The 288,358-nt window shown below is 42.2% G+C and overlaps 4 protein-coding genes and 2 pseudogenes across 10 annotated transcripts; 4 read left to right on the top strand and 2 right to left on the bottom strand.

Moving 5' to 3' along the window:
• The first annotated feature begins 1,800 nt into the window (after window positions 1-1,800).
• GPR68 (G protein-coupled receptor 68) lies at window positions 1,801-2,901 on the top strand. The gene has a single exon (XM_066612160.1). The coding sequence runs from the start codon at window positions 1,801-1,803 to the stop codon at window positions 2,899-2,901; it is 1,101 nt and encodes a 366-aa protein (XP_066468257.1).
• Window positions 2,902-8,486: 5,585 nt separating this feature from the next.
• On the bottom strand, window positions 8,487-39,535 carry DGLUCY (D-glutamate cyclase). 4 transcript variants are annotated; one of them, XM_066628404.1, is made up of 13 exons: window positions 39,431-39,481; window positions 30,524-30,632; window positions 25,325-25,478; window positions 23,943-24,141; window positions 22,492-22,642; window positions 21,512-21,634; window positions 19,422-19,619; window positions 18,543-18,803; window positions 17,295-17,394; window positions 15,983-16,131; window positions 13,882-14,001; window positions 11,202-11,356; window positions 8,487-8,787 (listed from the first exon to the last, which is right to left on the bottom strand). In XM_066628404.1, exons 2-13 carry the CDS (start codon window positions 30,624-30,626, stop codon window positions 8,644-8,646), a joined length of 1,857 nt encoding a protein of 618 aa, XP_066484501.1. In that variant the 5' UTR covers window positions 30,627-30,632; window positions 39,431-39,481; the 3' UTR covers window positions 8,487-8,643. The 4 variants fall into 4 exon arrangements, with proteins under 4 accessions (XP_066484501.1, XP_066484493.1, XP_066484510.1 ...); XM_066628396.1 differs by having other exon boundaries at window positions 39,392-39,471; XM_066628413.1 differs by lacking the exon at window positions 30,524-30,632 and having other exon boundaries at window positions 39,392-39,535.
• Window positions 30,760-30,879, bottom strand: LOC136637163 (5S ribosomal RNA; annotated as a pseudogene).
• Window positions 39,536-39,769: 234 nt separating the features above from the next.
• On the top strand, window positions 39,770-97,813 carry RPS6KA5 (ribosomal protein S6 kinase A5). Its single transcript, XM_066612159.1, has 17 exons — window positions 39,770-39,998; window positions 57,885-57,956; window positions 58,487-58,705; window positions 62,529-62,644; window positions 63,554-63,661; window positions 65,692-65,775; window positions 68,438-68,541; window positions 71,392-71,542; window positions 72,686-72,847; window positions 80,439-80,564; window positions 81,308-81,441; window positions 81,851-81,944; window positions 84,935-85,105; window positions 92,853-93,044; window positions 94,582-94,741; window positions 96,310-96,473; window positions 96,769-97,813. The coding sequence occupies exons 1-17, from the start codon at window positions 39,926-39,928 to the stop codon at window positions 97,000-97,002; spliced, it is 2,364 nt and encodes a 787-aa protein (XP_066468256.1). The 5' UTR covers window positions 39,770-39,925; the 3' UTR covers window positions 97,003-97,813.
• LOC136637210 (5S ribosomal RNA) lies at window positions 47,549-47,668 on the top strand (annotated as a pseudogene).
• A 15,141-nt stretch (window positions 97,814-112,954) lies between the features above and the next one.
• On the top strand, window positions 112,955-268,879 carry TTC7B (tetratricopeptide repeat domain 7B). 4 transcript variants are annotated; one of them, XM_066628358.1, is made up of 22 exons: window positions 112,955-113,134; window positions 130,867-131,021; window positions 133,052-133,220; window positions 137,561-137,691; window positions 138,643-138,764; window positions 164,740-164,818; window positions 165,156-165,328; window positions 167,906-167,969; window positions 173,386-173,523; window positions 176,499-176,582; window positions 177,661-177,765; window positions 178,175-178,292; window positions 178,476-178,533; window positions 181,892-181,964; window positions 186,259-186,419; window positions 191,803-191,919; window positions 208,330-208,427; window positions 213,482-213,649; window positions 216,303-216,353; window positions 224,430-224,570; window positions 230,894-231,096; window positions 267,797-268,879. In XM_066628358.1, exons 1-22 carry the CDS (start codon window positions 113,014-113,016, stop codon window positions 268,016-268,018), a joined length of 2,751 nt encoding a protein of 916 aa, XP_066484455.1. In that variant the 5' UTR covers window positions 112,955-113,013; the 3' UTR covers window positions 268,019-268,879. The 4 variants fall into 4 exon arrangements, with proteins under 4 accessions (XP_066484455.1, XP_066484464.1, XP_066484472.1 ...); XM_066628367.1 differs by lacking the exon at window positions 213,482-213,649; XM_066628375.1 differs by lacking the exons at window positions 213,482-213,649; window positions 216,303-216,353.
• The last annotated feature ends 19,479 nt before the right edge of the window (window positions 268,880-288,358 follow it).

Below are 288,358 nucleotides of genomic sequence, written 5' to 3'. Positions count from 1 at the left end.
CTTAATCCATGTTGCACATGTAGGCCAAAATACCTGCCCACAATTACTGTACAGTCACATTTGTCATGTGAATCGCACAATATCTGGGGAAAAGGAAGCCAGACAGGGGAAATTCCAAGAGCAAATAAGTTCATTCCTTTAGCTAATGTAGTGAGTAATAATGTGTCTTTGTTTGGCAAGACATTGTAATTGGTGACTAATTAGACTATTGTTTATGTTTCATTCAGATATTGCAGTAGTGTTTACATTTGTAATTTTCAGAATAGCTTAATGATTCAATACTTCTGAAGGAAACATACACATTAACGTTTTTGATTTGCAATATATTGGAGTAATAGATTCACTTGTTTACCTGCCATATCAAAGGCTGCAGTTATCGTATCTATAAAAGCTTCCACAGTGTATAGAAAATTTGAGGGAAACAGCTTATAGGAAACGGAAGAGTGGAACACACAAGGCAGAGTAGGGTGCTCTTTTCCCTGACACACTTGTCTTTTGCTTTCCAGGAACACACCAAGTATGTGTGTGTGTGGGGGAGGGGGGTTGAGTGCCAGTGGGGTGCTGACCGGGTGGTACAGGATAGGGATTCTGCTGATATATTGACCACCTTGTTGCACAGTGGACTCTCTACCTGAGCTGGCCATGGTGGTCTCAGGTGTGGCATTGGATTGCCCCCAGCTGATTGTGCTGGGGTATTTCAACATCCATTTTGGGGCTCCCAAGGTAGACCTGGCTCAGGATTTCATGGTTGCCAGGGGTCTGCCCCCGAAGACTGTTGAAGCCAGATGGCTTATGGGCTTATATGTTATGTTATGTTAAAGTTATTTATTTTTGTATTTTTGTTTTGTATTTTTAACCTGAATGTTTTATATTTTAACGATGGTATTATATTTTAATCCATTCTTGTATAGTTTTTTTTTAATTTTAATTGTTTTAATGGTTTATTCTAATATCTTTTTTCAGATGTTGTATCTTCTGTGTGTTTTACTTCTATGTTGTACACCACTTTGAGTTCCAGAAAAGCGGCATAGAAATCTTTTAAATAAAGATTTAAAGTGTCAGATACTTTTATCTCAAGATAACAAAGTCATGGCTGACTCCATGGAAAAAGTTAATTGCAATTAGCGTAAGTTTTGTTGCTTTCCATGGGACTCAGTCATTATTTTTATTAGATCAGAGCTATTCTATTTCAGCTCTTAGCATTGCTAGAAGGGCCCCTGCAAGTCATTCCCATTATTCAAATTGTGACATGAGAACATTTTATACACAGTTCCCTCTTTATATGCTGAGTGTCCAGAACAGTCAGACAAGGTATGGTTGTATACTTTGGTTCAGCCTATTGTTCTTAACATTTGCTAAATCTGATACAACTCCCTGCTAACTGGACAGGCATTTTTAAAAAGTGGTGTCCGTTTCAGTAGGGGGAGAGCAAGTGATCCCTTTCAACCCAGCATGGTGTCGTTTTCAAGTGGCATCACTAGAAGTCCCAGTGCCCACGGAAGTGGTCATGACATCACTATGACATCATGCATTCTTTATCTCGAAATTTATGTTTTCCTTTTCCAAGTCTGAAACTGGAAGAAAGCTAGAACAGGTAGAATTATAGATGCTATGAAAAAAATATTCTGGATTGCAGTTTGTGTGTGTGTGTGTGTAGATTTTCACTGTGTGATTTTTTTTTTCCCCTTGCAGGTCTTTACAAATAATGACATTAGTATGAAGAAAACAGAGAAATTATGAAATGGCAAAAAAGGTTTATGCCTGCCCTACTGAAACATCTATAGTTGCTGAATGCAGAAGATGGAGAACCTTTCAGGGGATGTGATGGACAATCATACCGTGAACTGCAGCATTAATCATGATATACATCAAACGTTATCACCTGTGATATACATACTTGTATTTGTAGTGGGACTCCCAGCCAACTGTCTCTCATTGTACTATTGCTACCTGCAGGTTAGAGTAAAGAATGAATTGGGAATATACCTTTGCAATTTGACCATAGCAGACCTGTTATACATCTTCTCCCTACCCTTTTGGCTTCAGTATGTCTTACAGCATGACAATTGGACCTATAATGAACTCCTGTGCAAAATCTGTGGCATTCTCCTCTATGAAAACATCTATATCAGTGTGGGCTTCCTCTGCTGCATCTCAGTTGACCGTTACCTAGCAGTGGTCCACCCTTTCCGTTTCCATCAGTGTCGCACGATGAAAGCTGCAATGGTGGTGAGCACTGTGGTTTGGGCCAAAGAAATTCTAACATGTTGTTTTATATTTACACATGGTGAAGTGACAAAAGACTGGGAGAGCCATGTGGTGTGCTTTGAGCATTACCCCATCAAAGACTGGGAGCACAACATCAATTATTATCGTTTCACTGCCGGATTCCTCTTCCCATTTTCCCTGCTGCTTTTTTCCTACTATGGCATTTTGCGAGTGGTCCGCAAGAGCCATGGTACACAGAAGAAGAAGAAGATTCAGATTAAACGTCTGGTATCGAGCACAATTATTATTTTCTTGGTTTGCTTTGGACCATATCATGTTCTGTTGTTGATTCGCAGCATCTTTGAGAAAAGCTGTGAATTTGCTGGCAGAATCTTTAACACCTACCATATTTCTCTCCTGCTGACCACTTTTAACTGTATTGCAGACCCAATATTATACTGCTTTTCCAGTGAGAACACCTACCAGGACTTTGCCAAAATAAGAGACACTTGTTTAAAATGCCTAAGATGCAAACAGATAGAAACCAAGGAATCCTACCAGCTGAGTACTCCAGAAACTGTCAGAAAACTCAGAGAACAGTCTGAGTTGGATACAAACTTGTTAAATAAATGCCATGGTAATGAAATGGAAGAAGCATCAACCAAAACTTTTCCCAAAGGAAGTGTGGTCTGAAGGCTCCATACATGTGCTTACCCACTTCTCTTTATGAAGTATAAAAGTTTGGGAATTATTATACCATATAAAAGACTATGGTTTAAGAAAAATCAACTGTGCTATGTCAATATCTTTCTTTCTACATAGGAATGCCTTCATTCCTTTAAAGTCTTTAAGAGTTTTTCCGCAATGCAAGTAGTGATATAAAATAGACTATTATTTATCCACCCTATGGATATTGCTGACTTTGTACAGCTTTAGACATACAAAATTTGCTGTTCAGTCTGATGACCGGATGTGGAAATAAAAATATTAATGTTCTGGATTTGTTAATCTGGAAACAGTGAATGAGTGATTGACAGGACAATCAAAGTATAGCATTAAAAGGCTGCCTGCAGAATATTTTTTAAAAGACCAGATAGGGTGCTATTCTGTCTGTCAATCTATATTTGAAGCCCTTTAATCTTTTTTCCCCACAACCAGTTCTAAGGAAAGAAATTTGTATTAGCACACTTCATTAAAGGCATTCTTAAGAGAACTCCCACAAAACACTGTTCCAGAAAGCTTACTCTTTGGGTTAAACACATTTTGAGAACTGCCAAACAGGCACTAAACTTGTTTGTATTTTCATTCAAAATGAAAAACTACAGCTGTGGATTCAAACTCTCAAGATTAGATGAGGACCATTGTGGGATTAAAAGAGTGCAGACTGCTACCTATTGAGTAAGGCATTTAACTGGTAATTAAAATAAAAGGTACAAAAAGATTCCAGTGGACTCAGCTTAGATTTTCGCATTTGGAAAACATCCCCATCAACATCACAGGTATCAAGTATAGAAATGAATATCTGGCAATATAAAAGCTGACCTTGATGTAATATGCTAAAATATATTGCCAACACAATATCTCTTACACAAGAAGAGGATCAACTTTGTTTAGCTTAAGAGTATACTTAGTCATTTTTTGAAGCAAAGTGCTACTCTGGGCCAAGGACCGGAGACGTGCATTTATCTCTAGGTCATAGTTTTGTTTTATTTTGCTCTCTTGTAATTCTTTTCCCAAATTACTCCACCCTAACTGCCTTTCTGAGGTCATGGGCCAACATTGTCTGCATGCAATAGAGTTGAGAAGGGGAATATAAAACACATGTTTACTGGCAGCTGCTGATGTGGCCATGGCCATGACAGTGTAAAGCACACACAAGGTTTAAATTAAGATGACTGGCACAATCCTAAGCAGCTGTAGCACCAGTCTAGACTGTTGCAGATGTGCTGTAAAGCATGTTGCAAAAGCCTAGCTGGTAGAAGCGCTGAGCTGTAGGTAGCAGAGCTGTGCAAGTAGAAGCACTGCGCTGTCTCGCTAGCACCAGATTCGAGGAGAATGCATACCGGAGCAGGTAAAAGCTGCTCTGAGTAGCACACAGTGGGGAGGAGGGAATTGGCAGCTTGGGTCCTGGGAGGAGGGGTGAGATTGGTGACACCCAATCCTATCTCCCTCCCCAGGCCTGAAAGTCAGGCACCTCAGGGAGAACCCCCGCAGCCTTGTTGCCTTGACCTGGATACAGGTGGCCTTTTTGATACCACTGCATTGCAGCGTGGGCAGTTCAGTTAGGATTAGGCAGCCCATCAATATTTAAACATCTTTTATTCAAGCACTTCAAATTTGCAAATTAAACAAATATTTGTATCTGACTCAACTTCAGTGTTTCTAACAAATGACCACTGGAACATCCTGATTTCTTCTACAAGGCCATTGCAATACATCTGATTGAATCATCTGATTGAAATACACTGTCTAGTCGGGTAGTCATAAAAACAAGGATTCTTGTAGATTCACTAGCATGGTGTCATATACTTTATCCTTCCAAAATGACTGTTACAGTTAACGTGGAGACAGTGACAGTTCACATTTACAGAAAACTAGCATATGGATATTCTAGAGGCTTACCGAAAGTACTATAAGACTTACATACTTGTCTTCTTCAGAGAAATGAACTGGGAGATGTTGTGATTCCGCAATGATATTCAGAGTCACCAAAAGAAAGTCCCCTGAACCATCACAGAATACTTTGATAATTACACTTTCTCTATTATCCTTCATCTACTCAAGAACATATGGTCTATTATGTAACAATTGTCTTTAGGAAACAGCAGGAGTCTTTCACATAGACACAAGAATAAATTCATGCTTCTCAAAAAGCATAAAGGAGGACTGATGGGGTGTTTACACCCCAGAGCCTAAAATGGTCTTAGGGGATATACTGTGAACCTATTGACAGTGTGGAGCCACACTGATACTTAGTCTTCAGCTCTCTCACCTTCACAGAGACTCACTCATTCTGAATGTCATTTTTACATTTATCTTTATTAAGAAAAAGACCATAACAGGAACATGATTGTAATGGAAACAACATCCAAGTAGTCAGAGCAACATTCATTTCACAGGCCAACACACATTTTGCTTTCTTAAACATTACACCAATTCCTGGGTATATTTGGGGTGCTGATTCCACAAATGGCATCCGTTTTGCCCTATTATGTCTAGTTTTGGAGACATGGCATAGCCTCTTTAGTGAATAGTTCAAGCAGCTTCCTCATGAGGAAGCCTACACCATGGCTTCCTCATGAGGAAGCTGCTTGAACCATTCACTAAAGAGGCTATGCCATGTCTCCAAAACTAGACATAATAGGGCAAAACGGATGCCATTTGTGGAATCGGCACCTCCAATTCATATCAAATCACCATAAATTTTGGGAGAAACTTTTCTGACCCTCAATTTTGTAGGCCTGTGTTTTCTGTAATATTAATTTCAAGCTGGTCACAGCCATGGTAACAAGAAACATTCATTTCTGTAAAATTACTTCTGCTTTTGGCAGCTATCAAGGCAAATAAGAGAACTTTTGTTAGGACCATGTAACTGAGCAAGAACTCATGAAACCTGAAATAATACAAACATCTATTTAAGGCAGTTAAAAATATTTTTCTTCTATTTATATATAAAGCAGTGTTTCTCAAACTGTGGGTTGGGACCCACTAGGTGGGTCACAAGTCAATTTCAGGTGGGTCCCCATTCATTTCAATATTTTATTTTTACTATATTAGACTTGATGCTACCATGGTATGTGATTGTACTTGGGGAAATGTTACAGATCTGTACATTTAACAGGCTACTATGTATATGCTTTTAACAATGATAGTAAATGGGACTTACTCCTGAGTAAGTGTGGGTAGGATTGCAGCCTAGGGTTATTAATAATTTTCCTGCTTGACAATGCCACTTCTGGTCATGAAATTATTTTTGGTGGGTCCTGACAGATTTTCATTCTAAAAAGTGGGTCCCAGTGCTAAATGTGTGAGAACCACTGATATAAAGGATACAAAAAAAAAAATAGTGTTGGGAATTATCTACTACCCATTCCACACAAATGCAGACTGTTAAAAAGAAAACTCTACAAAATGATCATGTTGGATTTTACTTAAAGGTGGGCATCCTTAGTCTATCAGAGGGTAGGTCTTTGTTTAGAGAGCTATTTAACAACGTGTGTTTTCTTAGTCTGTAAAATTGGGCAGCTGAATTCTTGCAAGAGTGCACTGACTAGCTATAGTCTCAATTCTAGATTTAATTTGGGATTTGGCAGATAAGGGCCCAGGTGAAGGATGTCTAGATCAGAGAAACCACACTTCTAATAAATTCATTCAACATGATAAAGCTAGAAGTCTGTACAAATTTATATTAATGCAGTGGCTCTCAAACTGGTGGATCGCGACTCACCAGTTTGTGTGACGCTTTCTCCATCCCTTTAAGAGGCGGGGGAAGGGGAGGGAGGGAGCTATGCAATCCCCAGGACTGTGTCCCTAAGGGAGGTGAGGGGGTATGCTTTCCACTTACTTTGAACGATGTAGGGCTGCAGCAGGCTGCAGGAGGGGTGGGGAGCCCTGTGCAGCCCCCTGCAGCACTCGCCAACTCTTAGAATCTGCAACGAAAGTGGGTGCAAAGCACTTCTGTTTTGCAGGAGGTGCTTTGAGCCTGCTATGATTGAACATGCCAAGCGTTGGGGAGTGCAGTGGAGGGCTGCACAGGGCTCCCTGCAGCTCCTACAGACTGCTGCAGCCCTACATCATGGAAATCACCCCCCTGCCCCATTAGCAACATGATCCTGGGGACTGCCTCACTGCCCTAGCCCCTGCCCACAAGAACTTACTGAGGAAGTAAAGCTCCCTCAAGGTTTGAGTAACGCTGCATTAATGTATTACAGTGCAATCCTATTTTGCACTGGAACAGGCAGGGCAGGAGGCTATCCAGCGCAAGACTGGGGCCAGAATCGGCTCAGCTGGAGTCAAGAGGAAACTCTGTCCCTTACCCCCAGGTAAGTCACCATAGCACCAATGGGTCTCTTCGGACTTGTGCCAACTCAGGAGGTGACACAAGTCCAAGGAGAAGGGAGTGGCTTGGAGTTACTTGATGCTGCTCAGGCAACAGGGTTGGGATCCGTCATAACTGCCAGGTCCCAGCCCAGCCTCCTGCTCCCTGCCTGCCCCCTAGAATGCCCTCCACCCACCCTCCCCTCACCTAGTGCAGCCTTCCCTCTCCATGTCGGCGCAGAAGCTGGATGCAGCCTCTGTGGGCTAGCGCACATCCCTGTGCCGGCCCAGCCAACACACGAGGAGGCACAAACGTGCTTTACAGGATTGTTAGGATTGTGCCCTTAGTATGATTACAGAATCCAGAGGCAATATAACTTTCTTTTATCTTGGAACAACAGTACCATGGGTAAACAGCAGCGATCTCAGAAACATGTTTTGACTACTTTAGGTTCCTTAGCTTTGAAATAATTCCAGTTCTCTGTATCATAAATCACCTCTGCATAGATTGTAGTGTTATATATTTAAAAGTATGGAGATATTAAAAAGCATCTTTTTATTATTCTATTCATTTAACATATTATGCCTGTCAACACCTCATACCACCCCATCTCCCAAATGTTCTCAAGAGAAAATGCCCTATCCTGACCTATCAAGAACTGACGTGGTGGCTAATGTAGGTACATCTGACATTAGCCATATGCAAACCATAATTTATTTTTAGTGATCACCAGATGCTTCTGAAGGAGCTAAATCTACCAGGAATCCTTGATCATATAGCTATGTATAACTCAATTAGCTTAAACTGCTTTGTGAACTTTTTGTTGAAAAGCGATATATAAATACAGTGATGCCTCACAAGACGAATGCCTCGTACAAGACGAAAGCGTTTTGTGATTTCTTTGGTGACTCGCAAGACGAATTTTTCTATGGCCATGCTTTGCAAGACGAATTTTATTGCTTTTTTTGGTTTTGTTTTACATTGCGCTTTGCAAGACGAAAATTTTGCAATACGAAACGACTCGCAGAACGAATTAATTTCATCTTGCGAGGCACCACTGTACTGTTGTTGTTAAATCCTTTGATTGACAACTGTGTGACTTCTCCCTACTTTGTTATGCTACTACCCAATTCAATCCCAATTTAAGCCATCAATATTGCATATACGCAACAGGGCCCAGATGTATTGTAAATACGCAACAAGGACCCAAATCCCTTTCAGAAAAAAATAATACAAATAACATTGAACATTTATATAATACTTTCTGAATGCAGATGCCCTTTAAGTGAGTTGTTCGTAGTACATTCCACCCAATTCAGGTGTATGATACATTTGCTGATCTAAGGATGGTAGGGTTGTCAGCATAGCAATGTAGACCATCACTTGCTAGAGGAAAGTTATTTCAGAGTTTCCTCAAGAAGTTTCTCAATCATAAGCGAATGAGTGTCATAGAATGGCAGACCATCCACTTCCATTTCCAAACTAGCAGTTTTTCCACTACGGACTTGGTGCTGCCGTAATATGTTCAACAACTTTTCTTCCTAGAAAATAAATTACGTAAATACATTAAAATAAATTTATAAAGTAAACCACAGCACATTATCAATGCACTCATTGTGCTGCACTGTGACATCATTCAGGATTCCAGTCATTCATTTTTATAAATTCTGTTGCCATAGCAGTAGACGTAGGTGAAATATGTATAAACAGAGAAAAGACAGACAAAACTCTTGAGATTGTATAATCAGCTTCTATGGTCACCACTATGCCTGATGTATATCAATATGCCCAGAGTTTAGTACACAGACAGAAGAAAGGAAGAGATTTGTGACACAGTATTTTAGGCCACTATCTCAAAATTCTCTTTGTTTAAAGAAATGAAGACTATGAAATTCTCTCAAATTCATTCAGTAATCTATATTCAGAAACCTGCATAATTTTCATTAAACTAACAAAATACAAAATAGAGATGATGCCATGTGAGACCAAAGAGCTGATAGGATAATCTTAGCAAAACCTGAAAAACAGAATGGGTGTTAACTGTAGCCTCTGAGAAACGGTTGCATAACCATTTGCTTAGGTACTAGAATATTAGGTGACATCAGCTACACCAACTTTGATACTAGTGTAAAATCCAGTTAGCCTACTCCAGCTGGGATCAGATGTAACTTCCAAATAGTTTTGTGATAAGGGAGTAGATTATCCATAGCAGTCTTTGGAATACTGTCAGGTGCTTACATTTATTGTGACAGCTACATGTAAGTGTCCAGGACTAGGATATAAAGCTGCAAAGAGTCAACTCATCTACACCCCAATCCTATCCACACTTTCCTGGGAGTAAGCCCCATTGACTCTAATGGGACTTACTTCTGAGTAGACATGCACAGGATTGGGCTGTTACTCAGCACTAAGCCTAATAATGTAACTAGAATGTGTACATAAACTTGGCACTGAACTCTCTGGAGAAGCATTGAATGAGTTTATTAATACAGACATAGAGAGTGAAATGGATAGGTAGTTTTGTACTCCTTTGTCATAACTGGGCACTTGGCCAGGCTAGTAAAAACACCTGCATTTGGGAGGAAATGTTCAACAAGCAATAAAGTATATGAAATTTAGATTCATGTGTTGTTGATTTTTTTTACTCTAATGGAGCATGGTGTTGAAGTTCAGGAAAAACTGATTCACTGTTTATTGTTGGAGTTTGTAAGAGCCAGGGAAATTTTAATTTTCTTTTCCTCTACAGAGTTGTTATTAACTATAAAATCTTCTGCACTGAAACTTTATGTAATTATTGTGAGGGCTTGACTAAGAAACATAAAAGGCATCTTGGGAATCAAGTCTGAAACTGTGGTCCTTTGCAATCTCTCACTGAAATTATTTTCAAGTAGAAGAGCTCACACAGTAATGTTGCTTACAGTGCTGAAACCTGACATCTCATCTTCAGTGTCAAGTATTCATATGCCCAAACTACAGGTGCTCTCCCCTCCTATGTTTCTGATGCTTTTGGGACAATATGCAAAGTCTGAAGCATATAGGGTTTATACAGAGCTTATAGCGAAAGCCTGTACACTGAAATATTGGAGATAATAGTGTGCCAAAGCAGGGAAATGCATGAGCAAGGGGATAGCAAAAAAGGCAAAGATAGGAGAGACACATTGAGAAGAGAAGGTTCTAGCTAGAAAGGTTAGCAAGTGTGACATTAAACACACACCTCTCCAGCGTAGTGTAGTGGTGAACCAGCTTGGGGTACCAGACAGAATGTTGGAGTAGACCTTATGAGACCCCAGTTTAAATCTCTCCTATGTTGTAAAACTCTCTGATTTTGGAGGCTGATGGAATGCATCAGTTATTGCTAATTTATTAAAGGATGAAGCAATGCTGTCCTCAGCAAATTTTTCCCCACAAAGCTGAACTCAAGAGTGTCTGAACAAAAATCAAAACAATAAAGGAGTCTATAGCACTGATATGTCTGTGCTACAGAGTGTTATGCAATTTTGGTGTTCCAAGAGAGATTTTCTCAGTGGAACTTTCTGTTTCCCTGATAAGCCAGAATGAATTCAAAGTGAAGCAGTGACAAAGAAGAGCAACTAGCTAGGAAAGTTAGATGCAGAAATCAGAGGAGTGACCAGATTTTCTTAGGAGAAAAAGGAGGCAGGTGACAATATGATACCACTTGACAAGGATATCAGGGGAATTTAAAAAATGGTCTACTCATGTTAAAGACCTGATGCAACAATTGTCAAATGCCAGAATCGTTGCAGAAAATGGTAATTATACTATAGTCTGTAGTCCCCTAGTCATTTCATGGGAGCTACTTAATTTCTCACTAAATGATCACAACAGTGAAAATTTCTACATCTGGCTTTGGCTTATAGTAGACACTTCAACCTAGAAGGAAAAAGTTCAGTATCCCATGAAAATCTTTCTCTGTAAACTTTTTCAAAAAGAATACCTTCGCCACAGATGGAAGTGCTGATGCTGCCCATCCTGTTTTCTTGGACAGCTTTGAAAATCCAACAGCTTTTCTTAGATAGCGGTCATGTATTTTACAGTTATTAAGGATATACAGTGCACAAGCAACAGCATAGCCTCCCCAGTTAGAAACTCCTGTAAGAGAAAAAAGTCATGAAAGAGAATACAAACATTTTAAATAGGGAACTGAATCAAACTTAAAAGTAAAACCTAGTTCAGGGAGGTTTTTGCAGTCAACCAGAGGTCAACCCAACCCTGAAATCTCTTGCCTTGAACCTCAACCACAACCAAAGTCTTCTGAACAGAAGTGAATCCCAAAGTGAATGGTTCATTAATCAAGCCTCAGCTTTCAATTGTATCATTAACGTTGTATTTCTAGTTTTGTATCCTATTGAACATACTTGTGTTCAAAAGCCTTTTAAAAAAATCATAAAATAAATAATTTTCCTTGTATTCATTTTATAAAGTTGCACTGCAAGTCAAAAAGCCTGAGATTATTCTGCAAGAAATTTATCTAAATATGTTCAAAAGTCTGAATAAGTTAAAGTTGGTGTCTGAACTTGGGTTAAAAAAAATCTTGAGGAATCTGATCAAACATTTTTAACTCTATGGCCCCGTTTTCAAATGTGATCAAACAATTACAGCTTTGCTAGCGCTGCAAAACATATTTGTGATGATGTGCATGTAAGCAGCACCAGCAGGAAGGCCTGCAACCATCCTTCCAATGCTGTATCTCGACCTGCGGCCACCAGTGGAGGCAAGTACTGCACTGAGCGGCGCAGAGTCAGGGTGGAATTGAGGCCAGGAGGGGGCATTTCTGGATGGGGGAGAGAGGAATAGGAGGGTGACACTGGCCCAAGAGGGGGTGGGATCAGCAGAGGAGGCTTCCGCCATATCCTATTCTGGTCCTGGAAGCCCTACATGGGGCTTCTTGGACTTGCACAAGCTAAATACCTGGGGCAGATTCAAGTAGCCCCATTTAACAGTTTGGGGCTTGACATGGGGTAAGGGCTAAAATATCCACTTACTCCAAGGCAACCTCCAGTCTGCTCCTAACCTATGCTGGATAAGGTGTAGGCCACTCAGTGCCCAATCAGTGCAATAGCTTCATGCTGCTGCGCACTGCCGCAAACGTGCCATAAGGCACATCTGCGAGTCTACCACCAGGCTACTGCCTGCGCTAGCCCAGTGCTAGGCAAGTGCCGGGTAGGCGCCTAGCCTCAGCTGCTCGACAGTCTCAAGACTGCTGAGCTGCAGCATGGTAAGTGGGGGTGGGGCAGGGGGCGGGGAAGAGGCATTCTGGGGAGGGGGGAGGCATGACAGGGAGGCAGGGGGTGGAGAGAGGGTGGAGCAGGGAGGCGGGTTGTTGGTGCTCCACTCCACTGGATTCTGTCCGTTCGCGTAGGGCTCAGCGCCCTACATGATTGGCTTTACCTTAGCGCTGACCTTTTGGTCGGCAGTAAAGTGAGTAGCTACTTCCCTTATTTGGGAGAAGGGGACAAAAGTCCCCTTCTCCCGAGGTGCAGCCCGCGGAAGGCTGAGGCGTGCAGGATGCAGTGGCAGCCATTCTCAGCGCTGCTGCAGCTGCGCGCCCCAGGTATCTCAGTATTGGGCTGCCCGCCAGTGCAGAGTCACAACAGTGCAGATAAGGAGTGGGCCATGAGTCAATCAAATACAAAAGGAATCCAACGTCTTTGACACTGAAAACTTTATCTCCTATATTTTTGCCCGTCGTGCAGCTGGTGATATTACAAACAATCCTACACTTCAGGAAAAGAATCTTGTTTAAGAGGAGCTAATGTTTTAAACAACAGAAACATGCTCAGAAATATTACACGTTTAAAACTTTATGATTTGGAGGGTTGGGTGCCAAGACCTGTGGATTTGATTATCCATGGGTTTCAACATCTGCAAGGGTTCTGGAAACAGAAGCCCCATGGATACCGAGGCACAACTGTACTTTGTTAACATTGTTTAGAACAACAAGACTTGGGGGAGCTGCTTTTAATGTTACATTTCAGTAATGCATTTCATTTCAGTAATTCAGTACATTACATTACATTACATACATACAGTACATTACATTTCAGTAATTCAGTGGAGTATGGAAGCAGTCTGCAAATCTGCATCTTGCACAGGTTCCAAGATGTTCACAGAGGTCACATCTGATAGTTACATGTGACTCTTCCCCTCCCCCCCAAAAAAATTAGAAACAGGCAGAATTTGTTTTGCTTATTTCTCCACCTGTATTTTTAAATCTCAAGGGAAAAAATGTAGTGAGAGTTGATGGGTTAAGGTCTTAAGCCAGCTGCCAGGGGCTCATCCTACTATATGATGACTTGTAAAGGGCAAATTGACAATACTGGAGGAGCTCCTGTGCTAGCTTTATGATGCCATGCAGGCCTCAATTGTGACTTCTTCAGTTTTACAGGTTCTTCACTACCGCTACTACTTTGTTCATTTATCTTTTCTAAATACTACAAAATTTATTAAGAGAATGGAAACAAGGCAAAGCACACACAGGCATTGAGGATTACTTGATGCATACTTGCCAACAGATACTTGTAAAATGATTAGAATGTGTACAACAAAATTAAAGTACATTGCAAGTGTTCCATTTTCATACAGGTTCCCCCCTTCCAGTTTAATCTGGGATTTACCTGCAACGATGGTAAAATCAGCAGCAACATCACAAGCTATAACATCCCCATTTTTAATGTGCTTCTTTACGGCTTCTTTTACTTTTCCCATTCCCAGTTCATTTCCTCCATCCCCAATGCCTAAATTAAAATGGAAAAAGGTACAGTAAATATCATGCTTGTTTATTTTATTATTATTAGTAATCATAGATACAGCATGGGTCCAATCCTATCCAATTTTCCAGCACTGATGCAGCCATGCCAATGGGGCATGTGCTGCACCCTGTAGTGGGGAGGGGAAAGTCATGGAGAGCTTGTCATTTGCTCCCTTACCTCGTGGCTGCATATGTGCTGAAAAGTTGGATAGGATTATGCCCTAATACTTTTAAATAACTTTTTTTTATAACTGCAGATCAGTTAAATTAATTTACTAATTAACAGTCTAATCCTCTGCATGTCTACTCAGAAGTAAGTCCCACTTATTTATAATCCCATAATTAATCTCAATGAGTCATAAGAATAAATAGCTAGTCTCCTCTTATCCAGATATGGGTGCAGGTTTGTCACAAAAAGATATCCTGCAGAGCAGCGCACCCAAACAAGACATCACTTCTTGATCTCATGCTCAAACCATTCTGTTTGATAAACGTCAATGTTGTTGATCACATTGCTGTTTTGTGGTACCCAAACTGTGTGCTGCAGTACCTGAGGATGCAGCGGCGAATTCACAGGGGCACCATGGGATGTCCCTGGTGACCTCTTCTTCCCCGCTGTTCCAGGCGCCATTATCTTAGTGAACTGCATTTCAAACTTATATAGAACTAAATTTTAACATGGATGGTGAATTTAATGGTCACAAATTTTATGAAGTTAAATTGCTGGTAGAAGTAATCCCAACATTACATATCTGCCTCCTAAATTTACCATTTCTCACATTTGTTCAAAGTTATGGTCAAGTTCATGACTGACAGGACTGATACGGGCAACCCATTTCATCACTGCCCAATTTAGCTTATTAACAGCTTTACTAATTTTGTTGTTAAAGGACACTTCAACACTCCCCCATACACTCCATCTGTTGAAGAGTTCTCCTTTTAGATATGTAAGCATAGTACTTAAGATGTCATATTTTATATATTGTTAAAGTGATGATTCTTTTCTAAAGGTTAAAGGCAAGATATTCATGGCCAGCTAAGGATTCAATAGTTCACCAACATCAATAGTTCATCAAACGACAAACTAATACAAAGACAAAACATGGAAATCTATTATCATTAAAAGTAGTTTACAGCCTTTACCTTGCCCGTCTTCATATCAGTTTGGTGCAATTCCTTCAAGATAAATGGAAAGAGCCTTGCCAATCTTGAGCAAGCTTCTTGTAGTAAACTTTATCAAAACTCATAAAATGCAAAAGATAAACTAAAAACAAAAAAGGCTAGAAAATCAGGTGACTCTTTCACTCAAATTGAAAGGTCAGACTGGACTAAGCAGACCAGCCAAGAAGAGGTGCCATTCAGTCTTGACTACAACATGAAACTATAATAATATATTATCCAGAGTATTTCAGGATAGAGGTACCAACATTGCTAGGCTATCCACACATGCCAGGATGGTGTAGTGCATTGATTCCCAAAGTCTCTGGGAGTTTGGGTGCTGCTATAAGTGTTTGTAGGGGAGAGGCAAAGGCAGTGAAGCAATCGCCAAGACTGCACTGCCACCTGAGATGAAAAGATTTTTAAAAAAAAATTACCAGGGCAGTGCCAGCCTTCTGGGTGGTGTGGGGAGTTCACAGATACCTCTGCAGGGCTTCCCAAACCTCAGAATATATGAAAATAGTGACTGCGACCCACTTCCAGTTTGCGATTGTAAATTTTTGGCTGCTGGATGTCGCCTCGGGGTAAGCCCTAGCAGCTACTATGGGTCAACTCTTGCAGCTTAATCGCTGGTGCAAGAGCTCAATCGCTAGTGCAAGTCTGCATTGACCTGAGAAGGAGGATCGCCAATCTTGCAACCCTCCCAGGCCTGATCTAACCCCCCCCCGTTACCACCCATTCTTCCAGTTAGTATGTAATATTAGTGATATACTCACCTGGCCCCTGAAGAAAGATGACATCACACTTACCTGTTGTAGTAATTCCTGATATACTGCCTGCAGCTAGAAAGAGTTCATCAATGGGATCCACCAAATGCTTAATATTTATTTTCCTTGCATTATAATAATTGCCATCGGCTGCCATCCCAGTACGCTCTATTGCCACAAGGTGACTAAATCTAGTTAGAAGAAAAAATAATATGATGCTTTTAACATGAGGCATTAAAATTTTGGTCTGATGCTGTTAGCAGATAGTGTTGCTTCATCTAGTATTTCTTTTGAAAGCCAAACTGGACAAGTCAACCACACGAAAATGTGATTTTATTTAAAAGTTAATTGTGTACACATTTCAGGCATTACAAGACACAACCTCTGTTCTAACCTACTCTTCAAATTAGCATAATACTGAGGTTACTAATAAGCATATATAGGCAGAACTGAGCTTCAATTATTAGTACAGTATTACTGTTATATTATAGTGTTTCCTAAACTTTGACCAGTCCCAGTATTCAACCCTCTACTTTCTTGCTCCTTCTGTAAGCCATGGAGGAGAAGGAGCCAGAAGGAAGAGTGGTGAATACTGAGATTTATAAAAGAATAAGAGGCCAATCCTGAGTTCTTTAGCACCAGCGGTACAAGTGTACTGCCAGTGCTGAGTGTCGCAAACATGCTGTAAGGCATTACTGTGACACCCTGTGCTAAGTCAGTGCAGGTGCTGAACCCAATGCCAGCTGGATGCTATGTGGAGCTAGGTAAGAGCTTCAGGCAGTGGTAAGAACCTTGGGGATAGAGGGGGAAGTATTCTGGGGCTGGGGGAGACAGGGCAGGGGGAGGAACTGGCGCAGGAGTGGAGTGGGACCAGTGGAGATCTGTTCCGCCAGATCCTGAACACCAGGTCAAGCTAGTAGGCCTGACATGGAGTTTCTTAAGTCTGCACTGGCAAAATAGCTGGCACAGACTTGAGAAGCTCCACTGCGGGGCTTGGGGCTTTGCCCAGAGGAGGGGGGTGCTGAAGGATGTAGTGGTTGCCGCTTTGGCACCAGTGCACCCCGCGATGGTGCCACCTTTAGGATTATGCTGTAAGAGATTTACAACTGCTTACCTGCTTACGATTGTTTCCCATTCCTTCTGCACTTCTATGCTTAGGTAAGGTTATTCCTCTTTGTATTAAATATTCTTTCAGCTCCCTGTTTGTATTTCTTCCTTTCCCTTCAAATTTCTGCACAATCTGTACAACCTTCCATAACAAAAATGCCTGAAAACAACCAGGAGTATTGCCAGGAGATAATAATACTGCGTACTGCTTCCTTGGCTTGGGATTTCTTTGTTTTTGCTTTCTTACCTGGGCTTTTCTGGATTTCCATCTTCACACAAAAACAACAAAGCTGAATCAGCAGAATCATGACGATAGCTAATTACAGGGACTGGTGTCTCCAGTATCCCTAGAACGTACGGAGATAGAGTGCATTTAGAAGAAAAAGAGCAAGAATCCCAGAATAACGGTATTATTGCCTAGTCATGAAAATATGTTACCAGTTGCTCATTTTATCTGTCTACTGTCTGGGACACTTTGCAATTGCCTCAAAACAGAAGCAATAGTGTACAAAGATGCTTTAAATATGCATTTATTTGCACAATCATCAGGATGTAATTCAACCATTAAGTACTTATAAGCCTGACTGCAATGAGAGAAAGAGTTAAATGCATGTTTAACTTCCCTCTCCTCCCACTAATTAAAATAAGTGGGCCTTAAAACATTCTTAACTTTGCCTAGATTATGCCTAATTTTTAAGCAAACTGATTTAGATTTGGTGATATTATTAAATTAGTGTAAACTGCACTATATATTGCCTAGGAGTCCTGTTTCGAGTTCTTTCTTCCTCTTCAAGAATAGGTTTGCTTGGAAAGTGTGGGGGAAGACTGGCAAGGGAGGACAGGCTGATGGTTAAGTTGTTATAAACTGCGTCCAAATTTCAGATGAATTTTGCCTTAGCTTTTTAGGAACTGTGTAGGACTTTGTTTCCAAATCCCCTCAAGTCTTGATCTGCTGTCATCTCTAGCGTTTTCAAACTTCTGATAGCTGAGGCACACTTTCTCTTTTAGTTAAAACTGGCACATTTCATTTTCAGATTTAAGTTTAGAGGGTGCAGGAGTATCACTTAACCTCAAAGGATCCATGTGTTTCTGCTTGTGTCACTGATCTATGGATGTCTCCTTTTGGAACGAGACATTCCTGAGCAGTAACTTTAGGTGCTGGTGGAATGGGTAGTTATCTCCAGAATGCATGTAATTCTCATAACATACAAGTAATACTTTCAGGGAACCCTAGTGATGAAATTACTATTTTATACGTTATGGCAGAAAGGAGAGAATTTTCCAAGAAAGTGTCATTTTTCAGTAGTATCTCCATGACTAAGATAACATTTTGTCCAGCTCTAATTTACGATATCTGAAAAAGTGGCCTTTTAAGTCCCCAAAAACTTGTGTCTTCTATCCACGATGAAAGCAAAAACAGTGTTTTCAAAATTAACAGAAAAGTTATTTTAAAAAAAAGTAACAATTTTTATCAACACAAAACTGCACATCTTACCTTGTTCAACAGCTTCCTTTATGATTTTCTGATTCAAATTCAAAGCTCTTTGATCAGACACTATTGCAACATTTTTCCCCATGGCTGTCAACATGGCTGCCATTGCAATGGCTCCTGGAGGTCCATCATTCTCTTCAGGGGGCTCATACTGAAAGTGGGTAGGAAATCCAGTGGTAATCAAGACTGATTGAGCATGTGACAAGGAGAGACATGCCTTCAGAAGTTCATCTTGAAGACACAAATGCTTCACACCTCTGTCCCCTAAAGACAGACAGAATAACTTTTTGAAATTTTAAGATCTTTCCTAAACACATTGTTTTGCTATTACAATGTTTAGCTATTGGAAAATTCACCTGTATCCTTCAAGTAAAGACTAGCCTATAGTGAATACAAGAGAAACAATTTAAGAGAGCAGAGAAGAAAATTTCATTGCTATATATTGATTCTTTCTCCTGTCTATGACATAATTCAAGCCCATAATCCAAACATAATTCAAGTTTGGATGGTGCAGTTTTTGCAAAAATGATTTATTTTGCTTCCTATTGCTCTTCGACCTATTTCTTATCGACACTGAAAATACCCTTTTCATATATTTTCTGCAAAAAATTAGGGAAAGCAAAGACAGTAGACTAGAGTTAAAACCTGTGCATTTAAGCCTTGAATTTAATTTCTGACTTACTAAACTATTTCTATTGTTTTGTAGTAAAGAATTCCAGTGGATTGGAATTAATTACTCATGTATGTTTCAGCACACACAATCACTAGTCTGGAACTGGACTCTTACACATCTCTAGCACTAGAGATATTTACAATTCTAAATGTATAATATAAATCAGACAAGAGCACCAATGCAATTTGTTGCTCTTTCTTTGCTTTTACCTGGATCTATTCCAATCATGTCTTCTAGACATCTGATTTTTTGTACAGTCCTTGCTGATGTGATGCTATAATGCAAAGGATTCTGAGAAATACAAAAGACTTCAGGAATTTCTTTGCCGTGATCAGCTGCAGCATCTTCATCTTTCAAATCAGTGATAAACATGCAGCCAGGAGCATGGGTAAAAGCTAGCAAAGATTCTGAAAGAGACAAATTTTCAGTAGGCTAAAGAGAAAAAAAAATCATAGTTCTTCATGGGTAATGCTTTAAATCAGGGATGCAAGGGAGGGAACACTTTCATCTTCCCCATGATAACATACTAAAAATTCTTGATTTCACTAGAACTTGTTTCCAGATAAGAGTGCACAGGATTGCAGCTCTTGAGACAATAATGCAAATGGTGGTTGAAGAAGGGCAGGTGTTGCTACTGGTGTGCTAAACAGATCAAGAACTCACAACAGTCAATAACATAAGAGCTGAAAATCTCAGCTCTGAGAATCAGGGCAAGCTTGCTATTAAGAACAGGATAAAATAAGTAACACAAAGGACAGGTCTGAAAGCTCACTTCTGTATCCAAAATATTCCAGTGTTTAATAATTTAAAAAGGGTTTTCAAGATCAAGGTTCTTATGTCTAGGAAATCTCTAAAAATGAAGAAGAGAAAAAACAAGTAGAGCAGAAATGGAAGGCAAGAAGTCACTTGCCAAACACCAATTTGATGTTCAGTACATATTTCATGTATCCCCATCTCTTATGCTCCATCTGAAGGATCCATTGAACAAGGAAATTCCCCCCACACCAAAAGGGACAGCACGCAGATATCTCAGTACTGAAGATCCTAACAACTGAGCTTCAAGTACATTTGCATTGCTTAGGACTTCTTCTACAATATATAGACATGAAAACAAAATGTATCATCGTATGACAGTTTCATTGTGCTGTGATTTTCCTTTCCACTTTGTACTTGCTTTTTGCATTAATATAATTATATGCTCTAAGATGAAATTGAATTGATCCATTGTAATTGGACCATGCATATTTATTCTCATATGTTCCGGCCTGTATCTCAATCAAGCTTTTATAGAAGTCTTTGGCTCTTAGGGTCCAGGGAGGGCACAATGTCAGACAACAGTTTCTTCGTATTCCTGCAGCAGCATTCTACCACATTTGGAGCAGTAGGGCATAACTTCCACCCTTTATTTTCTTGTAATCCCATTGGATTCCTGGTCCACATGTCACCTGTCACATGCAGGCTGATCTTCCCCAGCCACCTTCATCTTATGAGGTTAGGGCCAAGTTTCAGGCAGCAGACTGATGTCCAAGATCCTGGGGCAGAGCCTGGCTAATGGAGGGCTGGTGTTCCATGGACTGCTAGGTAGTCTGACTCTAAAGTTTTTTGTCCTCTTTCTTTTGGGAAATCCCATCAGCATTTGGGAAATCCCATCAGGTATGGCCAAATAAACCTCTGGGATAATGACATTCAGCATACATTGGTAAGTAATTTAGCAGTCTTTGAGTTTTGATTGTGCAAGGCAGTTATAAGGGTACTTTGACTAATATATATATTTCTTTCAAAATTAACTCCAGTGGCTCTCCTTGAGGTTGGGAACCACCTAAGTCTTTGTGTGGGAAAAGACAATGACCCACTTTCAGTCTGTGATAGCGAAACCAGAAGTGGGTCACAAACTCTATTTTGAGACATCCAGATGCTTGGGGAGTCCTGCAGAGGCATCTGTGGGCTTCCCACGACCCCCTGGGAGGCCAGCGCTGTGCACAGTACATTAAAAAAACCCACTTTTACTCCTAGCAGCAGTGCAATCCTGGCAACAGCATTGCTGTGTTGTCTCCTTCCCATCCCTTAAGGAGCCAGTGACAGGGCTTTCCCTGGCTGGTGGGTTGCCACCCACCAGTTTGGGAACCATGGAACTACTCCAAACCACTCTGTTAAAGTCAAATAGGAAAAAGAAAGAGCCTTAGCATTCTTCAGAGGTTTTTCTAGGTTGAGCTCTGGGACATCCCATGGGAGAATATATGGACAATCAAAAGGAGAACAAATATTATTTATATTGTGTTAATTCTTCCTATATACATACTGCAATTGCTGATGGCTTCCACCCCTGTTACCCCACAGGCCCAAAAGACGGGAACATCTCCAGGATGAGCCTGTACCACATCACCATAATCTGGTTTTGAAAGATCTTGAATACCTAACAAACCTGTCATAAATGATAAAAATGCATTAATATTGCAGCAATGGTAGTAATCATAAAAAGTTAATGAAAACCCAATAATACTGTATTACTATTGTAACATTTAAAATAGCATTTAAAACCCATTTGTGGACAGGTATATATGAAACTTTGCATTTCTCCTAGAGTTATGACCCTTTACATTTTTCTTCTTTCAATATGTTGTTTTTCACAAGTACAGGTATCCCCTGTATCTGCTGCCACTGCGGATAACTGAAAACACAGACAGCAGTGAACCCTACAAAAAGCAGTTCACAAATCCCCTCCCATTGTGCAAATGACTTATCTGCCTCTGAATGCTGCTGTCCCTGTCTCCTGTGTCTAGCTGTCTCTGTGCTGTCTGAAAAAGCTAACAGGAAGTGCTAACAGGAAGTGGGATGGAGGGCTGAAAACAATACACCCCTGGAGGGCAGCGACAAGGAAATGCGGCTGAAAATAACATAATGCTAGAGGGCAGCAATGAGGACAGTGGGCAGAACAAGATGGGGAGGTCGCAGATGCCACAGCAATGGCACATGCTGGATCCTATCCCCTCTTTTTCTTCTCCTCTGATGAGCACAAGCTAAAGAGCAGGTGCAAGAACACCCAATGTAGAGCAGGAAGCTTACAGAGGGGTAAGGGGAAATAATTCACCTTTCCCCTTCAAAGCCTCCTGATTTGCCTCCTGCTGAATACAGTGCGTGCCTTTTTGGTGCGGCAGCATCAGCACCAGGGAAAGAATAGGATTGGGCTCTTAGTTTCATGTATGGCACCTCATTGCAATTTGGAGCTTGTCCCCCTCACCCCATACAGAATTTTTAAACAACAACAAAAAAAACACTAACCAGGGCTACCAATGTGAACAGGTTCTCCATGCGATTTTTTCATTGGACAGGTGGTTCTCACAACCACTTCCAATTTGTCTTTAGGAACAGGTCTCATTGATACCACTAGATTGCAATGAAAATATCTGGTACTGCAACAAGACACAGCAGTCTGGTAGAATTAAAAAAAAATTATTAGGGCATTCAGAACTATTTGAAGACATTTTCATTTCAAAGTTATCACATACATTTGAAGAATTTATAAAACAAGTTTAACACATTAACAATATTTTGTGGATATATGAACAAACTCTCATAGATGTAATGAGAGAGCAAGCTAGGGGAATAGTAAGCAACACATGTTGCAGAGGATATAACCAGCTAATTTTAATCTTATACAAGGCACTCATGACCCCTTCGCCTACCAGACTGCATAGAATCTGCAAGGAAACAAAGTATGCCAGTGTTTCTCACACATTTAGCACCAGGACCCTTTTGAGAATCTGTCAGGACCCATCGGAAGTGATGTCATGACTAGAAGTGACATCATCAAGAAGGAAAATTTTTAACAATCCTAGGCTGAAATCCTACCCACACTTATCCAGGAGTAAGTCCCACTTACTATCATTATTAAAAGTATATACATAGTAGCTTGTTAAAAGTACAGGTCTGTAACATTTCCCTAATGCAGTCACCTACTGTGAGAGCATCAAATCTAATATATTAAAAAAATTTTTTGAAATGAATGGGGACCCTCTTGACCCACAGTTTGAGAAACACTGAAGTATGCTATTGCACAAGTTAGGGTCAGACATTAGGTAACTGGGATTGTTTACCTTCAACCAAAATAACATAAGCATTTTCTTCAGCCTTGCCACTTGTCCTCAGTCCAGGCTACAAAGAACTATTCTCACCTGCAGCCTTCTGCTGTGATCTGAAACACCTGTACACTGTTTTTTTCCCCCTTCCTACTAATACCCCTAACTTTATCTCCTTTTTCTTCCTTCCTTACGCCCCAAAATCTTCCCTCCTTTCTGGGTTCCTCTGGGAGGCTCAACTAGTCTGCCTACATCTGTTCGCCCCCAACATTTTTTCTCTCTTCAATCTGCTCCTTTTCCTTCTAAGGAATTTCTCTCCTCTCTTCTCCTTCTCCTCTTAACTGCTTTCCTTAGGGTGCCATTGTATGGTGAAAATACATTTTCTTGATGTGGCAGTTAAAAAATGGGTTCAGCATGAGAATAATGATATTTGCTTATTTCATTCAGAATATAAAAATGATCATCCAATGTAAAATACAAACTCACTTTTTTTCCAGAGCTAATTATGTTCTACAATTACTGAAAACTGATCTATAGCTCCTTTTTCTTAATATTGTCTATTTGAAATCTGCCAGGAAGTAAGCTTTAGTACTAGGTTTTGCAGATATAATGGTATCTGAACCATATGTAATTTCATACCTCCTCTGTTCTTACCTTGTACATGCTTACATTACATTTCTGCTCAACATTTCGAACAGGAATGCCAACCTTCTGGACTGCCTTCTCAAATGTGAAACTACAGCCTAGATAGAAAGTCACCATGTCTTTAAGCTGCTCAGAATATTCCTTTATGCTTGACAAAATTCCTGTACATATTCCATTCTCATACTTTCTGTACTCCAGACAGTCAGTTCTACAAAAACAAACCAATATTATCACTATTTTTTCTGAAAGCAATTATTTGAACTGATCAACTAGATTTAGTCATCCCACTTTTATTTTCATGTGTAGGTCCCTACTATCTTATGTGCAGGAGGCAGCAACGAAGTGTATAAGGGAGAATGCCCTGTTTCCAGTCCTTAAGACTGCTCCATCCTTCCCAGAACAGCAGATCCATGAACACGAAATACTATCAGACCTACAATTCTGTTCACATTTGTGTTCCTCCCTACCACGTTCCCAGGCAGTGGAAAGTTCTGGAACTGTGCTAACAGGTTTACAGTGCACCCTTATACAGCTTTATTCCGAAGTAAATCCCATTGTGCTTAATGGAATTTACTCCTGGGAAAATGTATATCGGATTTTCTGAAATTCTCCGAGCACTGGAGACTGATGCTGTCTGTGTAATATTTTATTTACAAATATACAAGCAGAGCATAAGCAGATGCAGACAGTATTCCTACAAGGTGGAAGCAAATTGGGTAGACCCCTGAAGTAGCCTTCTGCCCACGAGTAAGGATAGCAGACCACTTCAGCTGTCAGAAGCTCCTTCTGTGAACACAGGAAGAATTCCACTCAACCAAGAACTCCCGGAGCAAGTAGAATGCACTGGGGGGGGGGGTTCATTTGTGAAGGGCTGCCTGGTTGAGATGGTATCCCTCCACCTCACCCTTCCATATTCAATTCTAATCAGAAATTCCCAAGTCTCTCTTGCTTTCACTTCTTTCTTCAAAATTCTTGTTTCTGCTGACTTTTTGCCCTCTTCTATATAAGACTGGGCAGGTAGGTGGATGCATATGCATGCACATGTCTTCCTTTCCATGTATCTGATGGCTACACTCCACACCTCCCTTCAACCCCTGCACAAGGTCTGATTGTTGGTAGCAGGCGTCCAATGTCCACTGACCCAACCGCTGATGGGGGTTACAAGATTGCGCTTGCCAGTATTGTCTTGTTTGCAACAGGCATAAAGCAGTTTACACCCCCAAAGCTTGTTCAAGAGATGTAAATGGCCGATACGATTGGGCCATAATTTGTGTAGCAAAATTATAGAAAGTAGAGAATCCTGAGTATAATGCATTGTACTAAGACAATCTTTCTAATATGCTCCAATATTCATATCGGACCTATGTTAGAGAGCATAACTTCATGCATACCTAATATCACAACTGTTGCTCAGGGCAGGGCATTTCCATTCTCCTGGCTTACTTCTATACAGCAGTGGAAGTGGCCCATCATTTGCACTGCAAAATTTTTCAAAGTCATCCGCAAGAGATTTGTGCAGAATTACTATATTTGCCTGTTTAAATCCTGTAAACAAAAACAAAATAAGTTATGGAAACTTATTTTATATATTAAAATGTTATATGTAATGTAATGTTTATATGTTATATGCTAAACCTATATACAGGGTGAACCAAAAGTAGGTGGACAGTAAATGATAACATTTATTTTGAGATTACATATACAGTTATATTTACTAATACAATTAAATTTTGATAAACAATTATTACATTTATAATTAAATTTTATTGTATACAATAATACAATACAAAGGTACTGAAAATTTTATAAATTATAGTATAACCCTAACACAAACCCTATTCCACCTACTGTCCACCTACTTTTGGTTCACCCTGTATATAGGTTTTCATTCTTTTGGATATATAAACAAGCATGAATGAAAAGAGATTTCCAACTGAATATTTGTTTTTTGGCATCATCAAGTTATGGACATTTAAAAATTTAGTGCATTTTTGATCAGATCCTTTGCTCCAGATATGTTCACTCAGTAATTCTCGAAGGGATTCACTTTTCCTAATGTTGTATTCAGACCAAGCAAATCTGAGAGAATTGTGTTACTCCTACTCATCTTTTGCTTTCAGTTTGATTCTTATTAATCTTCTATGATACCGGGATTTGGCCTACTTTGGCCTTCATCACTATATTGTGACTAAATACAGTGTTATACAGGTGGAATCTGTTTATCTGCAAGGATTCTGTTCCTGGACACCCCGCCCCGCCCCCTGTGGATACCTAAAACCACAGAAACTGAAATCTGCAGTTTCTGGAGCCCACCTGAGCTCCCAAAGCGACCAGAGCCATTCTGATACTCAAAGGGTCTCAAAGAGACTCAGAATGCCACCCAGGACCTTTTTCTGGTGTCTTCTGGTTTTCGTAAAAAATGGAAGTTACCAGAGACTCAGGGCAGCTTTCAGAGCCTCGGAGAGGGTGTGCATGGCCTCTCATAGGCTCAAAAAACCTCTCAGGTGTGACTGGAACAAGGTTCCATTATGTCTGGGAGGTCTTCAGTGGGGCTATCGGAGGGGGGCATTTGGCATCTAAGGTGAGGCAAATCCACGGATAAAGAAGCCTGACCTGTACCATGAAGATCAGTGATTTTCAACCAGTGTGCTGTGGCACATTAGTGTGCCACAAATAGCCTGCAGGTGTGCCACAAGAGTTGGAGGGAGGGTCATTTATTGGTAGGGTTATTAGGGATGTGAGCCTCCCACCAGCAGCATGGTGTGCCTTTTCAATTGTCAAAAAACTAATGGTGTGCCTTCAAAATTTTAGCACCTTGTCAATGTGCTGTGAGATGAAAAAGCTCGAAAACAGTGGTACAGACCAGGTATGCAAAGCAGCGACAGCCAGTCTAGACTAGAGGTGTGAAACGTAAGGCCCACAAAAGCTCTTTATCTTGCCTGTGGAATAGGTGGGCTCTTCAAATACTACCATAAGTTGCTGAGCTGTGCTGAGGTGTCACTGCTGAAAGGGTGGCCCACATGATAATTCAGTTCTCCAATATCTTGACAATATGTTCAAGATTTGTGTATTTTCTACCATTTGTAGCTAATGAGTTCCTAAATGAGAGAAAGTACTTATTTATGGTCATCACTTGCTTAATGACATAACTTCTGGTCCTCATCAGGCATCATGAATGCTAATCAGCCCACTGTAGGAAATGAGTTTGAAAGCCCTGATCTAGACCAGGGTGGGCAAACATTTTGGCAGGAGGGTCACATCATCTCTCTGACACCATTATTGGGGGCCCCAGAAAAAAAGAATTCAATTACATTTCAAATCTACATAAATTGACATAAATGAATACATTAGAGACCAGCGCAGGGCAAAGGTGTGTGCAATTTTCAGTTCTCCCCCATTTGCATTGAGACAAATTCTCAGATAAAAAATCTGTGTATAAAAAGGTTGCACCTGTACAGATATAGAAAATCGAGCTTTGCCAGCCCAGCGCTATTGTGCATTCATGAAAGCACCACTAAAGGGCATTTTGCATTGGTGCTACACTGCCAGTGCAACTGTCCATAACTCAGACGTCCGAGATGTTGGTATCTTGAGAAGCCAGTGGACATAAGTAATAGTGAAAGCCCTCTTTAAATTTCACACATCTCTGTGATAATGACCTTTTAACTGTGTCCAATTCTCTCGCCTTCCTATTCTTCTGTGGCTGTGAGGTCATGCCTGTATAACAAACATGAGGACTATAATTCATGTGGAACCAAAGGAGAACTATGAACTGTTTGCCACTCACCTCTTGCACAGTGCTAAAATACAGACCAAGCCAGGAACACATGGAGACATAAGTTTTTCAGGGGCAGTTGGGGGGGGGGGTTTAAAATAATGCCCAAGGAAAACCAGAAAACATATGGAGACTATAAGAAGCCTTGCTCTTACTTGGCTTGCAACTCATGTCTGGCAGTCACGACCAGCAGTCGCAGGCCAGCGTAGGCTCCAACAGTCTCCAAGAGGCTCATTGGAGACTGGGGGCTCCCTGCAGGTTGGATTGGGTGTCCCTGACAGCCGCAAATGGTCCACAGGCTGGGGTTTGCCCACCCCGATCTAGACCACACTGGTTAACAGCTTCTGTGAAGTTTGGGAATGAGGTTATGATATAGACATCTAGAGTTTACAGGTTGAGTCTCATTATTTGCTAGGGTTCTGTTACCAGAACTCAAGCAGATGGTGAAAATTGCATTAAAGCAAAACCATTTGAAAAACAATGTCCCTTTGCTAGGTGATTTAAAAACAGCTTTGCTGACCTTTGTGATGTATGGCAGAGTCATTAAGCAGACAATCCATCAATCAGTCACTCTCCAGGCGCTTAGAAAGGCTTCACTACAGCCAGCAACCCCTCTCTTCATCCAGAGCAAAGTGGTTATCTTTCTTTCACACGTTCAGGGGGAAGGGAGGGGTTGCTTCCCCAGGAAAGAAGCCTTTCTAAGTGCCTGGAGAGAGAATAATTGATGGATTGTCAGCTGGCTGCCCTCTCTCCCATTTATTGTCAAATGACTGTTTTCCTTTAATTGAAAGGGCCCTTCTCATTGCGATGAGATAGAAAAATCCATGCATTTTTCCACAGGTGAAAAACCCAAGGATAATTAGGTTATACCTGTAATCACTTGCATTCTGTCTTACTGTCTCTCTACAACAGTAAGAAAAGCAGTTTTTTTAAACTGTGATATTAAAGAGCCAGGGTAGTGTAGAGGTTTGGGAGGTGGACTTGGACCTGGATGATCCAGGTTCAAATCCCCCCTCAGCCACAAAGCTTCCTGGGTGACCTTGGGCCAGTCACTTTCTCTCAGCCTCACCTATCTCACAGAGTTGTTGTGAGGACAAGAAGGAGGGGAGCAGCTGTGTGAACCACCCTGAGCTCTTTGGAGGAAGGGTGGTATAAAAATGTGAAAAATAAATAAATAAAGGGATGCATTTTCTCCTTCTCCAGGGATTAGCACATTCCTTCTCATTTGCAATGGCCATTTGCATTGAATCAAATCCATGTATAAAAAATCTGTGTATAACAAGGTTAGACCTGTATTTACAGCACAATTCTATGCATTTCTACTCCAAGTAAGCCCTACTGAATGTAAAGGAATTTACTCCCAGTTAAGTGTGTACAGGACATTAGCCCTAGGAAATTTTGAGTTTTAGTTTTCTTATGCAAATAGTTTTCTTCAGTTCTGCAACTATGTTTTATCTTGTTTTTAAATTATGTTTTTAATCATTATTGTAAGCCGCCTTGGGTCCCTTTGGGGAGAAAGGCGGGATATAAATAAAGTTAATAATAATAATTATTACTATGCAAATCGGAAGTTGATAATCACATACACATTCAGCTCTGTGTTTTCAAGAATGCCCATTTTTAATTTAGAACTAGGCTGTTAGAAATATATGCTAGGCTAAATCAATCCAGGACTGTGGCTTAGAACTTCAAGTTCTGCTGTAATGCCAATTTTCTGTTATTTTTAACTAGACAGGAAAATAAACAGGTAAGCTATAGCTCCATATGAAGATTCTGCACTAATAGCTTTAATATTAAATATTCTGGCATGCTTTTTTTTTCCCCAATACAGTCTTTGGTCTATTCAAAAATTTTAAAACTGAGAACAAAAATGACACTACAATTAAAAGGCAAACAACTTTATATAGCAGCAACTAGCAGGTTTGCTATATTAAGCCAATGAGTCAAGTTTTATTTTATGCAGCCCACGAATATGATGCCTGTAAAGTGAGTATTTGTTGCATAACAGAGGAAGTGTGGCTAGGACTGCGCCCAAAGTTCTACCTTTTAATAAAGTTGCTATCAATACAGAGGTGTTATATAGTGTCACACTTTTGTTAGTCACTACATAAATTGTACCATTTTGACTGAACATTGTAATTATAACAATTTCCCCAATACACTGGTCTCCAGTTTACAAAGAAAGAGAACTAATCAAATACCCCAATTTGCAACATGGGACTTTTCTTTTCCCATCTGGTAGTGGCCAAGCAGTGTGCACTGCTACTAAGTTGTTCTATCCCTTCTTTCCTTCCAGGTTAGAAGGCAAAAATGGGCAGTGGCATGGCAACAGAATGCACTCCATTTTTAAAGACAGAAGGAGAGTAAAAGGAAGCAAAGTAAAGAGTAATGAGAATGCTATGGCAGGACAGCACTGGTGGATAAGTGGGAGCTGAGGGGGGCCCACTGAAGATTGGGGCGTTCAGCCAAAGCAATCTCTCTGAAGTGTCTGATGAGATATACTCCATCAAGGGTCTGTAGTACTGACTACTCTTCAAACTGTGCAGGCTTGCATCTCAAAACAAGATGACAATGGCATCTTATCAATGGCACCATTGAATAAAATAAAATAATTTTTCTTAATAAAAAACAAAAGAAAACAAAAAGGAAAAGACAAGTATCAGATTTATATTTTACTACCTTTAGAATAGTTATTAGACTTTAGGAAAATACATAAGAAAATACGTCACTGATAAAAGAGAAACACCTGTTGAAGCCTCCTCACTTTCAAGAAATATCACTGACGTATTCATTTATATTCAGTATGGGCGTTTACCTTCTGCCATTCCAGAAGTATTCCTGATGCTGAGTTTATTTGAACGAATTAGATTTCTGACAACATTTGGAAGAAGAGTTCTCAAACCTCCTTTGAAAATCATGTCATCCTGGAGCAGGAAATGAAATTTTTTACAACTTTAGAGGCAAAAAGTACATCTAATGGTGTTTAAACCAATACTTTTTCACATTAATTATACTCTGGTTGGCAACCTTCAGTCTCGAAAGTATGGTATAAGCCTACAGCACCCGGTATTCCCAGGCGGTCTCCCATCCAAGTACTAACCAGGCCTGACCCTGCTTAGCTTCCGAGATCAGATGAGATCGGGCATGTGCAGGGTAACAGTTGCTATTATATAGTATATATCAGGGCTGTCAGATTCGTTTCATACTGAGGGTTGAATAGCATTCGTGATTGCTGAGGACGGAAGTGATGTCATTAGGCAGGAAGTGATGTCATTAAACAGGTCAAAACCAAAAATAAGCACTTTTTCTCACTTAGGAACTCATTAGATGCAAATGACAGAAGAGAAAATAAGCAAATCTTGATCATATTTCAAGATATGGGAGAGCCCAATTTTCATGTGGGCAGCAGTAATACCTCAGTACTGTTCAGCAGCTGAGAGCCTGAGGGTTGGATAAAAGCTTCTGCAGGCTGCATCCAGCCCCCAGGCCTTATGTTTGACACCTCTGGTATATAGTGTCCTTCAAATGCTAAATGGACTTATTCTATCAAGGATATTTTCTCTGATGATTTCTTATTAAACAAATGCTGAGTTACTTGATTGATTAGTAAGGATTTGTCAACCTGAGCAATCTAATGTTCACTTATTTTCTGCAATATACTGATTTTTCACTTTGTTTAGTACCATGTTTACACATGATATGTTTTAACATATTATAGCAATTACAAAGCACCAAAACTGACTGATTTAAGTACAGAATTAATACTTTAGAAGTTGTCTATCCAAATTTGTACACACTATACATTTTGCAATAAAATCAAGTTATTTTACAGCCATAGTCTCTCTAGTCTCTCTAGTACTCAAAACTAACTGAAGACTAATCTCAATAACTTTTCAAGTATTATGCAAACATCAGCTCTGATCTCTACTATTACTGAGAAAATTAGATGAACAACCCAGTTACTTCACCTCTAATTTTAATTCTGCTGAAGCCATGGTTAGTAAGGAAAATAACTGACTCCCAAAGCAGCAACAGTTGTTTAAAACATGGAAAGTACAATGCATTCTTTTAAAATGCAAGAGTGAATATTCAACATGTTGTTGGTTATTCATTTCTAACAAATGTTCACTCTTGTTATTCTTTTATTTATTTTACTGTCCAGCCACAGCAAGTTTCTAACTAAGCAGTTACACATTAATACCTTGGTACAAATATTTTCTTTTGGTATTTCAGGGGATCTAACTCTTGTAGCACCTTAAAGACTAAATTTTGCCACAATAAATCGGACTTATTTATGTCCACTACAAGGTAGACACACAAGGTGACACAAAATTCAGTGGTGTAGCTGGAAAGTGTGCTGGCCTGGGACACATCTTCCAGTGCCACACCCCTGCTCACTCCCATGCCTCCTCTTAACGTGTCCCGAGCTGTGCTCCGGTCATGTCCAGAGGGTGTTCTGAGGCTTCAGGAAGCCTCAGAACATCACTTCTGGTTTGTTGGAGGAAAACTGGAAGTGTCTTTAGAAGGCCTTTTGAGGCCCAGGAAGGTCACACACAGCTCTGGTCATGTTTAGAGGAGGCATGGGGGCGAGTGAGGAACTAATATGTGTCCCTCCCCCAAGCTCCCTCAGCACACCTTCAAACCATTCATGGCACACTAAGGCATGGTGGTTGAAAATCGTTGCAATAGATTATTATCATGGTCCAGTCCTCTAAATAGCTTCTTTGCTGAGAAAGAGAGACAGTGGCTCTTCCTTTCCAGCACCTGATCAAGTGGGTTAATTTCAATTCCAACTCAGGTGACACTGAGTTGTTATGCTTCTGAGGAAAAAAAAATTAAAATAGCAGCAATGAGGACAGGGGATTAAGATTGGGACTGCATTGGGATTAAGATGTGAACTGGGGAGATATTTATTTATCTAGATATTTATATCTTGCCTTTCCACCTCCTAAAAAGCCCACAAGGCAGCTCACATTTGGTTTATAACACAATACAGTACATATTTCCTTCGTCTTCTTCACCAGAAGTCAGTTTCTTTAAAAATTTAACCACTTCCTGTTCTGTGATCCTAATGAAAATCCCTCTGAAGCTGCTATTAACCCTAGGAGGAAAGAACCCATGAGGCTATTAACCCTAGGAGGGAAGAAACCATGAGGCTAAGACTTCATAGTTTAATCATGGTTTATTGCTACATACCATATGTCTAGAGCAGCATGTTGGGTTCAATTAGACTTACTCCCAGGAAAGTGTGTACAGTTCTGTAGGCTTAAACTAGTGCAAATAAAAAAAAAACCCTCAATTTTCATATATGCTTTGCAACATCTCTTTTGAAATCTCGAATTTGAGATCATTTTCTTATTTCTGCACTTTTCTCAGCCTTGTCTCTTCCCATGAGTCAGATTTAATCAATAATTCACAAACCTTTGCCAATAAGCTTTGGGGGGATTTTACAATGGAGAAAGCTCCCATTTACAACATATTGCTTAGTAAAAAAAAAAAAGCCTAATCTGGAATTACTGAAATAACAATAGTCTCTTACCCCTCAAAGGCTCACAATTGACCTACTGGGCCACTGGTCATGGCTCCAATCCTATACATTCTATAGGGCCGCAGGTTTTTCCATGAGGATTCTGCAGCTCCCCGGCTGTTTTCCATAGATCCCTGGGGAGCCATGGCTTACAGTTTCAGAACCACTGCTTTAAGGTGATTTTATAAATAGAAAGAGTAGCATTTGCATTTGCAACTGTCAGGGTTGATATAATCAGAGAAAGCATTCCGCCTGAAGGGAGTAGCATTTTCCTTTTTTACTAGGTCAGCAGCTATTGGGGAAAAACTGGTAGTTATATCCACTTACAGGCTAAACACACCAAGCAGAGGGCGATAGTCTAAGAATAACCACAACTTCCAGGACAGTACAGAACCCCAAGGGTTCTTATTTAAAATCAAACCATAGTAGTGTACATGATGGTCAGATCAGTAGTGATGTTACTATCCACCTGTGAACATGGTAGACAATGAGTCAAAATGGGGAAAAGAGGAATAAAAAGTATAAGCAAGCTGGTGGAAAATGCCTGAACTGGATTTAATGAACACCAAAAAAAGCTTGATCAAATTAAATATTGAGAGTTACAATAGCTAGTAACTCTCAGCAGAATGATATGAAGGCCACTCAAGAGCAAAGCACACAAGTCCCAAACCAGTTAAGTTTGCAGACTGGCTTTTAGTGAAAACAAAAACCAAGCAAAACAAAATTCTCCCTGAATGCATCTAAGCTAGAAATAAAGTCCCTATGACTCACTACTTATATGGTCCCAGGAATCCTGGATGCTGCACTTAATGGAGAGTGTGGTGTGCCTTTTGCAAATCCATACTAAATTTCATGGCAGACCTGCAAGACACACAGTCTGTGGAACTCCTTGCCCCAGAAAGTGGTAATGGCATCTCGCCTAGATGCCTCTAAGAGGGGATTGGACAAATTTCTGCAGTTAATTTCATCACAGGTTACAAGTTATGATAGGTATGTGCAAGTTCCTGAATTTAAAAGTAGGCTATCTCTGAATGCCAGATGCAAGGGAGGGCACCAGGACGCAGGTTGTATCTTATTGTTTTGTGTGCTCCCTGAAGCATTTGGTGGCCCACTGTAAGATACAAGAAGCTGGACTAGATGGGCCTTTGGCCTGATCTACTGGGGCTCTTCTTATGTTCACCCATCCCCCTGCTTGAAATTAAGTAACCTACGTTTGATGATGCCATAGAGTTACCTGACTGAGGAATGTAACCAACTAGCCACTCCATAACATCCCCTTACCAGACATTGGCTACCCAATCCATAGTAGCAGGCCACTCTCAGTAGGAGTCTTGACTACACCAGACATGAAGGACTCAACTCGCAACAGCACATGGCTGTCTGGCAAACATGCTATCAGACAAGGACAGCTGCAAGAATATGTTTTAGGTCCCTGAACATTTAGGTCCCTGAACCAGCACAGAAGCTTCTGGGGAGTTAGGAGAATCCAAAAATAAGAAAGAAATAGGCAAAAATTCATCATCACATGATGAAGGACATTCAGCAAGGCAACAAACTAATTTTTACTGCTGTTACCCTGATGACTAAGAGAATTTAACATAGCATTCTATAATTTGTTTTAATCACAGGCGTATTGTTCAGATTAAACATTAGTTTATATTGGCCAAACACATACTAATAGCCCAAACCTATCTAAACATGTTCACCAATGCAGCTGCACCACCAGACTGAGTGCTGCATCCTGCGGGGGGGGGGGGGTGTTAGTCCTGGAGGTCTCCTCTGGGCAAGGGAACATTTGTTCCCTTACCTGGTATACAGTAGGTGTTCATATTTGACAACATGTTTGCTACCTTTAATAGTGAAACAGAACAAAACATCTTACAAATAAGTTGGTTAATCAGATTTTGCATAATCAGATGCTTTCTAAATTGCTTCAACAAAAATTGCAGGAATATGGTTAATGCAAAGCAAACACTGAGTTTTCCATAACCTTTTTTTTCTGTAGCATCTAAAATTAGAGAGGAGGGAAAATGCATTCCCATTTTGAACTCACTGAGATTTGATAGCACTTTGCATACACTGTAACTACGTAGTTTTGCTGTTTCAGCTGTGTAATTTTGGGATATTGACTGGCTGTACCCTTATAGTCTATAAACTTATATTTGAAATCAGTGCAAGTCTGTGCAGCTAAAGATGATCAAAAATATGAACAATGTAAAAAAATGGAAACTTCATCAGCGACACCAGGTAAGTATAAAGAGCAAAAAACCCAAATACATTCTCTGAACATTGACTGAACATTGTCCCTCTGTCCTTTGCATGATGGATCTACTTCCAATCATTCAAATCATTCTTTGGATCCAACCTATGGTAGATGCATGTAGTTTAAAAAAAAAGGGGAGGGACACAAGGTTAGGTGCCCACAAATCTTGGCAACCATTCAAAATTTGTGCACACCATATCATGCCCAAGAGGAGGGATCTATTTGTGACATAACAATGAATTCAGAGGACTTTGAAGTGTATCATGAATATGAACATCAAGAACATGAACATACTTACAGCCTGATCCAACCTCTCCGCCCCCCCCCCATGCAGTCATACCAATGGGGCACAAATAGTATCTCATGGGGGAGTTTCAGGTCCTGGAGGCCTCTTTGAGGTAAGGAAACACAGGCTTTGCCCACTATCAACCATCTCTCTGCTGCCCCAGTTCCTTGTACACCATTATAAATTCATGTGACAACTAGAAATAGTAGTAAGGAGATTTTTTTTAATGTTTACAACCAAATAAGATGGTACTGCCTGGCCCACTTTTCTTGTGCAAGGTATGGCAGAGCAGCTGCAGTAAATGCCTGTGATTGTGCCATAAAAACTACCAGAGGAATTCTGGCTTGGCAATCAAAAGATTGTCACAAAGCCAAAGAGGAAGACATGAAACTTCTGAAAAAGTTACAGAACAGAACACTGAACTTTTTTAACAACATGGATTTTAAACCTTTGGTACAATCATGGTCTTTCCACCCAGATATGTTAAATTGTTAGAAAGACGTGATTTTCTCTGCAAGATCATTTCTAAAACTTCGTTTATGACTTCAGGATCAGATAAGGTTCAGTACAGAGAAGAAGCAGATATATGATTATAAGACGACATTTAAGAAAAGGAGCTTATCTGATTTTAGAATATGACCCAAATGCATCTGCAAAAACCAAATCTGACTTTCCATATAAGCTAACCGCTAATGAACTCATCCATGCAATGAAAGGAAAATTTACTCACTCCAGCCTTTCAGAAGTAAATGTCCAATTTCATTTTCTACATGTGCAGGAACTCCTCTGTATCTGCCTTCATAAAAAGTATTATTTCTGGAAGAGCTCAACAGCAAATGTGGTTGTGCCTTACAATTCTAACTTGATATTTTGCCAATTCCCTTCCTACACTCTCAGATTACTCCAAAAGGGTGAAGGTTGCATGCAAATCAGGAAATATTTTAAAGGGATACAGTCACCCTCCTGCGTACAGTACTTGGAACTTCTGAAGCATGCATAAAAGTATTCATGGGGGAACTTTTGAAGCAAGCAGGGAAAAGTTCCTACATCACCAGATAAGGATTTACCAGAGACAGTAGCCTTTATGATCTACATAATGTTAAAGGCAGCTGAGTGTCCTTGGGGGGGGGGGGAAGGAAAATGGGGAATAGGGTGGTGTAATTGGCCTGATCAAGCCCCTGAGAGCATATAGTACAGGGCAGAAGAGAATAGAGTCTGGTAGATGTGCCCCAGACTATTAAAAGGACCCACCCTCTATGTCTGATTACACAGGCCTACAAAACTGGGGGTCAGAAAAGTTGTCCCCAAACTGTATGGTGGTTTGATATGAATTTGGGGTGCCGATTCCAAAAATGGCAGCCATTTTGCCCTATCACGTCTAGTTTGGAGATATAGTATAGCCTCATTAGTGAATGGTTCAAGCAGTTTCCTCATGAACATAAGAACAACCCCACTGGATCAGGCCATAGGCCCAACTAGTCCAGCTTCCTGTATCTCACAGCAGCCCAACAAATGCCCCAGGGAGCACACCAGATATCAAGAGACCTCATCCTGGTGCCCTCCCTTGCAACTGGCCTTCTGACATAGACCATTTCTAATATCAGGAGGTTGCACATACATATGGTGTAGGCTTCCTCATGAGGAAACTGCTTGAAACATTCACTAAAGAGGCTATGCCGTGTCTCCAAAACTAGACGTGATAGGGCAAAACAGATGCCATTTTTTGAATCGGCACCCCAAATATACCCAGGAATTGGTGTAACATTTAAGGAAGCAAAATGTATGTTGGCCTGTGATTTAACAGTTTTATGTTCTGCTTTGCCTGACAAAGGAGGCTATATTGTTATCAATGTTCACTGTTAATACCTTACACACAAAATATTAACCATGGTAGTATTCACATCATCAGCCACTGAGAGGTGGTAAAAGGTAAAAGTAAAAGGTAACCTCAAATTTGCCTTGACCATGTAAACACATGCAAGGTTGGGGCAAATTAAGAGAGTGTGAAAACAAGAAAACCTCCATCAGGAGATCTGAAAGGCTATTATCTCAGCTCTTTCTGGTTGCATCCCAGTTATATCTTCAAGAACTGGGAGAGTAAAAGTTGTCCTATGGAAGCTGTCCTTCTAGGAAAAGTTGTCCTTGTCCTATGGAAAGGCAGAATTATAAATTCTATGTGTATAAAAAGTACTATCTCTCTCATAGCATATTGTCCCCCTGTGCAAACTACAAGGCAAGAATTTGCCTTACATTTGAAGAAACAAAGAAAAAACTGAAAAACTCTGAATGCATCCTTAAGAATAGGACATGAATCTAATTGCCCAATTCAAGTTATTCAAGTTATTTTCCAGGACATGAGGCTAAAAAAGGACATGTCCTGCAAAAACGGGATGTCTGGTCACCCTGATCTAATTGCCCCATCTCAGAAATGTCCTCTGTGCTACAGCACTTGAATAACCTGGGTTTAACACCCATTATTGCCTTTACCTTCATCACAAATCATGGATCTAATTGCCCCATATCAGAAATGTCCTCTGTACTACAGCATTTGAAGAACCTAGGCAAACACCTATTCTGTCATTTATCTTTAACGCAAATCATGGATCTGCCCCATCTCAGAAGTGTCCTTTGTGCTACAGCACTTAAGTAACTTGGGTTTAACACCTATTTTTGCCATTAATCTTCATCAAAAGATTATCTTGCCCTAAAAATGTCAGCACTGTCCATGCAGCAAAAGGCACACAATTGTCCACAATTGCTCTACTTTTCAGCTGTTCTGAGCAGCCTGAAGATATGCAGCAGAAGAGTTTCCAGTGTCTTTTTTGCATTAGACAGGTCACCTCAGGAAAAGGCCACCTTTTCGGAGTGAGAGAGAGCAGCCCCTTCGTCAAAAGAACATAAGAAGTGCCCTGCTGGATCAGGCCAAAGGCCCATCTAGTCCAGCCTCCAGTATCCCTCAGTGGCCCACCAGATGCCTCAGGGAGCACACAAGACAACAGAGGACCTGCAACCTGGGGCCCTCCCTTGCATCTGGCATTCCGAGGTAGACTATTTCTAGTTTGTATATATTCATCAGGACTTGTAAACTGTGATGGACTTTTCCTCCAGAAATTTGTCCAATTCCCTTTTAAAGGCATCTAAGCCAATGCCATCACCATATCCTGTGGCAGGGAGTTCCACAGACACTCAATCTGAGTGGCTGCCCCCTGGATCTGGTGTTGTGTGAGAGGGAAAGAGCATTCCCCTCTTTCACTCTATCCATCAGCACATCCTGTGGCAGGGAGTTCCAGACACTCCATTTGAGTGGGTGTCCCCTGGTTCTGGTGCTGTGTGTGAGGGAAAAGACCACCCCCCTCTCCACTCTATCCATCACCACGTCCTGTGACAGGGAGTTCCACAGACACTCAGTGCTAGTGTGTCCCCTGCTTCTGGCGCTGTGTGGAGGGGAAAAGAGCACCCCCTATTCATTGTATCGTATCACCACGTCCTGTGGCAGGGAGTTCCACAGTGCTGGAGCGTGTCCCCTGCTTCTTACGCTGTGCGGGGGGGGGGGAGGGCGTCCCCGTGTCCACCGTGCGCACCCCCCGCAGCAGCCAAAGGCACTCACCGTCGAGCAGTGCCCTTGGCGGGTGAGCGACCGACCTACCCCTGTCAGACCCGGCCCGCCTGACCCCGGAAGAGGGAGAGCAGTCTGCACTCGCCGGGGGCAGAGGAGCGGGGTGCAGAGAGGAGCTGGAGCGATGGGGGGGCGAAGCGAGCGACTGGCGCAGGCCTGGACCAATGGGGGCTCGCGCCTCCTGGCGGCGGGGGCGGGGGAGGCGCAACGGTCGCCGACCAACCGTCGCCGCGGTGTGTGGACGCGCGCGCCAATCAGCTCGCAGCTCGACCCCCGTCGGGAACGCTGCCTCAGGAACGTCGAGGAGAGTAGCCAGGGGCTCCTGGAGACTAGCGCTGCTGCCCTCCTGCCCCTGCTGGGAGGGGGGCGAGAGGAGGATGGCGGGCCGCGCCGCCCGTGAGGAGGCGCCGCCCGGACCCTCGCGCCGGAACATGCAGCGCGCCTCGCAGAGCTCGTGAGCTCGCCTGGCTCGGCCTGCGCTCCGCTCCGCGCCTCCCTCCTCTCGTCGAGAGGCGCACTGAGGAGATGGAGGGAGCTGCGGGCTGCTCCGCGGGGGCAGAGCCGTCGCTGCTCACCGTCAAGCACGAGCTCAGGAACGGTGAGCGTGTCAGCGCCTGAGGGGGTCTCCTGTGTCTGTCGGGGGCTGAGGAGAGCAGCAAAGGGGAAGGAAGGCGGGAGGAGCGCGCGCGCGCGCGCGGTGGGGGCGAGGAGAGGAGCGGAGCGCGCTCGAGGACGGGGCAGTGCACGAGGAGCCCCCCTGAGAAGGCGGCGGGGAGATTGGAGCAGGCAGGGGGCAGAGAGAGAGTGCGAGAGCGTCCCAGTGGAGGAGCTGAGGCTGCGGTCCTGTCCACGCTTGCCTGGGAGTGAGCTCCAGTGACTATAAAGGGACTGACTTCTGAGTAGACAGGCATAGGATGGGGCTCTGGGGCTGCAGTCCTAGCCACACTTGCTTGGGAGTAAGCCCCAGTGACTATAAAGGGACTGACTTCTGAGTAGAAAGGCATAGGATGGGGCTCTGAGGCTGCAGTCCTATCCACACTTGCCTGGGAGTAAGCTCCATTGACTATAATGGGACCTTAGTAGACAGGCATGGGACTGGACTCTGAAGCAGCATTGGTGCCTGCGAGGAACCTTGGGGCATCTCTTAAAGGGAGGGAGATGACCATGGGGGGGGGCAGATGGAATGAGAAGCCGACCCAATGTGCAGCGGCAGTGAAGAAGGCCAATTCTATGCTTGGGATCATTAGGAAGGGTATTGAGAACAAAACGGCTAGTATTATAATGCCGTTGTACAAATCTATGGTAAGGCCACACCTGGAGTATTGTGTCCAGTTCTGGTCACCGCATCTCAAAAAAGATATAGTGGAAATGGAAAAGGTGCAAAAGAGAGCGACTAAGATGATTACGGGGCTGGGGCACCTTCCTTATGAGGAAAGGTTACGGCGTTTGGGCCTCTTCAGCCTAGAAAAGAGACGCCTGAGGGGGGACATGATTGAGACATACAAAATTATGCAGAGTGCATGGACGGAGTGGATAGATGTCTGCTCCAGTGGGGCTGTTCTTATGTTCTTAAGCCATCTGGGCAACATGTAAACATTGTTGATAGAGGGATGGGTGGCCTCCAAGGCAGAGAGCAGACAGCCCAATCCTATCCACACTTTCCTGGGAGTAAGCTCCATTGACATTAATGGGACTTATGAGTAGACATGGGCTGTAAATTGACAGAACTGGAGGAGATGAGGAAGGTAAATGGGGCAGGAGCAGGTGGGAAATGTTGAGGTGGGGAATAAATAGCAGAGAGAAAAAGGGGAGAAGCATCAATTAAAGGGAAGACAAATCATTAATTCCCACTGGGATTGCTGAGAAGGATGCACTGAGGGTCAAGGCATCTGTAACCCTCCCCCCCCCCAGTTTTTAATTTGGAAATGCCTGTACAGTAGAAAGGTAGTGCTCTGAACTGGTTCAGAGTAGGGCAACGTTTTCTAGATTCTCATAAGAACATAAGAACAGCCCCACTGGATCAGGCCATAGGCCCATCTAGTCCAGCTTTCTGTATCTCACAGCGGCCCACCAAATGCCCCAAGGAGCACACCAGATAACAAGAGACCTGCATTCTGGTGCCCTTCCTTGCATCTGGCATTCTGACATAGCCCATTTCTAAAATCAGGAGGTTGCGCATACACATCATGGCTTGTACCCCATAATGGATTTTTCCTCCAGAAACTTGTCCAATCCCCTTTTAAAGGCGTCTAGGCCAGATGCCATCACCGCATCCTGTGGCAAGGAGTTCCACAGACCAACCACATGCTGAGTAAAGAAATATTTCCTTTTGTCTGTTCTAACTCTCCCAACACTCAATTTTAGTGGATGTCCCCTGGTTCTGGTGTTATGCGAGAGTGTAAAGAGCATCTCTCTATCCACTCTGTCCATCCCCTGCATAATTTTGTATGTCTCAATCATGTCCCTCCTCAGGCATCTCTTTTCTAGGTGTCTCTTTTCTCTCCCCTTCTCTACACTGCCCCCATCTGGTAGATCACCCCTTATCCATATCTGAAATCTGAAGTATTCTGAAATTCTGGACATTTTTGTCCAAGGCTTTAAAAAAACTTTCTGTGGTGGGAGTATTAAAAGGTCTTGTACTCCTTCCCCATATACAGTGCAGGTACAAGCTGTAAGTAAAATGTCTTTGAAAAATGTCAAAGAGCCCAGCAGGCACCAGTATGGGTACCAGTGAAAAGAATAGGAGGAAATATTTCTCATTATATTTATGCAGTTATTCCAAAACCCAGACACCGTCCCATGCCAAGCTGTCTGGGTAAGGGATACTCAACCAGTACTGGTATCTTCTTATACTGATATTCACAGATTACACTTATGGGTAGGATAGTATTAATTATCTGCAAAAGAAACCAAATTGTTTCCTGGAGGGGTGCTTATGTTGTGCTGACCATTTGTGGTAAACCCCTTATTCAAACATAAATATCCGTATTGTGTTGTGACCATTTCAGCCATTTATTGGGGGGGGGGGGGAACGGCAAAATTTCATATCATAAAAGATTAGGTCATTAATGCAATAAAAGTCCAGTAAAACCCTTGGCCTAATTAGCCTTATAACTGAGTATTATAGGTCATTTGTGGCTAGTCTAAAGAAAACACTGACAGATGCACAATAAGAGATAGAGAATATACATTCCTGGAATCATGGACAGCAGAGTTGCGTTCCCTGAAAGTGACACTAGGGAAAGAGAGTGCTGTTGTTGCTCCATAGTGCCCAATAGTGTTGAACAATCATTAGATTTTGACAATTCACACGTCTAGGTTAACACAAATCTTAGATAAAGGTGTGAGCACTGATAAAGCATATTGTTGGCAACCTTCAGTCTCGAAAGACTATGGTATCGCGCTCTGAAAGGTGGTTCTGGAACAGCGTCTAGTGTGGCTGAAAAGGCCAATTCTAAGGTTTTTATCCTGCTTTTAAGTTCTGTCTTGTAATACTCAGAAACTATTAAACCTTATACAATATGTGTGTCAAGATCCTCCTGACTTACGGGGGGGGGGGTGTGCTCTAGCCTTTTAGCTCTCTCAAGCAGTGAGGGGAGGCCAGACAGCCTTTTAACCCTCCCATGGAGGAAGGGGCGGGGCTTGGAGGGGCTGGACATGAGCATAAAGCCCAGTTGGGCCAAGGATGGAGTCAGTCTGGGGTAGGGAGCTGGAGGGAGCAGAACCCAACCCGCCCATGAACCAAAGACTGGTTAGGAGCCAAAAAGCCCTATCAGCTAAGGGCCCCGGGTGACACAACCCACTTCCATCCACACTCTCTGCTGAGGCCCCAGTGGCTGTGCCGTTACTCTGGGAGACAGAACCTCCAGTGCCCCGCTGCTCCTTCTTGCAAATAAGAGGGTCCCCCTCAAGCCAGGACCCCACAATGTGTTTATTGCAAGGTTTTACTTTGGATATTGAGATGGCCTTTAATAAGCTTGAGTGGAAATTTTATTTGGTTTGTTTGAAAAATGTTTATTTTTTTGAAATATATTGGAATTACTGATGACTGCTTGAAGGAAGATTTTCAGTTACTGGATTTAATTCAGATTATTTTAGTATACAAAGAGTTAGTCAGCAAGGGCTCACATGTTTGGCATTGTTTTCCAAAATTTAAGTAGTGTCATTTGGTATTTTGTATTAGATAATCCAAAGCAATAAATAAAATCTGTTTATATGCTGAAGATATTTAAAATTTTGACTGTGAAAGCTGAGATAATCAGCAGTGCTTATGAACTATATGGAGAAGGTTTTATTTCAACATAAAATAAAAACAATACAGTTAGTATTAGTAAAAAACAGAAGAGAAAACAGCAAAATATTTGTTTAGTGATTCTTTAATATGTGGAGAGCTTGCACAAATATTTCAGTGATTGTATTTCATTTCTCAAATTCAAAATTTTCTTGAAGTTACAGAACATAACATATTAAGAAAACTAAAAAGAATATTTTCAAAATTATTCCATCTTTTGAATATGATTATTGACTTTGGCTAAAAAGTGATATGGTAAATTGGAACAAGTTATACTTTCCATCAACTGATTAAATCTGGAAATGCATTTGTTCTAAAAGCCCATCATTTCATATTTTTAAATGAAAAAGAAACATTTTTTAAAAGTTTGTATTTGACTCCATGGAAAATTCATATAACAGCTCAGTCCTTACTAATGTATCCCTTTAAAATCAGTTTAAAAACCTGAACAGTCCTTTAGCAATTTTTTGGCAACCTTCAGTCTCGAAAGACTATGGTATCGCGCTCTGAAAGGTGGTTCTGGAACAGTGTCTAGTGTGGCTGAAAAGGCCGATTCGGGAGTGACAATCCCTTCCACACTGGGAGCAAGTGCAGTCTGTCCCTGGTCTGTCTCCCTGGCTATGGGCCGTCCTTCTTTGCCTCTTTGCCTCAGACTGTTGGCCAAGTCTCTCTTCAAACTGGGAAAGGCCATGCTGCACAGCCTGCCTCCAAGCGGGCCGCTCAGAGGCCAGAGTTTCCCACTTGTTGAGGTCCACTCCTAAGGCCTACAGATCCCTCTTGCAGATGTCCTTGTATCACAGCTGTGGTCTACCTGTAGTGCGCTTTCCTAGCACGAGTTCCCCATAGGGGAGATCCTTTGGGATCCGGCCATCATCCATTCTCACGACATGCCTCCTTAATGAGAGAAAGAGTGGGCAGCTGGCTGACAATCCATCAATTCATCTCTCCCCAGGCAACCCCTCCCTTCCCCCTCAGCATGTGAAAGAATGGTGATGACTTTGCATTGGTAAAGGGAGGGGTTGAGTGAAGCGCCTTTCTAAGCTCTTGGAGGATGACTGATTGATGGATTGTCTTAATGATTCTTATCTTACATCACAAAGGTCAGCAAGGCTGTTTTTAAATCACCAGAGCAAAGAAACTTTGTTTTTTAAATTGATTTGCTATAGTGTGTTTTTTGCTATTCACATGAGTGCTTGCGAATAATGAGGCTCAACCTGTAAAAATGTGTAACCATCTGGTGAAGAATAGTTAAGGATGTGAAGACACATCCTTAACAGACCAATCCTGAGCTTCCTGGCACCCACTGGAGCAGCAGTGCCAAAGTGGCTACTGCTGTATCCAGCTGGCATCGAAAAGCAGCTGGAGGTCTCTTTGGGAGAAGGGGACCTTTGTTCCCCCCCCCCGAAAGCCCCAAGCCCCTCAGTGGGGCTTCTCACATCTATGCCAGCTATTTTGCCAGCACAGATTTGAAAGACTCTGTGTCGGGCCATCCAGCCAAACATTGAGTTCAGGATATAGTGGAGCAGAACTCTGCTGGTTCTACCCCCTCTCCAACCCTGGTTCCTCCCCTCTGACCCCATTGGCCACACTGTACCCTAAGGCTGCAATCCTATGCTCTATTACTTGACAGAAAATTAATAAAGTAATAACTATTTAAATGTTAATAACTATTATTAAATAAAGTTATTAAATTTATTTTGTTAATAACCTTAACTTTATTTAATATGATAAACATTGTATTGCTCTATTTTAAGCAAATAATTCCTTATCCTTTCCTAAAAGCACTATCAATAGATACATCCCCAAAAAACAGGACATTGATATATCATTTAAGAACAGAAAAGAGCAGCATCTGCTGCTCTGATGAGTGGATTTGGTTTAAAGGAAACTAGCGAAAGAATAAAAAATGCTTTACAGCCCAATCCTATCCACACTTACCTGGAAGTAAGCCCCATTGACCATAATGGGACTTACTTCAGAGTAGACACGCATAGGATTGGGCTGTTAGTTCAGTGTTTATCATACTGTGGGTTGGGACCCACTAGATGGGTCGTGAGCCAATTTCAGGTGGGTATCCATTTATTTCAATATTTTATTTTTATTAGACTTGATGCTACCAAGGCATGTAACTGTATTTGGGGAAATGTTACAGACCTGTACTTTTAACAAGCTACTATGTATGTTCTTTTAACAATGATAGTAAATGGGGCTTACTCCTAGGTAAGTGTGGGTAGGACTGCAGCCTAAGATTGATAAAAATTTTCCTGCTTGATGATGTCACTTCTGGTCATGACATCACTTCCAGTGGGTCCTGACAGATTCTCATTCTAAAAAGTGGGTCCCAGTGCTCAGTGTGTGAGAACCATTGCTTTAGTTCAGGGGTGTCCAAAGTTTTTGGCAGGAGGGCTACATCATCTCTCTGACACTGTGTCTTTGGAAAGAAAAGAGTTAATTTAAATTTATAATTTGAATAAATTTACATAAGTTTACGTAAATGATTATATTAAAGATGAACTTGCATGAATGAATGAAGGTCTTGCTATAGCTCAAGGCTATAAAAGGCCTTGCACAAAGCAAGGCTGGCCTTTCCTTTGCTGCCGCTCTATGTTACAGATTTGAAACAGTAAGCAGTGGAGGGAGTCCTCATCCCACAGCTCATGCGAGAGGTCAAACAGTCGCCCTCACACTGAGAGCAGTTGCGTTGGGCCAGTGCGGGCTCCAACAAATCTCCAGAGGCTCATTGGAGACTGGGGGCTCCCTGAGGGCTGCATTGAGAGGCCTCAAGGGCTGCAAGTGGTCCCAAGGGCCGGGGTTTGGGCACCCCTGCTTTAGTTCATGAGAAACTATAAGGAATATAGTTCCATAAAGAATGTCCAGCTTCTTGCTGTAAGAATTCAGTTCTAGTGATTGTAGAAACTGCAATTAACCTTAGTCGTGCAACACAGTGGAGTGAAGCTATTTTTGAGATCTAACATGTAGAGCTTTCAATTTACTACTTAAATATTTTGTTCTTCGTATAGAATTTTGAAATACTGTACTTACCTCCCACAGTTGTTTATGTATGTGGAATGTCTTGAGAAGGAGAAAAATGAAGCACAATTCTTTCTTATATCTTTAAACTACAACTTTTCCAAGTCAGAATGGTTTGGGAGAATGAGACAAAAGAATCCAGAATTGGAGAAAGGGAACAGTTGAAGGTAGAATATGTGGCTTCTAGAGAGAGAATAGAGGTCACTGAGGAGAGGCTGGACCATGCATACATACTGAGGCTTTCATGGCCAGAACGTTTAAATCAAATTAAAAATGTCCAATCTTGAATACCATGGTCCAACAGAGTACCTTTTGCCTGACATTTCACCCCCCCCCATGGAGGATATTCTGAAAGGTTCAATCACCATCATTCCATTTCTCTCCTTAGAAGGAAGGAGAATTTAAGTCCTACTGATTGCTAGGCATGTGTTTTCAATTAGCTATTAACCAAACAACCAGCCACTTGATATCACAGACTGTTGAACTCTGCTTTCTTTTTCTTGCTCGTTCTTTGTTAAAGTGACAGTGCTGTTTTCTCTCACATTGGCTCTTTCTCTATTATGTAACCCCTGATCTTTGTGTTCTTAAGAGCTGGGAGCCAGGTATTACTGATTTCTGATTACTAAAGAAAACTTTGATGTCTCACCTTGGTCTTCTCACCTCCATCTAGAATACCTTTACTAAAACCATTCACCTTTCCTATTGCTATGACCATGCTCTCCTTAAATCTTAACATTGGCTTCTGGTCTGTTTCAAGATCCAGTACAAACACCTGGTCCTTACCTTCAAAGCCTTCCATGGCCTTGTTTCACCTTGCCTTTCTGTTTTCATACAGCATCTGTTACCCTGCACATGGCTGATCTTGTCTGATCTCGGAAGCTAAGCAGGGTCAGGCCTGGTTAGTACTTGGATGGGAGACCGCCTGGGAATACCAGGTGCTGTAGGCTTATACCATAGTCTTTCGAGACTGAAGGTTGCCAACCTATCTGTTTTCATATCCCACTACACTCATGTTCATTATCTTTGTTTCTATTATGTGAAAACCTGGGAAAAAACAAAATAGTCTCTCCTTTCCCCCTCCCCCAGTCATTTCCCCCCCAGTGGAAAAATTTGGAAATTTTGGAAAACATGAGGGGGGGGAGCTTCTTAGGAAATATTAAGTAAGCGTTTAAAATATTGTTGTATCTTCTCCTTATTCCTTCAAAATACTTTCTAATTATATAAGATCACCTAGAGCAGTGGTCCCCAAACTTACCAAAGTCACAGCACCCTGCAGCCTGGCTCAACAGGGTGCTGCTATTCTGAATTGTGTGAAATCTTGCAGCACCCAAATCTCATGAGATCTCATGCAATCCAAAGTCGCAGCAACCAAATCTTATGAGATTTTACACAATGTAAAGATGTTTTAGCCAATTACAGTTCCTGCATGTGGCAGGCATGTACAACTCTCAAATCTCTTCTTACTTGCTTCAAATTCTTCCACCTTCTGCAGCACATGAAAGCATATATGTTTGGCCCTAAAGGTCATTAGTAAAATCTGATATTAATACTGTGGTATGTTAAGCTGGAGGCAGATTTTAGCTTTTTTTTCTTGAAAGTTGGAAAGAGATTGATTGAAAGTTGTTTTTTGTTGTTTTTTGTGGTGTGTATGCTCAACCCACTGTAGCTGCTAAACAGGTGCTTCAGGGTTTTTTGGTTTTGGATTTTTTTGCGCTGGGTCTTCTGTTTCTGGTTAATACAAACATAATCCATGTAGTTCAAATCAGTAATGGAAAATCCTTCTTGGTTTCTGTGTTTGGCTTTTTCTTTGTTTTTTACAACCTGCAAAAACAAAAATGGTTAATACCTTTGAGTGTAACAGCTTACTGCTCCAGCATGTTTAGATGTGATGATAATAAATGAAAATTAATGTTGCATATATTCCAGTTTTTCCCCCAAATTGATTTCTTTTCCCCCATAGCTTCAAAATTTGGGAGATTTTACATCTCTGACTCCACCACCCTTGGCTAGCCAGATGCCTCCTGCTTCTCAAACAGTTCTACCTCTTCTCCCTTGCTGCTCCTTTTTTCCTGGAATGAGCCCCTATAGTAGGAATCTGCTTTGGGCAAGTCACTGTCTTCTTAGCCTTCCTTGTCTTTGGGAATAACTGGAAACACTGTGTTAATGATAGTGAAGAAAAAAGTGTTGTAAATTGATAGTGATATATTAATAAACAGCAATGGTTCTTTGGTATGAGCATACTTATATCTCGCAGTATGTGTAGTTTACAATTTATATTTAGTTCAAATCTTTTACTATATCCCAGGGGTCTCCAAACTCCAGCCTGGGGGCCATATGCCGCTTGCAGCGAACCTCTCTTTGGCCCACGGCCAGCTTCTGGTGCCCTGAGAGCCTCTGGCCCACTCAATTGAACTTGGCCAAAACTGTGCTCACATTCGGAGGATGTTCTAAGGGCAAGGGAAGCTGCACACAGCATCCCCGGCCTTAGAACGTCTTTTAAAGGCCTAAAAGCATCAATTCCTGGTTTTCCTGAAAAATCAGAAGTAACATTCTGTGCCCTTTGAAGGCTTTAGATAGTTTCCTGAGGATCGGGGAGATCTCCCCAGCCCTCATAAGAACAGCCCCACTGGATCAGGCCATAAGCCCATCTAGTCCAGCTTCCTGTATCTCACAGTGGCCCACCAAATCAGAACATGCTGCAGTTGTTTCCTGTGTTGTACTGGTTCTGAGGTATTTACTCCTGTATATTTAAATAAGCGGCTTGAGAGGTGGGGGAATGGGGGTCCATTTGCGTATGTACTTTATTTCTGCGGTGTGCGAGAAATCCTGGAAATCTCCTGGAAAAATCTTGGAAATCTGAGCCCATTTAGTCATTCATCTAAGTCCAGTCTCTAATGTATTTATTTAAATTTTATATTTTAAATTTTTTTTCCTGCCCTTGACATCATGCCAGATATTTGATGTGGCCCTCTGGCCAAAAAATTTGGAGACCCCTGCTATATCCCAAAGAAACTAGTTTGTATAGTCAAAATTTAATCCTTCAGAGCCAAGGTAAATAATTTTAACCAAATGATTCTCAAGTAACAAATCCTGAGAGTTCAACTTACCTGGCTACCTGGTAATGTAAATTGTATTTGCTTTATATATGTTTGTACATTTTCATGGTCAGCAATAAGCCAACAATTTAACATATATTTATTTGGGTGAGAAGACCATGGTTGTATCAAAGAGTTAGAAGCCATGTTGTTAAAAAAGTCCAACGTTCTGTTTTTTCAGAACTTCATCAGGGAAAATACACCTAAACAAGACACATTGCTAGACAGCAAGCCAGAAACGGCAGTTAAAAAACCAGTATCCTCCAGGTGCTTAGAGTTCCATTTTACTGCTGCATTCTTAACACAAACTCAGCTTAATCACAGTATCCCATCTCTGCTAGAGACTTTACATCAAAGGCACAACAGACGTGATTAGTAATATTCTCCATAAAGCAAATTTCTGAACAATCTTCACGTCAACTATCAAGGTCCAGCAACTTCTTAGCAATACTAAGGCTAGGAGACAACAGCTAGATACATCTGGCATGTATAGGATACCCTGTGAGTGTAATCATGTCTACATAGGCACCACCAAATGTTCTATAAAAACCAGACTTGCAGAACATGAAAGGCACTGCTGTTTAATGTACCTGGATCAATCAACAATAGCACAGCATACAGTAGAAACAGGTCATCAATAAATTTCAAAGCCACACAGGTTCTTTCCAGTAATAGATTTTATTTCCCAAGGCTTTACAGAGAAGCAATCAAAATAGTTAAAACATCCCCATAACATCAACAGAAAAGGAGTCCCCTGTTTCTGGTGTTACGTGAGAGTGTAAAGAGCATCTCTCTATCCACTCTGTCCATCCCCTGCATAATTTTGTATGTCTCAATCATGTCCTCCCTCAGGTGTCTCTTTTCTAGGCTGAAGAGGCCCAAATGCCGTAACCTTTCCTCATAAGGAAGGTGCTCCAGCCCAGTAATCATCTTAGTCGCTCTCTTTTGCACCTTTTCCATTTCCACTATGTCTTTTTTGAGATGCGGCGACCAGAGCTGGACAAATACTCCAGGTGTGGCCTTACCATAGATTTGTACAACGGCATTATAATATTAGCTGTTTTGTTCTCAATACCTTTTTAAATGATCCCAAGCATAGAATTGGCCTTCTTCACTGCCGTTGCACATTGGGTCGACACTTTCATCAACCTGTCCACCACCACCCCAAGATCTCTCTCCTGATCTGTCACAGACAGCTCAGAACCCATCAGCCTATATGTAAAGTTTGGATTTTTTGCCCCAATGTGCATGACTTTACACTTACTGACATTGAAGCGCATCTGCCATTTTGTTGCCCATTCTGACATGACCACAGCATATGTTTAAGTGTAGCATTCAAACTTGAGCATCTCCAACATCTAGTTTCCTTACTAAGTCCTTTAAGGAATAGCCTCTGTGGTGTCCAGTATATTCTAAAGAGTATTTTTTGCTGTATTAGGTGTAATTTAAGATTTCTAGATATTGCCTGTGTATTCTTAAGTGCTACAGCCGATTGCTCACCCAGGATAGGACATTCCAATTCAGAGTTCCATTTAGTTCGAAGTAAATGTGTATCAAACTTAGTACGTGACATTAGATATTTATAAACAAATATTACTGGTTTCTTCATATCAACAGACTGCATAAGTACGTCTAGGAGTGGGGGAGTTTGTGAAGCACATAGTGCAGAAGGACCAAATTTAGAAACTAATAATTGTTGCAATTGAAAATATTGCCAGCTAGTGGACTTTGGAAGGTGATACTGTTCACTAAGTCTATCAAATGAGAAAAATTCCTGATCCTGTTCAATAAGTTGATCTAATGTAAAAATTGCCCTATCAGTCCAGCTCCTCCATAAAAAAGATTCCCTATTAATCTCTAAAGATTCGTCCATAACGTTAATCTACAGTAGGAATAGGGATCAAATTCAAACTTCTGTGCCATCATATTCCAAATACACCTAGCTGAGATTACTGTCACAGGTACTTGTTGATTAGTAACGTGTTTAGACCCCAATGCTACCTACCCATTTACACAATGGAGCTAACAGTCATTTCTAACACCACCCATGATGGTATCTCATTTTGCTGGTTATTCCATCTATTGCAGAAAGTTAACAAGTATGCAAAATGGTATAGTTTAAGGTCAGGAAGTCCAAACCCTCCCTCCTTATGTGACAATTGCATCTGTTTTAATGAAATCCTTGGTGTTGCAGAACCCCATAAAAATTTCCTAAACAAAATATAGAACTTATTAAAATAACTTTGTGGTATACATAAAAAAATTGCACGTAGTACATATATAATACGAGGAATAATATTCATTTTTAAAGTATTCACTTTTCCCCATAGAGACAGATTTAGGGATGCCCGTTTATCAAGATCCAATGAGATATCAAGTATCAGCTTATCAAAATTCATCAAATATCATCTGCTTGATATCTCTGGAATATCAAATACCTAATAAATGCAGGACACCACCTAAAATTACATACGCTAAATATATCTTGCAAAATACTGTCTCCAAGAGGCAACACTTCGGATTTGCTCCAATTAATAGTGTAACTAGAAATATTACCAAAAATATTAATGAGCTTCAGTAATTCGGGTATAGACACAAGGGGTCTGCAATAAATAACAATATATCATCAACATACAAAACGATCTTAAATTCACTATTATATTTAACTCCTTGAATTCTGGAGTTTTGCCTAATTGCACAGTCAAGAGGCTCTAAACAGAGATTAAAGATTAGAGGAGAGAGTGGACAACCCTGCCTGGTTCCTTTACCCAAATATATTTTGGGAGATATACAACCATTTATTATTTGTGATGTGGGCCAAGAGTATAAAATCTGAACCCATTGCAAAAACTCTTGAGGTACTCCAAATTTTGTGAGTCTAGATAAAATAAATCGCCATTGAACCCGGTCAAAAGCCTTCTCTGCGTCCAATGAGATAATAGCAGACTGATGGTTTTTGTTTTTTTTATTCCAAAGTAATCAGATCTACTACTAATCTTAGGTTATCAGCCCCTTGTCAACCATGTATAAATTCAACCTGATCAGGATATGCAAGTGTTTTGATAACTTGCTGCAATCTACTCGCCAGCACCATGGATAGAATTTTGGCGTCCACATTCATTAACAATATAGGACGATAATTAGCACCATCAGTATGATCCTAATTTGGTTTTGGAATAAGTGTAATGTAGGCTTCTGCGATAGAAGGGAGTAATATACCTAACACAAAAATCTTATTGTAAAAAGATTTTAGTGGGACTAAAACATCAGAAAACATCCTGTACCATTCCACGGGGAATCCGTCAGGCCCTGGCATTTTTCCTAATGACAACTTAAAAATCACACTTTTAATTTCCTCCAACTTAATTGGTTCAACCAAGGTTTGTTGTTGGTCCACACTTAACCCAGGCAGCTTCACGTTTAGAAAGAAGGATTCTATATCCTCATTCACAGGTTCCCTGTCACATCCATATAACTTGGAATAGAATTTGAAAAATTGTTCATTTATTCCTTTAGGATTAGAACAATGATTACCATCCTCATCCTTTATAATAGGAATATGTTTGTTAAAACAACAACAACAACAACAACAACAACAAACCTTTATTAGGCATATATGTTTTTTTAAACCTTGCTGCTTTAGTCGATGAGATAAAATCTTACCAGATCTCTCACCACTCTCCCAATACGTCTGATGTAAACAAATCATTGCACGTTCCACCTTAATTATCTCCTCCAATTCAATTTTCACTTTTTGTAATTGAGCATAAGTATCAGGTGAAGGCAGCGTAGCCAACTGGCGAATTAGATATTGCAATTTGCTTTTTAATGTCTCCTCTTGCATTGCCTTTAGTTTTTTCTTGTAGGAAGAATAAGAAATAATTTTACCTCTCAATGTTATCTTATATGCCTCCCACAAAGAAACTTGTAATGAAACACTTTCTTCATTAAATTCAAAAAATTATTTCGTTTCATTATTTATACTTTTGAAGCTTTTGTCATTTAAGGAGGATATATCTAAATGCCATGGTTTAAATACCTTAGTTTCACCCGAAAGTGTGGAGGATATCGAAACTGGAGAGTGGTCTGATAAGGCATCAAGGTCAATATAAGTTTGCGTAATCTTAGATAAGAAGGACTTGGACACCAAAAAAATAATCTATTCTAGAACAAGTATGGAGGACCGGGGAAACAAATGTATATTCTCTATCGAAAGGATGCAATGCACGCCATGGGTCAATCAGACCTAAATCTTCCATATATATTTTAAGTGTTGACCTAACTTTAGTATTTATTCTATAAGAGGCAGAGCTTCTGTCAAGATAAGGATCTGTAACTTCATTGAAATCTCCAGCACATATCACATACTGATAATCTGTTATGATAAGGTGACTAAAACAATTATGAAACACCTGTGGATTGTCTTGATTAAAACCATATACACTGATAATAGTAAATATTACACCTTACCACTTGACCACTAATATTATGTATCTACCTTCTGCATCTGCTATGACCTGAGAGACTTGAAGTGTTACACATCGATGAATCAAAATAGCCACACCTCTTGAGCTTGTAGAGTCACCTGCAAGATAAGCCTCACCCATCCACTTGTGAGTTAAGAGGTTTTCCTCTCCAGGCAAAAGATGTGCCTCTTGGAGTAACACAATTCCTGGTTTCATTTCCCCAAGCCTGGAAAGTACTTTCTGACATTTATGTGTATCTCTAATGCCCTTCATGTTCTATGAGATCATTTTAAACATACCTAAGTATTACAATATCATTGATATAATCTATCTTGGAGTTGCCCCTAGTATTTTTGTATAATAATAATTTTTAAAAATTGCCCTCATTTATATTGGTACGTACAAAATTAATATCTAGGCCTGCATGAAAATATACTATTCCAAGAAAACAGAACCTGCAAAATACTCTGATCGCTATAATAAACTTCATATTAAAAATATAACAAAAAGAAAAAACCCATGTGTGTATAAAAAAACAACCCCAAAAATAAAACCCAATAATACACCACCACCAATATGTAAAAAGAAAAAAGAAAAGAAAAAACTAAAAAAAAAAAATAATATGTCAGTGTTTAGAGGTGTCTTTAAGCAAAATACATATTTAAGTCAGAGTGAGCTTTTGTAGTGAGAAGCACCTAACCTTGCAGGTCGTTGGAGTACTAAATGGGCCCAGAGTTCAGTAAGCATGTACCTAAAGATATTTAGATGATTTTTTTTGCTTCCTTTGCTATTTTGTAACCTTTGCTGAAAATGCTTTGTAATTTCCCTCATTTGAAGGTAGAGGGGCTTCTGTAAGATAGATCCTACTTTGTTGTTTTAACAATAAAACTTCTTAAAAACATGCTGAAACATAATATGGAAAGTGATCAATCACCCAGAATCTCTCAGGGCACTTCTGGTCCAAAACAGGGCAAAGGCATAGTCTTCTGTTCTTGAAACAGATAAAAATACTGTGATGAATACATGAAATATGGGTTTTCATATGGAGGAGATGAGGACTTAATATTCAATCAATTGGCATCCTTCAGTCTCGGAAGACTATGGTATCGTGCTCTGAAAAGTGGTTCTGGAACAGTGTTTAGTGTAGCTGAAAAGGCCAATTTGGGAGTGACAATCCCTTCCACACTGGGAGCAAATGTAGTCTGTCCCTGGTGTGTCTCCCTGGCTACCGGCCTTTCTTCTTTGCCTCAGTCTGTTGGGACTTAATATTAATTACAAACACTGAGCTAATATGAGGGGTACAATTTCTAGAATCGGCTGCCAAGGGATATGCAAGTGAAAAAGGTTGGGAACCACTGCAGGAGAACCATGAATCAAATCCACCTTTAAGGTGTCTGGTGTGTTAAGCCAGAAGCTCTACATATAACATACAATTTATAACACAAAACTGGGAGTGTGCAATTGAATTCACAGCAGAGAGACAAGCAACAAAGAATACCTGTGACCAAGTGCAGCTGCACATAGTTGCAAGCCTATTTACTCAGAAGCAGACCCTTTGCTTCCCATGGGTGTTATTCTTAAGTAATGGTGCACTGAATTGTAGCTTCTGAAACATTTGATGGGAGCATTTCCAATTTCAGGGAAGGTACATCAAACAGCTGTAATAAGCCCACCCTAATCTGCTCTGAGGGCTGTTTCTTGACCATGTTCCTCTTGATTTATAGCAGCATCAAGGCTTTCAAGGGGGTTTCATCCTTAAAAGAAGTATGATGGTTCTGGGGTTCAGCTCTCCCTCTCTGCCTTGGGGGATGTGCAAATTGAAACTATCTGCTGCTGTAATCAGTTTCCTGGTCAGTTTCCTTGATTGTGTGGCTTGTAAATAGCAGGGAAGACAAAGGCACAATCCTAACCCCTTATGTCAGTGCTTTCCAGCACTGACATAAGGACAATGCAGTGTAAGGGAACAAGCATTCCCTTACTTTGAGGAGGCCTCCATGAGTGACACCCAACTGCAGGATGCAGCACATGCCCCATTGGCACTGCTATGCGAGTGCTGGAAAGCACTGACATAAGGGGTTAGGATTGTGCCCAAAGAGGGACAGTGCGAGAAGGGAGAAAAGAAGGGAGGTGCAGCGGGCAGGAAGAAGGAGAAATGAAAATAGATTCAGTAGAGTGATGACGGGCAGCGGGAAGATGAAGGAAAGAGAGATATACTATACTATATCTCCAAAACTAGACATGATAGGGCAAAACGGATGCCATTTTTTGAATCAGCACCCCAAATATTCCAAGGAATTGGTGTAATGTTTAAGGAAGTAAAATGTGTGTTGGCCTGTGTAATGGGCCCCCCTGAATAAAATTACCTTCAGGCTGACTGTATAAGGCAGTGGTTTTCAACCTTTTTCATCTCATGGCACACTGGCAAGGCACTAAAATGGTCAAGGCACACTATGCTGTCAGTGGGGGCTCACATCCCCCAATGGTCTTATTGATAAATGACCCTCTCCCAAATTCCCGTGGTACACCTGGGGACCATTTGCGGCACACCAGTGTGCCACGTCACAGTGGTTGAAAATGGCTGGTATAAGAGGTATATGAAACATACATGAATTTTGTGCTTGGACTTGGGGTCCTACCTTCAAGACCACTCATCTATATGCAAGTATACCAAAATATGGAAAAATCTGATTTCCAGAATGCTTCTGGTCCCATACATTCCGGATGACGGATGCCCAACCTGTAGTTGAAGGGAGGGAAAAGAGCTTGCGGTAGATGGCATGTGGACCATGGGTTTGCAACTGAGCAGTTAAAGTAAAAACTAGCAATCCTTATTATGGGTCAGGCTCAAGCGCGAACTTCATGACAAGCTTCTTCCTATTGAGTTCCTCATGCTATCTTGCAATTTACTTTCCAAACTTTGAGAAAAGGTTGAAATGCGGTTTTTGATGTGGCTTGAGGATTTGTCGTTTAGAAGGAAGCAGTTAGAGCAGTGTTTCTCAAACTGTGGGTCGGGACCCACTAGGTGGGTCACGAGTCAATTTCAGGTGGGTCCCCCTTCATTTCAATATTTTATTCTTAATCCATTAGACTTGATGCTTTCGTGGTATGTGACTGCATTTGGGGAGATGTTACGGATCTGTACTTTTAACAAGCTACTATGTATGTTCTTTTAACAGTGATAGTAAATGGGACTTACTCCTGGGTAAGTGTGGGTAGGATTGCAGCCTAGGATTGTAAAATATTTTCCTGCTTGATGATGTCACTTCTGGTCATGACATCACTTCCCGTGGGTCCTGACAGATTTTCACTCTAGAAAGTGGGTCCCGGTGCTAAATGTGTGAGAACCACTAAGTTAGAGATTTCATTGGACAAACTTGAGCAAATTTTTGGATCCCATGATTATTATCAATGTGTGGGTTATCTTTTTTTCTAAGCTCTAAGAGATTAATTATCTCTTAATAATTCATACAAGATTAATACAAAAGCAAGCTCTAAGAGATTAATCTTTTTGTTCAAACTAAATTTGCCATAATTTTGTGTTTTCCCTTGGTGTGATTACAAAGCCAGTAATTTGACACTGGAATATTTTTGTGTTTTTTTAGCAAACTTGACAGGCCATATAGAGAAGGTTGGCATTGAGAACTTTGAACTCCTGAAAGTTCTTGGAACAGGAGGTAAGAATTACTATTTTTTGCTAATGAAACAGGGAAATACTGTTTTTTGATTGTGATTAATGGTAGCAATCCTAACCAACTTTCCAGCACCAAGGTAAGGGCAATGCAGCTCCAAGGAAGGGAACAAACATTCCCTTACCTTGAGGAGACCTCCATGACTCAACTGCAAGATACAGCACATGCCCCACTGGCACAGCTATGTCATTGCTGGAAAGTTGGTTAGGATTTGGGCCTCAAAAATCTTAAATTTAATTATTGCAAATATGGTAAGTAGAAAATCTGTTTTTTCACAGAAGCTATGAATATTTTGGTGACCTGCTAGGCATCTGAATTCCACTGCTTTCAATCATGTTTAATAATGTGTTTATTTGAATTAAGAGGATGCAGTGATACCACTGGGTTCGCAAATTTCAAGTTTTATGTTTTTTACATTGGGATCTCTGCTTGGTTGTGAATATGATAGGGATTGAGTACTATAATTTAAATTAGTATTGCATATTTAATCTTTTATCTTTTGGTTTTGCTCTTAGCCTATGGAAAAGTATTTCTGGTGAGGAAAGTAAGTGGCCATGATACTGGCAAGTTGTATGCTATGAAAGTATTGAAAAAAGCAACCATAATTCAAAAAGCCAAAACAACAGAACATACAAAGACTGAACGGCAGGTACTGGAACACATTCGACAGTCTCCATTTTTGGTCACTTTGCATTATGCTTTCCAGACAGACACGAAACTTCATCTCATTTTGGGTAAGTGGTTACATAAAGGTATCTCTTATTGAACAACACAAATCAGACTTTAAGATTGACTTTGTCGCATGAGATTGAATTATAGATTGCAGAACTGTGATCATGAACATTAGTATTTTTGACTGCTTATATCTGTATTTTTATTAAAAGTATTAGCCGTCTGATGCAAATTTATTGGTGTGTGAGAAACAAAAGTAGAAATCATGCTTTTGTCACTTGAAAAACTTTATTTCCATGTAATTCTTGTTATATTCTGCCATAGACTGGCCTCTGCGGCTGCTTTGGCCCTCTTAGGGTTGATTTGTCAACATTCAATTTTAAAATTAGTTATCAGCAAAAAGAACTTTTCACATCAGTTGTACATGGTAGAAGGTTGTGTTAAAATAAGTTCATGGAATTTAAGTGTGTTGAATAAGATGTAATTGGTTGATTCAAGTATTACTCTCCAACTTAAATGCTTTTTGTTGATTCTTAGAATGGATTCGGCTAGGGCAGGGGTCGGCAACCTTAAACATTCAAAGAGCCATTTGGACCTGTTTTCTGGAGAAAAGAAAACCTCGGGAGCCACAAAACCCTTTTGATATCTAAAATGAAGATAACACTGCATATATAGTTTTTTTTTACCTTTATGCTATATATAAAAAAACTATAGTGTATTGCATTTTTGAAATGAATGAACTGCTACAGAGAAAACAATATGTAACATATTTTAATGTTACAAGATCACCATAATCTTAAATTTAGAATTACATATAAAAAACGAAAGAGCTAAAATAAAATACATTTAAATTAAATACTAATTTATTTTCCCAGGGCCTGCCCTAGCCAATTTGGTGCTATAGGCAAGACTTGGGCTGGTGCCCTCCCTAGCAGAAAATCCTGACCAACAGTAAATAGTCATCTTTGTGTCTTTTCCACAGTAATGTAAAAGAGGTACAATGAAATACAAAATCTAATGACTAGTATTTTTCAATACAATAAAGAGATTTATAGTTATTACTCCCCCTTATATGTCCCAATTTATAATGCACTCCCCTCTTGTATATGCAACTTTTATAATGTGTTCCCCTCTTACAGGTCCCATTTTTATAATGTAGCCCCTTCTTGTAGCTCCCTTGTAGGTGCTGGGGCACCTTCCTTATGAGGAAAGGCTACGGCGTTTGGGCCTCTTCAGCCTAGAAAAGAGGTACCTGAGGGGGGAAATGATTGAGACATACAAAATTATGCAGGGGATGGACAGAGTGGATAGGGAGATGCTCTTTACACTCTCACATAACACCAAAACCAGGGGACATCCTCTACCTGTCTACTCAGAAGTCAGCCCCAGTAGAGTGAATGGGGCTTCCTCCCAGGGAAGTGTGGACAGGCTCCTCTGCCTGTCTACTCAGAAGTCAGCCCCAGTAGAGGGAACGGGGCTTCCTCCCAGGGAAGTGTGGACAGGCTCCTCTGCCTGTCTACTCAGAAGTCAGCCCCAGTAGAGGGACCGGGGCTTCCTCCCAGGGAAGTGTGGACAGGAATGCAGCTCACCTCACTCCTTCCTGCCCATTGCCTCAGCAGTGCTGCGTCTCCCGCGCTTCTCCGACCAGCCTCGCCTCTTCCGTTCAGCCCCCTGCCGGCTGCAGGGTGAAGGAAGGAAGAGCGCAGGGAAGAGGTGCCCGCCCCCCCCCGCACCTGCTCGAAGTGGGGCGGGGAGAGCAGGTCCAGGAGAGCGCAGCTGGTCCAGGAAGGAGCTGCTGTGCGGGGGGGGGGCGCTTTGCAGGGAAGGAGCTGCAGCTTTGCAGGGAGGAGCAGCGCCCAGCATTCACCAGCAGCCACCCGCAGCACATCGCTGGAGTGAGGCGCCCTCGGGGCTGGGCTGGCTGGGCGGAGGCCAAGGGGAAGGGCGCCCCACTTCCAGCCCCCACTGGGGAGCCGCATCAGAGGACTGAAAGACCCGCATGCGGCTCTGAAAACACAGGTTGCCGACCCCAGGGCTAGGGTGATAGAATCACCGTGTGTAGTGTCTTTTTTTTTTTTTTTGTGGGGCTAGGAAGGTTGGCACATATTTTCAATTATTTGACATATGATGGTTTATCACCTCTTCCTAAACCTGTCATTTTCAACAATTTGTTGAAACATTACACTTGCAAACGTGACACTGAATATGTTAGGTTTTTTTAATTATATGAAAGCTTCAGATTCAGAAATATGGACCATAAGTTCTATGCATGTGAGATGTCCAGATAGTATTAGAGATGAAGCAGTTGGGGTCAGAACTGAGAACAAGACAGAAGAAGAAATAGCACGAGGCAAGCTGGGCTAGAAAGTACAAAGAAAACACAGTTACATTGGAGCATTTCAGAAAAGAACTGATATGAAATTTCTATGGTTAAGTTTGCTGGTTATTGCCCTGAAGGCTTTTGTAAGTATCTTCTGAGAAGTCAGAAGGAGGTATATGTTAAAAGTTTTATTTATGTAGTCCAGCCAGTGCCAACTTTGTTGCTGATTAGGTAAGCTTTTGACCTTTGGTGCTGGCAAACTCCATTCAGTTACTATAAATGTTAACATTGTATTGGCAACCTTCAGTCTCGAAAGACTATGGTATCGCGCTCTGAAAGGTGGTTCTGGCACAGCGTCTAGTGTGGCTGAAAAGGCCAATCCGGGAGTGACAATCCCTTCCACACCGGGAGCAAGTGCAGTCTGTCCCTGGTCTGTCTCCCTGGCTATGGGCCTTCCTTCTTTGCCTCTTAGCCTCAGACTGTTGGCAAAGTGTCTCTTCAAACTGGGAAAGGCCATGCTGCACAGCCTGCCTCCAAGCGGGCCGCTCAGAGGCCAGGGTTTCCCACTTGTTGAGGTCCATCCCTAAGGCCTTCAGATCCCTCTTGCAGATGTCCTTTATGCAAATAGATGAAATTCTTTTGTTTTTTCCTGAATCTTCCCCCTTTACAGCTGTCTCTATGAAAATGTCACCTTTAGCAATCATAATTGGAATGAGATGGCAATAGGTGTATTAGTGGGTGTGGCTGAGCACAGCTTGTCAGTTTTAGCTTTCTGCTTACATATGTTTCTATCTAAGGGATTGTCACTCCCGGATTGGCCTTTTCAGCCACACTAGACGCTGTGCCAGAACCACCTTTCAGAGCGCGATACCATAGTCTTTCGAGACTGAAGGTTGCCAATACAATACTAATATGTTTCTATCTCCTGACCTCCTTGTAAGCCTCTCCTAGAGCTTGCCCACATATGAACACACAAACACATGTAAATAAATCACCAAAGCCTCCCTTTTTTCCTAGTTTGGGATAGGGTTGCTTAGCTCTTTCTCATTTGTTGCATCTCAGTTCCAAATCCCTCCCTTAAATCAGCTCAACCTCCAGAGTGGTTCCAAATAAACATGTAATTAGGAGATGCAAGAGGAAGCTGCTGGGGTGATTTTGAGTTGAGGAATGGCAAACCTGGAAAATACTAGGCACACTTGCCTTTCTGTTGCTTTTGCACTCAAAATGGTTCCTCCTGAACCAGCTGTTCCTTTGATGTAAAGATCCATTAGGGTTGGTTATATGCATTTATGTGTAATGTGCTATTTGAATCTTGTACTTAAGAGACAACATTATTTAATTGAACAAGACAGACCACTCTTGAACAACTTCATCTATAGCTGAGTAACTACAATTTCAAGGCTGAAATTCTGCATGCACTTACTTAGGAGTAAGGACCATTGAACACAGTGAGATGTCTCAGTAAACATGCTAGGATTGTGATGAAGACTATTAAGAGTAGCATGGGTTCTAATGTACCAGTAAAACATTAATTACAAGCAAATATTCACTTTACTGTATCTTAGATTATATAAATGGAGGAGAACTGTTTACCCATCTTTCACAAAGAGAGAGATTTACTGAGGATGAAGTGCGAATTTACATTGGAGAGATTGTATTGGCACTTGAACATCTACACAAGGTAAAACTAGGTATTCATCTTCTATAGAACTGTATATGTATTTTTTTTTAAAGTGCAGTAAAAGAAAAAAAAAAGACAAATCCTGTTTGCAGTGCGGTGTGGGGTGACAGCAAATACAGGGGGTCTCTGTATCTGTGTTTTCACTTATCTGCAGATCCACAAATGTGGCTCCCCCCGCGCACCCACTCTTCTGAGCCCCACAGAGGCTGTGTGTGTCTGCCAGCAGCCTCTGCAGGGTTCAGAATAGCTGTTAAGGCTGAAAAAATGCTACTTCTGGGTTTTTGGTTTTTTTAAAATAAAAGCAGAACTGATATTTTTGAGCCTTTAAAATGAGAACCAGGGAAGCCACTGAGGGCTTCCCTCATTATGCCGTTTAAAGGCATAAAAACATCAGTTGTGGTTTTACGAAAAAACCAGAAGTAGTGTTTTTTCAGCCTAAATGGCCCTTCTGAGCTTTCTCAGAGGCCATGGGCAGACACACACAGTCTCTGCAGGGTTCAGAAGAGCCTCTGGAGGAGTGTCCTGCATATCCATGGTTTCAGGTATCCGCGGAGGGTTCTGGGGCAAGCCTGTATGCACAAATTTACAAGTGTGTGTAAAAAGGCTTTGTGTTCTACCTATATTTTCGCATGGATTGTAAGAATATCATAATTACATCTTACTGCAAGGTGTAAATTGAAGTCATACTTTTTTGTGCTATTGTCACAATTCTGCTATTCTGTAGATTTACAGTAATTTTACCCTTGGGTCTGAGTTTGTAATTTATGCTTTAGTATAAGCTACAGTTTTACACTTAATATCAATATTTTTTCCAATTTAGCATAGGCTATATTTTGCGACATTACTACTAGTGTTGAATGCACTTCAACATGTTTGCTAGTATAAAATGATTTTAATTTTTTTTTCCAGTTAGGAATTATCTATCGTGACATTAAACTTGAGAATATTCTTCTTGATTCTGGTGGCCATGTGGTGCTTACTGATTTTGGCTTGAGTAAAGAGTTTATTAGTGATGACGTGAGTATCTATGTATCTAATGACAATATAAGTGGCCCCAGAAAATACAAATAAGTTCAAATATTTGAACTTTTATATTTTACTGTATTTTATTTATTTATAATTTTATTTATATTTTATTGAAATATTCACATCTGTTTGAGAGCAAAATTTGCCAGATGTAACATTAACTGGGACCAAGGGATCAGAATCAGATAGTGAGATAGAGGAAGGGCAGGAGAGCACACTTTCACACATGTGCATCCTTTTTCTATCTTGGTTTTTACAAATCATATGGCTCATGTGTTTCATAAAAATTAATGGGTTACATCCTAGGAAAGTTAGGGCCCAATCCTATCCAACTTTCCAGCACCAGGGCAGCCGCAATGCAGCCCCAAGGTCAGGGTACAAATGTTCCCATACTTTGAGGAGGCCTCTGCCTCCCCAGCTCATAAAGTAGTGTATATCCCATAGGCACAGCAGCACCGGCACTGGAAAATTGCATAGGATTGGGCCTTTAGTCATGACTATCTTAAGTTTTATTTATCTAAGTATGATTTACTAATGACCAACTACTTTTAGGTTATAATCCAGTGCAGTGGTTCTTACACTTTTAGTACTGGGACCCACTTTTTAGAATGAAAATCTGTCAGGACCCACAGGAAGTGATGTCATGACCAGAAGTGACATCTTCAAGCAGGGAAATTTTTAACAATCCTAGGGTGTAATCCTGTTAACACTTACACAGGAGTAAGATCCATTGAGAATCATTTTTAAAAGCATATACATAGTAGCCTGTTAAAAGTACAGATGTGTAATATTTCCCCAAATGTGTAATACTTCCCCAAATGCAGGGAAGCATCAAGTCTTAATATATTAAAAATAAAATATTGAAATGAATGGGGACCCACCTGAAATTGGCTTGCGACCCACCTAGTGTTTGAGAAACACTGATCCAGTGTCTTCATCTGTTTTACATATCTAGCAGGTACACATTGGACTTAACTTTTGAAGCACCATCTTGTTGGCAAGGAATTGGCCACAAAGCTGTTTCAAATGTTACAATACTAGAGGGTAGATAATGTAGACCTACTCAGATGTGATGCATAAATCAGTCTTTAAATTGCGTATTTTTTTGTTACTGTGAAAGTTGACACAATCATTTTCATATTGTGTCTACTTATTCATAGTATATTTTATAGAATTGTAGATTACTAGTGTTGTCTTTATGATGGTGAATGAGTTTTCTGTACCAATAACTAAGATAAATTCCAAGTAGCTTTGTGTAACCAGAAAGACACTTCTGCTAGTGCAGTATGACCCAAATTTTGCTGATTCCCCCCCCCCCCAAAAGCCCCTCTATAGTCCATTCTGTGCGGTTTTGGAGAGCCTATAAACCTTGATTTAGAGTGTGAAAAGCAAATTTTTTGAGGATGCAGTGGGCTGTGATAGGGAGAAGGGGCAAACAAACAAAAAACAAAGCATCGCTATTTATAGGAGCAACACTTTACTTGTATTTCTCTGAATCTAACATGGATTTTTAAAATATAGAGTTCTTATGCTTACATTCCCTTTTAGTTAATATGATGATTACACTATGTAACAGAAAAATGGTTTATGTTGAATTTTTAATGTTTCTTATACAATTTAGAGGTGCTGAGTCTAATGGTATTCTTAATTTTTTTGTGTTATCCAAACTTTTTTAGCTCTTAAATTTTGTGTTTATATCTATCCTATTGCCTAATGCATTATAATACACATTGTATTATACAACTGCATAGCTTAAACTATAAACATGTGGCTAAACTATGGATGCAATACCAAAAATAGCAGCATTTTTTAAATCCTTTCCTTGCATCAAAATTAATAAATGCCAAAATATTCAGATAAACACAAAATTGTTCAGATTTTGTTACACATTGTAGTGTGGGAGGTAGTAATTGTTTTCAAGATTATTACCTTGCACTAATAATGTGGGTGTTAAGAACTGTTACTCAGCTTTTTAAAAAAATCTATCTCTGATATGTGTCTTGGCTATTGTCCTATTTCAGAATGAGAGGGCATATTCCTTCTGTGGAACTATAGAATACATGGCTCCAGATATTGTCAAAGGAGGAGAGACAGGACATGACAAAGTATGTTTTACCTTAGCTTCTCTTTGCTATGCTCGGGCAGTGCTGGCGGCCGTTGTGCTGCAACAGCTGTCACAAAAGTGTCATAAGGCATTTGCTGTCGACGGGAGCACATGGCACTGGCAGAGAGGCCAGTGCCAGTTAGTGCTGGGCTGCCATCCCAGCAGGATGTGGATGATGAATGGCCAGTGGGAAAATTACCTGTCGTGGAATGGGGGGAAGATGGGGAGGGGGCAGAACTGAGTGGACCAACACGGATGTCCTCAGTTCTGTGCCAGCCGTGGTGCTGGCAGACTAGCACAGGTCATCTTCAGCACAGCTGACTCCTGAGTAGCTGCAAACATGCCTTATGGTACATTTACAACACTCTACACCAATGGAGGAGCAGCTGCACGGGTGGAAGGATGAGTTTGAATTGTGCTCTGAGAGATGTAATGCTCATAATTCCTTACCCTGATAAAGCATGGCAAACTCTGATTAAAGTAGGCTATAGTACTGTGTTCCATCCATGTAGCTCTTCCTCCTTCTGGTGCAGTTTATTTTATTTATTTAAAACAGTTATACCCTGCCTTTCCCAAAGCTCAGTGCGGCTTATAAAACTTAAAACGCAGCTTAAAATGATTTATAAACAGTTAAAGTCTAGATCATTTCAAACTTGCACAGCAGTGATATAATAATTTTAAAAACTCATAGGTGGTGACAGGTAAAAAAAACCAACTAAAAACACATGAATACACAAACACAGGTTATGTAAAAGACAACCAGAAGTGTTCCACTCCTACCCAACCACAAAAGAAAATGTGAATAAAAATGTTTTTAGGAAACTTTCTATTGAAGGGGCAGATTTTAGATGTTCTGGTAGTGAGTTTCATAAAAGTGGTGCCACACATGAGAAGGCCCTGTTTCTTGCTGCCACATCCTTTACTTCTCGCAGCAGCCATACAGGACCCTCTCAGATGACCTAAGAGAGCGGGCAGAATTATATGGGAGTAGGTGATCCCTCAGATACCATGGTCCCATGCCGTATAGGGCTTTGAAGGTAAGTGCCAGCACCTTGAATTGGGCCTGGAAATGAGCCATTGTAGCTGCCGGTGCAGTGGCTCAACTGAGTCAAGCCGTTAAGCCCCTGTGACCCCATGGGCCACTGCATTCTGTACTAACCGCAATTTCCGGACCATCTTCAGGGGCAGTCCCACGTAGAGCTCATTTCATTAGTCTAAACAAGATGTCACCAAGGCATGGATCACTGTTCCCAGATTTGACTGACACAGGTATGGCTGCAGCCAGTGCACAAGTCAAAGCTGGGCAAAGACTCCCTCTGTCCACTGTTGTCATCTGGGCATCCAGGAGAAGCTGAGGATACACAAGCACCCTCTGGTTACGTATCTGATCTTTTAGAGAGAGTGCAATCCCATCCAGAATAGATTGACAGTTTAATACCTGCATCACAGGTTTCTGAACCAAGAGATCCTCTGTTTTGTCTGGATTTAATTTCAGTTTATTGGCCCTCATCCAGACCCCAGCCACGTCCAGGCAGTGCTCCAGGTCTTCAACAGCCTCCTGGGCACCACTGCAATACAATGCCTCCAAGGCCCAATTCAGCCAGCTGGTCCAGGTCAATTTTATTAAAAGCTACTGAGGGATCCAGCAGGACCAAAAGGGACGCACTCCCCTGTCTAGACCCCAGCGTAGGTGGGCAACCATGAGGGCAACCAGGGCTATTTCAGTCCCAAAACCTGGTCTGAAACTGAATTGAAACCGGTCCAGAAAATCCGTTTCTTCCAAGACTTCTTGGAGCTGGGATGCCATTAGCCCCACAGTTTCTCTCACTGCTGCCTTTACTGGACTTAATTATGGTTATGCCTTTTGCCACTACTAACCATAATTTGAAACCATAATTTGAAGCTAATTTCAGATTTCTGGCTAACAGCAAATTCTGGATGACCATAATCAGCTGTGGTTGATGGAGTGAAAATATTTTGCTCTTGCTCAGAAAAGTTGTAGGGAAATAACACTGAATCTGGGATTGGAGATAATTCTTTGTTCATTGAGCTGTAGTTTAAGACAAATAATTTCACTCTCTTTTATAACTCGTATCTATTTGCGTTTCTAAAATAGTTCTGTTTTATAAACTCATCTACAACTAATTAAATGGGCCCTCTGCATCTACAGGCTTGGTATCTGTGGATTTGACCAAACACAAATTGGCCCATCAGCCCACCTGCTTTCATTTCTGCAGCCATTCACTGGCTATTTTTAAATGAATCTAGCAAGACTCACCAACTATTTTAAATGGGTTGGAGCAGCAGCTACCATCCTGAGGAGGAGAAGGCCTGTTGGACAGATAGGCAGGGAAACAGAAGGCACAGATCTGCAGGTGCAGTGTCAGTGCTGCCACCTCCATCTTCCTGCCCATTTAAAATAGCCTGATTCTCGCCCTTTTCTAACCTGCCTCTCCTCTTCCCTTCCAGTCAGCCCTCCAAGACTTGAGCATCCACGGAATTTCTTATCTATAGGGGATTCTGGAGCCGAACTCCCACAGATAAGGAGGGCCCGCTGTACATTTAAGTTACAATAATTGCCTAGTTAATTGTTATTTTTCAGAATAATTTTATTGGCTTAATATCCATTTCTAGTCTCATAACGTATAATGGTTATTTTATAGGCTGTTGATTGGTGGAGTCTAGGTGTTCTTATGTATGAATTATTAACTGGAGCATCACCTTTTACAGTTGATGGAGAGAGAAACTCACAAACCGAGATATCTAGGTAAGTTATAGAACTGGTTGCATTGCAAATTGTTGAGTGTTTATAAGAAAATTTTACGTGATGTGATCTGAGTTGTTTTAAGAACTTGTTCAAACCGGAGAACGGGGGGGGGGGGCGTATCCGCGTATCCCATATCCACAAATTTACTCATTCATGGATCGAGTCTGTGGCCCCCCGTGCACCCCCTCCAGAGCTGAAGGTCATCTGAGCATATCAGAAGCTGTGGATGTCTATTTGCAGCCTCTGCCAGGCTCAGACTGAGCCTGAGAGCAAAAAGCATGTGACTTCTAGTTTTTTTGAAAAACCGGAAGTGACTTTTTAATGCCTTATGAAACTCTTTTAATAAAGCATTAATAACATCACTTCCAGTTTTTTGAAAAAACCAGAAGTCACATGTTTTTTGCTCTCGGGCTCAGCGTGAGCCCAGCAGAGGCCGTGGACATATGTCCGTGACCTCTGCTGGGCCCAGACAAACCTCCATAGGCAAGGGGAGCAGAGCTGTCCTCACTCTGCAGGGTGGGGGGGGGCAGCCTTTGCCCATAACTGTGGTTTCAGTTAACTGTAGGGTGTTCCAGAATGGCACCCCCATGGCTACGGGTGCTTGCTGTACTAAAAAGGATGTTCTACACAGAATACACTGGACAATTTGCCTCTGAAATGAAAATAGCTAATCTTTACTAATTTTGATGTGCTGAACATGCAAATGACAACGAGATCTGTTAAATGGCTCTAGTTTAGAAGAAACTAAGTGCTTACATAGATGATGGGCAAGTTGGAAACATTTACCAGTACATGTCTGTCTATTGTGGATCTTTTCACAAACCATAACAAATACTGTATTTTCATTGCTCTATTCATGTTCAGCATCTCAAAATGTATAAGAAATGACTAATCTTGAGGGCATGATCCTTGTAAAAATTGGTTGTTCGGTGATATTCGAGTGATTGTACTGATTCTCATATGGCAAGTTAGCTGTGGCATGAAGTTCACCATTTTCTGACTATAACTTGCATCTGAATGTACGTGGGTGCTGTAATTTTATTTTAAAACTTGTTTACCCTGCCTTTCCTATCCCCAACTGGAAAGTCCAAGGCAGCTTACAACAATAAAAATCCTAAAAAACTAGAATAAAAATAAAAAAACTAGAGAAAACAAATCAGTTAAAGGACTACCGGAACAAAAGTGGTTTGACAACAGCTGTTAAAACTACCTGGTGGGAAAATTTTGACTGAGATTCAGCAGTGCAATGTGAGTGCCGTCTTTGATCCAATACTTTTGCATAAATCTTGGATTTTTCTCAACTAATTTGTGCATAATTTGTACTGCAAGGCGAATTTTGTGTGATTGTTATACACACGTTTTTTAGCTACTTCTTGCAAAATGCATCACTGAATGCCAAAAATCATTAGTAGACTCATATGCCTTTGTTTTTGAATTCCTCCTTACATTTTATAGTGCAGCCCAAATGCATTACGATCCTGTAAAAAGTGCCTATGGCTGCAATCCTATACTGTCTTTCTTGGAAGTCAGACCCATTTAACTCCATTGGAATTTACTTCTGAGTAGACAGCATAGGATGGAATATGAATCTTCAAAAATTTGTGACATCTCTGTAAAAGCAGCAAGAAAATATCTGTCCAGTAGTTGTGTAATAGATTGCATTTGAGGCTCTTTGCAACAGCTTCCTATGTTATGTAATTAGAAATTATGTAATTCCTATGGAATTAGTAAATACATTTATTATTTTTCTAAAGAACCAGTTATGCTTATAAGATTGTTCAGATAGTGCATCATATGTTACTCTTTATCTTTAGTCCTTGTTTGTGGTTATTTATTTTGAGGCGTGTTTTCCCCAAGCAACAGTGCAATTGTGCACATGTTTGGTCAGAAGCAAGTTCCAGGGGATTTACTCCTAGGGTAATAGGATAGTAATCTAAGCTAGTAAATCAGGTTGCAATAGTATCTGAAATGTTGTGCACTTTTATCATTTATTTTATCACTTTATTTCAGAAGAAATAACTTTATTCAGAAAAGTTATTCATGGTTTAGGAAAGTGTTTGTGGAAATTCTGGGTTCAGGTCCTGTAGCCATTATTTCAAAGGATCTTTGGTAGCTATTCTGACTGGTAGTGACTCACCAGACTATATTGGACTAATAATCCAATCCTATCTAACTCCTTCTGTGGCACTGCAGTGGTGCCCATTGGCACCACTGCATCCTGCAAGGGTGTTTTCACCTCCTCATGGAAAAGCCCATGCCGGCCCAGTGGGTCTACTTGGACCTATGCCTGTGATATTGCTGGTGCAAGTCCATGGGAATGCACGAAGGTGGCTTGAGCCCAGGAAAGGGATGAGGATTCTGTGGATGCTACCACTGCCAAACCCACCCCCTTCCCAGGCCCAATCTACTCTCCTCACCATCCTGCTGCCTTCCCATTCTGTCCATCGCTGCTCCACCCTGCATGGTCCTACCTGGGACAGCAGGCAACCAGTCCATCACCATGTGAGCCCACCACTTACCGCTACTGGTAGTGGGCAGCCGTTACGGTGTTATGTTTGTGACTGCTGGAAAGTATGTTATACACCACTTCAGTGCTTGTTCTAGTGGCATAACTGGTCCATAGGATTGGTCAGTAGACTAGTATGCTGACTTACAGCACAATCTTGCGCATATTTACTCAGAAGTAAGTTCCACGGTTCAATGGTGCTTACTTCATAGTAAGTTTTTTTTAAAGATTGTAGCCTCAATATATGGTAGATTTTACCATCAGTTTTACTACCTTTTGCTGTGTGTCAATGATTTGTTTTGGTTTTCCAAAGTAGTTGGTGTTCTCTCTCTTTTTTTCTGCAGGAGAATTTTAAAAAGTGAACCTCCTTATCCTCAAGAAATGACTGCTTTAGCAAAAGATATAATTCAGTGTCTTCTGATGAAAGACCCCAAGAAAAGACTTGGCTGTGGTTCAAGTGGTGCTGATGAAATCAAACAACACCCTTTCTTCCAGGTGCAAAAAAAATCAGATATTTGTAAAAAATTTTCTTTTCAAACATATGTGTTTCTATTAGAAAAATGGCAAGCAGGCATGAGAGATGGGACGTTTCCTGTGATGACATACATGAATACCACCCCCAGGAAGATCTGCCAGACTACTTTTTCTTTCTGTGTTTGTTGTTAATAATATTTATATACATTTTTCAACAAAAATAGTTCACTTGTGGTTTCCATAACTAAATAAATGGTTTACTGTCCTTGGAGCTCCCAATTTAAAAAGATGCAAAAGACACCAGCAACAGCCACTGGAAAAGATGCCATGCTAGGATGAAGGATGCTAGGATGAAGAGCGACAGTTGCTCTTCCCCTTCTAAATAAAATATGACATCACTTTGCCCAGTTGGCAGGGGGCCTGCTGGTTAGGTGATTGCTTGATACACCTGTTTTACCAGGTGTAAGTGTTAGATGCTGCTCTGAAATTGGTTAATGTGCTATGGATTTTTACTTCGTATATGTGATTGGTGTTTTAATTTTCATTTTATTAATGCTCTTTACTTATTGATTTGTGGTTTTGATTTGTTCTTTATATATAAAGTGGTTTGAATATTATTTAGAAAAGTTGGAGAGAAATGAATTAAATGAATCCATGCCCTGATTCTGGAGAATACTTTTCAGGATAGTGCAAAGTATGCCAGTATATTTACTGCGGTAAATATATTGATTACGTGCTGTGTGGTCTGAAAAGTACCTTGAAGAATATGTGAATAGTTTTCATCAGTGAGATTGTCCATGCATTTATGTAAGGCTCTTGTGGATCCCATTATCATGATGCACTTCCAGTTATTTGACATTTGAAGAAAATAAAAGATATTTATGAATGTGTATATAATTACATACAAAAATGACTGGTCTAGTAAATTAATAAGGATCTTAGCAATCACAAAGGGAGCTGTAAATAAAAGACTTTGCAAAGCAGAGACCAAAGTCTCAGAGGCATCTTATAGAGGCAGAGGCAGCAGTAGCTCTGGAATATACCTTAATGAAACTCATGTATTAAGCTTTTCTGAACCATTTTCACTCCAAATATTGCAGCAGCATTAACTTAGAAGATTTTTCTCCCATGTTCTTCAAAACTTTGTTTAATGTTTTTATTTAGAACATAAATTGGAACGACTTGGCTGCCAAAAAAGTGCCAGCTCCATTTAAACCAGTAATTCGTGATGAATTGGATGTTAGTAACTTTGCAGACGAGTTTACAGAAATGGATCCAACGTATTCTCCAGCAACTACCCCTCAGGCAGCAGACAAACTTTTTCAGGTAATTGCCATATAATGATATTAATGACTGGAGATCATGGCTGGAAGTCTGAAAAACATAAATAAATGTAGTGATGAAGGAGTGAAAATTGCTAGTGTAAGAAGAGCCAGTATCTTGTTTATATTGACAAATATATTGACAAATGACAAATGTTTATTGGACTGAATGATTGAAGCTTTTGTCAGTGTCACTGATATGGATAGACTGGAATTGTCCTGTTTAAAGCTGATTTGCATAAACAATCTTTCAACATGTATTCAGCCTTTAAAGATAGGGAAGAAAAACGTAAAGAGCTGTTCGGGCGCTATTGAGTTTAACTTGTACCTGATTATCTGTAGTAAAAGCAAGTGAAGGTTTCAAGTTAGGCCAGTGATGGTCACAAGTAAACATTTGTGAGCCATCAGCACAATAGAGTCACTGATTTGAAAATGTGTAAAAGACACAGGTAGCAGAAATTTGAGGATGGATCTTAAGACAGTTGTTGATTTTTCCCCTTCTGTAGGAGATATTTTTATTTCAGTTAGGTATTTCAGACCAATGATGTCATTTCAGTAGGGTGCAGTAGCCAGGAAGTGAAGTGTTGTGAACTTCAAAATAAATTGAAGAAAGAACATAGCCCCATTCTCCCACCCGCATATTGAGAAATAACGGAAATAAAAGGACAAGCAGGAAATGTATTTGTGGTCAGTGTCCACAAGTCAAGGCCTCTCAGGGGGAGAGATCTGGGTCTCTGAGGGGCTAGGCCCTTTTCAGTGAGAAGGTTAGATTGAGGCATCTAAGCAACAAGTGACATGAAGTTACAGAGGCAAACTTAGATCAGCTCCCAAAGGCAGCTGGAACAGACAAGACAGGTGTGAAAAGGGGCAGATAGCAGGACTGGTATGGCAAAAAAATATGGGGATGTTTGCAGGGAGAAGAAACGGCCTGAGGCATTTCAAAGAACGGTGTATATGCTGCATATTGGAAGTGCTTTTATTACTTGCCCTGGGGTCATCCCCTGGGGGCTGGGGATAAGAACAGGCCCTCAGTTTGGCTGTACTTGTTGTAAGAGGCGACCAAACAGCCACCGGGTGGATGGGACTCATCAGCCTGGGAAGGCAGCTCATCTAAGAGAAGGAAACTCTGACCTCAAACCTCAAACCTCCACTGCCTTGTGGCTACATCTCCTGCAACGCCGCTGGAACCAACCGTATTGGCTTCTGCCTTTCCATTGGACCAGTCCAGCGACGTGGAGAGGGGGGATTTGATGCATGGGTAACAGCCTATCCTTCATACCTTCTTTACCCAGGCTTCGCGCACTGGAGAGGACACTCCAACTTCGTCATACGGCGTCGGCACAACACGGGAAGCAGCAGTTTACCGGTTATAAGTCTTCGCTTGATTGGCGTAGAGCGTGACGCCAGGGGCTGCTTCCGACGGTGGGAGAGATCATTGCATCTCATTGGGCAGCTACCACCCGCCTTAAGCTGGGCAGTCCCCAGCCAGTAAGGTGTTGCCTCGCCACGGTCTGTTAACCTCACGGGGTGCGTGGGGTTTAGGGTGAAAACCAACAAGCGGATTGACAACTCTGCACCATGCAACAGAAAACTCCTGCCCTAAAGCTGGGCACCTGGAACGTAAGGACAATGACACCTGGCTTCTCTGACGACCTGCAAGAAATAGACGACGCACGCAAAACAGCTGTCATCGACATGGAGCTGAGCAGACTGCAGATGGACATCGTTGCCCTTCAAGAGACCAGGCTGCCAGATTCCAGATCTGTCAGGGAAAGAAATTTCTCATTTTTCTGCCAGGGAAAACCACCAAATGAAACCAGGGAACATGGCGTTGGCTTTGTGGTCAGAAATACCCTGCTGAAATCCATCATCCCACCTACTGTGGGAAGTGAAAGAATTTTGTCCCTGCAGCTCCAGTCATCAGCAGGACCTGTCACTCTCATCAGTGTTTATGCACCGACTCTGTCGTCTCCAGCAGAAGCCAAAGACAAATTCTATGATGACCTGGCCACCATTATCAAGAAGATCCCCGTAAAAGAGCCATTGTTCATCCTCGGCGATTTCAGTGCTAGAGTTGGTGCTGATCACAGTTCATGGCCCACTTGCTTAGGTCAGTTCGGCACTGGGAAGATGAACAAAAATGGGCAACGCCTGCTAGAGTTTTGCTGTCATCACGGTCTCTGTGTCAGCAACACGTTCTTCAACACGAAGCCCCAACATAGAGTCTCTTGGAGACACCCAAGATCAAAGCACTGGCACCAGCTCGACCTGATTCTCAACAGACACTCCAGCCTTCCCAGCATCAAGATCACACGCAGTTATTAGGGTGCTGCCTGTGACACTGACCACTCCCTGTTGCGCAGCAGAGTGAAACTGCAAACAAAGCGACTGTATCACACAAAAAAGGAAGGAAGACCTCGCATTGATACCAGCAAGACCTGGGATCAGAGAAAAGTGGAGGAATTTGCACGAGCGCTTGAGGAATCTCTTCCAGGCCTGGCCGACGCAAATGCATCCAGCAGATGGGAACATTTCAAGAATACCGTTTACATCACCGCCTTGTCCATATTCAGCAAGAAGACCAACAAGGTGGCAGACTGGTTTGAAGCCCACTCTGAGGAGTTGACACCAATTGAGGAAAAGAGGAGAGCTCAAGGTTGCAAGCTCGGGTTGCAATCTGGCAACTCAATTTTTTGGTGCAGAGTCCAGCAGGGATTATTGTATAGCATGCTTTATTATAATACTGCCAGACTTTTGTGTAACCCCTTTTCTGGCTCTTCTCCCCAGTGCCCTTTATGCAGCTGCAGGATCTTTCTGGTGACCCACCCTGAGCAAGCAGGAAATAGAACTTTGCATCTCGTCTCCCAAAATGCTGATGATTCACTGGGTGATGTGTGATTTTTTAAAAGCCCACTCTGAGGAGTTGACACCAGTCATTGAGGAAAAGAGGAGAGCTCAAGCAGCATACAAGGCCTGTCCCAGTGAGCGCAACCTGCAGGTCCTCCGAGCTGCTCGCAACAAAGTCCAACAGACTGCCAGGAGATGTGCTAACCACTACTGGCTCCAGCTCTATTCCCAGATACAGATAGCAGCTGACACGGGCAACATCAAGGGGATGTATGATGGTATCAAGCAGGCCCTAGGTCCAACACCGAAGAAAATTGCCCCTCTGAAGTCTGCCACAGGTGAGGTCATCCAAGATCGGGCGCAGCAGATGGAAACGCTGGGTGCAGCACTACTCTGAACTATATTCCAGAGAAAATGTAGTCGCCGAAGAAGCGCTGAACAACACTGAGTGCCTGCCTATGCTGGAGGAGCTTGACAGTAAACCAACCCTAGAAGAACTTCACGTGGCCCTGGACTTCCTTGCCTTTGGCAAGGCACCTGGAAAAGACAGCATCCCTGCTGAAGTCCTAAAGTGCTGCAAAGAGATCATCATCACTGAGCTGCATGAAATCCTTTGTCTCTGCTGGAGAGAAGGTGGAGTACCTCAAGACATGAGGGATGCAAACATCATCAGGCTGTACAAGAACAAAGGCAACAGGGATGACTGCAATAACTACCGCAGCATCTCTCTCCTTAGCGTTGTAGGAAAGCTGTTTGCCCGAGTTGCACTAAAGAGGCTCCAGGTACTTGCAGAGAGCGTCTATCCAGAATCGCAGTGCGGATTCTGAGCCAACAGGTCCACCACTGATATGGTATTTTCTCTTAGACAACTGCAGGAGAAATGCAGGGAACAACGACAGCCACTCTTTATAGCCTTCATAGATCTCACAAAGGCTTTCTACCTGGTCAGCAGGGATGGCCTCTTCAAGATTCTCCCCAAGATTGGATGTCCACCCAGGCTCCTCAGCATCATCAGATCTTTCCACAAGGACATGAAGGGCACTGTTGTCTTCGATGGCTCCACATCAGACCCTTTTGACATCCGAAGCGGAGTGAAGCAGGGCTGTGTTCTTGCGCCAACTTTGTTTGTGATTTTCTTCGCTGTCCTGCTGAAGCATGCCTTTGGAACAGCAAGAGAAGGCATCTATCTCTGGACCAGATCAGTTGGAAAGCTCTTCAACCTCTCCAGACTGAGAGCAAAGTCCAAAGTCCAGCTGAAATGTCTGCATGACTTCCTCTTTGCCAACGATGCAGCTGTCACTATCTACTCTGCCAAAGATCTCCAGCAGCTCATGGATCGTTTTAGCAAGGCCTGCCAAGATTTTGGACTGACGATCAGCCTTAAGAAAACACAGGTCATGGTTCAGGATGTGGACTCACCTCCCTGCATTACAATCTCAGTGCACGAACTGGAGGTTGTCCATGACTTTGTGTACCTTGGCTCAACGATCTCCGACACTCTTTCTCTCGATACCAAGCTAAACAAGCGCATCGGTAAAGCAGCTACCACATTTTCCAGACTCACAAAGAGAGTCTGGTCCAACAAGAAGCTGACGGAACATACCAAGATCCAGGTCTACAGAGCTTGCGTCCTGAGTACACTTCTGTACTGCAGTGAGTCATGGACTCTTCGCTCACAACAGGAGAGGAAACTGAACGCTTTCCACATGCGCTGCCTCCGACACATCCTCAGCATCACCTGGCAGGACAAAGTTCCAAACAAAACAGTCCTAGAACGAGCTGGAATCCTAGCATGTATGCACTGCTGAAACAGAGACGCCTGCATTGGCTCGGTCATGTCGTGAGAATGGATGATGGACGGATCCCAAAGGATCTCCTCTATGGAGAACTCGTGCAAGGAAAGCGCCCTACAGGTAGACCACAGCTGCGATACAAGGACATTTGCAAGAGGGTTCTGAAGGCCTTAGGAGTGGACCTCAACAGGTGGGAAACCCTGGCCTCTGAGCATCCCGCTTGGAGGCAGGCTGTGCAGCATGGCCTCTCCCAGTTTGAAGAGACACTTTGCCAACAGACTGAGGCAAAGAGGCAAAGAAGGAAGGCCCATAGCCAGGGAGACAGACCAGGGACAGATTGCACCTGCTCCCAGTGTGGAAGGGATTGTCATTCCCGAATCGGCCTTTTCAGCCACACTAGACGCTGTGCCAGAACCACCATTCAGAGCACGATACCATAGTCTTTTGAGACTGAAGATTGCCAACTAACTTTTATTACTTGCCGTAGACAAAATCTGCTGACGCGAGTGACCAGTCAGAATGAGAGCAAGGAATGGAATAAGGCAAATAGTCAATAAAACTACTTGGATCCAAACAAGCCTTTGGATATTCCATAGTGATATATCGGCTTTTAGAGCATTCCACCAGCCCAGCTCCTGGGTTAACATAAGAACATAACATAAGAACATAAGAAGAGCCCCACTGGATCAGGCCATAGGCCCATCTAGTCCAGCTTCCTGTATCTCACAGCGGCCCACCAAATGCCCCAGGGAGCACACCAGATAACCAGAGACCTCATCCTGGTGCCCCCCCTTGCATCTGGCATTCTGACATAACCCATTTCTAAAATCAGGAGGTTGCGCATACACATCATGGCTTGTACCCCATAATGGATTTTTCCTCCAGAAACTTGTCCAATCCCCTTTTAAAGGCGTCTAGGCTAGACGCCAGCACCACATCCTGTGGCAAGGAGTTCCACAGACCAACCACACGCTGAGTAAAGAAATATTTTCTTTTGTCTGTCCTAACCCGCCCAACACTCAATTTTAGTGGATGTCCCCTGGTTCTGGTATTATGTGAGAGTGTAAAGAGCATCTCCCTATCCACTCTGTCCATCCCCTGCATAATTTTGTATGTCTCAATCATATCCCCCCTCAGGCGTCTCTTTTCTAGGCTGAAGAGGCCCAAACGCCGTAGCCTTTCCTCATAAGGAAGGTGTCCCAGCCCGGTAATCATCTTAGTCGCTCTCTTTTGCACCTTTTCCATTTCCACTATGTCTTTTTTGAGATGCGGCGACCAGAACTGGACACAATACTCCAGGTGTGGCCTTACCATAGATTTGTACAACGGCATTATAATACTAGCCGTTTTGTTCTCAATACCCTTCCTAATGATCCCAAGCATAGAATTGGCCTTCTTCACTGCCGCCGCACATTGGGTCGACACTTTCATCGACCTGTCCACCACCACCCCAAGATCTCTCTCCTGATCTGTCACAGACAGCTCAGAACCCATCAACCTATATCTAAAGTTTTGATTTTTTGCCCCAATGTGCATGACTTTACACTTACTGACATTGAAGCGCATCTGCCATTTTGCTGCCCATTCTGCCAGTCTGGAGAGATCCTTCTGGAGCTCCTCACAATCACTTCTGGTCTTCACCACTCGGAAAAGTTTGGTGTCGTCTGCAAACTTAGCCACTTCACTGCTCACTCCTGTCTCCAGGTCATTTATGAAGAGACACTTGGCCAACAGACTGAGGCAAAGAGACAAAGAAGGAAGGCCCATAGCCAGGGAGACAGACAAGGGACAGATTGCACTTGCTCCCAGTGTGGAAGGGATTGTCACTCCCGAATCGGCCTTTTCAGCCACACTAGACGCTGTGCCAGAACCACCATTCAGAGCTTGGTCTGTGTTTCAGGTCTATCCCTATCCTATACAGCTTAGGGTTGGTATTTGAGCGACCATCCTCTTCTGTGCAATCTGGCTTGTCACCTTCGGTCATCAGAGAAGACCCTTGTACAGGTGCTATCACCTGTGGGGTTGGGTGGGGCTATTGCAAGAAATCATGTTGGTATGCTTCAGTCTGGAAGACTATGGTATTGCGCTCTGAATAGTGGTTCTGGAACAGAGTGTCCTCTCCAGTGCACGAAGCCTGGGTAAAGTAGATATGGCAGATAGACTGTTACCCATGCAGCAAATCCCCCCCCTCTCCACATCGCTGGAATGGTCCAGTGGAAAGGCAGAAGTCAATATGGTTGGTTCCAGTGGCGTCGCAGGAGTTGCCAGAAAGTGACTGTGTTCAGCCATGAACTGCCTCAGGGACTCCGGCTCTGGATTTTGCCTCGAAGTTAACTCCTGAAGCCTTTTCCATAACTGGATATAGCCACAAGGCAGTGGAGGTTTGGGATCAGAGTTTTCCTTCTCTCAGATGAGCTGCCTTCCTAGGCTAATGAGTTCCATCTACCTTGTGGCTGTTTAGTCGCCTCTTACGACAAGTACAGCTAAACTGAGGGCCTATTCTTATCCCCAGCCCCCAGGAGTAAGCAAGAAATAGGGCCGCCTCATTAATGGCACCAACCTTGTGGAACTGTCTCTAAGCTTGCCAGCTACTCCCTCCTTAACTTTCGGGGGGGGGGGGACACACACACTAAAGACAAGTCTTTTTAGTTTAGCTTTGTGTGTGTGTTTTCTCCCCGCAACCTGGGTATTTACTTCCATACTGTATTTCGTTTTTACAAGCTTTGCCCTTTCTTAATTCTGCTGGTATTGTGTTTTTTTATAATTTTAAGGTTGTTTTAATTGTTTAAGGCTAGTTAAATGTTTATATACAACATAGTTTTAAATGTGGTTTTTATGTTTGCTTGTATGCTGCTTTGGATACCCCTTGGGGAGAAAAGCAGGATATAAATTTAGTAAATAATTTGTATATTTATAATTTCTATAATTTATTTATTTTCTCTTCTTGTTCTCTAGGGATATTCCTTTGTTGCTCCATCTATCTTGTTCAAGCGCAATGCAGCCCTCATGGATCCTGTTCAATTTCTGACAGAAGTTGACCGACCTGGAGTTACAAGTATTGCTAGGAGTGTTATGATGAAGGTAATATAAAGTCCTAGTCTAGCTATGTCATGTTAAGACATTACCTATTTACAATAGGTTGGAACATAGCTTGCATAAGTGGCACTAAACTTGGGTTACTCTATGCTCCACTATTGGAGCCCTTTGAACCCTTTTCTTCAAAAGCCACTGCTGAGAGATGGGGACCCTTAGAGTAGGATAGGATGTGGCATGGAGCTACAGGGGGGAAATTTCCTAGAAACTTCCATGGAAGTCAGTTAGGCTTACTTCTGAGTAGATAAGCATAAGATTGCACTGTTCATGTCTCTAGGATTCCTGTATATTTGTTGTGTTTGAATATTCAGATATATTGTAAGTATTATTTGCCAAATTGTGGTCAGGAACCCTCAGTGTTACAACCACTGGTATATTGTGGTATTGCCCAACATTTTGAACTTAAAGATTAATGATTCTCAGTTCTTTGTTTATTAATATTATTATTATTATTATTATTATTATTATTATTATTATTTATTATTATTATTATTTATTATTATTATTATTTAACAACAGCAGTATTTATATACTGCTTTTCAACAAGGAGTTCACAAAGCGGTTTACAGAGAAAAATCAAATAACTAATGGCTCCCTGTCCCAAAAGAGCTCATAATCTAAAAAGATGCAAAAATACACCAGCAGACAACCACTAGAAAGGACACTACTGGGTCTTTTGATCAGTTTGGTATAAATAACCACATACTGTCAGGCTTTTTCTTTTTCTTCAGGACTCTCCATTCTATCTTCACTATGAACTGGATCTGAAAGAAAAACCACTGGGAGAAGGAAGCTTTTCCATTTGTCGAAAGTGCTTGCATAAGAAAACTAGCCAAGAATATGCAGTAAAAATAATAAGTAAAAGGTATAGATGCATTTCTTCTTTTCCTACTTGTTTTTTTCTCCTCTGAAGTTTTCTTTCATTATGTTCTTTTTGAACATAATTAAAGCATAGTTTAAAAATTTTAAGTGTGTTTTTAAAAATATTTAAGATTCCGTAGACAACATACTTGAACTGTTTCATTTGGAAAATAACAAAATGTAAAGTTTGTTAACATGATCCTTCCTTGACTCTAATTGCTGTCCTGTTTAGCATGCCACCATATGAAGCGATAGTCCCCATCTTAGAGCTTGGAAGGTAAATACTCATGATTGTTTATAACCAAAGAAACTTTGCTAGTGATACTTCAAAACCTGAATTAAGAGGATAAAAATAGAGTATAACCCTTGCAGTTCAGCAATTTGCTGTGTTAAATAGGCTGACTTCTTTCCAGGCTAGAAGCCAACACTCAAAGAGAAATAACAGCTTTAAAACTCTGCGAAGGACATCCCAATGTTGTGAAGCTGCATGAAATTTATCATGATCAGGTATTTAAAATAGCAAATATTGTGCAATAGTGGATTAATGTATTTTACATATTAAGAATTAAATTCTATGTGCACTTACCTGGGAGTAAGTCCTATTGAACTTCATGTGCCTTTTTTCTGAGTAGACCTGCATAAGATAGCTCTATAAGCTTATTTTTATTTACATTTTCCCTGAAAAGTTTTAATTTCAAGAGGCCAACAACTGGAAATGGAAGAAAGCTCACGATAGGGGATACTTTCATGCTTCCTTCTCCCCATACAGCTCTCTTTTCCCAGAGCTTCTTTTGGTTCAATGAAGCCACCCCTGAGATTCAGGGATCCTTAGGAACATGATGGGTGGTAGCATATAGTGAGGGGAAGGAGGGCATGTGGCAAAATCAGGCAGAGGCACCTTATAGATTTGGAGCCATAGCCTGTAGTTGCCCAGCTGGTGTAAATTTGGTATGTGATTGCCCCCTTAAATACATGTCAAAAGAAAATAGAACAGAAACAAAACAAACAAAAAATACACAGTTCATAGAAGAATTTTAGTGACAAGAGTCTAGTATTGCTTGTCTTTACAAAGTGCTGTATTGACCTATTTTGTTTATGAATGGAAAAGAGACTGCCCACTGTGACCTGGTCTAAATATGTAGCAGAATGAGGTGGTAGTGAAGCATTCTACCTGAACTGGTGGAATTGACTATACACTCAGCTGTCTTGCTGCCTCTTCCATGGCCCAGACTGGTGACTCATGGTACCATACTCCCAAGTATGCAGATGCTGGAGAAATTGGCGATGACGTGATGATGTCACCGCCAATTCCTTCTTGGTTTCCAGCCGCTGACAAAGCCACTTGGCTCCTAGTGCCTTCTTTGTGTTCTCGCAAGCTACGCTTCGTGTTCTCTTGAGCATAGTTCACAAGAACTTGAAGAAGGCACTCTGCCCAAATGGGAGCCAGGCTGCTCACAACCCAGAAGTGGCTCGCATCTTGGGCCAGCTAGGAGCAGCAGTGTTTTCGCTTCTCCCCATTCTCCCCATTCTTGGAGAGAAGCGAAAAAGCCATCACTCTTAGCTGTGCCAGCAGCCGTTTTCATGTTGTAAAAGTGACGGCACTTTGGTGACAGTGGCGGATATGGCTTCATGTTCTCGCTGCTGCCCCCTTCCTTCTCCTTTGAAGGCTCAATGAGAGCTTGCAGCAGGTAGTTTGCAAAGCTGCTGGAAGGGAGACCATAGCAGCTGTCATCTTGGCTGGACCTCTGTGGCACCCTTTTCCAATGTGGTACTAAAGGTGGCCCACCCCCCTCACTAGTTACACCACTGGTACCACTTCAGATTGCATGTGTGTCTGTACCACATTTTTAAAAGTTTCACTGTATTGTGCGAACAAAACAGCTCCTTGCAATTGGAAAGTTAGTATAGTGGGGAAAAGATTCAGTGAGAACTTTTCCTCCAATGTGTGTGTGTTGCATCTGCAGGGAGTTTTTACATGAAGAAGCATTCCGAAAAGGAATCTTCCATCTACAGGCTTAAGAGCCCAATCCTGTGGTCCGCGCCATGCCTCCACGGCGCGGACCACAGTCGCAAACTTGCCATAAGGCATGTTTGCGGGGCTTACTGCCGGGCTTCTGCCAAAGGTGGCCGGCGCTGAGCCACCGCCCGGCGGGCACCCACATTCCACAGCTTGGTGGTGCCTGCGACCGCTGGGCTGCGGAACAGGGAATGGGGGCATTCGTGGGGGCTTAGGGGAGGTGTTCTGGGGAGGGGGAGGCGTGGTCGAGGGTGTTCCTGGAAGTGGGGGAAAGGCGGGTCTGCGCAGCCGAGCTCCGCAGGATCCAGGGCGCTCGGGTAGGGCTGCTCGCCCTACATGAGCGCCTTCACTTTAGCAGCGACCAAACAGTCGCCACTAAAGTGATTAGTCCCATTGTGGGACTGCTTCCCTTACTTGGGGAAAGCGGACAAACATACCCTTCTCCTGAGGAGCCTCCTGCGGTAGCGCAGGAGGCTCTGGATCCAGTGGGAGCCCTTTGTGGAGCTGCCGGGTCCTGCAGCTCTGGGCAGCTCAGGATTGGGCTGTAAATGGTACCGTCCATTCTATCCTTTTTTAATTTTTCCAAGTAGACCAGGCTTGTGTCTGGTTTATTTACAGCTCTGGCCTTGCCACATCCCAGTCAACCTCTGTTGCAGATGAGTAGCCTTACGTGTGATTAGATCATTCAAGTGCTTCCAGTGCAGAGGCAAAGCCGAACCCACCGTCAGAAGATGGTCACTCAGAACAGTGTGTTATGCAGAAACACAGGAGAATGGAAGGAAGGGAGTTTCTTTGAGGAAAGATAGCTCTTACATGCTTGAAAACTAAACATGTTCAGTTGTATGACTGAACTGTACTCCCCATTTTAAATTCAGGAAAAATAAGTGAGTATTGACTATAAGACAATTAAAACATACTTCTATGTAATCATGTACTAGAATAAGAATGGGAAACATTTTAATATTGGAAGGCCACACTGTATTTATTATTTTCCTTAACTAGAAAAAGCATACATTTTAATTTAACACATTGCAGTTCTTTCCCTAAGCTCTTGGCTCTATGAAGCGAATCCCTTTGGGATTTGCAGTTCACCAATTACTGAGTTGCCACTGACAGGAAAGAATAAACAAAAGTTACTGGAAAAATACCCTGAATTTGGCATTGTCATGAAATAGAAGGTGGATTTAGTATTTGCAGACAAATACACCAAAGGTCGCAACTTTTTGCGCCTGAAGGCCGCAAGATTCCCATTCCTATATTAGTAGATGAAATCTGAAAATTGCATCTTGTTGTTTTCTGTTTTATTGACTGTTCCCTTTTAATCAGCTCTTGGGTCAAATCCTAAGCTTTTTTGAACTCGGAAGAATTTTAAAATAATATTTATGTAAATAGGTTCTGCTAATTATTGATTACTATCCCATTGCATTTTGAAGCACCTTTTACAAAAAGATAAACTTACATACAAATATGTTGTTTATAGGTCCACACATTCCTAGTAATGGAGCTTCTGAAAGGAGGGGAATTACTTGAACGTATCCAGAAAAAGAAACACTTCAGTGAGACAGAAGCCAGTTATATAATGCGCAGACTTGTTTCAGCCGTGAGCCACATGCATGATGTAGGAGTAGTCCACAGAGACTTAAAACCAGAGGTATGATATGAGTAGCTTAATATAATGTCAAATGTCTCTGGTAATGGTTAAGGTGCAACACATTCTCATTTGAATGAAGCCTATAACTGTTGCTATTTAACTTGGCAAAATTAAAAGTTCTTTTTTCCCCAGCATCATTCCAGCAATAATTTTGCTTCTGTTTTCTAACTTACTGCTTATGTTCTGTGGTCTCATTGATGAGTCTTAAATTAGGCTTCCAATCAACCACTTGCCTTGTCACCTGAACATAAAAATTGTCACCATATGAGTAATTCTACCTTATTACTCTTGTTCTGTCCCTTGTCCCCAGTGCTCCTTGCCAGCTCTAAGGCTTCCTGCCCATCAAGCATATGCATGATTTACTAGTTTTCTAACTTACTACTTGGCAATTAGTGAGTTGTTCACCACTGAACGACTAATTTTTTGATCTAATTTCTCTTCTGAAGGGAGAATAAAACTGACAGTGATCTTTATGCAGAAAATCTGAGGGTGGATTGTTGCAGTTCTTAGAATTTCTGTTTGCCCTTAATTGTCCCACAGTATCCTTCTGCTGCTTTTGGGCACACATGCTTCCTCTTAGGACTGCTCATTAGGCATGGTAACTGCAAAATGGACAGCTGGATGTCTGTCTTGACTGTGAATGCATAAGAAAACAGTACAGATAAAAGGATCTTTTGTGGCTTACCAAAGTGCCTGTCATTGTCTTAAGTTTAGAAATAATAATCACTATCCTAAAGAGTTGGGGTCTCAAACCTTGTGAAGCAGTGGTTTCCAAACCTTTTTGGGTCACCGCCCCCTTGGTTCCATAAGCTCATCCCCAGTGCCCCCTACCTCCTTAAAGAGCATTATTCTAAATAGTGGTTTGCACAACGAAATAAGGAAGATAATAATACAATTCAAAACCATTACAATTAATTGCACGTTTATTTAAAATCCAATTAAAACTTATTAAAACTTTATTCAACAAAATTGATGAACTTGATCCAGATATAACCAGATTTTCAAAATCTGGTAGTCATTTAGCAAGAATCTTGGATATCATATTTTGTACTGGTCAGTAAATTCTTAATATGGTGGATGAGTTTAATGAAATGATACCAGTTTCCCAATATTTGATTTAAAGTCACTTAGCAGGAGTATTAAATCACCATGTTTAGTAACCTTGAGTATATTTCTTTGCTTGGAGAGAAGTTGGATAACCATGTTGCACCAAATGTTTTATTTATTTACCAATTTATACACGGATTTTTTATACATGGATTTGACTCAACGCGAATGGCCCCTGCAAATGAGAAAGAATGTGCTGATCCCTGGAGAAGGAAAAAATGCATCCCTTTAAAATCAGTTTTAAAAACTTAACAGTCCTTTAACAACAGCCTGCTTAATGAGAGAGAGAGAGGGCAGCTGGCTGACAATCCATCAATCCTTCTCTCTCCTTTGGACCCCTCCCTTCCCCCAGCAGGTGAAAGAAAGAGATAATTTTGCATTGGTGAAGGGAGGGGCTGAGTGAAGTGCTTATGGATTGTCTTTTTAATGACTCTTAGAGTCAAAAGGTCAGTAAGGCTGTTTTTCAATCACTGGAGCAGTTTTTTAAATTGATTTGCTATAGTGCGTTTTTTAAATCCAGGTGGAACCCACGTGAATAATTAGTCTCAACCTGTATACGGCATTTCTCCCCAGAGGGCACTCAAGGTGGCTCAAAAATCATTAAAAATATGTATACATGAAAAATACACAAAACTATAAAATACTAAAAAACCATATTAAAAGGCAAACAGCAGCAATAAAAACTATTGTGAAATAGTGAAAATGATGTTGAAAATGCAACAAGCATCTTCTTAACTACTGTCCATAGTGCAGGATAGTGATCAGAAATATCTTTTGGGAGCTAAAACTCTTGGAACAATTTCTTAAACTTGTTAACTCTGAAATAAGTGTAGAGAGGACAGATTTGGCCTTAATAAGATTGACCTCATTTCCTTGTAACTGCAAATTCTTTTCACTGAAGTTTACAAATACTTCTGGTACGCAAGTAGTGTTGTGCCATTCTCTTTGAACTTCTGACCAAACCATTTGTGTCTTCAAAAAACTCCACACTAGTGTCAAAAAGGTCATAAAAGCATCTCACGCAGTTGCCTTTTGATAGCCAGCGAAATTCAGTAAGAAGCAGCCAACATTCAAAATCTTCATCGTTCTTAACACAGAGCTCTTGGAATAGTTAATCATTGAGAACATGGGCTTTAATTTTATGTACTGCAGTAATGACAATGTGTTACTTGCTCAGGTGATCACTGAAGATGTTTTGCAAGCAGATGTCAGCTGTAAATGACACAGTGAATAGCAAAGACATTTGGCCCTGCCTTTTTCAGATAAGCAACACATCCACACTAGCAACCAGTCATTGATGATGTTCTATCAGTTGCTCATGCAAGTATGTTACTGAGCAGAATTTCCTTGTCATAGAAGAACTGCTCAACAATAGTTGACTCCTCTTTTCTTAGTTGCCATGCAAATAACAACACTTGAGTGAAAACTTTGTCTTTTATAAAGTGCAATTAAGTGAGAAGCAAGGAGTGATTGTCTGGTAAAGTTGACTCATCCAATTGTACTGCAAATTCTGTTGTCTTGTGCATTGCATCTTCCACATTTTCAGCCATTTCATCTATGTATGCAGTGAATTGTTGCTGAGAGAAATTGTCTTTGTTTTCGCACCTTCCAATGAACACTCAGATATGACTCAGAAGACAACAGATATGGGAGAAAGGGCCACTTTATTTAGCAGTTACAACAGAAGAGGAGGCTGAGACCTGCAGCATCCAAGGCAGCGAAGCCCCCAGTGGTGCGGAGGCAGGACTTCTGGACGGTACCAGAACGCATCTGCTCCCAGGCAGGCATGCACCCGACTCCAAGCCGCGCCCCATTGTTAGGCGGCGCAGCTCATCCAGGTCTGTCCTTTAAGGGGAAGGCAGCCGGACCACGGGCTGTGCCACCTCGAGCCACTGAGCCTCTGAGGCGGACCCTGCAGTCCCGGCCAGGGCCCCGTCTATGTCTTCGTGCCGCCAAGCCCCTGAGGACTGCATTGGGTTCTGCCCTACCTATGCCATCAGAAGGTGCATGCCCAAAGTCCATTTCACGCCTCCTAGCCCGCACCACCTGCCTTCATAAAGTGACCAATGGCAGCTTGAAGGGGAGCACCCTGGCCCCAGACAGTCTGGGGTAGGCGAAAAAACTGCCTGACCTTTGGCCAGTCTTGGCAGGCAGCAAAAAATTCCTACCCGGCCCCAAACGGTGACCAGTAAAACTCAGACTGCCTTTAGGGCGGGCGGGCAGGTGTCCACACAGCGCCCATGTGTAAAGGAGGAAGAGGGCTGGGTATTGTGCCGTTTAAAAGGCCCAGTAGCCGCCAGTTCCAGCCCTCCTCCACTCCCCAACTGGGAGGAGATTCTCATGTTCCAGGCCAGGCTAAACAAACTCCGATCCCCCTTTAATTGGGCGATCGGGATACAGCCCAGTCCTGAAATCCCCACGCAGCAATGCAATGGCATTGGTGCAGCTTCTGCTGCATCCCACAAGGGAAGTTTGGCTGCTGGAGGTTTCCTTGTGGTGGTGGTGGTGGTGGTAGTAGTAGTAGTAGTAGTAGTAGTAGTAGTAGTAGTAAACTTTATTTCTATCCCACCCTTCTCCCTAAAGGGACCCAGGGCGGCTTACAACATATTAAAAACAGATTAAAACATAATTTAACAAGCAGATAAAAACATATTAAAAACACAATTAACAGAAACCATAAAAACAGTAGTCAGATAAAAGTCAGAATAAAAAAGAGCATAAAACAGCAGTTCATGGAGGAATCAGGCCTGTAAAAAGCAACTAAAAGATGTATACGTATTGGCAACCTTCAGTCTCGAAAGACTATGGTATCGCGCTCTGAAAGGTGGTTCTGGCACAGCGTCTAGTGTGGCTGAAAAGGCCAATCCGGGAGTGACAATCCCTTCCACACCGGGAGCAAGTGCAGTCTGTCCCTGGTCTGTCTCCCTGGCTATGGGCCTTCCTTCTTTGCCTCTTAGCCTCAGACTGTTGGCAAAGTGTCTCTTCAAACTGGGAAAGGCCATGCTGCACAGCCTGCCTCCAAGCGGGCCGCTCAGAGGCCAGGGTTTCCCACTTGTTGAGGTCCATCCCTAAGGCCTTCAGATCCCTCTTGCAGATGTCCTTGTATCGCAGCTGTGGTCTACCTGTAGGGCGCTTTCCTTGCACGAGTTCTCCATAGAGGAGATCCTTTGGGATCCGGCCATCATCCATTCTCACGACATGACCAAGCCAACGCAGGCGTCTCTGTTTCAGCAGTGAATACATGCTAGGGATTCCAGCACGTTCCAGGACTGTGTTGTTTGGAACTTTGTCCTGCCAGGTGATGCCGAGGATGCGTCGGAGGCAGCGCATGTGGAAAGCGCTCAGTTTCCTCTCCTGTTGTGGGCGAAGAGTCCATGACTCGCTGCAGTACAGAAGTGTACTCAGGACGCAAGCTCTGTAGACCTGGATCTTGGTATGTTCCGTCAGCTTCTTGTTGGACCAGACTCTCTTTGTGAGTCTGGAAAACGTGGTAGCTGCTTTACCGATGCGCCTGTTTAGCTCGGCATCGAGAGAATGAGTGTCGGAGATCGTTGAGCCAAGGTACACAAAGTCATGGACAACCTCCAGTTCATGCTCAGAGATTGTAATGCAGGGAGGTGAGTCCACATCCTGAACCATGACCTGTGTTTTCTTCAGGCTGATTGTCAGTCCAAAATCTTGGCAGGCCTTGCTAAAACGATCCATGAGCTGCTGGAGATCTTTGGCAGAGTGGGTAGTGACAGCTGCATCGTCGGCAAAGAGGAAGTCACGCAGACATTTCAGCTGGACTTTGGATTTTGCTCTCAGTCTGGAGAGGTTGAAGAGCTTTCCGTCTGATCTGGTCCGGAGATAGATGCCTTCTGTTGCAGTTCCAAAGGCCTGCTTCAGCAGGACAGCGAAGAAAATCCCAAACAAGGTTGGTGCAAGAACACAGCCCTGCTTCACTCCGCTTCGGATGTCAAAAGGGTCTGATGTGGAGCCATCAAAGACAACAGTGCCCTTCATGTCCTTGTGGAAAGATCTGATGATGCTGAGGAGCCTGGGTGGACATCCAATCTTGGGGAGAATCTTGAAGAGGCCGTCTCTGCTGACCAGGTCGAAAGCCTTTGTGAGATCTATGAAGGCTATAAAGAGTGGCTGTCGTTGTTCCCTGCATTTCTCCTGCAGTTGTCTAAGGGAGAATACCATATCAGTGGTGGACCTGTTGGCTCGGAATCCACACTGCGATTCTGGATAGACGCTCCAGAAAAGATGTATAAAAGATGTATAAAAGATGTATAAAAGATGTTTAAAAGGCCATGAAATCAGAAGGCTTGTTTAAACAGCCTTCTGTTTAAACAAGCCTTCTGCAAACAGACATTTGTCCCCTTGCACTGGGATAATCCTAAGCAGCAACTATGGGGCATCTCAGACCTGCACCAGCTCAACCACTGGCACAAGTCCAGATTGCTCCATGAGGCCTGGGAATGGGGTCAGCATTCAGCGTGTCCTGCTGCCGATCCCACCAGTGCTGTGCCTGATCAGCCATCCTCCCTACTTTGTAACTGCCCTATTTGGCCAGCCCTTCCCGTTTTGCCCTCCCCTGCTCTGTTTAACCCCTCTCCACTTCCTTTCAGCCTTGATCCAGCAGGTTTCCATGGGCTCACTGGCACATGGGAGGCTACTGCAACCTACATGCAGTGTGTATCAGTGGAAGCTGCTTTGCAATAGCCATAAAGCAGCCCCTGCTGGCGCAAAGCTCGATGTGCTAGCAGGGGAGGGGGTTAGGATTGGGCCATTTAATAATATTGTTTGGTGACTTACGCAAAACAGTACTGAGAAACTCATTAACGTCTCAGTACTAAGAAGCTCATTTATTGTCTTTATTGTATTTTATTGTTTTAATGTTTTTATCTGTATTTTTTATTATGTATTTTATGTATTGATTGTTAGCCACCTTGAGTGCCCTTTGGGGAGAAAGGAGTACAAATCCAATAAATAAACCAATGGTAGAATGTGTTCTTCACCAGTTGTATGTGGCTTTCTAGACTTAACAATCAACAGTGAAATGTTGTATGATGTGCACAAATGTTGTATGATGTTTTGTTGTGAAGCTTTGCTTTTGAAATTCATTAGGAAGTGATTGAAAAAAGTTAAGTTCTTGTCATTTGTCAGGATATGCATTCTTCAAATGCTTAGTCAATCTGGAACGCTTCATTGGAAAAGACCTTTTCCCATAGTGGGTATCTTGGCAGCTTCTGTTCTGTTGGTGCTGGCAGAAATTCATATTTCAGATATTCTGAACTATATTATTTTTATTTCTTTGAGTTTTCTGTGTATACCATTTTTGTTCAATGACAAAGAGTCAAAAACACACAAGGTGACAACAGTTTCTCAAAACGTGGTATGCTGCTGGTGTATTTACTAAAAGTTCTGATAGTTTCCACCAGATTTCAGGGGCAGAAACTTGGAGTGCAATTTTGTTAACTGGCACATTTGGGTAACTGCCATTCCGTTTGCATGCTAGATAATGTGGCTTTTACTTGGGTTTTATAGATTATTGGTCTAAGGCAGGGGTGTCCAAACATTTTAGCAGGAGGGCCACATCATCTCTCTGTGTCAGGGGCCGGGAAAAAGAATTAATTTACATTTAAAATGTGAATAAATTTACATAAATGAATTTATTAGAGATGGAACTTATGAATGAAGGTCTTGCAGTAGTTCAAGGCATATAAAAGACCTTGCACAAAGCAAGACCAGCCTTTCCTTCACTGACACTACTGCATCACAGACGTGAAACAGCAAGTAGCGGAGAGAGCCCTTGTCCCACAGCTTAGGGGAGAGGTGAAACAGTTGTCCTAATGCTGAGAGCAGTGGCGTTGGGCCAGCACAGGCTCCAGCAAGTCTCTGGAGGGCCAGAGGCTCATTGGAGACTGAGAGCTCCCCGAGGGCCTGATTGGGAGCCCCCGAGGGCCACAAGTGGCCCCCAGGCCGGGGTTTGGGCACCCCTGGTCTAAGGCAATTGGGCTGTTCTGAAGAGGCTATTAAATCATGCAGGTGTAGGCTTGAAATTTTGTTTTATGGTAGCTTGTTCCTACCCATCTAATTGTTTTTCTCCTGTGGTTAATGATGAAACTTTAATTCTGATTTGAGACATGTGTAAGCTCTGCGTAAGAAGCTTATGACCCAATCCTTACCAATTGACACACTGGCAGAACATGTTCTGCTGGCGTGTTCTGTCATAAAAGTACTGTAAAGCACTTTGTGACAGCATTAATAGATGGTGTACCAGTGGGAAGGTTAAAGCCTTCCCCCACACACTGGTGGCCATTGGGAAGCTTGTTGGACCAAGTAAGTCCAGCGCAGGGGCAGGAGGAGGTCAGGGAGGGGATGAAATGGAGAGGAAATAGGGCAGGGGTGTGTGGATCAGGCCTGGGAAGGGCAGGATCAGCGTACTGTACCCTTAAACCCTTCCTGTGGGATGCAGGACAGCCTTTGCCAGTGCCACTGCATCGCTGTGTGGGAATTTAGTTAGGATTGGACTGATAATCACAATATATTCTTATAAATCTCACTAGTATTGATTACTGAAATTAAAATTTTATTTTGACAGCACATCATATAAATGCCTAATTGTACAATACATTTTCTGTTTTTTCAGAATTTATTATTCACAGATGAAAGTGATAATTCAGAAATAAAAATAATTGATTTTGGATTCGCTCGGTTAAAGCCACCTGACAATCAGCCTCTTAAGACTCCATGTTTTACCCTTCATTATGCTGCTCCAGAGCTCTTAAATCACAATGGTTATGATGAATCATGTGATCTCTGGAGTTTGGGAGTTATTTTGGTGAGTTGCACACTTATTTTACTTTACATTGTTAACTGTCCAAGCATTTGATCTACTTGCCAGTTGAAAATGTTGATCATAACTTTCCCATACAGATTTACACGCATAACTATGGGTGGAATTGGGACATATAATTGGACTGGTTCAAAATTAACATTGGCTCTGTCAACCACAGTAAAGAGTCTGAGGGAAGGCTGTCCCTTGCTATGACTATAGTTTTTTTGTTCTGTTTGCAGTTAGTTTAGATAGTAGACAAAGTGTCTTTTTAAATTACCTATATATCGGCTTCTTTTCTCCTGTCTTTCTGAAATTTGATATTACCCGGGTTGGGGGGGATAAAGGTGGGGGTTGCTGTCACCTTGTGTTTGTGGAATTTTTTTACTGCTTCACACAGCTTAATACAGTCAACAGGGCAGACAGCTAATGTCATCTTAGTAACCCACTCCAGCATAACACACACAGTGGGGCAGCCAACCAATTGCTTACTCAACAGCCCAAGCTAGCAGCCCCCACATTTGTCTGCATGCCTTCAAAACAAACGCAAAACAGGCAAGCCTCCTCCCCAACTGCACCTCACCAATACTGAGCATGCAGGTGTGAAGACACTGCCAACTTGCTAATTTAAGTTATTTGAGCAAATGTCACTATTGAATACATGTGCAGGCTAATTCAAAGTAGAAGAAGAGTTTATTCATAAAGGCAAGGCAAAAAACCTCCAAAAGGGGAAACACCACTCCCAATGTCAAAAAGCAAGCGAGCTCTTCTAGGGTGTTCCTAAGGAGTCAACATACAAGATACCACAAAGAAAACAATAGCTCTATCTGTTCCACTTTGATGATTGAAACTAATTGTCCATTTACCAGTGCTGGCAGATATCCATTTGAGCAAAGTGCAGTTGCCAAGTTGATTGAAAGACCACAAGAGGTGAAGGTCTGAAGACCTGGGTCTGTGTTGAATGTCCAAGCCAACCTCTTTTTATAGCAAAACCTCCTTGACTCATAAAGGATCAGAACCAATCAGTTACACCCTGTAATGTTAACCAATTCAATTTCATGTTGCCTACAAATCGGCATCTGCTAGTTTTAAATCATCACACCTGTATATAGTTTCTCCTTTCTACAGTTCTTATCTACCTGCCCTCAAGGTCTCTGCAGAGCTTGGCTAAACCTTCACTCAGCATTTAAATGCATATTCACACTGAGTTGTTTAGTTATTATTTTTAACAGATAAGTCATTTCTCAATACTGCTATAGTCACATTTTAAATTAAAATGCAAATAAGTAACCAGCTCTGTGACGGGGGAGCTTCAGAAAATGTCATGCCACTGGGATAGAAAACACTGAAATTACAGTCCTCAGAACTGCAGCTAGGTCCCTTATATAAAGTAATGGGAAACAATTAGAAAAGTGAAAATAAATGTTAATTTGAACAAGTGAATTTTTAACAAAAGTGAATGGAATCACTAAACAAAATTTATTGCAGACTGTATACAATGTATTCAGATATGGTACTAATTAATATTTTTCTTACTGAGAAGTATACAATGCTCTCAGGACAAGTACCCTTCCAGTCTCAAGATAAAAACATAACATGCACAAGTGCTTTGGAAATCATGAAGAAAATTAAAAGAGGAGAATTTTCCTTTGAAGGGGATGCTTGGAAGAATGTGTCTCAGGAAGCCAAAGATTTAATCCAAGGTATACACAGACCACTAAGTTTGTAATTTGTAAATTTATAGCACAATCCTATGCATGTCTATTTAGAAGTCAGCCCCATTAAATTCATTGGGACTTACTTCCAGGAAAGTATGTTTAGCAGTGGTTTGCAAAGTGGTGGTTGCCAAGTTTTTTTTGCGTGAAAACTGGAAGTGCGCTCCAATCCCCAAACAGATTTTTAGCATCTGGGAGGCCTGCAAAGGGGGCTGCAGGCCTTGCAGACCCTCCCCAAGGCAAGCAGGGACCCCCCAGCTAAGGAGAAAAAGCCCTGGGTCCACGTGGCACTGCAGTTGCTGTGGCACCATTGGGACACCTTCCCCCCCCCAGGCCTCACCTGCACATTCATGAGTGAACTCGAACCTGTGCCAACTCTACCGCTCTGTGTCAGGCGGCATTAAACCCCTCTATAGCTGTCACAAGCAGCAAGCATCTGGGTCCATGTGACAGTGGACATCGGATGTACACCAGAGTAGGACTTTGGGAACCGCTGGTGTATAGGATTGTAGAATCCAATTCTTTCTGCTGTTTATGAAGTTATGTTCCACATTGTAAACAGCATGGTACCACTGTAAATGGCGCAGCTGCCAAGCATGAAGGAAATGCCACAGAAATGACCAGCAGCTCCCCATACGGACCAATGGTCCACTCAGCCTCTATTAGAGCAGATAAGGAAGTGGAAATGTTCAAAGGTTTTTTGAGGGAAGCTTCTGAAAATGAAATTATGTAGTAAAGTCTGGAGTCCAGGCACTTCTGAATCACAGCCATTGTAGTAATCTACTCTGATTTATATTGCAGAAACTGCATGAAACCATTTTGTGCTAATAGATCTTAAAGTGTTCATTGTAAAATGTATTTAATATTTATTAACAGTATTTATGTACTGCTTTTCAAGAAAAAATTTCACGAAGTGGTTTATAGATAAAATCAAATAATTAAATGGTTCCATCTCAAAAGGGCTAACAGTCTAAAAAGTTGTTGAAGAAACATCAGCAAACAGCCACTAGAAAAGACACTGTGCTGGGTAAAACGGAACAGTTATTCTACCCCTGCTAAGAGGAGCACCACTTGAAAAATACCTATTGCCCAATTAGCAGGGTATTGTGTATATATACGGATTGTGTTTGTGAGTAAATTCATGCCCTTAATTCAGCTAGTCATTCATATTTGATTTCTATAATCCTAATTTGGACCCTGCTAACTTGGATATGAGGTACCTTTTAAGCAGCGGTTCTATTTTGCAAAGGGGAAAGCAATTGTACCTCTTCAACCTAGGATAGCATCATCTTTCTAGTGGCTGTTTGCTGGTGTCTCTTTTTTGTATCTTTTTCTTTTTTTTGTAAGATTGTAAGCCTATCCTTTTCGTGCAAACTGCTTCGTTAACACCTTTGGTAAAAAGTGGTATATAAATATATTCAAATAAAATTTCACAGACTATGTTAATATAGAATCATACATTGGATTATTCAGGATTTTTAAAAAAATAAATGAATATTAAATAATATGAAGATAATAGTTCACTGATTTAAGACTGTCTAATAAAATTCTATTAGGACTTCTTACAGTGGATCCAAATAAAAGAATTAAAATGACTAGTTTGAGATATAATGAGTGGCTTCAGGATGGCAGCCAGTTATCGTCCAACCCATTAATGACTCCAGACAATTTAGGATCTTCAGGAGCTGCTGTACATTCTTATGTCAAAGCAACCTTTAATGTAAGTTTATTTAATCTTACTTTCCAAACATTAAATATGTGCTTCTTTTGTCAGCTTGTAATTTAGTTTTAGTGTAAGATACACTTTAGATACATGAACATTAACAAAAATGTGTAGTACAATAGTGCCCCCATATCTGCGGGTCCCGTTTCATAGTTTGTTATCTGTGGATTGAAAGTATTAAATTACAGAAAGTCCTTCCTTCTTTTGACAAATTATGTATCCTTTTATTTGAAAACAGTTATAAGTAGTGAATCCAGTTTAAATACAGTTATGTACTTATCCTTTTAAACAGGCCTTTAACAAGTACAAGAGGGAAGGATTTTGCCTCCAGAATGTTGACAAGGCTCCTCTTGCAAAAAGAAGGAAGATGAAAAAGACGAGCACAAGTACAGAGACACGTAGCAGTTCCAGTGAAAGTTCGCATTCTTCTCATTCACATGGCAAAACAACCCCTACGAAAACACTGCAGCCAACAAATCCCACAGACAGCAATAATCCAGAAAGTATCTTCCAGTTCTTTGACTGAAAAACATGGGGATTTCCTCTGCTGAAGAATGGAATGCTCATAAACTTCTTGACATATGCTCTCCTTGAACACAGTAATGTTTTTTTGCTTGTAATAAGTTTCATATCGGGCACACCTTTTATCAAATTTCCTTTTTTAATTTTCAGTTTCAATCCTATCCCTTAATAGGACATGTTAAAATGCTGATGTGACTATATCCAGAATTGAAGATCAGAAATGTTTGTTGGAAAACATTTTTATAAATTGCTGGTAAAAAATCCCAAATACTTCATTTTAAGTTGTTAAAAATAAGGCTGTGGTCCAGTGAGGTTAACCTGCTTATACAAGCAGTGCTTCACCATTACCAGCTACGGAAATACAAAAGGTCCACAATTTCTGAGAATTCCATTTACCAGCGGTGGCAGTCCCTCGGGTATGCATGCCTCTTCATTGTGAGTAGTTTTCTCTGGCAATTTCTATACAATACAAAGGTGACAAGATGAGGGTGACTAGTACTTAAAAACATTGACCAGGATCAAAAATGTCTGCTTCCACATGTGCAAGAAGTATATTCCTTGGGCTAGAGGTTTGCATGAGGAAAATCAAGTTGCATCCAAAGATCCTCTCCAGCATGCGGAATGGATGCCCAAGTCCATACATAAGACATATGCAACAATATAGCTTGTGCAGGAGGCTTGGTCACTGGTCTGCAGAGCTGTAAAATTTCTTCTACTGTTGTAGATTCTGACCATTTTGGTTTTTCTGACTTGAGAGACCAGTTTGGTCTGGTTTGCGTGAGTGCTTTTTTTTTTTTTAAATAGCACCATGAAATACTGATTTACTAGTAAATCTTGCTGTTTTCTAATTCAATACAACATATATGTTTAAAGATTTCTTAACAAAATGTATATTTATCTTACATGTGTCTGTCCAGTTTTTAAATATAAAAATAAGTTTCTTTTAATTTATTAAATGAGAGTTCTGTATTCCTCTTAACATGTGGGTCCAAAAGTTTAAGCAGTTTTAAGTTTTAATGCTACATAAATCATCTGCATGCTTTTGTATACCTATTACATTTGATGAATAACTAAACAATATTAGGAGTACTTCCCAGAGATGCTATGTGAACTGTTCTAGTAGTTTCAGTGGGAATTATGAGCTTATAGCAGCATTTAGACTTGCAATATGAAGCTTTTGTTTTCTGGCCATTTTTTCCATTCCTATACGCAATACTCTTTGGATTTTGCCCTCTATCATCTTGGGGCGTGTTTTACCCTGAAACATTTATGCACTGGGACATCTAAAGGGATATTTTATTAAGCACTGTGCTTCACAGCTATACACTGTGTATTACTACAGTGAGATGTTTCCTGCTGTAGTTGTAATATATTTGGAATAATAAATGTGACTGATACATTTTAAATGGTAACATTTTAAATTGTGAAGCATAGTATGTCAACTTACACAGGGCACTCCTACAGTCATGTGCTCTAGTTTTGCAAAATGTCATTGAGTACTCTATTCAGTGGGGTAACCTGTGTAAAATTAACTAAATGCATAGATGTTTGCATGACTGGAGTCCATCTGGTAGATGTTATGAACATCTTGTTGCATTATAGAATAAATTAAATCAAAATCCTATGCAAAAAAACCCTCAAAAAACCACTGTTCTATATATGGCTTGTTTACATAGTTGAATCTGTTATCAGTGTTTAAGAAATCTTCTGAATTGAAGTTGAAAGAACAAATCCTTGAAACATGGCATGTTTTTCTGTGCTGCTGTAATATAATTGACAGAATCTTCAGCAAGAGTAGGTTGACAAGTGGTCCAAGAGGATTTTTGTGGGGTGACTCATTTAATTCTTGTAAAAATCCTTGCAATCTGCCTTTTGTATAAGGAAAAATAACTATTAACCTCATAATTGCGAAGGTGATCTTGAAAATGTAGTGGCTGAAACTAGGTCTGTAACTGGATACTATATATAGCATCTGCCTGTGGGTTACCTTCAGATTTAGTTATTCCCCTATCCCCCTACAGCATGTCCTCTGCGCTGCATGCCATGCTGTTAATGGTTCCTGATCCCTGGCTTTCAGAAGAGAAGGGTTAGGTCAAGTAGGTGACTTCCACTTGCACAGTCATGTGTCAGGATGCAAGGTGTGATCCTAGATGTATTTACTTTGAAGTAAATCTTTCGGAGTTCATTGTGGTCTACTTAGCAAGTGTGTATAAAATTTCAGCCTTAATGCTTTGACCCCTGAGGCTGTTAAAGTAACTTGATAATTTGAGATCCTAATTGAAGCTTTTTCACATTTTTGATTGTTAATTCCAAGATGCATATAGCACAGAGTTAACACAGCTTGTACACCAGATGTGCCTTGGCTTCCATACTGTGCTTAGGAACTTGAAAATTATCTCTGCAGTCTATGAATATGTGAACAGGACAAACTTACTTATCTTAATTACTTCTAAAAATAGATCAGCTGAAACTCTTATGTTTCTAATGTGGCCCTGGTACTGAAAAGTTGCTCACCTTTTGAGTCTGAACTTCACAATTAGTATTGCAAATTCCTTAACTGCTTTTGATATGAATGGCAGCACAATTTTTATGCTGATTAACTAAGAAATGCACTATTTATATTATATGAATCTTATAATTTGACTGTATGTGATAACAGCACAAACTTAATTAAAGTGATTTATGTTGATACATAAAACTATAGCAGCATTCAGCCAAGATTCTCTTCCTGAACCTTTGAGAATAACATATATATTGAAACATTTTTCCTCTAACAAATGTCATGAATATGCAGATTGTATCAACAAACCGAAATGCAAGCTGTTTAAGGATGCAATCCTAACCGACTTTCAAGCACTAAGTAAGGGCAATGCAGCTTCGAGGTAAGGGAACAAACTTTCCCTTGAAGAGGCCTTGACTGCCACCCCACGGCAGAATGCAGCACATGTCCCATTGGCATAGCTGTGTCAGTGCTGGAAAGATGGTTAGGATATGGGCCTGGCTGTTCAGTAAATTAGATGTCCTATACTTTTCCCATGTTAAATTTCATGATGAAGTTATCTACTTTTAAAATAAAGACTTGATGGTTCTGTAGAATGAACTACAGCGCAATGAACCCTGTTTTAAAATGTATATGTAGTTTAAAATAATTATCTTCAATATCTAGTCCCTTTTGGGGGAAATCCAAATAAATGGTTGTCTATGGTTCCCCTGCACAGGCAGCTAACATGAAAGCTCACAACTATTTTTGTACTACTGGAGAGCAGATTTTCTTTGTTACAAGCGTGAGTGGATGCAGAGTACAATGTTCACTTTTAGCAAGCTCTTATTCACAAGCTTTTATTATGTTGATTTCAGAATTTTGAATGTGCGCAATATGTATTGTCTATCACCTTTTGGTACAAGTGGACTATATTAGGTAAAGGAAACTGGTATGCCAGTACAGATAGCAATTCACTGATACAGATAGAGTTTTGCCATATGTGGTAGTATAACTTATTTCTCACAATTGCAGCCCAATCTTAATTAAATGCTTCCCACAGGGCACAGTGGCACCATCATGGGCTTCAGTGCATAAGTAAAAACTTACTTGATCCGTCTCTGCTCCTGCTTGGTCTCCAATGGGTCTATCCAGACCTGTGCCACACAGTTTGTATTTATTTAAAACAAAGGAAATCAAGGAAAAGTTGTGTTTTCCTATTGATAGAGGAAATGCTATAAGGCAGTCTAGTTTCATATAACCTGATCCTGTTTAGTGTTCTATTCTGCTGTGGTTCTGAAACTGTGGGTCATGACCCAATTTTTGATGGGTTGCGAAAAGCCTGCCCACTTGAACAGTGAACAGAGGCTGTGCTGGGTAGAGGCTTGGTCATATTCTTCAAACAGCAGAAGTTTAGCAGAATGACATCAGAATGTGTAGTCCTCCTGGTCCCCTCCATTTGCGTTGGAAAAAGCATGCCATCTGAGTTGCTGCTCTGCTGTCTTCGGCTCACTCTGGGCCTCACTGCAATGATAACACAGCCCCACCACCTGAGAGTAGAGTTTCTTGGGGAGCAGTCTCCCATGCTTGAGTCAAAGTCAAAGTGTAACTCTGTTACACTACCCAACAGTTAAGCTGACTTAAATTTGCCTAATCTGTTCAGTTTATATTTCACAATCATGCTGTCTGTCCTAATTCTGCCACTTTCCTTGCACTGCCCAATTCTTGCACTTTTAGGAATTTGGTTGAATAGTTCTTGAGGTAGGAACTCAGTATTTTGTTTTCTATCTTTCCTACAAAGAATACTGAGGATTCTAAACAAGTAATTAAAATATTTAAGACTAAATGTTGCTTTGTTTTTGAAAATATTTAAAATGTGATGATTAATTACCCCAAATTAAACTTTGTTTTCAGCAGAGTTAATTAGGACACTGTATTCTGAGTTACACTAATGACACCAGCAATGAAGAAACTTGCGTTTACAATGCAGTGAAACAGGTCAGAGGTGTTATTAAACCATCCAGATTTGTTCTAGTTTTATTCAGCTAGTGTACCTTATAACTGTGAGGTTTTTTATTGTATAATAAAAGAAATATGGCCTGAAAAATCAGTAGTAAAATTATTTTAAAGACAAAATGTTCTTCTGTGTCAAAACTGAATATTTTCTTTAGACTTTAACTATATTTGTTGAATAATTGGTTCAAGGAGGGAGGATATAGTAGAATGCTTATTATGGTTCAGGGCTTTCCAGTTTATTATTCTCTTATGCACTAAGTGCTATCCAATCTCCAGGTGGTGGATTGGGGTGTAGGGGAGCATTAGCATCGTTGCACAGGAGATGGCATTGTTAGAGAGAGAGAGAGAGAGAGAGAGAGAGACAGCTATGCTACTGTAACAAGATTTTTATTTGTGGGAGAGAGAGAGAAATAGAAGATAATGATCCATATTTTATACTGTGGAAGAGCACATATCCAACAAATTTTCTTCCAGAAATTCTGTAACTAGGTTTTGTGTATTTTTTCTAAAGTTCAGGTGAAGAGAGGGATGGGAGGGTAAGCACTTGTTACCAGTAGTTAAACAACCACTCTCCATTGATACGCCTGTGATACTTGTACAGTTCAATTCCTCAAACTGTTTGTAGTGACAATAAAAATATGCATTGGATGAAGAAGTCCATTTTCTCACCAACTAAATATTTCAGGGTGAGTGCTGGGGAAAACATGATATCCCAGTAATCAGTGTTCACTCTAAACAATTAAGAGCCCAATCCTGAGCTCTGTGCACCAGCTTACTGCTGGCAGGTGGTGGAGAGGTAGGTGGGAGCATGGGGGTGGGAGGAGGCATTCCGGGGGAAGGGAACAGGGCAAGAGGAGGGCAGGACTGGTGGAGCTGCCGCAGAATCGAGTAGTCCCATTGCGGGGCTACTTTCTGTACCCAGGGGTAGGGTACAAACATCCCCTTCCCCTGAGGAGCCACTGGTGGCTGCTTTATTATTGTTGTCAAAATATCAGGTTTCTGCTTCCTGTATAATTGGATTCCAATTCTAATTGTTATTTAATGTCTAAAATTGGAAGAATAGTGTTAATAATTAGCCTCCTCCAGCAGAGAAGATTTTACATGAAAGTAGTTGCACATCCAAACTGTGAAACCCATCCTGGATCTATTTTTTGTTGATCTCAGTCCCATCCAGAAGCCACTCATTGTTACATGTAGATGTTGCCACATCTGGATTTCTAATTTGAAAAAGAAGAATGAGTGCCATTGAGGCTTTTTAATGGTACTTTTTGAAAAAAGAAAGGTCTTGAACTTGTTTTTGAAAAAAGACCTTTTTTTTGTACAAGCATTCCATTTCCTTGCAGCCATTGATGTAAAATATTGAGAAAATTACATAGGTAGTTTTTTTTTTAACATATGTTTTTATTTAGCCCAATCCTATCATTTTCCCCTTCAATGCAGTTGCACTGCTGGAGCATGTGCTACACCTTACATGGGGGGGGGGGGAGTCCTGGAGGTCTCCTCCTGGTAAGGGAACATTTGTTCACTTTCCAGGGGAAAGCCTCTGGCACTGGAACAAATCTATTTGGACCAATGATTTTGCTGACTCAAGTCTGAATAAACCTGGGAAGGCTATTGAGACCTGGAAGGGGGAAAATACATTATTGATGGTACTTCTACCCACCAATACTGCCCCTCCCTCCAGCCCTCTGCTGACTTACCAATGTCTGGAAATATGGAGAATCCACTGGCACAGAGCTGCAGACACTCACTGCTTGCAGTGAACACTCCTGCTCCACAATAAAGCATGTTGCCTTTTGCAACAGTTGTACCTTGCTGGAAGCTAGTTCCAGCAGAATAAGGCCCACTTAGGATTGAGCTGCCCATGTCTCATTTCATGTCTCCTTTTTCTCAAGAAAATTAGCTTTGACTGTTAGGTTGTCCCCTCAGAGTAGCACCAGAATTTTGCACCATTGTAAGATTCTCTGAGCATGTGCTATTGTCCACCTGCATTAATTGTGTATAGGTCAGGGGATTGTTTTATATTGTGAATGATTTGCTTTTACATAAAGATTTTATATTTGATAAAGCAGAATGATAATAAATGAATGCAAAGAATAGTGCAAAGTAAGAGAGAAACATAGTCTTCAAGGATACATCTTATTTTAAAATATTGCATAGAAAAAGTGGCATATTTCTTACTATATTTTATATGTGTACTTTTACCATAAAAGTATACATTTTGTTGGTTATGCTTCTTTAAATATAAAAATATGTTTTATTTGTATTTTTAAAATGGAATCATTTTTCTTGCAAATATTTTTTCCTTTGATAATCTTTTTTCTAACAAAACTTTGAATTATTAGTTCTTTTACTGAGATTTGCCTATAGGTCTGGATTAGTACCAGATGCCACAAAATTAACCAGAGGTGTTCCAAATATGCTTCACTAATGAAGGCTATTTGTTCTAAATTTTTAGGCAACAGAATATTATTTAAGGCAGGGCTTTTCAAACTAGAGTGTCACAATGTCCCAGCCTGTGGGCCCTGGCCTCTGCCCCCTTAAGGGGCAGGGGCAGCTAGGAGGCAGTGAGGAGGCAGTGGCACGATCCCCAGGATTGCACTGCTCAGGGGGTTGTAGGAGCTTGGCTGCACTTACCTCTCGGTAACTTACCTCCCTGCACTTACCTTACCTTGCAGCCTCCTGGGGGTGCGGGGAGCCCCTGCGCGAGCGTCTGCAGGGCTCCCCGATGCTTTAGAAGTGAAAGTAGAGCAATCGCACCCCGCCTCCGCTTCACTTTTGAAGCATAGGGGAGCCCTCCAGACAGTCGTGCAGGGCTCTCCACACCCCCAGGAGGCTGCAGGAGGCTCTGGTAAGTGCAGCCAAGCCCTTGCATGGGGGATCGTGCCACTGCCTCCCCCCCCCCACCAGAACTTAGAGTGATTTCCAAACTCCCGGAGAGTTTGAAAACCGCTGATTTAAGGTATTTATATCTATCTATCTTATATATATATAGTTGAAATCCAGAAGACATTCCCTATTTTATTATGGTTGGTAAATGTAATGAAGCTGTACAGAACAGAAAATGAGCCTAAGTTATAATGTGATGATGGTTCTATACATGGGTGATTATAATAGCTGCTTTTGGAATATACGTTGTAGTTGACTCTAACAGAAGAACAGCAAACCAATTCTAAACCCAATTAAATCAGTACAGGTTATTTTCATGTTCTGATCCAGCGACTGCAATGTGCCCCTTCCATAGCAGGTGAGATTGGTGAGAGACAACTGAATGAAACTGGTCAATTGTCTTCAGATAGGGAAAGGCACATGTTATACTCAGAATCCTCTAATAATAGCATTCTGATGTTGGCAGGCCAGAAACAGGTAGTGGGTGTCTGAGCTGAGCCAGAAGTCCTATCCCCGCCCCAACCTGATATGTGACCAAGATGAACAGATATTTTGTGCATGAATATCTTGAGCCCAGGGATGCAGCCACATATCCCAGGTCAATGAATACTGTATAAACATGGATCAGGGATTGTTAGATTGCTTTTCCATAAGCAACTCTCCTCACTTCAGGTACAAATGCAGCTTGATCATTAGGCACAAAGAGCTACACAACTGTTGGATTCTGCTTAAAAACAGGGTGTAAGCCTAACTTCCCCTTTAGCTTAAGGCCTCCCAGATAGATGTGCTGTAGACATGTACTTTTATTACTGCTCTGTTTTATCATCAGAACATAGGGCATGTGGGAAATCTGGTAATTCAACTAGTGCATTCTACTGGCCTTCCACAGGAGTAGAAATGTGTTTAACAATGTGTTAAACTTGAGACTGATTTCTCCTGTACCCTGGCTACTAACATATGCAACTGTTAGATATGAATACATTTTGTTTCCAAAAGAGGGCAGGAAATAGCACACTGTGCATCTAAAGTACTGGGAACAGTACCTATAAGTAAGGTCCTTGTCCTCTTTGCAACAATCTTACTTGTTTAGTACATTTTGAGACTGTACTGATGCTATTTTTAATGTTTCCTTCCTTTGTTTGTTATCTCTTTCTGTCTGTGAAGAACTCCTTAAGTATATATAACATTTCAGGAAATCCAGTAGAAGCTAATTTATCCATAAAATATCTTTTTTTAAATATGTAGACTTTATACCATGATGGCTTTTTAATTATTAATTTACTGGTTCTTACTGGTTTTTCTTTTCATGCAAATCTAATATATACAATAAAAGGCTTTTATTCAAACTTTTTCCTGAAATGTAATATTTATGTGGTTTATATGCAAACATTTAACAATAGTTTTAAAAAAATGTTGGGGTTGTTTTATTCTAGCTGGACTAGAACTTAAGTCTTAACTTATTGTATAATGTGGAACATAAGCTCCTTTGGAATTACTTTGATGAAAGAAAAATGTCTGTGTATTTTTTTCCCTGTGGCTGTATATAGATTATGCTGCATTAATCTTTCTTGGATGCTTTATTATTGTTACAGTCAACACTGCCATTCACCTCTTCTTAAATTAAAGGATTTTATATTATTTACTTCGAATTGTCAAACGTTGGCAGGTATTTTGTGTAAAAGTTAACAAAGATGCATGCTATTTACAAGTATTTAATTTGCTTTCTCTTTACTAGGCAAGTTCTGAATGAGTTGTATCAACTTATGAAACAAAGTTGAAACTTGCATTGTGTTGAAAAAGTATACTTAAGTCTTAAGTCTTGAGGTTTGCTGAAATGTTTTATGTGCAGATTTAAATTTTAAAAATAGTAAGGGCTTAACATTTTCAGAAACATGTATATGTTCAAGTGTATTTGTTCTACCCTTAAAAAATAAACCTGTCTATGTACTAGGTTGCTATGTCTGTCATCTATTCCATTTTTGAAATATCAACTGTATATTGCTCTTCATGATGTACACTTTGCAAAATGAGGCAAAGTAGATTTTTAGCTGAGATATGGGTTTGAAACTCTGGGTCTTGATTGAAGTGCAAGAATGGAAAGACTGATATGTCATGTGGGGGTGGGAAGGATTCAATATTTCCTGACCTTCCACTGTCCCCCAGCATTCTCATCCTCAGACACTCTTCCCTCTGTAGAGATTCTGAGCTTATATATATCAGTGGTGGGGAGAGTGCAGAGTACAAGAAGCAATCAGGAAAAGTGGTTAGTGTACATCTGCTTCTCTGCTTCAAATCACACTCCTGATGCTTGGCAGTTACCCACGTTCCAAGTTGTTTTGAAAGATACCATATTAGTTCATTAAATACACCAAGTCTTTGTAATGCCATAGGACTCTTTTTATTAGAATTGTCAGTGCTGCCAGTGGCTGAAAATGATTAAAATAACATGTGCTCCATGCTTCCAATACTTTAAGTTCTCCAGGTGATTGAATCAAACATGGATTTGGGGTGGGGAGAGATTATTTATATGTGAGACTAAGCTGTGAATCAGAATTTCCCCAGTTTGAATATCTTTGCCATTAATCAATAACGGGCCTTAGGGCAAGTTGCTCCTACTCAGCCTTAGCTCTCCAGCTGCAATACAAGGCTAATAATACTTTAGGTCTGCAGTTTTCAAACTCTCAGGGAGTTTGAGGACCCAAACTTTTCCTAGTGGTGAAGACCAGAAGTGATTGTGAGGAGCTCCAGGGGGATCTCTCCAGACTGGCAGAATGGGCAGCAAAAATGGCAGATGCACTTCAGTGTCAGTAAGTGTAAGGTCATGCACATTGGGGCAAAAAATCAAAACTTTAGATATAGGCTGATGGGTTCTGAGCTGTCTGTGACAGATCAGGAGAGAGATCTTGGGGTGGTGGTGGACATGTCGATGAAAGTGTCGACCCAATGTGCGGCGGCAGTAAAGAAGGCCAATTCTATGCTTGGGATCATTAGAAAAGGTATTGAGAACAAAACGGCTAATATTATAATACCGTTGTACAAATCTATGGTAAGGCCACACCTGGAGTATTGTGTCCAGTAGTGGTTGCCACATCTCAAAAAAGACATAGTAGAAATGGAAAAGGTGCAAAAGAGAGCGACTAAGATGATTACTGGGCTGGAGCACCTTCCTTATGAGGAAAGGTTACGGCATTTGGGCCTCTTCAGCCTAGAAAAGAGACACCTGAGGGGGGACATGATTGAGATATACAAAATTATGCAGGGGATGGACAGAGTGGATAGAGAGATGCTCTTTACACTCTCACATAACACCAGAACCAGGGGACATCCGCTAAAATTGAGTGTTGAGAGAGTTAGAACAGACAAAAGAAAATATTTCTTTACTCAGCGTGTGGTTGGTCTGTGGAACTCTTTGCCACAGGATTTGGTGATGGCATCTGGCCTGGATGCCTTTAAAAGGGGATTGGACAAGTTTCTGGAGGAAAAATCCATTACGGGTTACAAGCCATGATGTGCATGTGCAACCTCCTGATTTTAGAAATGGGCTATGTCAGAATGCCAGATGCAAGGGAGGCCACCAGGATGAGGTCTCTTGTTATCTGGTGTGCTTCCTGGAGCATTTGGTGGGCCGCTGTGAGATACAGGAAGCTGGACTAGATGGGCCTATGGCCTGATCCAGTGGGGCTGTTCTTATGTTCTTGTAGGGGAGGGGAGGGGAGGGGAGGGGAGGGGAGAGAGGCGGGGTGGGAAGGCAGTGATGTGATCTCCAGGATCGCGTTGCTAAAGGGGGCTGCAGGGACTGGGATGTACTCACCAGTCCTTGCAGCAGCCTGTTGGGGGTGCAGAGAGCCCTGCGTGAGCATCTGCAGGGCTCCCTGACTTTCCAAAAGTGAAAGTGGAGCGATCGTGCTCCACTTCTGCAAAACTGGAAATGAAGCGCAATTACTCTGCTTTCACTTTTAGAAGGCTGGGGAGCCCTGCAAACACTCTCACAGGGCTCCCTGCACCCCCGACAGGCTGCTTCAGGGACTGGTGAGTACATCCCAGTTCCTGCAGCCCCCCTTAGCAACGCAATCCTGGGGATCGTGTTGCTGCCTTCCCCCCGCCCCCACCCCTTAAGTGGGCAAAGGCCTGGGCTGTCAGGCTGGGGCGTTGCAAGGCCCCAGTTTGAATAGCTCTACTTTAGGTGGTTAGCACAACATAAAAGTTATTGCACTGTACCATGGAAAGAAAGCACTATACTATTTATCTCTTGCTAAACTGATGTATTTGACCTTGTGTAAGTTTTTTCAAAAATTTGGCTGACATTAATATTATGCTTCTTTTGTGTAAAGCAGCGTAATTGTATTTCTAGTTTCCTAAGACGTTATAATCACTGTTGAGACCATTAGCTTATATTGCCTTTACCTCTAAACCTTTTCTTTTGGGCCATTCTTAGTGCTCACTTCAATGGCCAACAACATGGGGGCTGTCTTACTTCCAAACCATGTGGAAGCTGTTCTGTGTGGGAAGCCATTCACTTATAGTTGCTTGCCATGCCACATCCTCCATTTTCACTGTGCTACTGCAAACTCGACTTTCTGGCATGATGAAAATCTGACTGGATTGAAAATAGTTATCGTGTGGCCACTTGATCAGACGAATGACTCCTTAGCTGTGTTACACACCTACTTTAATGTCGATAGAATTTATAATCTTAAAAATTTTTAAATTCTTAAGAATTTTAATATTCTTAAAAATATTAAATTGAATTACAGTGTATAGTATTTTGGAATTTGAAATGTGCTTTGTTTGGAACTGGCCTGGAGCCCAGAAGGACTACAGTTTGGTAAGCAACCATAGAAATGTCTTCGATAGTGGCTTGCAGAGCATCAGTGAAAAGAGAAGTATTTGCTTTGCATACTGTACAAATGATACAATATTTTGTTATAGCACAACAAATTATATCTCAACCTCACAATAGTTTTATCTTATATCATGTACATTCTGTAAACATGCAACAAAAATACCTTTAGGGCTACTTGAAAGATGCATTAAACCAGTGGTTCCTAAACTGAATCCTCATGAAAAACCTGCCATCCTATACAATGTGTAGGATTGTAGTCCTAATGGAGAGTCGCAGCCAAATGGCCTAGGAGGTCAAGGGAGCCACCAGTTGAAAAAGTTTGGGAACCACTGCACTAAACTAAAGATTCTCTACATGCAGGGGGGTATCGGAACCATGCATGTGCCCCCACTGCATGTACAATGTCGCACATAACCTGAAGAATGTAGACATGACAAAAGATTTGCAGGAATGTTTGTACAGTGTACATGGATGTACCTGGATCACATGGAGTGTGTGTGTGGGCATGTTGGGGAGTACAAGCCTGCTATAATATATATATCTGGTTTGAAAAGTGTCTGAACTGGCCCTTAGGACTATCTTTTCTTTACATCCCATTATGACCTCCTTAGAGTTTCTCAAGAGAATAATAATTAAGGACATAATATGTATTTAATTTGAAAAAAATATATTTAAAAATAAGCAAAAACAATTATTGTTTAGTTCTTTTTTATTACTGTGGGGAGTATCATTTGGATTTTTTGCTTCAGATAATAGAATTGCATGAGTTATTTTATTTCTATTTTTGGGACAGCAGCAAAGCTAGCTCTGCTCCTTTTAAAATAAGGGATATAATATCAGATGACTAGCACCAATATAGCATTAAGGGTGGCTCCTCACCAGTAGCTTTGGCTTTGATTGCATTTGTAATTTAATGCACAATCTATATTGGCCTGATTTCTCATTTGAATTTCAAGTGCCTCTTCTCAGATTAGTCTGTTACTTGCTGAGGCTTCTATGTCACCTGCATAACATGAACATAAATGGTTGGCAACCTTCAGTCTTGAAAGACTATGGTATAAGCCTATAGCACCCAATATTCCCAGGCGGTCTCCCATCCAAGTACTAACCAGGCCTGACCCTGCTTAGCTTCCGAGATTAGACAAGATCAGGCACTGTTTTTTTTTCCTTTTTTTAAAGAACATGAGGAGATTTAAGTCTCAAGTGTGAAAATGCTTCAATCATCAAAATCTTTCCCCATGGCAGAAATAATTAAAGAATCAAAGGTGTGTATTTTGTTTTGATTGTCCAGGCTGTAGTCAGGGTAGTACCAGTGGGTTTACTCATGCACCTGGGTTGAACATTGTTTTGCCCCATCTAGGTTTGTTTGTTTTTAAACTTAAATAACATTAGTTATTTGATTTTTCTCTGTAAACTGCTTTGTGAGCTTTTGTTGAAAAGCGGTATATAAATACTGTTAATAATAATAATAATAATAATAATAATAATAATAATAATAATAATAACTGACTTTTCAAAACAACCTCCATTTTACTTTAGTGGGGGACTATGATGACACACCTTGGATTAGCCATTATGATAGCAAGTAGCAGGAGCTTGAAAAGGGGATTAGAAGTAATTTATAAAAGTAATCTTGAAAAATAGAACAGCAGTGTCTCTTTGTATATTCATAGTCATAGTGGTTAAAGACCCCCCTCCAGCACTTGAAGATGGTTAACTCTCTCTCTCTCTCTCTCTCACACACACACACACACACACACACACACACACACAAGGTGACAGTGCCTCCCCCCAATACACACACAACCTAACTCCACCAAAGTAAGCATCTCCTCATACAGCACATACAGTATGTACTCATAGTCCAAGTTGGCTCATCCTGTCTTAAAAAAAATAATACTGTACATTTCTTGTAGACAGATTAAGCAGGAGGCAGCAGACGCTCCTACTCCTTTCCAGGGGTGGAAAACTTGTACTACTGTACTCCCTTTTCACCTCTTAGGGTTAGATTAGATGTGCAGCTAAGTGTGTAACATCACTGGTAGAGGGGGACAATGAAGATAGGACTTTGTCCAGCAAGTGGGGCCCCTACAAAATTTGGGGCCCAATCCTATCCAACTGTACAGTGGTGACGCAGCCACAATTCTACCCCACCAAAGGATACAGTGCATGCCCCACTGGCATGGCCGCAGCAGCACTGGAAAGTTAGGTGAGGAGGGAAATATTAGTACTTCACCCTGACATAAATTTGAACTCAATTGTGGGGGGTGGGGGTGGCTTGAGATTATTTTCAGGTTCAAAAAAAACTTTCTGAGTGCACTGCTGTGGGTGGCAATTCTTGTCCCATATAGCAGATTTCTGCAAGAATAAAAACCAGTGCATTTCACATTTAATGTTTCAAACATTAACATAATCAAAGCCATGGGGAACAGTTCATACAGACATAAAAGTTCACACACACAATGTGAACACTGCATTTTCATCAAAGAAGCACAGGGATTCGGTAACAGGGGAGGGGTGTATGAAATACTCGACTAGGTGAGCCCCAGCCCCAGCAGCTGCTGTAACAGAGTAGGGCTGCAATCCTATCCACATTTTCCTGGCAGTAAGTCCCATTGATCAGAATAGGACTTCTGCATAGGTTTGCATAGGATTGTGTCCTAGGAGCACAATCTTATCCAGGGGCGGATCTAATACGAAACTAATGAAGCTTAAGTTTCAGGGCCCTTAATACTGGAGGGCCTCAGAAGTGACCACATTGCTTAAAAATTGGGGGTCTACTGGACCTCATTGCTGATTGCAAAGGGACCCCTCCAGAACAGATCAGGTTGCTTCACAGGCCCCCCAAAATGTAGGTCTGCCACTGATCCTGTCCATGCTTGCTTAGGAGTGACTGTCTTCAATGAAGTTTCCTCCCTAGTAAGTATACTATGAGCTGCAGCAGATTTTTGCTGGGTCACCAAGGGTGATGGAAAGATCAGATTGCCTCAAGCCCTGAGGCTATTCCAAAATCAGATACTGCAGCTGCTAATTACCCTGCAAAGAGCTCAGCTCCTGCAGTTTGCAAGGATGTGTAAATATAGAGAGATAAATGTTTGAGGCTCTTTTTCAAGTTATTACACATAAATCAAATGCATCTTTTTTAAAAGTCTGGTACAAAATTGTGCGACCTTATGCTAAAATGTTTGGGATCCACTGGAAATAATCCTACCCAAACGCTGCTTACTAAAGAGTAAGCCCCCCAAGGAAATGCATAGGATTGCAATGCACCAGGGCTACACTCCTGCCTAGAACTGGTGTCAGGTGCCAGCCTGCCGAGTTCTTCTTCCTGCCTCCTTCAGCAGCCACCCTAAGGCTGCAATCCTATCCACACTTTCCTGGGAGTAAGCCCCATTACCTATAATGGGACTTCCTTCTGAGTAGACAAGCCCAGGAGTGGGTGCTGAGGCGGCAGTCCTATCCACACTTTCCTGGGAGTAAGCCACTGCCTATAAAGGGACTGACTTCTGAGTAAGGCAAAAGCTCCAGCTCCGAGGCTGCAGTCCTAGCCACACTTTCCTGGGAGTAAGCCACTGCCTATAAAGGGACTGACTTCTGAGTAGACAGGCACCGGCGTGCGCCAGCTTCGCCCCCCTCCGCCCCCGCCTCGTGCCTCCGACCGCCAGCAGGTGGCGCTGCAGCCGGCCGCGTTCGGCGCCCCCTCCGGTTCCCGTTCCGGGGCCGCAGCCGGCTCGTTCCGCCGCCGCCGCCGCCCGTCGGTCTCCCGGGCGCGGGCCTGCAGTCCGGCCATGGCCACCAAGAAGGGGGGCTCGCGGCTGGAGAGCGAGATCGAGCGCTGCCGCTCCGAGTGCCAGTGGGAGCGCGTCCCCGACCTCGTCAAGCAGCTCTCGGCCAAGCTCATCGCTAACGGTGCGGCCGGAGTGGGGGCGCTGGGCCGGGCGGGGAGGGCAGGCGGGCGGGGAGGGCAGCGCAGCGCAGCGCAGCGCAGCGCAGCGCACCCCCTCAGGCCAGGTGCGGCGGGGGCGGGGCGGGGAGTACCGTTAAGAGCAGGTGAGGCAGAACAGGTGAGTCAGCTGAGAGGCTGCCAGCCTTCAGTGCATTGTGTACCTGAGGTGGAAAAGAGAGCGCCTCTGGGCATGTGCAGAAGGCCTCTGCGCCAGCCTTCAGGGTATTGTGTACCTGAGGTGGAAAAGAGAGCGCCTCTGGGCATGTGCAGAAGGCCTCTGCGCCAGCCTTCAGGGTATTGTGTACCTGAGGTGGAAAAGAGAGCGCCTCTGGTCATGTGCAGGAGGCCTCTGTGCCAGCCTTCAGGGTATTGTGTATCTGAGGTGGAAAGGAGAGTGCCTCTGGTCATGTGCAGAAGGCCTCTGTGCCTCCTGCATTTCAGCGCTAGCCTTTGGTGTATTGCTTACCACAGAGGTGGAAAAGCCTCTGGGCACATTCAGAAGGACTCTGCCTCCTGCCTTTCATTGCCAGCCTTGAGTGTATTCTTTACCTCAGAGGTGGAAAAGAGAGTATCTTTGGGCATGTGCAGAAGGCACCCCCTTTCACCTCTGAGGAATATAAAGGACCACAACCAGCCACTGCCAATCTGGAGTGAAGGGTAGAGTGGAGGTGCCCTTCTTGCCAGAAACTGTCTCAGTGAAGCCCTGAGTCCAGAAGAAGGAGGCAGTGGGTGCCAGAGCCCCAGTCGCTTCCTGCAGTGCATGCACTACCTTGCCACTGTCTAGGTGTGTGCTCCAGTAGCGGTATGGAAGACACATGTTTTCTTTATTACCAGTCCTGGCATTAGAGCAACAACTGAAAGCTGAAGTCAAATAAAGCTTTGGAAAGCAGTATTGTGAGGGTTGATGCTTGTTTCTCTATTACGGTGATTTTCAACCTCTGTGCCATGGCATGTTGGTGGGAGTTTGGGGGAGTTTGGTGTGAGTTTGGGCAAGGGTCATATATTGGGGCATTTGAGCCCCAGTCAGCAGCATGGTGTGCCTTGTCAATTGTAATAAAAACTCATGGTTTGCCTTCTCAGTGTGCAGTGAGATTAAAGCCTTAAAGCCTTCTCAGTGTGCAGTGAGATTAGAAAAGTTGAAAATTGCTGCCCTATTAGGTGCTTAATAACCCCTGCTTTTTATGTATTTGTAAAGAGCTGTGTGTATGGATTCCTTTTTCCAGGTTTGGGATGTTGATGCTGTGATAGTATGTTTGCATAGGGTATAAATATAGGATCCTCGGATTTCTGTCAAGATGCTTCAGTTTAGCCATCCCAAAATGTGAAATAATGTTTAAGAGCGCATTTCCACATCTGTAAACTTTAGTGTTGTGATTGCTAATAACCAAAACTAGTTCCTATATAAACTGATATTAGGGCAAAGGTCTTTAGACAGGCCTGAGCTTTGGTGTGTGCCTTTTCTTAACATCAGGCCTTGGTTATGTGCTGGAAGTAACCAGGTATCTGATCTCCAATCTGCCTCTGACTTGGATGTGTGTTTGTGAAGAGCTGAGAATGGGCATCACTCATTTCAAGTTTGGGATAAAGATAAGGTGACTGCAGGGTTAGTTTGAGATAGAACTTCGTTCTAATATCTGTGTTGGTTACTAGAGCTCAGAATAGGAAATTAATAGTCAGAAAAATAGTGTGTTTCCTTAGCCAGAATTAACCATAAGTTGCTGCTCCTGTGTGCAGTATTAGCAGAAAAAGTAGTTGCACATCACAGGACATGGCTTTTGCTATCTTGCGGTTTTGAAAGTGTGCATCTGTGTTTGTGTATCCCAACTGCATTCATTTAATAGGCACAAAGTCTATTTTCTCCTGATCTGATACGTGCTTTGGTACTCTTGATCCTAGCATGGTACATGGTTTATAAGGTTAATGGCATATTTCTTCTGACATTAGCACTTTATGGCATTTTCAGATGAAAGATTAATCAGATGTGCACCTGAACCTTATAAACCACATGGGCACTGCTTGTTAATCCAGATGGCAAGCTGGTAGCTTAGTGGGTTGAGTAGAGGTGACGCCATCTAGATAAGATGTCTTCTTAAAATTATTGCGCAAAACCAAGCAGAACTTGCTTCATTTTTAATAATTCTTGCAGAGTGAGAAGATGGCTTGCTGCAACATTCTGCTAATTTTGACTGGCTCTTAATTTCACAAATGTCACTAATATGCTGACATTCTGAGAATATTCATGTTTGAACCAGAAGAATTGTATAACAGTATAAATACTCACATGTACAAGACAAGCCATAGGAATTCCTATTCAGAGGATTGAATATGAGAATTGAAGAGAATATTCAGAGAATTGAATATGAATTCATAACCTTTAGCCCCACAAAAGAGACACTTGTCAGACTTGGTGACTTCTGTGTACCAAATCTCCTATTCACTTTACGTGAGAAACAAGGTAATCTGTTTTCCTCTTTTGAATGTTAGATAACGTATGCCACCATTAATGGAGGGTAGAAGCAGAATACTGAATCTCCTTGTAAAGAATCTGAATTCAGCTGTGGGATAAGATGTTCTCTTTTGTTGTGAGTTGAGACATGGTGTAAAAATTACGTGGTTGCAATTTTTATTTGTGGCCAATCCTCTTCTCTCCCCTATTAACACATTATACAGGTGTGCGCCGCTTAATAACGGACCACAAATATGATGGTGCTCAAAACACAACAAAGAGGTTCTTAATGAGGCAAATGAGTCTCCCATAGCCTGCTGCAGAGTGTCTGTTTACACAACAGAGAGGTTCTTAATGCAAAGAAGAGGCAGTCTGTCTCCAGTAGTCTGTGCAGCCAGCAAGTGTCTGGCAGCAAGTGTCTATTTACACATCAAAGGCATTAGATTGGGTGGGATGTTCACTTAACAACCTAATCTCATAACAAAGGGGATCGGAGAACATATCTCCAATGTTAAGTGGTGCATACTTTATGTCCTGAATTGTGAGGTAGTCATTAGCTGTTGTGAACATGATACACAACATGTAGGGCAGGAGGTCTGGTCTAGGGGGTAGAGCCTCCATTTGCCTGAAGGTAACATCCACAAGGTCGCCAGTTCGAGGCCACCGGCACCGTGCAACCTTGAAGCAGCTGACAAGCTGAAGCCGAGCTATTCCATCTGCTCTGAGCGTGGGAGGATGGAGGCCAGGATGGAGGCCAGATCAGAACGAAACATCTGAATTGTTGTGGCTCTTGAAAGATAGAGCCTTCTTTCAATTGTAAAAATCCCTACGGGGATTTAAATAAGCCTGCCTATGTAAACTGCCTTGAATAAAGTCTTGAATAAAGACCAAGAAAGGCGGTATATAAATACCTGTATTATGATGATGATGATGATGATACACACATTTAGCCCCAGGACCCACTTTTTAGAATGAGAATCTGTCAGGACCCACCAGAAGTGATGTCATGACTGGAAGTGACATCATCAAGCAGGAAATTTTTTTGACAATCCTAGGCTGCAATCCTATTCCCACTTACCTAGGATTAAGTCCCACTAACTATCATTGTTAAAAGAATATACATATTAGCTTGTTAAAAGTACAGGTCTGTAACATTTCCCCAAATGCAGTCACATACCATGGTAGCATCAAGTCTAATATATATTATAAATAAAATATTGAAATGAATGGGGACCCACCTGAAATTGGCTTGTGACCCACCTAGTGGGTCCTGAGCCATAGTTTGAGAAACACTGCTTTAGAGAATGGTTGTCTTTTAAATAATGCATTTTACTCACCATTCATCTAGGCCAGGGGTGTCAAACTTGTTTCATACAGAGGGTTCAAGTTAGCATTCATGGTGTCCTCCGGGGGCTTCTCTGGGCCTCACAATGCCTTATAAGGCATAAAAACATCACTTCCAGTTTCCAGAGGGAAACAGAAGTGGCTTTTTTTTTGAGGTCCACAGAGGCTGTGGGCAGTCATGCGCTGCCTCTGCAGGCCTCCGAAGACCCTTGGAACTGACCAGAGCTCAGCTCCAGTCAGGTTTGGAGGGGGAAGAACTGTGAGTTTGAATACATACTGTTTTTCTTATCTGCGAGGGTTTCAGAAATAAGAAGCTACATATACCCAACTCTTCATTAGAAAGATATGAGGGCAAGGTATAGAATAAAAGGATGTAAAATAAAAACAGCAGTGAAAGCAATTTGTTAAAAAGTGGGAGTTATAAGAACACAGCAACATCTAAAGCACTAAAATATTCATAACAGCAAATTTAATTTCATTGGATAAGAACTGTAAAACATTTAAAAGCATTTAAAAGGCCTGAGAGAACAGGAAAGTACAAGCTTTTAGCTTGATGACTAAAAAAAACAGCACTGGTGCCAGGCAAACCTTTTGAGAAGAAAGTTCCACTATCAGGGCATCATAACTGTGAAAGCTGTCTTGCTACTAGCCATCCACCTGATGCTGAAAATGGGAGTGCTTGAAGGAGGGTAATAGCAAATGATCAGAGTGGCTCAGCAGGTTGATATTGGTGTATACATTCTTTGAGGAACCCATGTCCTAAGGAGCCTAGGACTTTCCATATAAGTCCCAGCACCTTGATTTGGGCTCAGAAATAGCCCAACAGCCTATTCAGTACTTTCAATAGTAAGCATGATGCATTGCCCAGTACACAGTCCTGTTGGAACCCCAAATACAGCATTCTGAACTAGTTGAAATTTTCCAACTGTCTTCAAGGGCAGTTGTGGCCATCATAGAGTGCAGTGGTTCTCACAGTTAGCACTGGGACCCACTTCTTAGAATGAGAATCTGCCAGGACCTACAGGAAGTGATGTCAATTCTAGGCTGAAATCCTACCCACACTTACCCAGGAGTAAATCCCAATTACTATAATTGTTAAAAGAATACACATAGTACACAGGTCTGTAACATTTCTCCAAATGCAGTCACATACCATGGTACCATCTAGTCGAATATATTAAAAATAAAATATTGAAATGAATGGGGACCCACCTGAAATTGACCCACCTAGTGTTTCCCGACCCACAGTTTAAGAAACACTGATGTATACTTATTAAGTTCTGTGTAAAAGATGATTATGCATAGTTAGGAACAGGCTGTGAAGGTGCATTATTGGCACTGGAAGAAGCATTCTCATTTGAGTTAATTGTTAATATGAGATTTTAAATTAATAAACTTTAATAAGAAAATATTGGTCTTGAGCAGCGTTTCTTAATGTTTGTCCTCCGCTGTTCCACTTTGTATGGTCTACCTTTTGAAGTACCACTGGAAGTAATTGGTGATGATGTCATCGCCAGTGACTTCTGGATTGGAAGGCCAGATTTCAATGCAACAAACACTGACTCTGGGTGGTCAGGAGGGCTTTTTTGAGCTTGAAAAAAGTGCATGCTGGAGCTCTGCCCACTGAGTGGAGCATTTCTGGTCTCACAGCCAGGTGGCACAGGTCTAGGGATCCTGTGCATACCACCAGGCACCACCTCAAGTACCACCAGTGGTCCCACTGTTGAGAAACGCTGATTGTGAGTATGCACATGGCCCTTTAACCATTTCAGAAATACATCAGTTACAAGTCAAAGGTTCAAACTGCAGTCCATTTGTTAAGTTGTTAATATCTTTTATAGTGCAGGATATTGAGAATCTTTGGTGATAGGTGCATAGTCAGTGTTGAAAAGGTACTCTGCTCCAAACCAAGAGCGTTTTGAGAATTAAGCTTCATTATGTTATGAGGGTCATACATATGTATCCTCCTCCTTTCCTTCTATAAGTTTTTCTTGCATTTTTCTAACATTTTTTTAAAGTTGACTATTGCAACAAGACCAAAGTATGTAAATTATGTAAGTGTGCACATTTCCCGTGATTGCTAATTTTGGTATTTGGGGTGTCAATATGCTTTTGGTTTAGCAAAGAATTATATATCCCTAGTTATCAACAGTGCTATTCGCAGTGGGGTATCAAGAGCTTTTCCATCACCAGTGATACTCATACTTGAACTCATACCAGTGGCATTAAGGGATTTAGCATTCTTCAGGGCATTTGAGATACCACATTTATCCTGTAGCAAAGCACTCTGTGGTATTTCAGTACTGTTTTCCATTTATTCAAGATATCCCTTTAGGCATTCTTTTAATTAAGCGTCTCTATTTATATTTTGGAGTAAGTGGTAGTCAATGGAAATGAGAGCTTAGTATGGTAAAAACTGGAATAGTATGTATACTGACAATATTGCTCATGGGTTAGAAAGACTCATAGATGATGTGCAGGCCTAAAAATGTTTTGTATGGAAATGTGTACTGTCCAAAAACTGACTAGCAGTATTTGCTCATGTTCATGGAACTACTAGATCAATTGCATTTAAACAAATGATAGTGCTACAAGGTTTAAACCTGGAAGGTCTTGAAGTACTGCAAAGAGAAACTTGGTTGGTTGGTTGGTTAGCAACCTCCAGTCTTGAAAGACTATGGTATAAGCCTACAGCACTTGTGTGGTTAGAAAAACATTCACAGAAATGGTTTTACTTAATTGTTGGAAGAGATGAAAGTAGGCTATGGGGGCTATGAAAGGTGAACGAAGTTTGTGCACTTTGCAAAGTAAAGTGCACATAAGAGGTTTTGCATAGATGTGCACAAACGTTTTAAAGTGGAATTGCAAACTGTGTTTGCAAAAGTAGGTTAGAAAGGTCTACAGTACTTGTTAGCTGTCTTGATTGGCTACAGCTCTTTATTTAGTAACAAGGGGTCACATCTGACCAGTGTTGCATCGAACCAGTCAGTACAATTGGGGACAAATTCATAAGACTATAAGACAGGGATGCCCAAACCCCAGCCTGCGAGCCACTTGCAGCTCTCGGGGACTCCCAATCTGGCACATGGGGAGCCCCCAGTCTCCAGTGAGCCTCTGGCCCTCCGGAGACTTGCTGGAGTCCGCACTGGTCCAACGCAACTGCTCTCAGCATGAGGGGAACTGTTTGACCTGTCACATGAGCTATGGGATGAGGGCTTCCTCCACTGCTTGCTGCTTCACATCTGTGATGCAGCAGCGACAGCAAAGGAAAGGCCGACCTTGCTTTGTGCAAGGCCTTTTATAGGCCTTGCGCTATTGCAGGACCTTCATTCATTCATATAAGTTCCATCTCTAGTCATTTATGTAAATTTATGTAGATTTATTCTAAAGAATTATAAAAGGTTTGTGAGGCAAGACTTACCCTTACGGAAGTCATGCTGATTCTCCCTCAGCAAGGCTTGTTCATCTATGTGTTTTGAGATTCTATCTTTGGTGGAATGCCTCATCAAAGATAGAATCTCAAAACACATAGATGAACAAGCCTTGCTGGGGGAGAATCAGCATGGCTTCTGTAAGGGTAAGTCTTGCCTCACGAACCTTTTGTAATTCTTTGAAAAAGGTCAACAGGCAAGTGGATGCGGGAGAACCCGTGGACATTATATATCTGGACTTTCAGAATGCGTTTGACACGGTCCCTCACCAAAGGCTACTGAAAAAACTCCACAGTCAGGGAATTAGAGGACAGGTCCTCTCATGGATTGAGAACTGGTTGGAGGCCAGGAAGCAGAGAGTGGGTGTCAATGGGCAATTTTCACAATGTTGAGAGGTGAAAAGCGGTGTGCCCCAAGGATCTGTCCTGGGACCAGTGCTTTTCAATCTCTTCATAAATGACCTGGAGACAGGGTTGAGCAGTGAAGTGGCTAAGTTTGCAGACGACACCAAACTTTTCCGAGTGGTGAAGACCAGAAGTGATTGTGAGGAGCTCCAGAAGGATCTCTCCAGACTGGCAGAATGGGCAGCAAAATGGCAGATGCGCTTTAATGTCAGTAAGTGTAAAGTCATGCATATTGGGGCAAAAAATCAAAACGTTAGATATAGGCTGATGGGTTCTGAGCTGTCTGTGACAGATCAGGAGAGAGATCTTGGGGTGGTGGTGGACAGGTCGATGAAAGTGTCCCTCACCCAAGGCTACTGAGAAAACTCCACAGTCAGGGAATTAGAGGGCAGGTCCTCTCCTGGATTGAGAACTGGTTGAAGACCAGGAAACAGAGAGTGGGTGTCAGTGGTCAGTTTTCACAATGGGGAGTAGTGAAAAGCAGTGTGCCTGTAAGGGTAAGTCTTGCCTCACGAACCTTATAGAATTCTTTGAAAAGGTCAACAGGCATGTGGATGTGGGAGAACCCGTGGACATTATATATCTGGACTTTCAGAAGGCGTTTGACACGGTCCCTCACCAAAGGCTACTGAAAAAACTCCACAGTCAGGAAATTAGAGGACAGGTCCTCTCCTGGATTGAGAACTGGTTGAAGACCAGGAAACAGAGAGTGGGTGTCAGTGGTCAGTTTTCACAATGGGGAGTAGTGAAAAGCAGTGTGCCCCAAGGATCTGTCCTGGGACGGGTGCTTTTTAACCTGTTCATAAATGACCTAGAGACAGGGTTGAGCAGCGAGATGGCTACGTTTGCAGACAACGCCAAACTTTTCTGAGTGGTGAAGACCAGAAGTGATTGTGAGGAGCTCCAGAAGGATCTCTCGAAACTGGCAGAATGGGCAGCAAAATGGCAGATGCATTTCAATGTAAGTGTAAAGTAATGCACATTGGGGCAAAAAACCCACAAAATTTCACATATAGGCTAATGGGTTCTGAGCTGTCTGTGACAGATCAGGAGAGGGATCTTGGGGTGATGGTGGGCAACTTGATGAAAGTGTCGACCCAGTGTGTGGTGGCAGTGAAGAAGGCCAATTCTATGCTTGGGATCATTAGAAAAGGTTTTGAGAATAAAATGTGTAATATTATAATGCCATTGTGCAAATCAATGGTAAGGCCACACCTGGAGTATTGCGTCCAGTTCTGGTCGCTACATCTCAAAAAGGACATAGTGGAAATGGAAAAGGTGCAAAAGAGAGCAGCTAAAAGATTACTGGGCTGGGGCACCATCCTTATGAGGAACGGCTTCAGCGTTTGGGCCTCTTCAGTCTAGAAAAGAGACGCTTGAGGGGGGACATGATTGAGACATACAAAATTATGCATGGGAAGGATAGAGTGAGAGAGATAATCTTTCCCTTCTCACACAACACCAGAACCAGGGGACATCCACTAAAATTGAGTGTTGGGAGAGTTAGGACAGACAGAAATGCATAGGATTGCAATGCACCAGGGCTACACTCCTGCCTAGAACTGGTGTCAGGTGCCAGCCTGCCTCCTTCAGCAGCCACACTAAGGCTGCAATCCTATCCACACTTTCCTAGGAGTAAGCCCCATTACCTATAATGGGACTTCCTTCTGAGTAGACAGGCCCAGGATTGGGTGCTGAGGCGGCAAAGCTTCTTCAAATATCTTAGAAGCAGGAAACCCGCCAGAGAAGCGGTTGGCCCTCTGGATGGTGAGGGAAGGGAAGGGGAGATAAAAGGAGACTTAGAGATGGCAAAAGAAAATATTTCTTTACTCAGCGTGTGGTTGGTCTGTGGAACTCCTTGCCACAGGATGTGGTGATGGCTCTGGCCTAAACACCTTTAAAAAGGGATTGGACAAATTTCTGGAGGAAAAATCCATCACGGGTTACAAGCCATGATGTGTATGTGCAACCTCCTGATTTTAGAAGATTATGTCAGAATGCCAGATGCAAGGGAGGGCACCAGGATGCAGGTCTCTTGCTGTCTTGTGTGTTCCCTGGGGCATTTGGTGTATCATTGTGAGATACAGGAAACTGGACTAGATGGGCCTATGGCCTGATCCAGTGGGGCTGTTCTTATGTTCTTATTCAAATTTAAAATGTCAATTAATTCTCCCCCCCCCCCGGGCTCCTGATGCAGTGTCAGAGAGATGATGTGGCCCTCCTGCCAAAATGTTTGGAAACCCCTGCTATAAGACAACCATAAAAACATCTTGTAATGTTCCTTGAGCAATTAGGATAGGTTAGGAAAAAGCTTTCTGTTTTGTGTAAAGTGGGCTTGATCAGAAGAAATGGAGCACTGGTTTTGGAGACAGCTGTTCCAGATTGAAAAATGTGGCTAGTCAAGAAGCATCACACACATTGCTTGTTGTCAACCCAATACATCTTGCTAGGATAAAATGTTATAAACTGTATTGTTTAATAATTTTATCCTGCGTTTCCCAGTCAGTGGCCAGCACATGACAGTAAACAGCGAAATTTAGAAATACAAAATGAGATGCAAAATTTAAAAAACACACACCAAAAAGCAAGTTAGGAACAAAAGGAGGAGCAAGAGCAAAACAACTTTAAGAACATATTGTAATGTTCCCTGAGGTTAAGGTTAAGTAAAATCTAAATAATATTAGTAAAAAAAAAATTCAGAGGCTCAACAAAGACTTAAATGGATAATTCTGTAGAAGATGTTGATCATTTATGCAGTAAAGGAAGAGAGACACAAAGATTGTTTTATGCAATTCCCTTCTTAATAAGGTCTATAAGCCCTTGGTTTGGGTGATGCAAGCAACCTGGGTTTGTGGAAATGGTGGATAACAATTGGAGGATGGCCAAATGAGAGAGAAGGGGGGCATATACAAACTCACAGCATTCTGTTTACTTCGGAGGTTTTGACCATATTTTTGGATCAGCCCTATGCAAACTATGTTGTTACAACTTTAGAATTGTGTTGTCACTGCTTGCCAAACCCACTGTTTCAACCATGCTGGATTGTTTTTTTATCTATCTATCTATCTATCTATCTATCTATCTATCTATCTATCTATCTATCTATCTATCTATCTATATCTATATCTATATCTATATCTATATCTATATCTATGGTCGTGGCACATCATCTGCGTGAAAGGAACAAAACAACGAATTCCAGGTTATAGGTGCTTGCCTGTCTGCTTGCTTGGAGGAGATGCTGCAGGGAGATGCAAGTTGCACCACCTTGATGATCCTTTTGAAACTGGAGAAGTCACTTGCAGTGGGGATCGGTAAAGTGGTTGGGGGAGGAGTGCTTCAAATTGCACCTCCCCAAGTAGTTTTGCATGTCTTGTATTTAAATCCTTGCAGGGTAAAAGCCACTTGGGGAGTAATTTGGAATGCGAAGTAGCCATCAGAGAAAATTCGGTCTTCCTTGTCTTTCTAGTTCTGGTTGCCCCCTGGGAGATTTTTTTTCTGGTTTCAAGAAGCATGTTTTGTTTGGTTGCAGTGCACCTCCCTATAACAGTCCCTTAGTCAGTAGTCTGAAGGCCAGTGTACAAGCCTGTTTTACCAGGTGATTGGTAACATACTTAACTGCAGGCCAGTGTACAAGCCTGTTTTACCAGGTGATTGGTAACAATGCTATATACTTAATTGCAGTGCTTTTCTGTATGTAATGCAGGAATTTCTGTTAGCACAGTAGAAGCTTGGGCATTGTATTCCATGTTGCAGGGTTTGTCTCTTTTTCCTTTAGTTTTTTTCTTTGTTTCATTGCTAAGTGGTATACCATTGGACATATGCACTGGTTTATTGCACTTACATTTTGTCTCCCTTTCATGGAATTTAAGGCCACGCATGTAGGATTCCCATACAGTCTTTCACCAAGGCATTGACCAGACCCAAACTTGCTTAAGTTTAACAAAGCTGCTGCAAACTATAGTTCTGGTTTTAGAGGGAGGCTACCGCTACCAGAGGTAGAGCCTGATTTTAGAGGTAGGCTACTTCAGAATGTCAGATACAAGAGAGGGCATCAGGATGCAGGTATTTTGTTTTGTGCGCTCCCTGAAGCATCTGGTGGGCCACTGTGAGATACAGGAGGCTGGACTATATGGGCTTTGGGGCTGATCCAGCCAGGCTTTTCTTATGTTGTTATGATCCAAATTGCTAAAATTCCCTAAAAATATGATGAGCCCAATGCTGAGGGCTGTTTTAGGTGACACAGTGTAAACTAAGACTGCAGCTAATGCAGCATTTTTAGTATGGCATAGTCTACATTGAACAGATTTAGGGCCCAATCCTAAGCTTCCTCAGCTCCTGGAGGAGCAGCACCACCAAAATTGCTGCTGCTGTATTCTGTGGGGCCAGGGAAGCTGCCCAAGGTCTCCTTGGGGGAAGGGAACCTCAGTTCCCTTACCCTGTGTCACACCCAGACAGCCCTGATGGGTCTACTTGAATCTGCACCCGCTAAAGCAGGTGCAGAAACGATGAAACCCATGTTGGTCGTCATAGTTTGGGAGGAGGTTTATTCAGTGGCAGCCTCTGCCACCGTCTCCACCCCTTCCCCGGCCTGATCCTCCTTCTGGCCCACTCTTCCTCTGCCTAGTTCCACTCTCCCCTGCCTTCCTCCCCCACCCTGAAAAACCTCATCACAGACTGGCGGTGATATTCACTGCCTGGAGCTCCCTGACACATCTTAGTTCTGAGGCCCAGTGCTGACTGGCTCTCGCCTCAGCCTTGGCACTGTGGCCTTACCACCAGCATTGGAGTGCCTTATGGCACTTTTCACTACACCTAGAGCCCATGGTAAGGCAAGAGTGTAGACTGTAAGCATGATAGGATTGGGCTGCCCAAAGCACTTTGCCTGAAATTCTAAGCATAGGTTTGGACTGATAGGAAGTCTAAAGGTTTTTGAAATCCCTTCCTGGGGAAAATTGCTCGTCTTGGTCACACCTAGCAAAGGCCCTTGTGGTATCCAATTCATGCTCCCATTTTCCAGTACAATTTTAGTTGTAATGGGAACCCAAAAGAGTCTAATTTCGGCTGGCCCTACCATGACACAAATCAGGTGACAAATTTGGGGATATTGTTAATGTACATTGATTATTGTATTTTCACCACTGAGTGGGTGTGCCAGTTGGATGTTCTTGCTTGGGCTCCAAAATCTTTCTGAGTCTGGTTTTTTTTAATTCTTCAGGTGGAATTACATCCTTTCCTGACGTCTTGCATTTATGAACTTAAGGAGCTGCGTAATCCTGAGTCTGTCTAGACCATTATTGTTTATTCTAGTAGCTCTTCAAGGTGTTTTCTATCGCCTATTACCTACTTTTAACTGAAGATGCCAGAAATGGAATCAGAGACAGATTAACTCTTGTGTTCTACCATTGAACTATGGCTCCTTCCCAAACTTGGCTTGTCTAGGTTATGCACCTTAGATCCTTCACATGTGAAGTAGAAATCATATTCCTTTAAACCAGCTTTGTAGCTTGCTTGGTATTCAGCACTAGAACCTTCCAAGATGTTATACAAGAGAGGCTGTTCTGTTCTCACTAGCTGTTCTCTCCCCCCTATACATACACAAGTAGTCCTAGTGTCTACTAACAAAGCAGGTTGAAGATATGGAAGAATCTGTATGTCTTAGACTGGCTGGAGCCCTCTACAGGAACAGGGCCTTGGGATAGTACACTGCAGTACTTGTGTTTTGGTGGTCTTAATTAGCCACAAAATCAAGCAGAATTTTTCATGCCATAGTGTTTGGAATATTCCAACTTCTTTTGCTAAGTAGCATTTTTTGTATTATGCAGCAATTATGCAGATCTCTCAGGAACTCCTCTTGTAAGCAGTCTGTCCTACGGTGTTTTATTTTTTAACATGATAAAATCATGGGGTTGTTCTTTCTTCATGTCATTTTATCTTTCTAATGAAATAATAGTAATTGAAATTTCAAGCACTTACAAGGTAATAATGCATCTGTGCCTGGAGTAGTGTTGCAAGTTACTTAATTCCTTTCGCTAAGACTTCGACAGAACTTAATCTTTTGCTCTGTGGTTTTCCTCTGTATATATTTTTCCCTCTACTTTATTCTGTTGCAGGCCTGTTTTGTTTTCTTACTATCTGCAGTAGTGCATCTTTATTGCTGTCATTTTTCCTTCTGAGTGGTTAAATTCAAGTGGTTTTTTTTTTGTTCTGAAAAATGTGCAGTACCAGGAAAGTTAATCGTCTTAGGGCCCAATCCTAAAGGAACTTAGCATTGGCACTGAGCTCCAGTGCCGGGGGTCATAAATGTGCCATAAAGCATGTTTACGGCATCCTCAGAATAGAAAGTGCCAGCACCAGTTGGCATGGGCCTAGTGCCTGACAGGCACTGCCCAAAGTACGGTAAAGCACTCTGGGTGGTGGTGTGGGCTTTTGGGGTGGGTGGGGAGGTGTTCTGGGGTGGGGAAGTGCAGGGTGGGGTGAGTGGAATCAAACTGGGAGGGGGTGGGAGATATCCTATCCTCTGTATCAGTCTGCAAAGCCTAACAAGGAGGTTTTCTCATCTGTGCCACCAAAGTAGCCAACACAAACATGACAAGTCCCATTGCGGGGCCTGTGCTTTTACTCAAGCGAAGGGGGCTTTATCCTCTTCTCCCAAGAAGACCTCCGGCAGCCTCAATGGGGCCACTGGATACATTCTGACACTGCTGCACCCAGCTGCCCCGCCAGGGATAAGATTGGGCTGTCCAAAGGAGAATGGCTACATTACTAGGGCAGGGTATCAAGTACTCTCTATTCTTTCTGTTATGTAGGAAAAAATGCCCTAACTGGTGTACTGTGCCCCTCCTCTCTCCATGTGTTCATGAGTAGATAAGTGCTTTTAAGAGCAACAATTGCCTTTGTGGGCATTGTTAAAACTTGTGAACTGGCAGGCATTTAGACCCTGCAAGATATTGAGTACATGCTAGGAACCTTTTTAACTTGATGGCTTCCTGTGGAATTAAACAATGAACAAAATTAGCCACTTTTAAACTGCTCAGTATGTGTAATGGAATTACAGTAGAAGTATTTTACAGTCTGATGTATGAAATCTTGTCAGCATTAACACCAGCAGGCCTAGTTTTCTGAACCATTTTCAACCACTGTGCCGCAGCACACTGGTGGTGTAGTAGTAGTAGTAACTTTATTGTTGTGTTACAGCACAACAAAATTTATGCACCTTGGAGATACAAGCATAAATATATACTACAATTCCAACAATCACACTCTACACACTCACCCACACATTCTATACAACATGCATCATAATATAAAAACAGTTTCACAGACCATAATGCCGAGGAGCATGGTAACAACTATATGACCTTATTCAATATAATTATGGCTGTGGGATAAAAACTGTTCAGGAATTGTGTGGTGCGTGCTTTGGTAGTTCTGTATCATCTACCTGAAGGCAGCAGTTCAAAGCACTTATGAGCCGAATGGAAGGTGTCTCTCAGAATACTATGTGACTTCCACAGACAGCGAGATGTATAGATGTCCTCCAAAGCTGGTAGATGAAGGTTGATGATGTGCTGCGTGATCTTAAGAATTCTCTGCAGAGCTTTTTTTGTCCCCTGCAGAGCAGTTTCCGTACTACACCAAGATATCATAGGTTAGGACACTCTCAAAGGTGCAACGATAGTAAGACACAAGCAGCTGCTGTGACAAATGTAACCTCCCAAGCTTCCTCAGAAAATATAACCGCTTTTGTGCCTTTTTAATCAACATGCTGGTGTTAATTCGTGTGCCATGAATGGTCTGCAGGTGTGCCGCGAGAGTTTGGGGGAGGGTCATTTGTTAGTAGGGCCAATGGGGATGCAAGTCCCCCCACCAACAGCATGGTGTGCCTTGTTAATTGTCAAAAAACTGATGGTGTGCCTTGACAATTTTAGTACTTTGTCAGTGTGCCGTGAGATGCAAAAGGTTGAAAATCACTGCACTAGAATTTTACCATTTACTAAATCTTGAGCCCACCTTGTCATACCTTTGAAATTTCATGATGAAGTTCTGAGCTTCCTCTTGACAGTAAATGATAGGATGTTGTCTGAGGATGTCCTTTGTGCTATCAACATTAAATGAGTTTCATGGTTTGTTACTGGCTAATCCTTTCCTGTTTCTGCTTATTTTAACTGTAGATGATTTCCATTTCTTATCCAATTCAAATAATGCTGCCAATTCAGTATGAGACGGGGGGGGGGGGAGCAGCAAACAGTTCAGCTTTTGATCCAGTCAATATTTACTAGACCTATGACATTTGCTCATTTGCCATATTTTTGGCATGCATATAATATTTTTAGAGGTACATCATGTGGACTTTACCCATCTTTTTCTCCTGTTACCTTGGCTGATTTTGATTTTGCAGCCCATATAATGGGTACCATCCTGTCTTGGCTTCATGCAAGCTCCTTTGAGGAGGGGCAGAGCAGTTGGAGTTACAGGACCCTCGAGAGCTCTGCAGGAGTAACTGGATCCAATATAGGCCCTGCTCCAACTGAGCACTTGTATATCTCCTGTTTAGGACTATTCCTCCCAGGCTCCATCCATACTGCTGTCGAGTGAGAATCTTAAAAGGGAGCCTCTAGGCTAGAGTACAGGCGTCATCATCCCCCCTCCCTGTTTCCGGGGTTTTTTGTTCCACTTGCCCCCCTCCCTGGGTTTAGAACCACAGATATGGTGGAACCCAAGGGTGAGGTCAACAGTGCAGTATAGTGACATGTAATGATAGTTTTACAGCTGCTTCTCTTTTGCCTTTGGGAGAGGGGAGACATGCTATGCAGAAAGAGCAAGAGGGGAATTCAGTTTTTTCCCAAATGTTGCATTTTCCATGGAAACTCTCCTTCCCCAAACCATTTTCTTCTTCATAGGGTTCCCTATCTATATTTGCAAAGTAAACATGGATCTGGAAACATCTGAGAGGAGAGTGACTTAGGAAAAAAACAGATTAGCAGGTAAAGATTTAAGTACTGCTTTCTCCTGCAGCAAATCTATCCTTCCAGAAGTCTTATGCAAGGGAAAAGCAGTCAGTTGATTAAAGTTACTCTTAGCAGTACTGTAGCATTTAGTTTGGCCTCAAGAGCCATGGATATTTGAGTGATTTAGTGCTACGTATATGTGTCCTAGTTTTTGCCAGCAGCTCCCCAATTCATTCCTGGAGCCAGACATTGCATAGAAAGTTCAGTGTATATGCTACTTGGAAATGCCTTGATTAGTTAAATTGGTTATTAGAAATAATAAATATTCTTTACAGACTGAAGAGAGATAAGACCTGCTTTGTTTACTGAAGCAATAGCACACTACGTGCCTTTACATTCCAGTAATATAGGAACAGCTATTCCCGTTACTTCCGTAATTATTGCACAGTGGGATGTCTTAAGGCAGTGATGGACGCTGCTAACGAGAGGTGGATTTATAGTTTTGTTTACCCACAAATCAGACAGGAGTGTGCTGAATGTGCCTCTCCCAGATTCCTGGCAAGTAGGCCTGGGCATAAATCTTCCTACTATAACAGTTTTCATTAAGGTAACATTTGTATGCTAGACAGCTGAAGGGCCCAGAGTGACTGTCAGCTATGTGATGGTGCAGACAATTATCTGAGATTGTGTATTGGGTAATAGATAGAGGTATTTGAAAATAATGTTATTTACCTTACTCAGAAGTAAGTTCATTGTGTTCAATAAGAGTCAGGCTTAAACCTATCTTAGGGGAAATAAATACCGCTAGTAATAGATGAATTAAAGTAAACCAAAATTATTCCTCAGTTTTTTCTGTTTAGGATTTTATCACTGCTAGATCAGATGTTGCTGCTCTAGCGCTACTGGTACAGAATGCAGCTGTATTACAAATAAAAGCTGTTGGTGGGACCCACAGTTTTCCTTACAGTGAAGCGTTTTATACGACTGGGATTTTTGTAGGGTTGGGGGATTAAGGATGACTGACCTTTAATACATATGATTCTCTATTCTTTGTGCATCTTGCATGCATAGTGACACTAAAATGTGCAAACCAGTTAATGATTTTGTCTTTCTCCATAGATGATATGGGAGAGCTGCTCCTTGGAGAATCCAAGCTAGAACTTTTTCTGAAGGAAAACCCTCTTAAACCAGGTGCTAGTCCCTGTGGTCCTCGGCCAAAGTTAATTGAAGTCAGGAAGCATCTCAATGCAGCACTTGACCGAGGAAATCTAAAGGTACTTTCTGCTCTGAAAGAAGTAGTTGGAAATGTTAGTACTTAAATGCTAAAAAATTAAGTAAACACATGGTGCTGAAAGCATGATAATGACATGAAATGCTGAGATATTCTTCCGTCCCTGTGTTTGAGCTATATCATATGGGATTATATACCTTTTAAATTTCATCAAACTTCATAATATTTCAAAATATTTGCATTAACTTTTTGTTCACGTATGTATCGCAGCTAGTACCCACCGCTCCATCTCACTATTCTAGCACTCTTTTCTGTGACCCTGAAATAAAATCCAAGATGGTTCATTCTTAGCGACCAAGATGATTACTGGGCAGGGGCACCTTTCTTATGAGGAAAGGTTACGGGTTTGGGCCTCTTCAGCCTAGAAAAGAGGTGCATGAGGGAGGTGCATGAGGGAGGACATGATTGAGACATATAAAATTATGCATGGGAAGGACAGAGTGGATAGAGAGATGCTCTTTACACTCTCACATAACTCGCCGCATCTCAAAAAAGACATAGTGGAAATGGAAAAGGTGCAAAAGAGAGTGACTAAGATGATTACGGGGCTGGGGCACCTTCCTTATGAGGAAAGGCTACGGCGTTTGGGCCTCTTCAGCCTAGAAAAGAGACGCCTGAGGGGGGACATGATTGAGACATACAAAATTATGCAGGAGATGGACAGAGTGGATAGGGAGATGCTCTTTACACTCTCACATAATACCAGAACCAGGGGACATCCACTAAAATTGAGTGTTGAGCGGGTTAGGACAGACAAAAGAAAATATTTCTTTACTCAGCATGTGGTCGGTCTGTGGAACTCCTTGCCACAGGATGTGGTGATGGCATCTGGCCTGGACGCCTTTCAAAGGGGATTGGACAAGTTTCTGGAGGAAAAATCCGTTACGGGTTACAAGCCATGATGTGCATGTGCAACCTCCTGATTTTAGAAATGGGCTATGTCAGAATACCAGATGCAAGGGAAGCACCAGGATGAAGTCTCTTGTTATCTGGTGTGCTCCCTGGGGCATTTGGTGGGCCACTGTGAGATACAGGAAGCTGGACTAGATGGGTCTATGGCCTGATAGACCCAGCGGGGCTGTTCTCATGTTCTTATGTAGGAAGTAGCAGGTTTGTCTCTTATTGGTTGGAATCATGAGGAGTAGGGTTTAGCCCTCTCATCTGACTGGTACACCCTTTTCCTCTCCTTTTATATAGGATAGCTTCAGCATTTGTGGATCCTTTCTTTTTGTCCTTTGTTAAATAATCAATTATTCTGATTGCTGTCACTCCAAGTTCTAATCACTTGAAAAACACTGTCTAAAGTTCTGTTTTGTTGTAAGGCCATTCCTTCCCCACTTCAGTGATCCTGACTCTTGACTACCCTTTGGGGTCTGTCTGCATGTATCTTGCTTGAACATTTAGTGTTTAAACAATTTCTTGCATTTTCAAGACTCTGAGCATGTGAGTTTCAGTTCTGGTAGTTACAATTATTATTATTACTACTGTATTTACATACCTCTTTCCAAGAAGAAGTAGTTCTCAAACAGTAAGTTCTTAAGATGCTTTTTATCATATTCATGTATTCATAAGAAAATCTAGTTGGAAACCCATTTTATTCTATGAGTTTCCACTTTGATTTTCATCTTAAAACTCCACATATCCTTCTGAGAAATTGGGATGTGTGCTTGATTCAAAAGGCAATGTGGAAGTTTACTTCCATGCACTGCTTGCATCCATGAGGCAAGATGTGCCGTGGTAGTCGTTTATTTAAAGTATTTGTGACATAAAATCTATCAACAGGGACAAAAGCAGTGTGAGGGGGTTATGTCACTGAGTTCTCACCACTGCCACCACCATCATAGTTGGTGGTTTGCCATCTGACAAAATGCAATACTTTTGTCAGTATTTTGACAAAATACTTTATATAAGTGTTTGCTTAGAAATTAGATGTTTGAGTGTTGAGACAGTATAAAAACATAGATTACTTGGTTATCTCACAGTAAATATTTTTAAATTTCTTCTTCTTTCTAGCCAGAGTTCCTTCAAGAAGCTGAGTTAGTTATGGCCAAATTATATTATGTGGAAGGTGATTTCAAAGAAGCTCTTAACATTTATGCTAGAGTTGGCATAGATGACTTGCAACTTGCTGCTGCACCTCCTTATCGACTGAGGATGATTGCTGAAGCATATTCTACCAAAGGTAGGAGAGCTTTAAGTATATTGTGATTATTTTTTGTCACTTTCAACTAAAATGGAATGCTTTTCTGATCAAACTGAAACTTAATACTAGATTTTATAAACATTGCGGCAATGTAGAAAGAAGTGTGATGCTTTGGAATAAGGAAAGTCCCTTACCTCACTACCTACCTTTTCTAGGACAAAGTTTGTATCATTTTCACTGTAACCTTCGTTCTCCTTATTTACTCAAAATGTGCCAAGGTTCTTTCTGCTAGTCAGGGAAGCTTCATGATCTATTCCTATGAACAGTGTAATGTCAGATCCGCAAACTCATACAAGATGAACCCCTTTTCTTTCATAAACTGGAGTACTGTAACTTGGATTTTTCCAGCTCATAAATGAGGAGCTGCAAGTTTGTGGCTTTGACTTATACTGGTCATGCAAGCAGAACTTTTACCCAAGTTGGCTGTCAGTGTATTGAAGGAACCAGCTCTCGGTGATATATGTACTCTCTAGATACTATTTTTGACAAACCTATTTAAACTGGTTTTAATACTAAGATGAATTAATGTTTTCATTTCATAGAAGTTCAGAAATTTTGTCAAATCCTTCTTTAAGGTGTGTGAAGCCAGAGGCTCTACATATAACATGCAACATAAAACATGCAGTTGGGAGTGTGCAGTTCAGTTCGCAGCAGGAAGACAAGCAACAAGGAATGAGCTGCGCACAGTAGCAATCCTTTTTACTCAGAAGCAGACCCACTGCTTTCCATGGTGTTATTCTTAAGCAATGGTGCATTGCAGCCTGGGACCTTGTTTCAGAGGGAAATGAGGATCCCATCCTGGGGTTTTAAAAACCAGACCCCTAAACTTGGGGTGTGTGTGTGCGTGAAATTCTTTGCAAATGACTTGCCAGGAATGTTCAGAGGCAGCAGCAAAAGAAGGAGGCATTTCCCTTCTTCTCCAAACTGGAAGGGAGACAAAGGGACTTCTGGGACTTGTGGGGAGGCTTTGTGGGAGTATGTGCTGCATTCCATAGCAGCAGCCCATCCAGACTACAGTTCCCAGAAGCGCCTTCACTTCTCTTCCTGTCTGGAGAAGAGACTAAAATGGCTGCCTCTGAATACCGTAATTACTGGTGAAAATTCTCCTTTTCTCCACCTGCTTCTCAGCCCATTTCCAGGCCCCCCACTTCACCAGATAGCTGCTGAGCCTCCATAAGCTTCCCAGAAGCTCCCAGTGGATCCTGCTTCATTCACTGCATTGACCTGGGTATAAGTCGACCCAGGATCTCAGACTCCATTTTAGGCATAAATTTTTCTACCTATAGGCGAGTATATACGGTATTTTCAAATTATTGAAATAAGCAGCAATAATCACAGTTGCATATCTGTATTTGGAATTTACTGATATATAAGAATTAGCTCTTTGTTTTATGTATTGGATTTTCTTTTAGTTAGTTCCAGAAATATGTAGAGATGGTTATTTTCAGAAGTAGTTTATCCTCATCTTGTGATTTTGGTATATGCCAGATATCTAGCAAAAGGGTGATGTCTATATAATTTCAAGACTTTTACCTCTGTTCACTCTCCTAGAGAGATTGACATGATTGGATGAAACATTTTTGGAATACATCTTCATGTCTTGCTTTTCAAATATATGAGAAATTTTTCTGTCTTTGTGATAGACTTTATTACCATGAACCAAAGCAGATTTTTGGTCTTTCCCATATTTATTTTTGAAAACATGCAATGCCAATGTAGTGTCTGTAGATGGCAGCACCACCTCAGTGTCAAGGTGTTCTCTGCACTCTGCATGCATAATATAAAGCTGGGTCAGTGTTTTGAGAACGCAGCAGTTTTATGTGCATCTAGGCACAGAATTTTTTACACCCAGATGCTTTAGCTAGCATTTGGGGTTGCTGTTCTTGCCATATCTGTAGCTTGTTTTTCTGTAGAAAGAGCAACCTTGAAAGAGCAACATTGACAATTGATTCTAAAATGAATTTGAAGAGACATGATTAATCTGTCAGCTGCTATGTCACACACTGTAGAGTGCTAGTCATGTAGCAGTGAAGAGATTTTGCTACCTAGCGTAGTAGGAGTGAAATTACTGGTAGGCTTACCATGTCGTGGAGGAACACCATGGGCTCTTGTACTGTGCCTAACCACCCCGCTCCGAGTACCTTTCTTCCTTGATTGATATCCAGCCTTATAAATGCAACTCTTCTATCATGGTTCCTCAGAAGGATTGTTTAGTGGGTAATAGAGTGGATGGAAGTACTTTTTCTCACCAATCAAGTTAACATTACACAGCAGGTGAAGTAGGGTAGACACCTGCCAGTCTGATTGCAGACCTGCTCTTTCTCATACTTGCAACACCTACAAAAGCCCTTGGTTGTTATGAGTCATGAGAAGAGTTGGTGTGTGGATAAAAGGGGCAAATGTAGCAGCTATTGACTATATCAAACCTCCACTTTTTGCGCAAGAAGATAGAGGGAAGTACCAATTTCAAGTAGTCCTGGAAGAGACTGATTATTTGACACCTGTTCAGTCAGGCTTGTCTATGGAATGGAAACTGCCTTGGTTGTCATGAACTGGTCAGCAACTTCTGATAACCATCTACCATGGTGTCCTTCTTGACCAACTTACTTGGGTACAATTTGGGGGCACAATGTTATGATGGCTCTGGTCTTTCCTAATGGACTGCAGTGCTGGAGAATTACTTTTATCACCCTAAATGGTTTGGGATCAAAGTACTTAGAAAAAAGACTGCAGCTATCTGCTCCTGGTTGGACTATATAATCTTGGGCTGTGTTTGTTGAATTGCCTTTGCTAGCTTGCTTTCTTAGCCCTTTATTGTCTCCTCTTGCCCTCAACAGGCTCCTACTTGTCATCCTCTTTCTCCTACTACTGCCTGCTTTATCTTTCCCACTGCCTGTTACTGCCTGTTTTATCTTTATCTCTCTTCCGTTTTAAAAGGCAGAGAAGGCAGGGATGGGAGAAAGGTAGTGGAGAGCAGAGGCAAGCAGCTTCTCTTTCTCATACTTGCAACACATACAAAAGCCCCTCAAAAGCAGCTTCTCTCCTCCCTTTCTGTCTCCTTTCCCCCTTGCCTTTCAAAGGCAGGAACTAAAAGGAGGGGATAGATGACTTCTCCATTCATCAACATGCCTGTGCCTGATGTTCGTAGTGGGACTTGTTCAAGGGTCAGCTCCACATTCTGCTTGGCTGTGATCAGGGAGTTCCTCTCCACTTTCTGGTCCATTTAGAGATTTTTATTGTCATGGCCACCCCAACTTGACACATCTAGGTGAGGTACAAAAGCCACTGATACAATACCAAAGGAAAGGAAAACCCACTGGCGCTCATGAATATAAAACTGCCCTATTCTGGGAAACACCTTTAGTTCCAGCTAGCTCAGCTGCTAGCAGCCTTGTGTAGAATTTCAGACAGGAGTCTTTCCCCACCTTACCTACAGGTGTCAGGGATTGAACCTAGTACATTTCATATGCAAAGCATGAGCTTTCCCACCTAGAAACTGCCTGTGCGCTTTCTGGAGAGACCTGTTTTACGCATCTAGAATTATGCATCCATTACAGTCTTGCCAATGTTAAGTTAGGAGCAGACTTCCATATCCTGATTCTAGGTTCTTCCTCCTTGCAGTTACCTTCCTCCCCCGCCCCCCACTTACTGCACTGCCTGGCAGATCGTTTGCAACCAATCACTGGTTGCTGATTGCAGTCTCTTGATCTGTGTGCCTTCTATCCTTTAAAAGGCCAGTAGCCTTTTAGTACATTCTGCATTTCCATCTGAATACAGTGTAATTTTTTTCCCCTGTCAGTCACTTCAGATTTGTTACTTCTCATGTTTTAGAACTACTGTGATAGGTAAAAAAAATTGTTTATTTTCTTAATGAAAACAAGCTGGTTAAGCATTGAAGAATTAACAGTGTTTTGATAGGGGCCTGATTGTGCAGTCTGCCTGGGACCAGCATTCCATTTTGAGCATTCCATCCTCAAAATTGTGTTTTCCCTCCTGAATTCAGTAAGAATAGTCTACTGTGTGTTATCAGGGAAATATGTGTAAGCAGCAATTACTTCATACTGTTACATTTTGCCTATGATTTAGTAGACCCTTTTACATGTGCACAAGGCATACCTTTTTCAAACAACCCTGCTATGTTGCCTACTGTTGGGAAAAGGTCTTGGTGTTCTAGTGGATCTCCTTTTATTGACTCTCCACACACTGCTGGAATGGGTACAAGAGTTTCAAGTGCATCATGTACAATGGTCAATGAAAAGAGAGTAGTTTGCATCCTTTGTTTTAACCCCATGATTTAAGTAACAGTTCATTGTTTTCAGGTCTTTGTCTTGAAAAGTTGCCAATTTCCTCTTCAACAAGTAACCTCCATACAGATCATGAAAAAGAAATAATTACATGTTACGAGAAGGCTGGGGATATAGCCCTTCTGTACCTTCAGGAGATAGAAAGGGTAAGCTGGAATAACCTAGTCCAGATAAAACAACTGATCTTCTGTAATTGTGGCATGTAATTGCTGGGTGAACTTGCACACTGGGCTCAGTCATAATACACATCTTTTGTTTGTTTTAGCATCTTAACCTGAGTCTGCCCTAAACCATGACTTGCTTTGGGCTGATAAAGTTGGGATCTTAAACTTGAGTTTGCTGTTTGAAAGCTGGTTTGATTTTCTGTTTGAATCCACGGACAACAGATAAACCACAGTTAGGACTTTTGCTCTCCCTCAAGTAGCTGCTCCATTATGGAGATTGGAATGTGTTTGTGAAACATTCCTGCTGCAATTTTGGGTGTGCTTTTCTCATCTTGGTTCTCCACAGAGAGTTGCAGAAACACAAATAGCTGCTGTGCTTCTGTGTGCTTTAACAGCATGCGTCTGCATAACAAAAGCAGGCTATTCTGTGCTGTCAGATGAAAGTGGGTTAAAAATAACTATGGCATCCCCATTCACATGTGTCTCTCTGCTTGTTGGCAGAGCACCCCACAGAGAGAAGCAAGCCCAAATAAGACACTGCAGATCTGTCAGTCCAGAACATGGAATCATGGGATTTATAAGGAATGTATGTTGAGGAAAGTTGATTTACAAAAATGCTTGGTATTTTTTTTTATGTATTTTGGAATATATGGCAGAACAGATGCCATAATGAGTTGCCAATGGACAATAGTTATCTGCAGCCAAATGCTGATATTTGGTAGTCAGAAGTTAAACTATTTTAAGTGTTTCTAAGGGAAGAAGGGTTTTGGCTGCTGAAGATGATAAAAGTAAAAGATAAGTGGCACAGAACAGTGTAGTATGTAGGGAGATGTTGAAAGAAGAGAAAGATGGTTTGTTGATGTAATGGAGGTGATGTGGGAAATAATAAAAATACCTGAGTGAGTTTGTTTTATGTTTGTCTGATCCCCCAAGGTACTAATTGCCAATATGCAGAACAGAAGTCCTAAGCCAGGACCAGCAGCACATGAACAAGAGCTTGGTTTTTTTTTAGAAACAGGTCTTCAGAGAGCCCATGTCTTATACTTCAAAAATGGGTAAGGCTTGTTCATATTCTTTTTGGTCATAACTGTAAAAGACTGCCAGAAAATGAAGTAGCCCAGCTTTGGGTTATGTCTTTACTTTACTGTAGAAACTGCAAAACTATTAATTCTTTTGTGGCAGTGAATTTTTCCCTTACACCTGCGGTTTTCAAACTCTCCAGGAGTTTGAAACCCGCAGTAAGTCTTTGCGGGGGCGGGGGGGAAGCAGCAGGGGCAGGGGGAAGGCAGCAATCCTGGGGATCTGCTCTGCCTCTGTAAAAGTGGAAGCGGAGCGCAGTCGCCCCGCTCTCCCTTTCCCTGACCTGGGGAGCCCTGCAGGCGCTCGCGCAGGGCTCCCTGCACACAGGGACAGCTGCTGCAGTGACTGGAGGGTGCACCCCAGTCCCTGCAGCCCTGTCAGAAGGGAAAGTGGAGTGATTGTACTCTGCTTCCGGTTTTGCGAAGTGGGGCGCAGTCGCTCCGCTTTAACTTTTCCTGACCTGGGGAGCCCTGCCGAAGGTTGCGCAGGGCTCCCCGCACCCCCTGGGAGGCTGCTGGAGGCTTGGACAAGTGCATCCAAGCCCCTACAGCCCCCCTGAGCAGCACAATCCTGTGGATCACGCCGCTGCCTTCCCCCGTCTCCTGGCTGCCCCCGTCCCTTAAGGGGGCAGAGGCCAGGACCCACAGGCTGGGGCGTCGCAATGCCCAAGTTTGAATACCACTGCCTTACACAATGTATTTTGCATTTAAAAGTGATAATCTAATGTATTTTGTGGGAATATAATCTCTTACAAAGAACATCTAAAATGTCTCAATTCTGTGCTGAATCTTCAGTAATGAAGGGAATGAAAAAAGCAAACGGTTAATTTTCAAGATTTTATGAATATCTTCAGTTACCACTTATTTTAACATTGTGCTGCAGGATAGACGTGCATGAAGACCAACAGTATGTATTTGATTATTTTCATATGTGCCTACTCCGTAGATCCCTGTAGACTGTGTGCATGAGAGGTCATTCATAATTTTGTGATAAGCCTTTCTAAGAATAGTCTACTAAAGTTAGGTGTATAAATATTCCAAACACTGCAGAAAATGAAGAAAGGAAATCAAACCTCTGTTCATTTTTAAAGGCTTCAAAACTTGGTGCACTTTGTTAGGTTGTTACTATTTTTTTTCCTTAGAAATATGTGCTTCTAATTACCATTCAGATTCAGGTGAATGTGGCACTGTGAAATGTCATCCTTTGTTGGTAAACAAGTTTGATGTAAATAAATAGCTGCGAAAAAGTGCTCCACATTTTGAAACTTTCAGTTGCTTAGCATGTAATTGCTCTCTTGAGTTTTGTAGGTTCCATTATTAGTGTTTTGAAAAAAACTCTTTCAAATAATGCATGACCTCTGGGTTGTATTGTAATCCTGCTACCTTCACTTAATTGGAAGAAAAATGAAATGTTAGGATTTCATTTTTCAAGTACCCCTGTGAGTGGGTTTGGGGGCAGGTGGGAGATGTTGTACCTATATGTATCCATACGTTCTGTGGGAAATATTGAGAAGAATGAGCTATGAAATGCATGTTCCTAAAACAATGCATAGCAAAAATATAGGAGTTGTCATGTTTAAATAGGCAATGAGTTTCTGAAGTCTGGGGTTTCGGTCTGCTGGGTATAACACCCCATGCTATGCCAGTTAGGTCAATGTTGAAGAAACTCATAACTCCCACAGTGTACATTTCTGCATAGATATCATCTTAGGCTAGCTTATGTCCTTAAAAAGTAAGGCAATTTCTGATGGGATGACATTTTTTCATGGGACTGAAGTTTTATTATTCCGACAACATGCTGGAAGTGTTCATAGCTGTGCTTGTTCTCAAATTGCCATTTCAGAGCTCCAGTTTTCATCATGGTAACGACTTAGTGCACTCCCATGAATGAAATAGTAAAATCAGAAGTGGATTGTAGAGAAATGGTACATATGAGCAACATATTGCTCTAATTCAGAATTGTCGGTTCTTTTATGAACTTAACCTTTGGACTTCTGTTGTATCTCATTGCAGTGTGTCTTCTGGGTATATTGGGCTGGTCTGCGACCACAATAAAGTCTGAATCTGCATATATTTGTTTTTTAAAATTTTCATTTTATTGTTGTAATGCAAACTGAAACGAGTGTTTTGAAGAATGACTGACTAAATTCTTCCTTGGCAAGTGATTATTTTTAACAATCCTGTTCTGACACTTGATCCATCTATTTTGATTTATCCCCATGTTAGCTTTCTGTTGGGTATACACTTAGTGGCAAGCCTGTGTTTACCACAGTGTAATGTGAAACATGTCAAGGAATAGAAAATCTGGGATGCTGTCATAAACAAGGTTTTTACTCAGTGTTGCATTATACTCACTAGCTGTGTCATGTGTTATGTTTTAAACCTCATGCCCAAATGTATTGTGCATGTGAGACAATTGCGTATTTTTAAACTGTGCATATAAAAGGACCATGTGTGCCAGAAAAGGACACAACTCAATCTATTTGTACTTGGGATAGAAAGAGGAGTTTGCCATAGCATAGTATATTATGTATGTGTCATAGTGTGATTGTTTTCCAACAATCAGTGCTTTCTAAGAAACATGGGTAGTGATACTTGTGCAAGCTGTCTTTTATGCCTCTTCTCCCTATGGCTGGTTCCTCAGCTCCACCTCAAACTTCCTCTGAGGGGTTGGGGACTCTTGGAAATGGTGTGAGATAGGAAGGGCAAATGGTCCAAAACTAAACAACGTGCAACTTCTTCAGCTCTTGAAAATGCAAAGTGTGGAGATATGTTAAAAACAGTAGGGCCCAATCCTATCCAACTTTCCAGGGCTGATACAGCCATGCCACTGCATCCTGCATGCACTGCATCCTGCAGTGGGGGTGTAGTCATGGAGACCTTGTCAAGGTAAGGGAACATTTATTCCCTTACTTTGGTGCTGTATTGCTGCTGCATCGATGCTGGAACATTGGATAGGATTGGGCCTATAGGTTTTTTGTTAGGACTGAGAATTTTGTAAAATCCCTCTCATAATTACAAATTTCAGCATTCCTTGTGTGAAGGCACAATAATTTGGCATATTCAACTAGAGACATGTTCTTCTAGAATTCTGTTGACCTACATATAATTATCTTGGCCCTCACCGGTCTGTACAGGGAACGAGACACACAGACAGGAGAATATATAAAGTTACATATAAATCTAGAAAGGTTTGACCTATCATACTGGTGTGGGTTGTATAAACCTGCTTACTGAAGCAGAATGATCTTACTTAAGTTGAACTGATACAGTTACTCTGTTTTTTTTGTTCATCAGCTCTACAGAAGTTTTGTTTTAGCAAAAAATGTTAAGGGGATCTTAGAGACATCACTGAGACTTTGGAAATCCATTATCTTTTTGATGATTTGAAACAAAAGATAAAAGCATTTAGAAGATACAGTACATGGAAAGGCAATTATCCTCTTAAAATCCAGTCCCATTCTATGAACCAAATAATCTGTACGTGTCTATTAAGGAAAATTGTCAATGTTTTATTTTTCTCTTCTTTTTGGAAGAAAACATTAAATTGACAATATTTTAGATCATAAATACTGTGTTTTGCATGGGCATGAGGACTCTCTATTTATTGTATAACATGAAGGGGATAATCTTTAATATAAAAATAATTCATATTAAGGGATCCAGACATTAAAGGAATTGTTCATCTAAAATAACTGTTCTGCTTGGTTACCCAATTTTTACTTTGCCTCATCTGTTTTATAGTCTGAAAAAAGGGATGTGGTGGTTTGGGGCCTTTATGATGGTAGTAAAAGCTGCATACAACTAGTTTTAATTGAAATCATTGATACGTGTAATTAAGTGTTATATAAATGATTAATCCTGGAAGTATGAATACTTGGAAATCTAAAATACCTTGGGCATCATTGTTCCCTGTGCAAAGAAATAGCACCTAAGGAAGGCTGGATCTCTTGAGGACTCAATAGAGGCCTATTTTTCCCCTCTTCCTTCTTCCACCTCCCAGCAAACATGAAAGTAGACTGCCAGGGCAGCCCAGCAAATGGGAGGTCTATGTATTTGTGTTTTCATGTTAATCTCTCACCACACTATAATTTACAGTTTACAGAGATGTTGGCATCCTTCAGTCTCGAAAGACTATGGTGTCGCGCTCTGAATGGTGGTTCTGGAACAGAGTGTCCTCTCCAGTGCGCGAAGCCTGGGTAAAGTAGGTATGGAGGATAGGCTGTTACCCATGCAGCAAATCCCCCCTCTCCACGTCACTGAAATGGTCCAATGGAAAGGCAGAGGCCAATACGGTTGGTTCCAGCGGCGTCGCAGGAGTTGCCAGAACGTGACTGTGTTCAGCCATGAACCGCCTCAGGGACTCCGGCTCCGGATTTTGCCTCGAGGTTGACTCCTGAAGCCTTTTCCATAACTGGATGTAGCCACAAGGCAGTGGAGGTTTGGGATCAGAGTTTTCCTTCTCTCAGATGAGCTGCCTTCCCAGGCTGACGAGTCCCATCTACCCGGTGGCTGTTTAGTCGCCTCTTACGACAAGTACAGCCAAACTGAGGGCCTATTCTTATCCCCGGCCCCCAGGGAAAAGTTTACAGAGAGGGAGGCCCATATTAGGGCTTGGAAGGTGCCCATGGACAAGCTGGCTCTTAAGCACATGTTGGGATAGAGCAGCGGTTTTCAACCACTGTGCCGCGGCACACTAGTGTGCCATGAGGCTGCCTCAGGTGTGCCGCGGGGCCAAGGACTCAGGCAGCAGCAGCAGCAGCTGCTGCTTGCACGGGAGAAGCAACTGCTCGGAGCCTCACATGGTGAAGGGGCTTGGACGCTCCTGCTGTTGCTGGTACGTGCCCCGTGCGCTGATTGGGCAGCCAGCCAGGCAGCTAGAGAAGCCTGGAAGAGAACGTGGCGGGAGTGAGGGCGAGCGGCAAGAGCGAGGAGGGAGTGAGAGCGAGCCTGACAGTGGAAGCAGGTAGGAGCCAGAAGCAGCTGGCTGAAAAGGTTCCTGGAGAGACCCTTTTCCTTGCCAGCAGTGCCCCAAAGTGACCCACCCTGTGTTGCCTCCCCTAGCAAGGCTTTGGCAGGAAGGGTGCTGGGCCACAATCCTATCCACACTTACTTAGGAGTAAGCCCCATTGACTATAATGGGGCTTACTTCTGAGTAGACGTACAGAGGCTTGGTTGGTCGCACTCTTTCTTGAATAAATGAGCAGGCAAGTGATGCTTTTCCTCCCCCCCACCTCCTCTCCTCCTGCACACACATCCCCCATCATAATTGCAGTTAGCCCCTCTGACTGCCCCTTCCCACCCCCCTCTTCCCCACCTTCCAAAGTTCAAAACCAGTTGCTTCCCATTCATTCTCTCTCCCCCCCCCCAGTCAATCCTGCACTTGTTTCAGCCACATCTCCTCACTGTCCCTCCAGTATGCTCAGTCTTATCTCTCTTTGCCAACACCTCCTGGCATATCAGAGCATATCAATTGATAACGGTTTGAACAGACCTACTTCAAAACCTTTCCAGAAACCACATACACCTCCCTCTCCAAGCTTCTTGGGAATTTCTTTCACTGTCATGTAATGATCTAAGGCTGTAATCCTAACCACGCTTTCCTGAGAGTAAGCCCCATTGAACAAAATAGGACTTACTTCTGAGTAGACCTGGTTAGGATTGTGCCCTTAGTTACATTAATTAAATCAATTGTAACATAATAATGTAATTAAAAACTAGTAGTGTGTCTTGATCAACTTTAGTGCCTTGTCAGTGAGCTGGAAAAGGTTGAAAATGGCTGGGATAGAGCAACCAAAATTATCAGAGGGCTGCAATGTCTTCCTTATGAAGTAAGGTTATAGTGTTTGGGGGTTTTTTAGCTTGAAGAAAAGTGATTAAGGGGAGACATGATTGAGACCTATACATTTGTGCTCGGTGTGGAGACAGTGTCTAGAGAGAAGCTTTTCTCCCTCTCTGACATTACTAGGTGTTCCAAAGTTGATGTGTAAGCAAAATTGTGTATCATCAAATCTCCCTTAAAATCAACAAATATATACTGTCTCTTTAAGAACTAAAAGCACAGTATGAGAGAAATGCAGGAACTAAGGGAATGTAGCTTCATTCTCTCATTTCAGACTCACTCCAGGACATAAACAGAGTACATTGAATGGCAGGTGAAATTACCTGCAATACACTATTCAGACCTTTCTGTTTCTCTGTCTAGTTTGGTGGGGGATGCTAAGCGTACATACTTGAATTTGTTGAAGTCATTCGCGCATAAGATGCAGGTCAGCAGTACTAGTCATGATGGCTATGTGTGACCTCCAGATTCAGCCTCTGAATACCAGTTGCAGGAAGCAATGTTGGGAGAGAACCTGGTTTCTTGCCAGGTTGTGGGCTTCCCAGAGACAGGTAGCAGACCAATATGGGGAACAGAATGCTGGCTTACATGGGACTTTGTCTGGATTCAGCAAGGCTGTTCTTGTATTGTGTAGATATGTGGCTTTATTGAATCCTCAGTGCAGAGGTGCCACATTTGTGGACAGAAAATGATTGTATAAAAGCAATCCAAGCTATTTCCAATCACATTCACTCAAGTAACTATCTATAAACAATCTTCACATTATAGCAATTGAAGCATGAACCATAGAGTTCTATCTCTCGTCAGTTACTCTTTGCTGAAATTTCTCTCCTGTTCTGTCTTAGCCCTTTAATTCAGAATCTCTCCTATTGCTTTGATCATGTCACCCTCTTTACATTTCTGGACTTGCTCTCTGTTAGTTTTTGTCTTGTTTAATGATGACAGGAATAAAACAGTTGTTTTTCCTTGCTTTTATGTAGGATGGTTTTATTAGGATTCCACTGAACAGAAAAATATTCTAAATGGAAGGGGAAATTATATCCCCTTAGACATTCAGGTAAAAGCAGCTGTCAGAAATGTTTAGTTGTGCATCTCCAAGACTGCTTGTACCATGTCAGCTTGTGCAGCGATGTAATACTGGGGGCATGCTATCGTCCTCCAGACCAGAAATCGGATGGGGACCTTGAAATGAGGAAACAGATCAGGGAGGTGACAAGGAGGGACAGGGTTGTAATCATGGGGGACTTCAATTATCCTCATATTGACTGGGTCAATTTGTGTTCTGGTCACGATAAGGAAACCGGATTTCTTGATGTGCTAAATGACTGTGGCTTAGAGCAGCTAGTCACGGAGCCCACCAGAGGACAGGTGACTCTGGATTTAATATTGTGCGGTATGCAGGACCTGGTTAGAGATGTAAACATTACTGAGCCATTGGGGAACAGTGATCATGCTGCGATCCGTTTTGACATGCACGTTGGGGGAAGAATACCAGGCAAATCTCTAACAAAAACCCTTGACTTCCGACGGGTAGACTTCCCCCAAATGAGGAGGCTGGTTAGAAGGAGGTTGAAAGGGAGGGTAAAAAGAGTCCAATCTCTCCAGAGTGCATGGAGGCTGCTTAAAACAACAGTAATAGAGGCCCAGCAGAGGTGTATACCGCAAAGAAAGAAGGGTTCCACTAAATCCAGGAGGGTGCCCCCATGGCTAACCAGCCAAGTTAGAGAGGCTGTAAAGGGCAAGGAAGCTTCCTTCCGTAAATGGAAGTCTTGCCCTAATGAGGAGAATAAAAAGGAACATAAACTGTGGCAAAAGAAATGTAAGAAGGTGATACGGGAGGCCAAGCGAGACTATGAGGAACGCATGGCCAGCAACATTAAGGGGAATAATAAAAGCTTCTTCAAATATGTTAGAAGCAGGAAACTCGCCAGAGAAGCGGTTGGCCCTCTGGATGGTGAGGGAGGGAAAGGGGAGATAAAAGGAGACTTAGAGATGGCAGAGAAATTAAATGAGTTCTTTGCATCTGTCTTCACAGCAGAAGACCTCGGGCAGATACCGCTGCCCGAACGGCCCCTCCTGACCGAGGGGTTAAGTCAGATAGAGGTTAAAAGAGAAGATGTTTCAGACCTCATTGATAAATTAAAGATCAATAAGTCACCGGGCCCTGATGGCATCCACCCAAGAGTTATTAAGGAATTGAAGAATGAAGTTGCAGATCTCTTGACTAAGGTATGCAACTTGTCCCTCAAAACGGCCACGGTGCCAGAAGATTGGAGGATAGCAAATGTCACACCTATTTTTAAAAAGGGAAAGGGGGGACCCGGGAAACTATAGGCCGGTCAGCCTAACATCCATACCGGTTAAGATGGTGGAATGCCTCACCAAAGATAGGATCTCAAAACACATAGATGAACAGGCCTTGCTGAGGGAGAGTCAGCATGGCTTCTGTAAGGGTAAGTCTTGCCTCACGAACCTTATAGAATTCTTTGAAAAGGTCAACAGGCATGTGGATGTGGGAGAACCCGTGGACATTATATATCTGGACTTTCAGAAGGCGTTCGACACGGTCCCTCACCAAAGGCTACTGAAAAAACTTCATAGTCAGGAAATTAGAGGACAGGTCCTCTCATGGATTGAGAACTGGTTGAAGACCAGTAAACAGAGAGTGGGTGTCAATGGGCAATTTTCACAATGGAGAGAGGTGAAAAGCAGTGTGCCCCAAGGATCTGTCCTGGGACCAGTGCTTTTCAACCTCTTCATAAATGACCTGGAGACAGGATTGGGCAGTGAAGTAGCTAAGTTTGCAGATGACACCAAACTTTTCCGAGTGGTGAAGACCAGAAGTGATTGTGAGGAGCTCCAGAAGGATCTCTCCAGACTGGCAGAATGGGCAGCAAAATGGCAGATGCGCTTCAATGTCAGTAAGTGTAAAGTCATGCACATTGGGGCAAAAAATCAAAACTTTAGATATAGGCTGATGGGTTCTGAGCTGTCTGTGACAGATCAGGAGAGAGATCTTGGGGTGGTGGTGGACAGGTCGATGAAAGTGTCGACCCAATGTGCGGCGGCAGTGAAGAAGGCCAATTCTATGCTTGTGATCATTAGGAAGGGTATTGAGAACAAAACGGCTAGTATTATAATGCCGTTGTATAAATCTATGGTAAGGCCACACCTGGAGTATTGTGTCTAGTTCTGGTCGCCGCATCTCAAAAAAGACATAGTGGAAATGGAAAAGGTGCAAAGGAGAGCGACTAAGATGATTACGGGGCTGGGGCACCTTCCTTATGAGGAAAGGCTACGGCGTTTGGGCCTCTTCAGCCTAGAAAAGAGACGCCTGAGGGGGGACATGATTGAGACATACAAAATTATGCAGGAGATGGACAGAGTGGATAGGAAGATGCTCTTTACACTCTCATATAATACCAGAACCAGGGGACATCCACTAAAATTGAGTGTTGGGCGGGTTAGGACAGAGAAAAGAAAATATTTCTTTACTCAGCGTGTGGTCGGTCTGTGGAACTCCTTGCCACAGGATGTGGTGCTGGCATCTGGCCTAGACGCCTTTAAAAGGGGATTGGACAAGTTTCTGGAGGAAAAATCCATTATGTACAAGCCATGATGTGTATGCGCAACCTCCTGATTTTAGAAATGGGTTATGTCAGAATGCCAGATGCAAGGGAGGGCACCAGGATGAGGTTTCTTGTTATCTGGTGTGCTCCCTGGGGCATTTGGTGGGCCGCTGTGAGATACCGGAAGCTGGACTAGATGGGCCTATGGCCTGATCCAGTGGGGCTGTTCTTATGTTCTTATGTTCATGTCATACATTCTCATTGCAGTCCGAAGTTCTGACTTTGGAACAGAATGCCAATGAGATTTCTCTATACTATTAGCGCTTAGCTGTTTCACAGAATTAAGCATTTCTTCTGTAAAAACAAGAACTAAAACCCTTTTCATTAATTTTGCACTTTTCATTCTGGCTTTATACAAAGTTCATGTTCAGTGTTTGGACATATTGTGAATTTTGGTGAGAGTATCGCTTTGAAACTGTAATTTTGTTTAACTGCCATTGTGCAGAGAGAGTCAGGATGGTGTAGTGGACTTAGACCTGGAAGATCCAGGTTAGAATCCCCGTACAGCCTTGAAGCTTCCTGGGTGACTATTACATTTAAGCGACTATTCACATAAATTCACGGCACCCCTCCCCCAATGGCAAGCATGCCCTTCCCCACCTCCTGGCAGAGACAGGAGCCAAAAACTGCAGCTTACTGGTATGATTTAGTCTGGTCAGCAGCTTGACACTCACAGGGCCTATTCCGTCACAGACCCTGCATACAGTCTATCAACAAGAGCACCGCTGCCTTGGCCTACCAGCCCCTTGCCTTAGGGTGTGGGTTCCCTCCTCCCTCCTGGTCACCCAGGATCCTGTTCATTCGTCCATTTTCCAGATGCTTGGTACCAGGCCAGATGTGGGTTTAGGACAGTGAGTGTTGACTGGAGTGGACTTGTGGGGCAGGCAACTTCAGCTGGTGTGGTCCCCCCTTCTGCCCCGCCTCCTGGGGGGATGGGATCCCCCTAAAGGGGGTTTGAGATGAGCCCCAGATGGTGCCCACCAGTCCCTATTGGCAGGGCTCCAAGGAATGTTCCCTCTGGTCGGGGTCTCCCACAGGACCCCTTAAGGCAGGTGACAGGCTGTGGCAAGGCCGGCGGGAGGCACAAGGCTCCCTGGGTCCCCACTGAGGTACTGGAGCCGCCTTCAGCCTGGCAACCATTTGCCTCGACTGCCCAGCCTCTTATGAGGCTCCTGGCTGGGCGAGCCGACCCCACCTCTTCCAGCCGCCACAACTTCTAGCCGCCTGAGGTATCCAGCCGAAATTAGTTATTGCTGCAACTCTGCCCATCCCTGACTTCAGGTAGGGGAGAAACCTGGCTTGCTGCTGTTTGGTGGCAGGAATCATCCCCTGTCCTCCTTCAAGGATGGGCAAGGATAGGAAATTCATTTGTGTTGCATCAAGTTTCAAAGGCGGTTGGTGCTTCCTCTGAATGATGCATGACTTCAGGAACAATTGCCTGTGCCAAGCTACAGAGGAAAGAACACTTACCATGGTGAGCATGCCAGGGCAAGTGAACAGCATATTCATATAGACGTTGAGAATGGATGACAACAGTCGTAGTGATGCCACCAACTCTGATTTAAGGATTTTAGTTACTATAGTAGAAATAATTAGATTGAAATGTTGCTCCCTCTGCCTTCAAGTTGTGGGGTTTGGCAGTGTTTATCATGAAAACATACTGATTGATGACTACTTTTAAATAGAAGATTAGTTAGCATGGTCTCTATCTTAACCTGGTGAGCCAGGTTTCCTGAAAATTCCTGTAGTGTAAACATCTCAATCTGCAATTGATAGGTAAGGTGTTTTTAGTGGTTGTGCTAGTTGTAAAGTGAGGTTCGAAGAAACCTAATTTGGTAGCAAGGAAGATTAATTTTATTGGATGTCTTGGAGTGTGAGAAGGAAAATGCAACAGTGCCGTGTACTTCTTCTTCAGAATGCAATTTTAGCTATCCTCAATTTCTGTTGCCAAGCTACGTTAAAATGCATTCCATTCTTTTTTAAAATCCTCAGCCCCAAATTTCTAAAAATACCAGCTGTGTGGGATGGCAGATCAACGCAGGGATACAGAGTACATAGATGTCCTGAAGCCAGCAGTTTCATTCCAAAAAGTATGTCCTATATTAGAAAATGTTTGCTTCTATATAGTTCTTAAGAATGTTGCTCTCTCAGAATCATGTCAGCTACCCAAATGTAGCACTCTTGAGGAATGGTCCAGCTCTTTTAAACTACTTGAAGTGATGGTTTTCAGCATTATGCTTTCATATTCAAATATTTTCTTAGAACGGCCTACATATTTGATTATTTCCATTGAGTTTTGAGTTTTACATCTGTAAACATTATTTCCATTGAGTTTTGATTCAGCAAAACCTTCAGCAAAACCTTTTTTGCTCCTGTTGTAACATTCCTGTGTTCCCCAACTGAAAATAGGCTAAAAGGTAAAGAAAGATGGAGAAAAAGCAGCCTAGACTTTCTAGCAATGACTACCTTTGCCCCTCTCATAGGACAACATAATTTGAGTTTTGAAATGTCGTGTGTGTCCAGAGTGATTTTATTTTTAAAGAACTTTCCTAGCAACTGACTACATAAGTAGTTCATGGAGTATGTGGGAGTGGCCTTCCAGCTGTCAGCAACAGTTGTATTTGTTTCTGCTAATGGCACCTGACAGATTTAATTCTCCAATGCAGTGGTTCTCACACATTTAGCACCGGGACCCACTTTTTAGAATGACAATCTGTCAGGACCCACAGGAAGTGATGTCATCAAGCAGTAAAATTTTTAACAATCCTAGGCTGCAGTCCTACCCACACTTACCCAGGAGTAAGTCCCATTTACTATCATTGTTAAAAGAATACACATAGTACACAGGTCTGTAACATTTCCCCAAATGCAGTCACATATCATGGTAGCATCAAATCTAATATATTACAAATAAAATATTGAAATGAATGGAGTCCCAGCTGAAATTGGCTCGTGACCCACCTAGTGGTTCCTGACCCACAGTTTGAGAAACACTGCTCCAATGTTCCCATATTGTGTGTTCCCATATTGTGTGTTCTATTCAAGGATGTGGCCTATTGCAGAGGAACTGGTGATGGTGAAATTTTATGTACCAGGCTACTGTCTTCCTGGCCTTGCCAAGTCATGCATGATTTTTGGAGCAGCTGGCACTGACCAAGACCAGTTGTTAAGGGACCATGAATGTGATCTGCATGTGTGACCCAGCCTACCATCATCCTTATGTTTTTTACAATTGATCCTCTCCATCCAAACCAATCTGAGGCCACTGATCAGGTAGTGTGCAGTGTAAGGGGTTTGAGCAGCACCTCACCTTAGCAGTCATAGAAGCCACTGCAATATGTTTTCTTCTTGTACCACTCTGGTGATATCAGAAACCTCAGGTTTTCTGGGAGGAACCAATAATGTGACTATGTCCTCTGCCTCTACTGTATGTGCTAGAAGACGTTGCAATGATAGCATTGGAAGGTGGCCACTCTTCCTGCATGATTCGGGGTTTCTGACACGTTGGTGTGGTATAGGAAAACAACATACTTGTAGCTCCCACATTGTTAAGATAACATTGGAAGGGTCCTTAGCCTTTATAGGATTACTTCTGCATTGCTTGTAAACTTTAGACTGATACTCCATATTGGCACACTATCATATATTTGTGACAATAGATTGTGCAGAGAAATTGCCAGGATACTATGACAGAGCAGGGAGCTATGAAATATTCATAGTGGACCATAGAAATGTCTGAACAGAGAGGCAAGTGCAGATTGATAGGTGGGATCCAGATGCAGGGTTACAACTGCATCTGATTGCATCTATCCAACTGCCTCTGAGAGTAGAATGGGTGCAAACTGCAAAAGATGAGATCCCAGTTGGATTTCAGGAAGAAATTCTTGACTGTAAGGGCTGTTCAACAGAGGAGCAGATTGCCAAGGGAGGTGGTGAATTCTTCCTCACTGGAGATCTTCAAGCAGAAGCCCGTTGGGCACCTGCTGGAGATGCTCTGGATTTCCTGCTGTAGGCAGGGGGTTGGATTTTTTGGACCCCTTCCAATTATGATTGCGTCAGAATATTGGAAGAACTAAATAGTAATATACATCTGTAAACATTCAGTTTACAGATACTTTAACTACACCCTTTACATACTTTAACTACACCCTTGTATTATTTGGCTTCCTAATATATTTATTACATTTGTATCCCACCTTTCATCAATAGACATCAAGGAGAAGTATATATACAGGTGGTTCCCAGGTGACTTTGAATCCAGGCACTAACAAGACGCATATTGGTTTAGCTTTACAAAATAGTTGAATCATATGCCTTTGAACCATAATCTTGGATCCTAGTCATTTATTTTACTATCTCCCTCTTTACCCAATCTTGTATATATATTACTGTTTGACAGGCCTTCTGTACTTTGTCTCTAAGATGCAGGTATTTTTCTAATGCATTTTTAATTTTTTTTTATCCCTGGCTGTATCAATAATGAATGACAAATAGATTGAGGGATTTCATGAAGTTGCTTTGGAAATAGAGTTGAAAGCACTGCTGAAGTTAGTTAGCCTTCCCTTTCTAAATTGTGGTTTGCATGCACACACACACACACACACACCCATCAATGCACTGGGAATAAAGTCAGCAAAATCTAAGCTGACGGAAGTGTTGTCTAATCTAAATTAAAGCTGTCCAAACAGTTAACTTTTCTAAATCATTATACGTGTTAAAGATATGTTGTATGAATTTCTGTTTTAGATGTGTATTTTTAAAATGAAATAGAATACTGTACATAGAATAATATTAGTAGGGAAATAAAACACTTGGTGCCACATTAGTTGATGTTGGGTATGGTAAATAAATGTTGAGAACAAAGGGGAACATTGGGGCATTTAAAATTACATTGGTGAGAAGGCTAAAAGAAATACGAGCTTCACCAACTTGTACAAGTAGAACTCCCTCAGCTGTCTATCCATTCATTTCTGCTTCCAGTTGATACTATTGACTGTAGCTCTAAACTCCTCATGGTATAAAAAAACAGTACTACAAATAAAACCGTCTGTCAGAACGAACAGGGTTGGAGCCTCTAAAATTGCACAACACTGAAAGGTTAATGGCATGTTAGTTGTCTGCCCCTTCTTTTAAGGTAATGTAGATCTGGACCAGTGCTGTTTGTTGGTTTGTTTTTTTAATATTCTGATTGGACAACCTTAGTCCGATATGTTGTCATAGTGGCTTATTCACCATTTTGAGTGCTAAGAGGAAAAAAAAAAACACCATGCAACTTTCAGTTCTCCTAACTGTTTGCAGAATGGTTTTTCTGTTTAATTTGGGAACTGATTATATGTTTGCTTGAAGAGCTTCAGTTTTTTAAGAACAGAAGAACAGCTTAGAAGGGATGGATTTAGAACTTGGAAGTAGGGGGCCCTTACCTGGCCTCTCCCTTCCCTGCTCCAGATTCTCTTCCCAAACCATGTATTCCACTCACAGGGTTGCAAATGTATGTCTGTCCTCAAAGTTTGGGGGACCAAGTGTGATTTGGAATGAAGGGGGTAGTTTGAGACTGCCTTTTCCAAACAATCTTGATCCTGTGTTGAGGTTCCCTTTGATGTGTTTCAGTGTAACATGATTCAAGCAGGAAAGCTATTTTGCAAACCATGCGGAGACGGAAAGCTAGTTGTTTTTCTTTTTTCACTTAGTAGTCAAAAAAGTTGAGTAATGCAGTGTTTACTCAGTGTTTTCAATCTATTGTATGTATCTTAATAAGAGGGTATCTATTATTTTCTGGTTCTGTTATCAGGAATAAGGCACAAGCAGTGGCGTAGCTAAGGGGGTGCAGAGGGTAGCAGTTGCATCAAGCTTTAGGGGGGCAACAAGCTAAGCTTGACAATAGCGACCAAAATTATGAAAATCTTGATATTCATACCATCATGGTATATATCATTGGAAAGGGAATTTAATGCAGAATGCAGTGAAACAAACTGCATTGGAATATCTGTATTCTATCAAAAGTTATGGCCAATTAACCGGAAAATGAAAACACAACTGCCTTATGGAACAAAAACTGGATTTTCTTAACTCTTAATTTTCTTAACTCTTCTGACTTATAAGACTGATCGTTCTGACAGCCAATGATATGTTATTATATTATTGACATGTTGCAATGACATATTATCATGATACAGCATGAAAACAATAAGGTGTTAATATGAGTCAGCTCTCATTTCCATGTATCATAAAACAGTTACCCCTGCTAACTGGGTAAAAGACACTTTTTCAAGGGGTACCCTTTTTATATTTAGCAGGGGAAGAATAACCATCCCTATTCACCCCAACACAGTGCCCCGAACTGATCAGGGACACACTTTTTATTTATTTACTTAATTAAATTTGATTTTGTCTGGGGGGGGGTACAGATCTTCTTTGACTCCAGGTAGCAGATAGTTGCCTTAGCTATGCCACTGACTGGGGGGAGGCAGCAGAACAAGTGGGTGGCGAGCTGCAGGGGGGAGGAAGTGGGTTCCTTCCAATTTTTACTTTCAAAAAACTCAGGTGTGACATCACTTCTGGTTGTGACATCACTTCCAGGGCAACATTTTGAGCTTGGCACTGGGCTACATGATCATTAGCTACGCCACTGGGCACAAGCCCTTTAAAATTAGAGGTACTTTATGTTAGAGGCCCATTTGGTTTAAATGTGCTTATTAAATGTTTCTGGATGCAGGTGGTGCATATATACCCATAATGCAGGTTTATGGGGACAAAAAACTCTCATGAAATTGAAAGTGTTTTTCATCTCCGAACACCTGCTTTTGTTCTCTTCCTTTCCACTTTTTGGGCTTCTCTCTTGCCTTCTTATACAGTGCTGGAAAGTACTGTAGGAAGTTAAAGCAGATAAGAGGATAACTGCAAGAAGTAAAAATATAGAATAGGTGTGAAAATATTTTGCAGGTTAATCTCATCATGTTTTTTTCTAAGTAGAACCATTGCAGTCAGTCTGAAAATATTGTGCAATTTTATATGGAAAGTTCAACAAAGCAATTCAGAGGCACTGCAAAAGAAAATTAATGTAAGCCCTTCTGCTATGCCAGAGTGCACTGCACTGTATTTTTTTCACCCTAGCAAAAGTGCTGATTAACTAACTTGTAATGCACTTTAATCTTGCATTATTGCATGACCTGGCTTAAAAGAGCCTTGGCATAAAATAAATCGGGATTTATTATGCTGGAATGAAATTGTCCCAGCCAAATGAAGCAAAAGTTCAGGACCATTAACTGATGTACAGTTCTCCCCTCCCTCAGTTATGCAACTGTACCATTTAGGTACCTGTTGGGTGTGTAAAATGTGATATTTTTCATCTTCACAGTGCAGGTATCTCAATTTTTTTTCATTTAAGCCTAAAATATTGGCACATTCTCTATACTTGCCTATAATTCGTTTATCAATAATAATAATAATAATAAACTTTATTTGTATCCCGCCCTTCTCCCTGAAAGGGACCCAGGGCGGCTTACAACATGTAAAAAACAATTTTAAAAAACATAATTTAACACAGATAAAAACATATTAAAAACACATTAACAGAGGCCATAAAAACAGTAGTCAGAATAAAGTCAGAATAAAAAGAGCATAAAACAGCAACATCATAGAGGAATCCAGTCTGTCAAAAAGAAACTAAAAGATGTATAAAAGTGTTAAAGGCCATGGAATCAGAAGGCTTGTTTAAAGAGCAGGGTCTTCAGGTGCCACTACTGAGAAGGCCCTATTTCTTGCCGCCGCCCCACGAACCTCCTTGGGCGGTGGCACTTGTAAAAAGGCCTTCTCTGATGACCTGAGAGGATGAGCCGGATTGTACGGGAGTAGGCGATCTCTAAGATAGCCTGGCCCAGAGCAGTATAGGGCTTTAAAGGTCAAAACCAGCACCTTGAATTGGGCCCGGAAACGAATGGGCAGCCAATGTAGTCCCCGGAGAAGTGGACTGACCGAGTCAAACCACCTAGCTCCAGTTGACCACACGGGCCGCCGCATTCTGCACTAATTGCAGTTTCCGAACCGTCTTCAGGGGCAGCCCCACATAAAGCGCATTACAATAATCTAACCTCAATGTCATCGTAGCATGGATCACCATGGCCAGGTCTGCACGATCCAAGTACGGACGCAGCTGGCACACCAGCCGAAGCTGAGCGAAGGCCCCCCTAGCCACAACCGCCACCTGGGAATCCAGGAGCAGCTGCGAGTCCAGGTGGACCCCCAAGCTGCGGACCTGCTCCTTCAGAGGGAGTGCAACCCCATTCAGAGCAAGCCGATAATCCAGCACCTGCATCGAGGATTTCCGATCCAGGAGAGCCTGTGTCTTATATATAATAACTCTAGCAAATTTGATTTCTGTACTTAACTTTGCTATATGTGCCATAGCATTTATTTTTCTTGAGTTTTTTTCCTTTCAGGTAATACAGACAAATTGTAGCACAAATGTTTAATTTTCATCTTTAGTCACTTTTGATGTACATTTGCTTACAGGCCAGACACAGGAGAGTTAGATATGCAAATCCTTTTCAAAATCATAATAAGAAAACTTCAAATGTCACTTATGATTAGAAGGAGTGAGGTACATTTCAAATAGTATGTAAATCTGACAGTTTTTAAAACAATAAAATGCTATTTAAACCTAACCTTATAAGAATTAGATTCCTGACTTGGGTCTGACAGGAACCCAACACTGGGTGCTAAGCATAGTTTGTTTGATATTAATAATAATAATAATTACAGCATTTGCATACACCCTCCTCACTGAGTTTCACAGTACATTGTAAGAGTCTTACAGACTCAAGGCAGTTCACATAATCAGGCTATACTAAACTTTATTTCAAATGAGTTTTTACAACAATTGTTCTATGAGCACTCATAGAACTCTACATTTCCAATTGGAAACCTTCATGGCATCTGGGTTTGCTTTTGGAGCTTCCAGCATGAGCAGCTCCAGGTTGGCCAAGCATGTTAATCATTAGACATGTGATCCTCTGAAATATTAACTCTGGGCTGATTTGGATGATACTTTAGCACCTGAACCAGCCCCATGCGGTTAGCAATGAGCACCTTTGTGCCCACTACTTGTGTTAGTTGTTTTTTTTTTTTTACTGCTTGGGATGGGGCACTTCTTCTTAAAAGTAGGTTTCTGTGACACTTGTAAACTCACTTTTAAAGTAGGTTTAGCAGTGTGTGCTTGGACATACAAGAGATTTGGACACCCCCACCTCCCCGTGATTAGAAAAGTTAAACAAGAAAGGAGGGGAAGAGCTAGGATGTTCATGCAGAGGGAGTATGCCTGATACTAATTTCATTGGGCTGGTTCAAGCACTGACCTCGTCTGACCTCCTGTAATAGTTGTCAAATAAGTATGCATTAAATGAACAAGGAGAGAGTGCCTGGCAGTACAGTACTTAAAAGAATGGGAAAATGTGGTTATTGAATCATGCACTCTGCTTGTTACAAGTAAAGAACTTTCTGTCCACACCATGGGGAACAAGTTTATCATTTGGGAGGGATGGGAGCAGAGTTCCTACCCTTCTACCAGCCTGCTATAAAAGGCAGTCTTTGTGTTTCATGTTGTGTTAAGTTGCTGTACAGGATATCAAGTTTGCCTTCTGTCAGCAACTGGGATATTCACTAGCACAATATGCTCCACTTTATCAATTTCCTAATGGAGTGTAGGGGCCAAACGTGGCCATAGCGTTGCTTAGCTGCAGGAAGTAGGCAGCTGAATGCCTCATTGGAGCATCCAAGATAGAGTTCTATTCTCCCCCCCCCAGCTGCTTTTTCTCATATCTGGATGTTGGGAGAGGGAGCCTGGCCACCCTTGCTCTGCTGCTCTTAATAGTCTGAGAATATTGGAGTTGAGCAGCTGGTTGTAGGAAAGGTAATTGTTTATTATATATATCTTGTCAACACTGACTTTTTTGTGAGGTATAGTACAAGAAGTTTGCATCTGTCCTGGAATAAATTACTTCATGCACTGAGTTGGACTCATGTAGGAAGTTGCTACATTAGTATTAAAGATTATTGGGAATAGTTTATTATTAATAGTAAGGACCAGGGCTTTTTTTTCTAATGGAACGCGGGGGTACGGAGTTCCGGCATCTTTTTGCAGGGGCCCCTCCCCTTTGGAGGCATTCCAGGAGGGGGGGGAGCAAAATAGAGGCATTCGCTGGGTGGGTGCAGGGTGGGCGGGCGCCTGGCCCCTCCCTGACCGCACAGCGACCCCCTCCTGCCCCCATCTCCAAGCTCTTGCCTGAGCCCAGCCTGCCTCCCCTCCCCCCCCCCCGCGCACATGCACCGATGCCGAGGAGGTGGACAGTCAGCCAGGGAGACAGGCTGCTGCACCCACGGAACGCCCAGGTACTGGCTTGGCGGAGGAGAAGGGGAAGGAAGCTGCCTGGTGCAGCCCCGTGCCAATCTGCAGCACGAGCCTAGGCGTGTCTACTCAGAAGTAAGTCTCATTGTGCTCAATGGGGCTTGCTCCTGGGAAAGAGTGCATAGCCTTGCAGCCTGAGAGCCCAAGCATGTCTACTCAGAAGTACGTTCCATTGTGTTCAATGGGGCTTACTCCCAGGAAAGTGTCATAGCCTTGCAGCCTGAGTAGACAGGCAGAGGAAGGGCTCTGAGGCTGCAGTCATCTCCACACTTTCCTGGGAGGAAGCCCCACTGCCTCTAATGGGACTGACTTCTGAGGAGACAGGCACAGGATTGGGCCCTGAGGCTGCCATCCTATCCACAGTAAACCCCATTCACTAAAGTGGACTTCTGAGTAGACATGCATAGGATTGGGCTCTTGGGCTCTTAGGCTGCAACCCTGGGCACTTTCCTGGGAGCAAGCTCCATTGACTAGAACAAGACTTACTTCAGAGTAGACATACCTAGGATTGGGCTCTTAATCCTGGCAGAGATATATATTTGCAGCTCCTCTCCAGCAATGCACAGCAGGTGCTCAGGGCAGCAGAGAACATACAATTGCATGCCAAAAGGTATCAGAGTATTCTGATACCTGAATTAAACCATATTTAATCGCTTGTTTTCAAATGTAGCTGCTTCTGTGTGCACCTAAGGACCCCTCTCGTGTAAGAATTCCTTTTTTGTTCTTACTCCCACAGTTGCTTAGAGTAATTTTATTACGTGGAACTCATGTAAGCCATTTTTTGGAATCCATTCACTGCTTCCTCTCCTTGAAGTATTGCCACACTACATACTACACGATACAAGTGCACCTGTACAGTATTTTTCCCCATGTGTAGAAAAAGTAGCTAAGGGAAGTGGATGTGGAGATTGACAGCCCAATCCTATGCATGTCTACTCAGAAGTAAGTTCATCTTTAGGGGGGAAGCACATAAAAAATATTTTATTTCTCAAATAAAAAATGGTTTAAAAATAAATAAATAAATAAATAAATTAAATAAAAGATTAACAAGTTGTGAGTTCCTGCACCTTTTTATTTACAAAAAAAGCACTGGTAAGGACCAAGGTATATATGATGAGGTATGTGTAATAAGACTGGGGCTTTATTTTTAAAATATTGTGTGTACATGGAATAGCGGAAACCACAGGGGGGGGTTAGGGGATAGCTTTAACCCCAGTTGCATATCCCCCAGGCTGTTTACAGAGAAAAAAAATCTATTGGCAAAATTTTAAAGCCCCCCCCCCCCGTTCCTATTTTATATGCTTCCCCAGTATTTGCCCCTTAAAAGATTTCTGAGTGAAGTACTATTTCATTAGTTAGGATGCCTGCTTGGCCCAAGCACCAATAAACTATTAATCTCATTTGTGTGAAGCTAGCAATACCATGGTTGTAGTATTTGTTGAATTCAGGAATTTTTTTTTTTTAAGATTCTATTTATTTTAGATCCAGATTTGATCTGAAATTCAAGTGAACGTGATGAATTTAAGGCTTGTCAACCTGCTAGTTTAAAGGTAACGATCCATCTAGTGCGAAGTTGGATAAATTCAATCTTTTGAAAATGGTATTCTGCATTTAAAAAGCAGATAACAGATCATGTTTGGTTACATGTTGCTCACCTTGGAAGGTATTAAGCAGAAGGTGGACTTGAGATTTACATAGCCTGATTAGTTTGATATCCCTAATAAATATGCTGGTTGCATTTTGCTGCTTCAGGTGAAACATTGAATGATGTCTCAGTCCCTGTATTAGAACAATATACACAGATTGTCAGTTATGAAAACATTGCCAAATGGATCAAAATTAAAGGAATTTTATTTATTGAATAGTGATTAATAAAGTATATTTAATATAAAATGAATGCCTTTCATTGACAAGAAATCTTCACTTAGAGCTTTTTTTATTTGTTCCTGCTATGAAAATCTCTTACTTCAGATTGATTTTTACCTAGCGGTAGGAGGTACTGCCCTGGGTTAGGAGGTATTATGTGCTGTGGAAAGGGGGGGCATACATAGGCAAGAGCACTATGGGCTAGGGCACGGCTAGTGCAGTGGTTCTCAAACGTTTAGCACCATGACCCACTTTTTAGAATGCAAATCTGTCAGGACCCACCAGAAGTGATGTCATGACCGGAAGTGACATCATCAAGCAGAAAGTTTTAACAATCCTAGGCTGTGGTTCTAACCACACTTGCCTAGGAGTAAGTCCCATTGACTAAAATCATATACAGTGGTGCCTCACATAACGAAATTAATCCGTTCCGCGAGTCCTTTCGTTATGCGAGTTTTTCGTTTTGCGAAGCGCGTTTTCCCATAGGAATGCATTGAAATTTAATTAATCCGTTCCTATGGGCAAGAAAAGTCAGAACAAAGTCAAATTTGGTTTACAAAGTGTTTATTAAGTGCTCTTTAAAGGCATACATACTGTACTGAGGATTTCAAAAAGGGGGGGATGCTGAGTGGGGAGCTTGAAGGCTGTAATCCTGTGCACACTTTCCTGGGAGTAAGCACAATGGGACTTACTTCTGAGGAGACACGCACAGGATTGTGCTCTAAGCTGGGGAGGACATAGCAGCTACACTCAATTGCTTGCTTTTGCCGTGATCATGGGGGGAAACGTGAAGGAAATGGGGCAGTGAGAGGGTGAGTGAGTGATGGGGGGATGCTGAGTGGGGAGTTTGAAGGCTGTAATCCTGTGCACACTTTCCTGGGAGCAAGCTGACATGAAGATCCTCCCCTTACTAGGGTGGACAGTATCATAAAGTGACATGAAGATCCGCCCCTTACTAGGGTGAACGGGATCATAAAGGGACATGAAGATCCGCCCCTTACTAGGGTGAACGGGATCATAAAGGGACATGAAGATCCGCCCCTTACTAGGGTGGACGGGATCATAAAGGGACATGAAGATCCGCCACTTACTAGGGTGAACGGGATCATAAAGGGACATGAAGATCCCCCCCCCTTAAGACAAACCAGGACAATAAAAAAAAAATTCGTTATGCGAAACATAAGTCATAAAAATTTGTTATGCGAGTTACCAAACTTCGCACACCGCTTTCGTTCTGCGGGTTTTTCGCTGCGCGGGGCATTCGTTATGCGAGGTACCACTGTATATATTAGCCAGTTAAAAGTACAGATCTGTAACATTTCCCCAAATGCAGTTACATACCATTGTCTAATATATTAAAAATAAAATATTGAATGAATGGGGACCCACCTGAAATTGGCTTATGACTCACCTAATGGGTCCTGACCCACAGTTTGAGAAACACTGAGCTAGGGAAGTCAAGGAGGTGGAAGAACTGAATTTCACTTACTCGTGTGAATGAATTAACTTTGGCTGAATAACTCAAACTCTGCGTATAGCCTAGTTACAAAATATATAGTAAAGATGTAACAGCTCAGTGTTAGAGCACATTACAAGATCCCAAGTTCAATCCTTATCATCTCTAGTTTAAAAAAGAGTTGGAGAACAGGCATAGACCTTGGAGAGAAGTTGGCAATAGGAATAAATGAGTGAGTTAAATGAACCAATGGTCTGACTTGGTAAAAGCTACTTCATATTTTTACGAATGGGTCGACCTGTAAAGCATGCTGAGTTTTCAGTCAAGGATGAAGATTCAGTCATTTTAAGAAAATTTAAGGGGGAAAACTGAAAATGAAATCTAGATGAATCAGCTACTGCTAAGGCAGATTGTTGGTGGCACAGCTGGAACATAGGCTCAGAGCTGAGCAGCTACCCCCAGCTATCCCCATCTTTCCGCACTCCGGCAGTAGGCACAAAGTGGGTGCCTCTGCTAAAGGGCAATTTTTTTCATGATGTAGTAGGAAGCAAGTTAAGCCATTTCTGCTCGATGTTGTGTATACACAACAGGGATCAAATGTGTACACCTGTGGGCAGGGAAGAAATGCATTAAGAGCAAGAGTATACAATATGTCCTCCTCATTAACTATGATTAAGCAATCAGCAGTGCTACATCTGCACCAACTCAAGTGATAAGTGCAAATATATGGCTAATGTCTAAAATTTCATTTACCATAACATAACAATGATAGATTTTTAGATAAATGGTTGACCAAGTACTCAGAATATTTCAGAAATCAAACTGAAGCAAGAACCAAATGCATGTGATCCAACACAAGTCGCACAGATGGCAGAATAAATTTTAATGGAGTGTAGAAATGCTGATCTAGACATTAACCTTTAATTTGAAAGACAATACTTTCAGAGTGATGATTTAATTCAGGGGTGCCCAAACCCTGGCCCTGGGGCCACTTGTGGCCCTCAAGGACTCCCAATGTGGCCCTCAGGGACACTCCAGTCTCCAATGAGCCACTGGCCCTCTGGAAACTTGCTGGGCCCATGTTAGCTTGACGCAACTGCTCTCAGGGTGAGGGCGACTGTTTGACCTCTCGCGTTAGCTGTGGGATGAGGGCTCCCTCCACTGCTTGGTGTTTCACATCTGTGACGCAGTAGCGGCAGCAAAGAAAAGGCCAGCCTTGCTTTGTGCAAGGCTTTTTATAGGCCTTGAGCTGTTGCAAGACCTTCATTCATTCATATAAGTTCCACCTCTAGTATATTAATTTATGTAAACTTATGTAAATTTATTCAAATTTTAAATGTAAGTTAATTCTTTTTTTCCCCGGCCCCCAACGCACTGTTAGAGAGATGATGTGGCCCCCCTGCTGAAAACTTTGGACACCCCTGATTTAAATCAATGATTAAATCAAAGAAAAAGACCAACTTGATGTAAATTAATGATGGGCAGAGCAATCCGCCCCAGTGTCGTAAACATGCTGTAAAGCACGTTTGTAGCTACCTGGGAGCAGGCTAGGCCAGAACAAGGACGTATACTGGCCTAGCAAGGCCACATCTGCGCCTGGAGAGGGCATGTTTGGGCTGGCTCACACAGGTTGGAGAGGGTAGGGGGAAAACCGAAGTGGGCAGGAGGAGGACAGCCTGGGAGGTGCATTGGGCCTGTGAGGGAGGTGGAACCGTCTCAGCAGCACAAGTAGTTCACAAAGCTGTTGATATAGCTAAGTAAAATAAATAATCCACCAAATTCAAAGCCGCCTTACACGTAGGGCTTGCCGCCTTACACGTGATTCACCACACACCTTTGGGTTAGTGGTGAATCAAGTAACCCCATTGCGGGGCTACTGCGCTTACCCTGGGGAAGTCCCCTTCTCCCAAGATGCCACCGGCGGCTGCCTTGGGCGCACATGATGCAGCGGCAGCCATTTTTGGTGCCACTGCAGCCGTGCACCCTGGGCAGCTCAGCATTGGGCTGTGACTCTGCCCCTAATCCTTTGCTGCCCCTTATGCTTATAACTGTCTTCTGGAACACCTGCAAGGTGCTCCCTCACTCACAATCTCCAAATCCTTTTCAGAATCCCTTCTGAAAATATACCTTTTTCCTGAAGCATTTCGGTGGCACTACACCTTAGGTTCCATTCCGTTTTGTAAATAAGTGTGTATTATTGAAACAATTCTATGTGCTTCCCTTTAATACCCCAGCTCCTTCCCCCTTGTCTCCTTCATGTTGGTTTTCAGATTGCAAGTCCTCTGGGACTGGTACCTGCCTTTCTACTTGGCATAAAGCATCATGTGCATTGCTGGCACTAGAATAATCCATGTAAAACTGTTTGCCAGTTTTATGACCTTCAACTTCATTATTACTTCAGTTTACTACTTTGTTGTGCTACCTTCTTATCTGGATAAGGTACTTTTTGGTTGGTTTGTTGACATTTGGGCACACTGGGACAGCAACCTGCTTTGAGCTATGAAAGCTCAAATAATGGTTGGTGTGTTAGGTGCTTTTTCTTTTATGTCTTTTGATTTGTATATTTTGGAGTTGTGAAACTTTTGTGATCCTGAGTGGAAAAGTTATTTGATCTTTACAAAAGTGGATGAAGAATGTGTTACTGAATCAAGTTCAACAAATGAATAAGTCATTTTAATTTCACACACTGTATGTAACAAAGAGTGAAATATGAAAGCACATTAGCTAGAACTATTGTTGAATTCTATGTACATGTACAGGAATTTGACAAGAGGAGTCGGTAGATTTAGAGAGATTCTAAGAGCTGTTGAAACGAGGACTACGCAAAATCTACGAATGGTGAGTTTTTATAATTTTAATTAACAGTGTTAAAACTTATAACTAGACAATGTCCTGTATACTGCCACAACTAGAAGATAACACAGTTCTGTAATAATTTTATAATCACACATTCTTATGCAATATTGTAAAATAAGAGTAAGTAATTCTGATAATAAACTTGACCAGTATCTATTATGTATTGTATCTTATCTGTTCTTATCTTGTAAGAAGACTTACAATGAAGGTTTGTTTTAATACTCATAACCAGCATTTTTATAATCTTCCTAATATTCTTGATTTTGCAATCTGTTTTTGTACATTGTTAAACTTGGAAAACATTTTTCCATATTAACAGACAATAGCAAGGCAGTTAGCAGAGATATTGCTACGAGGCATGTGTGAACAAAGTTACTGGAACCCTCTAGATGACCCTCCTCATCAGTCCCCCCTGGATGATCCCCTCTGGAAAGGTGCAAACACTAAAAATTATGCACTTAGCAGAAGGCCACGGGTGTACTCTGGAGAAAAGTAAGGTTTTGAGTTGGTTTTTATATCTTTGTTTAATATGCATGGTGTATTGTAATAGTCGTGCTTTCTGTATTTGGCTAATAAAATGTGGGGATGCAGTCCTTAAATTCATGGGGCGTGAAAGGTGTTGCTGGAAAAAGAAAACCACCTTTTTGGTGGACATAGTTACACCCAATATATGTGAAAAAATTGCTCTTTAAAATTTGCATGTTGTACCTTTATTGCTCAGAGACTCCTTAAGTGAATTTTACTGTGCTGCCTTCAGACAGTGAAACCTTTGACTTACTGGTCCTACATATGTAAACAATTCATACTCTTGAATTTATCAACTGCCTGTTGTGTTAGGATAGCATGGTCAAGAAAATGGTCCAGAAAAATCTGATCCCCCCCCCCCTAAAATGGGGGAAATGTGATCATTCACCAAACTGTTTCAATGCTCAGTAAATGCCCAGTTTGTCAACCTTTCTGTCCCTCTCACTCTGCCCGCAACACTTCTCCTTTGCTTACTAGGGCAGCCTGATGCAGGCAAGCAGCAGCTTCACCCATCAATTTTCCATGGCGTGTGACTATCGCAGTCTTCCCTAGGAAAGACTACAAGTCTCAAGGAACATTTTGAATATCCCTGTGTTTCCAGAACTACAGGGCAGTGTGCTGAGATGAACAGGGGTGGGTAGGGATAAAGAAAGTCTTCCCAAGTCCTCCTTCCTATTTTGACTTCTTCTGGCTACACTGCAATGACCATGAAAATAAATGGAGAGAAGAAACAAAAAACTGCTCTCCTACACTTGTTACGTTCTTACTGCTGCTGCAGAGCCCTAGTAAGTAAATGGAGGGGGGGGGAGAGGTCCCGCAAGCTTTGCCAGGCAGAGAATTTCAGAGAGTCAAAGAGTCCACTTTTCCTTTGAAGAGGGTTTTGAATCTCTGAAATCCTGCTCCAGACTCAACCTTCCTGAAGTTTGCATTTCTGCTATCAGTTGGCAATTAATTCCCTTCCCTTGGACACATGTCCAGTCCTGTGCAGCTTTCACAAAAGCATGTACCTTTGCATGCTTTCTGTGCAGTTTTTGAACTTTCACACTTTTTTTTACCAGACTTGAGCCTTTGTGTTGGACTAGAGTAGGATTTAAAATACGGTGAAGTGAACAAAACCTTTGAATATTTGAATTCCTCATCATTATCATTGTAGCACTATGTTGATGTGCATTTTTATACTGTACTATTCTAACATTGCAAAACTGAAGTTAGAAGACTATAAGAATACAAGGGGCTAAACAATTTTCTCACTGTTGTGTTAAGGTATTCAAATTAAGGAAATTGATTTGTAACTGTAGTTTCTTAGGCATTGTTTCAGAATGGTAGGAGAGCAATTAAAATAATGATTCTAGTCTTTTGTTAATGATAAAGGAAATATTGAAACATGTGTTTGAATATTTCACTGGAATACCAGAAAAATAATTACAGAAACTAATCTTACACTACAGTGCCTACTGTGGTATCTTTAAAAATTCATATCACTTTGAGCTGGATAAAGATTTTTTGAAACACAAAAATGTATTGAGAAAAATAATTTTAAGTACAATAGATATCAAGATAATCTTCCATGGTTAAGTATGTTTGCAGGTCGCTTATGAATGCATTCAGTTAGTACTGTGGGTATGAAGAGTTGGAGGAATGTTATCTTATCAGGCTTTTTGATATTTTAAGTTATGCATAGAGTAAAATATTTTTGAAGTGTTTTCTTAAAGGAATGGCATCATAAAATTCTCAAGAGAAAACTGGTTCTTCTGGCATTTGTTCTTAAATAAAGAGGTTTATTTTCTATATTTAACACTGAAGAAGGCACTTAAATTGCTGTATGTCTTTTGTTAATATTTGGGGAGAGAGGAAAGCGATATCAAGTAAGATCACTCTATATTATGAGGCAGGAAAGAACCACCATCCTGTGATTAAATCCAAAAAGTCTAGATTGTTTTCATTTTTTGCTACCCCATGAAGTTACAGATATATCTCTTTAAGAAGCACCACATTTATTCTTACCTGCTCTCCATATTCTAAGTGATGTTAACACTATACAACAAACCAACTGGACTTGCAAGAACTAGTGGGGGGTGGATGGGAATGTAGATACATAATGATTCAAGTAAATTAATGCTACTGAGGGCATGACAAGTACTAAAACAGATAACATGGAAGATGTTTTGGTCCAAATGTAAGTATTCAGGGAAAACCAGTCTACTGGCTACTGAGTGCCTACTTTAATTCTAAACCTGCAGAAGCCTGTGGGTGGGCTTTCTCATTTGTGCTCACTGTGGCACTTTGCAGTTTCAAAATTTCAAATTGTTTGACTGTTTTTAGTACTGATTACTATGGTATTGCTGCTTGCTACACTTCTAAGCATCTTTTAAAAATAACTTTATTTACGTAATTTGATTTGCTGTTATGAGAACCAAAATGGGTTTTCTGGTACACTGAATCTGTTTGCAAATCATTAATTATGCAAAATGTGGCAAGTAGTTAAGTATTGTATGTAAATAAGCAGCTTGATTTTTAAGGTAATGGATGTTCAATTTTTAACAGCATTTTCTGTCCTCAAGAGAATACTGAAGAAGCTCTCTTGCTGCTGCTAATTAGTGAATCTATGGTAAGTGAGCTAGATTTCTTTGCATTACTTCTGTTACATCATTACCCCCTAATGCTTCAGGTACTGCTACTCTTATTATGGAAACATCCTGTATGCATAACCTCTGCTTGTTAGCTGTCCAGATAGCAGGGGTTCACCAATTTGCTGGCCTTGGTCTCCAGCCATTATTTCTCATAGCACATGGGTTTTTCAGTAAGCAGCTGCAACCTATTTCCTTACAATGCCCATCCAAAATATCTTGGAGTAACTTTGAACCGGACTCTCTCTTATAAGCCATACCTCGAGAACACGGCCACAAAATACAATACCAGGAACAACATACTCCAGAAATTAACAGGAACAAGATGGGGAGCTTCAGCCACTACTCTCAGTACATCAACATTAGGATTAACCTACTCCGCAGCAGAATACTGTGCTCCAGTATGGCTCAACAGCTGTCATACTAGCAAGATTGATGCCAGATTAAATGAAAACATGAGGATCATAAGCGGCTATATAAGACCCACTGTCTATTGGCTCCCCATTTTGAGCCACATAGCACCACCAACCCTATGGAGACAAGAGGCTTTAGTGAAAGAATACAGAAAAGTCACCAACAACCCACTTTTACCAGTGCGTGCAGATCTTCCTCATCTATCAGTCGGTAAGCTCAAATCCAGGAAGCCTTCTCTGGCACTCGCACAACATCTGCCCAACAATTTTAACATCAATGCCCAATGGAGAGCTAAATGGGCAGTTGAATGCCCAGAAATGGGTAGATATGTAGACGATCCTACACTTAAGGTGCCAGGTTTCGACTTACCTCATCAGCACTGGAAACCTTTGAACAGGATCCGTACCCTACATGGTGTTAGTTAGGACTTGGTGTTCAAATGAGGGCTAGTATCTACCACTCAGTGTGATTGTGGGTTCTCCCCCCCAAACCATGTACCACATTGTGTCTGGCTGCAAACTGAGGGCGTATACTGGCCCAAGTCCATGTATTATATGCCATATTCTAAATAAATAAATAAACCTGGTTGAACACAGTAGTAAAGAAAAGAGCTTACAGATGGCATAGCTCCCACAAAGGCCAGCGCCACCTCAACTCTCTTTAAGAGAATCTTGGGGAGCCAGAAATACCTCTCCGCATAAAACATTGGGGAGCCACTACCAGCTGAGTATTGCTGACATTCTGAAGCTCCCCACTGCCATTCTAAAGGTGCTGTTTGCAGGTGCCATTTTGAAGGCCTCTACTGCCTTGCTGAGGGTCTCTGCTGCTGGGAGGTAAGCCAACCTTCCCCCTAACCCCATTGATCCAATAGGATCAACGACTTCCTCTCCACAGATTCAGTACCGCTGGAGTTTCTAGGAACCTAACCTCAGCTGATAATTGGCTGTAGCTGGCTGATTTTTAAAACAGGTGAACATAAAGCCCTAACATGAATGGAATGTAAGAACATAAGAAGAGCCCCACTGGATCAGGCCATAGGCCCATCTAGTCCAGCTTCCTGTATCTCACAGTGGCCCACCAAATGCCTGAGGGAGCACACAAGACAATAAGAGACCTGCATCCTGGTGCCCTCCCTTGCATCTGGCATTCTGACATAACCCATTTCTAAAATCAGGAGGTTGCGCATACACATCATGGCTTGTAACCCATAATGGATTTTTCCTCCAGAAACTTGTCCAATCCCCTTTTAAAGGCATCTAGGCCAGATGCCATCACCACATGCTGTGGTAAGGAGTTCCACAGACCAACCACACGCTGGGTAAAGAAATACTTTCTTTTGTCTGTCCTAACTCTCCCAACACTCAATTTTAGTGGATGTCCCCTGGTTCTTGTGTTGTGTGAGAGTCTAAAGAGCAGCTCTCTATCCAATCTATCCATTCCCTGCATAATTTTATATGGCTCAATCATGTCCCCCCTCAAGTGCCTCTTTTCTAGACTGAAGAGGCCCAAACACTGTAGCCTTTCCTCATAAGGAAGGCACTCCAGCCCAGTAATAATAATAATAATAATAACTATTTTTACCCCGCCTTTCTCCCCGAAGGGACTCAAGGCGGCTTACAACAGATTAAAAAACATAATTTAAAACAAATAAAAACATATTAACACATGTCATAAAACAGCAGTCAGATAAAAAATAGGTAAAAAGAGCATAGAGAAGCAGCAAATCATAAAAGAATCAGGCCTGTACAAAATATTAAAAGATGTTAAAAAGGCTGAGAACTCAGAAGGCTTATTTAAACAGAAGGGTCTTCAGGCCTCGCCGAAAGGTCTCAAGACCTTTCGTTTTAGTCGCTCTTTTGCACCTTTTCCATTTTCACTATGTCCTTTTGGAGATGTGGTGACCAGAACTGGACACAATACTCCAGGTATTGGCCTCACCATCTCCATCCTCATCTCTAGGTGTGGCCTTACCATCGATTTATACAACGGCATTATAATATTAGCTGTTTTGTTCTCAATACCTTTTCTAATTATCCCAAGCATAGAATTGTCCTCCTTCTGCTTGCACAAGGAGTTTCCCAATTTTTTCTGGTTTCCCTCATCCAGTTGCAGCACTTCCCATACCACCCTAAATTCTATTGTGTGAGCCCTCCTTCCCTAAAAAGTGACTTTCAAGGGGGTAAGGGATCTCAGCAGGAGGAAGCGGGAAAAGCTTCGTTCAGAGAGCAAAACTCAGTTCTCAGGATCCAAGCCAATAACTTTGTGCACGTTGGCGGAATTCCACAAAGTTGTTTTGCTGACTTTGTGCCTTTCCCTGTTGCACCATCTTATGAAATAGGTGTAAAAAATGATTTTATTAAATGGTTTAGTCATGTGTTTGCTGCTTCTAACTAACCAAAATAATTTAAAACTGAAATAATTTGAAAGATTTTATTTCATGTCTATCAACATTTTTAGATGTCAACAAATTTTGCTATATTTTTTATTATTGTATCTCCCTTTGATGCCTTTTTTACAAGAGGAGAGGTGTATGTTTTTTTTTAAATAAACAGGAGTGTTACAAATACTTCCCACTGGATTAGTTCCTGACTCTAAAACCATAAACTCTCAAGTGGATAAATTCTTTTTTCTTCCATCTCTCTTCTTCCCCCCTTGCTTGGTTGTCAGATGGAAGAGTAAAAGATCACCATTTAGGCCTTTACACTCAACTATTGGACATAAGGTTGTCATGGGACAAGTACTCCAGCTAATAGTCAGATTCTTCTCATGCACAGTCATTTTGCCATTAAGATGGACACTGTTATGCTTATTCACTTTGTTGAAAAATTAGATCCACAATCCCTGATTAAATTACAGTGATTTAAAAATGTTTTTTATTGCACTCTATCCCATAGTCTCACCATAGGACATTAAAAAAGATTTCACCTTTAACCGAATGTGCTTTCAATTATTAAATAAATTTTAAATAATTTTATTTATATATGCCCAATGTTGAAACTTAAAATTATTCCATATTGGATTAATCTGCAGTCATCAAGATGACAGTGTACGTTGTGCACGTTCTACAGTAGGGCAGTCCAACTTTGGGCAGCTGCAGTAGCATAGCTATAGGGGGGCACAGCACTAGGCTTTGCAGGGCAACTCAACATGCCATGCAGGTTGCCCCTTGCCCTTGCCGTTGGAGCCATTCCCTGCAGCGAAAGCAAAGCGGAGGCATCTCCTCTGCTTTGCTCTTGCAGCTGGGAATGGCTCCAGCGGAGGGGGAGAGGCAGCTTGCAACTCGTTGAGTTGCCTTGCAGAACCTAGTCCTGTGTCCCCTGTAGCTATGCTACTGGGCAGCCATTTTTTTGGTCTTTATGCCTCTGTATGCTATATGATTATGGACCCTGATTTCTTGGTTTTTTGCCTCTTGACTCCAGTGTTTCAAATTTCCCTTAGTTCTGGTTTGCCACGTGCTATGTGTATTACTTTTAACCTCTGCTGACTTGTACTATATAGCTATTATTATTATTATTATTATTATTATTATTATTATTATTATTATTATTATTATTATACCGCTTTTCAACTAAAAGTTCACAAAGCGGTTTACAGAGAAAAATCAAATAACTAAATGGCTCCCTGTCCCAAAAGGGCTCACAATCTAAAAAGACGCAAAGGAATACCAGCAAACAGCCACTAGAACAGACAGTGCTGGGGTGAGGTGGGCCAGTTACTCTCCCCCTGCTAAAAAAAAGTGGGACCCACTTTTTATAAATAAAAAAAGTATTTGACCCACTTTTGAATTGTTCTGCATATGTTTGCATCCCATCTGTCTTGTATTTTAAAATACAACTGTAGAGTCCAACTGTGGCAAACTAATACTATTAGACATTTGTTGATCACTACAGATGACTTTCTAAATTATTTTTGCTGAGGCAAATGGTTTAAAACAATGGTTTTAAACATTGGCAACTGGTGGCCCATGGACCAGATTTGGCCCAGGTATGATAGCTTATTCCCCCACCACTCACCCACAACGTTCAAGTATGTTAAAAGGAGTACACCTCACAGCTTGACCAGAAGGGAAGGAAAATTTTATGAGAGAGACAAGCTGTGCCACTCTTATGAATTCTATTGTCCCTCTCTTTCCCTGAACAGGAGCATGCTGGTGAAGGGCTCTTTCTCATGGTCAGCAATGCATGGACTGGTGTTAGTAAGTTGGGGGGGAGGAGCTGATATCATCAGACAAACTAGTTGTAAATCACTGCCTTAAGATGGCCTAAAATAATTGAAATAATTTTCTCCCATCCCTGTGTGTGCAACTGTGCATGTTTTTTGAGCTGTCTTAAAATCCAGTGTAGAGAGGAAATTGCAGTTTTGTTGATCAAAAGGAATTACATTCTTGATCTGGGGATGTGCATTCAAGACAGGGTGTGGATTGTTAAGCTCATAAAAAGCAGAATGCTTGTGTGTAGTTCCCCATGTACCACTGTGAAAAGCCACCCCCTGGTGTCAGATTTCCCTGCTCTTATTTGCTCATGTCGTTGGGTTTCTTCAGAGCCTAAAATGTTAGTTATAAGAGAGTGTGTTGAAACCTAAAGCATATGATCTCCCTAAGGGTAAAAGTAACTATCTACTAAAACGTTCTTTAAAATTTACAGATAAATGTTAGAGCAATTGACTCCATTACTTACTGCGGCCTTCAGATGAATCAACAAACACTTCTTAAGACAAGCTAGTTAATGTTTTTGCTATTCTTTCTTTGTATTAGTCCATCAAATGACTTTAATCAAACTTATTAGTCATTAGATTAGTCAAATGATGGACTAATTTATTGTAGTTGATTGTATGATTCTGTAACATTTAAGAAATGCAATTCCTTCACTGGAAGCAATGAAAGTCTGAACTTGCTCTGCCACGTCTGAGAACCAAGCCAAGCATGTTTTCTATGCTGACCCCCTATCTTTGTCCTCTGTTCTTATTTTTGGTATTGCTTTCTAGGCTAACCGTGATGCTGTTCTGAGCAGAATACCTGAACACAAAAATGATCGCATCATCAGTTTGCAAAGTGCATCTGTAGTTTATGACTTGCTTACCATTGCCTTGGGAAGAAGAGGTCAATATGAAATGTTATCAGAGGTAAGCCGTGATAGCTAGTTGATGAGGGGGGACCAAAGCTCTGATTACTTAGAATTGTAAATGATATTTCTAGGTTGGCAATGCAATAATGTTTTACAAAGTAATTCTTAAGTTTTTTTTTAATTTTAAAACATTTCATCCCATTTTTCCCCTCTAGAACAGAAGCGCCCAAGGCTGTGCAGTATCAGGCTATTAATTATTATGTGAAGCAATTTTGTGAACCAAAAATTAATTTTGAATAGATATAGGAGGACTAAAGTCTTACAGATAGTGGTCATAAGAACAACCCTGCTGGATCAGGCCAAAATCCATCTAGTCACAGAAACCCACAAGCAGGAAGGAAAGAGATACTATATTTCTTTCCTGCCATTGTTCCCCTGCAACTAGTATTTAGAGGCATATTGCTGCTGAACCTGGAGGTACCCCATAAGCACCATGTCTGGTAGCTGTTGATAGACCTTTGCTCCATGAATTTGTCTAATCACCTTTTAAAATCAGCAAGTTAATGGCCATCACCACAACTTGTAGCAATGAATTCCACAGACTGATTATGCACTGTGTGAAAAAGTATCTCCTTTTGACCACCCTAAACTGCATGCTAGTCAGTTTCATTTATTGTCCCTGGTTCTACTATTGTGAGAAATGTTTCTTTTCCACACCATGCATAAAGTCTCAATTATGACATCTCCCATTAATAGCTTTTTTTCCAAAGTAAAAAGCCCCAAAAGCGTCTCATTGCAAAGAAGGTGCTCCAGCCCTCTGATCATTTTGGTTTACCCCTGCTAATTGGGTAAGAGGCACTTTTTCAAGTGGGTGCTCCTTTTTTTAGCAGGGGGAGAGTAACTGGCTCACCTCACCCCAGCACTGTCTGTTCTAGTGGCTGTCTGCTGGTATTCATTTGCACTTTTTTAGATTGTGAGCCCTTGGGACAGGGAGCCATTTAGTTATTTGATTTTTCTCTGTAAACCGCTTTGTGAACTTTTAGTTGAAAAGCGGTATATAAATACTGTTAATAATAATATAATAATAATAATTTTCCTCATTTCTGGCTCCACAATCTGTCTCTAGGCAGAGGGAGAGCAGACTTGGGGCAGGTGGGACTGGTCTGGGAGGGGGCAGGATTGGCAGATTAGACCTTCACCTTATCCCATCCTCCCTCCTGGCCTGCAAACCCTACATGGGATCCAAGTATCCCCATTGGCAAGCTGGGGCATTACTCAGGGTAAGGGGAAGAATATCCTCATAACCCGGAAGAGACGTTCAGCCTGCTCCTAAGCTGTACTGGATACAGCGGAGGCCACATGGATTGGTCTGTAAATGTTAAAGCATAAGAAAAAAAGAGAGCACAGTAACTGGATACAGCTACTGGAGCATGTGTGTACCTGGAACTAGGCAGATTCCTGCAATCTTTTGTTAAATGAGTTTTCTAACTTTATGTAAAAATATGAGAGGACCTAGCTAGAAAATCACAGAACAATACTCAACTGGCCATTGTGATAAACTATCTATATATTGGATAGATATTGTATAGAGAAGCCTGCTTCTGTTTATAAAGGAATATGTCAGAGAGGTGACCTCGTTTCTCACTGTGCTCTTGCTCTGAAAGGTCATATTTCTGACCTCAAGCCTACTGTGGAACTCACTTGCTATAACTTCACTGGCATTTCCTCACCTTTATCTTTTTATAGAAGCAAGTAGAAACTGGCTTGTGCATTTGTCCTCCAGATCAGCGTGCTATTGATTCAGTTGTCCTGATCATTAGAACTTTTCTTCTGAAACAAATGGAAGATTCAAGAACCTGTGCACTGTGTGACCTCACAAGTCTGAGAGGTGTTAAGTTTCCTTCTGATGGAGGGCCTATCAAATGGAATTAAGGAAAACACTTGAAATTAAAAGCAGAAGAGAAAATTGATTCTTCTCAATGGGTTCAACAGTCTGTCTCAATCCAGAAGTCTAAGCATGGATTTAAATGTGAAATTAGGCAGAAGTGTGTATTGGTAGTTCTTAATAAAGCAACAGCTGAACTGCCAATCAATTCACAGAATGGGCCTAAAATAAGCAAGAAGAGCAAGAGGCTACGAGGGAGTAGAAAAGGAAAAGGAGGGATGATTAACTTAGAATTAGGATCAGATCTGTAGTGATGTAGAAGGAGAGCAAAGCATTGCTATGGTGAGGGGAAAAGTGGGTTAACAGAGAGGGGTTAGAAAGAAAAAACTGGGTTAAAACTAACAAAATTTGTAAAAACATAAGCCAGACCCCGCTGGATCAGGACAAAAGGTCCTTCTAGTCTAGCTTCCTGTATCTCACACAGTCCCACCAGGGAGCACACAAGACAACAAAAGACCTGCATCCAATTACCACTCCCTTGCATCTGGCAGTCTGACATAGCCTACTTCCAAGACCAGGAGGTTGCGCATACCAATTGTAAATCTCTTCATAAATCAAGAAAAATATATAATTTCCCTTCAGAGTTGAGTTTCATGTCCCTGGCTTACTGTGTTGTTTGAGTCATATATATTCGTCACTTCCAGAGTACACATTCCTTTACAGTCTTATTTTGTCTATACCATACAATAGCCTACACCAGTGTATCTCAAAGTGTGGGACATTTCAATATTTTACTTTTAATATATTAGACTACCATAGTATGTGACTGCATTTGGGGAAATGTTACAGACATATACTTTTAACAAGCTATTATGTATATTCTTTTAACAGTGATAGTAATGGGACTTACTCCTGGGTGGGTAGGATTGCAGCCTAGGGTTGTTAAAAATGTTCCTGCTTGATGATGTCACTTCCGATCATGACATCACTTCCAGTGGGTCCTGACAGATTCTCATTCTAAAAAGTGGGTCCCGGTGCTAAATGTGTGAGAACCACTGACTAGCCTACACTGTAATGTTTGGAAAGATCATGTTTGGAAAATTAGTTTAAAATAATTGACTGATTTTTTTTTTGATTTTTTTTTTTAGTGTTTAGAAAGAGCCATGAAGTTTGCATTTGAAGAATTCCATCTTTGGTATCAGTTTGCACTATCCTTAATGGCAGCAGGAAAAGTAGGTTTCTTTGCAGATTTTGTTTCATAGATGGCTATTAATAGTAATGTTGGGCTGCAACCTGCTGCACACATTGGATCACCACTGCTTAGGCATTTTGATAAATGTGTGCAGAATTGCAGCTTCACTTCTGTTTATCATCAAATAACAAACCCAATTCACATTATCAATACCACATTTGTATTCATCCTATAAGAAAATAAGAGGAACTCTGCTAAGTCAGACCAAAGGTCCATCTAGTCCAGCTTCCTGTATCTCACACTGGCCCACCAGATGCCTCAGGGAGCACACAACACAACAAGAGACCAGCATCCTGGTGCCCTCTCTTGCATCTGGCATTCCGAGGTAGCCTATTTCTAAAATCAGGAGGTTGCATGTACCCATCATGGCTTGTAACCTGTGATGAACATCTTTCACCAAAAAGTCAAAAAATCATATTTCACAAAGATAATACAGTTTCAGTCTGGTAAAAATGTATTTGGCTAAACATACTAAAAAAACCTACTAAAGGAAATTTAAATTTTCCATTTTATTCATTTCAGATCAAAAAAATACTTTAGTAATGACTAAAAATGACTAAATGACTAAAGCAAATCCCTGCCTGAACTGTGGTTTCAGTTCATGCCTTAAGTCTCCTGGATCAAACAGTGGGCAATGTTGATGCATGCTCTCGCTTTTCCTTTCTTGAATAAACAAGGCAAGATAGCTGCATGTCTGGAGCAACATGGTTCCTTAATGTTGCTATGTCTCTTGAGGCAATTTTCTGACTTTTGTACCTTGGGAATTGTATACATATTTATTTATTGGATTTATTCATAGGATTTGTATTCCACCTTTCTCCCCAAAGGGCATCCAAGGCGGCTGGAACTCAACATGTTTGCCTAACTGGTTGTTTTGCACAGTAGCTGCTTCATATTTTAAAAACTTGTACCTGTGCCTACCAATCATATGACAGACTGAAACCAAAATTTGGTTTGAAATTTGTTTAGCCTTTTTGTACCTTATAGCTGCAACTTGCGAAATGCTTACTGCATTCTGCTATCTTGGTTGTCTTATGTTGCAACATGTTTTTGTACAGTCTGCTCGAGCTGTGAAAGTCTTGAAAGAGTGTATACGTCTGAAGCCAGATGATGCTACGATTCCACTCCTTGCTGCCAAATTATGTATGGGATCCCTTCATTGGGTAAGTTGTTTTTTTTGTTTTTTGTTTTGTTAAATCTTTGAATCAAGAATAGATGAGAAGTTGTTCCACCCTCCCTATTCATGGCACTTTACAAAGTATGAGTGGACAGTTCCCTGCCCCAAGAAGCTTATATTCTATAATTAAGAAGGGAGACTGCAGGAAAAGGAGAGGGGAAATGGCTAAGGGGGTAATGAAGGGAAGAATATGCACTGATTTCAGTTAAGCATACCTAGGCTTAGTTGCTACCGTATGAGATTTTAGGGGATTGTGCCACTGACTTGATGGGAAAGGTGGATTTTGAGGATGAAGTTAGTTATGACAGTAATCTGATTTAAACAAACCCTTTCAGAATTGGATAGGGATTCAACCCACCTCTAGTCCTGTATCAAACTGGATTTTTTGCTTTTAGTTGGAAGAAGCAGAAAGGTTTGCCAGAATGGTGGTTGATGTGGGGGACAAAACATCAGAGTTCAAAGCCAAAGGTTTTTTAGCCCTCGGATTGACTTACAGCCTACAAGCTACAGATGGTAAGTAAATCGTGTGTATTCATTTATCAGTGTAAAGTGACAGTCCTGTACAGCATTTAGCACCTAATCAATCAAAAAGGCACATTTTATTTACAATTTGTTTTCACAGTGTACATGTTTAAAAAAATTGTATGTTCATAGAAAGTCTCTGCTTAAACATCACTAATTCAAACCTGTTTTTAGCTTCTTTGCGGGGGATGCAAGAGGTCCTGCAGAGAAAGGCTCTTCTTGCATTTCAGAGGTGAGTGGGTGTTAATCTTTTGATTCAGCTATAGATAATGAAAAATCATATGTGTATTTTTAAAAAGAAGATATTTATAAATGATTATGTAATGTGGATTTTACCTTTGGGAGTCTGCTGCATGAATACAGAACACATTGCAGTAACATTTGCTTCATCAAATAACTCTGGCAAATCCAGTTGGATTCTAAAGGATTTTCTCTTATTTCATTATCAAATATATTTTATCCACTAAGAGAGATTACATTTGCTCAGCATCTGTTTAAGAAATAATTATTTAGCCTCCCGTGCCTCAGAAGGCCTCTGAGAAGCACTTCCAGTTTCTTGGCCTTCTGAGGTGCAGGGAGACTGCGCATGACCTCTTTGCTCCTCAGTGAGGCACAGCTGGTTTGCCTCCCCTACCTCAGAACACCCCCAGATGGAACTAGAAGGCACTTTTGGTTTTGTCCAAAGGTCCTCTGTGGGTCTTCCAGACACGGGTTCGGAACCCATATTGGGTCAAATCTGCAGGTTCTAAACCCGCAGATAAGGAGGACCCACAAACTGGCTTAGATAAACAAGAATTCTAGAAACTAGGGGTAATGCACAGTTTCCATTAGCTTCTTAGAAACTGAGCAAAACTGGGCAAAAAATCAAAACTTCACATATAGGCTAATGGGTTCTGAGCTGTCTGTGACAGATCAGGAGAGAGATCTTGGGGTCCTTGTGGACAGCTCGATGAAAGTGTCGACCCAATGTGCGGTGGCAGTAAAAAAGGCTAATTCCATGCTTGGGATCATTCAGAAAGGCATTGAGAATAAGACAGCTAATATTGTAATGCCATTGTACAAATCGATGGTTAGGCCATACCTGGAGTATTGTGTCCAGTTCTGGTAGCCACATCTCCTAAAGGATTTAGTGGAGATGGAAAAGGTGCAAAAGAGAGCAACAAAAATGATTACTGTGCTGGGGCACCTCCCTTATGAGGAAAGGCTACAGCGTTTGGGCCTCTTCAGTCTAGAAAAGAGGCACCTGAGGGGGGGACATGATTAAGACATACAAAATCATGCAGGGGATGGACAGAGTGAATAGAAAGACACTCTTTTCCCTCTCGCATAACACCAGAAGCAGGGGACATCCACGAAAGCTGAGTGTTGGGAGAGTTAGGACAGACAGAAGAAAATATTTCTTTACCTAGCGTGTAATTAGTTTGTGGAACTCTTTGCCACAAGAAGTAGTTATGGCATCTTGCCTGGATACCTTTAAGAGGAGATTGGACAAATTTCTGGAGAAGTTCATTACGGGTTACAAGTCATAGCAGGTATGTGCAAGCTCTTGGTTTTAGAGGCAGGCTACCTCTGATTGCCAGTTACAGGGGAGGGCACCAGGACGCAGGTTGTGCCTGTTGTCTTGTGTGCTCGCTGGGGCATTTGGTGGGCCACTGTGAGATACAGGAAGCTGGACTAGATGGGCCTTTGGCCTGATCCAGTGGGACTCTTCTTATATTCTTATGAGATACTGTATGTCCTGTTCTATCATCAGCTGCTTCCACTACACACACATGTGCCATGTGATTATTTTGTACCATCCCAGAACTGCTGATGCAACTTGGTTCTGATAAAATGATTGACAAACATGTATCCTTTTGAATTAATTTTAATATTTTTATTAATGAAATACTTTAAATATATATTTACATATTTTTGTTTCCAGTAACAATAAAGGACTAAATTGGAACTAGTGCTTTATATTAAGGCACTTGGGCATGTCAGGGTTGCATCCTGCCTGATAAGCATGACAAAGCAGTATTAAAAATAATATGGAACAGTCTGTTTTAACTATTTAGTCTTCCTTTAAACCTGCTGGAAATTTAACTAGGAAATCTAGCTGGCAGTATTACTCTTTTAGAAGCGTTGGCCCAGTAGGTCAAGGGAGCCGCCAGTTGAAAAAGTTTGAGAACCACTGCCTTAGGGTGTCTCAGATAAGTACTGACTATAGTATGTGAAATTTTTGCCAAGTAATCAAGCTCAAATTATCACTTCGCCTTATCTCTGGGTCAATCAGAGGGCAAAGCCTTTCAACTCTGAAAAGTTTTCTCAAGCCAGGTTTCTCAAGCAGCAGGCAGCTCCTTAGAAGCAATTTGTTAACCTTTTATTCTCCTTCCTTCTGCTGCAGCCTGGTTCTGCTTTGCAAATGCTTTCAAAGCAGGTCTGTTTTTTGAAACACCAGGATGGGAATCCTCCTTTCCATCTGAAGCAGGCTACAATTCAATGCACCCTTACTTAAGAATAACACCCATGGAAAGCAGTGGGTGTACTTCTGAGTAAAAAGGGTTGCAAATATATGCAGCTGCATCTCTCTGCTGTGAACTGAATTGCACACTCCCAGTTATGTGTTATGGGTTGTATGTTGTACGTAGAGCTTCTGGCTTAACACACCAGACACCTTAAAGGTGGATTTGATTCATGGTTCTCCTGCAGTGGTTGCCAACCTTTTTCACCAGACTGTTTTCTCTTTTTATCTGTTTGAAGAACAGAAGACTCTGCCTTTGCTCTGTTTTGCACCAGAAGTGTGCTGAGAAATTCTGGGTGATTGATCACTTTCCATATTATGTTCCAGCTTTTTTACTGTGCTGGTTTTCAATCACTGGTTCATACATGAATTGATCACCAAAAACTAGCTATTGGTGGGGCTTTCACAGCCAACTAGCTACCTGCCTTCCTGCCTTGCTGGTCCTTGCAAGGCATTCCTGTCTTGCAAGGCATTCTGGAGCATGACCTGCCATTTTCTACCATTATTCCATTCTTTTTCAAGTACCCCTAAAGGTCCTATTGAGTGTCCCTGGCAGTACATGAATACCAGGTTGGGAACCACTGTTTTACTGGTATGTTGCTTACTCTGATAGTGCTTACAAAAAGGTGATGAAGACCAGAATTTAAAAAGAATAAAAATGTATCTTATGATCTTTTACTATGTTTTTAATAAATTAGAGACTACAGTTCTTAGATAACAATTAGTGGTGGGTTATTTTTCAGGATCTAGCCTCGAGTAAAATCAGACAAAACTATAGTTGGACACCTCCCTAAGTTTAACCCCTGACTTATCCGAGGGTCATAGAAAATTCCATGATTGTTGGCTCAAAACCTGCCCTCGACTTATCTGTAGGATTGACTTATAGGCAGGTGTCTGTGGTGAGTTATCTTTTTCTTTTCCTCTGGGTGTCTGGAGACTCCTACATATCCTGCCATGAGACAAAAAGGATTATTCAGCCTGCATTCACAAAGAGGTTGCTCTCAGGGTTGTAGGTTTTTATATACTCCATTGTTTATTCATCAAGTTTAAAATGTTTACAGTGGTCTGCTGTGTCAATATTTTTCAGGGCGCATACGTTGTCTCCAACTGATCATCTGGCAGCATTTTATCTGGCTTTGCAGTTTGCCATATCTCGACAGGTTAGTTTTAAAATTTAATGTGCTTTTAAATGCTAAATTGACTTATGGTAGTATTAACTAAATTACTTTTCCCCCCTGATAACTTACTAGATTTACTTTTTCTATTTTTATATTTGGGGGCAAAAACTGGATGCTAAGTGTAGTGTGTACATGCATGTTTTCAGCAAAATGTAGAATAACAGTACTGATAGGTGCTTACCTTTGTATGCCCACATCGTTTTTTTTTGTCTTTCGCTGTGTGAGGAAATGGAAAGAACAATTGTAGGTGCTTCATAGCTTGCAAACTGGACTATATTTTCAGATGATTTAGAAGCATGACCAAGAAGCATCCGATGTCCAGACTCTAGAAGTTTCAGTAACTTCAGAAGGGAGTCTGCTATTTTTGCCTTCCCTAACTGTAGAGAACCAAAGAGGACTAGGCCATGGTTGGACTCCATTTTGTGGAGTGGCCTCCATTTTGAGAAAAATGTTGAAGCTGCTGAGTGCCAGCAGGTGGGGAGACATCAGGCAAAGTGCCAGGACACTGTAGATTCCATCTAACTGAAGGTATAAATGAAGAAGGTTCCATCTAGCTGATGAGTCCATATAACTTTGTTTACAGTGTAATCGAAGAAGGTTCCATCCAACAGAAGGTACAAGGACATTGCTATCATGAAGGGTTCCATCTAGCTGAAGGTGCGAGGTCACTGCAATCAGAAAGATTCCATTCAGCTGATGATCCACCACTTGGGCTAAGTGGATTGACCTTTAGTGACCACAGGATACTACATCATTCAGAGCCTGATCCTGTGGTCCGCATGGACCACAGTCGCAAACGTGCCATAAGGCACGCTTGCGGGGCTTACCGCCGGAGCTGGAGCTGGGCTGGCGTGCGGCGGGTGCCCAGGTTCCGCAGCTTGGCAATCACCTGTACCACTGGGCTGTGGAATGGGAGTGTGGGGGTGTGGCTGGGAGTGTGGGGGCATGGCTGGGAGTGTGGGGGAGGGTTTCTGGGGAGGGGGCATGGCCAGGGGTGTGGGGGAGGCGTGTTGGGGGAGGGGGAGAGGTGAATCCGCGGAGCTGAGCTCTGCAGGATCCAAGGTACTTGGACAGGGCTGCTTGCCCTACACAAGCGTCTTTACTTTAGCGGCGACCAGAAGGTTGCTGCTAAAGTGAGTAGCCCCATTGTGGGGCTGCTTTCCTTACTTGGGGGAAGGGGACGAACGTCCCCTTCTCCTGAGGAGCCTCCTGTGGGAGCCTGCCGTGGAGCCGCTGGACCTGGGAACTCTGGACAGCTCGGGATTGGGCTGCCCGTCAGGAATTTTCCGATCTGCCTCCTGATTGGATGACCATTTGGGCTAGAGGTATAAAGAACACCTAGTTGGAAGGCATATAGAACATCATAACATCTTCTCCTTGCTTTGGGCAGGTGAACTAGCAATACTATTGGAGCTAGCTACCTTGTAAGTGATAGGCTTAGTTAGGAGTATAGTTTTATTGCAGTGGTTCTGGAACTTTTCCTGCTCGCGCCTCCCCTGATCCTTGTGGCCATTGGCCATGGCTCCCCATTACAACACCTCACCTCAGTTACCCCCAAAATGGGAATGAAGGTGTTATAATTCTACACTAGAAACAAGGCTGCCAGCACTCTGAGGCTGCAATCCTAACCACACTTACCTGAGAGTAAGCCCCATTGAACAAAATAGGACTTACTTCTGAGTAGACCTGGTTAGGATTGTGCCCTGAGTTTGTTAGCAGCACACCTGGAGGGTTTGGGAAAGGGAGGGGGAAGTGATGGATTTGCAGGAGGGGAAGACTTTGTCTTGTGTGTATCTGCTAATTGCAAACTGATGCAAACTGAGACCTAGAGACTGTTTGGCTGGAATCCTAACCTCACTGTCCTGGGACTAAGTCCCATTGAACATAATAGGAGTTACTTCTGAGTAGACCTAGCTAGGATTGCGCCTTTTGCCTTACAATAGCAGCCAACAGAGTACCCCCCCCCCCCAAAAAAAAAAAAGGAGGCCGGAGGAATAAGGGGAATGGCTATAAAGGAATGGGGATTTTTATTTTTAATCAATTTTTGGAGACAAAGCCATCAAGAGTGGCTTTTTTTTCTTTTTTGAAGGGAAGGAAAAAGAGAAAGGTGAGGATCCTTGGTTAAGCTGACACAGGCCTCAAGCCTATGTAGGTCTACTCAGAAGTAAGTCCCATTTGAGTCAATGGGGCTTACTCCCAGGAAAGTGTGGAAAGGATTGCAGTCACATAGAGCAAGATTACAACTCACCCCAAAGTAGATGGGGGCTGCTCACACACATACACCCAACATGCAGATGCCACCCCTGTTCCCCCCAGGCAAGATGGAGGGATGCAGGCTGGGGCATTTGGACACCCCCCTACTAGGAGCAGGCTGGCTCCTTCCTTCCCAAGCAGAGGAAAGCGCTGCACTGCCTGTGCTTACTCTTGCCTCCCAGTTTGAAGCCTGCCAGGAGCACGCCCTGAGCTGATGAGATGCAGCACTCTTCTCTCCTCCAGCCTTGACCAATCCCAGGATGCCCAGGGCGAGGGGCACACTGGGAAATGTAGTTCTTGGGGCGAGGTTGCTCATGGGGAGAGCTCCATGATGAGATGCGGCACCTCTGCCTGCCCAGCCAGCCTTCTCTCCCGGGTCCCCCCACCATGTTTCATACTGCCCCACCCACTTCACCTCACGCTGCCCCACCCACCTCATTCTCAGCCTCAGAAAAGCAGCAAGTCAGCAGGCAGCATGTGCAGCTGAGCTGAGCAGAGCACAGCAGCAGAGCAGCTACCAGCCACCTCTCTTCCCGAGATGCCTGGTGACGCCCCTGGAGGCTAGCCACGCCTCACTAGGGAGGTGGGACGCACAGATTGAATACCTCAGTTTTATTGTTTAAATGTGTATCTGTTAAACTTTATTGGTCTTTTATAGAGAGATGTAACTGTTTAATTCTTATTAAATATACTTAAGTTATAAGCTTGTACTGCTGTGAGTATCTGGGAACTGTTGTACAGAGCTACTGAAAGATAACAAACTGTGACAATACTAGTGTTTGTATCTTACTGCGGTATGAATGTTCCAGCCCAGATTTACAAAATGTTGTGGATTACAAATACACATTAGCCTAAGCCACTACCCAACTTCTCCAAACAAGTGTTCTGGTATAAACAAGCCTGTAGTGATCTTTGGTGGTAGCCTTACTTTAGTTAGCATTTCCAGAATTTTACTTTCTGCAGTCTTGTCCAGAAAGTCAGGAATAAGTTTCCGGGAGATGTTTTGCTAGCTACTTGCAGCACAGATTACCACCCACAAATTAGCTAGGTGTTTTCTTTGTGTTTGTTGAGAACCTTGTAGAAGTACTGCATCAACGTCAGTTGTATCTTCCTTGTATCCTGATAGTTACACTACTGTATTCTTTGCCATACATCAAAGCACATCCATCTTTCCAAATTTTTAAAAATAATATATGCACTTAGCTTTAATTAATGTCATTCCATGGCTCCACAAATGCCCTTGCTGCCTCACCTATGACATGTGATGCTTCCACCTCTGGCAAGAGATCTTCTGTGGTGTGCCAAGGCACATGGTGCTTCCCTGTGTTTTTTTGCTCAGATGTATGTGAATGCAATTGACAAGAGAAGGCTGTGTTGGTAGATTGCCTCCCATCTAGTGTAGGGTCAGCAGGATTGTTGACATCAGCAGTGTTCATCACTTTGGCAGCAACAGACAAAGCAAAACAAGCTCGATTTCTTTAGCAGCTCTAGTATTTGCCAGAAATGTGAAAGTAATCGCAGTATCTGCAGCAGGAATTATTAAGGGGAAAGACCATGGCCCAGTGACTTATGGCTCTTATGCTTTGCATGCATCAAGTCCCAGGTTTGGTCTTTGGCCTCTTAAGGTACAACCGCAAAAAATTCCTATCTGAAATCCTAGAGAATTGCTGCCAGTCTGTGGTAGTGTAGTCCTGACCTAGATGAGCCAATGGTCTGATTCAGTGTGAGGCAGGTTCACTGTAATTATGCAGGGTGTGAAGAAATGCCTCCTTTGGTACATCCTAAATATCCTGCCAGTCAGTTTCATTGGATGATTCCTTGTACGATTAGCAAAAGCACCAGAGCTTATAATGCTGTACTACATAATATAATGTTGAAAGTATGTTTTTCAGGAACAGGGTATGAATATATCTTTGTTTTGAGATGTTTTCCATTCTCACTTTTTCCATCATCTCCATGAGCAACAGAATCATTCTAAGAAGTATATGTGGTAATAACTCCCCTCAGCTTTTCTCTCAACTAGATACCAGAGGCTTTGGGTTATGTTCGTCAGGCTCTACAGCTTCAAGGAGACGACGCCAACTCTTTGCATCTCCTTGCGCTCTTGCTGTCGGCTCAGAAACACTACCATGATGCTCTGAATATTATTGACATGGCCTTGAGTGAATATCCAGAAAACTTTATGTAAGTAGTTCTTTTCCTTTCTAGTCAGCTGTGTGCTCAAGGCGACATCGTTTAAGTGCTAAAATGACTGTTTGACCCTACAAATAAATGCTGTGCTTCCCTCCTCTTTCCACATTGTGGTATGTTAAAGCTTTTCAGTTTTGTCAGTCATGATGTCTTGTTCCATTCCCTGAATTCTTATCTTGAAATTTGTCTGTTCCAGTGGTTCCCAAACTCCTACAGGAGTGCATGGGTAGACGGGGGGCAGCAACAGTGCTACAGAAATCACAGTGCTGCTGCGGGGCTTTTTAACTTACCTGAGGGGCAGTGCCAGCCTCCTGCAGGGTCCAGGAGACTCACAGCCCCCTCTGATCTTCTCCACAGCTTGTTTACAAAGCCCTTATCGCCAGTCTAAAGCTATTTCCAGTTTTCCCCCAAACCAAAAGTAGCTTTAGTTTGGCGATAAGAGCTTTGTAAACAAACTTCGAAGGAGATCAGAGGGCACTGCAAGCCTCCAGGACACTGCAGCCAGCACTGTCCCCCCCAGGTAAGTAAAAAAGCCTTTTGGCAGCGGTAGTGCTGCGATCACTGCAGCACTGTCACTGCCATCAGAGCAGGGCCACTCCCCTTAAGAGGGAATGCCCTACTTCCGGTTCCCCTGGTAGGTCACTACCCACCAATTTGGGAACCACTGGTCTTTTCAGTTTCCCAGGAACTAGACACAGAAATGGTGTAGCATAATGGCTAAGAGAGTGAATTGCAAATAGGGGATAGTAATTCTTACCTACCTTACAGGAGTGTTGTAAGGTCACTATCAAGATAATTCCTGTGAAACACTTTGTACACTCAGTTCTACGCAAATGTCAAGCATTAAGGATTATATTACCTGTGATAGCTATAATGAGAGTGGAGTGTGGCAACCTGTTTCAGTTTTGTGTGTGTGTGTGTGTGTTTTACAGAAGTTTCATAATATTTCTGCTTCTCAAACTGTTCAGTGTGACATTTTTCTTGCTGCTTTTAACCCATCTATGAGGGTCAATAATTGGGGGGAAAAGAATTGCATCACAAATCAGCTGAGGTGAAAATAGTATGGCTCTGTAAAAAAAAAATTACTTAAACAGTTTGTGCAGTGATGGCACTCTTAAAGTGGCAGGCAGTATTCTGTCAAAAGAGCTGGTGTGGTATGATGGTGCAGAACATGAGCTTGGTTCCAAACTCAGCTAAGACATTAATTCATTGAGCAGTTTGGGGCAGGCTAAACTCTCTTAGCCTTGTCCCTCCTAAGTAAATGTGCAAAGACCACAATCCTGTGTACACTTGTCTGGGAGTAAATCCAGTTGAATATGCAATGTGCATATGAATCTTAGTTCAGTATGCATAGGACTGCGAATTGCTTAAAGCCTGGCAGTTATAACTTTGTTTTTCATCTTATATCACTTCATTCTGGCAGTGTCTCTAAAGTTCATTAGAGAAAAGCAAAAGAAACCTAGGTGCTTTCGGGCAGGAGAAGTAAACGGCTGCTATTGCAATAATTTGCTTAATGTATAATGTCTATCTGAGCAGTTTGTATACCAGGTATATTTATTTCAGTTTTTAACTCACCTAGTCCCTAAGCAGAAGGATTGGCAGTTAACAGTATCTTTAGTGTTCTTTCCACCTCTGCTTTCAGAGGAGCAAAGATTAAATTACATCTGCAAGTACAAAATTTCACAAAAATTTTGAGTCGGATCCACTCATGTTAATGTTCTTAACAGTTGAGTTCCAGCTGTACATAGCTGAGTCATTGGCCCAGTTCAGATGATTCAACAAACCATAATGTGTTGGATTGTGAATGAGCACATGTTTATCTCACCTTCCTCATGTGCCCAGCTGAATCAAATGTTCCTAGGTTCTTAGACCACAGTTTCCTGTGATATTGAAACTGGGAACTATGCTTTAAGTGATCCCAACAAGTCAAGGTATTAAATTGTGGTGCTTTCTTGTTGGTTTGTTGAGACTGCTTATACCACAGTTCATTGATTCAGACATAGGAAGCTTGTGTTTTGAGAAACCAAGAGGTATTTTCATTCAGTGGCATTGTGAGGAAAGGGGAAGGGGAAGGCAATGCAAGCTGACTTTACAGTCCAACAAATGATGGTTTGTTGGGTTGTTTGAACTTTTTTACTTCGGCCCCAGGACACATCTGTTTTGTGGGTTGTATACCGTTTAAGAGTTGTTAGTCTGAGTACTCTGAGAATTTTCCTCTCCTGGGTGTCTTCTCATTTTTGCCTGATTTTCTTACTTACGTTGCCCAAACCACCCAAATAATTGCTTATCCTACTTTTCTGCTATGCAGACTTGGAATTCCAATCATATTTAACCTATGGTACTGGCACTGTTGTGTAGCTTTGAAGTGTTCTCAGATGATAGTATGGAATCACCCTAATCTTTAGTCTGACTTACACTGATGGTTTCATTGGTGTCCATGCTTCTTCCCCTTTTTCTTTTTATTTGATCTGATTTTAATTATTTTATTGTATTTTTCCTTTCGGAAGCCACCTTGAGCACCTCCCAATGAGAGGGGAAGTATAGGGTATAAATCATTTGACAGATAAATAAAATACATTTAAAAGCAGAACAGCAACATTAAAGTGTGGAATCTCTCAGGATTTGAAAGAAGTTGTCTTCATGGTAAAACTGGTAAAATTTATTGTGCGTTGATTCAAACCAGGTATAGCCATTGGTGGTCATACAAAATTACTTTCCTGGCTAGACCCACAGGCCTCCAGCTGTCCATTGCAGAAAATAACACAAAAGCCAAAAAAAAAAAAACCAAAACAGGCCAAAAAAAAAAAAATCCTGATTATGCTTAACTTTTTAGAATTCAGCCTTCATACTAATTCAAAGTATCTGCAAGTATCTGCAAGAAAGAAAAATTAGTTGATTTGACACATTTCCTGTTTCATACCCTAAATGGCGTTGCTTTCTCTATAACTATATAAAGAGTTGGGTTTTTTTCCCTTCTAGTTGTTTCAAGCTTAATTCTTTGGCACATAGCAAACGAAACTGTGCAGTAAGCAAAATAAACTGTTACATTATTCAAGGATAATATCTTCAGGATATTAATGGTTCGATTTTCACTGGCATAAATCTTAATAGAAAAGCAGTTAGTTTTGAATGCCAAGTAGAATTATTTTTAAAGTAGAGTGCAAACCTGGTTTGGTTTAGATTTCAAAAGTCGGGTTTTTAAAGTGTTGGCCCTTGTTTTCTACTTCTGAAGAGCTTGTTTGGCTCTGTACTCTATCATAGTAGTTTTAAAACTTTCCACCTTCGAGTAACTGTTAAGAACATACATAAGAGCCCTGCTGGATCAGCGAATGGCCCGTCTGATCCAGCTTCCTGGATCCCACAGTGGCTCCACCAGATGTCTCAAGGAACATTGAAAACAACAAGATACCCATAACCTGTTGGCACTCTGTCACATCTGACATTCTGACATAGGATGCCTCTAAAACCCGGAGGTTGCATATAGCCCTAATGGCTTGTAACCTGTGATGGACTTTTCCTCCAGAAATTGGTCCAGTCCCCTTTGAGAGGCAGCTAGGTCAGGTGCCATCACAACATCCTGTGGCAAGGAGTACCACACGTTAATTACTCTCTGGGTAAAGAAATTTTTTGTCTTTTCTTATTCTCCCACCATTCAGTTTCAGTGGATGTCACTTGGTTCTGGTGTTGTGTGAGAGTTAAAAGAACTTTTCTCTCTATGCATAATTTTGTCTCAATCATATTCCCCCCCCCCCCAGGCACCTTCTTTCTAAATGGAAGATCTCTAAATGCTGTAGCCTTTCCTCATAAGGAATGTGCCCCAATCATTTTGATCACTCTCTTCTGCACCTTTTCCAGTTCCGAATATCCTTTTTGACATGCGGTGACCAGAAATACACACAATACTCCAGATAAAGCCGTGCCATCTAATTTGTACAATGGCATAATAATATTGGCTGTTTTATTCTCAGTACCTTTTTTAATGATCCTGAACTCTGAACTCCTGGCCTTCTTCACCACCACCGCACATTGGGTCGACGCTTCGTTGAGCTGTCCACCAGCATCCCAAGATCTCTCTCCTGATCCATCACAGACAGCTCAGTATCTGTTAGCATATATACTAGGCCATGCCCCAGAACGCAGCTAACATTTTCCTTTTGCATCTGTACGTTGCAAAGGGAAGATCTGCAATGGTGTGAAAGTTCTGTTTCAGTAATGTGCTGCAACTGATATTCTCAGTGTCTTTCAGACTCCTTACCAAGCAATGGTTAATCCATCACTGTAGACTGTAGACCTTTACACATTTCATGGAATGAGGCAATAAGCTGATGTAGTAGAATTCTGGACTTACACCACTTCAGTCTGTAGAGGCAGGTTATATTTTTGGATCTGTGCAAAAGATATCCTTTATGTAGGGGATGGGGGAAGGACAAACTAAACCTTTCCTTCAGTGTGCTGATTTACTCAAAGCAGTGAAAGGTGTGTTTTTTGTGTGGGAGAGCATTCTGAAACAAGACTCCACACCTGCAATCTGAAACTCTTCAACCACCTCAGCTTACTACCTCATTCTGAGATGTGTAGATTGCGTCTTATTTTAGAATTCATACTGTTAAACTTTTAAAGGTACAAGGGAACCATGATTTAAAGCTATTTGTCTGCTTTTATTTTACTTCAGAACTCCAGTTCCTAGGTGCCATTGCTATAAATAGTCAGTTCAAACATCTCACCCAAACAATAGTTTAACTTCTTTGACTGTGGTTTGGTGTGATGTCTGAATTAAGCCATCAGAGGACTTCTGATAAGTTTCCCATAAAACACAGTTGGAAAACCATGAATGTAGGACACGCAGCAGAACCCTTTTCTACTATACTAATCTTCTGAAGTCTAGTATTTTTTTGTAAACAATTTTAAATAATGGTCTCAGTTCTTTTCATTTGCTGTTCCATGCTGGTGATAACTATAGAAAAAGAGTAAAAAAATTATTCAGGTAAAGCAATGGTTATTAGTTTGCAGCGTTGTGATTGGAGGATGATTGTAGAAATGCAAGTGATGCTATGGGAGTGTCTGTGATTGTTAAGTTAGCTTTTGTTTCTTTTCTACTGTATACGAGTAGATAAACATATATAAATGTTGCTTGCTCGTTAAAAGATCTGTTTAGACAGGAGCTTCTAAATATGCATGCCAATCACTTTATACTTGAAAAACAGTAATCCAACTCCCTCTTGTTCTAGCTTGTCATAATGTTGCTTCAAAACGGTCTTATTTGTTTTGCAAGTAGCAGTTGGGCTGTCAGTATTGCTTGATGAACATAGTATTGCTATGTGTTTTAACAGATAGTATTGCTTGATTAACATATTTTAAAATACTTTTTCCCCCCCAGATTACTGTTTTCAAAAGCCAAATTGGAATCCCTCTGCAGGGGCCCAGATGAAGCGCTCCTTACTTGTAAACACATGTTGCAGATATGGAAATCATGTTACAATCTCACTAACCCCAGGTAAGACAATGTGATGTGGAGTCAGCAAACGATGCATTGCGTATCATCTGATTAATGGAAATTAAAAGAATCTATGTTTTTACATAACTAACTGGTCTTTGTTGCTTTTGTTGGGATTTTATGTATGTGAACAGTTCAAGTGGAAACCTCTGAACTGTTCCAGCTAGAGTTGTCTTTAAAGGCAGGAAACAAATTGGAGTTTGTTGTCCAAATCAGAAGAAGTTCCTGCAGAATCATCTATCCTAGATTCACTTAAGATTCCTTTGGAAGTCTTTTTTCCTCTTAAAAATTGTATGTTGATAGGAGGCTAAACTACAGCAGAGACACCATTTTAAAGCTTCCCAGTCCCCATCCCCCGCTGCATTTCTACTCTGTTTTGCAGACATCATCCCCCCAGGCTGTGATGGTGGTGAATTTAAAGAAAAATAGAGACTCGCTATGCCATATTAGGTATATAGAGTTACATTGGCCTCACCATCAGCAAGTGCTACAGGATTCTGACACTTCTGCTGGTGGAACGCATGTTTTCCCAGGTTATTGAATTTCCTTCAAGTAACTATTGATGCCAGTAGATAGGATTGGGCATTTAAAAAACTTTGACTTTCTTTATAGCAGTCTATAGCAGACCAGCATGAATTTGTGTGAATGATAAATTGGAAAAAGTATTAAGGAGTTCCTGGTGCTCAAATTGTCACACATCTTCTTGAATGTCTTTCTCCATCAATTGCTAAAGAATTTCAGTCTCTATGTAATCATAATTTCCTTTTAGGTAATCTGATTTTAAACTATTGGGAAAGGGCTGCAGGATGTGCTACTTCCTCACCCAGGCATATTACTGCACTTTACTGTTGTTAAAGCAAATTAATATGAACCTGGGTTCACTCCTAAACCATGTTTCTGAAACAACAGTTTGACCAGGGCTCAGAAACAAGTTTGAAGCATCCCTCGGTTAATTTTCATCAGGGTTAACAATGGTTAGGAGTAACAATGAACCAGTGGGTGGGGAGAGGCATTTGATTCTCCTTCTGACACTCACCTCATCAGTGCCAGGTTGCATCATGTCTGCATGACCTCCAAGTCCGCAAAAATGATTTTATTTTTAACTTTTATTCATTGCCTAACAATGTTAGGTTCTCGCATCATGATCATTGTGTCCTGACATACATTTTTCAGTCCTCTGTGTTTCTTCTCTCCACACAAGTTAATTACGAGAGCATAGCTGCAGGATTGTGATTTATATCAAGGATCTGAACATAAGAAGATTTCCCAACAGTAAATGTTCCAGTCCTTGTGCCATAAATATAGGAAAACGCTTGGAAAATATATGGTTAAATAAATCGCTCATCTGTACATTTAAAAATTGTTTTCTATAGTTTTTAAACCTACAGATTGTATTTTGATTAAGTTAAAAGTGGATTTACAGCAGTTGGTGTTTGGCAGGAATGTTGATACAATCAATAGGCTCAGTAGCAGCATTTTTCATCTTAAACACATTTTTGAACCTGTTTCCCTATTTTGTATTTGGCAAAATGTTCCGCTTATCTGAATTTCCAGAGTGCCAATCCGAGCAGTGTGATGGCAGTTTTCTTTTATGCTGAATTTCAGCATGATATCTATGTGCGTGCAATTTCAGTAATATGTTTCTACCTTCCAGCTTCTGTTGCTATACTTGAAGTTGGCACAGAATCTAATCTTCTGTCACTGCTTTTCTGATGACATATATATTGTTGGCATCCTTCAGTGTCGGAAGACTATGGTATCGCGCTCTGAATGGTGGTTCTGGAACAGAGTGTCCTCTCCAGTGCGCAAAGCCTGGGTAAAGTAGGTATGGAGGATAGGCTGTTACCCATGCAGCAAATCCCCCCTCTCCACATCGCTGAAATGGTCCAATGGAAAGGCAGAGGCCAATACGGTTGGTTCCAGTGGCATCACAGGAGTTGCCAGAACATGACTGTGTTCAGCCATGAACTGCCTCAGGGACTCCGGCTCCTGATTTTGCCTCGAGGTTGACTCCTGAAGCCTTTTCCATAACTGGATGTAGCCACAAGGCAGTGGAGGTTTGGGATCAGAGTTTTCCTTCTCTCAGATGAGCTGACTTCCCAGTCTGATGAGTCCCATCTACCTGGTGGCTCTTTAGTCGCCTCTTACGACAAGTTTGGCTGACATATATATACACTGTTACTAAGTGTGCATATAAACATGAATAACATGTGCCCAGAGGGGAAAACTATTTCATGTGTGGGAATCCAGTGTAGTGCCCAGTGGCACAACTCTCTGGTTCAGAGGGGACGGAAGAGGAAGGCAAGGGTGAAAGGTGTAACAAAACAAATTTCGTTGTGTAGATAATTTTACAGTGATAGGGAAGGGGAATCAAAGTACTGTGAAGCAATTAAACCAACAGTCAATCAATCTCTTGCATTCTCTTTCACTTACACTCGTGCTCAAAACAAGGAAAATCACAAACACTCACATGTCTTCAGTTTGACCACACACAAGATAGCAAGGCAAGCCTGAGGGGAATTTGTGGGTCTGTAGCGAGCCTGTACCAGAGACCAGGTTTACCAGTCTGTTTCTACAAGATTGAGTGCAATGCATTGCAGAAACCACAGGGCAAATATTCTTATTCAAAGTAGAGACAAAGCTAGACAGTAGCTTGGGTTCAGTGGAGGGAGGGAAGCAGGGCACGGGAATTGGAGCTTTCCCAAGAAGGGACACATAGCGAAGTGGCCCACAAACATTAGCTGTTTAGCACAAATGCTTAAGAAAGGAAGCCAGCGGAGACTATGAAAAGGAGAGACAAGCAGGGGCTACCAATCCTGAATACCAGCTTGGCATAGTGGTTTTGAATTGCGCCTAAAATGGGAATGGCTTCCCATAGCACCAATGGGTCTAATGTGTGACAGGTCGACAGCAAGGCAGGAAGAAGAGGAAAGGATCTAGTGGTCTAGAAACCCAAATTCTTCCATTTTTCTTCTTGACCAGTGTATCTTAAGCCACATGCCATCGGTTCTTGTTAATAATCAAGTTTCTGGCCCAAGCTCTGCTTTCCTAGCAGGTACCCATGCCACATGCATGTTCCATGTATGAATAAAATGACTAACCAGGCAACAGCACTCTAGCCTAAAAATAATTTTTAGTGGTGATTGCTGTGGACAGCAGAATTATTTCTGACCTGCAGTTAACCACAGAATTTTTCTTGATTACCTGAAAAAATTATATAATTATCAAAAAGTGTCAACTGTCTTGATGTCTCTACTTCTTGCTAAATTAATTGGGGTGCAATTTTAACAGTTCTCCTTTTCTAACTTCAACCTTTTCACTGATCACTGCAAAAAAGCTCTAAGAATTCAGTTAATAAAAAGCAGCAATTAAAAACCATAACAATGGTATCAGTGAAGGACACTTCTAGACACACAAGAGGAGAGCTCTCATCGATTGGAGTAATTAAAAATTATTTGAATTTCCATGTTTCATCCAGTGGCTAGATCCTTTTGTGGACTTGTATTAAATTCACATTCGTAGTTCACTTGCTATGTTCAGGATGTGGACTCACCTCCCTGCATTATAATCTCTGCGCATGAACTGAAGATTGTCCATGACTTTGTGTACCTTGGCTCAACGATCTCCGACACTCTTTCTCTCGATACCGAGCTAAACAAAGGCATCGGTAAAGCAGCTACCACGTTTTCCAGACTCACAAAGAGAGTCTGGTCCAACAAGAAGCTGACGGAACATACCAAGATCCAGGTCTACAGAGTTTGCGTCCTGAGTACACTTCTGTACTGCAGCGAGTCATGGACTCTTTGCTCACAACAGGAGAGGAAACTGAACACTTTCCACATGCGCTGCCTCCCACGCATTCTCAGCATCACCTGGCAGGACAAAGTCCCAAACAACACAGTCCTGGAACGTGCTGGAATCCCTAGCATGTATGCAACGCAGAGACGTCTGCGTTGGCTCGGTCATGTTGTGAGAATGGATGATGGCCGGATCCCAAAGGATCTCCTCTATGGAGAACCCGTGCAAGGAAAGCGCCCTACGGATAGACCACAGCTGCGATACAAGGACATCTGCAAGAGGGATCTGAAGGCCATAGGAGTGGACCTCAACAAGTGGGAAACCCTGGCCTCTGAGCGGCCCGCTTGGAGGCAAGCTGTGCAGCATGGCCTTTCCCAGTTTGAAGAGACACTTTGCCAACAGACTGAGGCAAAGAGGCAAAGAAGGAAGGCCCATAGCCAGGGAGACAGACCAGGGACAGACTGCACTTGCTCTCAGTGTGGAAGGGATTGTCACTCCCGAATCGGCCTTTTCAGCCACACTAGACGCTGTTCCAGAACCACCTTTCAGAGCGTGATACCATAATCTTTCGAGATTAAAGGTTGCCAACAATGATGCTATGTTCAGTATTCACTAGTTCACTTCACTATTTAAAAAATTGATACCTTGGAAATTTCTTTGTTAAATACCAGAATAAAATTGTTGTGTGTTTTTGGTTTTTGGTTTTTTTTTTGTGCTGAATGAATCAGGACTCATTGGAACAAGGATTTCAGAGAAATTGTCTCACCAACTAGATTGCCCTACAACTACTTCCCAAACAAACAAGAATATTTTATTCTTAATTTTCTCAAATGTAACAGTAGGAAAGGAAATCTCTCTATGAAATCCCACCATGTGCAGGGAATGTAGCCCAGTTTACGATTGGGAAAGAAAAGATATAATACTATTTCTTAAGCCAGTGTTCTTCAGTAGCTTTCAGGATCCTTGACTGGATTTTCGTTTCCCTGGCTACATGATCATAGTTTGTCATTGCCTCGGCTACAGCTGCTTTTCTTCAGCCAGGCTGCAGCATTGCTGATTGTTGATTTTATAGCTAGCTTCTGGAAAAACCTAGGCACAGAGTGATGAAATGCAATGGATAACAAGTCTCCAGTACTTTAATAGCTGCATAGAAGAGGGGAATTTTCTCGTGTAGAGTGTTCTGTCATAGGACTGCAAAGATTTAAAAAATTGCACCTGCTGAAATTCCCTCACCCTATGATTGATCATATCTTGTCATTCTACCTAAGCACACTTTGTATTAGTTCTTCAATATATTAAATACCAAGTATAATATAAGGCTGTTGCTGATGTTTGCTTTCCTGCTTGGTTCCTTTGCCATCTTCTAGATCACTGTCTGCCCATTTTAGGGTTGCTACCTTTTTCCCAGTAGGAGTGCTGAGTTTTTAACCTGTAGCATAATGGGCCGATACTTAACAAGTGTAGCTTTTCCTGGCACAGAGATGCAGTGAAGCTATACATAGTTGTGTACTTTAAAATAACTGTCTCCAGTATATCTCTTCCTAGTATTTTTTAGGAGCGTTGTTATCTGTGTGATTCTCCTCCTCTCCACATTTAGCATACTGCTGAAACCAAATAAATCTGCGTGAAAAGTAATAAGATGCTCATCCATAATTTGGGAGACAATAATTTGGATCTGGGAAGTCGCTGTTTCCTGCTGCGAGCTGGTGCAAAACCACATTCTTCAATCCTAAGAGCATAAACTGTTGGAGAAAACAGCATGGTTTAGGGTAGAACTAAACATAACAGAGAACATGTGCCATTCCATAACAACTAGTACAACTTGTCCAGTGTACAAATGGTGGTGTTGTGTGTTTTCCCCACTCTAACCTCACTCTAACTAGCAGCTGCCAATTGTGTGCATCTGACGAAAAACACAGCATGGCTTTGTGACAAAACTACCTGATGATGAGAAAAAAAAGTTTATTGCCATTGTGTTGCCCTTTTTAACTAGTATAAGCCTCCTTGAAGGCCTAAACGCAGTATAAAAATCTAAATAAACCACCCATGAGAGCTTCCTACTCTAACAGCCCACTGCAGCAGTGACTAAGTAATTGGCAAAGTCAGCTGAATACTTACTTGAAATGTCTGGAATGCAAGTAAAACCATTAGCATTCAGGAGTAGGTTTATCCTAACTGGTTCTACCCATTAGGAAGGTTAGAGGAAAATGTGAGTCCACCATTAACCAGGTGGTGATCCAGGAGCAACTGCAGACTTTGCCATCCATGAATTACCACATCTTACTGAGTACAGAATTCAGTTTGTCACAGGTGCTGTATTTAGTACACATTATAATAGATTCATGGTTCCTATTGTAGCTATGTAATTCTGAGCATTAAGGATTAAAATTTATGTCCACAAGAAGAATAAGCCTAGTAGTCCTCATATTCTCTGTCCGTTTAGTCAAAGAGCAGTAGGTGATCATTGCACCAACAGAATCCATATTGTGTTATTACCTGGTACTAAGTATGCATACTTAAAATGGACTGTCTCTGAATCTGGGGGCCTGGTAAGAAAGAGCATCTTTATGGGCTGCAGTAATCCTGGCTCCCCAGGATTTGGAGTACGCAGCTGGAAGCAACTGGTGCCCTTTACCTCATGCAGCCAGGTCTGCGCAAGAGATAATTTACCTTCAGCTTGGTTTTCCTTTTTCTATTGTTTGGCATAACATTGTTCATGAGTCAAGGAAGTAATTAATATAGCGGTTTCCAGGAAATATGTGCTGACTGATGTAATACTTCTTGCTTGATAATATGAGCAGAGGAAGGGTCCCTTCTGTTTCCTGTGGATTACTGTAATTGCATCATTGCCATGAAATTGGCTGTCCAGAAATGCTGTGTTAGGGTCTTGCAGAATCTTTTGTACTATTTTCATACCAGCTGAACAAAGGAAGGAAATAGTTCCATTCTGGATATAGAATGCATTCCTTGAAAATGAATTTCAGGTTTCTGCAAGAGGAAATTACCCAGAGGTTATTCACATTCAGAACCAAGAAGCTGTTTCAAAACTTGGGACAGATGTGAAAGAACTTGGATTTCTTTTACTACTGCAGCAATTTACAGCAAGCAGAAAACTCTGAGAATAGTTGCAGTGATACTATAACTAGAGCATTAAGTAGCATTATGTTTGTTTAACTGTTTTTTATTGTTGTTTACCTTCTGAGCAGTATACAGGTGATGCCTTGACATCTGCAGGAATTCTCTTCTCGGAACCCCCACAAATGCCAAAACCAATGGATAAACTGTTCTGAGGACTGGGGAAGTAGTGCGCAGCCTCCCCAGCCCTCAGAAGGTTTTGTAAGGCTTCCGGAGGGCCTTAAAACATCACTTCCAGTTTTCTCCAAAAACACCGGAAGTGACATTATGAGGCCCTCAGAACACCCTCTGAACATGATCAGAGCACTGCTCTGGTTGTGTTCAGAGGGTACAGGATAGAATAAGGGAACGTGTTGAGTCAAATCGATGGATTAAAACCTACAGATGATGAGTCAGACCGGTATGCAGTTGATCTTTTAAATAAATTAACAGTGCAATCCTAATTTGCACTGGAACAGGCAGGTCAGCAGGCCTGCACTATATCCAGTGCAAGTTTGGGGCTGTGTGTGGCTCAGCAAGGGCAATCCTTTCCCTGTACCCCAGGGAAAGCCGCAGCGGCCCCAATGGGTCTGCTCGGATCTGTACCAGCTCAGGAGGCGGCGCAGAACGGAACAGCCTGGAGCCACTCCACACTACCTTGAGAACGGGGCTTGGATCCAGTATAACTATTGGGTTTTGGCCCACCTCCCGCTCCCTGCTCACCCACCACCTGCCCTCCCCGTACTCCGAAACGCCTCCCTCCCACCTCTTCCCTGCATCGGCTGAGCTCAGTTGACGCATATTCACTTCTGCGGCCACTGCAGAGGCTGGAACAGGCCTCCATGGGCCAGTGCACCTCCATGTGTGCCAGACCTCCTGGTCTGGTCTAGAGGGTAGAGCTTCCGTTAGCCTGAAGATAACATCAGAAGGTTGCCAGTTTGAGGACACCGGCAGCTCCCTGAACGGCTGAGAATGGCGAGACTTTGAAGCAGCTGACAAAGCCGAGCTGAGTGATTCCACCTGCTCTTGGTGTGAGCAAGAAGCATCTTGTCTGCCCTCCATGTGAGAGGTGGAGCTGCTTGTCGGCCTGGTGGGAGAACTGGAGGCCAGAAGTGAGACCAAACCAGGAAGATCCATTCTGAAATGTTGTTGGTTCTTGAAAGAGAGAACCGCTATGTTTGTAAAAATCCCCTTGAGGGATTTAGAAATGCCTGCCTATGTAAACCTCCTTGAATAAAGTTAGAGGAGTAATCAGATGACCAGAAAGGCGGTATATAAATACCTAGTTGTTGTTGTTGTTGTTTGTTGTTATTAATCATTGGCAACCTTCAGTCTCGAAAGACTATGGTATCGCGCTCTGAAAGGTGGTTCTGGAACAGCGTCTAGTGTGGCTGAAAAGGCCGATTCGGGAGTGACAATCCCTTCCACACTGGGAGCAAGTGCAGTCTGTCCCTGGCCTGTCTCCCTGGCTATGGGCCTTCCTTCTTTGCCTCTTAGCCTCAGACTGTTGGCCAAGTGTCTCTTCAAACTGGGAAAGGCCATGTTGCACAGCCCGCCTCCAAGCGGGCCGCTCAGAGGCCAGGGTTTCCCACTTGTTGAGGTCCACTCCTAAGGCCTTCAGATCCCTCTTGCAGATGTCCTTGTATCACAGCTGTGGTCTACCCGTAGGGCGCTTTCCTTGCACGAGTTCTCCATAGAGGAGATCCTTTGGGATCCAGCCATCATCCATTCTCACAACATGACCGAGCCAACGCAGGCGTCTCTGTTTCAGTAGTGCATACATGCTAGGGATTCCAGCACGTTCCAGGACTGTGTTGTTTGGAACTTTGTCCTGCCAGGTGATGCCGAGAATACGTCGGAGGCAGCGCATGTGGAAAGTGTTCAGTTTCCTCTCCTGTTGTGAGCAAAGAGTCCATGACTCGCTGCAGTACAGAAGTGTACTCAGGACGCAAGCTCTGTAGACCTGGATCTTGGTATGTTCCGTCAGCTTCTTGTTGGACCAGACTCTCTTTGTGAGTCTGGAAAACGTGGTAGCTGCTTTACCGATGCGTTTGTTTAGCTCGGTATCGAGAGAAAGAGTGTCGGAGATCGTTGAGCCAAGGTACACAAAGTCATGGACAACCTCCAGTTCATGCGCAGAGATTGTAATGCAGGGAGGTGAGTCCACATCCTGAACCATGACCTGTGTTTTCTTCAGGCTGATTGTCAGTCCAAAATCTTGGCAGGCCTTGCTAAAACGATCCATGAGCTGCTGGAGATCTTTGGCAGAGTGGGTAGTGATAGCTGCATCGTCGGCAAAGAGGAAGTCACGCAGACATTTCAGCTGGACTTTGGACTTTGCTCTCAGTCTGGAGAGGTTGAAGAGCTTTCCATCTGATCTGGTCCGGAGATAGATGCCTTCTGTTGTAGTTCCAAAGGCCTGCTTCAGCAGGACAGCGAAGAAGATCCCAAACAAGGTTGGTGCAAGAACACAGCCCTGCTTCACGCCGCTTCGGATGTCAAAGGGGTCTGATGTGGAGCCATCAAAGACAACAGTGCCCTTCATGTCCTTGTGGAAAGATCTGATGATGCTGAGGAGCCTGGGTGGACATCCAATCTTGGGGAGAATCTTGAAGAGGCCATCCCTGCTGACCAGGTAGAAAGCCTTCGTGAGATCTATGAAGGCTATAAAGAGTGGCTGTCGTTGTTCCCTGCATTTCTCCTGCAGTTGTCTAAGGGAGAATACCATATCAGTGGTGGACCTGTTGGCTCGGAATCCGCACTGTGATTCTGGATAAACACTCTCTGCAAGTACCTGGAGCCTCTTTAGTGCAACTCGGGCAAACAACTTTCCTACAACGCTAAGGAGAGAGATGCCACGGTAGTTGTTGCAGTCACCCCTGTCGCCTTTGTTCTTGTACAGCGTGATGATGTTTGCATCCCTCATGTCTTGAGGTACTCCACCTTCTCTCCAGCAGAGACAGAGGATTTCATGCAGCTCAGTGATGATGATCTCTTTGCAGCACTTTAGGACTTCAGCAGGGATGCTGTCTTTTCCAGGTGCCTTGCCAAAGGCAAGGAAGTCCAGGGCCACGTGAAGTTCTTCTAGGGTTGGTTCACTGTCAAGCTCCTCCAGCACAGGCAGGCACTCCATGTTGTTCAGCGCTACTTCGGTGACTACATTTTCTCTGGAATATAGCTCAGAGTAGTGCTGCACCCAGCGTTCCATCTGCTGCACCCGATCCTGCATGACCTCGCCTGTTGCAGACTTCAGAGGAGCAATTTTTTTCTGTGTTGGACCTAGGGCCTGCTTGATACCATCATACATCCCCTTGATGTTGCCCGTGTCAGCTGCTATCTGTATCTCGGAACAGAGCTGGAGCCAGTAGTCGTTAGCACATCTCCTGGCAGTCTGCTGGACTTTGCTGCGAGCAGTTCAGAGGACCTGCAGGTTGCGCTCACTGGGACAGGCCTTGTATGCTGCTTGAGCTCTCCTCTTTTCCTCAATGACTGGTGTCAACTCCTCAGAGTGGGCTTCAAACCAGTCTGCTGTCTTGTTGGTCTTCTTGCCAAATATGGACAAGGCGGTGTTGTAAACGGCATTCTTGAAATATTCCCATCTGTTGGATGCGTTTGCATCGACCGGGCCTGGAAGAGATTCCTCAAGCGCTCGTGCAAATTCCTCCACTTTTCTCTGATCCCGGGTCTTGCTCGTATCAATGCGAGGTCTTCCTTCCCTTTTCGTGTGATACAGTCGCTTTGTTCGCAGTTTCACTCTGCTGCACACCAACGAGTGGTCGGTGTCACAGGCAGCACCCTGATAGCTGCGTGTGATCTTGATGCTGGGAAGGCTGGAGCGTCTGGTGAGAATCAGGTCGAGCTGGTGCCAGTGCTTTGATCTTGGGTGTCTCCAAGAGACTCTATGTTGGGGCTTCGTGTTGAAGAACGTGTTGCTGACACAGAGACCGTGATGACAGCAAAACTCTAGCAGGCGTTGGCCATTTTCGTTCATCTTCCCAGTGCCAAACTGACCTAAGCAAGTGGGCCACGAACTGTTATCAGCACCAACTCTAGCATTGAAGTCGCCGAGGATGAACAATGGCTCTTTTACGAGGATCTTCTTGATAGTGGTGGCCAGGTCATCATAAAATTTGTCTTTGGTTTCTGCTGGAGACGACAGAGTCGGTGCATAAGCACTGATGAGAGTGACAGGTCCTGCTGATGGCTGGAGCTGCAGGGACAAAATTCTTTCACTTCCCACAGTAGGTGGGATGATGGATTTCAGCAGGGTATTTCTGACTGCAAAGCCAACACCATGTTCCCTGGTTTCGTTTGGTGGTTTTCCCTGCCAGAAAAATGAGAAATTTCGCTCCTTGACAGATCCGGAATCTGGCAGCCTTGTCTCTTGAAGGGCGATGATGTCCATCTGCAGTCTGCTCAGTTCCATGTCGATGACAGCTGTTTTGCGTGCATCGTCTATTGCTTGCAGGTCATCAGAGAAGCCAGGTGTCATTGTCCTAACGTTCCAGGTGCCCAGCTTTAGGGCAGGAGTTTTCTGTTTTCTATTGCATGGTGCAGAGTTGTCGATCCGCTTGTCGGTTTTCACCCTAAACCCCACGCACCCCGTGAGGTTAACGGACCGTGGCGAGGCAACACTTTACTGGCTGGGGACTGCCCAGCTTAAGGCGGGCGGTAGCTGCCCAATGAGATGTAATGATCTCTCCCACGGTCGGAAGCAGCCCCTGGCGTCATGCCCTACGCCAATCGAGCAAAGACTTATAACCGGTAACTGCTGCTTCCCGTGTTGTGCCGATGCCGTATGGTGAAGTTGGAGTGTCCTCTCCAGTGCGCGAATATTGTTATTAATATTAATATTAATGTTAATAATAATTTATTACAACTTACTTGCATGGAGGTGCAAATGTTTGTGACCCTCCTGGACCTGCACAAGTCGCTAACCCAGGGTGCAGTTAGGATTGCACCCTCAGTGTCTTTCTGTAGGGGGAAAAATCTGTTCATGAAAAATAGCACTTACGCAGAACCCAAAATTAAAGTCTACTATGAACTTGTAGAACTTTTATGCAGCATCAAGAATGGCAATTTCCATCATTCAACTTCTTTTTTTTTAATTGCTTGGATCAGAAGGCATTCAATTTCCTCTTCCTTTTTTGTGGCTTGTCTAGCCTGTATGCACAGTGATTTCTTGTAAGGAGATGTTCACAGGTACAAAGGGAAGGGAATTACTTGCAAGTAATCATGCCAGCCTGATGAGCAGAACATGCTTAATTAAGTACTCACAAGTAAATCAGTTGGCTGGTAGGCATTTCAAATTTCTGATTCAGGTAACAAGAGATCAGGTGCTTACAAGTTGACCTGCTCATGGTTAGACACATCAAGCCAGGAGTTTCAGGCAAGGTTTATGTGTGTGTTGGTCAATTTCTGCTCTGCTTTCCCCCTCCAAAAGGGGCTTGCAAAACAATAAATACAAATAAAAACAATATATAAATAAAAATATAGAACATATAAAATAATACAAAAACAGCAATGCCGTGAAATCGAATAAGAATAAGCAACAGTATTAAAAATAACCTAAAACCATATGAAACTCAGCATGTATGTCCACTGACTTCCCTGTACCAAAACCTTGGAGCCTTAATCAACCCAAGATGATACATATGGACAATTATACTATATGGGTGTGGGTCATTTAACGACCTTCCACCAAAGCACAACAAAGAAGCACAACAAAAAAGCTCAAAAAAGGCCAAAGCACAACAAAGAAGCTCTTAATGAGGCAGTAAGGCCTCCCATAGCAGAGTTTCTATTCACACAACAAAAAGGCTCTTACTGCAAAGAAGAGGCAATTATTTCTAGTGGACTATGCAGGCAGAGAGTGTCTGGCAGGGATGGTCTGTTTATACAACAAAGGCACTAGATTGTGCTGAATGTGCTGATTGACCTAATTGCATAACAGTGGATATAGGAGAATGTATCCCTGTCGTTAAGTGATGCACGTTTTTGTTGGTATCCTTCAGTGTCGGAAGACTATGGTATCGCGCTCTGAATAGTGTTCTGGAACAGAGTGTCCTCTCCAGTGCGCAAAGCCTGGGTAAAGTAGATATGGAGGATAGACTGTTACCCATGCAGCAAATCCCCCCTCTCCACATCGCTGAAATGGTTCAATGAAAAGGCAGAAGCCAATACGGTTGGTTCCAGTGGCGTCGCAGGAGTTGCCAGAAAGTGACTGTGTTCAGCCATGAACTGCCTCAGGGACTCCGGCTCCTGATTTTGCCTCGAGGTTGACTCCTGAAGCCTTTTCCATAACTGGATGTAGCCACAAGGCAGTGGAGGTTTGGGATCAGAGTTTTCCTTCTCTCAGATGAGCTGCCTTTGCAGGCTAACGAGTCCCATCTACCTGGTGGCTATTTAGTCGCCTCTTACGACAAGTACAGCCAAACTGAGGGCCTATTCTTATCCCCAGCCCCCAGGGGAAATGACGCACGTACTATTATTATATTATATAGTATTATGCATTATTCTATACAATATTTCTATACTGCGAAGTTCAACACGACCCTTCCCTTGAGGGCCGGGTAATCCATTTATTGCTCTTAGGAGTAATTAAGTGGCCATAAACCCATCCAGCCACTTAACACTCCTCAGGCCTCTCCAGTTTCAGTTACCAATTGCTCTTTAACCATAAGAGCCTTCAGTCCTGGTAGCCAGGCCAATTTGGGGAACCCTCCCCTGAGCCGTGCTCCAACCTGAGCTCCACTGACTCGGCTTAACTCCAGGAGCAGGTTCCTGTTACTGGGGTCTCCAGGTTCCAACTCAGTCACACTGGATTAGCTCCCACAACCAAGTCCCCTTGTTCCATCAGTCCCAATAATCCAGTCAGTTGTAATGAATAGGATTTATTGAATATATATTTAAAGAATAGTTATACAAACAGCACTGCATCAGTCAAACATCAGCCTAACATCCATACCGGGTAAGCTGGCGGAATGCCTCATCAAAGATAGGATCTCAAAACACATAGACGAACAGGCCTTGCTGAGGGAGAGTCAGCATGGCTTCTGTAAGGGTAAGTCTTGCCTCACGAACCTTATAGAATTCTTTGAAAAGGTCAACAGGCATGTGGATGCTGGAGAACCCGTGGACATTATATATCTGGACTTTCAGAAGGCGTTTGACACGGTCCCTCACCAAAGGCTACTGAAAAAACTCCACAGTCAGGGAATTAGAGGACAGGTCCTCTCGTGGATTGAGAACTGGTTGGAGGCCAGGAAGCAGAGAGTGGGTGTCAATGGGCAATTTTCACAGTGGAGAGAGGTGAAAAGCGGTGTGCCCCAAGGATCTGTCCTGGGACCGGTGCTTTTCAACCTCTTCATAAATGACCTGGAGACAGGGTTGAGCAGTGAAGTGGCTAAGTTTGCAGACGACACCAAACTTTTCCGAGTGGTAAAGACCAGAAGTGATTGTGAGGAGCTCCAGAAGGATCTCTCCAGACTGGCAGAATGGGCAGCAAAATGGCAGATGCGCTTCAATGTCAGTAAGTGTAAAGTCATGCACATTGGGGCAAAAAATCAAAACTTTAGATATAAGCTGATGGGTTCTGAGCTGTCTGTGACAGATCAGGAGAGAGATCTTGGGGTGGTGGTGGACAGGTCGATGAAAGTGTCGACCCAATGTGCGGCGGCAGTGAAGAAGGCCAATTCTATGCTTGGGATCATTAGGAAGGGTATTGAGAACAAAACGGTTAGTATTATAATGCCGTTGTACAAATCGATGGTAAGGCCACACCTGGAGTATTGTGTCCAGTTCTGGTCGCCGCATCTCAAAAAAGACATAATGGAAATGGAAAAGGTGCAAAAGAGAGCGACTAAGATGATTACGGGGCTGGGGCACCTTCCTTATGAGGAAAGGCTACAGCGTTTGGGCCTCTTCAGCCTAGAAAAGAGACGCTTGAGGGGGGACATGATTGAGACATACAAAATTATGCAGGGGATGGACAGAGTGGATAGGGAGATGCTCTTTACACTCTCACATAATACCAGAACCAGGGGACATCCACTAAAATTGAGTGTTGGGCGGGTTAGGACAGACAAAAGAAAATATTTCTTTACTCAGCGCGTGGTCAGTCTGTGGAACTCCTTGCCACAGGATGTGGTGCTGGCGTCTAGCCTAGACGCCTTTAAAAGGGGATTGGACGAGTTTCTGGAGGAAAAATCCATTATGGGGTACAAGCCATGATGTGTATGCGCAACCTCCTGATTTTAGGAATGGGTTAAGTCAGAATGCCAGATGTAGGGGAGAGCACCAGGATGAGGTCTCTTGTTATCTGGTGTGCTCCCTGGGGCATTTGGTGGGCCGCTGTGAGATACAGGAAGCTGGACTAGATGGGCCTATGGCCTGATCCAGTGGGGCTGTTCTTATGTTCTTATGTTCAAAGGTTTCAGAATTTAGGATAGAGCATATCAGTACAATACAATACTCAGCATTAATAAAACAATAAAGAGAGAACTCCTAACTCTATCACTCACCAAAGTCTTATATTTCCAAAGTCCAGTCTAACCCATCCCTGCTGCAGTCAAGGCAGGTCCATCTTGTCAGAATGGTCAAAGCTCAGGCCCCCTTAGCCAAAGCTAGAACAAAGGAAAGCTCTTTTCCTTCATCTTTATAGGTCTCCTGACCCATTCACCAATCAGAACTCGGTTCCAGCCGAACGTTCTAGGGAAGAATGTGCCACAAGCCTCCTTACTCATGGTGGAATCCCCCCTCCCAACCCGAGAAGTTCACAGCTGTACCTTGTTGTTGATCAGGTTGGCCTTGGAGCCCACTTAGTAGCTTGGTACAGTATCTGAGGGCCTTGTGAAGTGGCCTCCTCCAGTTCTCTCAGATCTGGTATGCACGAATTAGAAGTTGGTTACAGCTGGGGCCTTGTACTCGGGCCTAGCAACATGGCTACAAGCAGAAACTTTCCTTGTTACCTGGTTATCAATATTCACTTTTCTGTCATATATACCACTTTTCAACAAGACAAAGTTCGCAAGGTGATTTACATATCAGAAGAAATTTGCTGTTCCTGTGGTTAATCTCAGCAGAAGTAAATACTGCCAGTGGGTGACAGTATGGTGTGAATAAAGCAAAGAGATCTATGCCATTTAGGCCACATTTACATGTGCTGGCAGTGGTTTGGCAGTCTGGTAAAATTTGAAGGAAGCCAAGTGAATGGAGGGAACAATATGGTCGCTTCCCACTTCAGATCTGCTTTCCCCCTTTTGCAGGGTCATCTTTGAGGTTTCAGCTCTCTGACATAGTCTTTAAACTTGAGTGAAAATATTTCAGCAATAATAATATTTCATTGAAACCTCTCCCTTCTATCTGCCCTGTTGTTGTCAACTGATAAATAATAGGTGAAGATCACAGAGGATTATTTTAAGCATTACAAGGTAATCTGAACAGCACTATTTATCTTTGACGCTTTAAACAACTAACTCCTTGCATTGGTTTTTGTAGTGATTCTGGACGGGGCAGCAGTTTGCTAGACAGAGCCATTGCTGACAGGCGACAGCTTAATACAATTACTTTGCCCGACTTCAGTGACCCTGAAACAGGTGAGTTTAGTGTTTGTAACAATGAAGTGTCAAAGACGTTGTTTTGTTGACCATTAGATAACTATAATTTAGAACCAGTTAAAACTTTTGCTGTAGGATAGGAACAGTTTTTCTGTAAATACCTTTTAGGTTTTAAAGACATTTTTGTAAGAGACATGGTGTTTGTAATCTGCAAATGGTGTTGGAATATTTAGGGCTTTTATAGATGTATGCCTCGTTTTATCTATCTCATTTTTATCTTGTAGGAATTATGTGTTAGAACTTTGAATTTGGGCATATGCATATATTACCAATCGACAGTGCAATCCTATGCATATCTACTCAGAAGTAAGTCCTATTGTGCTCAGTGGCGCTTCTTCCTAAGTGCGTATATGATTACAGCCTACACAAAAAGGCTTCCGCTAGATTGCATTCTAGAGTTTTGCAGTTTTGCTCTCTTGTACAAAGATCCTTGTACACAATTAGCACAAAAGACTGCAGTTCAGAGAACTATGTGAGTAGTTCTCCCAGAGGGCTTCAATACCATCCGTGCTTCCTGAGAAAATAAACTTCATTGAATTCAGTGCGACTTAAATCTAAGTAAACATGCATAGAATTGGGCTACATGGGCCTGTACATATGTTTTTTTCTTGTTCTAAATGCAACATAAATATGCGTGAATGTGGACAACAGATGTCTGAAAATCCATTTTGTCACCATTTTCTTTCTTACAATATTTCTACCTGCTTTTCTCTTCAGCAGCTGATCTGCTGTATTTGTCATACAAAAATACCTGGAACTGATCACATTATATCAGCATTTTCAAACTCTCTCAGAGAGTTTGAACCACTCTAAGTCCTTGCGGGGGGAGGCAGCGGGGGTGGGGGGAGGCAGCGACGCAATCCCCAGGATCGCGTCGCTCAGGGTGATGCAGGAGCTCGGCTGGACTTACCAGAGCCTCCTGCAGCCTCCCAGGGGTATGAGGAGCCCTCCATGACTGTCTGCAGGGCTCCCCAAAGCTTAGAAAGTGAAAGTGGAGCGATTGCGCCCCGCCTCTGCAAAATCAGAAGTGGAGCGGGTTCGTTCCACTTTCACTTCTGAAGCTTCAGGGAGCCCTGCAGACAGTCGCGCAGAGCTCCCTGCATCCCTGGGAGGCTGCAGGAGGCTATGGTAAGTCCAGCCAAGCCCCTGCAGCCCCCTGAGCAACACGATCCTAGGGATCGCATCACTGCTTCCTCCTTGCCACCTCCCTGCCCCCGCCCCTTAAGGGGGCAGAGGCCAGGGCCCTCAGGCTGGGGCGTCGCGACACCCCAGTTTGAAAACCCCTGCATTATATCATAAACTTTCTTTTTTTAAGTTAAAGAGAAGCCCCATTAATTGCACGTAGCCTCTTCCAAACACCAAATGGAACTTCTGGCACTGTGGCTTACCTAAAATATAAGAAAATGTGATTTCAATGTGACTTTATAAAGGTAAAAAAACTTCACAAATTTTCAACTTATCATAAACCTTTTCCTAGAAAATGTTCCGGTTTTTTTAAAATGGAGAATTGAAAGCATACTTTAGGTGCTGTCTTAATATGAGAACACACTTAACAAAAAGTTTTTTTTATAGTGTATCACATAATTAACCTGTCTGAGCATAGGGCAAAAGTAAATTGCACAGTTTATCCATATTGGTCTTTAATTGCTCTGTAATCGCCCTCTTATATCCATCTGTTTTCATTGAACAATAAAATCACTTTATAGCTTCCAAACAAACATTGTGTGACAATAATGGCTGAAAATCAAGTCCTTATTAAAGATAAAGGTTCAATTGACAGTTTTATGTGACAATGCCTAATATTTATTGCTTTTTATTGTGCTTTTTGAATAATGTGGTGATCTTTGTTTCTAAGTATGAAGTCAGAATTGTAATCTTTACTTTTGTTACTTGTCCTTTGCAGACATGGCACCTATACATGGTGGGGAATTAAAATCACTCTAGGTGGCTCCATCCCTTGATAAACGTGCTCTGGACCTGTTTCGTGTCCATATGGAATTTAAGTAAGGTATACAGTTTGTATACCTTATGCAAAGTATACAGTTTGGACCCTATTGAATGTTAGGTCAAATTTCAATATATCCAGAGAATCTGGAAATGTGGACTGAAGGTTTTCTGGTCCCATCACCATGTTTATGTCTCATGTCATTTAGATAGGGTTTTGGGCAATCTGGCAACCATTATCTTTGTTTATAGTCATTTTCTGAGTTAAATGGGGTCAAATAATAAATATCTGATTATATAGTTACACAATTGAAAAATGACACTTTTTTTTAGGCTTCAGACACATTTAAATACATTCTTAATACTGATTACTCATTGAAGTATAAACAGAAGTACAGGTTTTTTTGTTTGTTTGTTTTAATCTCAGGGTATTCCAGTTTCGTGATATTATGATACCCAAGCAGGTTACATAAATCAATATAGCGTTACTTCAGTAGACACATTTCTAGTTTCACAAAAAATACTTCAAAATTACTGTGATTGAAATACCACAGTTTTTTTATTTTATTTTAATCTTGTTGCTGTCAGTTAAGAAAGATTAAAACCAAAGGGGTGTGATTTTAATTCTTCTGGTCAGCGGCAGGTGGTCGGTATGCCAATAGGAAACTTTTTTTTTAGTCTAGCAAGAACCAACCTATTGACATGGTCCTGATGAGAGACCTCTACTGCTTGTAGTCAAAGATTAGGCATCTGTTCCTCTTAGACCTTAGTTCTTCTTGTCTTCCTTTTACCTGCCCTCTCCTACTCATGTTCCACTAATAAAAGTTCCTTTTATCCTTCCATCGCCATATACCATCTTAGCAGACATTGTCTTCTATTGCCCAGAGAACATATATTGGGATGTCAGGCAGAGCACAGTTCAAAAGAACATTGGCTGTACTAAGATGCAAGAGAGATGAAGAGGCTTGTGGCAAATTCAGATCTGACGCTTTCCCCTAAGCCAGTTGATATTGGGCTTGACTTGGCTTAAAAGCTCAGTAGCTTCATGACTCAATGAAGTCATGAAGTCAATGAGTCATGACTCATGACTTTATCTTTTCAGATAAAGATATAGTTCTTGATGCCCTGGTGATAAGTAAGCAGGTAATAGGTGTTCTCAGTAGAAAAATTGGCCCCATGGAAAGAATGTCTTGTAGGTTGAGACCTTGAGCTGGGTCAGTTGGTTGGTGTCCCAGGAAGAAGCCAGAAGGAGGGGAAGCCCTTTCTTAGGGGCTTGGTTCAGCTGTTTAATGTGTTTCCATATATTTCCATTTACTTTTCCCCCCTCTAATGACTGATAACTATGCAAACTGGTCCAGCTATGCTGACCAGGATCATCTACACCTTTTTCATTTCAATCCATTTCTGAATCCAAATGGAGGGAAATCATCTACTTGCAATCTGGCCTTTTATCTGTGTTTTTGCATCTCTGTGTAGGGCTGCTATTCTGATTTTTTTTTAAATTAACAAACAACAGCCTTGCAAATTAGGACAAAAATATTACTAGCTGCATGCCTTTGCAGCCTTGAATAGTGACTCTGGTGAGCTACTCATCTGAAAAGAATTCCTGTTTGCCCCAAATTGATAAGAAGCAATTTCCTTCAAGTGTATTCTTTCAGTACTTTCTTCTGGTCTTCATTGCTGCCAGAGTATTACAAGCATAAGGAACTACCCAAGATATGAACTGAGATGCAAAAGTTATTCTGCGCAGTAATCAAACTGATATTCTCCATCAGTGCTTTGACTTCCTGTTTTACAAAAGAGCCAAGGAAGAGATCGTAGTAATATACTGTACATATTAGCTGGGTGCATGTAACTTACCAATTGCTGCATAGGTTTTACTTTTAAAAAATAGGTTTTACTTTTAATAGGTTTTACTTTCATGTTGTGGCTGTGATGATAGTGATGAAATCTTTCTTCTCAGCTATTGTAGCACCTGCAAAATGTCATCCAGCAAAGATGTTTTGGGTGGTTCAGCCCATAAGAACATAAGAACAGCCCCACTGGATCAGGCCATAGGCCCATGTAGTCCAGCTTCCTGTATCTCACAGCGGCCCACCAAATGCCCCAGGGAGCACACCAGATAACAAGAGACCTCATCCTGGTGCCCTCCCTTACATCTGGCATTCTGACATAACCCATTTCTAAAATCAGGAGGTTGCACATGCACATCATGGCTTGTACCCCGTAATGGATTTTTTCCTCCAGAAACTTGTCCAATCCCCTTTTAAAGGCGTCCAGGCAGTGAATCCACGCTGTCGTCACCCACTCACGCTCTGCTGGCTCTGACAAGTTTCCCACCTACTTAATGGCTCATAGGTGGGGGACAAGCTCCACCACAGAATTTGAAGTACAGGAAGATATTGAAGTTATTTTGAGGTAACAATCTCTCTTGTCCAGCTTACTTATGTAAAATGAGATCATTACTTCTATGCCTTCTTAGGCTTCTGGGATGAAGAGTGGGATGAAAATACACCTATTTTCTTTGCTAGTGCCCAGAAGTACAGAAGGAAGCATGTGAACAACCAGTTATGAATTGGACCAGAGCTCATAAACCAGGGCTTGGGTGGGTATCAGTTCCTCCTTGCTCTTTGGAGCAGGTGATGGATGGCCTCCTGTCTGGTTTTTTGACTTGATGCCAATACCCCAGACAATTACTTCTGCCTTTTCTAACTTAAGCGGACATGTAGCAGTGTCAGGCACTTGTCTTAGCAATGTAAATTATTTTTGTTTGGGTATGTCAAGCATTGTACTTTTCGCATGTTTTTGAGACAACCAGTGTCATTTCCAGGTACACTAATTTCATTGAAACTAGATTTGTGCCCCTTCCCCCTGCTCTCAGGGAACACTTTGAAGCTATCTGTAACTTTTGAACAAGAAAACTGGTATTTGTGAAGAAAGAGTATCTTTTTTTGTGAAAAATTGCTGCCTTTGTATTTGGTGGTGATCAAATGGACTGATCGTTATTATTTTTCTTTCCTGGCATCCATTAATCCATTCAATTCCTTTCCTTGGCATTTTTTTTATAATTTTTCTCTTTCACTTTTTAGCTTCTGATTCCTCCTCATCTTCATCTCTATCAAGAACAGAATCTCTTCTCCACCTGTTTATGTCTCCTCAGTCTCCTCACCCTCATCCCAAAACTGATACCTTTGTCTCGCCCTATGCAACCAATCCATATTGTGACCGCGTGCCCGGGCCCTGCGAACCTCCACTCTGTAAACTCTTTTCCTCTTTCTGATAGGCCTGTTAGTTTGTTCTGTTTGTGCTTCTGATAATCTCTGTAACTGTTAAGCACTGTTTGGACTATCAAAAATAAATAAATCAGGGCATTTAGTGCCGAAACTTTAGGCCTCAGTACTATATGTTCCTGTAAGTAAACACTGATGGTTTTAAGTGAGCATGTTGATAGATTGGCTTCCCAGCTCCAGCACATGAGAGAGAATTCTAGCATGCTATGTAAAGAAACCACTAGGGGGCTCCATTGCCTCCCACCAAGTATAGAGCACGTACTACAATATTGTGTTGGGGCAGCAGCACCTGTTAGCACAGCAGTACCAGCAATCTGCCACACACTAGGTGTGCAGCAAGTTGTAGTGCTGTGTCAGCATTGGGAACCTGACATCTGAGTGTCGGATCTGAGGGCCACTTCATGAATGAATGTAGTGAAATTGGTACATTTAGCTGGTACTCATGCTATGGAGTTAGGATTCACTGCAACTCCCTGTCACATGTACACACCGGCACATACATTGTCCGGAAACCACACCTAAATGGAGGATTTATAGACCAGAGATTGTGTGAGATCCACGAAACTGCGTTAAGGGAGAGGAGCGTACTTGGCTGAGGAAGATTCCCTGTAACAAGGTAGAAAACTAAGTTCCTGGAGGAGGAGGAGGCTTGAGGTGCAGAGCTCCTTTCTTCTGAATCTGAGGCCCTAACTTGAGGAGAGTCTGGCCCCTCCTATGGCCTTGCCCACACTACTTGGTACACCAGCCTTCATCTCCCCATAATGCATGATGTGACTTTCAGAAAGCAGGCTGTTAGTATATTTAAAGGAAAATTTCAGTCTTCAGCCCCTAGACTTGCCAGCTTGGTGTGATGGCATAGTGAGAGAAAACCAGTATTGGTTGAATACTGCTATTATATTATCTCCTACTGTGAAGTGGATTATTTCCAGTACTGATTCTTGTCTGGTAGAAAGTCTGCTTCCTTAATCTTTCTTAGAGGTGGTAGCTTTTATTGGTTTTGTTCTCCTGCATGCAATTAATTCATTTTGAAACGTTAAGACCTTTAGTTGACAGGCTTAAATATAATTGGCAATCATTTTCATTCTTAGATACTGCTTCAAGACAGGCAAGACTTATTTAATTCCTATGTATTTCATTTTGTTCTTGTTTTTTGCTGTTATAAATTAGTTTAATCTGTTCATTTGTGTGGAGTTGTGTGAGTAAATCTTTGTCTCTGGCACTGAATTAGATGACAGGTGCTAGAAAATAAGTAGGAAAGGAGTGCAAATTAATCAGGTCACAATGTAGCCGGATCCTATTTCAAATACTCTTTGAAAGGGTAGCTTTTGTTCTTAATGCTCACTGTCTTCACACTTGTTTGTTTCAGGCTGTCTGTTGTCCTGGTTTCTTACTGTGACATTTAAGTATACTGCACCTGTAAGAGCTCCTCTATGTATTGTGCAGAATGAAGTGGTAGACTGAGATAGTAGAATTCTGGTCTGTACCATTTCAGAATACAGGGGATAGGCCATTTTTTTTTTTTAGTGCTAGGCCATATTTTTTTTTAGTGCTGTCCCCACCCCCACGGCGAGAAAAACTTCCCTGCATGTAGTAAAGGAGGGCATGTAGGAGACTGCGACATGAGAGATTTCTTCCTCATGTATTAGTTTGCCAAATGCAAGGGACCTTTGGGTTTGAGATCATTCAAAAATATGAGTGCCCAACTGGAATCTGAAGCAATCCAAAATTCTACTGCTCCTTTTTTGGCATAGCGTTAAATCTGCTCAAAATGGCTATTATGTATAGTTTGCTGTTTGGTTCTTACAATATGTGTCTGAAGCATCAAGTATAAGAAGCAGTATTGCAGTGGTTAGGAATTAATGTGAGCACAATGGAAATAAAGCAGTTGCTTAAAAGTTGAATGCTGAATTGGATCCTTTTCAGGTTTACTTTTTGCATTAAAGGTTTTAAGCTATTGAGTGACTTTCACTTTGAAGAATGCTCACACAACTAGATTAATTGGGAAAGTGTGGTAAACAATTTTGTTTATTAAATTGGGTCTCTGTAGGGCATTCTGTTATATTGCAGTCTGGTCCAGGGTAGCATTAAAATGCTTCTTCTTGGTGAGACTGTGATTCACTTGGAACCCCACTTAGCTGTCTGACAAATAATGAGAAGTTTCAGAAATGCAAACACAGAAGGAGGCTGTGCGTATTCCACCACCAGCTGCAGTGTTCATGAGATAATTTTTTCACACTACATGGTAATTTTTCCAGGAACCTCTATTTTATATCCTCACTTGGCCTATAAGTAGCTTCTCATATTGTTTGTGCACTGAATAAAGTGTATGTTGAGTTCATCTGATTAGAAATGGTCCAACCCCTTCATGGCTTTCTTCCATCCAATTATTTTTCTATATTTCATTTTTAAACTTAATATGGTATGAAAAGGAAACTTAACAAATGCTTTCTCCAAAATCCTTATTGGAAAATTTGCCTAATTGAATTCCTTATTTCAAGTGTTAAAAGCTGGCTTACAGTTTGAAGGTTATCAGAAGTGTATTTGCTTTTTTGTGTAAATCTGTTTTATAGCTTTTTATCCTTTTGTGATTTTAATTTGTGGTTTGATCTGTTGTTTAAAGGCAACCCTCCAGATGCTTACTTTCATGGTTTTTTCTCCCTTTTTTCAGTTTGTAAGTAGTATTTACTATACAGGTCTATTCTTAAATTTCTAAAGACTTGGAAATAACACCCTCCCTTCACCACAGAATGTAAATGTTGTCCATTCGTCATGGAGGTTTGACAGTGTGCAAAGCAAGCCTGCTGCTCTTTACCCATTTAAGTCACCCTGAGGCTGTATCCTGTGCGATCTGAATGCACTCAGCTAGCACTTGATTTCAGTTATTAAAGAGGCAGTATTAATTTCTGGAGGGCTACAAATAAGGAGTTGTGGGATTAGGGGCTAATTCTGCATATTCATTACTGAAATTTTGTAATCCACCACTCTTATGTAACATTTCAGAGACTTGCCCAGCTCACTTGTTTCATTTTTCTAGTGTTCCTTAGCAGTGTGACTACTGCCTGGGAAAGTCTCTTTGCGAAGTCTCTTTGCGTACAGGAATAGGAGAGGTCAAGGGCAGAACTTGCAATAAAATGCATACAAAATTAAAATGTTGGTCTGTTTCAGAAATGTGAAATATCAAAATTTACATTGGTTCATTCATTAGCATTATTAAGTCTTATTTTAGTTAATCAGCTGTGTGTTCTTTTCACTATATTTTGAGAGATTTTTGACCAATTAATTGAGATGTTGTTAGCAAAAATGAGGCAATAGTGTTTGTTTCATGAACAACTCTATGGAATAAAAGGCTCTCTATATTACCAGCTTAAGGAAAATTCCCAAGTCTGATTTATTGAAATTCAAATCTATTTCCCAAAATGTTCACAAGCATTTTAACACTGGATAGGAGGGAAGTGTTGTAGTTCCTAATAATGTTTTGGGGGATTTTACAGTGGAAATGCCTGTTTTATTTAGTCCTGCAGAGAAGGTACTGTCTCTTCCCCTTGAGAGTACACTAGTTTGCTTGCACTGGCACACAGATCTCTGCATGCTACATGTTTTGGTGTTCTCATATGCTTTGAAGCCTGCTTTTTTGCGCATGTGAAATCTGATACATGTTTTCACCTTGCATGATTTACTCAGTTTCATTCCTTTCCTTAAATTAAGACATTGTTCTCATTGAATGAAAAGCAACTTTCCATTTTGCAGCAAGGAAAGAGTGAGCCTCTGAAGGATTTGCGTTATGTCAAGTATTTACCATTTCATCATTCATTTGGCAGTTGTAAAGATAAACACAAGGGAAGTAGCAACATGCACATCATGTAAGACCTGGATATTTTTCATAAGCCTTCAAATAGAAAAGCAAGACAAAACTAATGTCTTCTTTTTCCTTTTTCTGAAATAAACCAATTTATCAACTGTTTAGAAAGGAAAGTTCCTTTCAGAGTAAATGCCACCAAATTTACTGACAAATTCAGTAATCACCTTTTCACAATAGCAGGCATTTTTAGTTGATCAGATTGTGGCAGATGTCTCTTGTTGAATTAGTGACTTAATTTCGTAGTCCTTTCAGGCAAAGCATGGGTTCTTCCGAGTGTATTAAATGTGTGCTTAGTGGTTTTCATTATAATTTCCTATCCATTAAGTCTTGGACAGGTATAAGATACAGTGTGAAGTAATGATTCTGCACAAGTAGCTGTGTTGTGAAATAAAAAGTGAGACAGTAAATGAGCCTAGCTGATGAAATACCTGGTTCATGGAATGTTCAGGAAGTAACATTTTAGGCTGAGATAAAAGAAAAACAATTATTCTAATAAGAGTTTGGGAACAAAGTGCATTCATTAAGAAACAGGACTTGAAATGTCACAAAGGACTCAAGGATTGGCTTTAATTATCTAGGAGATGGCCAGGCTAGCAAGTGAACTGATGAACAAGTTTTGCTGACATGTTCATGCTTTAAATAAAAAAGAAACTATAAAGAGAACAGAATGAATATAAGATAGAAGTGATTGCAGGTGCCTATGCTGTAATCTAGACCATGGGTGGCCAACCTTACAACTTTAGGGCTCCTGAACCTTTAATAATTGTGGGGGGGAAGGGGCATTTCAGCAGGAATTCCTGCTGAAATCCCACCACCACCAGTGTTTCTCAAACTGTGGGTCGGAACCCACTAGGTGGGTTGTGAGCTGATTTCAGGTGCACTCTCATTCATTTCAATATTTTATTTTTAATCTGTTAAACTTGATGCTACCATGGTATGTGACTATGATAGTATATGCACTCATTGTGAAAAGCAAATATAGTCCCTGATAGTAAATGGGACTTACTCCTTGGTAAGTGTGGGTAGGATTGCAGCCTAGGATTGTTAAAGCTCTTCCTGCTTGATGACATCATAAGAACATAAGAGCATAAGAACAGCCCCACTGGATCAGGCCATAGGCCCATCTAGTCCAGCTTCCTGTATCTCACAGCGGCCCACCAAATGCCCCAGGGAGCACACCAGATAACAAGAAACCTCATCCTGGTGCCCTCCCCTACATCTGGCATTCGGACTTAACCCATTTCTAAAATCAGGAGGTTGCGCATACACATCATGGCTTGTACCCCATAATGGATTTTTCCTCCAGAAACTTGTCCAATCCCCTTTTAAAGGCGTCTAGGCTAGACGCCAGCACCACATCCTGTGGCAAGGAGTTCCACAGACTGACCACACGCTGAGTAAATAAATATTTTCTTTTGTCTGTCCTAACCCGCCCAACACTCAATTTTAGTGGATGTCCCCTGGTTCTGGTATTATGTGAGAGTGTAAAGAGCATCTCCCTATCCACTCTGTCCATTCCCTGCATAATTTTGTATATCTCAATCATGTCTCCCCTCAAGCGCCTCTTTTCTAGGCTGAAGAGGCCCAAACGCCGTAGCCTTTCCTCATAAGGAAGGTGCCCCAGCCCCGTAATCATCTTAGTCGCTCTCTTTTGCACCTTTTCCATTTCCACTATGTCTTTTTTGAGATGCGGCGACCAGAACTGGACACAATACTCCAGGTGTGGCCTTACCATAGATTTGTACAACGGCATTATAATACTAGCCATTTTGTTCTCAATACCCTTCCTAATGATCCCAAGCATAGAATTGGCCTTCTTCACTGCCGCCGCACAAGCACCGGTCCTTCCAGTGGGTTCTGACAAATTCTCATACTAAAAAGTGGATACCAGTGCTAAAAGCCTGAAAACTGCTGCTCTACACAATTCTTAAAGGTCCCGGAGCCCTAAAGTTGAAAGGTTGGCCACCCCTGCTTTAGACAATCATGCTGATTCAGCCAGGAACGAACAAATAAAGACTTAAGAACATTTTACACATTGCACAGCAGCAAACAAGGATTTTGCCACACTTGTACCCCATGTATGGTAATACCTCCCATAAGACTGGTTCCTTTTCCTGCTGGTTCATTACACCTCTTTCTTTCTTGTCATTACTGACAGCTATTCTAGTCAATGGGAGTAGTGCATTAGGGTCCAGTGGGCTCCTATTTCCTGCCTATTTGATTAATTATATTCTCAAATGTATTAGATTATATGTAGTCTATTAACCCAGCTCTTAGCTATCTGAAATGAATCCCGTGCAGTATGAGAGGTATTACTCTACACTTGACAAGGAACGACAGCCAGTACTATCTTTCTGAGCATCCATTTATGAGGGACGTATGCCTTTATATATGCACTAAAAATATTGTTGGCTATATAATTTAAAAAATGTCATGTATGCATTGGCCATCAGGACTATTGAATGGACCTAAACTCTTCAACAATACTTTGTCACCTTTGTCGTTGATGGTATGGCACCAAGGCATAGGTATATATCTGAGTGTTAGCAAGCACTGTTGGTTTCTTCCCTTCTTGAGATGACAAGGAAGGTGGGCTATAAATGAAAAAAGTAATGAAAATTCATACTGTCCATCTGGATTTGCACATTCAGTCTTTTTTTTTTTTCAGCAAGCTCCTTTCCACTGGCAGACCTAGGGCAGGGCAAACGGGACAAATGCCCCGAGCGCTGACCCTCTGGGGGCGGCTCATCCCCTCCCCACCCTTTTGTCCTTAAAGGAGAAGGGGCACTCATGTTCTCTGCTGGAAAAGCAGCGAAATGCTGAATGCTCGAAGGCCCTCTAGGCACCCCCTGCACTCTTCTCTCCTCCAGCCTTGACCAATCTCAGGACGAGGTTGCACATGGAGAGACGGAGGGGAAGAAGCAAGGGTTGTGTGAGGTGGATGAGGGAGGGAGGCTATACAAAACGGCCTGTGGCTTGGGGGGGATTGTTCCGCAGGCGCTCAGGACTCTCCACTGGCTGAGTATCAGCCAAGCAGCTGACCTGCTTCTGCAGCCCTGCCCCCCTCAGCCAATTTCTGTCTACTCAGAAGTAAGTCCCATTGTGTTCAATGGGTCTTACTCCCAGGTAACTACATAGAGCTGAGGTATTCAGTCTGTGCCTGGGGCCTCCCTAGGGAGGCATGGCATCTGGGGGTGAGAGGTGGCTGTAGCTGCTCAGCTGCACCTGCTGCCTGCCTACTTGCTGCTTTTCTGTGGCTGTGAACAAGGTGGGTGGCGCAGTGTGAGGTGGGAGAGAAGGCTGGCTGGGCAGCGGAGGAAGTGCTGCATCTCATCAGCACAGGGCAAGCTGCTGGCAGGCTTCAAACTGGGAGGGAAGAGTAAGTACAGGTGCTTGGGAAGGAGGGGGCCCAGCCTGCTCTTAGTGTCCAAATGCCCCAGCCTGCATTCCTCCGTCTTGCCTGGGGGAATAGGGGTAGCATCTGCATGTTGGGGTGTATGTGTGTGAGCAGGCCCCCATCTACTTCAGAGGTGAGTTGTAATCTTGCTCATTGTGGCTGCAATCCTAGTTGCACTTTCCTGGGAGTAGGCCCCATTGACTAAAATGGGACTTACTTCTGAGTAGACCTACATAGGCTTGGGGGTCTGTGTCAGGTTAACCAAGGATCTTCACCTTTCTCTTTTTCCGCCCCCTTCAAAAAAGAAAAGAAAACCACTCTTGATGGCTTTGCCTCCAAAAATTGATTAAAAAATAAAAATCCCCATTCTTTTTCAGCCATCCCCTTTTTCCTCCTGCCTCCTGGAGGGGAACTTCCCATGTTGGCTGCTATTGTAAGACAAAAGGCACAATCCTAGCTAGGTCTACGCAGAAGTAAGTCCTATTGTGTTCAATGGGACTTACTCCCAGGAAAGTGAGGTTATTGTTGCAGCCAAACAGTCTCTGTGTCTCAGTTTGCATCAGTTTGCAATTAGCAGATACACACAAAACAAAGTCTTCCCCTCCCCCAGCAAATTCATCACTTCCCCCTCCCTTTCCCAAACCCTCCAGGTGTGCTGCTAACAAACTCAGGGCACAATCCTAACCAGGTCTACTCAGAAGTAAGTCCTATTTTGTTCAGTGGGGCTTACTGTCAGGTAAGTGTGGTTAGGATTGCAGCCTCAGAGTGCTGGCAGCTGTTTTTTGTTTCTAGTGTATAATTATAACGCCTTCATCCCCATTTTGGGGGTAACTGAGGTGTTGTTTCCAATTGAATGTGCTCAGGATTATGATTTATGGGCAACTTCTTACATTGCACATTTTCATACACATGCAGTTTTTTCACACCCTTGTGCAAACATAATCACATTCTAAGCCAAGTCCTTTTTTTCCCCTTTTGGAAAAAGCATTTAAAAAACTGAAATAGTAATAGTTGACTTAGTGCAACTTTTGTATGTGGAAAAGATGCTGTGTTTAGGGATACCATTTTGACAGGTCAGTCCTATGCTTGTTTACACAGAAGTAAGTTCCAGTGAGTTCAATGGGATCTACTCCCAGGTTATGTGTAGGATTGTAGCCTAAATGTTACCAAGAAGTTGAGACCCTACCTAGGGCCTACACACATGTAATTCTTAGGATTACTTACCATCTTTAAGCAATTAGGAATGGGCTGTGTGATTACGCTCTACCACAACCCAGTCACTGTGTCCTGGATTTTCCTTATCCTTACAGCACTTAACTTTTAAAAATTAAGTACTGTATTATTTAATTTAGTTTAGCATTGCATCCATACTGACATTAAGCTTGGTTAAATCAGGGTTTGTACAATATGGGTTTGTAGCCATTATGAGGAAACATGGTCAGTATTAAACACAGTTGTCATGCATGCCACTATGTATGTATGTATTCTCACAGCAGTCACCTTTCAGTGCATATAGTAATACATACAGTCATTAAATAATTCTGATAATAAATTTGGTTCCATCGTGACGCATACATAAGTGGAAGGCACTTCCTGAGCACAAGGGGATTGCCAGTTTCTTCTCCCTCCCAGCATGTTATCAACATATTGCATATTGTCCTAGAGGTTCCCTGGATGACAAGGCACAGCTGTTCAAGAGCATGAGGGGCAGGAACAGGAAGATAGGGGACATTCTCAGTGCACACACTTAGCACCACTCAGTGTTGTTTGTTTCCAAGCTAGTTAGCATATGTGAGAATTCAGTGGCAGGTCGCTAAGACTCTGGTCCTAATAGCATTTATTAAAAATGCATCCTAATGAAATAAGCAAGAGTCCTTTCTAGTAAATATGTCCAGGATGAGAGCATTTGAAATAAATATTGTGTTGAATGCATCAGATAAATTACTTTGGTATCTGTTGGCCAATCTTGTACTCTTCAGAATCAAAAGTTGGGGAGATTTCATCCCGTGCTGTCTTTGCAGAGCTCTTGTGCTTTTATTACTGTGGAACAAGCAGAAATTCAGCATTTGATACCTTTTCTTCTGTGTAGCATGAAGCATTTTACGTACTGAATTTCTCCATATTCCATGGCTGCCAAAATCACAGAAGCCCTGCTGTGCAAAGCTGAAGTAGACGCGTGATTTATGGTAGCTGATCAATAGGAAGTTCTAATGTAAATATTTAATATTTTTTGCTTCAACTTGTTTCCCATTTATTCCCACTTCTGAACCAAAGTAATGATATCAATATAAATAGAATTTCATGTTGTTTCTTAAACAACTAAAACTGCAGAAACAAATCCTCCCACTTTTTAGAGAAAAATAGGAGTTGAGCTGTCCCAAAATTGCCATCGAAGAGAGAGTAGGATTTAATTATCCTTTGTACCACAGTTCCTATAGCTTGACGTAGAAGGTATTTCAAGTCTTTCTTCGTCTCGCAAATACTTTGGATGCCTCACTCTTTATATTCTTTGATCTAATGTTTTTGATATAGGAGGAATGCTTCTATGAAATGTTTGGTTCTGGGTGCATATATGTTATGTTCTCTGGTAACATCCTTGACCAATCCGTTTTCTGGGTTCCATATGTGTTTACAGAGAGCCAGTTAGTACTTCATATAGTTAGAAGTGGCAGCAAAACTAGTGGGTATTTAATGTTATGACAGGCTAGTAATTTATTGTATGCCACTTGGTGCATCTGTAAAGTAAAAAAAGGGTTATAGCCATTCTGAAAAAAAATATTTTAATGAAAACATCAAGAGAAGACATGCATATATTTAACCAAGCACATTTTATGTGTATTATTCTTGAATAATATTTTCACAGATTAGGTAGAGTCAAATACAGATCAGACATTCTTTTCTAAAGTGTTAAATCTCAGTTTTGGAAGAAGCGTCTATTCTGTGCCACTTCTGTGGCTGCCAGTATGGGTGAACTTTACAATGTGTGCCGCTTAATTGGTTTCTGTTCATAGAAGTGCCGAGATCAGTCTGTATATTCTAGCTTATTTTAGCCTGTCTATTATTATCCTTAAAATAGTCTTCTAATTGCTCCTTAAAAAAACAAAAACCAGCAACGACTAGCATTAAAGTTCAAGTAGTAGGGAAAACGTCACATCATACAGTGTCATCCCAAATTTCTTTAGGTCTTCCAGCTTGCATGTTTGTAGAATTTATATACCTACAATAGATTGAAAACGTTGAATTTCACAGGGATTTAAATCCCATTAGTCATCTCTGCTAGTAGTAAAATAGGCGCTTAGGCTCACTAACATTGTAACATCCTGATTAATAAGAAAAAAAGCCTGGTAGATGCCCTAAAGGTTAGGTTTTGGTGATACCTTTACGTTGTACAGAGTTGATATGAAGAATTGAACACAGCATGTGAGAGCCTTTTAAAAAAAAAAAGTCATTTTTTTTCCTCTACTGATGCAAATGGTTTATTACTGCTGCAGGTTCCATCCATGCGACGTCAATAGCAGCCTCCCGAGTGGAGCAGGCTCTGTCGGAGGTTGCCTCATCTTTGCAGAGCAGCACGCCGAAGCAAGGTCCTCTGCATCCTTGGATGACATTGGCTCAAATCTGGCTTCATGCAGGTAATAGGGCGCAGCTGCTTTTGACTTTGCCTGCTCATTAGCTGCAGGAACCTGTATGCATTTCATTTAGCAGACAGAATATTCTACTGTCAGCTAAAAGCACCACTTTTAAAGACAGTTCTTCTGAATGTGGTATTTTGTTGCATTTCAAGATGAGAACATTATGTGTTTAATTTATGAAATATAAATTTCAAAACTTATGTCGAAGGGAAGATGGCTTTCAGTATTTAACAACCTTGTCAGAAGGGCGACTTTTTTTCCTCCCTTCCCAACCACGGCTCAGGTTGTTAAGTCATGGAAATGTAAAGTATCTCATTGAAAATTACGTGTGATATTGCTGTGGTGAACTTTAATCTGGCATTTCAACAGAAATGTACAAATTGGGATGGGTGAGTCAACCTGTGAAGTTTAGGGAGCAAGATAAATACCATTTAAAACTATGCACCTTTAACTGTTTTTCTCAAACTGCATAAAAGTATAACAAATAAGGCAATCCTGTGTGCACTTAACCTGGGAGTAAGTCCCACAGAATTCAGTGAGACTGGCTTCTTCATTGAAACGCATAGATTTGTGCTGTAAAATTAGTTTCTGGAAACAAATGTTTTGGTCATATATGGGATAGATCCTAAGCAACGCATGCAGAAGCAAGTGAACCTGTCCAGCTGCTCTCCTCCCCATAGTGGTCTTCTGCTTGCTCCCCCAAAGCCTCTCTAGAGCCATGATTTTCAGCCACTGTGCCATGGAATATTGGTGTGCCACGAATGGTCTGGGGGTGTATCACAGGAGTTTGGAGGAAGGTCATATATTAATAGGGCCATTGGGGAATTTAAGTTCTGCCCGCAGTATGATGTGCCTTGTCAATTGTCAGAAAACCTTGTTGGTGTACCTTGTCAGTTTTGGCACCTTCTTAATGTGCCATGAGATGAAAAAGGTTGAAAATTACTGCTTTAGAGAATCAGTAGGCACTTGGGAATGGAGTGGAGAGGTAGAAGGCACTTTGTATAAGGGGTCTCCACCTGATTTCTGGCAATGCCTCTCTCCCTCAAGACCTCTTACACCTTATCTTAACCAGTTCCCAAGAGTCATTGGACTTTTGAAAAGTATAGGGAGTTGCTGTGAGAAAGATGGGAAGAAGAAATTGCCAAGTGGGAACTCCTGTCCACACTCCTTGGGATCCAGACTTATAGGCAGGTGTGCCCCATATCCACAGGGAATCCATTCCATGGGCCCCTGCGGATTAAGGGGACGCCTGTATTAATAGCAATCCCTGCCTGTACCCATTAACATTCTTTCAAAGCTTACCAATGTTTCTTGCTTTAAGGAAGAAGTCTTTTGAGGTAGTTTTTCAAAGCACACTTGACCTATTAAATAGCATTCTAGTGCAGCTTTGAGCGTTTCTCTTCTGATGTTTCTACTTTAAGAAATTAAACTGCTTTTTAACTCCCTACAAAGTTGAAAGTTGTTTGGCCCTTGCCAGCTGTGTTAGCTGATACAAGTTGCTGGGCATACTCATTTTAGTTCTGAGAAGCCAAACTTGATGTCATGTACTGCACACAAATTTGTGTGCTTGGTTTGTTGTTCTTACACAGGATCATTTCTTTCACAGAAATGCTTTTTTGCAAGTCTTGAAGACTTGACTTGTTTCAGACCTAGGTCAACTGCATTAAACCAGAGGAGGTACTTCATTGGCTCATCCAGACAGTTATTGACAGTTTAAAATTAATTTTATAGATGTAAAACTAATATAGGAGACTCTGGATTTATTTTAAGCGTAGTATATTCCAGCCATTTTCAACCACTGTGTCCACAGGTGTGCCACAGGAATTTGGGGGAAGGTCATTTGTTAATAGAGCCAATGGGCGATGTGAGCCCCCACTGGCAGCATGGTGTGCCTTGTCAATTGTCAAAAACCTGGTGGTGTGCCTTGACCATTTTAGTGCCTTGTCAGTGTGCCGTGAGATGAAAAGGTTGAAAATCACTGGTATATTCAAATGGCTAATTGAAAACAAAACCGGGTTAATCATAGTCTCTAGCTTAATATGTAATTTATCAGTCATAATGTACTGTTTAACCAATGTCAGAGAAAAGTCCTGCTAGAGAAGGCATTGTTGCATATTAAAACAGCATTGTTACCCTATGAACTAAAAGGCACCTGAGGACAAAGTACAGCCAATTACTGTGACAGGGTTCCTTTTGCTATGGACTCTGTGATTCCTTTTAGATTTCCCAGTTAACATGAACACAAGCCTTCTAAACCTTTATATGGTTACTGTATATGCTAAGCCCAGTACTCAAAACTGCAAATAGTTCCACTTGGTGACTACCCGTTCCCTTAAATTTCCCTGAAAAACCCTTGACAAAGTTAGAAATTCACAGGTCCCATAAAGGCTTGCCTTTGGAAACTTTTCACTAGGAGACCACAACCCACTGCACTGACCAAGAATTCCAGTGCCTTGTGTTGCAGAGCTGGCTATTCTGACACCCACCTCTCCCTCCTGGATTGTTGGTTCTGCAAGATCCCTTTTCCTGAGTGATGTATTGAATCTGAACAGAACAATACGGGAGGAAAACCAAAACCAATACAATGGAATTGTGTTTCTCTCATCTCAACCCCCTCTACTATTATCAGAGGGAACTTTGCCTTTCAGCCCATAGTGCTAAATCTACCACTGCTTTCCACCTCGTGGAGTGCCCACTGGTTTTCAGGGGTGGTTTTTTGATGGTCAGCAGGGGACTGTTACTAGAAGGGAAAGACTATGAAGGTCCCTTCATAGGTCCCTATGAAGGTCCCTATGAAGGTCCCTTGAGATACATGGCATGAAGTTTTATGACTCCTGATCTTACTGTTTTCACAATGCCTCCTTACTAATCATCTTATATGAAGCACTGTTTATATATTTTCCACATTGTTTTGGAACAGGAGAGACAATATAGTCACTTACTTTCCTTACAATTATTTTTGTAGCTGTTATACTTATTAAGTAAGCGAAGGAGAGGAGATATACAGGGAATTAATAATCAACATCCGTACTATTTATATGAGGATGGCATTATTACAGAGCTATGTTAGTGTGAATTATATCAAACAAAACTTGAGAGAGAACGCCTGGAGAAATCTATTGCAACAAATTGCATACCCTGAATCATTAATAACTCATTGAGTGGTAGATTAACTACTCATCTGAGCCCAACCTCAAGGTACTTCATTCCGAAGCCCAGCAGTAATTTACTTAAATGCTGATTTTTAAACTATGTGATGCCTTTATGGTATGTTTGATGTTTTTACACAGTTACTGGAAAGGCTGGATTAAATCTTATTCCTCATTCTTCATCCATTGTTTCCCCGCAGGATACAAAAGTATACCTTGACACAATTGGTGAAAATGCTTTCTAATTATTCACCTGGGCTCCAAAGAGCTGCTATAAACATGCCTGTGGGCTTGCACATGCCTATTAGAATTCTTTTGCCTTTCTTACCCCCCCCCCCCAACAGCAATTTCCCACCCCATGTTACAAACGCCTATGAAATTTCCCTCAGGCTCAATCAGTTTGCTGTAGAGAGCATGCTGATAGTGGAAGAAGGGCTATTCTTATAGAAATAGAAGTGTATTGTCTCCTTGGGCATTTTATTATTTATCTGTTGATACAGGACCATCAATGTGTACAGTGTTTTTCAACATACCATAAGCCAAGCTTGAAGCAGTTTACAATCTATAATTTGATACAGGGCACACAACGGAGGAGAAGGAGGGAAATAGAAGGAGAAGTAAGCAGGAAGAATATTTGTTTTTCTCAGTTAAGAATATTATTATTATTAATTATTAACTGTATTTATATACCGCTTTTCAACTAAAAGTTCACAAAGTGGTTTACACAGAAAAATCATAAGAACATAAGAACAGCCCCACTGGATCAGGCCATAGGCCCATCTAGTCCAGCTTCCTGTATCTCACAGCGGCCCACCAAATGCCCCAGGGAGCACACCAGATAACAAGAGACCTCATCCTGGTGCTCTCCCCTACATCTGGCATTCTGACTTAACCCATTCCTAAAATCAGGAGGTTGCGCATACACATCATGGCTTGTACCCCATAATGGATTTTTCCTCCAGAAACTCGTCCAATCCCCTTTTAAAGGCGTCTAGGCTAGACGCCAGCACCACATCCTGTGGCAAGGAGTTCCACAGACCGACCACGCGCTGAGTAAAGAAATATTTTCTTTTGTCTGTCCTAACCTAATCAAATAACTAAATGGCTCCCTGTCCCAAAAGGGTTCACAATCTAAAAAGATACCAAGGAATACCAGCAGGCAGCCACTAGAACAGACACTGCTGGGGTGAGATTGGCCAGTTACTCTCCCCCTGCTAAAAAAAGGAGCACCCACTTGAAAAAGTGCCTCTTACCCAATTAGCAGGGGAATAGAGCCAGTTCAAATGATACTTTGAAGTCTGAACAGTCCTATGTGATTAAGGATGTACACCCTCAAGGCATGCACATCTCTTTGTCCCCACTCTGAGGCATGTTTGCTTAATGGGGGGGGGGGGTCCACAGGTTTTTTTAACCATTCCTCTGCACATGCTGTAGTTCAGACACTACCCCCCCCCCCGCCAAACACATGCAGGGATGAGCCAGGTTGTGTGCATGCCATAAGTGCACATCCAAACTCCTGGGACCAGTTCGGAATTCTGAATATTATCTGACGTGGCCCATACACAATAGAGGTACAGTAGAACATGGTCCAAATGGTTGTACCAAAGTCTTCATGAAAAGGATGGGTTTTGAGGAGGAATTTAAAAGAAAGGCAGCATCACATAGGTATTCTGGGAGGCATTTGAAATTAGTTGTATGGCTGCCTCTAGACCCTAAGATTTTGAGTTTAAAAAAAAAAAAAGACTTAACTAGAACATGAAGGCTAGCTTATATAGAAACTTCGAGCAGGAGCAATGCTATCTGCTTAGCTTTGCGGATGTAAACTCCTGTGAATATAAAGCACAAACTTCTCTGTTTTCTAAACCCTAGCTTGCTGAAATTATCTTAGAGCTTTTCTGTACAATGACTGAAAGTGCACTGTAGGGCTGTTTTGGCAAGTGTGCAATGCTTGGACATGTGAAGCATGCAATGTTTCATGCACAGGGAGCAATGGCCTTTAGTGATGGTGCTTTTGTTTTCTGGCTAGCTATGGGTTGCTCCACATATCTGTCATACCAGGAGGAAAGTACATAACCTTCAAAGAATGATTAAAACTTCAAAGAATTGTTAAAACTATTAAACTAAATTAAAACAAAAAAATCGCAAATGGCAGTTTTGCTACAACAGTATTGCTACAACAGTATTTGACCCTTAAAAAGGCAAATGAGATTATATATTATCTCTCTTGTTGGCACTCTACCTTGAGATGAGCAGCTGTGAACAATTGTATAAAAATTTTTTTTATGCCACTCAGTTCTTAAAATGTTGCAGGTATCAGTTATTTCGCACAGTTGTGTCCTAATAAGAAAATACGAGTTAAGTACATGCTGCAAAGAAGTTAGTTAAATAAGTACATGCTGCAAATGGGAGACAACTACACATCTATTGTGCCAAAAAGCTGATCGTATAAAAAAGGCCTTTAAATAGTTGTGGGTATACGATAAAAGATGTGTGCTATTTCTAACTGCCTTAGCCTTCATCCCCCTTCCTTAGCTGACAGATACCCAGCTAGATAATCATACCTCCTGCTAGATAACAATATCTCCTCTTCTGGTCGTAGGTACATAGAGGATGATTATAGTGAAGGAAGGTGGGATCCACGCAACTTCAGATAATATATTTGATGCAACTGTCGTGCAGCGCAATAATATCTTGTGCTGGAACAGGCAGGCTGTGAGGCCTGCATTGTATCCAGTGCAAGATTGAGGCCAGAAGTGGCTCAACCGGAAGCAAGGGGAAATTCTTCCCCTTACCCCTGGGTAATCCACCACGACCCCAATGGGTCTTCACAGACTTACGCCATCTCAGGAGGTGGCGCAAGTCTGAGGAAAACGGAGCGGTTTCAAGCTGCTCTGCACTGCTTGGGGTTGGGATCCGGCATAACGAATATATACATTTGTTTTGGTGCCCGTTCATTCAAAGCAAGCCCTGGACACTTTGTTTCTCATCCCCATCTTTTATGCCCATTCATTCACAAAATCAGTTGTTTGAAGAGCATTAATGAAGAACATGAAGTAATATTTAATTGAAAAGACACCTATACCTGGGGTAGATCCTTAGTTCTAAGGTAGACAAGACAATACTAATCAAGAGGGGAAAATATCCATTCATCTCTCTTCTTGTTCTTCCTCATAGCTGAAGTATATATAGGAATTGGAAAGCCTGCAGAAGCCACAGCATGTACTCAGGAAGCTGCTAACCTCTTTCCAATGTCTCACAATGTACTTTACATGAGAGGTCAAGTGGCAGAACTTCGGGGAAATAGTGATGAAGCCAGACGCTGGTATGAAGAGGCCTTATCGATTAGTCCTACGCATGTCAAAAGTATGCAGAGATTGGTAAGTCTAATTTACACAACATAGCCCCCAGACATAATCGGAAATTAAACCAGCATATCAAAAGTGATGTAAGGTCAGTTCAATTAACATGGAGGCTTAGATTGATCTGTGGTTGGAAGATTGTTACCTACTGCAGTGGTGCCATGAAAATCTTTTCGAGAAAGGGAAAGAGAGGGCAGAGCTTGCATAGGTAGGTAAATATAATGTGTAAGACAAAATTCAGAGTGGTCCCATGTTGTGAGTTACAGTCAGAGGTAGAGCGTGGATGTGAAAAAGTTGAAGGCCCCTGGTTTAATAAATGGTTCATTTAGTTGTTTGTTCCTAACCCATCACTATTCAAAGAGATTGAAACCAGACAGAAAGTATTAATATCTCAGATGCTTTTTGCAAAATCATGGCTTTAATTTTGTTATAGCTAATTTCATAAATTTCTGGAATATTCTCCATTTATCATGCGTTCATATTTCCTTTAAGAGCTCATAAAACAGGAAGTGAAGCATATTTTAGCTGACATACAGATCTTCATGAGGCTGGAAAGAAGTACTCAGCACACCCATTGGAATAATGCGCATCTAAAAGACAAATCTATGAAGGGAATGTCTATCACGGACTACTAGTCATGTCGGCTGTATGCTACCACCAGGATCAAAAGCAATATTGCAAGGGAGCAATGGTGGAAGAGAGTTATGTCTTTATCTCCTACTGGTGGGCTATTCAGAGGCAACTGGTGGGCCACTACGGTAACCAGGATGCAGTTCTAGTTGGACCTTTGGCACAAGCCACAAAGGTGGTTCTTATGTTAATCAGAGAGGAGGAGTGTTTAAAAAAAAACAAAAAAACTATTTCTGAGATCTTTTGAGTTTCTGATCGTTATTTCATCCAACACTTTACATGTACAAAGGACTTTATTATCCAGTTCATTCTCACAGCACATGGGGCTTCACTGTGGCTGCATCAGCACTGGAAAGTTAGGTAGGATTGGGCTGTGAGAGTGTATGTTTGCATCATGCTCCTATGATCATGTTCTCCCACTGGACTACACTGTTGTTCCCATTTCAGTTTTGGCCCTAATGTTAATTACTCATGAAGAAGTTAACAACTGGATTTTTCTGCATCTGACTTTCAGGATAGCTTAAATCAAGTTTTTTACTTATTTAATGTTCATGTTAGTTCTGTTTCATATCAATAGAATGTGTATTGGCTTTGCCATGGGTCAGACCAGATCTTTTTTCAGCTCTTTAATTGCAAGTGTTTGGAAATATTCATAAGTTTTCTATTTTTAAAGTGTGTATGTATTTTTAAAGTGTGTGTGTATGAGGAAGAAGGAACTGAAACATTCAGGCACACTTTAATGAAATTTTCTCCACGGTTTCTAAGGATAATACGTTTTTCTGCCCCTTGTGCCTCTGTAACAGTCCTCTGATTATAAATAGGTACCCTTCTCCAATTGGTTGTGTTCCCTTATTATGATTTTATTGATTGTTTTTATATTTTGTATATTTTAATCTGAATTGTAAACCAGTTTGGGAATTTGCTCAGGCATAGGAAAGACAAGATTAAAAATCTTTTAAATAAACAAGGGCAAAACTGAATATAATGATGATTGTATAACATGGTACAGGTATAACCTAATTATCCACGGATTTTTTTTCACCTGCACTGTTTTATCTCAGTGTGCTGAGAAAGGCCATTTTAAATTATTTAGTTATATAGTCATTTAGTTATTTGATTTTTCTCTATAAACCGCTTTGTGAACTTTTAGTTGAAAAGCGGTATATAAATACTGTTAATAATAATTAATAATAATTAAAGGGAAAAAGTCATTTAACAATAGCTTCATTAATGTGAGAGAGGGCAACCAGCTGACAATCCATCAATCATTCTGTCTCCACACACTTAGAACAGCTTCACTCCAAGGCATGTGACCCCTCCCTTCCCCCTAAACAAGTGAAAGAAAGATACACTTTGCATTCTTTCCCAGGGCTTCGCTCTGGGTGCAGGGAGGGCTTCACTAGCTCCTGAGTGAAGGCTTTCTAAGTGCCTGGAAAGAGACTGATTGATGTACTGCCTGCCTAATGACTCTGTCTTGCATCACAAAGGTCAGCAAGACTGTTTTTAAATCACCTAGCAAAGGGACATTGTTTTTTAAATGGATTTGCTTTAATGCAATTTTTGCCAACCATGTGAGTTCTAGGAACAGAACCCTTGTGAATAAGGAGACTCAACCTGTACTGTGACACATGATTGTGTACTGTATTTTTCTTCTCACCTTTTAGAGAGATGTGACAAAACCAGAGTGGGATATACAGCTGGCTTTAGCACTTCAGCCCTGCCACAGTTCCAGTGCTGATTGCAATACCCCACCCCAGTGCATTCTTTTAATTAGAAAAAGAACTTTCATAGAAAAATTGTGCAAACGCTCCCCTATCCACTGCCATGGTTTTATCCCATTTTTGTGTGAACCTCAAAGTGACATACAACAAAAGAATTAACTACCACAAATAGCAAAATACGGGAGGGGGGTGCCATATCAGCGGATCCCGTATAATGCCTTATCAGGCATTAAAAATCACTTCCTGTTTCCAGGCAAAACTGGAAGTCACATTTTTTGCCTTCTCAGGCTCAGTCTGAACCTGGCAGAGGCCACAGAGCATGGGGGGAGGCATTTGCCCATATCTGCGGTTTCACTTAACTGCAGGGGTTTCCGGAACAGAACCCCTGGGATATGGGGGCATGCCTGTAAAAGCTACAGGCTGTTGTTGGCAACCTTCAGTCTCAAAAGACTATGGTATCGCGCTCTGAATGGTGGTTCTGAAACAGCATCTAGTGTGGCTGAAAAGGCCGATTCGGGAGTGACAATCCCTTCCAGCTGGGAGCAAGTGAAGTCTGTCCCTGGTCTGTCTCCCTGGCTATGGGCCTTCCTTCTTTGCCTCATTGCCTCAGTCTGTTGGCCAAGTGTCTCTTCAAACTGGGAGAGGCCATGCTGCAGAGCCTGCCTCCAAGCAGGATGCTCAGAGGCCAAGGTTTCCCCATCTGTTGAGGTCCAATCCTAAGGCCTTCAGATCCCTCTTGCTGATACCCTTGTATCACAGCTGTGGTCTACCTGTAAGGTACTTTCCCTGCACGAGTTCTCCATAGAGGAGATCCTTTGGAATCTGTCCATCCATGACCAAGTCAATGCAGGCATCTCTGTTTCAGCAGTGTATACATGCTAGGGATTCCAGCTCGTTCCAGGACTGTGTTGCTTGGAACTTTGCATTGCTTTGGAACTTTGGAGCTTGTGTCTTGAGTACACTTCTGTACTGCAGTGAGTCATGGACTCTTCGCGCACGACAGGAGAGGAAGCTGAACGCTTTCCACATGCGCTGAAAAGCTACAGAGAACAACATACTCTTCTCCTTAAAAGACCTGCTACCCATGCATGATGGAAAAGACATCTTTTTACCAGCCACCAAAATGTAGCTAATTCTTAAAAAATAGTATTTCATCTATGATCTGTGCTTTTTATGACAGATCAATCTGTTTAGTGTAAATTTGCTGTGCTAAGGAACTGCTCAAATTTCCCCTGCTGCAAATATTGCTCAGTGGAAGAGTTATAATCCCTAGCTTGTAACAACATTTTAATTTGAAAGTAGAAGCTCATTTCTGCCATGGCCTCTATCAATAATTTAGAGAGGCTTTTCCTCATGTATCTGTAAGGGAGAACATGAGGCAAAAATTCAGAAAAGAACGTAGGTTAAACATAGTTTATGTTTCTGGCTTTCTGGCTTTTCAAGATAATCGAGTACATTGTTGAATGCCAAATGATACCTCTTGTGCTGAAAGGAGGTGGTGGTCCGAAGTCTTAAAATAAAAGTGATCCTGATCCAGCAGGGCATTTCTTATGTCTTAATGTTTACAGGCTTTGTTGTTTGGGTGATATTCCTCCACAGGCTTGCCTCTTGTGCTGTCTTCTCCCTCAGTGGCAGCCTGGTCTTCTCTATTGCTACCAAAAGAGCTTCCTTTGTTCTGTCCAGACAAGCTCATCCTCACTGGTAGACGGAAGGATGGTGCCTCCAGACCAGGCACCCTTACCTCCAGAAGTGGCACCAGTTTGCACTTTCTGCATGTGTAATTCTGTGTATCTGCTCTCAGGAACATTTGTTGTGTGGTTTCTTGATGTGGCAGTCAGGAAAGGATTGGTTCCCTAGTTTATATGACACTTGACCGCTTTAATGCATGTGTGCTACTCCCAATTGATAGCACCATTTGAGTATTTAGAAATTTAGACTTGAGTATTTCTTGTGACAAAGTTTTTCCAACAGTGTGAACTGGCGCCAAATCTTCCCTATTTATCCTCAGCCTGGAGACATCTAGATAATACAAGGTAACATATAAGTGGGATGGTTAAACTCTACTCTGTGTGTTTACACAAATTATGGCTACATCGAGGCAAATACCATTTGAAGTAGGGGAAGCAACTCACAGAACTGTTACTAATAAATGATACCCATGATCTAATAAGATGTTGCAGTTCCTACTCAGGATGCACTTATTGATTCATGTACAGAAAATAACTATCTGAAAGTGTTTCATTTGCTTATATTGGGCAGTTATTATGCGGTATAAAGGAAGGGATTTGTGTTTCAAAATCTAGATGGCTTTTTTAACACATTTAACACCAGCAGGTACATGGGTATACTTTTTTGGCAAGTCTTACGTTTTTTATAAGCATGTCTCATATTCTTTTCCACTTTTCACTGTAAAAAATATGAATGGTTACATAGCAAAATTTAAAAAAAAAATTCTGATTGGGAGGATTGGAATTGAAGTCAGAAAAGGGATAGTGATGCACCCTTCCATTTTATATCACCTGTTCAGATGTCTCATGTTATCAAAAAGATTATACACAGAGGTCTAGTAAGTATTGTATTTGTTCCTCTAACTCTGTTCTCGACCAGTAGTACTCATACCATTGGTAGTAATTGAGGTGGTGTCCAGTGGTGCGTGCAGGACTTCCAGACCCCTGCCGCCTGGCAGCAAGACCAGCAATGCAACAAGCAGCAGTAGCAGCCTTGGCGGGCAGAGCTCCAGCACGTGCTTTTTGTGTGCTTGACAAAGCTCTCTATCTGTCCTGGGAGTCTTACTGGTGTTTGTTGCATTGTATCTGGTCTCCCAATCCAGAAGTAATTGGTAATGACATAATTGCCAGTTACTTCCAGTGGTACTTTCAATAGGTAGACCATATGAAATATTTCAGTAGGTACAGCAGGGGACAAATATTGAGAAACGCTACTCTAACTATTCTTTCTCTCTTTTTATGAAGTTTTGATACTGTAGCTACTGCCAGTTTGGTAGGTTTATAGAACTGCAATGGTGTCTGCAAACAACATGAATATTTACTTTATCTAGTTCTGTTTTAGACTTCAAGACTGCAATATTGAATACATAGTTTAAAGGCTGAAATGTGGCAAAAGCTGATTTGTTTGTTATAATTGCATACAAGTAGAGAATCAGAATTGTCTCGTAGTTCATCAATATTTGCCTGACTTGTCTCTTAAACAGCATATTATGGATATGTAGGTAGATAGGAACAATGATTGAAAGTAGGGCTGGGTAGAGGGAAACTGCTCCTGCGAGAGCGCAGTGTACATTGTGTAATATTTCAGATTAGTGATGCCCCATGAGCTCTAACAAAAGTTGGCATTGTTGTTGATCCTAGCTTGTATTCTTCTCTTTAATGGCAGGGCTCCGATAGTTCAGTTAACCAGTGTTTTAAAGCCAAGTGGAAAATGTTGCTGAAGTAAAGTTCCCATCTTGTAACAAAACAGGAGGATTTGTAATGCTCCTTTTGAAGTTGAGGCAGTACATGGCAAGTTCACCATGAACTTTCCGTTTATTGTCCTTTTCTAATGTTATCTTTGGAAAAGATGCTTTTTTCCGTGGCATCTCCCTGAAAACAGATGCAGTTCCAGGATTTGGTCTGTTCTTGTTCATGAAATGAAAATGTAATTAAAGGTAGTGGTTTAAGTGATGTTCAAGTTGGAACAATTATTTCACAAATCATTATTTTGTCTTAATTGCATTGAATTAATGGGATAACTTCTATCCAGACATATGATGTCATTGCAATTTGTTCTTGCAGCATCACTGCAAGTAAAAGCATCACTTTAAAAAAAGTGCTTCATTGTCCTCCTGATGGCAGAGCTCATGTGTACTGTGTACTGATGTGTACTGATGGCATGAGATGTCCTCATGAGGAAGCTGCTTGAACCATTCACTAATGAGGCTATACTATATCTCCAAAACTAGACGTGATAGGGCAAAACAGATGCCTTTTTTGGAATCGGCACCCCAAATTCATATCAAACCACCATAAAGTCTGGGAAAAACTTTTCTGACCCTCAATTTTGTAGTCTTGTGTTATCTTATAAATCTTTATTCTGGTTTAGTGTTAAGTGATTAATTTAATAATAAAGAAAACTTACCATCAACTTTGGTCTATTATCTGTTAATCACTGATGTGGTTTTATATAAAATGAAAATATTCTAAAAATGAGAGTTTTGTCCATACGTACCAAAAAGCCATAACTTCTCTTTCATTGTTTGGGCCTCGGTTGGATCCAAATGTTTTCTTTCTCTGCAGCCTTTGAATCCAACAACTATCACCTCCTTTATAATTTTCTAAGGTACATCATCTCCCCAATCCTAACCATTTCCAAATCCACTTCTGTGTTTCAGAGATATGGACCGTGTCCTCATTGAACCAATTTCTAAAACCTTTGTCCATGCTCTAGTGCAGGAGTCTCTAAACTTTTAGGCCAGAGAGCCACATCAGATATCTGGCATGGTGTCAAGGACCTGAAAAATAAATAAATTTTAGATACATAATTTAAATAAATACTTTAGAAAGCCCATTGCCTTCAGATGGCCCAAATACATCACTTCTGGTTTTTTAGGAAAACAAGAAAGTGATGTTTTTAGGCCTTTAGAACATAGGCCAGCACATAGCCTCCCTGGTCCCCAGAACATCCTCCAGACGCAACTGGAGCATAGCTCTGGTCACATTTAATTGAGCAGGCCAGAGACTTGCAGGGGACCAGAGGCTTGCCGCGGGCTAGATAGAGAGGTTTGTTGCAGGCTGCACCTGGCCCCCAGGCCGGTGTTTGTGGAGATCCCTGCTCTAGTGTCATCTCATCTGGATCCCTGTAAACTTCTTTTGTGACTATGTTCTATATGTTTTACATTATGCCAGTTGGGTCTCCCCCCCCCCCCATTTAGTAACAGTCATGTGGGTGATTGTGTTAGGCAATTCTCTCTGCCACAGGATCTGATCCAGATTATCCACCTCACTTGGCCCTTGGACTCTAACAATACCAAATTCCATAGTTGTGGATAGAATGCCACTCTGTGCACCTTCATCCAGATTTAGTACCCTGGCTAGCTGAGTTACAAACAGCTGTATCAGTGGTTCTAGGAGGTGGGATTGAATTTTGAATTTCTCCTCCTGGTAGGACAGATATCGAAAAGGACCCCCCTTTCTCGGGTGTTCTTCTGCAGACTTTCGGAGAAGTGCTCTTCAGGACCCTCAGAGCTCAACTTGGAAAGAGGTGCTCTCCTTTATGTGAGATGCACTGCCTGATGGGTAGCGTGTCTCCCTTCCTGAAACTCCTTTCTGGGCATGCAAGACAAATTCATCCCCTTCTCTTTCACCAAAGCTCAAAGCAGGGGAAAGGTTAATTAATTGGGTTAAATGGGAGGCAGACCTTGCCTTGATGAGGCACTTTATCCCCCCAGTCCATGCTGTTTCCAGACCTTGTATCAAAAATCTTGATATAGATAAAGAGGGATGGTCTTAATATGAGCAGCACGGGTAAGTGGAAATCCTTACAGCCAATTTACTGCTAAAGAGGGAAGAAAGGAGCTGCCTTTGTGTACTAATAGAATCTGTAATATGCCACAGAACCTTATGTAAAGTTACTTATGGAATGGATTTACGTTGGGTCTTAGCTAAGGAGCCTGTATGTGGGGCTCTTGCTCTATTATTAGATAGCTGCATGTAAAACATATTTGCATACACCTTGTGGGCTTCCCTTTCATTCCACTCTGAAAGAGCAATGCGATGCTCGCTGGAAGCTTTTAATTCACTTGTGGCACTATGAAGGCCTTTGTCTTTGTGCTCTTTGGAGGTTGGTAGTTTGCTAATGTAGTGCTTTATTCAGTTTTAATATCTGACCAGAAACACATAGTTCTGGATAAGAGTCTTGCTTCCAGGTCACATGTTTTCTATGAAGAAATGCGTCTTGCCGGCATGGAAATTTCCTTTTAGCATTCTCACTCTTTGCCCGTGCAGCTTCTTTGTCTGATTCCCTATTTTTCTAAGCAAACCCTAAACAAAAACATAAAGCTAGCTTTCAAGAGGCATGTAGTAATCCAATCTCAAATTGTACATGCTGGACCCTTCCCTAAAAGCCATGATTTCTGAAGTACTAGAGTAGCACAAGCCAGTAGTGTATGCAGGTTTCTGGCCACCTCATGCCTGCAAAGAATGGTGGACTTTGATCTGATTAGATAGCGAACATGTTTTTAAACAGGACTGTCTACTCAGGGGCGCTTAACATGAAGTGTTTAACACTGGTGAACTGATGTAGTGACTAACAGCCCAGTCCTATGCATCCTGATGCCCGCTGGACCAGCGGCGCCCAAGCAACTACTGCTACATCTAGCAGATGTCAGAAAGTCACTGCGAGTCTCCTCAGGGGAAGGGAACTTTTGTCCCCTTTCCCCGGGGAAAGCCCCAAGCCCCACAGTGGGGCTACTCAAGTCTGCAAGTCTACTCAAGTCTGCATCGGCTACTCAAGTCTGCATGTGTCCTCCTGCTTGCGCTGGGCCTGGCGGGGACTCCACCCATTTGAATCTTGCTTTTGTCATGACCTCACTAAGTGGGCTTAACAAGCCACTCCCTATCAGCCTCAGTGCTCCAGCTGCAATATGGAGAAAATACTTGCCTTATGGTCTTGTGAGGATTCCATAAAGATAATACAAGAGATGTGAACACTTGACAAAAGCTATACAAACACCAAGTATTATTTTAAGTTTATATTGTGGACAGTAGGAATTCTAGTGTTAAAAAAAAAAAAAGCAGACCACATAACACTGAAGTTGGCCCAACTGCTGATGCAAACAAACTTAACTCTGAAAAGTATATTAAGGCTGCAATCTTATGCAGTCTTACTTGGGAGTAAGTCCCACTACTTTCAAGGGAATTGGGGCCAAGTAAATGACCCCAGGACTGGGCTGCACACACTCATAACTTTTAAGTAAACCATATAGAAAAAGCAAGCTGTTATTAATTTCTTTTTTAAATGAGAGTTTATCTGCTAATACCATTATAGCTATAAAACATATTCCATACAATTGCAAAATAGTCCCTCAGGGAAGGTGATAATATCATCAGTGTGGACCAAAATAATAGGTGGGCCAGATAGGTAGCAAAGAAAATTATACTTTCAATTTATTATCATTTTGTTTAGATCTGTAGCTTACTCAGTCATTAAGTTTATGATAGGTAATAATAAACCTAATCTTTTTCAGCCTGACATTTTCATTCCTAATTTTATGGCAAAATAAATCAATTCTTCATTAGCATTATATAGCTTTATAAAGCCTTGAATGGAACTCCTTGCTGATTAGAACTTACCTGTATGAGAGATTATATATTATAAAAAATCTGACATAATATACATATTAATTGAACTACTTTTTTAAAAAGATATTTAATGCAACTCTTTTCTATTCCGGCTGACATTTACAATCGACATTCTGTGTCACTCAGCAAAAACCTCCAGCAGAAAGAAGCAGTGACACAGACAAGTTGGTTTCATAGGTACATAAGTATTTTCCTGTTTGTTTAGTGCATATAAAATCCCAAACCACACTTTTCATTGCAAAAGACAGAAATCCTATGTAAGCCTCATTAAAACCACACAAGGATTTAGTTGTCAGTAGCGCTGTTTTTATATCTACTGGCTACACCAAAGGATCCATAGCCGATGGAAAAATCAAACTTAGGGCCCAATCCTATCCAACTTTCCAGCTCTGGTGTAGCCACAATGCAGCCCCATGGTAAGGAAACACATGTTCCCGTACCTCAAAAAGGCCCCAGTGACTGCCCCTCCACCACAGGATGCAGCACACACCGCACTGGCACAACTGCACCAGCGCTGGAAAATTGGATAGGATGGGGCCCTTAAAGAAATTCACTACAAAGAAATGCAATTACAAATGATTGGCTACAGGTGCTTCCCATGAGCAAAGAGGGTTTAGGGAATAGACTGATGAAGACAGCCGTTTGTATCAAGTGCCTCAAAGCTTTGATCCTTGTGCAAGTTCTTAACTCCATCTATGAAGCTGTGCACTAAATACATCCAATAGGCTGATAAATGCATGCTCGATTATAGCTAGTCCTGTGTGTTGCCAGATTTGATCTGAATCATTTAACCAAGTGCTGTAGAAGGGGGCTGGCTGCTCCAAATGTCTATGAGGAAATGGCAGCTGGTACAGAATGCAGTGAGAGGCTCCCTGAGGAGATGAATAGTTGAAAGCACATGAGCACAGGTGTGTCGCCATATTTGCACTCATTTTCTGTTTTCTGGGCACAATTCAAGGTGATATTTTGCACCTATTAAAAGTCCCAAAGAGCTACATTTTGACAACCTCTGTTGGAGAAATGCTCTTCAGGCCATGCTAAGTACACAAGGAGTCCAGTCTGACCAAACTCACTGCACAGAGATGCAGTGGCACCGGCACAGTCTCCACTACATTCCGCAGAAGAGTTTTGGCTGCTGGAGGTCTCCTGGGGGGCGTAAGGGAATGATATCACTGACGCAAGTCTCCATTGACCCATGCAGGTAGATAAGGCTTGGGGGGGTTCAATTTGTTGGGTGCATGGCTTTCTAGTCATGTGCATTGCATGCTTCCTTTTTACAGGATATGTTTTTGTGTTGTGGTTCTAGAAAACAAAATGAATATGGGTCTTAAGAACAGAAGATGATGAAAAAATTCACAGGAAAAGTATCAAAACGGGTTAAACTAACAGAATTGCTCATAGACCACAACTAAAGCTTGAGGTGCTAAGCCTCACGTGATGCTATGTCCTCGTAAGAACATAAGAACAGCCCCATTGGATCAGGCCATAGGCCCATCTAGACCAGCTTCCTGTATCTCACAGTGGCCCCACCAAATGCCCCAGGGAGCATACAAGACAGCAAGAGACCTGCATCCTGCTGCCTCCCTTGCATCTGGCATTCTGACATAGTCCATTTCTAAAATCAGGAGGTTGCATATACACATCATGGCTTGTAACCCGTATTGGATTTTTCCTCCAGAAACTTGTCCAATCCCCTTTTAAAGGCATCCAGGCCAGATGCCGACACCACATCCTGTGGCAAGGAGTTCCACAGACCAACTACATGCTGAGTAAAGAAATATATAATGTTCACGGGTTCTCCTGCATCCACATGCCTGTTCACCTTTTCAAAGAATTCTAAAAGGTTTGTGAGGCAAGACTTACCTTTACAGAAGCCATGCTGATTCTCCCTCAGCCAGGCTTGTTCGTCTACGTGGTTTGAGATTCTATCTTTGATGAGGCATTCCACCATCTTACCTGGTATAGATGTTAGGTTGACCGGCCTATAGTTTCCCGGGTCCCCCCTCCTTCCCTTTTAAAAAATTGGTGTAACATTTGCTATCCTCCAATCCTCTGTCACCATGGCCATTTTGAGGGACAAGTTGCATATTTTAGTCAAGAGATCAGCAACTTCATTCTTCAATTCCTTCATAACTCTTGGGTGGAGGCCATCAGGGCCCGGTGACTTATTGATCTTTAATTTATCAATGAGGTCTGAAACATCTCTTTTAACCTCTGTCTGACTTAATTCCTTGGTCAGGAGGGTCCGTTTGGGCAGCGGTATCTGCCCGAGGTCTTCTGCCGTGAAGACAGATGCAAAGAACTCATTTAATTTCTCTGCCATCTTTAAGTCTCCTTTTATCTCCCCTTTCCCTCCCTCTCCATCCAGAGGGCCAACCTCTTCTCTGGCGGGTTTCCTGCTTCTAACATATTTGAAGAAGTTTTTATTATTCCCCTTAGCGTTGCTGGCCATGTGTTCCTCATAGTCTCTCTTGGCTTTCCGTATCACCTTCTTACATTTCTTTTGCCACAGTTTATGATCCTTTTTATTCTCCTTGTTAGGGCAAGACTTCCATTTAAGGGAGGAAACTTCCTTGCCCTTTACGGCCTCTCTAACTTGGCTCGTTAGCCATGCAGGCACCTCCTGGACTTAGTGGAGCCCTTCTTCCTTTGCGGTACACTTCTGCTGGTCCTCTATTATTGTTGTTTTAAGCAGCCTCTATGCGCTCTGGAGAGATTGAACTCTTTTTACCTTTCCTTTCAACCTCCTTCTAACTAGCCTCCTCATTTGAGGGAAGTCTGCTCGTCAGAATTCAAGGGTTTTTGTGACAGATTTGCCTGGTATTCTTCCCCCGACGTGCATATTGAAACGGATCGCAGCATGATCACTGTTCCCCAATGGCTCAGTTACATTGACATCTCTAACCAGGTCCTGAGTACCGTACAATATTAAATCCAGAGTCACCTGTCCTCTGGTGGGCTCTATGACTAGCTGCCCTAAGGCACAGTCATTTAACATGTCAAGAAATCCGGTCTCCTTTTCATGACCAGAACACAAATCGACCCAGTCTATGTGAGGTTAATTGAAGTCCTCCATGATTACAACCCTGTCCCTCCTTGTCACCTCCCTGATCTGTTTCCTCATTTCAAGGTCCCCTTCCGGTTTCTGGTCTGGAGGATGATAGTACGCTCCCAGTATTACATCACTCCTCAGGCCTGGTAATTTAACCCACAGAGATTCCATGGTGGAGTTGAACCCACCTTCAGTCTCTACTTTGCTGGATTCTGTCCCTTCCTTAACATAAATGGCCACCCCACCTCCAACACGCCCCTCCCTGTCCCTGCTGTAGAGTTTATAGCCCGGGATTGTGGTATCCCACTGATTTTTCACATTCCACCAGGTTTCCGTTATGCCCGCTGTGTCAATGTGTTCCCTTGTTGCCAGACATTCCAGTTCTCCCATCTTTGCTCAGAGACTTCGGGTATTTGCATAAAAGCATTTGTACATGGAATGCCCCAGGATGGGCTGCTTATTAGCTCCTTTGTCCCCGCATCCTCTCACTGTGCCAAACTGTCTATCACATCCCATCATGCTACCATTCCCAATTTCTTCTCCTACTCTGTCTTTACCTTGCTGTTCTCTAACCTCCCCATCCTCATCCCATAGGGATGAGGAGTCCTGAACTGGATGCCCCTTGGCTCCTGTCAGCCTTCCCCCAGAGGTCAGTTTAAAAGCTGCTCTGCACCTTTTTAATGTTATGCGCCAGCAGTCTGGTTCCATTCTGGTTCAAGTGAAGCCAAGGGCCTCTTGTACAGGCCCTGCTTGTCCCCAAATTTTCCCCAGTGCCTAATGAATCTAAACCCCTCCTCCCTACACCACCATCTCATCCACACATTGAGACCCCTGATCTCCACCTGCCTAGCTGGCCCTGCGCGTGGAACAGATAGCACTTCCGAGAACGCTACCTTTGAGGTCCTGGCTTTCAGCTTCCTACCTAATAGCCTAAATTTAGCCTCCAGGACCTCCCTGCTACACTTACCCACGTTGTTGGTGCCAACATGCACCACAACTGCTACCTCCTCCCCAGCACTATCTACCAGCCTGTCTAGACAAGAACTGATATCCGCAACCTTCGCACCAGGCAGGCAAGTCTCCATGCGGTCCTCACTTCTATCACAAACCCCCCTCTCTATGTTTCTGATAATCGAATCCCCCACTATAAGAAGCCCCCGACCTCCCTTCTGCTGAGGAGTATCCTGAGTGCGTTCAGATACAGGCCCGTCCCCTGGAGAAGGGGTCCCCCTTAGGGAATTGTTTCCCTCCTCTCCAGGATGATGTCCTCCATCCGCGAGACTTCCCACCTGGGCAGTTGAGGAGCTGCACGCCTGAGGTTGGGACGAAGCCTGATCATCCCCGGAAGTCTCCCCATTGTCCTTCTCTGCCTGCCTCTCCTTCTCCAGGTTGGCCACCAAGGCTTCAAGGGAACGGATGTGTTCCCTGAGTCCCTGGAGCTCCTTGCACTGAGGACACACCCATGACTTATGCCCCAGAGGCATATAGTCATACATGTTGCACTCAATGCAAAGCACTGGATAGCCCCCACCCTGCTGCTGGCTATCTGACTGCATAGTTGTTTTGTTTTGTTTTTGTTTAGGAGTACTTAAAAACCCTTCACTGGTTTGCTGCCCTCTTCTCAAGGGAAGAGAAATGGCGGTGTCTGGGGTCCTGGCTTCCTCGCCCTGCTGCTGAACTCGCACAGATACTAAACTCACAGTACCTTACCTGGCACTTTGAGGTGCTAGAACTTCTGCAACATTCACATTGTTAACTTTAGCACTTCCTTGATGCTGTATAATCTTATTAATTATTGTTTGTCCTATTTTAGCTGCCACACAAACCTTTTCTTTATGGTATTCAGCATTTAGGTTGATTTTTCAGTGAACTTAGAATTGCTTTAGAACAAGTTAGAATTTTCCATTGAAATTAATGTAAATCATTGTACTTAAATAGGCTGTTTTCAGGAATGAATTGGGTACATTTAACAAGGGACATGCTTGCATACAGATTGCTCAGCCTTTTTTAGCAGTAGTACTAGAAATTAGTTGAAGTCTGATTGACAATTGGCTAATCATGAGTATAAGTATAATCATGCTACTTTCATTGGTATGATTCATGAGTACCTTGTTTTGTCACCAAATAAATGGCAGAGAAAGTGGTGCCTCTTCACATTGCTTGCATCTTGGAAATCTTTACAAATCTAAGCTGCTGTTAAAAGAGACCAGTAATAAAAACAGCCAAATGGAAGGATATATTTGGTACCGTGAATAGTACATGGGAGAGTCACATTCTTGCTCATCCATTACATTCACTGGATTACGCTGGGCAAGTTGCTCCACTTAACCTGCCTCAGGGAGTACATAAGAAACTTTGAAAGGCTCTTTGTGCTCTTAAGATGGTTGCGGGATGGTAAACAGCAAAGCAAATACTGTGTGGATTCTGAATTCCTATTAGCAAATATTCCATATATTTTCCTTATTAAAGCTAAAAGATTATTTGACCGAGGACATATGATTATCTTCTTCTATGAAATAATGTTTTTGTATCTGAAAGTGAAAACAAAAAGAAAACTTCATATAAAACATATGAGTTTGGAGTATTTAATCAGCTATATAAGAAGCATATAAACCTATCATTATTTTTCCCAGCCCTGTATTTTATAGCTCTTATATCAATATTATTTATTTTGTTCTTCCTGTTCTGAAATGTTCAGATTCAAGCTAGGTTGCCATAGCTGGAAAGGAGCTTCTCTTTGCTTAAACAGTACACTAAGGAATGAGAACTTTGGTGGTCAGCATTTTAGTTGCACTGGAAAATATAAACATAGTGGATCATTTTGCCTTGTTACTTGTAATAATTAAAAATAGATAGGCACTTTTTTCCAAAAATAGTTGTGAAATAAATGGCTAAATAAGCATTCTACACAACCAGGTAGGAAGTGAATTGGAGGACAGTGAAACTAACTGAATGTGAAAACATAATTGTCCTATTTGGCCCATCATTTTTCCATCATTCTCATTTTGTCCTCTTCATTGCAAGAGACTTGGAAACATGTCAACCCCTTAGAATTGACCGCAGTGGTTCATAGTTCAGCTTACTGTGTCTGGTGGTAGTTACTTGTACGAGTGCATTTTATTGCCCCCCTCTATTTTACTTGCTAGTAATGTTCTGCTGGGTTGGAAATAACCTCAATTCCTAATTTTGTGTGGCCATTTTGTATTGGCAGTTGTCTTTGGATTAGTTGCCAGTTTTGATAGTTCTGCACTTCTCCTGACAAGATGACAACTCCAAGTCAACATGAATTTCTTTCAAACACGTCAAACCCTCTTATTTTCTTCAAGGCAACAATTGGTTTAGTGGAGAAGAGAAAAGGGCTTTTTACCAAAAAGACATTTTCATAAAAAATATTGTTGAACTGTTTGTCCAAAAGTATGGTATACAGCTGCTTCTTTCCTACTCCTGCTACTGCCTCAGAAGGTTTCCCTTGAAAAATAACCCACTTCCTGCTGGGCCGATGTGACCCATACTCAGGTGATACAAAACAGAAAGAATTGGCCTTGAAAGGCTTGCACATTAGATTTAATCTGTAAAACATATGGGTAAGACATTGCAAGCTGGAAGGTTACAAAGGGGAATTGTATCCTCTAGTACAGGGGTGCCCAAACCCCAGCCCTGGGGCCACTTGCATCTCCAATGAGCCTCTGGCCCTCTGAAGACTTGCTGGAGCCTGTGCTGGCCTGATGCAACTGCATTCAGCGTGACAGCCAACTGTTTGACCTCTCACATGAACTATGGAACGAGGGCTCCCTCCATTATTTGCTGTTTCACATCTGTAATGCAGCAGCCGCAGCAAAGAAAAGGCTGGTCTTGCTTTGTCCAAGGCCTTTTATAGGCCTTGAGCTATTACAAGACCTTCATTCATTCATATAAGTTCCACCTCTAATATATTCATTTATGTAAATTTATTCAAATTTGAAACATAAATTTTTTCCCAGCCCCCGACACAGTGTCCGAGGGATGATGTGGCCCTCCTGCCAAAAAGTTTGGACACCCCTCTCTAACACTACCGATAAGGGGTGCAGTTGGAGTTTTTTTTCATTGTGCAAACCCAGGCAACTGCAGGAGTTGGATTTCTGGTGATCTCAGTTTTCTTTTTAGAGCAAATTTCTAGTTGCTGAGATGCATGTGGAAGTATGTATGAATCAGGCCTCATGCAGTTGAGTTGTGTAGGTGGAAACAACCAACATTGAGAGAAATGTGAATTTAAGACTAAATGAAAATAGAATCTAGGGTGATTAAGTCGTGGGTCTTGTGTTCCTTTACCATAGAACTCTAAAGGTAACTGAGTAAACACAATTACACTCACATTTCCTTTTTTTACTATACCAGCACCACCACTCGGCTGAACCTTAAGTGGCTTTTTAAGCACTGACATTTTCAGGTGTGAAAAATCTCTGAATACCAGTGCTGGAGAGCAACAGTGGGAGAGTGCTGTTGCCCTCAAGCTGTGCTTGTGAGCTTCAGAGGCATCTAGTGGGTCACTGCAGGAAGCAAGATACTGAACTAGATCAGGCTTTGCCTAGTCCTACAGGGGTTCTTATTAATCTGTTCTCAGTTTATCATGAGGGGGCTGCTGTGAATCTATGCACACTCTCAGGGCTATGACAGGTTTTGGTTTTTTAATAAGAGATTGGCCCTTTCCCCAAAGAACAGTACCATAGCAAAAATAAAAAAAACATATTGTACTTGTGTGTGTGTGTGTGTGTATTTGTGTATTTGTGGAGGATGTGACTTCAATTGCTCTAATTTGTAGGTTTGCAATACCAGACCAATGCTGAGACTAGAGTTGGTGCTTGACAGTATAACCCTGAGGTATTGAATCTGTGCGTCCCGCCTCCCTAGGGTGGCGTGGCTAGCCAATAGGGGTGTTGTGAGGCGTCTGGGGAGAGAGGTGGCTGCAGCTGATTCTGCAGAGCTCTACTCTGCTCAGCTGTACCTTCTGCCTGCTGACTTGCTGCTTTTCTTTAGCTGTGAAAGAGGTGGGTGGGGCAGCGTGATGTGGGGAGGGCATGTAAAACATGGTGGGGGGGTGGGAGAGAAGTCTGGCTGGGCATTGGCAGAGGTGCCACATTTCATCATGGAGCTCTCTCCATTTGCAACCTCGCCCCAGGGACTACATTTCCCAGTGTGTCCCTTGCCCTGGGCATCCTGGGATTGGTCAAGGCTGGAGGAAAGGTGAAGAGTGCGGAAGTGCTGCTTCTCATCAATACAGGGCTCCTGGCAGGCTTCAAACTGGGAAGGAAGAGTAAGTTCAGCGAAGGAGGGAGCCAGCCTGCTCTTAGTGGGGGGTGTCCAAATGCCCAAGGCTGCATTCCTCCATCTTGCCTGGGGGGAATGGGGTGGCATCTGCATGTTGGGTGTATGTGTGTGATCAGCCCCCATCTACTTTGGGGTGAGTTGTAATCTTGCTCTGTGTGGCTGCAATCCTTTCCAAACTTTCCTGGGAGTAGGCCCCATTGAGTCAAATGGGACTTACTTCTGAGTAGACCTACATAGGCTTGGGGTCTGTGTCAGCTTAACCAAGGATCCTCACCTTTCTCTTTTTCCTCCCCCTTCAAAAAAGAAAAAAAGCCACTCTTGATGGCTTTGTCTCCAAAAATTGATTAAAAATAAAAATCCCCATTCCTTCTTAGCCATTCCCCTTTTTCCTCCTACCTCCTGGGGGGGGGGTACTCTGTTGGCTGCTATTGTAAGACAAAAGGCACAATCCTAGCTAGGTCTACTCAGAAGTAAGTCCTATTGTGTTCAATGGGACTTACTCCCAGGAAAGTGAGTTTAGGATTGCAGCCAAACAGTCTCTAGGTCTCAGTTTGCATCAGTTTGCAATTAGCAGATACACATAAAACGAAGTCTTCCCCTCCCCCAGCAAATTTATCGCTTCCCCCTCCCTTTCCCAAACCCTCCAGGTGTGCTGCTAACAAACTCAGGGCACAAGCCTAACCAGGTCTACTCAGAAGTAAGTCCTATTTTGTTCAATGGGGCTTACTGTCAGGTAAGTGTGGTTAGGATTGCAGCCTCAGAGTGCTGGCAGCTGTTTTTTTGTTTCTAGTGTATAATTATAACACCTTCATCCCCATTTTGGGGGTAACTGAGGTGAGGTGTTGTAAGGGGGAGCCGTGGCCAATGGCCACAAGGATCAGGGGAGGCGCGAGCTGGAGTGCACAGGAGGCCTGCTTAACAACAAAAAAATAAAATCTTGTGTATGTTCTACCTGAAAAAGGGGGTAGGAGGCTTTTATGATTATCATTTCTTAAACTTAATAGACTATTTCAGGTCCATCCTTCTCTCTGGGAATTGAGCTTAGACTTAGTTCCTTTCTGTTTAAGAGCCCAATCCTGTGCTTTCTGCACCAGTTTACTGCAGCGCACACTGTCGCAAACATGCCATAAGGCACATTTGCGAGCACTACCATAGAGTTCAACTCCATCTAAACTCCAGTTTTTTTCCCCTCCCTCTACCTTCTTGAAACTTTAAATACATTTTTCTGATTGGCCACTCTAAAGCCCTGTACATTTCATCACAGGTGGAAGTTGATTGGCTTAAGCATTTTGGACAGGCAAGCCCCTGCCCTGTCCATCACATGGACTAAGTTTCACAAGTGGATTAGGTCATTTTCAGTCCTTTTACTAAGGTAACTACTGAAATGTTATTGCTACTGATTGTGTGCCCTAATCAATAGGTATCTTATTCAGTCACCCCTCTGATTTCTGAGGGTTCAGCAGGCTTTGCCTGCAGGTCCCTTTCAAGCAAATCTTTGGAGCCATAAAGGCTAGAAATTTGCTTTAAAAAGAGAGAGAGAGAGAGACATGAAAATGCCAGTTTCAGTTCTACACCCAGTACACCTCTGCTTTGGGGAATGGCTACAGTTTCTTGGTAGAGTACATGGTTTTGCACATACGTAGAAAGCTCTGTATTCAGTCCTTGGCATCTCCATGTAGGGTTGCAAAAGATCCCCCTCTTAAACCCTGGAGAGTTGCTACTCATTCATCTTAGCTAGAACATGACTTAGCTAGATAGATCAACGGTCTAATTCAGTAGAAGGCTTCGTTTATTTTCCTGTATTCCAGTGAAATTACAGCACACACACAGTCCTGAAGGTTTTGTTAACATGCCTTCTGTTAGCCAGGCATAGATGCAGTGGATCCTCTTATTTGTGAGCTCAGCATCCACTGATGATGATGATATTATTATTATTATTGTTGTTGTTGTTGTTGTTGTTGTTGTTGTTGTTATTAAAATACCAAGATGATGATGATGATGATGATGATACAGGTATTTATATACCGCCTTTCTTGGTCATCAGATTTCTCCTCAGACTTTAATTCAAGGCGGTTTACATAGGTAGGCTATACTAAATCCCAATAGGGATTTTTACAATTGAAGAAGGTTCTGTCTTTCAAGAACCACAACATTTCAGATGGATCTTTTATGATCTGGTATCACATTCTGGCCTCCATTTTCCTCCCACATAGGCTGACAGTGGCCAAAGAGCAGGTGGAATAACTCAGCATAACTCGGCTCGGCTTGACAGCTGCTTCAAGGTCTCGCCGTTCACAGTGCCAGTGGCCTCAAACTGGTGACCTTCAGATGTTATATTCAGGCAAACGGAGGCTCCACCCTCTAGACCAGACCTCCTGCCCAAGGTGGTTCAAGGCGGTTTACATAGGCAGGCATTTCTAAATCCCTCAAGGGAATTTTTACAATCATAGAGGTTCTCTCTTTCAAGAACCAACAACATTTCAGAATGGATCCTTCCTGGTTTGGTCTCACTTCTGGCCTCCAGTTCTCCCACGCAGGCTGACAGGCAGCTCCATCTCTCACATGGAGGGCAGGCTCTACCCTCTAGACCAGCGCCCTCCTGCCCCTCCTGATATGAATATACACAGATGCTAAGCTCATGCCTGGAGGGAGAGGCCCTCCCAAATGCGACTAGACGTGCCTTCCAGTCATGTCAGAGAGGACCTCTGAGGCACGGGGAGGTCATGTGTGTCTTCTCTATGCCTTAGAAGGTCTCCCAAAGGCTTCTGAAATACACTTCTGTTTGCCAGCATGGGCCTCCCTGCAGATTTCACTCTCCACAGAATTTGGTATCCTCAGGGGGTCCTGGAACAGATCCCCCGCTGTTACTGAGGGTCTACTGTACTTTGAAGAATAGTTTCAATAGTTGCATACACTTTGAACCATGGTGGTTGCTGCTATTCTGATGGCTACCTTGTTGGTGAAGCAGCAAAATTATGCAGAGTTGAATTCTTGTACTAGAAGAGTTGGCTGAGAATCTCAGTCATGACATAGTATCCTACACATTTATTTGCTAGGGCAATAGCTTTTTCCTGGCCTAAAAAACAAATGAAGCAAATATTTGCTGTAAACAACATGCAATTCTTGTGAGTTTTGTAGAGTTCCAGTTGTACTGCTCTTTCATGTGGCCTACAGGCTTTCTTATAGTCCTCTTTACCCATATTTTTTACTCTCTACAAAATGCATGCAGCAATATTCTACTTCTATTTTGCTCTTTTCTTTTTACTAAAACTAGACAAAGCAGATTGATGTCATGCTGTTTAATGTTTGGCCCCCTCATTTATTATCTTCTTTGTTATAATTTTATCCCTCTTTTCAGCGTAAGGTTATTTGCTAAAAGATACTTGTTAAAAAAAACATAGCTTATGATCACCAAACTCTTTCATAGTGAACAGTGACAGCAGTGTTTTTATTGTTGTCTTTTATTAATACAAAGTCCATCAATTTGTATTATATCACCTTTTGTGATTAGTATTCACAAAACATTTTGAAATGAAAAACAGAAACAAATTGTTTAATTCATAAATCTCTACACTTTGTCTCTCTAAATCAGGGATGTCAAACAAGGCCCGCGGGCCATATGTGGCCCCCAGAAGCCATTTATCCAGCCCCCATTATAACTGGGTTATCTTAGCATGATAAATGGGTTCTCTCATATCTTGAAATTATTTGCACATTTTTTCTTCTTTTGCAGCTAATGAGTTTCTATATGAGGACAAAGTGCTTATTCGTGGCTATCATCTGTTTAATGATGTCACTTTCGACCCTTAGCAGGCACAATGAATGATATTCAGTCCACTGTGTGAAAGGAGTTTGACACTCCTGCTCTAAATCAGGGGTCTCCAAATCCCAGCCTGGGGGCCAGATGTGGCCCTTGACAAGCCTCTATCCGGCCCACCTCAAGCCTCTGGACCCCTGCAAGCCTCTGGCCTGCTCAACCACATGTGATCAGAGCTTTGCTCCAGTTGTGTTTGGAGGGTGTTCTCAGGGCTGGTGAGGCCATGTGCCCCTCAGAATGCCTAAAAACATCACTTCCTGGTTCTCCTGAAAAACTAGAAGTAACTTTTTGGGTCGTCTAAAGGCCTTAGGCTTTCTGAGGCTTTCTAATGTATTTATTTAAATTCTGTATTAAAAAATTATTTTTTTGACCCTCAGCACCACCTCAACACCAGATATTTGATGTGGCCCTCTGGCCTAAAAATTTAGAGACCCCTGCTCTAAAAGAACAGAACAGCTTCCCACAATCTGACTGGGAAGGGCTGTCTGACACTGGAACAGCCTGCCTCATGCAGTAGTCAGCTTTCCCTTGTTGGAGGTTTTAAAGCAGAAGCCACCTATTAGCAATACTGTAGCAGTTGTCCGCACTAAGCAGGGAGTTGGGCTAGATGACCTCCAATGTCCCTTCCTACTGTACTATATGTATGTGAAAGGCAGAGGGATTGGAGTGGAGAGTGAGCCTGCATGTTGTGTAGGAGGGAAAAAGACAGCAGGGATGGGTTTGCTGAAGAACACATTTGAAATTACCAAGCACCTATTAATTAAATTAAGGAATTTTCTTTATAGAAGTTCTTGACTTAGTTGTGAGCATGTCAGAATATAATTGCACAGTTAGGCATGCAGTTACAGGCCATTAAGTATTGATGTTCCACTCAAACCTGTGTTCATCTGTTCCCCTTTTCTCACGGGTGCACACACACACAGCTGGAGCCATGGAATGGAGGCTTAAAACCAGAGTCTATGGAAAAGAAACTCTGATGATCTCTCTATTTTGGGCTGTTGTTTTTTTTCCCCTCATGTGAGAATTACTATTATTAAAGACAGCATCCAAGGGTACTGGTACTGGTAAGGGTATTCTTATCCCCTGGGGGCTGGGGATAAGAATAGGCCCTCAGTTTGGCTGTACTTGTCGTAAGAGGCGACTAAACAGCCATTGGGTAGATGGGACTCGTCAGCCTGGGAAGGCAGCTCATCTGAGAGAAGGAAAACTCTGATCCCAAACCTCCACTGCCTTGTGGCTACATCCAGTTATGGAAAAGGCTTCAGGAGTCAACCTCGAGGCAAAATCCGGAGCCGGAGTCCCTGAGGCAGTTCATGGCTGAACACAGTCATGTTCTGGCAACTCCTGCGACGCCGCTGGAACCAACCGTATTGGCCTCTGCCTTCCATTGGACCATTTCAGCGACGTGGAGAGGGGGGATTTGCTGCATGGGTAACAGCCTATCCTCCATACCTACTTTACCCAGGCTTCGCGCACTGGAGAGGACACTCTTTTCCAGAACCACCATTCAGAGCGTGACACCATAGTCTTCCGAGACTGAAGGATGCCAACTCAAGGGTACTGGTCTAGCTGTTCTGTGTCAGCAGAGTCTGTGAGATGCTAGATTGGTTAACAAGCCACTGTTTGTACTGCAACCAGTTCACCAGTTGGCATCCTTCAGTCTCGGAAGACTATGGTGTCACGCTCTGAATGGTAGTTCTGGAACAGAGTGTCCTCTCCAGTGTGCGAAGCCTGGGTAAAGTAGGTATGGAGGATAGGCTGTTACCCATGCAGCAAATCCCCCCTCTCCACGTCGCTGAAATGGTCCAATGGGAAGGCAGAGGCCAATACGGTTGGTTCCAGCGGCGTCGCAGGAGTTGCCAGAACATGACTGTGTTCAGCCATGAACTGCCTCAGGGACTCCGGCTCCTGATTTTGCCTCTAGGTTGTCTCCTGAAGCCTTTTCCATAACTGGATGTAGCCACAAGGCAGTGGAGGTTTGGGATCAGAGTTTTCCTTCTCTCAGATGAGCTGCCTTCCCAGGCTGACGAGTCCCATCTACCCGGTGGCTGTGTAGTCGCCTCTTACAACAAGTACAGCTAAACTGAGGGCCTATTCTTATCCCCAGCCCCTAGGGGATACTAACCAGTTCAAGAATGGATTAATTAGCTGGCATTAAACAAATTAGTACTTCAGTCAAGATGTCACACATTTGTTAATGTTTTGGAGTAAAATAGAGAGCTTAGAATTTCTAGGCAAGAAAGCTGGATATTTAAGCATGTGCATTCTTATTTGAAATCTAGAAACCTGGTTGTTGAAAGCTTTAAAAATGGGAAGATCTTCAGTATGGCTTCACATGCACGTACTATGATATTGATTACATGTTGCAGGAGTGAGAGAGTGAAATAGAGGAGAAAAAAGATGGAGAAGGCAAGTAAAGATAATGGAGAAAATATGAAAAAGTGGGAGGACAGACAGGATAAAAGAGACAAAGAAAGGTGAAGGAAGGTGCAGAGGTGAAGGTGAGAGGAGAGACAGAGAGAAAGCTACAGGCAAAGGTAACAGATCTGTGTTTCTACATGCAACTTAGTAAGCTGTAGTTTCACTGAACACTTTTAGTTCTTTTTTGATTGTGACTGTTATCTGGATTGTATAAGGATGGTGTGTGTTGCCTGATACTGTGTATGGATGTAGTTTGGTGGCAGAGGACTTTAAACCCTGTGTGATACCTGTTCTTCTGAAGACTCAAACTAGGTTCTTCCCCGTGCTCTGTCCCTTCATCACTTGGTTCTGCAAAGGATACATGAGCTTTTGGATGTGGGTCCTGTGTTTCAGGGTTGGGTTTCAAAAATATCTATCCTGAATCTGTGTTTGTTTTTCGTTTATAGCCTGATTCATTTCAGTAGATAATATATATACAACTTTGAACTTTGTATGAATTCTGTGCTATCCACTTGTTAGTGTTCTCACTATAGCTTTCTGTAGTGTTTCTCTAGCAAAGTGAAGACCACTGTACTGGTAAAGGTGTCCCCGGCATGGACAGAGCTTACCGTTCCGCTCAGGGGGCCTCAGTGCCTCTGACCTTCAACTTAGCCTGCTGTTTCCAGGTTCTGTTGCCCCAGTAGGCTTTGCACACGGATTTTCAACCATGCGCAGCTGGCCACTGTGTATGTTGGGGTCGCTCTGCAGTGCCAAAGTGGAACGGTAAGCTGCTTTCACTTGGGGGATGGATTGCAGCGGGCACTGAATTCAGCTCATGGGCTGAGGTTTGGCACCTGCTGCTCTAGCAGCTATGAGTTTAGGTTCTTGCACTCTACTTTCTGTCTACTTCTTTCTTCCAAAAGGAAGAAATATCTTCCTTTTGCAAAGCATTTGCAAATGATGAAAGGTGAGTCATGAGCAGGATGGGAGGAGGATTTGTGTAAGTTTCACTGCTATTCATGATTTCATGTATCCATGTAGAAGCAGAAACCTTTTCTCCGCGGATATGGAGGGATGCCTGCATACCTCTGAATACCAGTTGCAGGGGATCAATTGTGGGAGAGAAATATGCCTTCTCTCCTGCCCACGTCTGGGAGAGCAGTGCCCCTGCAGTGTATATGTGAAGTTGGGGAAGGGGTTTTATCCAGTATTCCTCCCTTTGAACTTGTTCACATGGAACCATGTTTGCTTCTATGCTTCTCCTGTTGTAAATATGAAATTAGGTATCCCCCAATGACTTTAATGACTAGTAAATAAATTTGACTTCATGAAGTAATGTGTTTTTGAAACTGGTCAAGTAAGTAAACTACAGATGAAAATAGTGGAGCGTCAGTTGATTGACATCCAGTGCTTAAAATATATTTGACATCCTTTGGCATGTAAAACAAGCCACAACCACTTTGTATTCTGAACTTTCATTATAAAGCAGTATTAAGACTTTCCAGAAGGTTTTTGTTGTTCTTTTACAAAGTAACTTTCAGCCATTGGCCCTAATTGTTCCTTGTATTCATTATCACATTGTAGCACTATAAAGTTCAGCAAATGGCAACACCCAAGTTACCTTTTAAAACTCTGTTGCCCAGGGAAAGAGCATTTTCCCCTAGCAACAAGTGTTGTGGAGCAGAGAAAAGCAATCTGATACTGTCAGGGTTAGTTTGAGGTGGGAGCGGGGAGAGAAATGAACACACAAGGATTGAAATGTAGCTACAGTTTGTGCAGTTGAATGCATGTTCTATACAAGAGGTTGCAGAGCACAAAAAAGGCAGGAACAGACATGCAAAACAAACATTAAAGCATTGTGTACATCAAGTACAGACAATATTCTTCTGTCTGCTTCAGTGGATGAACGAACAGCTGAGTTGTGTATAATTGATCTATTCTTCTATTATAGCGAGATTCAATAATAATATTTAAAAAACTTGTATGGAGAAGTGAATCTTCAAGAGTTCTGAATTGACACTCCTTGACTTATGAACAAAATTATTTTCCATTAATTTTTTTCCTTACAAGACACTTTCAGGGTCCATCGTGATTTCACCTTAGTATTTAGCAAGTACTCACAATCCCAAAACTCCTTAAAGTAAATATCTGGTGAAGCTTTGCAGGGAGTTAATTTGTAACCAAATATAAATATCCAAAGCATCTGTGGTATGGTACACTTCAGGAACACTCAGATAAATTGTGATTTTGTTACTAATTCCAGTTATAGAATAGTCAAACTTCAACAAAAATGTCAAATAGAAGAAAAGATTTTATTCCTATTAAATATTTTGTTCTTGTTTTGGGATGCACTGTGTTTATTAAATTAAAAAATTTGTTTTTATCCTTGTCGGACTCCAAAATAGAATTTGACCATCCATTAATTTTATGGGGTATTTTAATTTAAAACTTCATCTATTTAGAGTCTCGTACGGAGCTAGTATCAACAGAAAATATTTGCTTTCTTGCACCATTTGGTCTTGCACCATTTGGGAGGATGAACAGTAGCACCATTGTCTAATCTGTTCCTAGTTGGACTCTCTTTTGGTTTTATTTAATCCTTAATTTCCAACACGAATATGTCTTTGAGATTTTATTTCATTTACACAAGGCGTCTTATTAAGATAAGCCGATTAAATGTTACATGTGCTCTTGTCTCCAAAAGCTGGAACTAATAAAGGGCTTCCTGTATCATTTCATTCCTCCTTTAAAGCAGGGCTAGCCGAATCCCAACCTGAGGGCTGAATCTGGGGTTTGACAAAATCCTTCCCTCCTATGACTGGCACTTTGAGTTCCAGAGTGCTGTGTCTCTCTCTGTCCGCAGATCGGAACAACACTCCAAACAGTTGCAACTTTGCAGAAATCCATAGATGCAACTGGCTGGAGTGTCACGTCATCCTGATCTGGGCACAGGGAGAGACGCAGCACTCTGGAGCTCAAAAGTGCCGGTCATGCTGGGGAACGTATTGCTCAGTGGTCAGCACTTTGAGGACTGCTGCTTTAAAGAAACACACTATTTCATTACAAATTAATGTGCTGAGACAACAGTAGCTTCTATAAGAGAGATGAGATACCTGGGATTATTTACCAGGGATGGGCAAATCTAGTGCAGCCTGAGTCGAGTCACGAGTCTCTGCCCCTGTGACTTGATTAAAAAATGAATCCTAACAGGCGGACATTCCGAGTCACCTGGAGCAGTTTCACGACTCGAAAAGACTTGAGTCACAAGCCTTTCCCTTTAAAAAGTCAGCTGCGGCTCCACAGGAGAAAACAGGGCTGCTGCTGGGCTGTGTGTGTGTGTGTGTGTGTGTGTGTGTCAGAGTTTTCCTTAACCACTCCCCTGATGTCCCCATCCTATCTGTAAACAAGGCAGGAGGGGTGGAATGGACTGCTTCAGAGCAGGGACAGAAGCTGCAAGAGGGAGGAGGGTCATGTTTAGCAGCTGGGAGGCTTACCAGTATGACCCAATCCTTTGCAGCTCTACTCAGAAGTAGTCCCATTAGCACCGGTCATTCAATGAAGCTTCCTTCTCCCAGTAACAACAGAACCCACAGGAGCCATGCAGTTGGAAAGCATGATCGCTGCAAACCACCTCCCCCTGGCTTCTCAACCTCCTTTTCCCCCTCCCTGGTTATACAACCAATTCTAAGGCAAGAACCCCATTGGGCTCCTCCTTCTGGCCTACCTCATCAAAAGAAACAAATCTGACCTCCCATCCTTCGTCCAATGACAATTAGTTCCTTCAGAAACAGAAAAGAGAGCTCGCTCCCACCTTGCCCTCCGGCTCGATGCAAAAGCAAAACATTAACCTTTCCCTGCCTCCTGGCTGGAACCTCTCTGCTTCTTGCCTGGTCTGAATGATGGCTCCACAAGGTCTTTCTTGCCATAGAAAAGGTAAGCAAGCACACCCAGACACTGACAGACATAAGTCTGGATGCGTGGAGCTCTAGTACTGAGTCAGTGGCCTCAGACTCAAGTCAGTGCCCGAGTCATTGATGCAGGTGACTTGAGTCTACATGAGTCAGCTAATAACACCTGTTTTTGCGACTCAGACTCAAGTCACCTGACTCAAGTTCCTATCCCTGTTATCTATTATTATTAACTTTATTTTTACCCCGCCTTTCTCTCCAAAGGGACTCAAGGCAGCTTACAACAAAGGTTAAAACAAATTAAAAAACATAATTTAAAAACAGATAAAAGCATATTAACAACAGATAAAACAGATAAAAGCATATTAACAACATATCATAAAAACAGTAGTCAGGTAAAAGAGCATTGAGCAGCAGATCATAAAAGGATCAGGCCTGAAACCAGGTTTTAAAAAGATATTAACAGATGTTAAAAAGTTGTTTAAAAGGCCAGGAACTCAAAAGGCTTGTCTAAACAGAAGGGTCTTCAGGCCTTGACGAAAAGTTTCAAGAGAGGGAGCAGTTCTTAAGTCAAGGGGAAGGGAATTCCAAAGCGTTGGTGCCACTACTGAGAAGGCCCTTTACTAATTTACTAATTTGAAGTTGTATTTTTAACTCTGTGCTTATGTATTGTATTGGCAACCTTCAGTCTCGAAAGACTATGGTATCGCGCTCTGAAAGGTGGTTCTGGCACAGCATCTAGTGTGGCTGAAAAGGCCGATTCGGGAGTGACAATCCCTTCCACATCGGGAGCAAGTGCAGTCTGTCCCTGGTCTGTCTCCCTGGCTATGGGCCTTCCTTCTTTGCCTCTTTGCCTCAGACTGTTGGCAAAGTGTCTCTTCAAACTGGGAAAGGCCATGCTGCACATCCTGCCTCCAAGCGGGCCGCTCAGAGGCCAGGGTTTCCCACTTGTTGAGGTCCATCCCTAAGGCCTTCAGATCCCTCTTGCAGATGTCCTTGTATCGCAGCTGTGGTCTACCTGTAGGGCGCTTTCCTTGCACGAGTTCTCCATAGAGGAGATCCTTTGGGATCCGGCCATCATCCATTCTCACGACATGACCGAGCCAACGCAGGCGTCTCTGTTTCAGCAGTGCGTACATGCTAGGGATTCCAGCACGTTCCAGGACTGTGTTGTTTGGAACTTTGTCCTGCCAGGTGATGCCGAGGATGCGTCGGAGGCAGCGCATGTGGAAAGCGCTCAGTTTCCTCTCCTGTTGTGAGTGAAGAGTCCATGACTCGCTGCAGTACAGAAGTGTACTCAGGACGCAAGCTCTGTAGACCTGGATCTTGGTATGTTCCGTCAGCTTCTTGTTGGACCAGACTCTCTTTGTGAGTCTGGAAAACGTGGTAGCTGCTTTACCGATGCGCTTGTTTAGCTCGGTATCGAGAGAAAGACTGTCGGAGATTGTTGAGCCAAGGTACACAAAGTCATGGACAACCTCCAGTTCATGCTCAGAGATTGTGATGCAGGGAGGTGAGTCCACATCCTGAGCCATGACCTGTGTTTTCTTCAGGCTGATTGTCAGTCCAAAATCTTGGCAGGCCTTGCTAAAACGATCCATGAGCTGCTGGAGATCTTTGGCAGAGTGGGTAGTGACAGCTGCATCGTCGGCAAAGAGGAAGCATAACTCCTCTTTATAACTCCTTATAACTCTTTATAACTCCTCCTTCCAAAGAGGAAGCATAACATAAGCAGAGTTATAAGCATAACTCTGTGCTTATGGTCACCATTATCAAACTGTACAATTTCTGTTTGTTCTTTATTGAAGGGAGGGGAAATGTATCCAAAAATGTTATACATTTTTTATACAAACTGTAAGTTTCTATCTGTGTATATGAATCTGATATGCCTTTTTATAATTGTAATTTGGGGCTGATAGTTAACATGGTGATAGCAAAAAAGTTGTTTCCAAATGAAGTTTACCTACCTTGAGTATTGTGGGGATCAGAACAGACTTGTGCATTTTGCATGTAAAGAAGTGAGGAGTGTGTTGTTTGTGATACAAGCATGCATTTCAGGCCTACATAAATTTTTCACATTAAAGATTCTTTTATTAGGGCAGATTGCAGTGATTTTATTTACAGTATGTACAATTACATTCACGTCTCTTCAAAGGGTAATTGGGGGCAAATGGTGAAAACAAAATGAAATTGGAAAAAGCTTTAATATCTCAGAGCTAACTTCCAGAAGAATTGAATATTGATTGACTCTGGCTTCAGGCCTGTGCACATGTATCTGGGAGTAAATCTCGTTGAACTCAGTGGGGCTTCCTTCTGAATAGTCATGAATAGAATGGCCCTGAATGTGTTTTAGTTGTATTTTTAAGCTTCATTGTGATAACTGGTGGAATTCAGTCCTCAACAGTTTGATCTTTGTATCATGCTTCATAAACAAAGCATGGTTTTAAAGGACATGATCCGGTCTATGCCGTATATGCTGGCAGTTCTCTGTGCACAGACAGGATGGAGGGTGGTATGCATCATGAAGGAAAGGAATTTTGGTGGTGCACTAGATCATGCCATTGATGCGTTAGAACACGTGATCTAAGTGTTTAGATGTTAAGTATTTTATGACCATTCTTTTGGGTAAAAAATGTTTTTCTGCACTAATTCTTTCTTAAAGCTTCAGCATATTTTTCAGTTCTTAATTATTGATGATATTTTATATGCTTTCATTGTGTTCTTTTCATCTTTATCTTTTTATAACTTAGGAGAACTTTGATGAAAGCCGTAACTAAAGATCAAGATTGTGTCACTAGATATAAAATAGTATTTAGATATTTAGAAATTTCTGTGGTTATGATTGGGCTGCCAAACATCGAGTTTTCAAGAATTGAGTCATAAAGCTGGTAGTCTGGTTTGTGTTTTTTTTTTTTGCCCTTCAGATTTGAGAGTTAAAAATCACAAAGATTTAGAAAATGTCAAAAGCGGAGGAGATTTATGCTAAATTTTCTGTGTAGAAAAAGGCAGATTCAAACATATGTCTATCTTACAACCTGCTCATTGTGCATGTAGGCCTCCCTACCTCTTCTTTTCCAATCCTCCATCTTTGTATCCCCCCAAACACCAATATTTATTTATTTACAGTATTTTTATCCCACCATTCTCCCCAAAGGGACCCAAAGCCACTTACAAAAAAACGAATAAAATTGTATATTTCCCAGACAGATGAATTTGTGGAAGCAGCTCTATTAGCTTGGGAAGAGAAGTGGGTTTCATTCCCCCGTCCATGAAAAGCTGAGGTTCCCCCCCCCCCAGTCTTTAGGATAAGATATTTGGGGCCTTGGAGCAGCAGAGAGAGGGGGGAATCAACAACAGTCATCTCTTCTCCAATGAAGCTGATTGATGGGAGGCAACAGGAAGTACTTCTTTACACAGCATATAGTCAGTCTGAGATTCACAAGATGTAGATTTGCAAGATGTAGTCTTGGTCTCTAGGTTGGATGGCTTTAAAAAGATATTGGAAAAATTCATGGCGGTCAGGTTTAACAATTGCTGCTAGTCATGATGGTTATCTGTGGGTTTAGTGACAGTATGCCTCAGAGTGCCAGTTGCAGCGGAAAAATATGCCTTCTCCACTGCCTTTGGGATGTCCTTAAGAAGCTCCTTACAACGCAATCCTGTATTTCATTAAGATCATGTGGGCATTTCTTGCTAATGTCAGAAATTTCTGTAAAGCTTTGATAATCTGGAATACTGTTTAGAACATTGTTTCTCAACTAGGTGGGTTGCAAGCCCATTTTAGGTGGGTCCACATTCATTTCAATGAGTATTTTATTTTTAATACAGTATACTAGACTTGATGCTACCATAGTATGTGACTGCATTCAGGAAACTTCACAGATCTGTACTTTTAACAGGCTAGTATGTGCAGTCGTGCGCTGTTAACAACAAGGATGCAGACCGGTAACCCTTTCGTCAAATAGGGCTTGACATAATACAAAGCTTCTGGAAGTGAGGGGATGCTCTGCTCCCCTTGCTTGCAGAGGCTTTTCTGAGCCTCAGAATGCCAGAATTGCACGTGAGATGCAATTTCCGGTTTCCTCTGGGAAACTGGAGGTTACGTCTCTCGTGTGATTGGGGCATTCTGAGCCTCGCAGAGGCAGCACACAAATGCCTCTGAGAGGCTCAGAAAAGCCTCTGGAGGTGATGGGAGTGGAACTTCAGAGGCTTGGGAGTGCACCCAGGTCTGACCACGTGACCAGCAGCAGCAGTGACAACCCGTCACTGACTGGAAGGTTGTTAAGAGATGCATGCCTGCATATGCTTTTAACAATGACAGTCAATGGAGCTTACTTCCAGGAGCGCAGCCTTTAGGATATTCGGGGAATTTTTAAAAACAGTTTAGCAACTGCTGGGAAGGGTTAGGAGGGTTCTTCTTTCTTTTAAATAAATTTAAAATTTACTTAAACTTAAAAAATTACATTTATTGTAAACTTTTAATTTACTTGATTGATTTTATTTTGTTGTATGTGGGCTGTTAACAATTTTCCTGCTTGATGATGGCACTTCTGGCCATGACTTTACTTCCAGATTAATGACATCACTTCCGGTGGGTCCCCCAGATTGTCATTCTAACAAAGAGGGTCCCTGTGCTAAAAAGTTTGGAAACCTCTAGTATAGAATGATCTCTGTTATTGTTCTTTTAATTCCATTTATGCATTGAACAAAATGCCAGCCTCCTTTGTCTGCACTATAGCCGTTTGGAGGAGGAAGACAGGCTGAGAGTAACTTCCTCAAAGGACTCTGTTGGTTAGCTTTGCAGGGATGGATATTTATCCTGGTCCTCTAGTACTCTGCTTTTAGCACAAGATGTGGCTAAACATCCCATATAAATGGCTGAATTTGTGCATGGGTTATTAAAGTCTATTTTTGCCCAGCCCACAGGTGTACACATTTGATCCCTTTTGCATATATGCAACATGGGGCAGAAATGGCTTAATTTCTCAGGCTTAGTGTTTGTCATTTACTAAACTCACTTCACCATGATTGCAGCTGTTTGAAGGAAAGAAATGTAAGTGCGAAAAGGGGGGTGCCAAAAGGGTATATAACTAACCAACTTTTAATTATTAAGTTGGTTAGTAAGTTAGTTGGTTAGTAAGCCATTAGCTGGTTAGTAAGCCATTGTCAAGAAGTCGACTGGTAGTAATGTAACTTCAGGGTGAAAATAGGAGTTTCAAAAATTCCTAGTTCCTAGTATGGTTATATTCTGAATATATTGGCACTTTAGCTATAGCTGCTGGCTGAATTGAAATGCCTTCCTAAAAAAAACAAAATAAAAACCCCAAAAACACATTGTTCATCAACGTGGTTAGCTCCTGAAAGTATGTTCTATATATTAGGAAAGAAACATGGCTATATACTTTTAAGTGAACGTCATGGGGATTTCCTCTGCATATTCCATGTGTAAAATGGTCTTTATTACTTAGTTTGGTTGACAACCTTCAGTCTCAAAAGTCTATGGTATAAAACCTACAGCACCCAGTATTCCCAGGCAGTCTCCCATCCAAGTACTAACCAGGCCTGACCCTCCTTAGCTTCCGAGATCAGGCTTGTGCAGGGTAACAGTAGTTTGGATTTATATTTTCAAAGGTAAATAGTGTCACTTAGAGGTGTTTGCTATTTTGTTTCTGAAAGGCATTACTTGTGTTTGTCCTAGTTTGAAGTAGAATAAATCAGTGGACAAATACATTGACTATTCTCCCAGTCTCCTAAACTGAAGGAATTTATAAAGTTTGTCCCCTTTTTCACTTGACAATACCAAAGAAGAAAGGATTTCCCTTTAAGCTTTACATTGTTTTACCTGTGAAGAGTGTCCTTCCTGTTGTCAGAAATTGTCATTTGACTATTCTTTTAATACCTTAAAGCAGGGGTTGCCAAACTTTTTGGCCAGAGGGCCTCATCAAATAACTGGCATACTGTCGAGGTCCATAAAAATAAAATTTCAATTAATACATTAGAGACAGAACTTAGATTCATTTATTCAAAGTTCCAGAGTTTCTCCAAGCACCAACACAGAGCCCAGAAATAAAGCATACACTCAAATGGACTTCCATTCCCAAGCCACTTGGTACATGTACAGGAGTTAATAACATAGAACCAGCACATCGCAGGAAACACCCAGAACATGTTCTGAGGGCCCATAGAGGTTTCCCTGACCCTCAGAAAGCCTTCTAAGGCCTTTGAAAGCCAAAAAGTCACTTTTGGTTTTTCAGGGAAACCAGGAAGTAATGTTTTTAGTTCTTTAGAAGGTGTCTTGAGGGCCGGGGAGGCTGCTCATGGCTTCCTCAGCCCTCAGAACACCCTCCAGATGCAACTGGAGCACACCTCTGGTCACATTTGGTTGAATGGGCCAGAGGCTTGCAGGGGACCAGAGGCTTTCACAGGTGAGATAGAGGCTTGTCACAGGCCACATCTGGTCTCCCATCTGGGGTTTGGGGACCCCTGCCTTCGGGACTTGTCTACTTTAGTGTACAAGCAGAAAAAAGTGTGTTGCTTTAACTCCAGTGGATTGTACTGTACAAAAGTTACCCATGACTAGAGGTGTTTATTTCTGGTATGACAGGATTACAGCCCACAGTGAACACAGTGGGCTTACTTCTGAGTAAATTAAATAACACAATTTTCAATACCTCTACCCATGACTATGGAACAATCCTAAGCATATCTACTCAGAAGTAGGTTTTATTGTGGTCAGTGGGGCTTACTCTCAGGAAAGTATGGATAGGATTGCAGCCCAACAGTTTTAGGATTAAACCAAAATTTTCAAATTAGCATGCACATTGTTCCTTTGAAAAACAGTAAAGGGAAAATCTGCAGAAAGTGGGCTTGAATAGAAGCCTTTTCCTCCAGGATTGCATTTCGTACTTTTTTTTTTTTCAATTTTTCATAGTTGTATCACCCTTCCTCCAAGGAGCTCAGGGCTATACTTGGCTCCTTCCCTTTCTTTTATCTTCACAACTGTGTAAAGTTGGTTAGGCTAAGAGATGGAGACTGACCCAGAGTCACCCAGTAAGCTTTATGACTAAGTGGGGTTTAAACTCCCGGTCCTACTGGCTCTCAGTGTTTCACTTGCCCTTCAGTGGTCTCCCTGTTGTTAAAGGGGGCAGGGAATTCATATAGGCTTAAATGCTGCACTGAGCTCGAAGTGCTGAGGCTTCTGGTTCACTAAATAAAGCTTCCTGTCATATTGTGTGTGGGGGATCTCTCCCGCACCGGAATTCCTCACCTGTTCATCACCAAGAGAAGTGTGAAAGGCACTTTTTCTGTATTAATCTGATAGTGTTATAGCTGCCAGCTGCACTCATAAAATTGACTTTCAAATACTCTCCTGTAAGACTGGCTTATAAATAGCCGCAGAGGCAGTACCCTTTGGCTGGTACGACTTTCATCCACAACACCATAAAACAAAGATACATGAAATGTGGTTTTATTTCTTTTAGGCAACAACTGTAAGTCAAATAGGCATGTATGGCCAAACGGGCTGCTAATTTTATTTGCAAGACTGCTGTAAGGAGAAATGCAAATGCCTGTCTTGAAGACAGCTTCTTTCTCCCAGTAGGGAAAGACTGTTTGCTATCTCATTGCTTGAAACCGCTGACTCACTTGGCATCTCAGAAATGAAACTGCAGCACCTGTATAACAGAAAATCAATTCAATTGTTGGAACTGACTTACAAGTAGTACTTATGGCTTTTCAGTTCTGAAACAGTGCAGTTAACAGTGTACTTACTGTGGAACAGAAACTGTGCATGTGTTAGCTTAAGAGTAGGAATTTGCACCTAGTGGTTCAATATTTGCTCAAAGCTTGCATTTGCTTGTTGTTTAAATACTGAGCATATTGTTGTTATTCTAGGCATCTAGGGTTGCCACACTTACTGAGGTTTTGTGACGTAGTCCTGTGCATACTTAGATCCACACACTTGTGTTTTCATTTGGTCAAAACATCAGCTTAAAACTAGTATGTAACTATTGATTTAGACCCTGCACTGAACATCATGGAAGTCTCCATTTGCTGAAATCAGAGCAGCAGTTGAGTAGCACTCCTGACTTTGTGGTTAACAGTTCATAGGTCAAAGGGGGGCTGGATTTGGCTGATCAAAGTGGAGGTACTCCACTACTTTTCACAGTTCTTTCTTTGTTGCTCTGCCCCATTCTTCCTTGTGCCTCCTCATCTTTTTTCTCATTCATGGGACAGAATTTGCTTCACACGTAAACCAGATTTTTCAAAAACTAGAGTTAGAAATGAACTGAGCATCTTGCATTTTAAGCACATATGTTTCCTCTCGCAGGATGGATCTGAGCAAAGAAAGTGTTCAGTGATCTTTGGTGTTCAGTGGGGGCTCAGGCCTAATGCATCATCCATCCTGATTGCTACAGGCCTGTCAGTGTGTTCAGTAGCTTCAGCTGTCGTTTGAGCTATTCTTTTAGTTTGCAGTACATAATTGCCTTTTCCTTGGCCATTTATGCTACTCCCCTCTCTGCTCATTACAGGCTCTGATACTTCACCAGCTTGGAAGATACAGCCTGGCTGAGAAGATCCTTAGGGATGCTGTCCAGGTGAACTCAACAGCCCATGAGGTTTGGAATGGCCTCGGTGTGGTTCTGCAAGCTCAGGGCAACGATGATGCAGCAACCGAGTGTTTCTTGACAGCACTGGAGCTTGAAGCCAGCAGCCCCATTGTCCCTTTTACCATCATCCCCCGAGTTCTCTGAAAGTCTGGCCTATAAACTGATGAGTCATCCTGTTTCAGCTGAACACAAGAATGTTGGGGGGGTGCAGTGCATTAAGCCTGACTCCAGGGGCCAGTCTGAAGGCTGAGAGGTGACACAAAAAGGCAGGCAATCTGTTCATTATTTGGGGGGGGGGGGGTCTGACATATGGAAGTGATACAAGGTATTAATGTTAGTACAGAGAAATGACTAACCAGAAAGAGAGAAAAGAATGAACCACACACACGACAAACCACCACTTGTATCGCCTACATATTTGCCCCATAGTAGTTTTAAAGCCTCTTGCTATTGTTCAAATGGGTATTGTGCCATATTTTATGCGGTGACATGAGTGTTATATAAAACTCTAAATAGACTCAAAACACCAAATGTAGAATAATACATTCAAGTTAAGATTCAGTGGCAAAGCAGCCTATTTTTAAACAAGCCTGTCGAAAGACCTGTTCTCTTCTTGTATTTCCACCTCTCTGGGCCCAGAATCAAAATGTGAAATTTGCTGTTTTACAACTCTTACAGTAGTTCAGGCGAGCAAATCAGCTGAAAGGTTTATTGTTTTTGTTGTTAATGACTGTGATGTGTAGCTAATTGTTATTGCCTTTATTTAGAATGAAGGTTATGTACAAGAATATTTATATTTTACCAATGTATGCCTGTTTAAAAAGAAAAGAAAAGAAAAAAGAAAATATTAGTTATTTAAGTTTAACTTTTTTATGTGAATTCAGAGTTTATTTATCAATGGAAATATGTAAAAAGATGCTAAAGATGGAATATTTGCTGACATTCCTTATGCATTATACACTTGGCTCAATGGGAAGATTATGTTAATAATAAAATGATTTTTGAATGGACATAACATTTATTTTTTATTTTACAAGCATGGAATGAAAGTACTTAGAACTGATCAAAAGTGGGCAGTCAAGTTTATGTCACAGCCACTCTAGTGATTTGACTATCAGCACCTTTGATTCAGCAAACATAAGGATGTTGGGAAGGATGTCTCATTGGACCTCATTGTTTTTCCATCTCAGTTCCGAGCTTGTTTTCCTGTTCTGTGGGGAAAGGTTGCAGGGGTTGAGAGGATATGGTCCTCAGTAGTTTTTCTTGAAAACATTTGCTCTGGCCTTATGTTGCTAGCCTGTTTTATTCTTGGTGTAAGGGGTCCCTACCCCCTTACCATAAGCTCCAGCATCTCCTCCATCCTCCCAGGAGCCTCCTCTCATTTGGTTTATTTCAAACAGGATGGCATGAAGGAAAGAGGTGGTGCCAGAACTCAGAATGGGAGGGCGGGTCTTGCCTCACCTCATTCTTTTTCCATCTGGCAAGAAGCAGGGTGAGGTGGCAATGATGGGGGAACACACAGAGAGGTGGTGGAACTGTGCTACTTCAGGCAGCACCCATGCTTCAACCAGTCTTGAATGTTTTTGCAAGTGTGTGACTGCACTGAATACTTGTATACATCCTGATTGGCTCTTAGAGAACTGTCAAACCATACTGTTTTAGACTTTGTAGTGATTAATTCATATTGACTTGGTCACCATTCCTTGTTCCCAATGGCAATAGCTATACAGTAATAATTTGGATGGGGAGGTAGGTGCCCTGATCCATACAACGGAGGTGGAAAACCTGTGATGTGTACAAGGTATCCATTTAGTCTGTTCAACTCACTTCACAGTTAAAAAAGAAACCACCAGAGTCCCATAGAATATACTAAAACTCATTGGGATCTTTCAGTCTCAGAAGACTATGGTATCACGCTCTGAATGGTGGTTCTGGAACAGCATCTAGTGTGCCTAGAAATGCCAGTTCAGGAGTGACAATCCCTTCCACACTGAGAGCAAATGTAGTCTGGCCTTGGCCTGTCTCTCTGGCTATGGGCCTTACTTCTTTGCCTCTTTGCGTCTGTTGGGCAAGTGTCTCTTCAAACTGGCCATACTGCATAACCTGCCTCCAAGCAGGACGCTCAGAAGACAAGATTTCCATCTATTGAGGTCCATTTCTAAAGCCTTCAGATCCTTCTTGCAGATATCCTTGTATCACAGCTGTGGTCTACCTATGGGACGCTTTCCCTACATGAGTTCTCCATAAAGGAGATCTTTTGGGAGCCAGCCGTCATCCATTCTCACAACATGACCAAGCCAGCGCAGACGTCTCTGTTTCAGTAGTGTATACATGCTAGGGATTCCAGCTCGTTCCAGGACTATGTTGTTTGGGACTTTGTCCTGCCAGGTGATGCCGAGGATGCATCAGAGGCAGCGCATGTGGAAAGTGTTCAACTTTTTCTCCTGTCGTGTGCGAAGAATCCAGGACTTGCTGCAGTACAGAAGTGTGCTCAAGACGCAAGCTCTGTAGACCTGGATCTTGGTATGTTCCATCAGCTTCTTTGTTGGACCAGACTCTCTTTGTGAGTCTGGAAAATGTGGTAGCTGCTTTACCGATGTATTTGTTTAGCACAGTATCGAAAGAGTATATTAAAACCAATAGAATAGCCAATTATATAAAACTATTAATAAAAACACAGAAACTCTCTTCATTATGTGTAAAGCACCACGTACATGGATGGCACTATATAAATAAAAATGTAAAAATTTAAATGTAATGAACATGAATAATATAACTTGAGTACGAGCCCAAGCTGGAAAATAGACATGATACAAATATACCATAAATACAACAAAACACTAGCAAGACTTGCATAAACCTTTGTGGTACTCCGGTATTGAATCAAATCTCTTTTCACCATGTATGGCATAGGAACTTACCTTCCTCCCCCAATGTGCTCAGCAGCAGCAGGCCTGGCAGAATAAAGAAGCAGCAGCAGGAATGCCACTCGTTGACAAGTGTAGGTGATGCGGTCCCACCCATGGAGGCACCAGCTGATGTGGGCAATGGGAAAGGTGGCTGTGGGAAAGGCAGCCTTGCCCCCAGATCCATCAAGGACAGTTGACAAACTGCTGGCCCTGCCACCAGAAAAGGGAGTGAGCTAACAACGTTCCGCAGGCGCACCTTGGGCAGCCACAGGCCAGTGGGGGTGAGGCGGCAAATTGGGTGGGGTGGTTTATGGAACCTAATCAAACCCTGGGGAAAGATAAAAGGGCAGCATATGATGAGACTGGGGAGGCTACTATGGAGAGAACAGACCCTGAGGAGGAGGCTTCCTTTCCCTGTGCTCCAAACCAAGCACCAGTAGGTGAAGAAGGGGGAGAGTAAAGTAAACCATCTTCCTCTCCTGAGCTCTGAGGCTCTAGGGAGGAGGGACTCTACCTGGGCTGTCCACAGTGGGGTGACACAACAAATTTAAAAAAAAAACTCAAACCAGCAAAAACACTGTTGTCACTAACAGCTCTGTTGCAAAAAGATTCTCAGAGCCTAAAGTAGCCTATTTATTATTACCAATGAAGCAAACAATGCAGGTAAATTTCTATAGTGAAGTGTTAAGCCTTACAGGCATGACCCAGCAATAGAAGGATAATATTGTCCCTTTTTTAATACAAAGAAAGTGCTCCCATGAGCTTGTGAGAAAATACTGGGGGGGGGGGGGCAACTTTATGCAGCATCTCACAAATTACTCCTGATATTACAACTCTAAACTGCCCACATTGGAGAGAGAACTTGTTCTGCCCCAGTGCTGAATGGGAACCCCATTACAAAAAAAATAAAATGAGTTAACCTCTACAAATAAGGCATCGTTCTCCACAAGTCCTGGAACAAAATGGAGTTGAAGATGGAGCCTGCCGCAGCCTATTTATACGTCTATATTGTAAATGAATAGAAAGTACAGGTGTTGCTCCCTTGTTAAGGTGGTGAGTCTCACAGGCATGACTAGGCAGTATTAGAATAGAAGTAATCCATTGTTAGCAGTGAAAAGTATTCTCATGAGTCTGTAGGACAGAGTGGTGAAGTGAATAGGTGAGAAAAGTAAAAAGAAAGAAATTTTAAAGTGAGAAGAAATTATATAAGGTTCTGTTCTTCTGGTTAGTGCCTCTTTTACTTCTGAACAATGACCATGGCCTGTTATCGCCCCCCACCCCCCCACACACACACATTTCTCCAACTCTCTTGGGACATTCTTGCCCCTAGATTGCTTCTCTTACCTTTTCAGTGTGTTTATTCATCCTCTCCTAATTTAAACCAGGTTTTAGCTTGTACGGAGAGGCAAAGAAGAAAAATCGAGCCATTACCTAGTAATTTTAGGAAGCCATGCTGGAATAATCGTGAATCGCATCACATGAATCCATCCAAAAACTACAGCATTGTATTTTGGGAGGGGCAATGAAAAGCTCTGTTCTCACACCAAGTCCCAGGATGTAGGAACACAGGTTAGGGGAGAGCAGCAGAATTGATACATGTTCTTTTGAACATCTGCTTGGTCTTTACGTGCACAGTGTTCTCACCACTGTGAACCCAGAAAAGCAGGGTTCACAAGTGCAAGAAAAAAGTGTCATGTGTGCATATCTTTATGTTCACACAATACAGACATTCTGTATTGGTCACTCTATGCATGTTCACTTGCCCTGGGTATGTCAGAACAGAGCCAGAGTTGACTGAATAATAACTCTAAGGAACTGGTAATTGGATCAAGGAAGATCAGATTTCTCCCCTATTCACACTCTCAATCATGGTTTCCATCAGTTATACAATTTGGAGAAGAATGCATATTTTTTTTCTTGTTTTGGGGGTGCTGATCCAGGCTGACTGACATCAGTGATAATTTTCCCCACACTCTGTAATTGAATACAGGATCAGACCACCAATTTTGTCATGTCTTTTTGCACCATGATAATCCAAGTTGACCTGGAATGGTGGAGCCAGCTTCAGTGTCATGGTGTTTATGCAGTATCCAAATGTATGGTTATAGTATTTAAAAGACTTCTTCTGGTGTGGATGGATCATCATCCATGTCTACAGAGAGAGCAAAACTTGTTCAGACAGGCAGCAGAGAATTATTTCTTTCCATGCCTTCTCTCAAAATACAGGACAGATGTCTAATCTGGGAAAAGGTCCAGATCCATCATTAAATTAAGGGCTCATCAGTGCTTACACAAAACATGTTGGTTCAGTCTGTCACAGTCCTCCAAAGAAGTGATTTTGGAATATTCCATAGGAGGCTGGCTAATTCTAGTGAACAGCAGCTAGTTATTAGCCATGGTTTCTCCCAGCAACCCCTGGATGGATTTCTGTTCAGCAGACCTTTTGGGTGGCCTCTGGTCTTGGATTAAAGCAGGTTTTACTTTTATCTGTGCAATATAGACTCAAAGTTGTACCACTAAACTGGAAACTATTGTGTAATGAGGGGTGTCAGACTCGTTTCATACAGCAGGCTGAATAGTATTCATGGTACCTGAGGCCAGAAGCAGCTCATGGCCAGAAATAAGCACTTTTTTTCTCACTTAGGCTACAACTCATTGGCTACAAACAACAGAAGAGAAAATACTTTGATCATATTTTCAAGATATGGGAGAGCCCAATTATAATTCTTGCTGCCCTTTCAACAGTGACACCTCAACACAGCTCAGCAGCTGAGAACAGCTGAGGGTGGTGCTGGGAGAGCCCATGGGCCAGATAAACAGCTTCTGTGGGCTGCATCCACCCCCTCCCCCCAGGCCTTATGTTTGACACTCCTGGAAAACAAGCTCTCCACAAACCCAGATACAGCAGTGTATCTGTAAAAAGGCTACTGGTTCAAATGAGCATTTTCTGTAGTAAAGCTAGTGACAGCTGAGCCACAACGCATGGGGAGAAACCTGGGTCCAGTTTGAACCCAGGCTTTATCAGGGTTTCCTGTGTTTGAAAGAAAGCCAGGAAGGTCAAATCTGGTGCCTAAGATACAGGTGTCTCACCTACACAAAGTTTAGAAATGCAATAACTTTCACAGCCTAAGCCCGGGACAATGTCCTTTTTGATAAACCTAAAATGATCTTGAAATGGAGGGTAGAGCCTCTGTTTGCCCGAAGATAACATCAGAAGGTCGCCAGTCCCTGAACGGCTGAGAAGGGTGAGACCTTGAAGCAGCTGACAAAGCCGAGCTGAATGTTTCCACCTGCTCTTGGTGTGAGCAAGAAGCGTCTTGGCTGCCCTCCATGTGAGAGATGGAGCTGCTTGTCAGCCTGCATGGGAGAACTGGAGGCCAGAAGTGAGACCAAACCAGGAAGATCCATTCTGAAATGTTGTTGGTTCTTGAAAGAGAGAGCCTCTATGATTGTAAAAATCCCCTTGAGGGATTTAGAAACGCCTGCCTATGTAAACCGCCTTGAATAAAGTCAGAGGAGTAATCCGATGACCACAAAGGCGGTATATAAATACCTAGTTATTATTATTTTATTATTCTGTATGACACACACCTCATTGTGAGGCTCTGGCACAGAAGGCCATTACTGACATGATGCCATGACTCGCAATGCTATGAATCAGTACACACAATTTTTATCACAATTTTTGTGAGAACTGCAATCCCTGCACACAACTTTTGACATTTGTTTGCTGCTAGGATTGAGCTGTAAATGTCTCTTCAATCTGCTGCGTTATATTTGGGAAGAATAAATATCCCTTATTTTTGTTTGACATCCATTGCCTTTAAAGCTTTCTTTTGGTCATATTTTTTCTTAGGGACAAGAGACTTGCATTTTCAACACAAGTTCGTCTAACCATTTTGCCTATAATACTTCATTGCCATTTTCTGAACCATTTTGAGATACAATTCCTTGTTTTTTGCTTTTCTTGGGAGGTCAGTGGAACCGCTACCAAAATATTCCATTTTAAAAACAAATTATACCTTTAATAGTGCGGTACTGGTGACTGTGGTTTTATCTATTTGTGTCCCTTTCTTAAGAATTCCCAACGCTTTCCTGTTTTCTACAGCAGCATATCAAGCTTTTTTCAATGATTTCAAGAGCTTTCGTTTTTTCACTAATGTATTTTTATGAAAGTTTTTAATTTTCTATTACAGATTATAAAACAGAACATAACAACAAACTGAATTTCAAAACCTTTCCTGAACAGCAACTGTTCATTTGGACATAAATTTTGTGCAGGGATAACTTGAAAAAACAAAGCACCTATTAAAAGTACAGTACATACCTATTCTGAGCAGGGTCTAAAATCTTTCAATAACTGAGTTTTGCTTCAACTTTAGACTGCTGGTTTAAATCAGTGTCAATTAAGGTAGTTCTTCATGGCCTCTGCAGATTGGAGATGACCTTGGAAGCTTTACTTTGCAGAGTGTTCGGCACTACACTCACATGCAAAACACCAGATGCATAGAGAGAGCAATCCATACCTGGACTTAAGTGGGCGCAGGCCCCCTGCACTGGCATCCGACTGTTCTGAATGTACACAAGAATGTACAATGTAAAGCACACATTTGCAACATCTCCGAAGTCGAGGAGGCCAGCACAGAAGCCTGTGCTGGCTCCTGAAAGCTGGATGCAGACCCTATGCCAGTGAGTTTGCACCAGCTGAGACAGGCTGGTGTGGGGGTAGGTGGGAGAGGGTTGCGGGAGGATGGAACAGAGACAGAGAGAAGGGTTTGGGGCAGGGGAGGTGGATCAGGCCTGGGAAGGGGGTGGGATCAGCCGTGGGATCAGGCTAAATCCTTACCCCCATTCTTGACCCAATCAGCCTTACATGGGCTGCTGGGGTTTACGCCAGCAATTTCACTGGTGCCGATCCAAGTAGTTCTATAAGGGTGGCTGGGGCTTGACACAGGGTAAGGGAAAAATATCTCCTTACCCTGAATTGACTTCCAGCTGCCACTTAGCCTGGCTGTTTGAACACAAATTAGGATTGAGCTGTGAGGTCCAGAATTGGAGTAATATTTTATCTCAATTTATCTGATCTTCATTTCCTTTCATCACAGTTTTTTATTTTATTTCAAAGAATAAAGAAATAATTGGGGGGGAATGAAATGCAAAATAAACTTTTACTGCAGTATTCTTCTAAAGTTACCACTTTCCAGTATAATTCATATTTTAAAAATAAAAGGAAACAAAATAAGGAAATAGGATTTTGTTAACTTCAGCATTCCTCTGAATTAATCTTCCCTGGTTGTAAACAAATAAATAAATAAAATTTTTTGTCATTAGCATACTTTCGATAGGCGGAGTAAACTCTTAGCCTGCTGTAGGTCAGGTTATATAAGCCATCATACAGGCATAGTCAAGCTTTGTAAATCAGAGCCCAAGGAATCGTTTTGCATAAAGAGAAATTTGACCTTCAATCCACTGCAGCTGAAAAGCTGCGCGCAGAACCCACAGGCTACGTTCAAAGTCCCTCGTTCAGACACTTCCTCTGCGGAAAAGGGGGAAAAATGAGGCCTTGTGCTTTGCTAAATTTTGGGATTTGCGTGGAAAGTCTGCTTCTGCTATAAAACAACTGATTGTTCTTTTTGATGGAGGGGACAGACTCAGTAAGGGGTCAATCCTTGCAACCCTTAGATCCCAAAAAGCAATCTTCATGTTGTGCTTCCTGATGCTTGTCATTAACAAGGCCAAAGACAAGGGTCCAATTGAGGGTCCAGTCCTATACTTACCTAGTGCTGGCACTGGCTGCTATAAACACGCCATAAAGCATGTTTATGGCACTAGGAGCATAGTGCGCACTGGCACTGCGCACGTGTCAATTAGTCCTGCTCCGCCAGATCCTGAACTCCATGACAGGCCTTCTGGCCCAACACAGAGGCTCTCACATCTGTGCTAGCAAAATAGCCAACCCACTTGCAAGGAGACCCATTGCCAGGGCCAGGGCTTGCTTCGAGGGAAGGGGACAAAGGTCCTCTTCCCTCCTGCAAGGAGACTCCTGGCAGCTGGATACAACAGTAGCCGTTTTGGCGCCATTGCTCCAGCAGGTCCTGGAAAGCATCGGATTGGGCCAGGGGGGTCCAAACTTTTTGGCAGAAGGGCCACATCATCTCTCTGACACTGTGTCGAGGGCCGAGAAAGAAAAGAATTAATTTACATTTCAAATTTGAATAAATTTACATAAATGAATATATTAGAGATGGAACTTTTATGAATGAATGAAGCTCTAGCAATAGCTCAAGGCCTATAAAAGTCCTTGCACAAAGCAAGTCCAGCCTTTCCTTTGCTGCCATTGCTGCATCACAGACGTGAAACAGCAAGAAGTGGAGGGAGCCCTCGTTCCACAGAGGTCAAACAGTTGGCCATCATGCTGAGAGCAGTTGCATCAAGCTAGCACAGGATCCAGCAAGTCTCCAAAGGGCCAGAGCCGCATTGGAGACTGGGGGCTCCCCGCAGGCTGGATTGAGAGTCCTCAAGGGCTGCAAGTGGCCCCAGGACGGGGTTTGGGCACCCCTGGATTGGGCTGTTAATGCTCGGAGTAAAAACTGTAGAAGATTTGTGTAAAATTATCTCTTCTTTAAAAACAATAACAGCAACTCTGTTGTCAAGCTATTTAAATAATGTGTGGGGTTACCTGTACCAACTAACATGTCTATTCCAGACCTTTGCAGTTGTCTCTTGCCAAATGGAAGGCCAGTCTTGAGTGGTGAAAGGAAAGTCCTATATAATCTTCTGTAGTCTTCAGCCAATCGTGCAGTGGAGTATTACCAGTCTCCGCGTTACTCTCTCCGGTTGACATTTTCCTTATGAAAATGTATGTGCATGCTTTGTTGTTTTTTTAACACCATTTCTTCCAATGATTTCTCCTTCTAAACCTTGGGAACATCATCCTAGCACTGGAGAGCAAAACAGCATCTCTGGCATTAGGATTTGACAACCATCCTCCTAGTTTTTCTGTCTTGCTTATCGTCTGGTTGACTCTGGCAGGGCCTCTGCTGGCTGTCCATCTGTGCTGTACTGCGTGGAGCTCCGTGCTGACCTGGAGCCAGCGAGTGGCAGAGAAAACAGCTATTATTAATTATTATTATTATTAACAGTATTTATATACTGCTTTTCAACTAAAAGTTCACAAAGCGGTTTACAAAGAAAAATCAAATCACTAAATGGCTCCCTGTCCCAAAAGGGCTCACAATCTAAAAAGATGCCAAGGAATACCAGCAGACAGCCACTAGAACAGACAGTGCTGGGGTGATGTGGGCCAGTTACTCTCCCCCTGCTAAAAAAAGGAGCACCCACTTGAAAAAGTGCCTCTTACCCAGTTAGCAGGGGTAAAGCAGCTACATTTATTTGTAAAAAAAAAAAAAGAAGTTGATTGGTGCCATCCTGGCAAAGTTAGAGCAGCTGCTTCTCTGGGGGAACGCTGAGAGGGGAATCGCTGCCTAAGCAGGCCATTGGGTTAATGCTCCTGTGGGTATGTGTGTGTCTGTTTTCTCTCAGTGTGCCATTTTTGCCTGCATGCCCTGGCTCAGATCTGTTGTTTGTATATGCAAGCACAGTCGCTATCTGTAAGCTTTCTTTAGTATTAACAGTGCATTTTCCTCTGGCTTCTGCTGAAGCATTTTGTGATGAAAATGCAGATCTCAGATTGCAAGGAGGAGGGTGGCTATCTGAGTGGCGTAAACAGAAGGGGAGCAGCAAGTGGGCCCCCAGTATGAGTTGCCTGTGAAGCAATGAAATGAAGATCGTCTCAGTGCCCTTGGCAGTATTGGCTTTCTCTTTCCTCCCACCCCTCAGTACTCACTGAATCTAGTTCATCCATTCTGACACCATGGTAAAGGCAGCTTAAAACAATGCTGCAAGGTGCCGTGATGCCTGTCTGGGTTCTTGATTTCATAATTCACAGCTAATGTTCTGCTCCCACAGCTTGTTCTATTCCAGTTTCTAGAAGAGAACCTCCAAAGGACCAGGCTGTGCCGGAAATATTTCAGCTGTTCAACCGCAGCCTGCACAGGGAGGCTGCTGCATAAACAGGCTATCATGGTGCTGCAGTTCTGAAGCAATCTAAAGCAGCAACACCCTACCCTGACTCACAAAATACTTTCACAAAGGGGCCAAAAGTGTCTTGAGATGTCAAAAGACAACGGCTAAAATAAGAATGACACAAGAAGCACCCCCAAATTTTAGCTGTCGGGCAGCCCAATCCTATCTAAACCTCTGCCTGGTGCAGCAGTGCTGATGTAGCCTCCTCTACATCCCAGGCAGAGTTTTGGCTGCTGGACATCGCCTTGGGTTAAGGCAGGGGTGTCCAAACTTTTTGGCAAGAGGGCCACATCATCTCTCTGACACTGTGTCGGGGGCTGGGGAAAAGAAGAATTAATTTACATTTAACATTTGGATAAATTTACATAAGTTTACATAAATTAATATACTAGAGGTGGAACTTATATGAATGAATGAAGGTCTTGCAATAGCTCAATGCCTATAAAAGGCCTCACACAAGGCAAGGCCAGCCTTTTCTTTGCTGCCACTACTGCATCACGGATGTGAATCAGCAAGCAGTGGAAGGAGTCCTCATCCCACAGCTAACATGAGAGGTCAAACAGTCGCCCTCAGGCTGAGAACAGTTGCGTCGGACCAGTGCAGGCTCCAGCAAGTTTCTGGACGGCCAGAGGCTCATTGGAGATTGGGGTGTCCCTGAGGGCTGCATTGGTAGTCCTCAAGGGCCACAAGTGGCCCCAGGGCTGGGGTTTGGGCACCCCTGGGTTAAGGGGACAATGCCTTGAAATATATGGTACTTTCCACTTCGCTTCTCAACACCGCAGTCAGAACGGATGATAACTGATTTTACCATTGCAGCCAGGTGTGACTGGAGGTATATTCCAAGGTGGTTTTATACATGAGTCCAACACAGCTTGACTTGAGTCGAGTCTTGAATCTCTACCCCCCATGACTTGACTCAAAAACGAGTACTGATGGGCAGCCTTTCCGAGTCACCCAGAGCATTTTCATGAATCAAAAAGACTTGAGTCACGAGTCTTTTACAGGCGCGGCTCTGTGGAAGAAAACAGAGCTGCTGCCAGGGTATGTGTGTGTATATGTCGGCATTCTCTTGAACCACTCCCCATCCCATCTGTAAACAAGGTGGGAGGGGGGGGTGGGACAGACTATGTGAGTGCAGGGATAGAAGCAGCAAAAGGGAAGAGAGTCACATGCAGCAGCTGGGAGGCTTATTAGTATGACCCAATCCTTTGCAGCTGTACTCAGAAATAATTCCACTGTAGCTGGTTATTCAATGAGGCTTCCTCCTCCCAAGCAACAATGGAGCCCAAAGGAGCCATGTGGTTGAAAAGTGTTATCACTATGAACCGCCTCTCCCTGACTTTCCTGCCTCCTTTTTTCCCCTCCCTAAGGTGAGAACCCCCTTGGGCTCCTCCTTCTGCCTTACCTCATCCAAAGAAACAAATCAGACCACCCGTGCTACGTCCAGTGATCATCGGTTCTTTCAGAGATTGACAACAGAGACTGCTCCCACCTCCCCTACTCAATGCAGAAGCAAAACATTAAGCCTTCCCTGCCTCCTGGTTGGAACTTCCCTGTTGCTCACCCAGTCAGAATGATGGCACCAGGAGGTCTTCTGTGCCACAAAAAAGAAAGCAAACAAACCCAGTCACTGATTTGAGTCTGCATGTGTGGGAATTGAGTGCCGAGTCAGTGGCCTCAGACTTGAGTCAGTGCTGGAGTCATCAGTGTCAGTGACTTGAGGGTATGTGAGTCAGCAAAAAACACGTTTTTATGACTCAGACTTGAATCATCTGACTCAAGTTTCTATCCCTGGTTTTAGAATAAAACCAACCAATTATTCAAGTACTCAGAGAAAGCCATGCCTTCACTTTGCGTAGCATAGTCTCAGCACTACATGCTGCTTGCCATATTTCTTGTGTACATGGAACATGCATGGAGTATGACTGTCCTGATAACTGAGCATTAGGATTGTTTCAAATGCAGGCTAATAAAAGAACAATTGGGATGAAAACAGCGACAGAGCCTTCATCCAATGCTGGATAGCACTCCTGCCTGTTCATAGAGGGAGGGGCAACCACATCTACTACTCTGGATGTTCTGAGGACACGCAGTTTATAACAGAACTGCAGTCCCAAATGCTGAATATGACCCCACTCAGAAATCCAGAGCAGTACACACTAGAAGAGGAAATACGCATTTAAGGGATATTCCAGACCATCAAAGCACTTCTCACATAGACACGACAGCTTCATGAAAACTCCCCAGGGCGTTGCAACTCCATCCAGCTCCCATTCTGAAATATTGAAATGACACCTCTGTTGACATCCTTTTCACGCAGCCTCCATCTCACACACTATGCTGTTTGCCCAAATAAATGTTACATATCCCAGGCCTCTGATATAAGCAAACCTAATTGTCCCAGAGAGATTGTTCTAATACACTTGGAAAGCATTCTTTTCCCAAAGGCTCTGCAGGCCATGCAGTCGCTGGTAACGATGGAGAAATAGCAGCAAGGCAGACTCCCTTTTCTTGGGTTTAGCAATTTGTATTGGCAACCTTCAGTCTCGAAAGACTATGGTATCGCGCTCTGAAAGGTGGTTCTGGCACAGCGTCTAGTGTGGCTGAAAAGGCCAATCCGGGAGTGACAATCCCTTCCACACCAGGAGCAAGTGCAGTCTGTCCCTGGTCTGTCTCCCTGGCTATGGGCCTTCCTTCTTTGCCTCTTAGCCTCAGACTGTTGGCAAAGTGTCTCTTCAAACTGGGAAAGGCCATGCTGCACAGCCTGCCTCCAAGCGGGCCGCTCAGAGGCCAGGGTTTCCCACTTGTTGAGGTCCATCCCTAAGGCCTTCAGATCCCTCTTGCAGATGTCCTTGTATCGCAGCTGTGGTCTACCTGTAGGGCGCTTTCCTTGCACGAGTTCTCCATAGAGGAGATCCTTTGGGATCCGGCCATCATCCATTCTCACGACATGACCAAGCCAACGCAGGCGTCTCTGTTTCAGCAGTGAATACATGCTAGGGATTCCAGCACGTTCCAGGACTGTGTTGTTTGGAACTTTGTCCTGCCAGGTGATGCCGAGGATGCGTCGGAGGCAGCGCATGTGGAAAGCGCTCAGTTTCCTCTCCTGTTGTGGGCGAAGAGTCCATGACTCGCTGCAGTACAGAAGTGTACTCAGGACGCAAGCTCTGTAGACCTGGATCTTGGTATGTTCCGTCAGCTTCTTGTTGGACCAGACTCTCTTTGTGAGTCTGGAAAACGTGGTAGCTGCTTTACCGATGCGCCTGTTTAGCTCGGCATCGAGAGAATGAGTGTCGGAGATCGTTGAGCCAAGGTACACAAAGTCATGGACAACCTCCAGTTCATGCTCAGAGATTGTAATGCAGGGAGGTGAGTCCACATCCTGAACCATGACCTGTGTTTTCTTCAGGCTGATTGTCAGTCCAAAATCTTGGCAGGCCTTGCTAAAACGATCCATGAGCTGCTGGAGATCTTTGGCAGAGTGGGTAGTGACAGCTGCATCGTCGGCAAAGAGGAAGTCACGCAGACATTTCAGCTGGACTTTGGATTTTGCTCTCAGTCTGGAGAGGTTGAAGAGCTTTCCGTCTGATCTGGTCCGGAGATAGATGCCTTCTGTTGCAGTTCCAAAGGCCTGCTTCAGCAGAACAGCAAAGAAAATCCCAAACAAGGTTGGTGCAAGAACACAGCCCTGCTTCACTCCGCTTCGGATGTCAAAAGGGTCTGATGTGGAGCCATCGAAGACAACAGTGCCCTTCATGTCCTTGTGGAAGGATCTGATGATGCTGAGGAGCCTGGGTGGACATCCAATCTTGGGGAGAATCTTGAAGAGGCCGTCTCTGCTGACCAGGTCGAAAGCCTTTGTGAGATCTATGAAGGCTATAAAGAGTGGCTGTCGTTGTTCCCTGCATTTCTCCTGCAGTTGTCTAAGGGAGAATACCATATCAGTGGTGGACCTGTTGGCTCGGAATCCACACTGCGATTCTGGATAGACGCTCTTGGGTTTAGCAAGCATAACATTATTCTAAGTCTATTCTAAGCCCAGATACTGACTGCACCCTAGCAGCTAGGAGGCTGTGAATTAATGAGAGAGAGAGAGAGAGAGAGAGAGAGAGAGAGAGAGGTTGTGGTTAGTTTCTGAACCTGCATCAGTTGGTTGGTATTACATAAGACATACATCTTGGAGGACTTTGCTTCCTGTCAAAAGTCCAATGATGTAATTGTGTTTGAAATCCAGGAGGCTGCAGTGGATAGAGACTTTTTGGCTTGAATATAATAACTGCTTGAGAAGACCAAGGTTAGGTCTCTTCCTTCCAACACTGATCAGCATGATGCTTTTGGGAACCTTGCAAACAGATCTTGATGGTGACATTAACCTTTGCTTGGCTCCAACATTTGGCTTTTGGAAGCACACTGCCTCTGTGCATGCATGAGACTTAGCTGCATTGGCTGTATCAAGGAGACCGACCAATCTTACAGACCTGCTGTGTTTTCAACAATTTGCATTTTGGAGGTTCAGCATCCTTTATGAGGGCCATAAAATGTGATATGTCATAGAAACTGCTGCCACACACAGTGAGCAGTGGTGGCCAGGTGACAGTGGCCTCTGTAGGAGCCACTGTGCCGGTAAGTGGACATGGGGGGCAGAATGGGGAAGAGCTGGGTTTGTTGAGGGCAGGAAGGAGTAGATAGCAGCAGCAGCTCCACTGATATCCTACCCCAGCCTTGATATACCTACCTGGGTCCATTTGGACTTGCACCAACTAAATTGCTGGAGCAAGTCTAAATAGACCCATCAGGGCAACAGAGTTGGGCCAAAGGCTTCATGGGAAAATACCTTATCCAAAATTGAAAATGAACCTCACCTGCAGCTGCAGCACATGAAAAGGCAAGCTGCATACTCTGTGGTGCCCTACTGGCCATACACATGAATTTATGTACACTACAGCAAGAGGCAAGATGTGTCTTCCTCACACTCAGGGATTTGACTGCTAACCTGACGGAAACGACTGAAATGTGAAAAATTACAATAGTTCACACTAACAAAACTTTGAAAAAGCAACTTCACAATGTCTAAAAAAGGCGAAAGAGGGACTATTATTTTCCTGGAACACAGAGCAACAAATCAGGGCTGCCCTGACACACTGGGACAGTTGAGTGTGTGCATTTTACCAGTGGCCTCTTTCTCCAGTTTCAGGTTGTTCACTCTTTCAACCTGCTATTTAGATATTGGCCACACTTGAAATACCGGCCATGCTTAAAGAATATCATTCATGGAATTGCCACATGTTTTCGGTGCCGCTTGCCTGATCAACATTTCAAGCATGTTTCAGGAACCCTCCCAAACATGCCCTCTGCCTTTTGCTGCACAAGCACAAAGCTCCCCAGGGCACACAGCCATGGCCTCTGCTGGCGACTTCATTTGACTCAGCACAAACACTCTTTTTAGTTCCTCTCCCCACACTTTGCAAGCAAAAGGAAGATGTTTGTACAGAATGTTAATTTTTTCCCCCACTTGCAAGGCCTTCACACAGGAAAGCACTTGTTTATAGGATTAAAAATAAGGGCATATGCAACGAGCCATGAGTAATTAGCACTTGATCGCAGCAGGCAAGTGCCTGGATAGAATACTATGCAAGCCTTGTGAACTATGTGTGGCTTGTACCTCCAGAATGATGACATGGCAAAGCCTGCTTTGTTCCCTTTGGTAGGGCACACAAGTTGATTTATATTAGCTTCGGTAATCGAGCTTCCGGCCTGGCTTTGGAAAGAAATGATGTGCAATGTCAGTAGCACCTCAGCTAGGCACAATTCCTTCATGTCTCTCTGGCCCTGGCCTGCTGATATAGATCTTGATAGTCTGGCATATCTCATATTCTGGCACCACCTAAATCCTAAAGGTGCCAAATTATCAGTGGCATAGCTAAGGCCGGACTGGAGGGTATAGGACCCAAGGTACCATGCCTTGAGGGACGTCAAGCTGGGCATTTGGAGTGGTTGCGCACTGCTCTGAAAGGCTGAATGCTTTTTTCACTTTCTTTTTCACAAGGAAAAAATGGCTCAGAATGGTGCACTGAGCATGCCATAACTTAGAAGTATTTGGTGGTAATGTCATCACATCGCTGCAGCTGCTTCTGGGTCAGGCACTTTGGGGGGGGGCATTGTGAGTCACGACCCTGGGTGCCAGAGGGCCCAGCTATGCCACTGCGGATTTTGGAAACCTGCTGTCATAAGAAGGCACTTCTGACCACTAGAGTGATCCTATGAAAATATATTGTGGAGAGAGAAGAACATGGAGCATGGAAAGAAGTGTAGCCTGCTCTGTCTCATGGATGCTCTGTCGCTAAATGTGGCAGGCAAATATCACCTACAGATTCCTGAACTATCCTAGAAGGGGGGATGTTGGGAGGGTAGGAGAGGAAAGAGTAAATACTGTATGTTTTATTCCTCTGTTTCCTGACTTCAGCTACCAGTCACTTACTTTTGGCTTATAGAACACAGTTGAGAGTTGCTGAAATCTGTCCGACAAAAGATGCCAACTGCAAATGCAAAGAAGCCCTCAGCTCTCTGAGGAGAAACCCAGCGCTTTGCCAAGTTGAAGCCCAGGCCAAGAGGAAATAGAAGAGTAATGGAGCAGAGTTCCATTTCCAGACACATTCCCCAGATTTCTTTGAAAACAGTATGACACATGCAACATTTGGAAGTATAAGCAACAGATGACGTGTTGACCGACCTCAGCGAATTCTAGTGCAGGCTGGAGAGTATTCTTAGATCATCTGTTCACTGTGCCAGAACTAAAGAGTTCTCTCTGACTAGTGTTTATGGTTTTTAAAATACCTAATACCTGCATAAATGATCTTCCCGTTAAGGAGAGCAAAATGCTGAAGTGTTCTACCCCTTAAAGTGAGATCAGATGAGATGATTCTGTGCATTAGGTCTGCATTGCTCATTCAGTCATCATCAAGTAAAGAGCATGCTTGCATTCCTAAGGTTTTTTCCTCAAAACCAGGAGGACTAGAAACTTCTCTTTGCAGGAAAAAATAAAACAGAGAAACCTATTATGTGTTAGGCTGCTGAACTGCCCACTGGAACAATACCCTGGAAAGTGTACTTGCATATTCCTGAAGAAGAAAAACCTAAAAGACTTACTAAACAACATCAATGACTTTTGAGGAATAGTTAAATATAAATAACAGTTCAGAGTAGCCTTAACAAGTCTGCTTGAAATTATTATCTATTATTTCTGCTCAGTATTTTTGTCCCTAAATCCAAGCTTTCCTGTGGTTGTTTCTATGGTGATCAGGCCCTATGTTTCTGCTGGCAACAAGGACTCCTAACTAGTTCACCTCCTCCAAGGACAACTTTTCTTTCCCTCAGCCTGTTGCAGTTAATGCTTGTTTAGAATCACACAAAGCAAGTGTGACTAAGCAAAAGAATCAGGAGAAAATTCACGTGTAGGGTCTCTGATGGCAAGAACATCTCTCAAGTAAATGTAGAGCTTGGAAAGAAGTACAGGGGGCCCCCATATCTGTGGATCCCGCATCTGTGGATTGACTTACCTGCACTTAGGGTCTGCAGGGCCCCCTTGTGCACCCTCCCCCGATGCTTGTTTCACTTCCCATTCTGGGGAAAGGAAAGGCTTTCAGCTGAGAAGCTGATTCCGATTGAATCAGCATCAGGAGTATAGCTGAGGGGGTGAAGAGTTCCAGGACCTACTACAGCAGAAGGATGGATGTCATCAGTATTGCTGCCACTGAAACCCCTCCCCCCCAAAACTTAGCAAAATAATAATAATAATAATAATAATAATAATAATAATAATAATAATAATAATAATATTAAATAAGGTATTTATATACCGCCTTTCTGGTCATCGGATGACTCCTCTGACTTTATTCAAGGCGGTTTACATAGGCAGGCGTTTCTAAATCCCTCAAGGGGATTTTTACAGTCATAGAGGTTCTCTCTTTCAAGAACCAACAACATTTCAGAATGGATCTTCCTGGTTTGGTCTCACTTCTGGCCTCCAGTTCTCCCATGCAGGCTGACAAGCAGCTCCACCTCTCACATGAAGGGCAGCCAAGATGCTTCTTGCTCACACCAAGAGCAGGTGGAATCACTCAGCTCAGCTTTGTCAGCTGCTTCAAAGTCTTGCCATTCTCAGCCGTTCAGGGAGCTGCCGGTGTCCTCGAACTGGCAACCTTCTGATGTTATCTTTGGGCTAACAGAGGCTCTACCCTCTAGACCAGACCTCCTGCCCTAAAATGAGAAATTTACCTAGGCATAAGTTAATGTCTAGGCCAGTGTTTCTCAAACTGTGGGTTGGGACCCACTAGGTGGGTCATGAGCCAATTTCAGGTGGGTCCCCATTCATTTCTGTTTTATTTTTAATATAGTGGACTTGATGCTACCATGGTATGTTACTGCATCTAGGGAAATGTTACAGATCTATGCTTTTAACAGGCTATTGTGCATATGCTTTTAACAATGATAGTAAATGGGACTTATTCCTGGGTAAGTGTGGGCAGGATTGCAGCCTAGAATGGTTAAAAATTTTCCTGCTTGATGATGTCACTTCCGGTCATTACATCATTTCTGTTGGCTTCTGACAGATTCTCATTCTAAAATCTGGATCCCGGTGCTAAAAGTTTGAGAACCACTGGTCTAGGTCATCATCTTTCCCAAGGTTACTTGAGAGACAAAAAAACATGTAGCTCATGTTACGTTAAAGCTACAATACTATACAAATTTACTTGGGAGTAAGCTTTAATGAAGACAGTGGGACTTACTTCAGAGTAAACATGCATAGGCTAGCAGTCCACTGTATCTTTTATACTATATTTATTTGGGATTTTTTCTAAATTCAATTTTTCGATATTTACACTTTCGTGTTAAAACAACTACAAACTTCTCCAAAAGTCAGGGATGAAATGAGCTAGATCTTTAAATGAAATATAAGCAGTTTCAAAGTAGGAATGGTAAGTAGCAAGAGGGGGAAAAAACACTTGAAGGAAGATATGTAAAGTTGATTTTTTTTTTTTGTTATATAGTCTTAATGGAGTGCAGCTATGTGGGAAGGTGTCACGGTGAACTCCTGCACTACAAAATTTATCACGACATCCCTGATCAGCATCTTCTGGTAGATCCACTCCTATATTAAAAAGAAGCAGAGCTCTCAAGAGAAAGCAAATTAGTAACAAAGTGTGTGACATTGTCTTTCTCCTGACAGATGAGCAATTTTTCTCTTAAAGTAAGAGTTGACTGCACTTCCTTTGTAAAGAGTTTTTGGACTAGAGCCCAATTCTGATCAAAGGCACCAACACAAAGGAGAAGGGGGGAAATAACATCCTCTGCCTTTCAAACTAAAGAAAAATGTCGCTTTTTAAAACGATTGAAGAAAATGTCAATAATTCTGATTGATCCCTTTTGAGAGAGGACTCTGCCTGCAAAATCTGCCCTGACAGAAGTTCCAGGAGTTTTGCTGTGGCCCTTG

The sequence above is a fragment of the Tiliqua scincoides genome, chromosome 1 (genome assembly GCF_035046505.1).
Source record: "Tiliqua scincoides isolate rTilSci1 chromosome 1, rTilSci1.hap2, whole genome shotgun sequence".
In the NCBI taxonomy this organism is placed as follows: Eukaryota; Metazoa; Chordata; class Lepidosauria; order Squamata; family Scincidae; genus Tiliqua; species Tiliqua scincoides.
The sequence above is the reverse complement of the archived record's forward strand: the minus strand, read 5'-3'. Positions and strand labels throughout refer to the sequence as shown.

Excerpts from the sequence above, each read along its gene's own strand:
- RPS6KA5 (XM_066612159.1), top strand. The coding sequence starts at position 39,926 with ATGGAGGGAGCTGCGGGCTGCTCCGCGGGGGCAGAGCCGTCGCTGCTC. Across the intron at positions 63,662-65,691 it reads AAGAGTTTATTAGTGATGAC|AATGAGAGGGCATATTCCTT; the intron begins GTGAGTATCTAT and ends GTCCTATTTCAG. Across the intron at positions 80,565-81,307 it reads CTAGGAGTGTTATGATGAAG|GACTCTCCATTCTATCTTCA; the intron begins GTAATATAAAGT and ends CTTTTTCTTCAG.
- GPR68 (XM_066612160.1), top strand. The coding sequence starts at position 1,801 with ATGGAGAACCTTTCAGGGGATGTGATGGACAATCATACCGTGAACTGC.
- DGLUCY (XM_066628404.1), bottom strand. The coding sequence starts at position 30,626 with ATGATTTTCAAAGGAGGTTTGAGAACTCTTCTTCCAAATGTTGTCAGA. Across the intron at positions 25,479-30,523 it reads TACTTCTGGAATGGCAGAAG|GATTTAAACAGGCAAATATA; the intron begins GTAAACGCCCAT and ends TTTTGTTTACAG. Across the intron at positions 16,132-17,294 it reads GGAAATCCAGAAAAGCCCAG|ATTTAGTCACCTTGTGGCAA; the intron begins GTAAGAAAGCAA and ends TCTTCTAACTAG.
- TTC7B (XM_066628358.1), top strand. The coding sequence starts at position 113,014 with ATGGCCACCAAGAAGGGGGGCTCGCGGCTGGAGAGCGAGATCGAGCGC. Across the intron at positions 173,524-176,498 it reads AATATGAAATGTTATCAGAG|TGTTTAGAAAGAGCCATGAA; the intron begins GTAAGCCGTGAT and ends TTTTTTTTTTAG. Across the intron at positions 178,534-181,891 it reads GCTCTTCTTGCATTTCAGAG|GGCGCATACGTTGTCTCCAA; the intron begins GTGAGTGGGTGT and ends AATATTTTTCAG.